The 243,793-nt window shown below is 36.0% G+C and overlaps 4 protein-coding genes across 8 annotated transcripts; 2 read left to right on the top strand and 2 right to left on the bottom strand.

Moving 5' to 3' along the window:
• The first annotated feature begins 436 nt into the window (after positions 1-436).
• LOC141403654 (ras-related and estrogen-regulated growth inhibitor) lies at positions 437-222,645 on the top strand. Of its 4 annotated transcripts, XM_073986391.1 has the most exons (6): positions 163,108-163,287; positions 163,944-164,206; positions 164,272-164,543; positions 206,276-206,332; positions 207,177-207,250; positions 222,082-222,645. In XM_073986391.1, exons 3-6 carry the CDS (start codon positions 164,456-164,458, stop codon positions 222,484-222,486), a joined length of 624 nt encoding a protein of 207 aa, XP_073842492.1. In that variant the 5' UTR covers positions 163,108-163,287; positions 163,944-164,206; positions 164,272-164,455; the 3' UTR covers positions 222,487-222,645. The 4 variants fall into 4 exon arrangements, with proteins under 4 accessions (XP_073842495.1, XP_073842492.1, XP_073842491.1 ...); XM_073986390.1 differs by having other exon boundaries at positions 163,944-164,543; XM_073986394.1 differs by lacking the exons at positions 163,108-163,287; positions 163,944-164,206; positions 164,272-164,543; positions 206,276-206,332 and adding exons at positions 437-469; positions 84,118-84,142.
• Ilk (integrin linked kinase) lies at positions 5,395-11,445 on the bottom strand. Its single transcript, XM_073981369.1, has 4 exons — positions 11,163-11,445; positions 9,321-10,032; positions 9,095-9,262; positions 5,395-6,206 (listed from the first exon to the last, which is right to left on the bottom strand). Exons 1-4 carry the CDS (start codon positions 11,249-11,251, stop codon positions 5,829-5,831), a joined length of 1,347 nt encoding a protein of 448 aa, XP_073837470.1. The 5' UTR covers positions 11,252-11,445; the 3' UTR covers positions 5,395-5,828.
• On the top strand, positions 14,507-15,200 carry Trmt112 (tRNA methyltransferase subunit 11-2). The gene is made up of 3 exons (XM_073983038.1): positions 14,507-14,668; positions 14,726-14,827; positions 14,901-15,200. Exons 1-3 carry the CDS (start codon positions 14,591-14,593, stop codon positions 15,093-15,095), a joined length of 375 nt encoding a protein of 124 aa, XP_073839139.1. The 5' UTR covers positions 14,507-14,590; the 3' UTR covers positions 15,096-15,200.
• On the bottom strand, positions 30,949-114,763 carry SP1173 (major facilitator superfamily domain-containing protein SP1173). Of its 2 annotated transcripts, none has more exons than XM_073986388.1 (4): positions 114,454-114,763; positions 37,707-37,991; positions 33,321-34,151; positions 30,949-33,249 (listed from the first exon to the last, which is right to left on the bottom strand). In XM_073986388.1, exons 2-4 carry the CDS (start codon positions 37,777-37,779, stop codon positions 31,985-31,987), a joined length of 2,169 nt encoding a protein of 722 aa, XP_073842489.1. In that variant the 5' UTR covers positions 37,780-37,991; positions 114,454-114,763; the 3' UTR covers positions 30,949-31,984. The 2 variants fall into 2 exon arrangements, with proteins under 2 accessions (XP_073842489.1, XP_073842490.1); XM_073986389.1 differs by lacking the exon at positions 114,454-114,763 and adding an exon at positions 45,211-45,426.
• Positions 222,646-243,793: the final 21,148 nt, after the last annotated feature.

Raw genomic sequence — 243,793 nt, 5'->3', positions numbered from 1 at the left:
TTCCATTAGGGCAAAACCTATAACTCTGCGTGTTGCGTGTGCGTTTAAAAAAACAAAATACATGTATATCAATTTGAAATTTTCCCGCGTTTTTTTTAACAATTTATGTAAAAAAATTTAAAATCTGTGGAAAAAACAAGAAAAGCGTTAAATTTATTAAGCAGTTTAATTGCTGCATCCGAAATTGCAAAGGATAATCTTCGGGAATGCTGATATTTGCCCGGAAATTAGTTTCCTTCTGTTGTGCTTTGTTGTTATAAATTTGTTCGTGCGCGTTTAATGGAAATGATGAAATGTGATCCACATGATGTGGATCCACAAAAATGAAATAAATCTGTTTCCACTTGAAAAAAAATCAAAATTTCCATGAAAGAAATAAAAAAGAAAAATGTGTGTTTTATAAATTCGTTTTGAATCCCAGATACCTTAAGAGTTTTTAAAGAATTTGTCAATGTCCCTACTGAGTAAGGTAAGTCGTACATAAAATACATACATATGTATACTATATAACATACACCTGTATATCTTAGTAGGGTTATTGTTATTTGACTCTAGTAATCTACAATTTTGAATGGAATTATGTGAAACTGTGAAAAAGGGAAGGGATGAGATGGATTAGACGGACACAAACATAGTGAAGCTATGCCTGGGACTTTCCCATGCTTGTAGAAAAGTAATGTTGTTTGTTGTATATTCAACTGGGCACAAATGAATTGTTCTAAGTTGGAGATTTTTACACCCTCATATACATAAGACCAAATCTGTTTCAAATATGTAATTCGGAGTAGCTCTCATTCCTCTGTCTGACTGACTCGTGCGTACTATCGTAGGGAGTAACCTAAATTTACGCCAAGTTCACACATAGACTACTTTCGTCCACTCCCCCATAATATTTAAAAAAAAACTGTGAATTTGCTGGGGGAAGTTTTTACTTCTTGAGACAATGACCCAAAATCTATCAAAACAAAACATCCTGCGGTCAGCAACTAAAATGCTTAATGAGCATGACAGTTTTTGCCCGTTACATACTTTATTGGTTCAAATATTGCACATCCTAATAATTCTTTCTTACTTTAAGCTCAAAGATGGTCTATATCGGCTCAATCCTTCTGGTACCACATCACAAAAATTTTGACTTATGTGCAGATTGAGATCGTGATGAAATTTTTACCGAAGTTAGTCCTTGCGGTCCTGATAACAATAACATAATTTTTTAGCGTGCCATACCAATCTCCTTGACATAATGGCCAGAAAACTTCAACAAATCCTACGATGACAAATCGCACCAATAACTATCGAAAGAATTGATTGATATTAGCCGAAATTTTCACATAGTAATAATTCATTTAAATTTTGTTCAAGTTCTGAGATTTACTATATCGGTCCAGTCCATCAGGTACGTCCCCCACAAAACGTTCAAACGGCAAGCCCATACTTCCTTATATAATGGCCGGAAAATGTTGAAAAATATCTACTATGACCAACTAAAATGACCGGTACGAGGGCCGCACGATAAATGTCTGGCCTAACAATGAAAACTCGAATACATATTTACCATCAAAAATAGTTTTATTGTTTTCCTAAGTAGTCTCCAGCACGATTTATATTTATATTTTTTGTGACTCACTTTTTTCACTCCAAAGCATCAGCAGTTGAAAGTTGACCACGCCTTTTTTCTTGATGTGCGGAAATCAAATGAAGTCATGACCCATCAATTCCACGTTTTGTCCGGTTAAACAGACGCTGGTTTGAATCTATATATGAGAGCTCGCATTGTCATGATGCAGAATGATTCGTCTTTTTGCTTTTTGAATTTTTCAGGAAACCTCAGACAAGTAGAAGTGTACCACTCAGAATTAACCGTCCTACATTTCTCAAGACGTACAGTCGCCACACTGTCAGTTTTGTCGAACAAACAGGCGACCATTTGCTTACATGAACAATTTTCGTTGGTTTTGACTCGCTTTCGAAGACCTACATATGTGGTCGATTCGTGTTTTGTTTCGGGCTCCTAAGCATTTCAAGATTCGTTGTCTGTGACCGTTTGAATGAAGCGTGCTTCATACGTGAACAACTTTCGTTGGATTTGATTCACTTTCGAAGACCTAAGTGGTCGGGCTCCTAAGCATTTGTTTCGGGCTCCTAAGCATTCCAAGATTCGTTGTCTGTGACGATCTTGTAAACGTCGTTGAAAGCGCCGTGCTCGTTTTTATTCACAATTTCTTTGCACGGATCCAATTTTGCTCGATCTAACTAGAAGAATCTATTTTTGCCGCCGTGTGTTCATACAATATTAAATGTTAGCTTGTGGAAGAAATACCCAAGGATGCCCCTATCTCAGGGAGAATAACATGACGATCTTGCATTCTCAATTCAGGCGCAGCTTATTTTTTTTGGCACAACGTCCATTTTTAGACAACCCTCACGACCTTCGTTTTTAGCGAATTTCGACCACAATTTAATTCATTAAACCAGTTCTTCACAGTACTATAGGATGGTGCTTCATCGCCATACAAAGTTTTAATTTGATCGATTCGCTCTTGCCGTCATAATCCACGTCGAAAGGTGTGCAAAATTATCTGACGAAAATGTTCACAAGTAAATTCAATTTTCTTGTAAAGTAATTTTTCAAGTCACTGTAAACAAGCCAACACATGGTCATATGTAAAAGTAACCTGAGTACAATTAGGCTAAAAACTGTCAAACTTTCCAAAAAAATGTCAAATGTCACCTGCCGACACTGCAAGTTGCCTAGGCCAGAAGGTTTTCGAATGACCCTCGTATGCACTTAAGCAATAAGAACGTGTCCTTAAGTTCTATCTTCACTTCATTGCAGATCTACCAGGACTGCCAAGACCAAGCAGTGTTGCCTAGGCCAGAAATTTATCGTCCACCCCTTGTAAAATCTGTTGGCCTTAATTCGTATAAAATTCGCTTTGATTATACTCTTGGGTTCTAAAAATACATTAAAAAATTTACGCTAGGACTAGAAAAATCTATAAAAAATCAGTTAGAATCATTAAAAATTTGATAAATTGCATTTAAATTGTTGTCTGAGCCAGAAACTTATCCTCCAGCCCTCGTAAAATATGTTGGCTTTAATCCGTATAAAATACGCAGTGCTTGGCCTCTTGGGGAATTCTAAAATTCATTAAAAAGTTTACCCTAGGACTAGAAAATTTTTTAAAAATAAATTAGAATCCTTGAAATTTTGTTAAACTGACATTTTTAAAAAATCCAAAAATTATTAAAAAGTTCGGAGTCTCTTGTCCTCAATTAACCACCCTAAAATCCAAAGCAAAAAGTTTCTTGTCCTTTTTGAGTCCTTTTAAAAATCATTAAATATCCACGCTTATTGTCCTTTTAGAACCTTTTTGAAAAACCAACAAGAAATCACTATTTTTCCTCTTTTTCAAACGATGTTTCAAAATAACGGTCCAGGTTATAAAAAAAATTCATTGCACTTACCACCATTATGACAATAGCCTATGTCAACATTTAATATATTGTGCATAAGAGTAAATACAATTCTCTTCCTCAACACATTTTATCACACAAATGGTTATTATTTTTTATTTCTCCTTTATACCCAACTCTCTGTGCATTAAAGTAGGTCAGGGACGTTGTGCTCATTTTGTGCGATACAGAACCAGCACTACGTTGACAATAATCATATGTGATATCACTTCTCGATACTTTTGCGATTACTTTCAATCAATAAAAAGAAGAGATTTGCCGGTGCAAAAATATTCATTTATTTTTGGTCATCATCGCGAATTTTTGAGATATTAACGCCGAATTTTCTTTCAGTCGATAAAGCAAGGCTTTCTAATAATTTTTACCAAAGAAAACCAATAAATTATTCCGCGGACACCGAAATAACAGCGTTAAAGGGTTTAAATTGACAGATATTTGAAACATCTCGGAATATCAATAGGAGTCGCGCAGTTGTGTCATATTTCTTCACAATAAGATAGAATATGACACAGACAAACACGACGGATACAATCGAGTGCTTCGGATGCTGATAAGATGGAACATTTTCCAGCGGTTTTAAAAGATGTGGCAGTGGTATATGGTAAGAGTATAGATTATTTTAGTGATTATTGTCAACATTCATTTATGTTTTCTTTTTTCAGAATCCATATATAAAGGAGTTCGCCCCTCCATAGGTTGTGATGAGAAATCGAGGCGCGGATACATTCAAAAATAGGTAGATCGGAGAATATTCAGAAACGAATCATTATTAATGTAAGATAAAATTTATAAAATGATCTATTTTTTTAATGTAATAAAAATAAAAATTTGACACACGACAACAAAATAAAATTGTCTTTAGTAGGGTCGTTAACGACAAATAGCAAGACAGTGTCTGTAAAGCTGTCGTCAACGAAATAACGGGTTTTTTGTCGTCGAAGTCGCCGTCGACGACAGCTTCGCTTACCTTGTCGCCCAAGTTGTCGTGCATGAATACTGGGACACTTGTGTGAAAAATTCGTCAACGATCCCAAAGGGCAGTCTGCAAGGAGTGTGAACGAATTGGAAATGTCGTGTACGATTCATCAATGTTGTCTTTTAATGTAGATATCGTATGTATTTGTATTCCTTTCTAGTATTATTTGCCAATGGTTCAAATGGTATCGACACTGAGAAGAGAGAAATAAACAAATGCTTCTTCTTCCCCTGGTTGTGCCTGAGAGAAATAAACAAATGCTTCTTCTTCCCCTGGTTGTGTCTGAGAGAAATAAACAAATGCTTCTTCTTCCCCTGGTTGTGTCTGAGAGAAATAAACAAATGCTTCTTCTTCCCCTGGTTGTGTCTGAGAGAAATAAACAAATGCTTCTTCTTCCCCTGGTTGTGTCTGAGAGAAATAAACAAATGCTTCTTCTTCCCCTGGTTGTGTCTGAGAGAAATAAACAAATGCTTCTTCTTCCCCTGGTTGTGTCTGAGAGAAATAAACAAATGCTTCTTCTTCCCCTGGTTGTGTCTGAGAGAAATAAACAAATGCTTCTTCTTCCCCTGGTTGTGTCTGAGAGAAATAAACAAATGCTTAAACTAGCATTTGTTTAATTATTTTCATCTCGAACGACATTTGTTAGTCAAAATTAATCCTGAAAAAATATAAGTTATAAAACCCCATCGCGTACGTTGTCCTTTGACGTTTTATACAACTTCAAGTATAAATAGGATTTTTCTAAAAAAATATTTGTTCAGAAAGAAAAACATTAAGAAACAGAAAGGGGATGAAGCTTTTTGTAACACACTCCTTTATTTGGTTAAAATTAAAGCTTTCCTTTTATCCATAAATGTGCTCTCTCTCAAAAGGGCCAACTAAAGGAGAGAATATTTAGCAACCCCCTGCTATTGCAACCGGCGAAGGAAATTCATAAAAGCTTTTATTGTTTGTTTTGGTTATTTTATTTTTTCATTATAAAAAAAAATATAGTTAATATATTGGCGTTTGTTTTTGCTTTTTTTTGATTATTAAATAATTAAATTTTAATTAAAAATTAAAAATATATATAAATACAAAAAATACATTTATTATATCTTAGAGATTAATTTCTGCTTCATGTTAAAGAGTTAAAAGAGAAAAAATTCTTTAAATTTGTTAGTTTTAAACAAAACATTAGTATGAAAAACGAGCACCGTTTTTTCGGAAGAAAATATTTAAAAATCCCTAACTATTCGTTTTTGTTGTTGTTTTTTTTTTTGTAAGGCACACTTGTTCCTTCTTGGTATTATTGCATATAAAAACACACACACACTCATCAAATATAACTAAAATTATTACTTTTGGCAAAGAAATTGAATATCAAAATTTAAAATCAACGTTTCATTTTCTCTAAAATCGGCACAACCATATCAAACTTAGGTCGTTTACCAGGATCTTCATTCATACAAATATTTATCAGCTTCGACATGTGCGGTGAGGTGCCTGGTGGAATTTTAACACGCAATCCCTCCAAGGCAATTTTCATACCACATTCCATGGGTGACCATTCGGCAAAGGGAATTTCACGGGTGGTTAATTCCCACAGCAGAACGGCAAAACTCCACATATCACTAGCTTCCCAATTACGATCGGCAGGTTTCTTTTGCAAAGCCTCCGGTGACATCCAGGCAGGTTGATAAATGCGACCTCTTTCTTGGAAAGAGAATTTTGCATCACCCATATTAATGCGGGCCGTCAAATCTTCGTCAATCTGCAAAATAGGAAATTTGTTAATTTATATTCAATGAGATGTGCGATAGGACAAATTGTGTCTGAGGCCCCTTCATGGAAGTTTACGATTAATTTCCCTGCCGAAACAAATGAAAATTTTGCTTTGTCTTTTGCCAGACTAAGAAAATTTTCATGAAAATGTTTCCAGTTAATGGATAAGAAGGGTGAAAAGGAGCTCTTTCACCTACCTCCTCTCCCTCCTAAATGTTAAAAAATGTCACGTTCTATTTTCAGTGTCTGGCTCAAAAGTTTGGAATGAATTCAAATCAACTCATGAAAATGTCATAGATAAAAACAAATATAAAATAAACAGTCGGCTTTGTCGACAGATAAATATCCTCAGCCTATGTTTGTACAAAAAGCAATAATAGGAATGGTGGACCTAAATGTACTATGAACAGATAATAACGAATGAGAGTATAAAAAACTTTAAAAATCCACGTCATTAACCTTTTAAGGTTGTCTTAAAAATCTTCAAAAAAATCGATGTCTGTTGAAATCTTAGGATTGTCTTAAAAATCTTTAAAAATCAATGTCTATTGACCTCTTAAGGTTGTCTTCAAAATTATTAAAAAAATCAAGGTCTATTGACCTTTCCGGTCGTCTTAAAAATCCACGCCTACTATCCTCATAGGGTCGTCTTAAAAATCTTTGAAAAATCCATGTCTATTGACATTATAAGGTCATCCTAAAAATCTTTGAAAAATATACTTCTCTTAACCTATTAGGTCGTCTTAAAAATCTTTGAAAAATACACTTCTATTGACCTCTCAAAAAGAATACAAAATATTCGTCTTAAAAATCGTTGAAAATCCACGTGTATTGTACCTGTAAAGGTCGCCTATTGACGTCGTCTTAAAATCTTTGAAAAATCCACGACTTTTGACGTCGTCTTAAAATCTTTGAAAAATTCACGCCTGTTGACGTCGTCTTAAAATCTTTGAAAAATTCACGCCTGTTGACGTCGTCTTAAAATCTTTAAAAATTCCACGCCTGTTGACGTCGTCTTAAAATCTTTGAAAAATCCACGCCTATTGACGTCGTCTTAAAATCTTTGAAAAATCCACGCCTATTGACGTCGTCTTAAAATCTTTGAAGAATCCACGCCTATTGACGTCGTCTTAAAATCTTTGAAAAATCCATGCCTATTGACGTCGTCTTAAAATTTTTGAAAAATCCACGCCTATTGACGTCGTCTTAAAATCTTTGAAAAATCCACGCCTATTGACGTCGTCTTAAAATCTTTGAAAAATCCACGACTATTGACGTCGCCTTAAAATCTTTGAAAAATCCACGCCTATTGACGTCGTCTTAAAATCTTTGAAAAATCCACGCCTATTGACGTCGTCTTAAAATCTTTGAAAAATCCACGCCTATTGACGTTGTCTTAAAATCTTTGAAAAATCCCCGCCTATTGACGTCGTCTTAAAATCTTTGAAAAATCCACGTCTATTGACGGCGTTTTAAAATCTTTGAAAAATCCACGTCTATTGACGTCGTCTTAAAATCTTTGAAAAATCCACGCCTATTGACGTCGTCTTAAAATCTTTGAAAAATCCACGCCTATTGACGTCGTCTTAAAATCTTTGAAAAATCAACGCCTATTGACGTCGTCTTAAAATCTTCGAAAAATCCACGCCTCTTGACGTCGTCTTAAAATCTTTGAAAAATCCACGCCTGTTGACGTCGTCTTAAAATCTTTGAAAAATCCACGCCTATTGACGTCGCCTTAAATCCACGTCTATTGACCTCTTAAAAATAATTAAAAATGCGCGTCTATTGTCCTCTTAAGCTCGCCTTAAAACTCTTTGAAAAATTCAGGTCTATTGACCTCTTAAGGTCGTCTTAAAAATCTTCGAAAAATCCACGCCTATTGACCTTTTAAGGTCGTATTAAAGATCTTTGAAAAATCCACGTCTATTGACCTCCTAAGGTCGTCTTAAAAATCGTTGAAAATCCATGTCTATTGACTTCTTAAGGCCGTCTTAAAAATGTTTGAATAATCCAGGTCTATTGACATCTTATGGTCGTCTTAAAAATCTTCCGAAAACCGACGTCTACTGTACCTCTTAAGGTCGTCTTAAAAATCTTCGAAAAATCCACGTCTATTGACCTTTTAAGGTCGTCTTAAAGATCATTGAAAAATCCAGGTCTATTGACCACGTCACATATATTAGCATCATAGGGTCGTCTTAAAAGTCATTAAAACATCCCCCTCTATTGACCTCTAACGGTCGTCTAAAAATCTTTAAAAAAATCCACGGCTATTGACGTCTTACGGTAGTCTTAAAAATCTTTAAAAATCCAAGTCTTTTGACGACTTTAGATGGCCTTAAAAAGCTTTGAAAACCCAAGTCTATTGATGTCTTGAGATTGTCTTATAAAAATTTGAAAAATCCACGTCATTGGCCTCTTTGGGCAGTCTTAAAAATATAAAAAAATCGTCTTAAAAATCCACGTTTATTGATTAAAAATTTTCAATAAATCCACGTCATTATCCTCTGAGGGTCGACTTAAAAATCTTTACAAAATCCAGGTCTATTGAATTCATAAAAATCTGTAAAAATTAACCTCTTAGGGTCGACTTTAAAATCTTAAATAAATAAGGTCTTTTGCACTCTTAGGGTCGTCTTAAAAATCTTTAAAACATTCACGTCTATTGACATCTTGGGGTCCCCCTTATATCTTTAAAAAAAATCCACACTTAATATCCTCTTAGGATCCTTAGTAATTAAACAAATGTCTATGTCTTCGTATCATAATTCTAAAATCGAACTCCACTCATGTTGTCCTCAAAGAACCTCTAAAAATCTAAAAATGTTAAGTCCTCACAAAAACCCACGCTTATTATGCTCTTGCCAAACTTACCATGACATGATGACTGTTCAAATTATATGTTGGTATTATTCTTTCCAGTGAATGCAAATATGCCATACCTCTGGCTATGTCCAGGGCAAAGCGCACAGCTTGCGATGTATCGACGACAACACCAGTGGCTCCATGCAACAAATGGAACAATGAGCCACGAGGCATGAACTACAAAATTCAAGATTATTTAATATGGCATACTAACCAAAAATATCAATTTACTCACCTGACTAATGACAATTAAATTTGGTGGCGAATTGCAAGCTCCAATAATAGGCAAAATATTCGGGTGTGAGAAAATTCTTAGCTTGGGAAATTCTTCATTAAAGTCTCTTGATATCCTTGAGGTACATTGACGTATGGCTAAAATCTTGGCAATAACATCATTCTTTTGCCAACGTCCACGCCATGTCTCACCTGATGGGGTAACTGCCACTTTTGTATGTAAATCCAAATCACCCATACTAATACCCTTGAAACGCGAAAGTGTTGCATCTCTCGACCGTGTCTTAAAGCCCATCCAACTTTGTTCCTTAAAACTGATTTTCTTCATTTCCTGGCCATTACGTTCTGCCAAATCTTGTAGCCTCTTTGCCAAACCAGCTTTTGCCTTATCTAGCGGTGTATGATCATCTTTATTTGCAATTGTTACAGAGGCTCCAGCATTTACTAAATCTTCACAAATCATATCATAACCCCAAAAACAGGCATAATGCAATGGAGTATTTCCATGTTCATTGACAGCATTAACATCGGAACGTTCACGCAGTAACATTTGTACAACATCACGGTGACCATGAGCAGCTGCCAGATGAAGAGGAATATCATCACCCATATTTGTGGCATTGACACGAGCTCCTCTTTGCAGCAGAGTTTCAACCAGTTTTGTATGGCCCTCTTTGGCACACCAATGCAAGGGACTGAAACCATGATCATCACTACGAAAAAAAGAGTATAAATTAGTTTTTAAATTTAATATTTTTTTTTTAAAGAAAATCAAAAATTATTTAATAAAATTATACCGAACAAATTTAGGCATAAGTAGAATATACAGACTGGATTCGGATCGACGATAAAAAAATTTCGATTTAAAGCAAAATTTTGTTCGCGTTAGCCGAGATTTGTTCCTGCCCATAGGAGAAAGTCTTAACTCCCCGGCCAAAGGCCGCCTATAAAAGGGAAAACAAAAAAACAAAGGGAATTTTTGAACTTTCGGAGCCTATATCTCGGGAATTATGGACTTCCTGCCCATTTATACTTTGGCGTGATCACCACTGCAAGCCCTACCTGTGATAAAAATTTCAGATCGATCCGAATATCCGAATCCAGTCCAAACATTCATCCTGGTCCCAAATTTACTTTACCGACCCTTCGCAGAAAAAATACGAAAATTTCCTTCAAATAGCAAGTTTTCTTAAGTAGCCGGATTTAAGTTTAAATTTCGGCTACGCGGTCATATTTTTTTTAAGGGAGTTTTTCGGAACTTTGGAGGCCTATATCTCGGGAAGTATACATTTCCGCAACAAAAGGAATACATCGTTGGAATCCGCATAAAAATCACTATCTGTGGTAATCTTTTCATAATTTTCTGCGGTGGGTCGGCGAATTACACACCAGTGATTTCCGATTTGTTTACATTGAGCATATGATTTGTTGTTTCATTGATCTTTTTCCATTATCTCTCACAATGGTAGCTCTCTTCTCTGCAACCATTCCAATCATTCGCCAAAATAACATCACCCAACAACATACCACTCACACACCCATATGTATACATAACAAAGTAGGTGTATGCTGGTCTTGCTTTCAGACAATTTCTAATAAGACAGACGGACATGCATAATTTTAATAACACTGAATCTTTTTGATATTCAGATTTTAGATAAAAATAAAAACATGACGTCATTGTTTTTGCACAATAATTGCCAACGAGAATTGTGAGGGTCATCATCTCACTTTTATAGGTGTAGGTTCATTTTGCATAACTTTTTACACAAAAATTTGTTCCACATTCCATTAATAATGTTTATTTTTCACTTTTTGTGAGGAATTATTCACAAATCTTTACCCCAAATTCATGTCGTGTTCCACATCGTCCAACCACAAACGAACTTGTATTGAATTTCCTTCACGACACCAATGGAAAATATCCTCCATTTTATTTGTTTTATGTCTTACAAGAACTTCTTAACCGAATAAATGGGAATTGTTAATAAAATTGTTCGAAATTTTAATTAATTTTTCATAAAATATCAACAGATTGCCAATCGAAATGCACTACAAAACCAATTCCATCAAAAACTCTGGCTAATAAGAAGAAGAGAGACAATCTCTTTGATTTATTAACACTCAATGTCAAAATAAAATGTATTGTACAGTACCGTTGGCTGTTTGGCCGTATTTACACTAAAACTTCCACATCAAGATGGCAGTGAGGAATGAAACTGTTTAAAGATTTATGTTACTTTTATATAAAACTGGATTTAGGAAAACTCTTGATGTAAATTTCTTATTATGCTAGGTTTACATTTACGAAATCCACTCCATATCAACTGCCAATTTCATTGCTTAAACGTCAAATGACGTATACGCAAACCTGGACCGAATCATCTTATCTATCGTCAGTGGGCGTCCTAAACGAGGCTCTGGAGGAAGATATAGATGATTATACTTTACCACACTTTTTTACCAAATCAGTACCTGGATCCCATAGAGGATAACATAACCACCTTTTATCTGTGATAATATATCAATTGCACAAATTTTTTTATAAACATTAGTATTCCACTGCTCTTTGCGGAGCTTTCGTTTTTAATTTCACACATAATAATTATATACATCCGTATGTACATATGTATGTATTATCAATTCAATTTGTATTATATATACAATATCGCTGTTTGTTATGCAGTTTAACAGCCTGTATTATTGTTATTTAGATTTAATTTGTTGTTATTTATTTATTTATACAGACAATAATGCTCTGATCGTCATAGTCGAGGCCTGGAGCAAGCCTTATGTTTCATACTACTATTTGTTTACATTTTACATTATGCTTTGTCATATTTCGCATGTAGCATTTCATTCACTTATTGTTATTAGAGTAAGACAACAATAGCTCTAAGAATTTATCCATGTCATCATTTCGCTTTGATTACCTGTATTAAGAAAAGAAGAAGACTCAAATAAAATATTACTACTACTACTACGTATACGCAAAGGAATTGATAGTTGAAATCCACTCGATTTCGTAAATGTAAACTTACTATTAGCCCAGCAAAATGTTCGATGTCAAATCATGAATTGAATCATGGGTGCAAGTGACATGTCATTGGTGAAAATTCGGGTGGATCACCAATGACATTTACAAGGGTGACAGACGTTTTCACCAATTCATTGTTTCTCCATAAACAGACCACCAGACTTCATAGCCTCTGAACGCCGCACTTTCATTAACCATAGAAAAGCGGATTGTCAAGGTTTCAGAGAGTTCACTAATCAACGCTTCAAAGAACTGCCCAGTCCCTCTGATGTTCGGGTAGCAGAGAGGAAGTTCCGACACATCATCACTGCTGCAGCCGCTCGCTTTATCCCTGCTGGTCGAAATAACCTGAAATAAGACCAATTTCCCAGTAGAGGCGTCGGAATTAGCTAATGAGCGTGATGAGCTTCGCCGCACGAACCCTAACGACCCCAGAGTCAGGGAACTGACCATGGAAGTCAATAGATTAGTCAGTGAACACAAGCGGAAAAAGTGGCTAGAACATCTAAACTACTGCAACATTGGAGCCGTCTGTAATAAATTGTGGACAACGGTTAAGGCGCTATCGAACCCTAGTAGGAGAGACGATCGGACAATTGTCTCGTTTAACGGCGTGGCTGTGACAGATCCGAAGAGGTGCGCTGGCTATTTCTGCCGACAATTTATCGAGCACCCCGATAGCGACCGGGCGAAGAGAAGTGTTTTGCGTCGTTTGCGATCTCTTCCAGCCGAGGAAGAACCGCCACAATTTACGATGGATGATGTTGCATATGTTATCCGAGTAGCAAAGCGTTTGATACGGTCAGCCATACTAGGCTGTTCGAGGATATCGAGAATACTACCCTCCGGCCTTGTCTGAAATGCTGGGTCATCAACTATTTGTGTGGTCGCCAGTCGTACGTTGAACTCAGAGACAGGAAGTCCAAACCCAGTAGAGTGAAGCAGGGAGTTCCCTAAGGAGGGGTGATATCTCCGAAACTGTTTAACCTCTACCTCTCTGCAATTCGACGCCCTCCCGACGGCATTGAGTTAATTACGTACGCAGATGATTGTACACTCATGGCGTCAGGTCCCAATATCGGTAAAGTTTGTGACAGGCTAAATGCCTATTTCATTGATCTTGTCGAGTTTTTCCACCCAAATCACCATTTGGTGGTTATGCCTGAACCCCCCAGGCGAGTTAGAGAGGATTATAGAGGTCTAGAGAGAGAGGTCCAAAGATATAAAAGAGAACCTCTAGATAAATGTGCATACCAGGCAGGTTTAAGAGACATTCATACTGATGCGGTTGCAGAGGCTCTGGCAGCCTACAGTGCGAATATCGTCCTCGAAGATCATCCACCACCCGTGGCAGCGGAAGACCAACGGCTGCCAAGACAAACGAGAGTCGTATTGGCACAACTTAGATCTGTTTGGTGCAGCCGCCTCAATTCTTACTGGGCCAGGATTGATGGCACGCGGAATATCTGCCCAGCATGTGGCACCGGTCCGCATACGCAGCACCTGTTTAACTGCCCAGCCAACCCGACTGACTTAACTCCTCTCTCTCTTTGGACTAATCCTATTCAGGTGGCGTCCTTTCTGAACTTGGAGCTGGAGGCAGAGCCGAATCAATAAAATAAAGATTTGCATGTACTTGTAGAAGCTGCTACAACAACAACAACCAATTCATTGTCATGGCATTTTGCACCAGTCCATAGTCATGGCAACTTGCACCAGTTCTATGTCATGGCATTTTGCACCAATGTTTTGGATCCGGATTTTCCCCAATCAAATATAAGCAAGTACCGGTCCACACTAGAGCGATTTCATTGAAAAAATTGCATGAAATTATGCGTCTCTAGATCGTGTTCCCCACTACATCAATTTCATGATTTTACTCTGCTATGGAACTCGATCTAGAGACGCATAATTTCACGCAATTTTTTCATTGAAATCACCCTAGTGTGGACCGGGACCAATGGAGTTGACACTTGAAACTTAGTGGGTTTATTATATCCGGTTTAGTGCAAACGGGGTATAAGCAATTGAATCGACAGTTGAAATCGAGTGAATTTCGTAAATGTAAACTTTGCATAACAATAATCTTAAGATTGATTTGTGTACAGTACTTTGTTACTTTAATGTGCAACACTGTGCGGTGGACTCGATTTGTTTATATTGACAAAAACGTAAAACGTGCTTCATTGGGCAAAAGTTTAAAAGTTTGCTAGAATCTGACTTTTTAAGTGAAAATGAAGTTAAGCACCTACAACTTTCTTACCTCCAAAGCCATTAAGGGTGTTAAAGTTGGCTATCCACTGAGATTGACGGTAACGATCAAAGGAAATCTATTTCTGGACATGTTAAATTGTTGTTCTCCTCTACAGATCACCAAGAAGGATGTTGTGGAAACAGAATTCAATCCCACATTTATAGAAAGGCTGCTACCAAAACTTGATTGGAATACAGTGTATTTGGCAGCACAAACAGTAAGTAGTGTACCCTTTACATTTCATATGTTACCATCAAAGTTAAATTCTGTTTTTTCATTGTTGCTCTCAGGTTGAATTGGCAGATGACATTCCCCAAGAACAACCAGCTAATGTTGCCGACAACGAAGAATTGCTACAAAGATTACACCACCTCTTATTGGAAATTGATGTTTTGGAAGGTCAATTGGAATGCCCTGAAACTGGTCGTGTTTTTCCCATTGCAGACGGCATACCAAATATGCTGTTGAATGAAGATGAAGTCTAAAAAGCTGTCAATGCATTTAAGTGGTAGAAAATTGTTACATTTTAATTACATACTAAGTTAAGCCTATAAATAGTGAAAGAATGACAAAGTGGACATAAAACAAAATCATTGACTCATTTTTTTTGTTTGCGGTCAGTGTAAAAAAAAAACGGAGGAAGGAAGTGTGAGTATGATGTCATCATACAAGGATACATGGGATACATATATAGATTATTTTGTGTTCATATATAAATATATAATGTGTAACTATGGTCACGAGAAAAATCTCTCATCAATTGAAAAAAATATCAAGTGCTATTTGCTATTGATAGATGTGGACCCACCATTCTTATTGATACTTGTCACAGGCAGGTCTCGTTACCCAGGTCATAAATATAAAACATTTAAGGGGTGAAGTTCGTACTTCCGAAAATTCTCCCCCTTTAGAACCTCTCATGGAATTAAAATCCTTGTTTTTGAATTCCAATTCGACCGGGGAGTGCTCTGTTAGATGTTTAGATGCTTGCAACAGTGTTTTATTTTATGTTTGTAAGTTCATTTCCTTCTTAATCTGGCTCTGTGTCTATCTCCAGTTCTAGGAATGTGGCTGCTTCGATGAGATGTAATCACAGAGTTAGTTGAGTAGGTAGTTGAACAGGTGCAGGGAGGGTAGGCATTTATTTAGAAGGATGCACCATCACGAGCGTAGTTGAGTAAAAATTAGTCTCGTTCATTTTGGGCTGCGATAGAGGGGGATGTTCTCCGATGACCACATTCACACGACAGTTGTTTATGGTATCTGTGACTGCATCCGTGTGGACTAAACCCTTAAGATCCTTTGCTTCGGGCGACAAAAGCGAAATCGGTCTGTACAATTCACATTTGCTGGCACCCTTGCATGGCTTTAGTAGCGGGACCACCTTGCCCATTTTCCAGACTTCGGGAACGATGTGGCTCGGAGAAGCTCATCACGCTAATTTTTTAATCCCTTTCCGCTACCCGAACATTAAAAGGATTGAGCAGTTCACTGAAGCGGTGATTGGTAAAATCTCTGAAACTCGGATAATCAGTTTTCCTGAGATTGACGAACGTGCGAGGTTCAGAGGTGATGAAATTGGCGGTCTGCTCATGAAGACAATTATGGTGAGATGGTCTTATCCAAGAGAAACGAAGGGTTGCCAGGTGACGTCTTTAGTCAGACCAGACGCTGGATTCTTGTTCTATGAAAATTTGAAATGAAAAATTTGTTCTTTATAATTTTTTCAGTTCTTTATAAAATGTTTCATTTTACATTATCATAGAAACAGAATTGAGACACAGGTGATTCTGGTAGGGGCGTCCTCATTGACCGTGCAAAACACAGAGCTGTCAATCTGCTCAGCCAGCGCTGTACCCCTCTGGTCGTTTCCGAGGACCGAATGCCACATCTCGTGCTGCTCATTAAAGCCCCCCAAGACCAGACGTTTATGACCTTCCAAGAGCTGTATAATGCTAGGATTGTAACCTGTGATACAGCTATTTATCGGCGGGATGTATACGTGGATAAAATCGTGGATTTTTTTAAAAAAGGGTTTTTTTATTAATCGTGGATATTTTTTTTAATATTTTTTCAATAATCGCGGATTTTTTAAAAATATTTTTTCAATATTCGTGGATTTTTTAAAAAATATTTCTTCAATAATCGTGGATTTAAAAAAAAATATGTTTTCAATAATCGTGGATTTTAAAAAAATATTTTTTCAATAATCGTGGATTTTTTAAAAAATATTTTTTCAATATTCGTGGATTTTTTAAAAAATATTTCTTCAATAATCGTGGATTTAAAAAAAAATATTTTTTCAATAATTGTGGATTTTAAAAAAAATATTTTTTCAATAATCGTGGATTTAAAAAAAATATTTTTTCAATAATCTTGGATTTAAAAAAAAAAATATTTTTTCAATAATCGTGTATTATTTAAAAAATATTTTTTTCAATAATCGTGGATTTTTTAAAAAATATTTTTTCAATAATCGTCGATTTTTTAAAAATTATTTTTTAGTAATCGTGGATTTTTTAAAAAATATTTTTTCAACAATCGTGGATTTTTTTGAAAAATATTTTTCTATAATCGTGGATTTGCTTAAAAAAATATTTTTTCAATAATAGTGGATTTTTAAAAAAAAATATTTTTTCAATAATCTTTGATTTTATAAAAAATATTTTTTCAATAATAGTGGATTTTTTAAAAAAAAATATTTTTTCAATAATAGTGGATTTTTTAAAAAAAAAATATTTTTTCAATAATTTTTGATTTTATAAAAAATATTTTTTCAATAATCGCGGATTTTTAAAAATAATTTTTTCAATAATAGTGGATGTTTAAAAATTATTTTTTCAATACTCGTTGATTTTTTAAAAAATTAAAAAAGTTTTTTCAATAATCGTGGATTTTTTAAAAAAGATTTTTTCAAGAATCGTGGATTTTTTAAAAAAGATTTTTTCAATAATCGTGGATTTTTTAAAAAAGATTTTTTCAATAATCGTGGATTTTTTAAAAAAGATTTTTTCAATAATCGTGGATTTTTTAAAAAAGATTTTTTCAATAATCGTGGATTTTTTAAAAAAGATTTTTTCAATAACCGTGGATTTTTTAAAAAAGATTTTTTCAATAATCGTGGATTTTTTAAAAAATACTTTTCAATAATCCTGGATTTTTTAAAAAATATTTTTTCAATAATCGTGGATTTTTTAAAAAATATTTTTTTCAATAATCGTGGATTTTTTAAAAAAAATTTTTTTAATAATCGTGGATTTTTTAAAAAAATATTTTTTTAATAATCGTGGATTTTTTAAAAAAGATTTTTTCAATAATCGTGGATTTTTAAAAAAATATTTTTTTCAATAATCGTGGATTTTTTAAAAAATATTTTTTAATAATCGTGGATTTTTTAAAAAATATTTTTTTTAATAATCGTGGATTTTTTAAAAAATTTTTTCAATAATCGTGGATTTTTTAATAATAATGGTTTTTTTAAAAAAGTATTTTTTCAATAATAGTGGATTTAAAAAAAAAAAATATTTTTTAATAACGTGGATTTTTTAAAAAAAATATTTTTTCAATAATCGTGGATTTTTTAATAATAATAATGGCTTTTTTAAGAAAATATTTTTTCAATAATCGTGGATTTTTTAATAATAATAATGGCTTTTTTAAGAAAATATTTTTTCAATAATCGTGGATTTTTAATAATAATAATGGCTTTTTTAAGAAAATATTTTTTTAATAATCGTGGATTTTTTAAAAATAATAATAATGGCTTTTTTAAGAAAATATTTTTTCAATAATCGTGGATTTTTTAAAAAATATTTTTTTCAATAATCCTGGATTTTTTTAAAAAATATTTTTCATAAATAAATAAAGAAAAAATAAATAAGTAAAAAATCAAAAAAATAATGTTGGGTCCCATAATTTCATTTTTAGAACAAATCCACGAAATTAAAAGAAGTTTGAAACAAGTAAAAAAGTATCAGTCGGCTTGGCCGACAGAGATATACCCTCAGCCTGTGTATATTGAAACAATTTTTTCCCCAAAAAAACGCATGTATTTAGGGAATATTGTGCGTTTGAACTGACAAAAATGTTGATTAGGATTAGAGATCAAAAGTTTTGCGGAGGAGATACTAAAAAGGGATCTCCAGCCACTACATATGGTACCATAGGGGTTTTTTACAACTTCAGGGATGTTTGCTCAAGAAGTATGGACTTGCCCCTGAAACAACTTTTACAATAGCAATTGAGGCAGCGAATGCAAGTTGCTTCAACAAAAATCAAAGTGAATCGAAAGCAGGTCTTAAAGTGAACATGTATCCGAAATTTTGTGTGGGAGGTACCGGATGGAGTGGACAAATATAGTCCATATTTGAACCTGATCTATATCTGGTAGATATATTAAGATGTGTAAAGTATGGTCAAATTCGGCCACTCTCTTCAAGAGTTATCGTACGCACAATTTTACCGAACATTTTTGAACATTTGTGGGGGAGGTACCTGAAGGAGTGGACCGATATGGCTTATCTTCGAACTTAAACTATGTTTGGACAAAATATTACTAAGACCAAACTTTGGACCGAATCGGCAGACCTGTTCGAGAGTTATTTTGCCCTCCAACCTCCTCACACGGTGTCATAGGGGTTTTTTGCAACTTTCAGGCTATTTTCTCAGGAAGTATGGACTTGCCCCTGATAAAACTTATACCGTCGTATGGAGGGCAGTGAATACAAGTTGCTAAAGCAAAAATCAAAGCGATTCGAGAGATGGTCCTAAACTGAACTTTTCCAAATTTTTGTGTGGGAGGTACCCGACGGAGTGGGCCAATTGAGTCCATATTAAAACCTGATCTAAGTCTGGTACACGCTCCATGATGGGCAAAGTATGGACCATATCGGTTACTCCCTTCAAGAGTTATCGTGCGCACAAATTTTCCGAACATTTTCGAACTTTTGTGGGGGAGGTACCGGAAGGAGTTGACCGATATAGCTCATCTTCGAACTTAAACTAAGTTTGGGCAAAATATTACGAAAGCCAAAATTTGAACCGAATCGGTTCATCCGTTCGAGAGTTATCGTGCGCTCCAGCCAGCCAGACAGACAGACAGACGGACGGACATTGCTCAATCGACTCAAAATTGTCTGAAACACATTTCGTCCAAACATACTTGGGGTCTAAAACCATTATTTCGATGAGGCACATTTTGCCCGGATGAAAGTGTATATACCCTTCATAGCCTAAAGGCTGAGGGTATAATGAGCATTGATTGGTATTTGAGTGAAGAGGTAAGGACGTTCTTTAGATGAAAACAACTGTTGATGTATACTGCACAATTCAATGTTATACGCCACTGGAATGTCACAACTTTTGGTGTGAGTTGAAGTCGATCGTTTGTTTCAGATTATTCACGTTGAGCACATCCGGCTAGGCAGTTCCACACTTGATTGCTATCCATCTAAGGACCACTAGAGTCAAGTCTGTTTTAAACATACTGCTGCAATAGAAATAAACCCCCACCTCCACTTTTAGTGTCGTCCTTCGTCAGTTCATTGTAACCTACGTCATAAGTTCCAAGTGTTGCCTCCAAGTACCGCTGATTTCAGTTTTTTTAAATTTTCGAGGCTGTATTTCTGTTCCGAAGTCTATTCTTAGTTCGGACTTTAAAACAAAAGTTATACCTCGGCACATACATATATGCAAGGAATCCATTTTAATATTGAAATAATATTATTTAAAATGTTTTTTAAAAAATCCTTATTACTTTAAGTAATACTCCCGAAAAAATCATTATATTATTAAAAAAATCGAGATTAAAATCAGATATGACCTAAAAATGTTTCGAAAAAAGCTATTTTATTTTTTTTTTTCTAATAAAATAATCATATTAAATTCAAATAAAAATATATACGGCCATTAAAGTGGAGTGGGATGAACAATGAATCAGTTTGAAATGTTAATTTGACAATAGACATAAAAAATGACAATGACCTCAGATGCAACAACAACCATAGTCACTTAAACAAAGGGTTGTCCCTTTGAAAGGGCTTCAAATGGTAATGACAAAACACAACAACAAAATTTTGAATTCATTCACAAACTCTTCCGCATTGTGTCAAAAATGCGTGTAGAAGATGTTTCTGGTTGTAAAGATATGGATTAGTGGGTCTATAGCCTACCACAATTACCACTTGTGGCCAAAAATAGTTGCATTTGTTTATTTCCGGTAAAAAATTGTAAAATGAATGTAGATTTCTGGTTTGCCGTTTATGGTGTTAATATTATTGTTTAGTAGGTATTGTTATCTATCAAATAATTTTAATTCAAGACAAATTAATACCGTATTAGGGTGTATTGTTTCGTGCCCGTGATGTATTTAGGTCGGAATCACGAACTACTCATATGTTATATTACATACATATTAAAAACAATTATTAATAAATTTAAAACAAAATTAATCAATTTGGACGTTAAAAAAGGGGCACATATGATCTGTCACAGCAAGGAAACTGGACGTCACACACTCAAATCAAATGATTAAAAGCGTGAGTTATCATCTCTTTGCCGAGTGAAAATAATAGGGCGATCCCTAGGATGCAAAATGTCGAGTTAAAGCTGCCAATTTAGTTGGATCCATTAAGTACATATGATAAATAAACGATAAGTGAGTACTGCGAAAACTATTCGCGAACAGGTCTCAATATATTCTTAAGCATAAATGTTTTCACTTTCGTCGGAGCAAAACCGAAAAAGCCCGATATTGTCCAATTTCGAATTTGACACAAGTTTGTAATAACAATGTGCAAAGACTGGATTAAACCGAAGACTCCCGTTAGTAGTTATAATTGGGTACCGGTGGGTTTTTGCGGTTTTAGGATAATCATCTCAGGACATGCCTTCAATAATGTGGGAGGTACCCGAAGGAGTAGATCTATATAGTCAATATTCGAACATGATTTAAATGTGAAATGAATATGCGAAATGGTTTTAGCAATCCTTTTTAAAGGATTATAATATTCAAAGGATCCTCGAACAACACATAAACTGCACAATCGAAATACCGTAATGGTTTTTGTTAGATACTTTTTGTATATATATTTATACCCTCAGCATTTATGCTAACGAGGGTATTATATACACTTTCATACGGGCAAAATATGCCTCATCGAAATAATGGTTTTAGACCCCAAGCAAGTTTGGACGAAATGTGTTTCAGACAATTTGGAGTTGATTTAGCCATGCCCGTCCGTCTGTCTGGCTGGAGCGCACGATAACTCTCGAACGGATGAACCGATTCGTTTCAAATTTTAGCTTTCGTAATATTTTGCCCAAACATAGTTTAAGTTCGAAGATGGGATATATCGGTCCACTCCTTCCGGTACCTCCCCCACAAAAGTTCGAAAGTGTTCGGAAAATTTCTGCGAACGATAACTCTTAAAGGGAGTAACCGATTTGGTCCATACTTTACACATCGTGAAATTTCTACCAAACTAAGATGAGGTTTCAGTATGGACTCAATCGGTCCACGCCTTCGAAAATAGCCTGAAAGTTGCAAAAAACCCCTATGACACCGTGTGAGGTCGTTGGAGCGCAAGATAACTCTAGAACGGATCTGCCGATTCGGTCCAAAATTTGGCCTTAGTAATATTTTGTCCAAACATACTGGTATGTGATGAATTTCGAATCGATTTGGTATGAAAACGATTTGTCCAAAACGATTGAATTGTATTTAGATGTGAATGGGAACCGCATCGAATTTCAATTCCACGTTGTTTCAATTTCATTAAATTCCCACATACAAAAAACCGACTAGTGATCCCGAATCTCCAGTTGAAAGCGACATAAAAGACTTTTTGTTGTGGCAAAGGCAAAAGCCTTTTTTTAATGGAAAATAAAATAAATGTGTGTTCTTATGTAAATTGGCCTATATGAGAGCTTTGTGAGGAAATTCTTGTGCTATTACATGATGAGAACTCAGCGTTCGAAAACTTACATTAAGGTACCGTACAATAACGTTTTGTAGCGTACCTAGCATGAAAAGTTACACTACGATAAGGTACCGTACATGTACACAAACTTTAAAAAAAATTTTAGCGTTTGTGTACATGTACCCAACGAAAATCGTAGCGTACATGTTTGGTACGCAACCACCATTGTAAAGTAACAACCACGTACCCAACCGAAATGGTTGGGTACGTACGTTATAAATGTTGCGTGTACATTAAAAAACCACGTAGCGTACATCATTTTGTACCCTAAAAAACAAATAGAGGTTGCGTACACCTGAGTGATGTTTATGAAGAGGTTGCGTACACCTGAGTGATGATTATAAAGAAATACTAAATATGAATGGCATGAGGAAAAATACAATCATAAAAATAAGAGTGAATATCGTATATATAAAATACAAAAGTATATATATTTATATTTAACCAGTAAATATGAAAACATTTATTTATTTTATAAAAAAATAACGAATATATAAAAGATTAACATGTGAAAACATATGTAACAGATTATATAAAATACTAAAGAAAATAGAATTTAACAGGAGAAAGCTCAACTTTCATAATTGAAATCCCCATTGACTTTAACCATTATTATATGTTCAAGATTTGTTGCTGACATGCGGTTGCGCTGATCAGATAATATGTATTTAATAGCAGAAAATAAGCGTTCCACACTTAATTGGGTTGACGGTACAATATTATCAATCTCACTGATTATGGTTTTCTGAGAGTACCAAAATGCTATTATATTCTCATTTAGTGGCAATCTTGATTGCCGCACATAAGTGGCAAAATCAGCTTCTAAATTGTGTAAATTAGATGAACTCGGAATTTTTGTGGCAGGATCTATCATTTGCAGATAATCGGAGAAAGATTTGGCTGCATGTGGTCTGCCCGGTGATGGAGTTTCCTCTAATATTGGGTGGCTTGTATTGTGTTCTGAAACATAAACGATCATTGATATAAATAAATATGCATTGTTTTGGTTTACTTTAGAAAACTTTGCTTCTGTTGACTTCATGCGTTTATATAACGATAGTATGTAGCTCTTCGCCCTTTGTTTTTGTTCGTAAGTTATGCATACTTTGATTCGTGGATCCAAGAACACAGCTGCGTTAAACAGTTAATTTTCTAAAAGTTTATCCTTTCTTATCTTCAAGGACTCCTTGAGAAGGGTTTTCATTTTGCTATCCGGTAAAGCGTCAATTTAAAATGTTATATCCATAACAATAATATATAGTTCACTATAGCACAACTGTTCGCTTTGTAACTTAATAGGTTTATATAGTCCCAAGAATTCAGTTGCGAAAGACCATTCTTCAGATTCAAGAAATAAATCAGGATAATCCTTGCTTAGTGTTTTTATAATATCCTTCATTTCCAGGATTCTTTATATGTTGAATTCCAACGTGTTGCACAATCAATGATAGGTTTTTTGTAGAGTTCACTTCTTAGAAAATTTAAAATCATTTTACTTCTAAGTTTTTTTTACCACGAGTCGTATCTTATCGACATTGTCTTTTATTGCCGACTGTTTCAGAACATCGTTTACACACAGTTGGAGAGTGTGAGCACCACAAAGAATGCTAGTAATTGTGTTCGATGAGATGTTAAAATCTATTGATTCAATAGCTATTCGGCAATCGATATAATCTTCATCTTCTTCGAAATTCACGGCATCATTATCTATCGACAATTGCATTTCAGAGTTCAGGATTCGTACAGTTCTGAGCATATTTGATCCGTTGTCGGTTGTAATCGTTAAAATATTACGTAAATCAACATCATATTCCTTTAGAACATCCAATATAACTGTTTTTAAATATTCAGAAGTGTGACTTGATCTAAGTTCCTTTATAGCCAACGTTTTAACAACGATTTTACCATGTTTAATGTTTTGAACAGCATACTTAAGTCCAGCCTTGTTGCGACATCCATCTTAAGGGAAAATAATATCCCTTTAAGATAGTTTGAGATTTCCGTTTTAATATTTTTTGAGAAAGCTATAAATCGTTCCATTCCGTTATGTTCATTTACCGTTATCCCGAGTACACTTAAAACAGGTTCTATAAGAACTTTGAACTTTGAACTGAAGGCTTTATCTTCGTCCATATGTAAAGGACGTTAATTTTTTTTTTTTGTAAACAGTTCCACCAATGCTGTTTCAATGTTTTTTGGATTCACATTTTTTTAATAATACTTTGACGTCACTTTTTTTCTTTTACGTTTTCCCGCTTTTGATCAATATAGTTCGCATACAAATCTGCGGAATGCCAATTTAAAACATTGTTGACGAAATTTTGTAAATTACACACTGTTTTATTTGATTCGTTTGTACTGAATATATCACGAAGAACAATATTTTTTGCTCTTGGCATTTTTATAACTATTCTCACTTAACGTTTTAAAATGAAATAAATAGCATTTGCGGGGTTCTTTTGCATATATAGTTTGCAAAAAATGAATTTTCTTAAAAAAAATAATTACCTGCAACTATTCCAAAGGGTTTTCGCGAAATTTTCCATAAATTATACAATAAGACTACGAGTGTAACAAACTCAAAAACTAGATCATTCATGTGGTAATGGTTATAATTTATTACAATACACAAGAAAGGTAAAAATCAATATTGTAGTTTACAATTTTTTAACTCATAATTTTTATGATGTCAAAAAGAAGGGACAGGTACTTTATGGTTTTTGTGTGCGGGGAATAATTTTTCTACCTAATTCTGACTTTCTAACTTATCAGAACCAAAATTCCGATAATTCTATCTGTAAACAAACTTTAAAAATATAGCAGACCCAATGAACAGATGTTGCCTTCACAGCTAGGTACCAGTCCTTGGTTACCTCAAAGGAAAAACACAAAAAAGCAAAAAGTAAATCTTATTGTGGTGTAGCATTTCTTTTTGTAAGATGATGTTGATACTGAAAACAATTTACTTGAAACTGTTCTTCGATGCTTTCTTGACATTGCTAAAATTTGAAAATGAACCACCTGTTTTCACAATACAAATGATACGATTTTTAATAATAAAAAACTCCTCCATAAACTACAGCCCTATAGCAACCCTTTTGAAAAATGTCAAGATTTTAGATATTCGATGAGAGCGTTTTGTTTAGGCATTCCTAACTTCTTGCATAAGTATTTATGACATTTATAGTCCTAATTAATTGAAGATACATATTAATTTATATTTACTTGTATTTCATTTGTATATATTCCACAAAAATTAAACTTAATATTTTTAATACCTTATTAACCAAACAAATGTAAGTGTAACCTACCAACACTTTCTTTCTAAAGGTACATTATGATGTACTCTACGTGGTTTTTTAATGTACGCGCTGATGTACGCAACCTTTTCGGTTGGGTACGTGGTTGTTACATTACGATGGAGGTTGCGTACCAAACATGTGTGTTTGACGAACTTTTCGAAACTCGTTGGGTACACGTACACAAACACTAAAATGGATTTTTAATGTTTGTGTACGTGTACATTAACTTTATAATTTTTTTTAGTGTTTGTGTACATGTACGGTACCTTATGATAAGGTACTGTTTGTTTCCGAACACTGTGAGAACTACAAACAGCATAACAACATATTAAGCGGGTGTCCACCAATTTGGAGAAAACACAGATGTTAGAAGTAGATTTTTTGTTCTGTGCTTTTTTTTTATCAAAATATCAAATATTTCGTTAAGAAAATATTCCAAAAATAAGGAAAATAAATGTTATTTTATCTTTTTATTCCCGTTCTTATATTTCAAACTTTTTCTCATAAAAAATCTATCCCAATTTATTACATCGTTTTTCAATCGACCACAAAAATATGACCGTTTTCAAAACGAGAAAATAAACGATTATCGAAAATGGAATATGAAACCGATATCGAAAACAATTCGTTGACGGAAAATGTACATGCATCACACCTACAGTCGTTTTTGACTCGTTTTGAGCTCGAAATCGATTTTCATCACATACCTGATAGATCAGGTTCAAATATGGACTTTATCTGTCCACTCTATCCGGTACCTCCCACACAAAATTTCACTTTAAGACCTGCTATCGAATCACTTTGATTTTTGTTGAAGCAATTTGCATTCGCTGCCTCAATTACGATGGTAAACGTTTTTTCAGGGGCAAGTCCATACTTCTTGAGCAAACATCCCGAAGGGTGTAAAAACCCCCTATGGCACCATATATAGTGGCTGGAGATCCACTTAATGGTCAATGTAAATCCATTGCTTTTAGTATCTCCTCCGCAAAACTTTTACAATGAACATGAACATTTTTGTCGGTTCAAATTCCCAAAAATTTTAAAAACCCTTAAATACATACGATTTTTGGAAAAAAAATTTTTCAATATATCAAGGCTGAGGGTATATCTCTGTCGGCAAAGCCGACTGATACTTTTTTACTTGTTTACTCCGACGCCAATTACTCGCCGTGCCACTACAGGGATCGCTGGCCTAACTGGGAATTTGTGGCCTATTATAGTCCCCGAGACTCTCCCCCTCAACTACTGACCTGTCCGCGTCTGCTTATTTAATTCGCAGCTACCAAATATATCCACTGGGCTATCCACTATCCGCAACATGTGGACGCGTCCGTAAGAGTTCTGCCATTAAACATTTCGAAAATCGATTTATTTTGGGTAAGCAGATGATTGGTCCACTGTACCCTAGAATGTTGGCGAATCTGCCACCTCTAAGCCATCATTCTGGCTTTAATTGTTTTTATTGGGGTTTCACTCTGACGCCAATTACTCGCCGTGTCACTACAGGGATCGCTGGCCAAACCGGGAATTTGTGCCCTATTATAGTCCTCGAGACTTTCCCCCTTTAACCGCTGAGCTGTCCGCGTCTGTTTATTTAATTCGCAGCTACCCAATATATCTACTGGGCTATCCACGATCCGAAACCCGTGGACGCGTCCTTTAACATTCAGCCATGCTTCACAACAGGACGGAGCCAGATTTTAGAATAGATAGCATTGTGGACCAAACGGGCAAAAATTTTTGGAAGTTTATGTTAGCGAAAATTTGTTACTTAGCAATGATGTAAATCTTGTTTTAGACTTGTAAAACTATTACTAGTACTATTATTACTGTTATTATTTTTCATTGAAATGGCGTAGAACTTCTTGGCCAATTTCGTCAGAATACTTCAGAAGTAGTATCATTCAACTCAGTGATATCACTTCGGTAAGGCAACGTAGTTTAATGACCAAAGGACAAACCTTGGAAATATCTTAAAATTTTAAAAAATAATCTTTTTGGTTACAATTATTTATTTCAGCATAGAGAACATAGCCAAAGCCGTTGTAGCGCTTTGGATATTACAACTATACAATTTCTGTTAAGATAAAATGTTAATAGCCCAATCGTGGGTGTGTTAATGGGCAACTTCTGACTTCCTTTCACGGACCTGTTTATATTAATATTGTTACGAATGTAACTGATAGGTTTATGTTAATTTAGTTTAATTTCCGTTAATTTAAAAATTTGAATTGTAACGTAAAGTTTTTATTACGCAGTTACTTTATTTAAGCAACAACAACTACCATGTAGAATTCTCTTCATCATTCTAGTTCTTATTTTACCTCTCGTTAATGTGCTTTTGTGTGTTTTGTCATAATCATGTAATTATTGTTTAGTTTGTTACTTCTTTATTTCTTCCATTTGTTTGTTGTTGTAATTACGTCATTAGTCTGCTTGTCCACTTGTGTTGATCTTCGCCCGTGTATGTGAGTCTGGCTGTTCGCTTAGTGCGAATGTACGTCTGTGTGTTCGATGCACAGATTCGAGGTGTTGCCAGACGTGTTCTAGAGGATTCTTGAACGAGGGAATTTTTAGATAAATACAGATGGAACTAGCAATGACGAGTTAGTTGTGTTTTAAGCGTTGAACTAAACAGATCGGTTAAAGAAGTGCTGCGTGCTAACTAGATACAAGCTGTGTGCTTAGTAATTAAAGTCGGTTACTAATAAGTGTAATAAAGTAAATAAAGCATTGTAGAAACGTAATCTAAAACGAACCCTGTTTTATTTGGTACAAATCGTACTGGGGAATAAAACAACGTCTACACGGAGAATAGTTAAACCTAATTCCGTAACAATTTTCTGTATTCCAAACTGTGTATTTTACATATACATATTCTGGCGGCCAAACGTGAACGTGAATTTGTTCATAGAAAAGTTATGGCATCCAATCGTGTTTATTTTAACAGAGAAACTTTGGCGCGCAAATGGGTTGTTTTCATAGAGAAAAATCATGGATATTTTCAATGACAAAAGCTGGCTATCAAAAATTGGGAATTTCATGCAGAAATTCGGGCATTCAATTGTTGTTATTTTCATAAAGAAATCAATCGTTGTTATTACCCCAAAGATATGCTGGTGCTGGAAAAAAGAAATTTTGTTGCCTAATAGTAAATCTTATTATAAAGAATATCTGAAATCCAATAGTGAATGTGTTAATAGAGAACTAATGCTGAACAATATTGAGTCTATCCGCCATGAAATTCTGGCGCCCAATAGTGGGTTTGTTAATGCTAACTTCCGTCGCTCAATCGTGCATCTGGCAATACACTAATTTTTGCATTCAATCGTTGGTCTTCTCTTAGAGAATTTCTGGTTTATCCTCGTGGATTCGTTAATTTGTTCAGGAGCAAGCAAATCTCTGGCAACCAGTCCTGGCGCCCAATCCAAGGTATAAACATGTCTACAAAAACTCTTAGATTATGTAAAGAATTCTTATTTTTGCAAAAATTCATGAACACAATTTTGCTCAATCTACATTTATTATACCCTCAGCTTTTAGGCTGATGAGCAGAGCTCCGAATACTCGCTCGAATTCACTCGCGAGTGAAACTCTTCTTGAATTGGAGCAAGTTGAAGGGGGAAACTTGCCCCCTACCCACCACCAAACAAAAACCGGCTCCATTCCCAAAAAATCTTGTCCCATCCCCACCAAAAAAACTTGCACCAAAAAAAAAAAAAAAAAAAAAAAATTACCCGGCCCCCCTCTGGCTACGTCGGCGTATTAGACATGCTATAGGGGTAATGCAAATATTGGTAATTGCTATGTGGTTAAGAAAATAATATTCGTACTTTCTAAATACTTCTGCAAAACTTCGGGTCGTTACTTACACAACCATTAAAATATTCTAATATAATCAGTAGGTACGTCGTTTATTATATCTTGAAGCCTTAAAAATGTATCCTTTTACTCCGCGCCGTTATCGTTCGAATGAATGAATCAGTACCAATATATGCATGCTTGTCCACAAGATATTTGGTATTCATAGTTTATTGTTTTCAATTAAAATTCAATTGAAATGATTTTGATGTCGAATAAAATCAAGATCACTAACTGACAATTGACATACGATGGCATGTTTATGTCATCGTTGAAGTGACAATATTTGCGGGTGACTTTTTGAATAACTTATTGTTTGTTTCATTAATAGTCGTTTATCACATACTTTATTTGACCGGATGTCCAGGAGGAGAGAAGACGTCACTTTCAATAAATACCAGATGTGTTCCAAGATTGTAGGGAATGCTTAAAAGGTTTTAAAATGTTAGTTATGATATTTTAATATTGCTGCGCTGCGCAGTTAATAATCTAAGTTATTTCGATAAAAATATTCATGCTAAATTTATAGCCAAAAGTCGTAATACATATCCACATAATTGTAATATATCCATTGGTATCTCTCGCTCCAACATTTTGGAAATAATTTTGCTCTATAAAAATTATTTTCTGTGTGGAAAATTTCGGGAGTAAATTCAAGAATGTCCAAAATATTGAAGTAATTTTAACATTTTTTGTTTACATTTCTCCACAATAAATAAAACGCCATTAAATTTAGTTTTATAGTATTTTTTATTTCATTTGAAATGTTTATTATTTAAAATTTGTTCTCTTAGTTTTTTTTTCTTTTATAATGAGCTTAACAATTAATAAATTTCTGCGATTTGGATACTGATTACAAGTTTCTTGCTTTTGTGTTTTTTTGTTTTGTTTCATTCCATTGAATACATACATTTATAGCAAAGTTTACATATCAATTAATTTTTTTTTTGAGGCGCAAATATGTCCCAATTTACATTAGGTGAGTTTACTTGCGGCAATTGTCAGTTTGTGGGTGAGAGGGGGTGTTGAGAGGCAAAGGGTTACCATATACCTCACCTCTCTCTCCATCAAACTGACAATTGCCGCAAGTAAACTCGCCTAATGTAAATTGGGACTATGTGTTACATTTGGTTTTTATTTGTCAAAACATTTCTTTCAATGCCAATGCATGTATATTTTATATATAAAAAATATTTTGTTTTATTATTAATTCTCAAAGAGATTTGTATTAATTGTCTGTTGGTTGGGTTTTTTTTTGCTTAAAATGTAGAGCTTATTTAAAAAACGTATGAATAATTTTTAGTTTGGTAAAAAACAAAAATAAAATACAAAAAAATAATAATTATCTGGTAAATATTGTAAAAAAAATAAAAATAATATAAAATATAGATGGCAGACTATTTGAACACAAATAGATGTATTATTCTTTTGATTGTAAGATTACATTTTGAGGAGGGTAAATTTTTGAATTACAAAAAAGTAGGGGAAGTTTTATATGTAAAGAATTTTTTTTTTAATAAAAATAATGTAAGTTACATTTTCTTATTTTCATGTGAAAACGAAAAATTTAGTTAAGTGTTAACTATTCAAAGTGAATTGTTTGCTTTTTATATTATTTTTATGGGACTCGCATTGCTCAGTGCATAGCATTCAAAATAAAGCGCATAACCTCAAGTCACATTTTGTGGTAATACTATGTTTACATTTACGAAATCCACTAGATTTCAACTGTCAATTCCTTTGCGTATAAAAAAAAAACTCATCTAAATTCGATTGGATTTCATTTGACGTTTAAACAATGGAATTGACAGTTGAAATCGAGTGGATTTCGTAAATGTAAACATAGTATAAGGAAGAAGGCCAATCCAGGCGGTGTGGGTAGCGTTGCCAATTTCCCAATTCTTTCTATGAAAATTACGTCTTTTCATGGTAAGAAAGACATGCCGGAGCTTCACTTCTTAAATAATTTTTAACCAATATCTTCATTTGGACTAACATTTGCTCCCCATACCGTCTCCATTCGCCTTCTCTCCCGTAAACGTACATTTCATTTATTTATAAAATTAAAAATATAACAAAAAAAGTATACTTATTTTAATGTATTGGTGGTTTCAGTGTTTATATGTGTTGTGTATGTTTCTGAGTGTATGGGTGGATGGTTTGCATTCGGTAACTTAAATAGTTTCTTCCTTAACTTCTCTCACGTTCCTATTTAAATAGGTATTTAATTTAATATCTAAATTGTCCCTTCTTTCCACGTTCATTGTGGTAGACACGCAGCGGTGAATAACTACTGCCATTACCATTACCGGCACCATTTGTTACACCAGTACTACCATTTCCTCCAGCACCATTGGCAAATGTCTGTGATGCTGAACCGGACATAAGATCATCCAAATGAACGGGTTTGGCAGCACAACGTGGAGCCAATATTAGATTGTAAACAACAAAATAAGTAAGGGCCACAATACAGGCCACGACAGCCAACCATTCAAATTTAATGCAATCATCTTCTGTGTAGAAACTTGATTCATCTTCATGGACCAAACTGATGAGAGCCCCAAAACCTTTGCCCAAACCAAAGAAGGCAATAATGGCAATTGCCTGACCAGTGGCAGTCAATTTACGAGGCATGGCATGGCGCATATACAAAATAATGGTTATCCAAACAATGCCAATTATGACAGGTTCAAAGATTTCCATGAGATTTGTCAACCACTTGGTATCCACACTGGCAAAGGCTGTGAAACGGATTATGTACAAGGCAAAGCCGGCAATAAAAATGTTCGAATGGCCACAATATTCAATAAATTTATCCACATTCAAGAACAACACCAAGACCAGTAGCAAGCTGCCAAAATACACAGCATAATCGCCAATGAAGGACCAATACAAATAGGCATGGATACTGCCCCAGAAGGTACCAAACAAAATGGCCACCAAGGTGAGAACAAATATCTCTGGGCTGTATTTGCGAATGGCTGACATGGGATATACCAGCATACCGGTCTTAGTGTGCCACCACCATTCGGGGGGACTTAAAGGCATTTGGGAGGCAAACAACAAAACCGCCGAACCAATGAGGAAGCATATAATCAACACTATCAGAACAATATCCACACCATCAATGTCACTGAAAATCAGTTTCAAGGGGCTGAATAACAGAACATAACCCACAGCACCCCAGGCATATTGGCGGCATACTTCACCACGTCCTTCTGAAGTTTCACGCACAGCAATCACAATGGCGGTATTCAGTAAAGTAAATGAGGCCAAGGCAAAGATATCACCCAAGATGCGTATGGCCATATAACCACCCATAGTAACATCAATATCTCCCGTTGTGCTAACACATTCGGTGTGGACCATTAAACCACCCTTGGCATGATAGGGATTTTGGACTTGACACTCAATCATGGGGGTACAATCGCTGCCATTCTTCAGCTCCAGCATATAGTTGACCTGTTGCACAGGTATGTGGCATTGGAAACCATCTGAAAGCAGGAAAAAAATAAACAATCAATTTTTGTTCTCAATAAAACCTCTCACACTCTCAAAAACTTACCCAAGGGATAGTGACACCATTCAGCAGGATGTGTGTCGTTTTCAACATTTGTGGCAGCATGCATAACCGTCTGGACATTGATGCTACCCGTATCATCAGTATAGACGTGACAATTTTTAACATAATCATTACCATTTTCATCCTTGGCTGTCATACAAATATGCGGTGGCTCAACATAGACTTTGCTGGGTGCCGATTTAGCTGCTCTTGTCTTGCGGGCATTTATCTCAGCACTAATCAATTCACCACCACCAAATTCGGCAGATTGTTGAAGTTCAGCACTACGTCTGGCCCGTAAACTTTCTGTCACCGCTGTTGAAGCATCATCCTCATAATCAAATTCAGAACTATGCTCGGTGGAGGGTGATGGTGTGGGAATACTTTCCAACCATGGTGTATACATATTTTCATATTGATTGGGATTTTGACATGTGTAGGTGCAATTGGTCAAATCTAGGCTACCAACTTTTTTGTCCCAATGACGACAACTCGATTCACTGCTACAGCTTTCTTGGAACATTACTGCACCATTGGCATCACAGGCAAAACTAACAGCTGGCAATTGATCTTCTTGACGTTCCACAACCGGCACAGCAATTAAACAGGCGTATATTATACTGGTAATGATTAAACAGATTGCTGTCAGGATCCTTAAAAATCTACCAAAACTATTGGGATTTTTGGCAGCAACACGATCAGCCAGTGGTCCCACAATCAAGGGACCCAATATTGCCACAAAGGAGGCGATAATTGTGACCTCACGGTATTCTGAGAAATACAGACCCAATTTTAGGGGTTTTTGGCTGTTCACAATGTGTAGGGCGGTGAGACCTAAACCAAAAAGAAGATAATATTTTCTTAAAAATTTTGAACAAATCAATTTTTATTCTCAATAAATTTAACGCATAAATATTAATGGGTTATTGAAGAAATTAATTTTTAACCAATCAAGTTTTGCACTCAATAAATAAAAATGATGAAATTCTCAAAAATATTAGTTAAGGCGGAGATATGTAAGCATTCTAGCTTAAGTCATTTCCGATAAAATACATAGGATATCCGTAATTGAGGGTGACGTAGGGGATGAAAGATACCAAGGAACGGTCCTGACCGGCTTTAACATGGCAAAATCCAGAATTTATTTTGATCCCTCTCTCATCTCAAGTGGACACTGACCTCCCCGTGGTGTCACCTGGGGAGCTGCCTTTAACACCCGTTAAAGGTATTGAGTTAACAAGTGCCGCACGTTCACCCATAAGAACGTTAAAAACTTGGGTTTGGGCGCCGGGTTAGTAAACCACCCCTAGAAAAAGCAGTCTACTATTAAAAAAAAAAAAAACAAAAGAAAAGAAAAGAAAAACAAACCCCTCTAAAGTTGACGAACCCCGCAAACCTGGAATGTTCGCACTCTTTATAGAGAAGTCTTCGCATTGGCAGACGTACTTGAAAAATACAAGGATTGGGAAAGGCGTCCCAACACACAACAACAAAGGTGACGCACTGTATTATAGCTGCCATGACATAAAGCATGAGTTTGGTTGCGGATTTGTAGTTGGTCGGAGGTTAAAACATCTGGTCTCCAGCTTCACCCCAGTGAATGAAAGACTCACTACAATTCGACTAAAAGCAAAATTCTTCAACATCACCTTTATTTGCGCTCATGTTCCCACTGAAGACAAGGACGAACAGATCAAAGATATATTTTATGAGCGCTTAGAAGAAACATATGACCGTTGTCCTGCCCATGGCATTAATATTATTCTAGGCGATTTTAATGCCAAAATTGGAAAGGAAAATATCATTGGGCCAACAGTTGGAAAATTCAGTCTCCACAATGAAACATCTGACAATGGTATGAGGCTGATAGACTTCGCAGCGGCAAAAAACATGGTAGTTAGCTGCACCAAATTTAAACATCTCGACATCCATAAGGGCACCTGGCTGTCTCCAGATCAGAAACAAGAAATCAAATTGATCACGTTGAGATAGATGGAAGACACTCGTCGAGCGTGTTGGATGTGCGCTCGTTCCGAGGAGCAAACATAGACTCGGACCACTACCTAGTTGCAGCAAAGGTACGCACCCGTTTAAACGTAGCAAACAAAGTACGAACAGACACAACACGAAAGTTTGACATCGGCAAGCTGCAATCACAACAGACAGCCACAGCGTATTCCACTCAACTAGCCCAATTGCTTAATCAAAGCACTACCCATCCCGATAATATATCAGCGCAATGGCAAAGCATTGCCCACCCCATGCAAACATCCGCAAAATCCATACTTGGATACCAATGACCTCAACCAAGGAATCCATGGTATGATCAGGAGTGTCGTGCTGCTACCGAAGATAAAATTGAGGCTACTTTACAATCCGTTGCAACGCGTAGTGCACGAGAAAGGTATCGGGAGAAAAGGAGAGAGGAGAAACGTCTTTTCCGCAGGAAAAAGAGAGAGATTGAAAAGCGGAAGTGTAAAAAAATCGAGATGTACAGGTGCCAGAATGAAGTCCGAAAATTTTACCAAAGAGTGAAGCATCAAACTGATGGCTTTGGTACAGGCACCTCCTCTTGTAGAGACCAGCAAGGTAATTTGGTAACTGATACAAATAGTGTGCTCAGGATATGGAAAGAGCATTTTTCAAACCTGTTGGTATCCAGCGAAGACGACGAAGATACCACAGATCCAATCCCAGAAGATAGTATTGAATGTATGTATACCGCCCAGCCAAGGCGAGGTAAAGACAGCAATAAACCGGCTGAAGGCTTACTAGCCGAGCTGTTAAAAACCGGTGGCGACACGCTGATAAGGTGTATTCATCAGCTACTTAGCACCCACCACCTGGCTTGAAGAACGAGTTCCCGACGATTGGAACCTAAGTATCCTGTGCCCCGTCCATAAGAAAGGAGATAAGACTGTATGCTCTAACTATAGGGGCATAAGTCTACTCTTGATTGCCTACAAGATCGTGTCAGGGATATTGTGCGAATGACTAAAGCCTATGGTCAACGACATAATTGGGCCATACCAATGCCGCTTTAGACCTGGCAAGTCCACCATTGACCAGATATTTACCCTGCGGCAAATCCTGGAGAAGACCCAAGAGATGCAGATCGACACCTACCACCTTTTTGTCGATTATAAAGCAGCCTTCGACAGCCCACTACGTTCAAAGGTATTAAATTGACTTTAACTGACACGAGATCCTCAGTTAAAATAGGAAAGAACCTTACCGAAGAATTTTGTACCAAAACAGGTTTCAGGCGAGGAGACAGCCTCTCGTGTGATCTCTTCAACATCCTGCTTTCAGGCAAGGAGACAGCCTCTCGTGTGATCTCTTCAACATCCTGCTGTGGAAAAGATTATTCGAGAGGCAAACGCCAAAAGAAGTGCCACAATCTACACCATTACTTGCTTATGCTGATGCTATAGACATCATGGGACGATCAGTAAAAGAAGTAACAGATACCTTTATGAAGGTCGAAGGAGAATCTGTTAAGGTGGGTCTGGCGGTAAACGGTGAGAAGACAAAGTTGATGGTGTCGATGCGCAATGCGTACATAGAGATCGGGCAAACTGTTGACGTTGGTTCCTATAATTTTGATGTAGTAAAAGACTTCGTCTACCTCGGCACCGTCGTAATCACAACTAACGACATCAGTTGTGAAATAAAAGGAAGAATTGTATTGGCCAACAGATGCTACTTTGGCTTAAGTAAGCAGTTTAAAAACAAAGCCACATCTCGTCAAACAAAAATAACGCTTTACAAAACACTGATACTACCCGTGCTGATGTATGGTTCCGAAGCATGGGTACTTGCGCAAGCAGATATGGCAGTGCTTGGTGTGTTTGAGAGAAAAAAAAAATCTTCGAAAGATCTACGGACCAATCTGCGATGACGCAGTATCTTCTATACAACGACATCAATATAGTTAAACGTATTGAGATGCAACGATTGCGTTGGCTAGGCCATATCATAAGAAAGAGCGATGATGAACCCGCTAAAAAGGCGTATAAATATGACGGTGCACGCAGAATTGGCAGGCCAAAGAATAGATGGCGCAAACAAGTGGATGAAGAGATGACAAGGCGCGATAGATAGTTCGGCCTATAGAACAAATGTTCTGTAATGGACCAGCTAAGTAAGTATATCCGTAATTGAATTCAGTTTAGCAGTTCTTTATTATTTATTTAGCAGGAGGTAATACATTTTAAGTATTATTTTTTAAAAAATAATAATTAATTCTAGGAATAGAAATTTTTCCAACAAATTACAGAAATTAAAAAAGTTGAGAGATTCTCAAAACAGATACATAATATTTTAATCAATCAACTTTTGTTTTCAATAAATTTTAGGAACTTAAAAAAAATGAAAATTTGTACTTACCGCTTAACACAAAGAAAGCCACAACTTTCAATGATATTAGAGTCTTATTGACTCTGGGCTTTGTTGCTCCCATGATGAAAGCTATTTTGACGTTTTCTTTTTGTAACTATGCTCCGATTTTTAAACTAATTTAATGATAGGACTTAAATTGGTTGGAGTATGGTAAAAGAGCCCTTCAAGTGCTCTACTTCAAGACAATTAGGGGTTAGTTCCGGAAAATATACACTTTTCGTTTTTGTAGTGCTGTGTAAATGATATTTCATTCAAAGGATCCAAATAGAAAATCTAAAAAGAAAAATAAAATAGATGAAGAATTAGTAAAACTCAATAATTATATTATTATAAGGGAAAATAACGGGTCATGGCATCGTCTACAAATTTTTCTAAACTAAAAAAAAAAACTATAGGGTCGATTATGGATAGCAACTCAACAAGTTGCGTCAAAATTGGCCAAAGAAAATTGCAGAAACAATTCGGGGACGGATGAAAACAACTTTGTTTAATTTAATTGTATTAGAAACGACGTCTGCCAAATTAAGAATATCAGATACAGTACGCACAAAAAAATTTAAACACAGTGGTGTAAAAATAATGTGTTATGGATGAAATCGGACCAATACATCTGAGAAAGGAAACTATGAAGTGGGAGTTAACGATGACATATTGAAATGAGTAACGTTGTCGCACTCGGAATAAAATATGCCTCTGAAATGGATATTCCAATAAGCTAATGATCCTAAGCATACCAGTAAGCATGCAATAAAATTGGTTTCAGAAAAATTGTGTTAAGTTGTTTATGTTGTGGTCTGCTCAACCTCCAGACCTTAATCCCGTAGAACATCTATGAGGGATATAAAAAAGTACATAGCAGAAAATTAAACAACAAAAAGTGAAGTTTTTGTAGAAAGCTGTGCTATATGGGCGGTTCCGAATTCCTTTAAAAAGTAGTAAAAAGATTCTGAATTCAATGGCTCTAAGAATAAATTATGGATAAGAAAGTTTACGTTAATGTGTGCTGAAGCGTGCAATGTTGCCGTACTTCGAATGGAGTATACCCCATAAAACCTTAATGGCTATTCCAACACGATATATATCCCATGCATGCCAGTAAGCTTGCAACAGATTGGTTAGGTGATCCTCAGACCTCCACCCACCCAACGTAATGGCTATGAAGAGTACCACAAATAGAAGTAGGAGTACGTCGAAAGGCAGCGAGCAACAGCGGAAACTAACGTTTTAAACAAGAGAATGTTTAAATTTTTTTCTAAGAAGATTGAGTTGCGGGAGCCAAAAATAAAAATATATTAATAATAATATAATGGAAGGGAGCAACCGTAGTAAGGTCTGCAGATCAATCCCTGACCAGAACATCAAAATTTTCCGCGGTGGGAAATCCCCCAGGTTTAACATTTCCTGAGTATTTTAGCCCTGAAAAACGTATCTGCAAGTGGCGTGGTCATGTGGCTATTCAATCTCTGGTAATTAAAATCTTGTGATATCCAAAATTCTAGGATATCGCTTGGTGGTGTACTATCTTGCAAACCAGGTCATTCTTGCAAACCAAATGCTAGTATTCTTTCTCTATTATTATTATATGTAGATTTTTACAACTTTAGTATGTATGTCTTCAATTTGTCTCCCAAACCTCTCAGACCAACTGACCGACAATAATAAATATTTAAATAAGCAGCCGCAACATTTGAAACATTTGTATTCAAGGTGTGCGAGTTTGTTTGGCTGTCTGACGGAATGTCTGTCCATTCTGGCCGGTTAGTAATGTCAATAACGCTGTTGTTGTTTTTTGTAATTTAATTTTTTTATCTAATATTGAATCTAACATTCAATAAACAAAGTCAAATAGGCTGTTGGTTTGTGCGTCTGTCCACATACACATAGTTTACACGCAATAAACGATTTTGCATATGGTACGACGTTTGAATGATACGCCTATCATAACAACAACAAAAATGGGAGACTTAACCAAGAAAACAAAGATTTGTAATTAATGAATGAAGTGTTGTTTGGTTTAACCCTTGGATTGCTGATGGGGGTCTTTTGGGTATGGGTTTTGTTGGAACAAAAAAAAATGTATTTTCCATGATAATTCCCAAAGGCACAAGAAAAGACTTCAATTCTAAGAAGAAGGTCGACCCTCTTTATAGGCTAGTTATTTGGGATCTTATTTTTATCGGCCCAAGTTAAATCCTAATGAGACCTTAATTTGTTGAATGCTGCGGTGATCAACTGCTACAGCTGTTCGACTCCTACTTACAATATGGATTTTTCCCATCAATATGGTACAGGCAAGGGTTGGTACTATTACCAAAAGAAGGAAAGCCACTTGACACACCATCATTATATCGGCCCCGATGTATGATCGATACATTTGGAAAACGAAGCTATGGAGGGCTTATCAGAAAGACAATTTGGTTTTAGAAAGAATATATCAAGGATGGAGGCTATAAAAACGGTCGGCAAGAGCCACAATAGATGGTAAAAGTCGGAAGAAGGGTACAGAAGAATATTGTTTATATCGACGTTTAAAATGCGTTTAATACAGCAAACTCAACACCTCAACATCCTTTCTACCTAGGTTTTAGTATATAATGCGGAAGAAGGAGTCAAAGAACATAAAATCACAAGAGGAGTACCATAGGGATCGGTTCTTGGACCGATGTTGTGGCACATAATGGACGTTATTCTGAAGGAACTTTTCCCGTGAGTTTTTTCACTTTCTCCCTTAAGTTGAAACGGAGAAAAGACAATTTTCACGGGAATTTTCGTTCATAATAACCCCCCATGTTTAATGGAGAAATCTGTCAGAAAAATGAAATACTAACGCTTTTGCTGATGATATTCCTCTGGTGATAGTTGCAAAGACTATAGAAGAAGCGGTAGCAGTGTCAGAAGCCACCATTCACGTCGTAGAGCCATGGCTTAACTCGTCTGGACTGCAGTTAGCAGAACATAAAATGGAATCCATCTTTGTATCATGCCGCAAAAATGTGTAGATACATAAAAATAGATAGATACATAAAAATAATTACATAAAGTCTCAAATAATTGGAGGTTATGATATATAACCCTCTATCGTTCAAGCAATATCTCGACTAATAATACCAAGTATGAGGGGACCTAAATGCCTAAGGAGAAATATGTTAGCAGGAGTAGTTAAAAATATAATACTGTAGGCAGCACTTATTTAGGCAAAATCCTTAATACACAAATCGTACCATGAGAAGAAAAATTCCATGTATAGGTTTCCAATAAATGGAAGAACCTAAAGGTGACCTTTAAAGGTAACCTTTAAAAGGTCTTCTATAGATGGAGAAATTCTAAAGACTTTCTATAAATGGAAGACCTTCTAAAGGTCTTTTAAAATGGAACACAATGTAAACGTCTTCCACAGATGATAGAGAGACTCTTGAGGTCTTCCATAGAAGGTCTTCCAACATATTGTGGATTTTTAAAAATATTTTTTTAAGTCGTGCATATTTTAAAATTTTTTTAAGTCGAACCTTTTTATATTTTTTAAATAGTGGAATTTTTAAAAAATTTTTTAAATCGTGGACTTTTAAAAAAAGTTTTTAAATCGTGAATTTTTAAAAATATGGTTTAAAATTTAGATTTTTAAAAATATCTTTTAAATCGCGGATTTTTTAAAATATTTTTTAAATCGTGAATTTTTAAGAATATTTTTTAAATCGTGAATTTTTTAAAAATATCTTTTAAATCATTTTTTTAAATCGTGAATTTTTAAAAATATTTTTAAATTGTGTATTTTTAAAAATATTTTTTAAATCGTGGATTTTTAAAAATATTTTTAAATCGTGGATTATAAAAAATATTTTTTAAATCGTGGATTTTTAAAATAATTTTTTTAAATCGTGAATTTTTAAATATTTTTTTTTAAATCGTGGATTTTTAAATATTTTTTTTAAATCGTGGATTTTTAAATATTTTTTTTTAAATCGTGGATTTTTAAATATTTTTTTAAATTGTTTATTTTAAAAAATATTTTTTAAATCGTGGATTACTATAAAAAATATTTTTTAAATCGTGGATTACTATAAAAAATATTTTTTAAATCGTGGATTATAAAACAAATATTTTTTAAATCGTGGATTATAAAAAAAATATTTTTAAATCGTGGATTATTATAAAAAATATTTTTTAAAACGTGGTTTATTGTAAAAAAAAATTTAAATTACGGATTTTAAATAATTTTTAAATCGTGGATTATAAAAAATATTTGTAAATCGTGTATTATTATTTTTAAAAATATTTTTTAAATTGTGGGTTTTTTAAATCGTGTTTTTTTAAAATAATTTTTTAAATCCTGGAATTCCAAAAATATTTTTTAAATCGTGGATTTTTAAAAATATTTTTTAGATCGTGGATTTTTAAAAATATTTTTTAAATCGTGGATTTTTTAAAAATATTTTTTAAATCGTGGATTTTTAAAAATATTTTTTAAATCATGAATTTTTAAAAATATTTTTTAAATCATGAATTTTTAAAAATATTTTTTAAATCATGAATTTTTAAAAATTTTTTTTGGATTTTTTAAATATCTTTTAAATTATGGATTTTTATTTTTAAAAGAATTTTTTAAATCGTGGATTTTTAAAAAATATCTTCTAAGTCGTGGATTATAAAAATATATTCTAATCGTGGATTTAAAAATATCTTCTAAATCGTGGATTTTAAAAATATATTCTAATTCGTGGATTTGTAAAATAATTTTTAAATCAAATATTTTTGTGTTTAAAAAATATTTTTAAATCGTTGGTTTTAAATATATTTTTATTATTATTATTACAGTGTTTTATTTAACTTGCCTTGGTGTGTGTTTAGTTCAAATCTGGTAACTCATTTTTAACACGGTTGCAGTTGACCAATCGAACTAGAACTTTGCACATTTCTCAGATTTGGATGACAATACACGAATATGAAATCAAAACCAATATTGGTCAATTTTTACACTGTTTTACAGTGTTTTATCTAATTTGCTTTTCAAATCTGGTAACTTATTTTTCACATAGTTGCAGTTTACCAATCGAACTTAAAATTTGCACACTTTTTAGATTTGGATGACAATACATGAATATGAAATCAAAACTAATATTGGTCCACTCTTACAGTGTTCTTTCGGTGTCTAACTTGACCCCCTTTTCAAATTTGGTAACTGATTTTTAACACGGTTGTAGTTGACCAATCGAACTAAAACTTTGCACACTTTTCAGATTTAGATGATAATACATGAATATGAAACCAAAACAAATATGGGTCCATTGTTTCCTATAGTCCCCATATAACGGTACCACCCGATTTCCGGTATTTTGCTTTTCAAATCTGGTAACTCGTTTTTCAGATTTGGATGACAATACATGAATATGAAATCAAAACTAATATTGGTCCACTCTTACAGTGTTTTTACGGTGTCTAACTTGACCCCCTTTTAAAATCTGGTAACTGATTTTTAGCACGGTTGCAGTTGACCAATCGAATTAACACTTTGCACATTTTTCAGATTTAGATGACAATACATGAATATGAAACCAAAACCAATATGGGTCCATTTTTTCCTATAGCCTCCATATAACGGTACCACCCGACTTCTGGTATTTTGAGGATTTTGTCTTCATTTTTAGCCCGAATTTGCTGTAACTTGGCATTTGGAGTTCTCAATAGTCCAGGAACTTCCCCACTAAAAATTGTGGACGTAGGTCAAGGTTTAATATAGCATCCATATAACTGTACCACCCAATTTCAAGCATTTTAATCTACATTTTCTGCTCAAATGGACTGTAATTCGGCATTTATTATTATTTATTTATGTAATTCGGTGGTCAAAAAATTTATTTACTAAAAAGTTAAAAATAAAAAATAATTTAAAAAAAATTAAGTTTCAGTGTTTTATTTAGAAATGAACTTAAAACTAAATAATAATTTGTCGCTTAGCCTCAATAAATATATTGTTCTCACGATGGAATCTCTCAAATAAAACGCTTGCCGTTTAATTAAGCCACCATTTATAATTTAAATGCAAGCGTTTTATTTGAGAGATTCCATCGTGAGAACAATATATTTATAGAGGCTAAGCGACAAATTATTATTTAGTTTTAAGTACATTTCTAAATAAAACACTGAAACTTAATTTTTTTTAAATTTTTTTTTTATTAAAATCGAAAATTATATTTTAAATCTGGATTTCTAAAAATATTTTTTTATGGATGGAATACAGCCTAGGGTTCTTCTGCGACCTTCTAAAGGTCTTCTATAGACCTAAGGCATTCTGTAGATGGAAGACATTCTAAATGTGGCTTAAAAATAGAAGAACTTCTAAAGGTTTTCTATAGAAAGAAGACATTCTAAGAGGTATTTATCACCCTATATAGGGCTTTTGGGAAAGTGAGTTCTGCGACTCGTTTATTTTCCCCTATATTCTCAAAGAGATCTCTGAAGGCCCACAACTTTACTAACTTTATGCCATTAAATTTGTTACTACCTACCTCACAGCTAATTATGTGGAAGGGCTTAGTTAAGTGTTAAATGTTGCAAAGCTTTTATAAATAATGCATTTAGTTTTTTGTTTACTTTGTTGTATTTGTTTTAAGTTTTGTTGTTACTAAGCATGTGTGAAGGTATAAAAACAAAATTGTTTTGTTGTAACAGCCCAAATTGCAGTTGACTTTAAATCGTATATTGTTTATACTTTATGCAGGGGAGGAGGTGGGTGCTGTGGTTTTACGCTTTGGGCCCACCATCGTTGGATTGCAACAAATGGAATACGCGCATTTGGTCACTTTGTTAGAAAATGTGATAGAGTAACGTGCCTATATTACTGGCTACAGTAATAACATCAGGAACAGCATAGTTATACCGGATGGTTAATGACAACAACAATTTAATGACTCTCAGAAAGAAAAAAAACGCAAAGCAATTTTTGTTTTTTGAAAATCATTAACTGGAACTGTGAATGAAGTTCATAGCTGACATAAAACAATGTATTAAACAAAAACATTAACGACAACAATGTACCGATTTTTTTAGTAGATTGCAACCACGAGGTCATAAAATTTACAACATTTAAATAATATTTCAATTATTGCTTAAATGCATGGGTGTATGGGAGAGGCTATAATAAATACATCATGGATCTAAGCGTGTATTTTTTTCAAGAATGTTTTCAAACACCATCACAGCTAATAGCGTGGATTTTTAAAGAAAAATATTTTCAACCACCATCATAGCTAAAAGCTTGAATTTTTCAAATATTTTTTTCCAAGCGCCTTCACAGCTCAAAGCGTGGATTTTTAGAGAATATTTTCAATAGCTAAGAGCGCGAATTTTAAAGGTAATCGCCTTATTTTTTTCCATTCCAACTTCACTTGACTCTTTTCCATATTACACTGCAATTTGCATTTTTGTTTCTTTTCCCTTCCTTTCTTTGCACTCCATATTTTATCACTCAATTTGTAAAATTGTCTGGAACAATTACCGTTGATTTTATTTAATAATTTAATCAGTCGTCGTTCGCTTTTTTTTCTACAACTTCAACTTCAGTCGCAGACATTTAAATTGACACCTACTCTGCCTATGGCCACATTCACAACTATGGCTGGCTATGAAGTGCAGATAACTCAACAACAATTGATGATGATGACTTCACGTTGCAGCTCACGCCGACAATGAATGCCCGCCCCAACTTTACAATGCACTGCAATGTAAAACCCACGCATGCAACGAACTGAAATAAATGACAGTCGACTTCGCGCAATAGATTTTATTCAATGTTCAAAACCTTTAACTTTGAAATTGAAACTTAAAAAAAACGAACCAATCAGACTAATCGTAAAGGCAGCCCCAGTGCTTGACATTGTTATCCAAGATCAATTTCAATTTGAGAATAAAGATTGAATGGTTGTGATTGAAGTTAGTAAGGGCAATTACGAAGCGTCAAGTACCCTGCCATAAGTTAAACATACACCTACACAAGGGTTCATAGAGACCTGGTAATGGTTGGGATTTAAGATGTCTTCTAACAAAAGAAGATACCAGTAGGAGTTCCTGCATCATTAGAATGCTGTTTCCGAAAGTTTTTTGTGTATATGAAACCCCTATTTAGGAGATCTTCTATCAACAGAAGTCCCCTTTAGAGTTCTTCAATGTACAAAATATCCCGTTTGGCGATATTTTATCAACAGAAGGCCCCCATTAGGAGGTATTTTGTCAACTAAGAACATTTTTAGTAGGCCTTATATAAACAAAAGACACCTTTAGGAGGTTTTAAACGAACAGAAGAAATCTTAAGGACGTCTTCTATCTACAGAAGAACCCTTTGGGAAGTCTTCTATGAACGGATCCTCTGTTGAGGAGCGTTGTTACCAACAGAAGATCTTTTTAGGAAGTCTTCGATCAACGTAATACCCCTTTACTAGGTTGGCTATCAACATAAGACCCTTTTAGGAGGTCTTTTATCAGACGAAAAACCCTATAAGAGGTCTACTATGAAAATAACTCCCCTTCAGGAGGTCTGCTATCGATAGAAGAGTCTTTTAGGAGGTCCTCTATCAAGAGAAGACCCTTTAGGATGTCTGCTATCAACAGCAGCGTCTTTTAGGAGGTATTCTATGAACATAACAACAAAAATTTCTTTTGTAGGCTCCTTTAGGACAACTTTTATTAACAAAAAGTTTTATATCTAAGAGGTTTCCTATCTAAAGAAGTCTCCTGTAGGAGGTATTCTATTTACAGAAAATCCCTTTAGGAGGTCTTCTATAAACAAAAGAGGCCTTTAGGAAGTCTTCTATCAACAGAAAACCTTTTTTGGAAATCTTCTATCAATAGAAGACCCATTGTAGGAGGTCCTCTATCTACAGAAGACAGCTTTATGAGGTTTTCTATAAGCGAAAGACTCCTTTAGGAGGTTTTCTATCGACAGAAGACATCGTTAGGAGGTCTTCTATCGACAGAAGTCTCCGTTAGGAGGTCATCTATCACTATAGGACCCCTTTAGGAGGGATCCGTTAGGAGGTCTTTTATCACAAAATACTGTTTTAGGAGGTCTTCTATAAAGAAAATACTCCTTTAGGAGGACTTGTATTAACCGAAGAAAGAGGTTTTCCATCATTATAGGACAGACAGAAGACTCCATTAGAAGGTCTTCTATCATTATAAGACTCCTCTAGGAGTTCTACAAAAGAAGTCTCCTTTATGAGGTCTTCTATCAAAAGAATACACTTTAGGAGTTTTCTAACAACAAAAGCGCCTTTAGGAAGTCTTTTATCAACAGAAGACATGTTTTGGAGATCTTCTATCAACAGAACACCTATTTTAGGAGGTCTTCTATCTACAGAAGACACCTTTATGAGGTCTTCTATAAGCGAAAGACTCCTTTAGGAGGTCTTCTATCAACAGAAGACTTCGTTAGGGAGCCTTCTATCAACAGAAGGCTCCGTTAGGAGGTCATCTTTAGGTGGATTTCTATCAAAAGAAGGATCCTTTAGAAGGTCTTTTATCAACAGAATACTCCTATTTGCATTAACAGAAGACTTCTTTAAGAGGTTATACATCATTATAAGACCCCTTTAGAAGGACTTCTATAAATAGAAGACGCCTTTAGGAGGCCTTAACAACAACAGATACACCTCTCTAAGAGGTCTTCTATCTACGGAGGTCTTCTATCAAAAGAAGTTTTCTTGAGGAGACCTTCTATCAACAGAAGACTCTATTAGAATGTCTTCTATCATTATAAGACCCCCTTAGAAGGCCTTCTATCATTATAAGAATCCTTTAGGAAGACTTCTATCAATGTCTTCTGTCAACTGAAGACTCCTTTAAGAGGTCTATCAAAAGAAGGCTCCTTTAGGAGGTCTTCTGTCAACAGAAGACTTCTTTAAGAGGCATTCTATCATTAAAGAACCTTTAGGAGGTCTTCAAGCTACATAAGACTCCCTTAAAAGGACTTCTGTCAACAGAAGATTCCTTTAGGAGGTCTTCTATCAACTGAAGACCTCTTTAGGAGGCCTTCTTTAAACAGAATACTACTTTAGGACGTCTTCTATTAACAGAAGACTCCGTTAGGAGGTCGTCTATCATTACAGGACCTCTTTAGGAAGACTTCTTTAGGAGACCTTCTATCAACAGAAGACTCTATCAAACGAAGTCTCCTTTATGAGAAGACCCCTTTAGGGGGTCTTCTGTTATCAGAAGACTCCATTAATAGGTCTTCTGTTGTTAGAAGAGGTCATCTAACAACAGAATACCTCTTTAGGAAGCCTTCTGTCCAGAGAAGACTTCCTTAGAAGGCCATCTATCATTATAAGACCCCCTTAGAAGGCCTTCTATCATTATAAGAATCCTTTAAGAGAACTTCTATCAACAGAAGACTCCTTTAGGAGGCTTTCTATCAAAATAAAGCTCATTTAGGAGGTCTTCTGTCACCTGAAGAGGGCTCTTTTAGGAGGTCTTCTGTCAACAGAAGACTCCTTTAAGAAGTATTCTATCATTAAGATCCCTGCAGGAAGTCTTCCATCAACAGAAGACACCTTTAGGACGCCTTCTACCAACAGAAGGCTCCGTTAGGAGGTCGTCTATCATTATAGGACCTCTTTAGGAAGACTTCTATCAAACGAAGGCTCCTCTATCAAAAGGATACTTCTTTAGGACGCCTTCTGTTAACAGAAGACTCCATTTGGAGGTCTTCTATTATTACAGGACTTCTTTAGAAGGACTTCGATCAAAAGAAGGCTCCTTTAGGAGGCCTTCTATCAACAGAAGATTCCTTAAGGAGGTCTTCTATCAATAAAATGCTCTTTTAGGATGTCTTCTGTTAACAGAAGACTCCTTTAGGAGACCTTCTATCAACAGAAGACCCCTTTAGGAGACCTTCTATCAACAATTTAAAACCCCTTTAGGATGACTTCTATCAAAAGAAGGCTCCTTTAGGAGATCTTCTATCAATAGAAGATTCCTTTAGGAGGCCTTCTATCAAAAGAAAGCTCCTTCTATCAAAAGAAGGCTCCTTCTATCAAAAGAAGGCTCCTTCTATCAAAAGAAGGCTCCTTCTATCAAAAGAAGGCTCCTTCTTTAGGAGGTCTTCTATCAAAGGAAGTGTCATTTGTAAGAGGTCATCTACCATTATAAGACCCCTTTAGGAGGACTTTTATCAATAGTATGATCCTTTAAGAGGTCTTCTATCAAAAGAAGGCTCCTTAAGAAGATCCTCTATCGACAGAAAACCCCTTTATGTGGTCTTCTATCAACAGAAGACCTCTTAAGGAGATCTTTTAGCAACTGAAGAACTTTTTAGAGGTCATGCGGGGTCTTCTATCAACAGAAGCCTTATGTAGGAGGTCTTCTATCAACAGAAGACCCATTTGAGAGGTCTTCTATCAATTGAAGACCCCTGTAGTAGGTCTTTTTTCAACTGAAAACCTTTTTAGGAGGTCTTTTGGCAACTGAAGGCCTTTTTAGAAGATAATTTATGAATAGAAAACCCTTTAAGGGGGTATTCTGTTAATAAGATATCCCTTTAGGACGTATTCTATCAATAAAATACCTCTTTATGAGGTCTGCTATAAAGAGAAGACCTGTTTAGGAGGTCTTCTATAAGCAGAAAATCTCTTTAAGAGGTATTCTGAGAGGTCTGGGAGGTATCCTTTGGGAGGTCTGCTTTAAAAGAGAATATCGTTTTAGAAAGTATTTTAGCATCGGATGGCTCCTCTAGGACGCCTTCTATCAACAGAAGATCGCTTAAAGAGGTTTTTCCCGACCCAATTAGGAGGTCTTCTTTCCACAGAATATGTAGTATAGAAGACCATTCAATAGAATATCCCCATCTGTCTTCTTTCAAAGGTATACCCTTTTAGGAGATATTCTATCAACAAAAGATCTCTTTAGGAGGAGAAGAGAACACCATTTCAAGGGGTCGGTCGTCTATCAATAAAATGATGGTTTTGGATCCCAATAGCGTTTGGACTCGATTTAACTTTTTGCGTCCATCTGTATGCTCGTGTGTTCGATAACTCGATTTCGATAGTTTGTCCAAAAGTTGCTCAAGTGATGGTTTCTATCGGTCCACACGTCCGTGTACTTCCCCTACAAAAGTTCATAATTTTTCGCTAAAATTAAGAGCACGGTAACTCTCGATGCGTTTAACCTATTTGGTACAAACGTGGCACATCGTAGTGTTTCTTCCACACAAAGATCAGGCACACACAAATTTTAAGAAAATTTTGCAAATGTGCAGTATAAGGAAATGTCTAGGATCGTTTTGAAATGACGGTACAGTTCCTTACATCTTAAGAGATAGCTCCAAAAGCCTTTAGGAACCAACTAAAATTACTGATGAGCAGGATAACTTGCGAACTGAGTATCTGATTTGGCCGTAATTTTGTAAAATTATTTCCAAACTTATCTGATATATCGGAAACACTCCTTCGGGTACAAAGTGTAATTCAAAATATTCGCATTCTTAATCACGTACATCCGGGATATATGTTATATTCACATGAATACCGACAATCCCCAGTTGTGTGGTCGAAATCAAAACTGGACTTCCAGTGTCCAACGTAAAATCGAAAATGGATTTTATTCTGAATCATTTATAGAGTGTATTTGTACTCAACTATAGTAGTCACAAAAATTTGAGATACAAATCAAATTCTACCATTCCAAATGTAATAAAATACACAATTCCGCAATTTGTGTTCTCCTTTTCTTTTTGCATCAAACTTAACCCTGAAGTTCTCGTATAACTTTCAATTTCCATACAACATAAATTGGCATACAAAACAACCAATAAAAAGAAGTATAAGAATAATTTATTGCAATCTCTAGAGATTTTTTGCAATTGTTTGTGGTCGGTGGCATTCTTCAGTTATCGCAAATAATCTACAATGCCATGATCTAGGAGAAGAAGAAAAAAAACTGCTAAATCAAGCAAAAACACAGATGAGGATCTAACAAGAAGATCATCATTAACATAAACATCCTCCCCCTGATTGTCCATTTCGGCTCTTTACAATATTCAATGGCATGAATTCCTCAGAGTTTTAAAGTTTTTTTTCTTTTGCGTTCTGTTCCATTGTTTGAAGATAGCACAGATCTCTCTCAGCGGACATTCAAACCTCAAATCATTACCGTAGGGTTTGCCATTCTAGCTTGCCATCTGCCACATTATAGACATTATAGGGCGGGCGTGTTTGAATTCAATTGCTCCATTCGTTCACAGCCCTAGTTTAAGCTTTACAAGCCACGCTCTGTGCAAAAGTGAATAGCGCGTTTCTTTCTTTCATGCGTAATTGCCGTTCGTTTTTATTTGTTACGAATATGATTTGATGCTCTGTTTAATTTTTAGTGATCTTGGAATGTTCGTTGTTGTTGTCGTATTGTTGTTTTATTGCGTTCCCATCAACGGTGTGGCATCATGTTGTTTGCTGATCATTTGCATGACATCATTAGTTGTTGATTTGTGATGTCATATCCCATGGCAATCGACAACATTAACAAACAACAACAAAGTTTAGTCCATGTTATGGCGGAACCGGTTATTCGTTTTTATAACAGAAAAAAAAAATATTCTCATTAGAATTTTTAAAAATTTAAAGGAGATTGTTAATTAAATCGTATCAGATGAAATGGTTGGAGATTTTTGAAGCAGCACCAAAAGCGATATAATTTTGTCGAAATAGATTTTGAAAAATAAAATGTTTTTGTTTTTTTTTCGGGCATTTTGAGTGACTGAATTTTAACACATTTTTCTTTAAATGAAGTTGTTGACAGGTGGCTATAATTAACGAAAGTTAAGAGGTTGACGCCGTACACTACTGAATATTCAAGTTAAAGTGTAGAGTAGACACATTAGGAGCTTTTTCATAAATTATGTTTTACTGGGTATGCCTAATCGTGTATTTTTATACCCTCAGTATTTATGCTAACGAGGGTACACACACTTTCATACGGGCAAAATGTGCCTTATCTAGATAATGGCTTTAACGAAATCCATTTCAGACAATTTGGAGTTGATTTAGCCATGTCCGTTCGTCTGTCTGTCTGGCTGACTGGATCAACCGATTCGGTCCAAAATTTGGCTTTTCTAATATTTTGTCCAAACTTAGTTTAAGTGCAAAGATGGGTTGTATCGGCCCACTTATCCCGGTACCTCCCCCACAAAATTTCGAAAATGTTCGGAGGGTATAATTAAATTTGTCATTCCGTTTGTAACACATCGAAATATTCGTCGGAGACCCTATAAAGTATATACGTTATTGATCAGCATAAAATTATATGTCGATTTGACCATGTCCGTCTGTCATCTCGCAATTTTAAAGATAGAGAGTCAAAATTTGGTACAGAAGTTTTTATTACTTGCAGGACGGTTGGTATTGAAAATGGGATATATCGGTCCACGTTTTGATATAACCCCCATAGAACGGTACCTCCCGATTTTCGGTATTTTTAAGGTTTTACCAAAATGGCTGAAATTTAGTACGTAGTCTTCTTTAGGGGTATACAACTTTCCCCCAGAATTTAGTCGGTATCGGTCCACACCTTCATATAGCCCCCATAGAACGGTACCTCCCGATATTCGGTATTTTTAAGGTTTTAGCTTCATTATCCTACCAAAATGGCTGAAATTTGGTACATAGTCTTCGTTGGAGGTATACAACTTTCCCCCAGAATTTTGTCGGTATCGGTCCACGCCTTCATATAGCCCCCATAGAACGATACCTCCCGATTTTCGGTATTTTGATGGTTTTACCTTCATTATCACACCGAAATAGCTGAAATTTGGTACTTAGTCTTCGTGGGGGGTATAAATTTTTTTCCCAAAATTTTGTCGGTATCGGTCCACGCCTACATGCAGCCCCCATAGAACGCTACCTCCCGATTTACTGTATTTTGAAGGTTTTAGCTTCATTATCCTAACAAAATGACTGAAATTTGGTACGTAGTCTTCTTTAGGGGTATAAAGCTTTCCCCCAGAATTTTGTCGGTATCGGTCCACTCCTTCATATAGCCCCCATAGAACGGTACCTCCCGATTTTCGGTATTTTGAAGGTTTTAGCTTCATTATCACACCGAAATGGCTGAAATTTGATACTTAGTCTACGTTGGTGGTATAAAACTTTCTCCCAGAACTTTGTCGTTATCGGTCCATGCCTTCATATAGGCCCCATATAACGGTACCTCCCGATTTTCGGTATTTTGAACGTTGAGGCCTCAATATTGCACCGAAATGGCTGAAATTTGGTATTTAGACTTCGTTGGGGGTACTCAAACTTCCCCTTTAAATTTGTCGGTATTGCTCCATTTAGTCCCCATGGAAAGGTACCTCCCGATTTTTCGTATTTTGAAGGCTGTGTCTGCAATATTCCACCAAAATGGCTGAAATTTGGTATTTAGTCTTCAATGTGATATAAAACTGTTAGCAAGAAATATGTCTGTACAGGTCCAGGCTTTCATATTGCCCTATTTCTGACTAAAATTCGTCGGTATAAGTCCACGTTTCGATATAGCCCCCATAGAACGGTACCTCCCGATTTTCGTAATACTGAAGATTGTGACGTCAATATCCAACCGAAATGGCTGAAATTCGTTATTTCGTCTTCCAAGAGTTATAACATATTCCAGAAGACTATTATCAGTATAGGTCCACGTCTTCCTATATCCCCATAGAAGCGTACTTCTTGATTTTCGGTATTTTTTAAGTGTTAGCCACATTCTCTTACCGAAATATTGGAAATTTGGAAATTTTTCCGTCAGAAATTTGTCGGTATAGATCGACGTTTTGAAATAGCCCCCATAGAATGGTGCCTCACATTGTTTTACCGAAATTGCTGAAATTTAGTATTAAGTCTTCTTCATACACGAAAGGAAACCAATTATTCCATTTTACTTCAATACAACTTGTGGTGGAGGGTATAACAAGTTCGGCCCGGCCGAACTTAACGCCGTTCTTACTTGTTGCATTTGCTTCTCTCTCTCACTTACAGTGTTCGTGAATAAAAACAAACGATAAACATCATGTGGTTGTTGTTTTCGTCACTCATACATGCACACATACTAAGACACTGATGGAAATTCTTGGGCGACGCTGGTTTAGGAACTGCTCTCAAATCCCTTTGACAGCTTGTATTCACTGCCCCCCATATAACGGTACAAGCTTCATCAGGGGAAAGTCCATACTTCCTGAACAGAAAGGCTGAATGTTCAAAAAAACCTTATGACACCGTGTGTAGTGGTTGGAGCGCAAAATAACTCTCGAACAGATCTGCAGATTAGGTCCAAAATTTATCCATCGTAATATTTTTTCCAAACTTAGTTTATGTTCGAAGATAAACCATATCGGTATACTCCTTCGGGTACCTTCCACACAAAAAACTGAGGTATGGGGTACCCTCCCCCACAAAAGCTCAACATTTGTGTCTAAGTGCAGTTCTGTTCGGGGGTCCAGTGGAAAAAGTACACCGATGCTGTTCGTTGTGGTCTATCTATCGAAAATATATGAGTCTCAAAATAATATCCACTTCCATAATCGGTCCATTCCTTTAAGTATCTCCTCCGCAACAATTTTGAACTGTAATCCTAATCCACATTTTTGTCGGCAAGTTCAAATGTACAAAAAGGGCTACAAAATTCTGAAAAGACCCTAAATACATTCACTTAGGCTGAGGGTATATCTCTGTCGGCAAAGCAGACTGATATTTTTTTACTTGTTTGTTTTGAAACTAATAATCGTCTGTCAATAGATGACACCTTTAGGAGGTCACCTATCAACCGTAGGATGCTTTTAATCAGCATAATATCTACCTTATTCTACCAACTTAAGGTCACCTTAGGAGCTCTTCTATCAACAGAAGACTTTTTAGGACGCCTTCTATCAACTGAAGACTCCTTTAGGGCATTTTCTACAAAACAAACATCCCTTCAGAAGGTCCTCTATAAACGAAAGGACTCTTTAGAAGTTCTTATTTCAACTGAAGACCCCTATAGGAGTTCTTCTATCAGCATTACCTTTTTCCCACAGCCATATTTATACAAAAATATAAAGAATTCATTGCTGGATATTGTCTGCATAACTTGCGTGGCAAACTTACATTTCCCTTGGTAGTCGTAGGTATTATTTGTAACAATAATTGTTTTCAACACTATGTCGACTTAAAGTTAATCACCTTACACAGTTGACTGCTTACAAGTGTTTTTAACTGTTTGGCAGATACATATAACCCAGTGAATATTTTAAATGTTTAAATGTGACAGTGATAACAAAAACAAATTAATAGTTGGAATCATATGACATTGGCAGACAGGTTTTAACTCCTCAGCCTTTAGAACAACGAACGTATATAGACTTTGATACGATCAAAAATTAAACTCATCTAAATAATGCTTTTGGACCTCATGTATGTACGGACTAACTCCGATGCAGACAATTTGGAGTGTGTCGACTTGGCTCGTGTGCACTATAACTATCTAACTAATTGAACAGAGTTTTGACGTCGTAGTATTTTGTCCTTGTCCTTTTGTATTTAGGTAGGGGATGAAAGATACCAAGGAACGGTCCTGACCTGCTTTAACATGGCAAAGTCCAGGATTTATCTTGGTCCCTCTTTCTTCTCAAGCGGACACTGACCTCCCCGTGGTGTCACCTGGACTAGCTGCCTTTAATGTCTGTTAAAGGTAGTGAGGTAAAATACGCCACTCGTTCACCTACTCTTATAAGAACGTTACAAACTTAGGTTTGGGCGACAGGTTAGTAACCCTCCCCTAGAAAAAAGCAGCCTACTATGGAAAAACAAAAGAAAAGAAAAACAAATCCCTCTATAGTTGACGACCCCCGCAAACGTTTTAAGGACCATGATCTGCGAATCTGCACCTGGAATGTTCGCACTCTTTATAGCAAAGGTGCAGTTTATGCTTTGGCAGATGTACTTGAAAAGTACAAGGCCGACATTACTGCCATACAGGAAGTTCGATGGAACGGGAAAGGCGTCACAACAACTCCTAAAGGTGACGCACTGTATTATAGCTGCCATAACACAAAGCATGAGTTTGGTTGCGGATTTGTAGTTGGTCGGAGGTTAAAGCCTCTGGTCTCCAGCTTCACCCCAGTGAAGGAAAGACTTGCTACAATTCGAATAAAAGCAAAATTCTTCAACATCAGCTTTATTTGCGCTCATGTTGAAGAAGACAAGGACGAACAGGCCAAAGATATATTTTACGAGCGCTTGGAAGAACCTTATGACCGTTGCCCTGCCCTGCCAAAATTGGAAAGCATAATATCTTTGGCCCAACAGTCGGGAAATTCAGTCTCCACAGTGAAACATCTGACAATGGTATGAGGCTGATAGACTTCGCAGCGACAAAAACATGGTAGTTAGCAGTACCAGATTTCAACATCTCGAAATCCATACGGGCACCTGGCTGTCTCCAGATCAAAGAACAAGTAATCAAATTGAGCTTGTTGTGATAGATGGAAGACATTCATCGAGTGTGTTGGATGTACGATCGTTTCGAGCAGCAAACATAGATTCGGAACACTACCTTGTTGCAGCAAAGGTATATATCCGTCCAAACGTTGCAATTGAAGCACGAACAGATACAACGCGGAAGTTGGACATCGCTAGGCTGCAAACACAACAGATAGCCACAGCATATTCCACTCAACTAGCCCAATTGCTTAATGAAAGCACTTCTCGTCCCCATAACATATCAGCACAATGGCAAAACATTGCCTACTCCATGTAAACAGCCGCAAAATCCATACTTGCAAAGCAGAGACCTCCACCAAGGAATCCATGGTATGATCAGGAGTGTCGTGCTGCTACCGAAGAGAAAAATTTGGCATATAGGGCTACTCAACAATCAGTAGCAACGCGTAGCCCACGAGAGAGGTATCGGGAGAAAAGGAGAGCAGAGAAACGTCTTTTCCGCAGGAAAAAGAGAGAAATGGAAAGACAGGAGTGTGAAAAAATCAAGATGTACAGGAGCCAGAATGAAGTCCGAAAGTACTACCAAAGAGTGAAACATCAAGGTGATGGCATTGGTACAGGTACATCCTCCTGTAGAGCTGGTGTGCTCAGGATATGGAAAAAACATTTTTCAAACCTGTTGGTATCCAATAGCAGCGAAGACGACGAAGATACCACAGGTCCAATCCCAGAAGATGGTATTGAATGTATACTACCCGGTCAACATGAGGTAAGAGCAGCAATAAACCAGCTGAAGAATAATAAGGCAGCAGGAGCCGATGACTTACCAGCCGAGCTGTTCAAAACCGGAGGCGACACGCTGATAAGGTGCATTCATCAGCTAGTTAGCACCATCTGGCAGGAAGAACGAGTACCCGACGATTGGAACCTGAGTATCTTGTGCCCCGTCCACAAGAAAGGAGATAAGACTGTATGCTCTAACTATAGGGGCATAAGTCTGATCCCTATTGCCTACAAGATCGTGTCAGGGATATTGTGCGAACGACTAAAGCCTATGGCTAACGAGATAATTGGTCCATACCAATGCGGCTTTAGAACTGACAGGTCCACAATTGACCAGATATTTATAATTGTTCCACAAACATCCCAGATCGGACAAGGGAGACTTATCTCATATCAATGAGTGCACCCCGATTCATATTAGCTCAATGATATGTGACCTACAGTTTATCGCCGAGTCCGAACGACGTGTCTTAAGACACCACTTATAGAGAAGTTTTACATGGCTGAAATACTCAGGAAATGTCGCCAACAGTATTAAGAGGTGTTTTGCCAACGTTGAAAAGGCAGGCGGTGTGCATACCATTGCACCACGGTGGCACCAGATATTTACCGTGCGGCAAATCCTGGAGAAGACTTAAGAGATGCAGATCGACAACTACCACCTTTTTGTCGATTACAAAGAAGCCTTCGACAGCCCGCTGCGTTCAAAGATATTTCAAGCCATGTCTGAATTTGGTATCCCCGCAAAGTTCATTCGGCTTTGTAAAATGACTTTAACTGACACGAGATTCTCAGTTAAAATATGAAAGAACCTCTCTGAAGAGTTTTGTACCAAAAGAGGTTTCAGGCAAGGAGACAGCCTTTCGTGTGATCTCACGCTGGAAAAGGTTATACGAGAGGCAAACGTCAAAAGAAGTGGCACAATCTACACCAATAGCCACATGTTACTTGCTTATGCTGATGATATAGACACCATGGGACGATCAGTAAAAGAAGTAACTGATACCTTTATGAAAGCGGAAAGAGAATCGGCTAAAGTGGGTCTGGCTGTAAACGGTGAGAAGACCAAGTTGATGGTGTCAAGGCGCAATGCGTCCATTGAGCTCGGACCAACTGTGGAAGTTGGTTCCTATAATTTTGAGGTAGTAAAAGACTTCTTCTACCTCGGCACTGCCATAAACACAACAAACGACATCAGTTGTGAAATAAAAAGAAGAATAGTGTTGGCCAACAGATGCTACTTCGGTCTGAGTAAGCAGTTTAGGAATAAAGGCACATCTCGTCAAACAAAAACAAAGCTTTACAAAACACTGACACTACCCGTGCTGATGTATGGTTCCGAAGCCTGGGTACTTGCGCAAACAGACATGGCAGTGCTTGGTGGGTTTGAGAGAAAAATTCTTCGAAAGATCTACGGACCAATCTGCGTTGACGGTGAATATCGACCATTAACCAGCTGAGCTGTATCTGCTATACAACGACATCAATAACGATAAACGTATCGAGATGCATAAGAATGAGCGATGATGAACCCGCTAAAAAGGCGTATAAATACGGGCCGCGGTGCACGCAGAATTGGCAGGCCAAGGAATAGATGTCGCAAACAAGTGGATGAAGAGATAAAAAGGCGCGGTATTTCAGAAAGCGAAGTAATAAACAGAGAGAAATGGAGATATTTTCTTAGTTCGGCGTATGGAACAAATGTCCTGTAATGGGCCAGCTAAGTAAGTAAGAAAGTAAGTATTTTGTCCTTACCAAAATCAGTAATACTTATATCATCCAGACATTGATCAGGTTCGAAAATAAGTCATATTGGTTATATATGGGGACAAGTCCATATTTACTGAAATAATGGTCCAAAATCTTTTAAGACCCGGACACAATCCCGCGACGGCCGTTTCTTTGTACCGTATTGACCAGAGAAACATCATCATAGACAGGGGCCGTCACCACAGCAATTTTTTAATTTAATTTATTTTATTTTTGAATTTATTTTTTTGGAGCGGTATGTCCCGGTTAGTGAGTAACCCCGGTGAGATGCAACGAATGCATTGCATTTTAGTGCATTTTAAGAATTGCTCAGGCTTGACCTTCCTGATGTTGTAAGTATTCGTCGTTTTCATCGGATTATGAAACTCCCTCGCACTCTTCCCAACAACCACCGTCTTAACACCGCGTATTGCAGTTCCAGTTCTCAACAATGTAACATTCTCGAATCGGAGAAGTATAATGGTAAAGGCGAATCAGAATAAGAAGCTGAACAACACCTGCAGACTTTGAAGTTGTAATGGATACAACGGACTTCATTGGATCGTACGAAAGGAGGAGGTGGTGTAATCCTATTGCACCAGGCTTTCCAGTACAGACCTTACTTGCTTTAGCTCGACTCTCAGTGAATCATACCTTAAGTGTATATATAACTGCTAAATGTGTATATTAGGGTTATGACAAACGGTTATGTCGTGTGCCCCTACAACTTGTTTTCAGTTAAATATCTTCTTACAGTGACTTCAAAAAAATTGTCAAAAGTTCTGAAAAATTAAAACTTTAAAAGCTTTTTGTGCGCAAGCTTTTTTCATCGAATCACTTTATAATTAAGATTTTATGCTGTCTTAGGTAAAAACTCATCAAAATATCATACAGGGATACGAGGTTGTAAAAAAGTCATAACGCTAGCGTATATCCTGTGGATTAATAGCTGTATCCCGCGTTATTCGTCTGACATCTGGCCACTGTTGAAAGATGATAACCGGCTAGTCTTAGGAGAGTTTAGTGCGCATAATTTGTTTTGGCATTCATAAGGGTTTAGCGCTGGCAGTAGCGAGCATGATTAGCTTCGGCACACGAACCCTAGCGATCCCTAGTGTCAGAGACCTAACATTGGAAGTCAATAGATTAGTCGGTGAGCAAAAACGGAAAAAGTTGCTGGAGCATCTGAAATGATGCAACATTAAATTGCGGACAACAGGTATGCCGTTTTTAAACCCTGGTAAAAATAATGATCGAACATCCGACATGTTTAACGACGTGGTTTTAACAGATTGGACGAAGAGAAGTATTTTATGTAGTTTGCGATCTCTTTTAGCCGAGGAACTAGCAAAAGTTACAAAAGTTGATGCAAGGTCCTCCGATCAATTCCCTCCATCCTGCCGTTAGCCAACGTAATAGTTCCAGAAATCTTTAAAATTGACAAGATGGTCCCGTTGCTGAAACCTGGCAAAGATGATGAGGTTAAACTATATTACTGGGCTGGCCCTCTTGTCACCGGACAAATAACATCATTTTGTTTCAAAATTGCAATTCTAACAATTCTAAAAAAACAATTTCTTTCAAAGTGTCTGTTGGTTCATAAAACGAAGTCATTTTTCATTAATGGTAAAAACAAAATGCCGCAACGTATTATATAGAACTCACATAAATTATGTGCCTACATAGTGCGTCTCTTTTGATGTTCGCCACTTAGGGTCGCCTTAGTCACCGCTTTTTTGTAAGCTGTGGTGTTAGTTTCATTGTTGTTCGCATTTACTTTGTATGCTCCAACTAACTATCAATTACCCATTTTGTGAAAATAGAGGGGCCAAAGAAGACGTTCGTTTGTTCCATTGCCGAGACATAATGTTAGACGCTCTGGCTGGTGGTTTTTGTAATGAATGACAAAACATCTAATTGTTAATTATACATTCACGAAAAAAAAAAAACAAATTTGCACTTTGCCTATAGAACTAGAAATTATCGCACAAATAACATTCTTCATGCCACACACACACCGCACCACCACATACCACACCGAACATTTGTAAGAGGTTAATGGAATCGGGTCAGGGACTCGTACAGTTTTATGTGAATATTTCAATTAGAATAGTAATATTTACAATATAGAGAAAGGGAGGAAGAGAGTTTTAGTGAAGAGCTGTTTTAAAATGTTACACAATTTGCAAGGTCGATGGACATAATTCACCAATGAATGTGGAAATATTTTATTGTAAATTCACCAACACTTCACTTCCGAAGTGGGCTCGATAAATTAATTTTAAATTCAACATAAAAATGTTTTAATTTTATTTTATTGTTTTCTCTTGATCATCTAATATCGTGGCAAACTTATTGTAGTTATTAAAAATATATATAGTTGCAGCATCCATGTTTTTTATATTTACAATCGCATGAGTTTGTTCTAACCGTAAAGTGGTGGACCTAAATAAAATCCACAATCCTTCATATCCTATCTATACTTATAAAAGAGTTGAGTAATGATGACTGGCTGATAATAAACGTCCAGGCGAAACGGCTGAAACTAGAATCTTGATTATTTTTTTGAGGGTTAGTCTTGGAGTGTAGGCATGTTATAAGGCTGGGTTTTTGGATATTAGTACTTGAATAATACCAAAGTCGCACTGTAAGTGTACTAAAAATACTAAATTTGGTACCATTTGGTATTATAGAAACGACTAGATCTACACCACTTTCACATGTATGTAATTCGAAGTTATAATTCAAAGCATTTCACTTGTAATTTAAGAATTCCAATTGAAATTCTAATTATTAATTGAATTTTTCATTTGTAATTTTAATAATTTCATTTGTAATTCGAATTTTTCTACACCTTTTTCAGATGTAATGCGAATCATTTTAGTTGTAATTCGAGAATTCCAGTTGTAATTCGAAACATTTCAATTGTAATTTGAATTATTTTATTTGTAATTCGAATTATTCCATTTGAAATTCGAACTATTCTATTTGTAATTCGAATTATTCCATTTGAAATTCGAATTATTCTATTTGTAATTCGAATTATTCTATTTGTAATTTCAAATGGAATTATTCGAATTACAAATAGAATAGGTGTATATGTTATTCGAATTTTTCCATTTTGAATTTGAACTTTTTCATTTAAAAAAGTAATTATTACTTTTGAAAATCGAATTCTTCCGTTTGTAATTCGGAACATTTTATTTGTAATTCGAAAAACCAAATATAAAACCAATGCAACCAAAAAATTTGTATTTTTTTTTTTCGAATTTCAAATGGAATAATTCAAATTACATATGTAATAATTCTAATTAAATATACAATAATTTGATTTTCAAATTAAAAAATTCAAATTACATATAAAAACTTCGAAATACAAATGAAAAAAATTGAAGTTTAAATGGAATTCTCAAATTTCAAATGGATTACTTCGAAATTCAATTGTTATTATCAAATTCGAAATGATATGTTTTGAGTTTTAAATTAAATAATGAAATTACAATTAAAATTCTTCTAATTACATGTGAAATTGGTGTAGAATCTTGAAATTTGATATGAAAATCACAACGGTGGAGGTGAAGGGTAATGATAAGGAGGTAATTTTGGAAATCTATACTGTAAAAATACATTGTGGGAATAGACAAATGCTGGTAATAGGGGAATAGCAAATGCGGGAATAGACAAATGCTGGTAATAGGGAATGCTGAAATTTGTTATTACCCAGCAAAAATATTGCTACCAAAATAATGGGTTTTATAAGAGATTTTTGGCAGCCGTAACTACTTACAAATCCCCCTACTAACCCATTATATTAACAAGGGCATGTCGCACTGAATTACTAGTTATTCTATGACCACTAGAATAACTAGTTATTCCATGGCCACTAGAAGTTGAAAAATAAACTGTAAGCAAAAAAAAAAAATGTTTCTATTTGTAGAACAGTTGAGGTGGAATTGTTTTTAATTTCAACACACTTTATATTTTTTATTTTATGTTTTTATTTCGCCCCCTGCTGGATTTGACTTTGAGAACTTCTGATTTGTAGCCGAACACACAAGGGTTGCTTAAGCGCTTGCATGTGCACCACCAACTGTTCCTTGATTTTTAGCAAAAAGTACATGGGCGGCGGTAAGCGTTGAACACACTGATTTGTAGTCGGACACACACGCTATGTGCCACCGTACTCATAACTTAGTAAGGGTTAATGTAAGTAGTTATTTTTGTTTACATCACTTTGTAATGGGTTACACAATGACTGAGTAGGGTCACTGTTGGAGTTTTAGGACATACTATGGGGTTGGTTTTGGAAATGTGTACTATTAAAGTACAAAAGCACTAAATGCTACTATATTTAATAAATAATATGAATATTTCGATAACGAAGTAGCGGGCGTATTCTAGTATCACAATAAAACAACTTTGGAACTGGATTTTTGAACGGACTGGGTTTTTTACGGAATATTTAAACAATATTAACGATTTTGCTTCGAAACTAGGGATACGTAGTGGAATGCGATAATCGGGTTTTCGATTATACGGTTTTCGTGAAAAACTTAAAACTCGATTTTCGGTTAGTCGATTATTTGAGGGTGTACTAATTCGATTATTCGTTAACCGCCGAAAACCGATTATAATCGAATATAATCGACCATTTTCGTTAATGCGATCCGTGATATACATATATACATATGTATATAAAAGTACCGTCCATTACGCAGTTTCAGCATACCCAATAGTCAATTACGACTAATAGTCGTCCACGATTAATAGTCGACTACGAATAATGATAGACTACGACTTATGGTCGACTACAATTAATAGTTGACTCCGTCTTTCAAAAGTCGAATAACACTGTGCAACATTTTTAAGGTGATCTTGTGCAAACAATTCGAACTGAGCATTTTTTGACAGTACAGACCCAAACGACAAGAAACCCTAGTTGGGTTTTGTTGTGTCAGATCCATCTCGGATTTTATGGCCCCATCTAAACATGGTTAAATATTGAGTTTTTAAAGAAATTCGGGGCTATATCTCTGAAACCAATGCGAATCTTCTTCTGACCTCTGAAGCAAATTTGTAGATAAGGACAAGAATAAAATATTTGGAGAAATAATGAACTCGAAAAACTACATTTATTGCCTCAAATTTCAAAATATATGCAAAAATTCCACAATTTTTGTACATTTAGCACCGTATCTCCAAAACCGTTAATTTTTTCTGAAAAATATTCCATGGAACGTAATATACAACTCTTCAGAACATGTCATTGTTGTAAAATGCCTCTATGCCGTTGTTTTTAGAACATTTTCAACTACGATTTAATAAAAATGTCAATAATGTATTGAAATCCGAAATGCGAGAAAAAACTGTTGGTGTAAACTGTGTTTGAAATACGTGTTGTAAAAGATATGATGCAAAATACCGCTGAAACAACATGAAGTAAGCATTTTAGAGTTTCAGAATGTTCTAAAGAATTGTTGAGAACAAAATTTGGACGATATTTGTGACAGGTTACTTGGTTCAACTCCCAATAGTTTAGCTGATACTGACCAGAAATTCAGAAATTATGTAAAATTTTCTATATTTTATCGATTTTGATGTCCTTTCTTATATGGTCCGTTCAAAAGATAAGTTTTACTAGTTGAGGGCTGCAAAATTGCCAAAGACAGCAAGACCAAATTCCTGTTCGTTTCTGAGATAAAGGCCCGATAAATGCAAAAAACTGTAGTTTTAGCCCGGTTTAGATGAGGCCATAAAATCCGAACTGGATCTGACAGGACAAAACCCTACTAGGGTTTTTGTAGTCTTAATATGTACTTTAAAAAAATTTATATTAGAAGTTGTTTGCATTTTCAGTTTTGCATAGTGTAATCGATTATCCGGTTTTAGCACAGTCAATAGTCGACTACGACTTTTAGAAATTTTGCGGCTAATAATCGATTAATCGATTAAACGAAATCGATTTTACGTATGCTTATTGGAAACCGCAAGTCCTATCGAAATGGGATTAGAGAAAATATTGTAGCTGTGAAAAATTCTCTACAAGATTGACCTTTATGATATTTTCGTAGGTTGTACAATTTTTGAGATATAGAAGTTTAAATTTGGACAATGCACTGATTGTATCGCCTCCTTATAAAACAAGTAAAAAAGTATCAGTCGGCTTTGCCGAGAGGGCTATACCCTCAGCCTGTGCAAATTGAAACACTTTTTTCACAAAAAACTTATGTATTTAGGGGGTTCCAAAATTTTGGTCGTATGAACCGACAAAAATGTTGATTAGGATTAAAGTTCAAAATTTTTGCGGAAAAGGTACTTAAAGGAATGGACCGACATAGACCATGGGGGTGCCATAGGGGGTTTTACACCCTTCGGGCTGTTTTCTCAAGAAGTATTGAGGCTGCGAATGTAAGTTGCTTCAACAAAAATCAAAGTGATTCAATAGCAGGTCTTAAAGTGAACTTATCCAAAATTTTGTGTGGGAGGTACGGGATGGAGTGGACAAATATAGTCCATATTCGAACCTGATCTATATCTGGTAGATATTATGAGAATGCGTAAAGTATGGACCAAATCGGTCACTCTCATCAAGAGTTATCGTGCGCACAATTTTTCTGAATATTTTTGAACTTTTGTGGGGTAGGTACCTGAAGGAGTGGACCGATATGGCTTATCTACGAACTTAAACTAAGTTTGGAAACAATATTACGAAGGCCAAATTTTGGCCGGAATCGGCATTTCCGTTGGAGAATTATCTTGCGCTTCCATCCATTAACATGGTATCATAGGGTTTGTTTTTCAACTTTCAGGCTATTTTTCAGGAAGTATGGACTTGCCTCTGAGGAAACTTGTACCTTCGTATAGGGGACAGTGAATACAAGATGTTACAACAAAAACCAAGGCGATTCGAGAGCAGGTCCTAAACTGAACTTTTCCGAAATTTTGTGTGGGAGGTACTCAAAGGAGTTTACCGATTGAGTCCATATTGGAACCTCATCTAAGTCTGGTAGAAATTTCATAATGTGCAAAGTATGGACCAAAAAAAATGTATTTAGGGAGGTATTCAAAATTTTGGGCGTATGGAAAGACAAAAGTATTGATAGGATTAAAGCTCAAAAATTTGCGGGGATATCGAAAGATATAGCTTTTTTATCACACTAGCCTACGAAAAATAAATATCGCTGTAAACAGGCCTACTAGGAAAACCTTCGGTAAAAATGTCCAAAGGACCATCGAACAGACCCTTAACCACACAAAAATTTGGAACATTTGTGTGGGCGGTACCACAAGGATGGGACAGATAGGATAGATGGAAAAGTTGGGACCAAATGGGATGCTACGTCTATGAGAAATCCCGCGTGCATTTTAACGAATATTTTCGAATTTTTGTGGGAGAGGTACCGGAAGGAGTGGACCTATAAGCACCACATTCGAATTCCATCTAATATTTTAATAAATTTTACAATATCCAAAGTGTGGACGAACGCAGTACTCGGTTCGATCTCTCCAGCCACTACATATGGTGCCATAGGGTTTTTTTTTACAAATTTCGGGCTGATTTCTCAAGAAGTATGGACTTGTCCCTGAAAAAACTTTTACTGTCGTAATTAAGGCAGCAAATGGAAGTTGCTTCAACAAAAACTAAAGTGATTCGAGAGCAGGTCTTAAACTGAATTTATCCAAAATTTTGTGTGGGAGGTACCGAAGCAGTGGACAAATATAGTCCATATTCGAACCTGATCTATATCTGATAGCTATATTAGGATGTGTAAAATATGGACCAAATCGGTCACTCCTATCAAGAGTATCGTGCGCACAATTTTTCCGAACATTTTTGAACTTTTGTAGGGGAGGTACCTGAAGGAGTGGACCGATATCGCTTATCTTCGAACTTTTGCGCAAAATATTACGAAGGCCACATTTTGGACCGAATCGGCAGATCCGTTCGAGAGTTATCTTGCGCTCCAACCACTACACACGGGGTTTTTTGTACCTTTCAGGCTATTTTCTCAGGAAGTATGGACTTGCCCCAGATAAAACTAGTACCGTCGTATGGGGGCGGTGAATACAACATGTTACAACAAAAACCGAAGCGATTCGAGAGCTGCTCCTAAAGTGAACTTTTCCCAAATTTTGTGTGGGAGGTACCCGAAGGAGTGGACCGATTGAGTCCTTATTGGAACCTCATCAAAGTCTGGTAAAAATTTCACGATGTGCAAAGTATGGACCACATAGGTTACTCCCTTCAAGAGTTATCGTGCGTACAAATTTTCCGAACATTTTCGAACTTTTCTGGGGGAGGTACCGGAAGGAGTGGACCGATATAACCCATCTTCGAACTTAAACTAAGTTTGGACAAAATATTACAAAAGCCAACTTTTGGACCCAATCGGCTCTTCTGTTCGAGAGTTATCGTGCGCACCAGCCAGCCAGACAGACAGACGGACGGACATTGCTAAATCGACTCCAAATTGTCTGAAACACATTTTGTCCACACATACTTGGGGTCTAAAACCATTATTTCGATGAGGCACATTTTGCCCATATGAAAGTGTATATACCCTCGTTAGTATAAATGCTTAGGGTATAAACAGCTTACACCTGGGAAGTTTTTGCGGATTCTGACAAAGAAATGTTCATAGATGAGAAAAATACAAAAACAAGAAATAATCGCTTGAGGGATTTTTAAATAAATCGCGATCAAAGTTCACATTTTAGGGTTTCGCGGTTTTGCTTGGAAACCGCAAATTCTATCGAAATAGGGATAAAGAAAATGTTGTAGCTGTGAAGATTCTCTAGAGAATTGACCATTATGATTTGTTTCTGGGTTTTTACCATTTTTGAGAAATAGAAGTTCAGATCACATTTTTAGGTTTTTTTTTGTCAGGTTTTCACGATTTGCTTGAAAACGGTAAGTATTATGGAGCTAGAGAAAAAAAATTTCTTTACAAGATTGGCTTTCGTAATTTCTTCCTAGGTTGTACCATTTTTGAGATACAAAAGTTTACGTTAGGAAATTGCAGTCATGACATTGTTTTATGAGGAGACGATACAGTTAGTGAATTGTCCCAATTTGAACTTATATATATCAAAATGGTAAAACCTACGAAAATATTATAAAGTACAATCTTGTAGAGAATTTTCACTGCTACAACATTTTCTTTAATTCCATTTTGCTAGGGCTTGCGGTTTCTCTGCCCTTTTACGTTTTACAGTCATAGACTAAAGGAATACAACTGTCGACTGATTCCCTACACCACACTGTGGTAAGGGGTATTATGTCTTTGTGCATTTGTATGTAGCATTGATAAGGAAACGAGATAAACTCATAGTTCCTTTTAGGGATATACATAAAATCACTTTCTGAGTCGAATTATGCATGACCGTCCGTTCGTTCGCAACGTACAGTTTGCATTTATTGTCCGATTCAGATGAAAATAGGGGGATACCATTTTTTAGCCATAGGAAGAACGCTATTGTTTTTGGTGAAAATCGGTTCAGATTTGAATATAGCTCTCATATATATTTTCATCTGATTTCAAGTTTTTGCTGCACTAAACACTCTACATACGTCCGAATTCGATGAAATTTGGAACGTGTGACTGAATACGATCCAGAAATAAATAAGCTCGGCAGATTTGAGGTATTTGATGCAGGAAACACATTATACCTGTCCAATTTTGATGAAATTTGCAATGTGTGACGGAATTTGATCTAGAAATAAATTGAAATCGGTTCTGATTTAGATATAGCTCCCATATATATTTTACATATTCACAGTGGTGTATGGTCTCGGCCTCTTCAAACGTTGACACTTTCCTTACTGGTTTTTACATGTTTTTTATTTTCGTCCCCCACAGCTCTTTAAACAAATAAAACGTTCTTTACAATTAAAAACCTGACTTCACAGTCTTCGTGATATATGTGTCGTAATTAAATTAATTTAATTTTCAACTAAAGTATGAGCAATTACAAGTTAAGCTCATCGGGGATTTGTCATCATATACGGTAATGACAAAGGCGCAATAAGAGTTCAGGGAACGGTACATGTTTTGATAAATGGATGAACGAATAGAAAATTTCTTAATTAAAGTCACGCAGAGCTGATAAAATTACAAAAAAAAAAAAATAAAAATATGGGCTATTTAATATAAACCATTTATTTTGTGGAATATTTAATATGTTGAGGATCCTACCACAGAAAATACAAATCACTCGTTGAAAAAATCCTTCACTTGTTTTCGAAAATATCACGTAAGATTCATGGTGAGAGAGGGAATGTTCTTGTGGGGAATCCACTTATCTGTTTTGAAATGTTCATTGAAACTTATTTGTATATACATATCTATTCCACACACAAATATTATGCTCTAAATCATCACATGAATAGTAGTTTATGTCATTTGCAAATATTTACGAAAAAATTTTCCTCTCCATTAAAATTGTGCAATAAAACAAAAAACTACAAAAAGAAAATGTCTATTACCAATTTTTTGTTTTCTTTCTTAAAAAAAAATGTTTATTTTTGGCTAAATTTCAAGCACACAACTAACAGCAGCAGATGTGGGTCGTTTATGTCGCCATACGAAATTATCGATGATGTCGACAAATTGTTAAAAATATCGACAGACAGAAAACGGGCGAAACTAAATTCAAAATTTTCATGAACATTTGTCAGAGCAAATGGGCAAAGCCAAGAAAACCAAAAAGGAAATGATAATTGGCACACTTTTTCTAAACAAATGTTTTGAAAAGAATCCTCCTCAATTTACAAATACTTTGCAAGTGACGAACATGAACCAAATGTACTAAATGTTTGTAAGTATACATGTATTTGTGAAATATTATTAGATTTTCGGAAATGTGCCATTTTCATATTACAAGAAAAAAAAAACAAAAATGGTTTTCCAATGATTTTCGTTTTTGAAAATTGTGAAAATTTAGGGGAATATGTATACCCTCAGTTTTATGGCTACAGAGGGTACTAGGAAGTAGCGTTATGACTTGTTACAACCTCGCGTCCCTGTATCATATTTTGATTAGTTTTTACCTAAGATTAGATAAAATCTTAACTACCCAGCAAAAATTCGAATCCGTTAGTCATTATGTAACCCATTACAAAGTAATGTAAACAAAAAAACTATTTATGTTACTCCTTAATAAGTTATGAGTACGGTGGCACAGAGCGTGTGTGTCCGACTACAAATTAAACAAACAAAGGACAATTGGTGTTGCACATGTAAGCACATATATGCGTTTAAATGATCCTTATGGCTGCTGATCCTTAATGGTGCTCTTAAAGCAACTTTATGTGGAAGGTGCTTATACTTGGGAAGTTTTAGCGGATTCTGAAACTACAATGTTCATAGATGGGAAAAATCAAAAAACAAAAATCGCCGGAACGCATTTTAAATAAATCGCGATTCAACTCGGCATTTTTAGGTGTATTTTACGTTTTCACGATTTTGCTTGGAAACCGCAAGTCCCATTGTTTTATAAGGTAGCTAGCTATAAAGTCAATGCATTTATGCTAACGAGGGTATATACACTTTCATACGGGCAAAATGTGACTCATCGAAATAATGGTTTTAGACCACAAGTATGTTTGGACGAAATTTGTTTCAGGCAATTTGGAGTTGATTTAGCAACCCAGCAAAATGTTCGATGCCAAAGATACCATTCAATCATGGGTGCATGTGATCTGGCATACCATCTTTTTAGCATCTATATCGATGAATTTTATATGAGCGTGGACCCAAAAAGATGCTATTAATTTTTGGATCCAAAGTATGTCACCAACCCTTTGCATGACACTATCGTCTGGCCTATGTCGACGGCGCTTCCATGACATCCTCGGCTACAGCAGCAACATTCTCTGCAGAACGGATACTCCGGGGTCTGCCATGCATGACAGCATCACGTGTTGTGCCAGTCTCTTCGAGGCGAGCGGCTAAACGTCTGCGACGAAATTCACGTTGTACCAAAGTCACCGACCGATTATTGGCCAAATAAATAGTCACCAATATTTCGCGTTCTGGAGCAGTGTAGCGTAACATTGTTTATTAACGTGTATTTTACATGTGTTTACTACACAAATGTCAAAACAGAACTGACATTAGGGGCCACTCCCAAAAATTATAGCATTTTCTGATAGGAAGATTACTTTTGCGCCACCTTGTATATAAAAACGTGTATATAATTCATCTCTATTGGATCGATGGAATGGGTTCAAATGCTGATGAAAAAATCGGATCTTTCACGACTTTGTTTGAACCAGGGCAAAAGATGCCATGAAATCACGACATCGCTTGGAACCCCTTCCTTAAAATTTTGCTGAGAATGTCCGTCCGTCTGTCTGGCTGGTTGGAGCGCACGAAACCCCTCGAACGGATCAACCAATTAGGTCTAAAATTTGGCTTTCGTAATATTTTATCCAAACTTAGTTTAAGTTCGAAGATGGGTTATATTGGCCTACTCCTTCCGGTAACTCCCCCACAAAACTTCGGATATGATCGGAAAATTTGTGCGCATGATAACTCTTGAAGAGAGTAACCGATTTGGTCGCTACTTTGCACATCGTAAAATTTCTACTAGACTTAGATGAAGTTTCAATATGGACCCAATCCGTCCACTCCTGCGGGTACCTCCCACACAAAATTTCGGAAAAGTTAAGTTTAGGACCAGTTCTCGGATCGCTTCGGTTTTTGTTGTAACATCTTTTATTCACCGTCCCCCATACGATGGTACAAGTTTCATCTGGCGCAAGTCCATACTTCCTGAAAAAATAGCCTGAAAAATACAAAAAACCCCTATAACACCGTGTGTAGTGGTTGGAGCGCAGATAATTCTCGAACGGATCTGCGGATTCGATCCACAATTTTTTCTTCGTAATATTTTGTGCAAACTTAGTTTAAGTTCGAAGATAAGCCATATAAGTCTCCTCCTTCAGGTACCTCCCCCCAAGAGTTCAAAAATGCTCGGAAAAATTGTGCGCATGATAACTCTTGATAACACATCCCAATATATCTACCAAATATATTTCAGGTTCCAATATGGACTATATTTGTCCACTCCTTCGGGTACCTCCCACACAAAATTTTGGATAAGTTCACCTTAAGAACTGCTCTGGAATCATTGTAATTTTTGCTGCCTCAATTACGACGGTAAAAGTTTTTTTCAGGGGCAAGTCCATACTGCTTGAGAAAACAGACCGAAAAGTGTAAAAACCCTCTATAGCACCATGCAGTGGCTGGAGAGCACGACAACTCTCGAACTAAATACTGAGTTGATCCACACTTTGCATATCGTAATATATATTCGAATATTACGAGGGCGGTTCGGAAACTTCTTAGCATATCAATGAAAGAAAATAGTTAGTTATTTTTCAATATAATCTCCTGAAACTTCAATACACTTAGTCCAACGCTTTTCTAGCAATTCTATCCCATTGATTAAAATAGTTTTCCTCAAGGTCTTCAAAATAGTGTTTTACAACTGTAATTGCATCTTCATTTGAGGTAAAACGCTTGCCAGCAAGGAATTTTTTTAGATTTGGGAACAAGTAAAAGTCACTGGGACCTAAATCAGGAGAATAAGGTGTGTGGTCAAGCAACTCGTACTTTAGTTCGTTGATTTTAGCCATTGTTAAAACACTCTTGTGCGCTGGTGCGTTGTCTTGATGAAAAATTATTTTTTTGTGTTGTAAGCCAGGACGTTTTTGTACATTTATTTGATCCAAAAGGTTGGAATAGTACTCTGAATTTATTGTTTTACCCTTTTGCAGATAGTCAATCAATAAAATACCTTTGAAGTCCCAAAAAACCGTCGCCATAACCTTACCAGCCGATTGAATTGTTTTTGCCTTCTTTGGGGCACTTCCTCCGGCTTCAGTCCATTGTTTGGATTGTTTTCTTGGGTCTCTGGAGTATAGTGTCTCATCAACAGTTATGACGTCGTTTAAAATCCATTTTATTTCGCTTAAAACGATCCAAACAAGATTGAGAAATGTTCATTCTTATGCGTCTTTGATCGACTGTTAACAAATGCGGCACCCATCTTGCAGAAAGCTTCTGTGGTTCTTCATGCAAACTTAAATGGACTCGATCATTTGAGATGGCCATGATATTAGCAATTTCACGCACTTTTATTCGTCGATCATTTAATACCATATCATGCACTTTGGCTACAATTTCTGTTGTTGTTGCTGTTTTTGGACGTCCACTACCTGGTTCATCTTCAATGCTTGTACGACCACGTTTAAATTCAGCAACCCAATTTTTTCCTGTTGCATATGAAGGAGCACTTTCACCTAACACATTCACCATATCATTATGAATTTCTTGTCGCGATAAACTTTTTTTATGTAAATATTTAATGACAGCACGCATTTCTAATTTTTCCATTGTAAAAAAATTGCGGATGCGTCTTTTTTAAACATCTGTTTCTATATGAAGGGGTTGCCAGATCGAAACAAAATTTAACATGTGTTCATAACAGAGATGGAAGTTTCCAAAACACTTAACTTTTTTCTGCTTATACCGCGCTTTTTGTGCTAGGCTAAGAAGTTTCCGAGCTGCCCTCGTATGTTTGGACGAAAACCAATTCATGTAGCCCTGTCCGTCTGGCTGGTGCGCATGTAACTGTCGAACGGATTAAACGATTTGGTCCAAAATATGTCCATCGTAATATTTTGTCCAAACATAGTTTAAGTTCGAAGATAAGCCATATCGGTCCACTCCGAACATTTTTGAACTTTTGTGTGGGAGGTACCTGAACTCCCACACAAAAGTTCAAAAATGTTGGGAAAAAGTGTTCACACGATGACTCTTGAAGGGAGTGACCGATAGGGTCCATACTTTACACATCCTCATATGCCTATGCCTATATACACCGAAAAAAAAATTATCGATTTTCCGGCGACGAATTGTCATATTGACGAAATTCGATAAAATTATTTGATCATAAAGTAAAAATACAACTGATAAAATATTTCACATATTGACTAAAATATTTCACATTCTGACAAAAATACTTATCAAAATATTCAAATATTCCAATAAATATTCAAATATTCCAATAAATATTAGAGTTATAACTTTTTTTGCAATTTTTGCAAATATCAAAAATACCACCGCATAGCCGTGTAGAGCACGAAAAACTACTATGAAATACGGTGCCATTTTTTCTCTATCGCGAAAAAAGTTTCCGCACCAAATGCATTGAAGTTCAGGAATGGATTATTTAATTTTATTTGTTAAAATGACATATACGCTTTCCGTAATAACATACTAATAGTTTTAATCTAATTTAAAAACACCATCGAACTATTCTGGACCAAAAAAAAAAAAATAATCGTTAATATGAACAATTTTGTTATCGATTAAAAAAATGTATTCAACAATTTTTTTCATCAAGAAAATATTTTGTTTTTATCAAGCTTACTTACTTACTTAGCTGGCCTTTTACAGAACATTTGTTCCATAAGCCGAACTAAGAAAAAATCTCCAATCCTCTCTGTTTGCTGCTGTATTTTCCCAATCTGGGATATGTAGCTTTGTGATATCTCGTTTCACTTGTTCGCTCTAACGGAGCTTTGGCCTTCCAGATCTATGAGAACCTCCATGCGGCCCGTATTTATACGCCTTTTTAGCAGGTTCATCATCACTCATTCTTATAACATGGCCTAGCCATCGCAATCGTTGTATCTCGATTCGTTCAACTACATTGATGTCATTGTATAGTTGACACAGCTCGTTGTTCATACGACGCCGATATTCGCCGTCAACGCAAATCGGCCCGTAGATCTTTCGAAGAATTTTTCTCTCGAACACACCAAGCACTGCCTTATCTGCTTGAGCAAGTACCCATGCTTCGGAACCATACATTAGCACGGGTAGTATCAGTGTTTTGTACAGTGTTATTTTTGTTTGACGAGAGGTGGCTTTATTCCTAAACTACTTACTCAGCCCAAAGTAGCATCTGTTAGCCAACACTATTCTTCTTCGTATTTCACAACTGATGTTATTTGTTGTGTTTATGGCGGTGCCGAGGTAGACGAAGTCCTTTACTACCTCAAAATTATAGGTACCAACATTCACAGATGGTGCGGTGTTTATGGACATATTACGCGTCGATACCATCAACTTGGTTTTTACGCCGTTTACTGCCAGACCAACTTTAGCAGATTCTCTTTCGACTTTTGCAAAGGTGTCAGTTACTTCCTTTACCGATCGACCCATGATGTCAATGTCGTCGGCATAAGCCAGTAACATATGGCTGTTCGTGTATATCGTTCCATTTCTTTTGACCTTCGCGTCTCGTATGACCTTTTCCAGCAGGATGTTGAATAGATCACACGACAGGCCGTCTCCTTGTCTGAAACCTCTTTTGGTAGTAAACTCTTCGGAGAGGTTCTTTCCAATTTTAACTGAGGATCTCGTATCAGTTAATGTCATTCTACAAAGTCGAATGAGCTTTGCAGGAATACCAAAATCACACATGGCTTGGAACACCTTTGAACGTATAGGGCTGTCGAATGCTGCTTTATAATCGACGAAAAGATGGAAGGTGTCGATCTGCATTTCTTGGGTCTTTTCCAGGATTTGTCTCAAGGTAAATATCTGGTCAATGGCGGATTTGCCAGGTCTAAAGCCGCACTGATAGGGTCCAATAATTTCATTGACCATAGGCTTTAGTCTCTCACACAATATGCCAGATACTATCTTATATGCAATAGGGAGCAGACTTATGCCCCTATAATTGGAGCACACAGTCTTATCACCCTTCTTGTGGACTGGACATAGGATGCTCATGTTCCAATCGTCGGGTATGCATTCTTCCTGCCAGATGGTGCTAACTAGCTGATGCATACACCTTATCAGCGTGTCGCCTCCGGTTTTGAACAGCTCGGCTGGTAGGCCATCTGCTCCTGCCGCCTTATTATTCTTCAGCCGGTTCATTGCTGTCCTTACCTCATCTTGGCTGGGCGGTATACATTCAATACCATCATCTGGGATTGGATCTGTGGTATCTTCGCCGTCTTCACTGCTATCGGATACCAACAGTTTGGAAAAATGTTCTTTCCATATCCTGAGCACACTATCTGTATCAGTTACCAAATTACCTTGTTGATCTCTGCAGGAGGATATTCCTGTACCAAAGCCATCAGTTTGATGCTTCACTCTTTGGTAGAATTTTCGGACTTCGTTCTGTCTCCTGTACATCTCGATTTTTTCAAACTCCCTCTTTTCCATTTCTCTCTTTTTCCTGCGGAAAAGACGTTTCTCCTCTCTCCTTTTCTCCCGATACCTCTCTCGTGCGCTACGCGTTGCTACTGATTGTAAAGTAGCCCTATATGCCGCATTTTTTTCTTCGGTAGCAGCACGGCACTCCTGGTCATACCACGGATTCTTTGGTGGAGGTCTCTGGTATCCAAGTACTGATTTTGCGGCTGTTTGCATGGAGTGGGCAATATTTTGCCATTGTGCTGATATGTTATCGGGACGAGAAGCGCTATCATTAAGCAATTGGGTCAGTTGAGTGGAATATGCTGTGGCTATCTGTTGTGTTTGCAGCTTGGCGATGTCCAACTTTCGTGTTGTGTCTGTCCCTGCTTTATTTGCAACGTTTAGACGGGTACGTACCTTTGCTGCAACGATGTAATGGTCCGAATCTATGTTTGCTCCTCGGAACGATCGTACATCCAACACGCTCGATGAATGTCTTCCATCTATCACAACGTGATCAATTTGATTTATTGTTCTTTGGTCTGGAGACAGCCAAGTGCCCTTATGAATATCGAGATGCTTAAATCTGGTACTGCTAACTACCATGTTTTTTGCCGCTGCGAAGTCTATTAGCCTCATTCCATTGTCTGATGTTTCACTATGTAGACTGAATTTCCCAACTGTTTGTCCAAAGATATTCTCCTTTCCAATTTTGGCATTAAAATCGCCTAGAACAATTTTAATGTCATGGGCAGGACATATGTTTCTTCTAAGCTCTCGTAGAATATATCTTTGGTCTGTTCGTCCTTGTCTTCGGTTGGGGCATGAGCGCAGATAAAGCTGATGTTGAAGAATTTTGCTTTAAATCGAATTGTAGCAAGTCTTTCATTCACTGGGGTGAAGCTGGAGACCAGATATTTTAACCTCCGACCAACTACAAAACCACAACCAAACTCATGCTTTGTGTCATGGCAGCTATAATACAATGCGTCACCTTTAGGTGTTGTTGTGACATCTTTCCCAGTCCATCGTATTTCCTGTATGGCAGTAATATCGGCTTTGTACTTTCCAAGTACGTCTGTCAATGCGAAGACTGCATCTTCTCTATAAAGAGTGCGAACATTCCAGGTGCAGATTCGCAGATCATGGTCCTTAAAACGTTTGCGGGGTTCGTCAACTTTAGAGGGGTTTGTTTTTCTTTTCTTTCGTTTTTTCATAGTAGGCTGTTTTTTTCTAGGGGAGGGTTACTAACCCGACGCCCAAACCCAAGTTTTTAACGTTCTTATGGGTGAACGCGCGGCACATGTTAGCTCACTACCTTTAACGGGTGTTAAAGGCAGTTCCCCAGGTGACACCACGGGGAGGTCAGTGTCCACTTGAGATGAAAGAGGGACCAAGATAAATCCTGGGCTTTGCCATGTTAAAACCGGTCAGGACCGTTCCTTGGTATCTTCCATCCCCTACGTTTTTATCAAGCACAATGTGAAATACTTTGATAAATATTTTTGCCAATATGTGAAATATTTTATCAGTTGTATTTTTACTTTGTGATCGAATAATTTTATCGAATTTTGTCAATATGACATTTTTTTATCGCCGGAAAATCGATACATTTTTCATTGAATCTTTGAATTTTTTTATCAAATGGCTAAAATTTTTTTCTGTGTAGATCTGGTTCGAATATGAACTATATTTGTTAACTACTTAGGGTACCTCCCACATAAAAGTTCATCATTTGTGTTTAAGAGCAGTTTAAGGTCTGTTCGAAGATCCTTTGGAAATGTTTACAGCGATATTATGTTTTCCGTGGACATGTCCATGCTTCCTGGCATACTGGTCCAAAAGTTGTACGATGACCCACTGAAATGACTAGTGGGCGCGATATCTATCGAAAAGATATGACTCCCAAAATGAGATAAGACATAATGGGCTATGTCGGTCCATTCCTTTATGTACCTCCTCTGCAACACTTTCCTAATCCTATACCATTAACAGAAAACGCTTAGGTATCCCTTAAAAATGTTATTATTTTTATATAGTTTTTTAGTATGGCAACTTTTTTTTTGCAAATCCAGTCTACTTGGAAATTTCTAAATCGATTTTAATGACTAAAAAAGTTTTTTTCATTCCGACGTACAAATTCAAATCTTTTCAAAATGGCAAATTTCACAAAATAAACATTAAATAGATGGCTGTATTTTTAAATGCGTGAAAACATGTGTCAGCTGGTCGTTAAGAAAATCCAAAAATTTGAAAACAGCAAAATATAAACAAAAAAAAAATCAAATTTAGGACAAAGTGCAAGAAAAGTCATACTTTGGTGATGTGCAAAAATAAATCTGTTTGTCCAATTTAAGTTTCAATATGAGACATACAAATTGTGAATTTCTATGCCAAGTTTATTGTTTTGAGATAACACATGTCATATGCATAAACGTGTTCTCAATGGAACATTTTATTATGGGTGGTGGGGTGATAAATTTTGTTCCAGTTTTGCATTTTGTTTTTATTTTTTTCTAAAATATTGTTTAGAATTTATGGATTAATTAAACTTGTTCACCAACAATGATTTAATTGTTGTTTTTGCAAATGTAGCGCCGCCATAGCCACAGCCTCAATAATTCTTCTTATCAGTGCAACGAAGTTCGATGGGTCACCACCGTTTGATGATGATTTCAACAAATCTAGGTGAGTCACAAATGTAGCACACAAATTGTGATAAGTTTAGTGGCAAGAAAATGTCGTGTTAGAATGTCTGATTTTAAAACGAAAATGTATTTGCATGAGGCAATAGGGTTTATATAAAAGACTGCCATCCTTAAAAGACTTGTTAAAAATTTTCCATCAATACACGCAGAGAAAAAAATATGATTGATCCAACAATATTCGAAGAGCAAAATATGTATTGTAAAGATATTGTCAAATTCCAAATGTAGTATTGTGATTCCAACAATTGGGTTTTGTTAAATCCAAAAATAGTTTTTGTCAACTGGACAATAGTTCTCGCTTTTCTTCGACAATTTTTCCTCTTCTCTCGCTATTCGATGCCGTGTTGAAAAAAAAAACAATTATGGTGAGTTTTGTTTGTATGACATGATGCCTTTATCTTTGTTTTTGTGTGTATGTATTACCAACAATGAGACTCTTGTTTTTATTTGTTTCTGTTTCGTTTCATTCTTCTATCTTCATTGTGCTTTGAGGTTTGGTGTTATCCCGGAGTTTGTTATGGTGTTTAATTATTCCCTTTGTTGTGGTGGGTGCTTGTGGCTTTTTGTTTGTCTTTGTTGTCAGCCAATGCAGCAAACCATGTATTGTGTTCATCAATGATTGCAATATTATACGCGACATTTATATCCAAGTTATGTGAAAAGTGTATATGAGAAGTATATACACTCAAATAAAAAATTTCTGGACTGGTTTTCTGGGTTGACAATACTTTTTGTAAACAAAATTAGATTATGATAGTTCCTACAATCGGTATTGTTAACCATTTTTACAATATTGCAGAAATTCGAAAGTTGCTATTGTTTTCTATGTTTGGAACAAAAGATGGTATTTTTGGATTTGGATTACAATGTTTGAACAAAACAAATACATTTTTGGAACCAAAACAAATATTTTTGTTCCAACAAAAGCGAAAAATATTTTTTCTCTGCGTGTAGGAGACATGACCTGTTAAATGTTTTCTATTTATAGAAGAAATTTATAGAAGTTGTTTTCAAGGTCTTCTACCCATGAAAGTTCTTCATCTATAGAGAGACCTTTGCTATCTACAAAACATTTTTTAAAGATTTTCCATCCATAGAAGACCTGACCTGTTAAATGTCTTCTATTCATAGAAGAAATTTTAAAGAAAATGTTTTCTACCCATACATTATATGATAAAGGTTTTCCATCCATGGAAGATTTTCATCCATAGAGAGACCTGTGCTATTTTCAAAACATGTTTGAATAATTTCTACCTATAGGAGACCTATTAAAGATTTTTTATCCGTAGAAGACCTGTTAAAGAAGTGAAGGGTTTTTTATTACACCAGAAACCGATCTCTCCAACCGTTGTATTTTTGATTCCCTCCAAAAAATGGCGACATTTTAATAAAATTTTACCATTGTCTAGTTGATATTTCAATATTTCACATTGTTTTTACTATAAACGATCAGAAGCAAATATGGAATCACATTGTTTATCTTTGTTAACTTATATATGTATAAACCAACATACATATGTATGCATATTACCATTTCAATCAAATAAAATATGCCCACATGCTTTAGAAAAAAATATCTTTATTTTTTTTTTTAAATAACAGATGGCAAAAACTTGTTATGGGCCATTTGTAAATTAGAAACTATTTTATTTTTTTTTTTCTATTTTTTCTATTTCTATAATTTGTTTTCATGTGTTAAATTTCCGTTAATTTCAATTCTTTAAGATTTCTTATCTTCAAAATGATTTAAACATTTTTCATCTATGACTTAATATACCAACATTGTGGAAATTTATTTAGCGCTTCGATTCAAATTAGAAGTAAATACTTTAACTAATCGAAACAACAAATAAAACGAACAAACATTTTGTAACAATTTCAAGCATCTGAAACTCATTATTTTGGGTTAATTGAGCAATTAATTAAAATGCAATTAACAAACTATTGTAAATTTCAATTGAGCACTAAATACGGTAACTCACAGTCTCTAAATATGGTTACAACAAATAAAACTTTTTCCTAATGTCTATTGGTGGAGATGGAATTTTTACAAACATTGCAATTTTTTTCAAACATAGTTATGCACAATTAATTTGCAAATATTTTTCGTTTTTTTTTTTTTTTTTTTTTTTTTTGGATAAATGCAAATATCTTTATTTGTAGTTAATGCCACAAATTGTAAATATATTTGCAAGAGGTCACGTAAAATAATAAAATACGGTTTCCAATGTTTTTTTATGATTTATGGTTGTTTAATTTTGGTTTCTTTTTGGAAGGTGGTCGGCAAACACTTTTGATTTTCATTTTATTTTGCAAATTAATATGTTTAACGGACATCGAATTTCTTTCGCACTTTCTTGGTTGTATGCACACGAATATGTATTTTGGATTTTTTGTGAGACTATTCATTCAATACCATTAACAAAAAAATTAATAGCCATTATTCACAATTAGTGGGCGAAAGACAAATTCATTAATTTTCATTGTGGCTATAAAATTATTGTACGTGTTTGTATTAAATTCAATTTTAAGAAGATAAATTTGAAAACAAATTTGACTCATGAAAAAATATTCTTAAAAAATCCACGCCTTTATATGACTCTTGAAAAAATATTCTTAAAAAATCCACGCCTTTAGATGACTTTTGAAAAAATATTCTTAAAAAATCCACGCCTATAGATGACTCTTGAAAAAATATTCTTAAAAAATCCACGCCTTTAGATGACTCTTGAAAAAATATTCTTAAAAAATCCACGTCTTCTTATGACTCTTGGAAAAATATTCTAAAAAAATCCACGCCTTCATATGACTCTTTGAAAAATATTCTTAAAAAATCCACGCCTTTATATGACTCTTGGAAAAATATTCTTAAAAAATCCAAGCCTTTATATGACTCTTGGAAAAATATTCTTAAAAAATCCAAGCCTTTATATGACTCTTGAAAAAATATTCCTAAAAAATCCACGCCTTTAGATGACTCTTGAAAAAATATTCTTAAAAAATCCACGCCTTTAGATGACTCTTGAAAAAATATTCTTAAAAAATCCACGCCTTTAGATGACTCTTGAAAAAATATTCTTAAAAAATCCACGCCTTTAGATGACTCTTGAAAAAATATTCTTAAAAAATCCACGCCTTTAGATGACTCTTGAAAAAATATTCTTAAAAAATCCACGCCTTTAGATGACTCTTGAAAAAATATTCTTAAAAAATCCCGGCCTTTATATGACTCTTGAAAAAATATTTTTAAAAAATCCACGCGTTTAGATGACTCTTGAAAAAATATTCTTAAAAAATCTTGGAAAAATATTCTTAAAAAATCCACGCCTTTATAAGACTCTTGGAAAAATATTCTTAAAAAATCCACGCCTTTATAAGACTCTTGGAAAAATATTCTTAAAAAATCCACGCCTTTATAAGACTCTTGGAAAAATATTCTTAAAAAATCCACGCCTTTATAAGACTCTTGGAAAAATATTCTTAAGAAATCCACGCCTTTATAAGACTCTTGGAAAAATATTCTTAAAAAATCCACGCCTTTATAAGACTCTTGGAAAAATATTCTTAAAAAATCCACGCCTTTATAAGACTCTTGGAAAAATATTCTTAAGAAATCCACGCCTTTATAAGACTCTTGGAAAAATATTCTTAAAAAATCCACGCCTTTATAAGACTCTTGGAAAAATATTCTTAAAAAATCCACGCCTTTATAAGACTCTTGGAAAAATATTCTTAAAAAATCCACGCCTCTATAAGACTCTTGGAAAAATATTCTTAAAAAATCCACGCCTTTATAAGACTCTTGGAAAAATATTCTTAAAAAATCCACGCCTTTAGATGACTCTTGAAAAAATATTCTTAAAAAATCCACGCCTTTAGATGACTCTTGAAAAAATATTCTTAAAAAATCGACGCCTCTATAAGACTCTTGAAAAAATATTCTTAAAAAATCCACGCCTTTAGATGACTCTTGAAAAAATATTCTTAAAAAATCCACGCCTTTAGATGACTCTTGAAAAAATATTCTTAAAAAATCCACGCCTTTAGATGACTCTTGAAAAAATATTCTTAAAAAATCGACGCCTTTAGATGACTCTTGAAAAAATATTCTTAAAAAATCCACGCCTTTAGATGACTCTTGAAAAAATATTCTTAAAAAATCCACGCCTTTAGATGACTCTTGAAAAAATATTCTTAAAAAATCCACGCCTTTAGATGACTCTTGAAAAAATATTCTTAAAAAATCCACGCCTTTAGATGACTCTTGAAAAAATATTCTTAAAAAATCCACGCCTTTAGATGACTCTTGAAAAAATATTCTTAAAAAATCCACGCCTTTAGATGACTCTTGAAAAAATATTCTTAAAAAATCCACGCCTTTAGATGACTCTTGAAAAAATATTCTTAAAAAATCCACGTTTTTAGATGACTCTTGAAAAAATATTCTTAAAAAATCCACGCCTTTATATGACTCTTTGAAAAATATACTTAAAAAATCCACGCCTTTATATGACTCTTGGAAAAATATTCTTAAAAAATCCACGCCTTTATATGACTCTTGGAAAAATATACTTAAAAAATCCACGCTTGGAAAAATATTCTTAAAAAATCCACGCCTTTATATGACTCTTGAAAAAACGCATTCATATGACTCTTGAAAAAATATTCTTAAAAAATCCACGCCTTTATATGACTCTTGAAAAAACGCATTCATATGACTCTTGAAAAAATATTCTTAAAAAATCCACGCCTTTATATGACTCTTGAAAAAAACGCATTCATATGACTCTTGAAAAAATATTCTTAAAAAATCCACGCCTTTATATGACTCTTAAAAAAACGCATTCATATGACTCTTAAAAAAATATTCTTAAAAATTCCACGCCTTCATATGACTCTTGAAAAAATATTTTTAAAAAAATGCACGTCTTTATATGACTCTTGGAAAAATATTCTTAAAAAATCCACGCCTTTATATGACTCTTGGAAAAATATTCTTAAAAGATCCACGCCTTTATATGACTCTTGGAAAAATATTCTTAAAAGATCCACGCCATCAAATGACTCTTGGAAAAATATTTTTTAAAAAATCCACGCCTTAATATGACTCTTGGAAAAATATTTTTAAAAAAAATGCACGTCTTCATATGACTCTTGGAAAAATATTCTTAAAAAATCCACGCCTTTATATTTATATGACTCTTGGAAAAATATTCTTAAAAAATCCACGCCTTTATATTTATATGACTCTTGGAAAAATATTCTTAAAAGATCCACGCCATCAAATGACTCTCGGAAAAACGTTTTTTAAAAAATCCACGCCTTTAGATGATACTTGAAAATTTTTTTCTTAAAAAATCTACTCATTTCCACGCCTTTATATGATCCTTAATTTTTTTTTTTAAATCCACGTCTTTAGATGACTCTTGAAAAATATTTTATTATTCAAAATAAAATAACAAATAATCTTCATCGAAATCTAATTTTTAGTATATTTTTTCAGCGAGAAAATGATTTTTTATGTTGTGGTAAGTAGATATATTTGTAATTTTATAATAACGACTAAAAATAAATTTTATTTCGATTCTATAAAAAACGTTCGTATTTGGTTATTTCAAACAGTTATTGATTTTGGATATTACATCATATAGACGAAGTAAAAAAATAAATTTAAGAATATAGTTCAATCTTGTTATTTCCAAACATATTGATTTACATATGACCTATACCACACACACTAATAATCGATTCAATTCTTTATAGTCACGTTAAAACTTATAAGCTGAGTGACCCTATATAAGGTAAAAACTTGTAATAGCTTAAGTATTTGTTTTTATATCCGGTAAATTGTATTTAAATCACAATATAATTTTACTTTATAAGGTTATTTACTTGTCAAACCTGTTATTAGCATTTGAAATTAAAAAAATAAATACCAAACAAATCAAACTCTGTAACAGTAATGTAGTAATGACATGAAAATGCTGCTGCTACAACTTACAAGAACATCGATCGCCTCTATAGTACTCACTGACTGACTGCCTGACAAATGATGTCATTATTCAATAGTTCAGTATTACAGAATTAATAAATTCAAACGTCATTTGTTTATATATGGATAGACAGACATACCTGAAAGAAAGGGAGAATAAATATAGAATTAGAATTAATTAAAATTTTAAAATTATAGAACTTGTTCTTACATAGTATTTGCTAAAATGTTTCATTTTAATTAAAACAAATGTTTATATACACTTCAACTATTAATAGATTAATAGTCGTTTAAAGAAATTTTTTAACATTCACTTAAAAACTGATTATTGTATTGCTTTTTACAATGTTTTTGTTGGCAAAGAGTTTTAATTTGCAGTAGTTATCTTAAAACAATTAATATTTATTGTAAGCAAAATAATGTTCGTTTCACGACAGCTATTAATTTTAGTATAACCTAGAATATTGCTAATTTATTATTTGAATTTTTTGTTTAATGTGGGATCTCAATACAATAAAACAGCGACACTATATCAGACAGTTAAGATAGGATATTTTGAGAGCAGAAAAAATCCACGCCTTTTGATGAGCCTTTAAAACATCCTTTAGACGGTTTTTGAAAATATATTCTTAAAAAATTCACGCCTTTAGGTGACTCTTTAAAATATATTCATAAAAAAATCAAGAATTTAGGTGATTATTTAAAAATCCACGACTTTGAAGGCCCTCGAAAAATACTTCTAAAAATTTACGTCTTTAGATGAACTTTGAAAAAAAATATAAAAATAATAGTTGTTCCACAAACATCCCTGAAGGGACAAGGTAGACTTCTCTCATGTCAATGAGTGCACCTAGATTAACATTAGAAAAAACAATTCTAAAAAATCCATGCCCTTTTAAGGATCTCAAAAAAATAATTCTAAAAATCCAAGCCTTTTGAAGAACCTATAAAAATTATTTTAAAAATCCATGCCTTTTGAAGGACATCGAAAAAATAATTTTTAAATTTTCAACGCCTTTTAAAGGGCCTCGAAAAATATTTTTAAAATATCCACGCCTTTTGGAGAGCCTCAAAAAATATTTTTAATATATCCATGCCTTTTAAAGGGCCTCGAAAAATATTTTTAATATATCCACGCCTTTTGAAGGGCCTCGAAAAATATTTTTAAAATAACCACGCCTTTTGAAGGGCCTCGAAAAATATTTTTAAAATATCCACGCCTTTTGAAGGGCCTCGAAAAATATTTTTAAAATATCCACGCCTTTTGAAGGACCTCGAAAAATATTTTTAAGATATCCAAGCCTTTCGAAAAATATTTTTAAAATATCCACGCCTTTTGAAGGGCCTCGAAAAATATTTTTAAAATATCCACTCTTTTTGAAGGACCTCCATAAAATACTTCTAAAAATCCACGACGTTTGAATTACCTGGAAAAAATATTTCTAAAAAAATACATCCTTAGATGAACTATGAAAAAATATTTGTAAAAAATCCACGCAGTTTGAAGGACCTCGCAAAAATATTTCTAAGAAATCACATCCTTAGATGAACCCTGAAAGATATTTTTAAAAAATCACATCCACGCCTTTTGAAGGGCCTCAAAAAATATTTATAAATTTCCACGCCATTTGAAGGGCTTCGAAAAATATTTTTAAACTATCCACGCCTTTTGAAGGACCTCGAAAACATATTTTTAAAATATCCACGCCTTTTGAATGGCCTCGAAAAAATATTTTTAAAATATCCAGGTCTTTTAAAGGATCTCAAAAAATATTTATAAAATATCCACGCCTTTTGAAGGGCCTCGAAAAAAAATTTAAAATATCCACGCCTTTTGAAGGGCCTCGAAAAAATATTTTTTAAATATTCACTCTTTTTGAAGGACCTCGATAAAATACTTCTAAAAATCCACGACCTTTGAAGGACCTGGAAAAAATATTTCTAAAAAAATACATCCTTAGATGAACTATGAACAAATATTTGTAAAAAATCCACGCAGTTTGAAGGACCTCGCAAAAATATTTCTAAGAAATCACATCCTTAGATGAACCCTGAAAAATATTTTTAAAAAATCACATCCTTAGAAGAGCCCTGAAAAATATTTTTAAAAAATTCACATTGAAAGACCTCGCAATAATATATTTACAAAAATCACATCCTTATATGAAACCTGAAAAAAATTAAAAATCCATGTCGTTTAAAGGACCTTGAAAAAATATTGTAAAAAATCCACGCCTTTAGCTGGCTCTAGAAAAAATATTCTAAATTCCACGTCTTTAGGAAGCTCTTCAAAAATTATTCTAAAAATCCATCCCTTTAGGTGACTCTTGAACAAATATTCCAAACAAATCCATTGCCTTGAAAATATTTTCTTAAAAAAACCTACCATTTAGATGATCTTGAAAATATTTTCTTAAAAAAATTTTTAATTAATTCTTAAAAAATGTACACCTTAAAAACTGAAAAATTAAGGCCCTCGAAAAATATTCCTCACAAAAAGTTCCAACATACTTAAGTACGCGATTTTAGAAAACGTTAGCTTTTAGACACCCATTTTAGTTAAAACTTTTATCATTATTGATAGCTTTCTTAGTTTCCGTTTTAATAAGGTGTATTATTCACTTCGAATAAATTGCAGTGCACATCATTTATCTCGTCAAACACGACTCGATGTCAACAGCAATCATTTCCTGAAGTTTCGCCAATTATTTCTTAGAACATTCAGCTCAAAAGAAGTATAGCTTCACCCTTCCATTCACAGACACCGGTTTTTGTTTCCACTTTTTTGTCATTGTTCCTGCTATTGATGGCAACAACCACCATTTCATTGTATCCTTGATATGCAACAATTGACACAGACCATAACAAACCGCATCAGACAACAAGAATCCGGTTATATGTTTCTTTTTTCCCTCTCTCAATTCTATAGACTTTCAAAGGAATACCTACACAACAAAAGCTACAATCCATTGTTGTTATTCAACACCAGATAGACCTACAAACAAGTCATTCTTAGATACAATGGTAGTACAGCCTTTTGGCCTTTTGAAATCTCTTTTCTTATTTTATTTTTGCGTTTTATGTTTTGTTTTATTATTTTCCCCTTTGTATTTTTTGTTATTTATCTTCAATTTTGATGGGGTTATGTTTTGAAAACATTTTTCAAGTTGAAGTTCAAAATCATTCTATGAGAATAAACAACAACAAACAGCAACAGCTGCAACAACAATAAGAAAATTGTCAAACAAGCAACATCCATGCGGAGGAAAGGCCAAGAATACGTAACGACCAACTTTTCTGGTCTCCAAGTTTGCAGTGGCAGAAAATTGTAAACAAACAATGGCTTTAAGTGACTTTAAAAACTGTAGGTACCTTGGATTTGTTACAAGGATTGTAACATTAATTTTCTGATAGAAGAATGACTACAGCTAAGCCTTGAAATAATTTTCTTTAAAAATCCTCGACCTTGGATGGCTCTTAAAAAAATGTTCCTAAAAAATGTCGACCTGGGATGATTCTTGAAAAATATTCTTAAAAAATCCATGCCTTAAAAAATCCACCCTTTGAAAAATATTCTTAAAAAATTGACGTCTTAAAAAATAATCACTTGAAAAATATTCTTAAAAAAATCCACGCCATTATTGATCCTTGAAAAAATATTCTTAAAAAAATCCACGCCTTTATATAACCCTTGAAAAACATTCTTAAAAAATCCACGCCTCTATTGATCCTTGAAAAAATATTCTTAAAAAATCCACGCCTTTATATGACCCTTTTAAAAGTATTCTTAAAAAATCCTCGTCTTTATATGACCCTTAAAAAATATTCTTAAAAAATCCGCGCCATTATATGACCCTTGAAAAAATATTCTTAAAAAATCCACGCCTTTATATGACCCTTTAAAAAGTATTCTTAAAAAATCCTCGCCTTTATATGACCCTTAAAAAATCCACGCCTTTGTATGACCCTTGAAAAAATATTCTTAAAAAATCCACGCCTTTATATGACCCTTGAAAAAATATTCTTAAAAAATCCACGTCTTTATATGACCCTTGAAAAAATATTCTTAAAAAACCCACGTCTTTATATGACCCTTGAAAAAATATTCTTAAAAAATCCACGCCTTTAGAAGACCCTTGAAAAAGTATTTTTAAAAAATCCACGCCTTTAGAAGACCCTTGAACAAATATTCTTAAAAATCCACACCTTTAGGACATTGAAAAAATATTCTCAAAAATCCACGCCTTTAGAAAACCCTTGACAAAAATATTCTTAAAAATCCACGCCTTTAGAAAACCCTTGACAAAAATATTCTTAAAAATCCACGCCTTTAGGAAACCCTTGACAAAAATATTCATAAAAAATCCACGCCTTTAGAAAACCCTTGACAAAAATATTCTTAAAAATCCACGCCTTTAGGAAACCCTTGGCAAAAATATTCATAAAAAATCCACGCCTTTAGGAGACTATTGAAAAATTTTTCCTAAAAAAATCCAAGCCTTTAGGAAACCCTTAAAATTTTTTCTTAAAAAATCCACGACTTTAGGAGACCCTCGAAAAAATATTCTTAAAAAATCCACGCCTTTAGAAGACCCTTGAAAAATATTTTTAAAAAATCCACGCCTTTAGAAGACCATTGAAAAAATATTCTTAAAAAATCCACGCCTTTAGAAGACCCTTGAAAAAATATTATTACAAAATCCACGCCTTAGGAGAACCTTGGAAAAATATTCCTAAAATATCCACGCCTTTAGGAGAACCTTGAAAAAATATTCCTAAAAAATCCACACCTTTGGGAGAACCTTGAAAAAATATTCTTAAAAATCCACGCCTTTAGGAGAACCTTGAAATAATATTCCTAAAAAATCCAAGCCTTTAGTAGAACCTTGAAAAAATATTCTTAAAAATGCTCGCCTTTAGGAAACCCTCAAAAAATTTTCTTAAAAAATCCACGCCTTTAGGAGAAGCTTAAAAAAATATTCCTAAAAAATCCACACCTTTAGGAGAACCTTGAAAAAATATTCTTAAAAAATCCACGCCATAAGGAGAACCCTGAAATAATATTCCTAAAAAATCCACGCCTTTAGTAGAACCTTGAAAAAATATTCCTAAAAAATCCACGCCTTTATATGACCCTTGAAAAAATATTCTTAAAAAATATACGCCTTTACACCCTTGAAAAAATATTCTTAAAAAATCCACGCTTTTATATGACCCTTGAAAAGATATTCTTAAAAAATCCACGCTTTTATATGACCCTTGAAAAGATATTCTTAAAAAATTCACGCCTTTATATGACCCTTTTAAAAGTATTCTTAAAAAATCCTCGCCTTTATATGACCCTTAAAATAATCCACGCCTTTAGAAGACCCTTGAAAAAATATTATTAAAAAATCCACGCCTTAGGAGAACCTTGAAAAAAATATTCCTAAAATATCCACGCCTTTAGGAGAACCTTGAAAAAATATTCTTAAAAAATCCACGCCTTTAGAAGACCCTTGAAAAAATATTATTAAAAAATCCACGCCTTAGGAGAACCTTGAAAAAATATTCCTAAAATATCCACGCCTTTAGGAGAACCTTGAAAAAATATTCCTAAAAAATCCACACCTTTAGGAGAACCTTGAAAAATATTCTTAAAAATCCACACCTTTAGGAGAATAATAAATAATATTCCTAAAAAATCCAAGCCTTTAGTAGAACCTTGAAAAAATATTCTTAAAAAACCCTAAAAAAATATTCTTAAAAAATCCACGCCTTTAGGAGAAGCTTGAAAAAATATTCCTAAAAAATCTACACCTTTAGGAGAACCTTGAAAAAATATTCTTAAAAAATCCACGCCATAAGGAGAACCCTGAAATAATATTCCTAAAAAATCCACGCCTTTAGTAGAACCTTGAAAAAATATTCCTAAAAATTCCACGCCTTTAGGAGAACCTTGAAAAAATATTCCTAAAAAATCCACACCTATAAGAGAACCTTGAAAAAATATTCTTAAAAAATCCACGCCTTTAGGAGAACCTTGAAAAAATATTCTTAAAAATCCACGCTTTTAGCAAACCTTGAAAAACTATTCTTAAAAAATCCACGCCTTTAGGAGAACCTTGAAAAAATATTCCTAAAAAATCCACACCTATAAGAGAACCTTGAAAAAATATTCTTAAAAAGTCCACGCCTTTAGGAGAACCTTGAAAAAATATTCCTAAAAAATCCACCCATTTAAGAGAATCTTGAAAAAATATTCCTAAAAAATCCACACCTATAAGAGAACCTTGAAAAATATTCCTAAAAAATTCACACCTGTAGGAGAACCCTGAAAAAATATTCTTAAAATCCACGCCTTTAGGAGAACCTTAAAAAATATTCCTAAAAAATCCACACCTTTAAGAGAACCTTGAAAAAATATTCTTATAAAATCCACGCTTTTAGGAGAACCTTGAAAAAATATTCCTAAACATTTCACGACTTTAGGAGAACCTTGAAAAAATATTCTTAAAAAATCCAAGCCTTTAGGAGAACATTGAAAAAATATTCCTAAAAAATCCTCACCTTTAGGAGAACCTTGATAAAATATTCTTAAAAAATCCACGCCTTCAGCTGAAGAATAAAATAGGGCCCCCCTTTATGTTGTTTGAAGTTTGCCATTTTAAGCTGTGATCGTTTAGGCTTGTCTCACTTCAGCTTGTGCTAAACTTCCCAGCCAATAAAACAAAGGCATATTCCAAAATAAGAAAAAAAAACTGGTTATGACCATATTAGACATTTTAAGGAAATCCACACAGGTTTTTGTTGTGATTTCTTGTGGAGTATGATTTGATTCTACTTCTGCTATTCTATGTGTCTGAGTTTCCTTCGTCCAACCCCTTATGTTAAATCTGAATGATGATGACGTTATTGTGCTGTATTGTCTTGATGATGTTCCGCCAAATGATGACGATGAGAAGAGGAAGCCTCCATGACAGCATAAAGCATTTGATGAACGTTTGAAGCACATTAATGACAGTAACAACAAATACATAATACAACAACAACTAAAGCAGAAAGTAATTCAATGCTTCTGAATGTCTTTTTTTATTATGTATGAAAACAGAGTTTGGGATCGGCACTGCTTTGTGTGTTTTTATTCTAAATTAGCTTGAAATTGCTTTCATCAATGCGATTGACGGAGAACAAGAAACTGAAGATTCGACAAAGAATATGCTTGGGAATTTAATCATATAAGCCTCTATTATGATGTTGTCTTTCAACAAATTGATTTTGATTTGGTTTAGATTTGGATAATTAGCCATATAATTTTGGGTTTTATTTAGAGATACATAAACATTCATACATACAAAACTTATAGATGTGAGTATTAAATTTGGCGTCATGATTAGTTAAGTTTGTATCAGTCTATAAAAACCTAGGTTAATATAATTTGGATCATCATTTGAGAGATGGCTTCTTCAATTGTTCTCGACATTAAAAAGTATTTGTATGTGTGCGTCTGTCTCATGCTCATGTTTCCTTTATACAGTTTCACTTTTCACCAAAGCTCTTCTCTGATTTTCAACAAATGAGTAACGCATCAAAGTTAGAAATAAATATGAAATAATTTTCGAAGTAAAAATCAGCAAACGTTACTCACATTTGTAAGATTATCCTTGTCTATGTACTTAAGTCCTGCCTCTATTTATATCAGTGAATAGTAGTCATCACCATCCTTTACAATTTTTGTTGTTCAGACAGACAAACTATTACTCAGCCAAATAAAAGGAAAAAAAATAAACTTAAGAAGACTATTGCGCCTTGATGTCTCCCCTTGTCCATTAATATTCCAACTTATTTTGCCCTCTGTTATTATAGTTTACTATGTCAGTGTGTTGAAGACCAAAATTACAAGGAAGTAGACAACAAAATTCTTAGAAAACTAGGACATTTTTGTTTACATTCCTGTACTGGAGCACCACCACAATTGAAGGAAGGAAGGAAGGAAGTTCGGAAGAGAAAAAAAACTCAAGGAAATTGTATTGGGAAAATGTATTTTTCTTTGTCTGAGTCAGAGTATGGAAAATTAATAGGGGAAATAGGAAGAAACTAGCTACTAGACTACATATATCATGTGACTTATAAAGGAAGTACAATTTATTGCCTTTTGACACATAAGATGAGAGATAAATATTGGGGAAATTTTCGTGAATCAGTGGCTTTAATGAAATATTATGTTTGTGGAATACTTGTTAATAAATTTTAAAGTGAACTTGGAAAAATATTCGCAAAAAAACACGCCTTTGGATTACTATTGGAAAAATATTCCTAAAAAATCCACGCCTTTGGATGACTCTTGGAAAAATATTCCTAAAAAATCCACGCCTTTGGATGACTCTTGGAAAAATATTCCTAACAAATCCACGCCTTTGGATGACCCTTGGAAAAATGTTCTTAAAACTTTCACGTATTTATATAACCCTTGAAAAATATTCTTAAAAAATCCTCGCCTGTTGGTGGCGTTTGAAAAATATTCTTAAAAAATTCTCGCTTTTAAATGTGCCTTGAAAAAATATTGTTAAAAATCCACGCCTTTAGATGTGCCTTGAAAAATATTCTTAAAAAATCCGCGCCTTTAAATGTGGTTAGATTGTTGTTTGAATATTGTTAAAAATCTGCGCCTGTAGATGTGCCTTAAAAAAATATTATTAAAAAATCCATGCCTATTGGTGGCGTTTGCAAAAAAAAAAAAAAAAAAAAATATTATTAAAAAATCCACGCCTATTGGTGGCGCTTGAAACAAAAGAATATTCTAAAAAAATCCACGCCTTTAGATAGGCCTTAAGAAATATTCTTAAAAAATCTACGCCTTTGGATAGGCCTTGAAAAATATTCTTAAAAAATCCACGCCTTTAGATATGCCCTAAGAAATATTCTTAAAAAATCTACGCCTTTGGATAGGCCTTGAAAAATATTCTTAAAAAATCCACGCCTTTAGATAGGCCTTAAGAAATATTCTTAAAAAATCTACGCCTTTCGATAGGCCTTGAAAAATATTCTTTAAAAATCCATGCCTTTATAAGACCCTTGAAAAATGTTCTTAAAAAATCCACGCCTCTATGAGACCCTTGAAAAAATTTTCCTAAAAAATCCACGCCTCTATAAGACCCTTGAAAAAATGTGCTTAAAAAATCCACGCCTCTTTACGACCCTTGAAAAAATGTTCTTAAAAAATCCACGCATTTACAAGACCCTTGAAAAAAATGTTCTTAAAAAATCCACGTCTTTATAAGACCCTTGAAAAAATATTCTTAGAAAATCCACGCCTCAATAAGACCCTTGAAAAATGTTCTTAAAAAATCCACGCCCTTATAAGACCCTTGAAAAAATGTTCTTAAAAAATCCACGCCCTTATGAGAACCTTGAACAAATGTTCTTAAAGAATCCACGCCTCTATAAGACCCTTGAAAAAATGTTCTTAAAAAATCCGCGCCTCTATAAGACCCTTGAAAAAATGTTCTTAAAAAATCCACGCCTTTATACGACCCTTGAAAACATCCTTAAAAAAATTCCACGCCTTTATAATACCCTTGAAAAATATACTTAAAAGATCTACGCCACGTCTTTATGTGGCCCTTAAAAACATTATTAAAAATCTACGCCTTTACAAGATTATAATACCCTTGAAAAAATATTCTTAAAACATCCACGCCTTTATAATACCCTTGAAAAAATATTCTTAAAACATCCACGCCTTTATAATACCCTTGAAAAAATATTCTCAAAAAATCCACGCCTTTATAAGACCCTTGAAAAAATATTCTTAAAACATCCACGCCTTTATAAGACCCTTGAAAAAATATTCTTAAAAAATCCACGTCTGTTGGTGGTCCTTGAAAAAATATTCTTAAAAAATTGACGCCTTTATAAGACCCTTGAAAAAATATTCTTAAAAAATTGACGCCTTTATAAGACCCTTGAAAAAATATTCTTAAAAAATCCACGTCTGTTGGTGGTCCTTGAAAAAATATTCTTAAAAAATTGACGCCTTTATAAGACCCTTGAAAAAATATTCTTAAAAAATCCACGTCTGTTGGTGGTCCTTGAAAAAATATTCTTAAAAAATTGACGCCTTTATAAGACCCTTGAAAAAATATTCTTAAAAAATTGACGCCTTTATAAGACCCTTGAAAAAATATTCTTAAAAAATCCACGCCTTTATAAGACCATTGAAAAAATATTCTTAAAAAATCCACGCCTTTATAAGACCCTTGAAAAAAGATTCTTAAAAATCCAAGCCTTTATAAGACCCTTGAAAAAAGATTCTTAAAAATCCACGCCTTTATAAGACCCTTGAAAAAAGATTCTTAAAAATCCACGCCTTTATAAGACCCTTGAAAAAAGATTCTTAAAAATCCACGCCTTTATAAGACCCTTGAAAAAAGATTCTTAAAAATCCACACCTTTATAAGACCCTTGAAAAAAGATTCTTAAAAATCCACGCCTTTATAAGACCCTTGAAAAAATATTCTTAAAAAATTCACGCCTTTATAAGACCCTTGAAAAAATGTTCTTAAAAAATTCACGCCTTTATAAGACCCTTGAAAAAATATTCTTAAAAAATTCACGCCTTTATAAGACCCTTGAAAAAATATTCTTAAAAAATTAACGCCTTTATAAGACTCTTGAAAAAATGTTCTTAAAAATCCACGCCTTTATAAGACCCTTAAAAAAATCCTTCAAAAAATCCACTCCATTATAAGATCATTGAAAAAAATCCTTAAAAAAATCCACGCCCTTATAAGACCCTTGAAAAAATAATCCTTAAAAAATCCACGCCTTTATAAGACCCTTAAAAAAATCCTTAAAAAATCCACGCCTTTATAAGACCCTTGAAAAAAATCCTTAAAAAATCTACGCCTTTATAAGACTCTTGAAAAAATATTCTTAAAAAATCCACGCCTTTACAAGACCCTTGAAAAAATGTTCTTAAAAAATCCACGCCTTTATAAGACCCTTAAAAAATATTCTTAAAAAATCCACGCCTTAATGAGACCCTTGAAAAAATTTTCCCAAAAAAATGCACGCCTTTATAAGACCGTTGAAAAAATATTTTTAATAAATCCACGCCTGCAGGTGGTCCTTGAAAATTTTCTTAAAATATCTATACCTTTATGTGGTCTCTAGAAGACTCTTAGAAAATATTCTTAAAAAATTCGTTTAAAATAGGGTCCGTTTCGTTGTTTTACGTTTACCATTCCTAGCTGTAATTCAAAGTGATCGTTTAGGCTTTTCTCACATCAGCTTGTGCTAAACTTCCCAGCAAATAAAAACTGGTTTGTTGTTGTTGAGATTGTTTGTGGAGTATCTTTTGATTCTACTTCAGCTATTCTGCGAGTTGCCTCCGTCCAAGCCCTCTTGTTAAATGTGAATGATGATGGCGTTATTGTGCTGTATTGTCTTGATGATGCTTCTCCAAATGATGAAGATGAGAAGAGGAAGCCTATGACAGCATAAAGCATTTGATGAAAGTTTGAAGAACATTAATGATAGTAGCAACAAATAAAAAAAAAACACGCCTTTGGATGACCCTTCGCAAAATATTCCTAAAAAATTCACGCCTTTGGATGACCCTTGGAAAAATATTCTTAAAAAATCCACACCTTTGGATGACCCTTGGAAAAGTATTGCTAAAAAATGCACGCTTTTGGATGACCCTTGGAAAAATATTCTTAAAAAATCCACACCTTTGGACGACCCTTGGAAGAGTATTCCTAAAAAATGCACGCCTTTGGATGACCCTTGGAAAAATATTCTTAAAAAATCCACACCTTTGGATGACCCTTGGAAAAGTATTGCTAAAAAATGCACGCCTTTGGATGACCCTTGGAAAAATATGCTTAAAAAATCTACGCCTTTGGATGATCCTTAAAAATATTCCTACAAAATCCACGCCTTTGGATGACCCTTGGAAAAATATGCTTAAAAAATCCACGCCTTTGGATGATCTTTGGAAAATATTCCTAAAAAATTCCCCAAAAACCTTAAAAAATATTCTTAAAAATCCACGCTTGTTGGTGGTCCTTGAAAAAAGATTCTTAAAAAATCCACGCCTTTATAAGACACTTGAAAACATATTCTTAAAAAATCCACGCCTTTGTAAGACACTTGAAAACATATTCTTAAAAAATCCACGCCTTTATAAGACACTTGAAAAAATATTCTTAAAAAATCCACGCCCTTATAACACTTGAAAAAATATTCTTAAAAAATCCACGCCCTTATAACACTTGAAAAAATATTCTTAAAAAATCCACGCCTTTATAAGACACTTGAAAAAATATTCTTAAAAAATCCACGCCTTTATAAGACACTTGAAAACATATTCTTAAAAAATCCACGCCTTTATAAGACACTTGAAAAAATATTCTTAAAAAATCCACGCCCTTATAACACTTGAAAAAATATTCTTAAAAAATCCACGCCTTTATAAGACACTTGAAAAAATATTCTTAAAAAATCCACGCCTTTAGGAGACACTTGAAAAAATATTCTTAATAAATCCACGCCTTTATAAGACACTTGAAAAAATATTCTTAAAAAATCCACGCCTTTATAAGACACTTGAAAAAATATTCTTAAAAAATCCACGCCTTTATAAGACACTTGAAAAAATATTCTTAAAAAATCCACGCCTTTAGGAGACACTTGAAAAAATATTCTTAAAAAATCCACGCCTTTAAGACACTTGAAAAAATATTCTTAAAAAATCCACGCCTTTAGGAGACACTTGAAAAAATATTCTTAATAAATCCACGCCTTTATAAGACACTTGAAAAAATATTCTTAAAAAATCCACGCCTTTGGATGATCCTTGGAAAATATTCCTAAAAAATCCACGCCTTTATAAAACCCTTGAAAAAATATTCTTAAAAATCCACGCTTTTAGATGTACCTTGAAAAGATATTTTTAAGAAACCCAAGCCTTTGGATGGGCCTTGAAAAGATATTTCTAAGAAACCCACGCCTTTATATGGACCTTGGAAAGATATTTTTACGAAACCCACACCTTTGGATGGGTCTTGAAAAGATATTTTTAAGAAACCCACGCCTTAAAATGGGCCTTGAAAATATATTTTTAAGAAAAGCACGCCTGTTGGGGCTCCTAAAAATTTTCTTAAAAAACCATTCTTATAAAATGGAGGTCTATTGTTGGCGTTTGGAAAAATATTCTTAAAAATCCCTTTTCGCACCAAAAATTCTTTAAAAAAATCAACGTTTGTTTTGGATTTTGGGTGCTCCAAAAATTCTTCAACAAATCCACGCTTATATTGACTTTTGGTATTCCAGAAATTCTTTAAAAATCTACGTTTAAAAAATCTACAAGTGACTCCTCCAAAAATTCTTTAAAAATCTACGTTTGTTAAAGAATTTGATTCCTCCAACAGTTCTTTAAAAAAGTCCACTTTTTGAAGGCTTTGACTCCTGCAAAAATTCTTTAAAAATCCACGTTTGTTAAAGATTTTGATTCCTCCATAAGTTAAGTAATTCTATTTACATTCAATTTTTAATGATAACAAAATTTAATTAGCAATTTAATATTGTGTTATTTTAATTTAATAATTTAATTAATTTTTTCAATAATATACTTTTTTAATTTATTCTTTTTAAACAATGTTTTTATTTTGTCTTCGTATTTTTTTAATATTGTTACTTGAATTTGATTAAAAAATTTATTAATTAACTGAAAAAATATATTTCATTATTTAATATATATTAATTATTATTTAATTTGCTAATTGATTTAAAAAATTATTTAAAAGCCACTTTAAAGTTAATTGATAATTTAATTTTTTAATAATTTAATTTTTTATATCATTATTAAATTTTACTTAATTAACAATTAATTAATGTTTATTTGAAGTAACGTATTTTAATTAATTCATTTTTTATTTAATTTTCTTATTGTGCTAATCTATACTATGTCATACTTTATGACTTTTGGCCCATATAATATGCCTCTATGACCTCTAGTAGACTGTATAGGAAATCTCAATACCAATTTCAATGTGTAAGGACAGTACATGTAGTGAGTGACATGTCCAATTTAAAGTATGTCACAGGGACTAAAATGCTTTGTCGATAAAAGTTTTAGAATTGTCGACAATGATTTTGTTTTATTTGTTTAAGAAGAAATAAAAAAAGTTGTTGCTTAAAAGTTTTCTGCTATTTTGTAGAATGATTTGAAAATTATGTTTTGTTTCTTGTACATCATGTTAGATTTTATTTATACATACATATATAGTCATAAGACTATTTGATTTTATTTTACATGGAAAACTAAATTAAAATTTTGTTATTTTCCATAGAACCGCCGAACTTAAGTGGCAATGCAAGGGCATTTGGGTAGGATTGATAAAAGAATTTTTGGCCTATATGGTGGATCATAACATATCATATATTTTTGAATTGGTTTGTTGTTGTTTTCTTTTACCCTTAGTTCTGTTTTTTGTTTGTTTGTATGCCATTAAGATTTTTTACGTTGTTTGTTATACCACGTCTTCTTTTGCTGTAGTGTTTTTATTAATGACTTTGTTGGTATTTTATGTTTTTCTTAGTTCTTGTTTCATTTTTTTGTTGGTCTGGCGCTCATTCATTCATTTGCCTAAGCAAGTCTCCCCTCCTCTTCCATATTGTTAATAATATTAATAATATGAATTTTGCCATTTAGATATTTATATTGTGGTCTATGATTGTTGTAACCGTAGCAACCAACCAAAAAATATAAAAAAATAAAATCGAGTCAACCATGCCAAAAAAACAAACCAAACAGCGGGTGTCTATCTATGGCTTGTTGAAGGTGTCAGTCAGTTAGTTGCGTGTGGCGTATAAAAATAGTGTTCACATTTTGGTTTTCTTGTTGTTGTTGTGTTGGATGATGATTGTGATGTAGATGACATGGATGATGTCATCTACATTTGGGATACAGGTCTGCCAGCTACCAAAAATTTTGTTCGCCCTTCCGCTAATCCAATGTTCTGTGCCTATTTCGTTTCATTCCAATTTTCATATTTATTTCTTATTTATCATCAACAACATCTCAAATGGTTATTGTATTTTGGTTCGTAAACTCATAATGGTTCAGCGATTACCGCTCGGCTTTTTGATTGTTAAAAAATGTAATTTATTACTAATGTTTGTGTTGGTTTTATACCTGAAGTTCCGGATTTTTTGACTAAGGGTTTTTTTCTAATTAATTCAGTTTTATGTAAAATGCCGATTCATTCAACTGTAAAAGGCTTTGTCCATCAAAAAGCCTTTTAATGTAAGAAAAACCATTAAAGACCAATGATGCACAAGCATTTTTGCTTTCTTAAGAAGATGTTATGCTCTTCTCTGTAAGAAGACCTATTGGCGTTCTATGAGAATACCTTCTGCTGTTCTATGAAAAGCCGTTTTAGGTTTCTATGGGGAGAACTTTTGGTCTTCTATGAGATAACATTTTGGGCCTCTAGGAGAAGACTTTTTGGTCTTCTAGGAGAATCCTTAAGAATACATTTTGATCTTCTATGAGATGCTAATGTTTCCACCCAAAATCTTTCCCAACCCAAAATTTCTTCCAAGATAATATGTTTCCACAACAGAAACGCACTTTGCATAACTTTAGTGCGTTACCTTTCTTTTGTGGTGCAGTTTAAGGGTTGTTATTGAAAAATTGCTTTATTTGTCTACACCTCTGACCAGACACCGGTTGTTTCGTTATGCCACTCCTGTTCTTTCCCCTCATGCATTTTTTTAATTGCGTAGCCATTACAGGACGCTTTTCAAATAAGGGTTGTTGTTCCCAGGAGTGTTTCATTTCTTTTGGATTGTAAATGAGTTTCGATTTACTACAATCCAACACGTCGTTATGATTGACTACCACCCGGCAAAGCTTCCGGTATTTGCGTTTTAATTGTAACCACGCTTTTGATGTCTGTCAGACATTCATTCAGCTACATGCTTCAAGGGAATTTTTGAAAATTTGATTAACTGCATTCCATTAAAGTTACGCTTTTTGCTTAAGGGTTTTGGAAAATGAGACAAAGGAGGGTTGTACAACAGAAAACTTTAATGCCGATACAAGGGGTACAACTACATTAAAGGGTTCTATAATCCCCAACTGCTAAGAAATATGGACGTGGTATAGGCTGACTTAGTGTGGTATAAGTTATTACTTGTAGAATTCGTGATAATATTAAAAAAAAACATATTTTAAGGGTTTATAGAAAGAAGTCCGGGAGTAACACTAAATAAAAAGACATGAGTCCTACACCACAGAACAACTTCTCACCATGTCCTAACCAATAAAGATCAATATCAATATACCTATGCTTAAACAAATATTAATCAATTCCCAACACATTTCTATGTCAAGGTTAAAGTTATATATTTATTTTTTAACAGGCCAAATTATATTTATATATTCGTAGAAGAAAAATCTTTTAAAAAATTAACCTCAAAAATGCGAAAGCTCTTCAAACAGATTTCGTTTTTCCCTCAGCCCAAAGAAATGGGAACAAAGTGCAAATGTGCGTTAATTAATTGACCGCAGATTAGGTCATGAGGGTGTGTCTCACGACTTAATTGAATGACAACAACAAAAGAAATGATTCAATTGCAAACAATAACAAGAAACTACATTCCTTCGGGGTTCACGCCCCTCTTCTTCAGTCCCAAATGATAGAAAAATAAACAAGTCTACGAACCAAGTCTCTGACTACAATGTCTATTACCTAAAAAAACAAATTGTATTTGAATACATTTGGAAATTTGTTATTTCGAAAATAAACAAAAGTAGTCGTTGTTGTTTATGTAGTTCAACTTTTGAGTTCAGCTTTAACAATGAATACCCAGTTAAATTTGCAGTTCAATTGCAAATAAATATTCCCCACACTTTTGTGTGACGAAGCAGTGCAGTGCACTTAACAGATGTACATCGAATGCAAATCATTAGCAAATCTAAGCGCGTAAAATGCTCATACAATTCTCGTAGAACATAATAAAAGCCGTTATTATTGAATGTTATTTGTTGTCTCCAAAGTTGGTGTTGCGCATGCGCAATGCCAATTTTGGGTCACATTTGCAAATCGCACACTTTCATTTCGTAGAACACTTGAATGTGAGTTTGATGAGACTGCAATCGAATTCCATTGTTATTAGAACGGATATAATCGATGATGTAGAGTTGATCAATCGGTCTTCTTATAGAAGACAAATGTGTTCAGTCAAAGGAGACCACTCTTTCTTTCAGAAAGGCTCCATAGAAGCAGACTTTGCTTCAGAAAGGCTCCATAGAAACAGCCTTTGCTTCAGAAAGGCTCCATAGGAGCACCCTTTCTTTCAGAAAGGTTTCCCAGAAGCAACCTTTCTTTCAGAAAGGTTTCACAGAAGCAACCTTTCTTTCAGAAAGAATGCACAAAGAAGCACACTTTCTTTCAGAAAGAATGCACAAAGAAGCACACTTTCTTTCAGAAAGAATGCACAAAGAATCACCCTTTCTTTCAGAAGGGGTACAAAGAAGCACCCTTTCCTTCAGAAGGGGTACAAAGAAGCACCCTTTCTTTCAGAAGGGGTACAAAGAAGCACCCTTTCTTTCAGAAGGGGTACAAAGAAGCACCCTTTCTTTCAGAAGGGGTACAAAGAAGCACCCTTTCTTTCAGAAGGGGTACAAAGAAGCACCCTTTCTTTCAGAAGGGGTACAAAGAAGCACCCTTTCTTTCAGAAGGGGTACAAAGAAGCACCCTTTCTTTCAGAAGGGGTACAAAGAAGCACCCTTTCTTTCAGAAGGGGTACAAAGAAGCACCCTTTCTTTCAGAAGGGGTACAAAGAAGCACCCTTTCTTTCAGAAGGGGTACAAAGAAGCACCCTTTCTTTCAGAAGGGGTACAAAGAAGCACCCTTTCTTTCAGAAGGGGTACAAAGAAGCACCCTTTCTTTCAGAATGGGTACAGAGAAGCACCCTTTCTTTCAGAAGGGGTACAAAGAAGCACCCTTTCTTTCAAAAGGGGTACAAAGAAGCACCCCTTCTTTCAGAAGGGGTACAAAGAAGCACCCTTTCTTTCAGAAGGGGTACAAAGAAGCACCCTTTCTTTCAGAAGGGGTACAATGAAGCACCCTTTCTTTCAGAAGGGGTACAAAGAAGCACCCTTTCTTTCAGAAGGGGTACACAAAAGCACCCTATCTTTCAGAAGGGGTACAAAGCAGCTTCGAAGCGGTTATAGGAGACAAAGCCAGAAGATGGTATTGGATGTATAACACCCCGCCAGAGTAATATCGTGAAAATAAACGGAGTGGGTCAGTAATTATGCACTCAGCCTTTAGGCTGGTTTTCAACACCAAGTATATTGGACGAAATTCGTTAAAAACAAGTTTGAGTCAATTTGGCCTTGTTCGTCCGTGAACACATCAACCGTCAAACGGATCAAGCACACGGCAGCGGGTTCTATCGTACCGGATTGACACGGAACCACCCACCACATTCGTGTTCCGGCCAGCGGGTGCAACCTTAGTGTACACATGTTTGTATTTGTATCGTTTTTATGTGTTGAGAGAAGAATATCCCGAAATACCTGCACCGGATTCTTTTGGTCCGTGGCGGGACGGTTTGTCACATCATCTTCTTCACTCATATCCAACCTTCGGTGAAACGCACCCATATCCAACCTTCGGTGATGTGCAATAGACGTCAGGAGTAGACAGGGAATATGTTGCTGCATGTTGCGTACCATAATTAGCGGAGAGGGACACAGTTCGCCGCTTCAGAAATCTGTCCTATCCTTCTAACGTTCGGGCAGCGAAAAGGACGTTCCGAGACATCATCACTGCTGCAGCCGCTCGCCATATACCTGCTGGTCGAATACCTGAAGTGAGAGCAAACTTCGGTCGCCTCTTAGCAAATGTGCATGATGAGCTTCGTCGAGCCAACCCTAGTGACCCCAGAGACAGGGTGCTGAAACTGGAAGTCAATTATCTGAAGTATTGTAACATTGGAACCGGTATAAGTGAATTGTGGTCAACGGCAACGTCACATCGACTGACCCGAAGAAGTGCGTAAGCTATTTCAATCGACAGTTTGTCGAACACACCGGGTGTGACCCCGAGCATCAGATCTCTTCCTGCCGAGGATGATGATGTTGCGTACGTCATCAGGAACGCTATATGATCCAAGGCGTTGGGTCCTGATGAAATCTCCATGGTAATGCTGAAACAGCTGGATGTGCCTGGAGTGGAGGGGCTGTTTGAACATCGTTTTGAAATTTTTACCGAAGGTACTCCTTGTGGTTCTGTTTATAGCTATGTAATGTTTTTTTTTTTGTGGGCAAGCTCATGCTTCTTGACAAAATGGTGTAAAAGCTCTAAAATATTCTTCGGTGAGAAACTAAAATGCAATCCACAACAACAACCACTCTTTGGTCTTTAGTTTTTTCGGCACTTTCTTCAAGAGTTACCGTACGAACAATTTTTCCGAACATTTTTGAACTTCTGTGGGGAAGGTACCTGAAGGAGTGGACCGATATGGCTTATCTTCAAACTTAAACTATGTTTGGACATAATACTACTAAGGCCAAATTTTGTACCGAATCGGCAGATCCGTTCGAGAGTTATCTTGCGCTCCAACCACCTCACACGGTGTCATTTTTTGCAGCTTTCAGGCTATTTTCTCAGGAAGTATGGACTTGCCCCTGATGAAACTTATACCGTCGTATGGAGGGCCGTGAATACAAGTTGCTAAAACAAAAATCAAAGCGATTCGAGAGATGGCCCTAAACTGAACTTTTCCGAAATTTTGTATGGGTGGTACCCGAAGGAGTGGACCGATTGAGTCCATATTGAAACCTTATTTAAGTCTGGTACACGTTTCACGATGGGCAAAGTATGGACCAAATCGGTTACTCCCTTCCAGAGTAGGTACCGGAAGGAGTGGACCGATATAGCCCATCTTCGAACTTAAACTAAGTTTGGGTAAAATATTACGAAAGCCAAAATTTGAACCGAATCGGTTTATCCCTTCGAGAGTTATCGTGCGTTCCAGCCAGCCAGACAGACGGACATTGCTCAATCGACTCCAAATTGTCTGAAACACATTTCGTCCAAACATACTTGGGGTCTAAAACCATTATTTCGATGAGGCACATTTTGTCCGTATGAAAGTGTATATACCCTCGTTAGCATAAATGCTGAGGGTATAATGACGAATACCGCAGCTTTGGTTGGGGAACTTCCAAAAAGAAAGTCTGACTATGAAAGTAGAAAAATCCCGTTTTTGCATCATTGTAAGTAGGTTGGCGTATGTGGCCAAATAACGGATATATCGCAATAGTCGGTAATATATCCCTATTTCCGTTTTTTGTGCAATCACACAACAGGTCGGAATTTTGATCGGATCCTCACGAAATTTTGGGAGTTGAGAAAGAAGCCTATTGATGTTTGGCGTGCATCCCACTTGTAAATTTTTTATTTGGGTTGTACTGACGATGCACTTAAATGCGTTTCAACAAAATTGATTTATTAATGAAGACATTCAGACATTCAGAGCAAAGGCGCTAAACTATCCCAATTTTAATATTTTGAATTTTACAAGCTTATGCACAGGGTTAGTGGTGTAGGGTATCACATAGTCGGCCCCGATTTGACTATAGCCTTTGCTCACTTGTTTTATTCCAATTTACAAAATACATAATGACAAACAACCTCTCCTTCTATGCATTGAACAATATTGAAGTACTACATATTTAACAAAATATTCAGACACATACAAAACGACAGAGAAATTTTGCAATTTAACAAAAAACATTTTTCATATAAATTCTCCTCTTCAAAACATTCTTGATTCGCTAAGTCTGAATCATCATAAAAAGTTTTCTACTATAGTTAAGAATACCATAAACAATTTTTGAGGAAATTCGTGGTAAGGCACGGGAAAAAGGTCAATTATCCCCTTCTTCATCTTTAATGTTCCATAACCAGATACGATTTATATTACAATTTACTTGAAATTTTCAATATTTTATTGTATTTAAATTTTGGTGGCGCATTACTTTGAAAGACATTTGGCGTGTGTTACGCCTAGGAAGGGGAGTGGTGGTGTGTGTGTTTCTTTTACAAATAAATTATTGTAACCACACAGTGTTACAAAATCAATGAAATTTATATAATAAATTACGATAGGAAAAAAGACTGAAGTATAAGCAAACACTGACACACGAAAGTATTTTTGAATTTTTTGTTTTTGTTTATATTGGTGCTGTTGGTTCTATGCTTTTATTGTAGGTGGTGGTTCTATTTTTTTTTTACTTCCAGTGGTTCCATGTAAACAAATTTGTATGTTGTAATATTTTGAAATTTAAATTAAAACCAAATATTTAATTGATTTTGAATGGTTTTAGTTTTGGGGGGGTTATCTTTGTAACATAAACATGTGGTTTGTTTTAGTTTTAGTTGTTGTTGGTAAGAAGAAAAATATCATGGAAAACAATTTTTGTAAAATAAGTTGAAGTTTATAAACAATTTTAAATTTAAAATTAAATACTCCAATTAATTTTAAAATTAAATACTCTGTCTTACCAATTGGTAAACAATGCCAAAACTTCCCCACAAATAAACAAAAGATGTTTTAAAAAATTGGATTATTTTTGAAAAACTAAATATTTTTATTTTGAACAACAAAATATTTTTAATTAAAAAAATTGAATTTTAAACTTTCTATCCAGTGTTTTATAAACTAAATATCAACTAAAGCCGCAACCTGAGGTTTCCCCAAGGTTTCCAATTAAGTTTTCAATATAATTCAAGAAGTTATAGATTAAATTTGTGATTTAATTTAATTATTTTGTTATTGTTTTTCGCCCCAATGTCTCAATGAAAGCACACATTTATGTACGTTGCACTCTATTACGGCAAATGAAAGTGCATTTTATTGATGCACCACTAACCACACTTCTTCCAAGCCATAACGTTCTAGAGACCCACACATGCACACCATGTACCAAGGAATGATGTAATCAATGAAATACAAGAATATGCGAGGAAAAGAGAAGAACAACAACACAAAATTATATGGATGACTTCATGCCATTTCCAATAGTAGCATTGAGCAGAATCCTGCTTAATAATCATGGCACTGCAGCAACTGCGACATGCAGTCTCCGGGACATTGGGGCAAGGACAAGCTGAAGTTGAGTAATTTAATTGGGATGAATAAAGGGAAACGAATGACTAAAAGAGAACACAAAACAGAAACTATCCGCACATACATACAAACACATTATTCAAGGACACTAGCGATGCATTGCAAAGTAAACTTGTTACAAAAACGGTTTTAAAAATAAGGAAATAAAGGAAGAGAGAGAAAAAAAAACTTTCAAGAAGATAAACGTTTTTTTGTTTTTATTAAGGAATCCTCTATTCATTCCTCCGTCATGTTTGTTTGCCTTACATTTTTAACACCATATTTGTTTTTTTTCGCTTGCAGCTTTTTTATGGGTTTTGGTGTGCAACTGCTGCTGCTGCTGCGGCTTGTCGTCTCATCATGCAACATGCAAATGCAACGATGTTTGCTTGTTGTTTTTGTTGTCGTTTCTTTTTATTGAAGTTCTTTTTATTTTACTTTTAGTTTTTATTGTTGATGATGTTGTTATTGATGTACTTTTAATTCACTTTGCCATAAAGTGTGCAAATTTTCGAGTGTATTTGGGTTACAAGGAATGACTCACTACAAAGTTTGACAATAATTTGGCACAGTTTTTCAACGATTGGGGCGTAAATTTAACAAAAAGTGACAGAACAAAAAGAAACTACAATTTGTTTGTGGCAAGTATCATGCTTTGGGTTTGAGAAACGCCAACCGATGATGATGATATCAATCTTTAAAAATTAATGTGAAATATTGTTATGAAAATTTAAAAATAGATTTTATTTTTTTAAGGTAAGGTTATTGAAATTAGAAATAAATAATTTTATTTGAAAATGTTGACTATTGGGGCGAAGATCATTTTTAATATTATTAAGCGGCGCATAAGACATAGCGGATATGTCTGATGAGCCGCTACCAACGGCGAAACCTGTCACATAATGGTGGTTGTGTGGGTTCAAATCTTCGACTTTCCTTTTTCACTTGCAAAAAATCATCGGTCATTAAGCTCGACTCCAACGAGAAATTAATTAAAAGAAATAAATAATATTTGCGAGTTAAAAGTTTTAGGAGACCTTCTACAGAAGGAATGACTTATGAAGAAGGAGTTTTAAGATGATTTTTTTCTCCAAGAAAACTACTAGTCTTCTTCTGAAGAGGTATATTTTCATCTACTTTCGGCAATTTTTCTTGAAAAATATTCCATCGTTTTCTGACAAAAGGCCGCCAACGAAATACTGTTTTTCAAAAAGTGGTATTCGGTGCCGACCGATATTTTTGTGGGCTTATCGAGTACCTAATAATTTAAATTATTTAATTTTTTTAGCAAAATTGTCCAGTTTTTAAACCCATAGCCTTTATGCTAACGAGGGTATGTATATACACTTTGATAATATGAAAATATGCCTCATCGAAATAATGATTTTAGATCCAAAGTATGTTTGGACGAAGTCGGTTTCAGACAATCTGTCTGGTCCTAGTGATATTTTGTCCAAACTTACTTTAAGTTCGAATATGGGCCATATCAGTCCACTCCTTTGTGTACCTAGAACTCTGAAAAAACTGCACGGTGACCAACTAAAGTGCCTGATGGCCACGACAACTATCGAAATAATTGATTGATATAGGTCTGCAATCTTTGCGCATCGTAATATTTTTTTCACACTTACCTCATGTTCTAATAAGCACTGTATAAGTCCACTACTTTGAGTACCTATCACAGAAAATTTCAAAAATGTTGGCAAATGTGCAGGATGGTTTCGAAGTTTTTATATTACGTATTTACAGTTGATTGCAATTTGAGGGGGTCTTAAGTGGAAGAAATCAAATCAACATTGAAGCTGGACTGAGAAGGCTGGAATCACAACAGAAAGCAACAATCCCTCTCGCGAGGGTTTGATCCAAAAACCGTATATATAAAATTTAATGGCGATCGGTTAATGTTAACTCTTGCTAACCTAGCGATCTTTGCTTCTATATTAATTTGTATGGGGTGTATTTCACGAAAATACTCTAAATGCCACAATTATTGTCCGATCGATAAAGAAACGATTTCCATAAAAATTTTTGAATATCGGATTTAGATATAGCTATATAGGGCCCAAAATACTCAAAATCGGCCAAATATGTACATTGGAGCAATATTAAACCACGATACTATTTAAAAAAAATGTTGCAGAAAACGTTTTTTGGCCACAATAATGAATTGTGGCATTTACAGAATTTTGGTGAAAATACGCCTTTTCCCCATACAAATTACTTGAAACAGAGATCACTAGGTTGGCACGGGTTAACGTCATAAAATTTCATTTATAAAGTTTTTGGATCAAATGGAAGCATTTTAGGTGTTGGAATTCCAAAAAAATAAATGTTTTTGGTCACCCTAATGTACACATATCAGTCGAGGACTGAACCAGAAGGCCCTTGATACCGTCCAAACTGTTCGAAGACAGAGTATTCTCTATATCATCCAGCTTTGTATGCAGCGTTTTATAATCTCCTATATGTGTGGACGCCAGTCGTTGGTGGAATTCCGAAATAGTATAGACGTGATTTCATGGCATCTTTTGTATTGGTTCAAACGAAGTCGTGAAAGATCCGATCTTTTCATTAGCATTTGATCCAATGCAAAGGAAGTAGTCAAAGATCTGATCTTTTCATCAGCATTTGAACCCATTCCATCGATCCAATAGAGATGAATTTAGTGTTTTTATTTATACACATTTTTCTAACTATATAAGATTAATTATTTACTATATCCTTGATGTTGTCAGAGACTCGAAATCACAATCAACGTTGTTAAAACTCTAGTCGTAATGATAATGTCATTGCAAAGGGTTGGTGAAAATGACATGACAAAGCATTGGTGTAAATGACATGTCAAAGCATTGTTGAAAATGACATGCCAAAGCATTGGTGAAAATGACATGTCAAAGCATTGGTGTAAATGACATGCTTTGGATCCAAAAATGAATAGCATCTTTTAGGGTCATTGATGAAGATGCTAAAAAGATTACATGCCAGATCACTTGCACCCATGATTGAATGGCATCTTTGGCATCGAACATTTTGCTGGGCTAGTCTGGTACAGTACAACAGGAAGTTTTTTATGTATTTATTTCAAAATGTTTCTGTGAGATCTTTATAGTCAATTAGATTAGGCCAATTTGGCTCTTAGGGCCTCATATGTGATAAGTTTAAAATGTACATAGCAGACATAGTGCAGTTCTCCCATCGATACCATTTGTGACAAGATCAAAAGTAGGAACAAGGTCCTGAAGTCGTTGGCCGGCAGCAATTGGGGTGCTGACAAAAAACCTTGTTGAGCTCATGCAAAAGCAAAAGGCACGTATTTTGGGGCCATGAGGCCCCATTGTAGTTGGCAAGTGTGGAAGAATATTCAAAACTACCAGAATGCCGCTCTGAGGACTGTAACAGGGTGCCTCCTCATGCCGCCAGTGGATCATCTTCATGGCTCAATTCGTATTAGGCCCGAGTTGATAGCACGATACCTATCACATTTCCCCACGACACGCATAATTTTAAACCCATCAGCCAGACTTGCATTGGATCCTCACTCATGCAGGCAGTACAAAGGTACAGTGTGAATGCCGTACGCCTCCGCCAGTCATCGTAGGAAGTGGTTAAAGCCCAATTATGTTACGGACGATGCAGCTGGCTCAATTCGTATTAGGCCCGAATTGATAGCACGATACCTATCACATTTCCCCACGACACGTATCATTATTTATGGACGCAGCCAGTCTATATAATAATATAATAATTGTTCCACAAACATCCCAGACGGGACAGGGGAGACTTCTCTCAAATCAATGAGTGCACCCCGATTCATACTGTTTATCGCCGAGTCCGAACGGCGTGTCTTACGACACCACTTTATAGAGAAGTTTTACATGGCTGAAATACTCAGGAAATGTCGCCAACATTACTGAGGGGTATTTTGCCACCGCTGAAAATTTTGATGTTGTCAGGCCGGGGAATCGAACCCACGACCTTCTGCATGCAAGGCGGGTGTGCATACCATTGCACCGCGGTGGTACCCAACGCAGCCCGTCTAGATTTCGGAATTTTTGAATCTGGACACAGAGGAACAATAACCATATAATAGTATAAAAAAATATTTTACTAACAAAATCTTCTTCTAAACGTTCACTACGAACAAAACAAAATTAAAAGTAAAGAAAAATTTTCAGAATTCTACAATAAACATAAGTTTTCCTGAAGTCTTCTTTGGGAAGACCTTTTATTTTTAAAAGTCTTATAAAGTCATTCCATCTGGAAAAGACCTTCACAGAGGGAAACATTATAAATCCTTACTTTACACACACCGAAGACCTAGTATAGATATTCCATAGAAAACAAGTAAAAAAGTATCAGTCGGCTTTTGCCGACAGAGATATACCCTCAGCCTGTGTATATTGAAACAACTTTTTTCCCAAAATACGTATGTATTTAAGGGGTTTTAAAAATGTTGGGCGTTTGAAACGACAAAAATGTTGATTAGGATTAAAGATCAAAAGTTTTGCGGAGGAGATACTAAAAGGAATGGATAGACATTGACCGTTATGGAAGTGGATCTCCAGCCACAACATATGATGCCACAGGGGGTTTTTACACTCTTCGGGCTGTTTTCTCAAGAAGTGTGGACTTGCCCCTAAAAAAACTTTTACCATCGTAATTGAGGCAGCGAATGCAAGTTGCTTCAACAAAAATCAACGTGATTCGATATCAGGTCTTAAAAAGTGAAAATCTTTAAAAAGTCTTTAAAAGGTCTTCAATAAAGCAAAGGCATTTAAAATTATTAAATTATTATTAAGAAGACTTTCTATAGGTCTTCCTTAGACAGATGGTATTTTATAGAAAGAAGGCTTCTTAAAGTTTCCTACAGACTGAGCCTTTGTTTTGACAGAGGAGAAGGGCTTGTTTAGGTTTTCTATAGACAGACCATATCTATTCTAAAGAAAGCTGAACTTATAAAAATTTTTTTAAAGGCGAGGATTTTTTATGGATTTCCTGTAGGGTTTTCATGTCTAGAATGAGAAGAAGACTACTCAAACCCTCTTCCATAGAGGAAAAGTCTTTTGGATAAAGAAGACCATCTAAATGTAAAGAAGACCATCTAAATGGGATTAGGGGTAATGAAATAGCAAACTCCTTGGCAAAACAAGCCAAGGAGCATCCCACAGTAAGTCTAGAAAACGCTAAGCCGTTTAAAGCTACGCGACTAGAACTAAAGACATGGGCAAAAAATGCACATATATCCCTCTGGAGTAGTGAAGAGAAGGGAAAAAACACAAAAATCCTATGGGGAAACCCAGACGAGGACAAAACAAAAAATTACTTTTACTAAGTAAACAAGATATTAGTAGACTGACAGGAATCCTTAGGTCTAAAAGCGCACCTGCAAAAAATAGGTTGTGCAGAAAACAGTGAATGCAGAGCATGCGGAGAGGACGACGAAACGTTGGAACATTACCTCTGCCATTGTCAAGCCTTCACAAATCTGAGAACCCAGTTACTAGGGAATGACACTATACCAGGACTCGACCAAATTAGGACAATCGAGTTCAAAAAGATCAGCGACTATGTAAATAGGACAGAGATCCTAGACTAAGTCAAAAAAAAAAAAGATAATCCTCCATAACCCAAAATTAGAGCGCACAACAGGCCTAATTATGGCTTAAGTGTATGTCCACATGGGCATGTGGTGATCTAGTCTTATCAACCTAACCTAACCTAAATGTATTATGTGAACGGAAAATGTTGTACAAGTAGTCTTTAGACCAAATAACATTTAAAAGCCTTCTAAAGAGAAAGGATCTGTAAATACGTGGAACTCAGAGAAGGAATATGTTTAAAGTAAAACTCTAAATATATACATTGAAATATATAAATATACATTTTTGTGTCATTATGGTATTTAACTCAAAATATATTGTTGCTACAACAATATATTGTATATTTTTACATTTAATACTTTGATCTGAGAATATTATTATTTTAACAATATTCCTTCTTTGTGTGTACAGCAGGATATGCCTGTATTGAAATATATAAACATACATATTGTTTGTGCAACCATAATGTGTAATTATGATGTTTAACACAAAATATATGGTTGCTCCAACAATATATATGTATATTTTTACATGTTTACAATACCCTATTTTTCACAATCTCGCTTTTCCATTTCTCTCCTTTTTCTCGGAAACATACGTTTCTCCCTCCTCTTCTGTCTCGATACCTCTCTCGTGCAAACGCTTTGCTATTGATACCGACATACCAAATTATTTAACAACCTAGCTCTAGCGGAATTTTCTGGACGTTAATAAGTGTAAAGTACTTCTTTGGCGAAATCTGTTTGCTAAAAGGAGAACTAAGTATATGTACTGAAGTTATAGCTGCTGTAATATTAATATGATGCCATAATGGTGCAATGGTATGTCCACACGCCAATAAATACCCGGATTCGATTGCCAGGTCAGGCACCTTTTCCCCTCAGCGTACTGTTGGCAACATTTTCCGAGTATTTCAGCCATGAAAGCCTTCTCTACAAGTTATTTCTTAAGACACGCCCTTCGGACTCGGCTATAAAAACGTTGTCTCATATCATTGAGCTAATATGAACCTGGTGCGCTCATTGATATGGAAGAAGTCTCCCTTAACTCTTCTGCGATGTCTGGTAACATATAGTAGTACTGTTATTTACATATATATGATCTATTACCATAGAATATGTAAGGACTTTAATATCAAGGTCGTACCCTCCCAAGACACACCTACAGTGAGAAGGCTCCAGTTTCAAATGTTTTCCTGAGGGAAAGTGATCAGCCAATCAGTGAATCACTCATCACCGAAGAAAAGTAGAGTAGAGGTCTGGAAATAATTATTCATCCGTCTATAAGCATTGTTCGCCCCCTAGGGGGTCCCAGGTCCCCTCGAAATGTAATTATTTTGATCACCTTTCAACTTTTTGCTTTAAAAATTCATATTTGGTGTGCTCTACCCGGAAGGTATTTCTGTGACCGTTTGGGGGTACGCTATGAATAGTTTGTTTACATGTACCACGACTGTACCGGCTAAGTATATCCTTTTTTTATTTGCTTTTATACTTTTACCACCTCGCCATATTTATGTTTCTTATGTTGTATTGTGGTCCTTTCATTGATGATTTGTTGTGCCTTCTACAGCATCATCGCCATACAACCCTTGAAGAAGCAACATGTGCTAACTATAAATACGATTTTTTTCTCGTTCGCTTTATGCTCCATTAATTAGGCGGGCTTATTTTTTGTCATTCAGTTCCAAGAATTTTATTTTTTTAAATAAAAATAAACAAGAAAAATGGGTTTTGAAATCATTTGGTTTGGAGGTCATTTATAGTTTGAGAAACCAAAAAAAAAAAATAATTTTGTAAATATTTATGTATTTTCAATCAAGCATAAAAATGCAAATTCTTTAGTTTTCTTTATTTACTTATTATTTTTACACACTTTTGTCTTTAACAATAAATTTTTATTTTGTTTTTGTTTTTCAAAATTAGCCCATAAATATCACACAATTTGAATTTTTGAGTGGCTAATTTTCTCCACATATTATACTTTTTCACTATTTGTTTTTATGTGTGTGTTTTGTTTCTGTTTTCATTTTCAAATACAAAATTCTTTTTTTTATTTTTTCAAAATTCACCTTTTATTTTTGAATTCTTATTTTAAGAACACCAACGACGACGACCACTTTTGAAGAAATATTCTCAACAAAAAAAGTATTCAAATCAGCAACAACAAAATACACAACACTCGTTTATTTTTTGATTTTATTTTCTTCTTGTTTCTTATTAGCCAAATCAAAAGTGTTTTGACCAAAACAAAAATTCGTTCAACTATCTACTTTCGACCACTTCGCGCGACTTGTGCTCGTACGTCCGCCTTGCGCCAAATTCAAAATTCAACTAAAATAAAATAAGCCAACATTTGCGATGCACGCTGGCACCAGTATTATTTTCTTCAGTCTTTTGCAAATAGCAGACAAACTGAAAATAGGGGTTTTTTCTATTTAACCCATATTCTGTTGTGCGACATCTATTGGTGGAATGGTGATATGGTGGGATGGCATGAAGCACAAATTCACTGCTTATAATTTATCAAGCACAAAACACACCACACACAGCTACTTGGTTTATTGTTGGCACAGTGCTTAGCGAAACAACAAACAAATAAATAAATACGATTGTTATGTGAATAATCTACAGTGACTGTCACTGAAAATGATGCAACTTGAAATGAAAATGTAAACGTTGATAACTTGGAAACGAGTTAAGATTTTTTAACAATTCAATTTTGTAGGCTGAAAAGTTGTATTTAAGATCTCATACAAAAATATTCCACACTGTGTGTAATTGTTTAAGTCATGTTTAATTAACCATATTCTGACTCCACAGTGTGATAGAACACAAAAAACGAGAAGACACGTGTCTCGCCGTTTTTCCCTATCTCATCAACATTCGCGGTTATAGACCTCCAAAGGTTTGAGACTTTGATGTAAAAAGGGTCATTTAGTCAGGGCTATATCTTCCAAACCGTTAAGAAATTTGATTTTATTTCAGAGGCAAAGTTGTAGCTCTTGTCCTAAAGAACAAAAATTGTGAACACATATAATCCATCAAACTTCATCTGTAAGGTCAAAATCGCCATAGTCAAATTTCTTATAAAATTTTTTCCCAAGTTTTGTTACTCAGCTATCAAACCGATCAAATTTGAAGCAAACAACCAACTACAAAAATATACCTCAGATCTCAATAAACTCAAGAATATACAAACTCTATAGAAAGGGATCTTAATGGTCAAAATAGCAAAATCCAGGACCTTAACTTAAATTTTACAGTTTTAGCTCTACTTGTTCACCCAATGCCAATGGTATTACATGCAGAAACATTAAACTCGGATTTTTATGAACATTCTGATCCAACAGTGATCAACAGTGATCCTCATAACAAATTTTATTTATCGATTCACTCAAAAACAGTGCTTCAATGTTTAGTATCATTTAATACTTCCAGTACAGTTATTGTACGAAAGTACGAATTTCGATAACTATCTCCAACAGTAATTCCGAATTTCAGGATCCCACCTCTATCCGTTTACCCATATCCAAATTGTACCAAATTTAGTACTTTTCGTACACATAAGTACGAATCTCCAAAACCACCATATCTCAATCATACACTTCAACAGTAATCTTAATTCAAAATTTCAGGTTTCCAGCTCTATCCGTTCGCTCAAATCCAAATTGTGCCAAATTTAGTACTTTTTCGCACCCATAAGTACGAATTTCCAAAAGTTCCTCAATCCTACGCTTTAAGAGTAATGTTAATTCCCTTCACCCATATCGAAATTTAGTACCATTTAGTACTTTTCGTACCCCTATGTACGAATTTCCAAAACATTCTCAATCCTACAATCCAACGGTAACCTTAATTTCAAATTTCAGATTTCCAGCTCTATCCGTTCAACAAAAGCAAAGTCGTAATAACTATAGTACTATTGTACGATAATTATGTACTTTTCGTGCACATAAGTACGAGTTTCCAAATCTACCTCAATCAGTACACTCCAACAGTAATCTGAATTCCCAATCAGGATTCAGCCTCTATCCGTTCCCCCAAATCCAAATTGTATCAAATTTAGTACCATTTAGTACTTTTCATTCACATAAGAACGAATTTCCAAAACTACCTCATTCCTATACTCCAGCACTAATATTAATTTCAGATTTCAGGATTTCATCTCTATCCGTTCAACCAAATTCAAACTGTACCAAATTTAGTACCATTTAGTACGCATAAGTACCAAACCTACCTGCATATTTCAATCCTACACTCCAACTGTAATCTTAATTCCAAATTTCAGGATTTCAGCTCCATCTGTTCTAAAAATCCAAGTTATACTAAATTTAGTACCATTTAGTACTCTTCGTACATTTAAGTACGAATTTCCAAAACTTCCTCCATAACTCAATCTTACACTTCAAAAGTAATCTTAATTCCAAATTTCAGTTCTATCCGTTCACCCAAATCCAAGTTGTACTAAATTTAGTACTTGTCGTTCACATAAGTACGAATTTCCAAACCTATCTCAATCCTTTACTTCAAAGGTAATCTTAATTCCAAATTTCAGGTTTCCAGCACTATCCGTTCCGTTCACCCACCAAGTCCATATTGTACCAAATTTAGTACCATTTAGAACTATTCGTACACATAAGTACGAATTTCCAAAACCACCTCCATAACTCAATCCTACACAACAAAAGTAATCCTTATTCCAAATTTCAGGATTTCAGCTCTATCCATACACCTAAATTCAAGCCGTACTAAATTTAATACCATTTAGTACTTTTCGTACACATAAGTACGAATTTCCAAAACTATTTCCATTTGTCAACACCACTTCCAAACTTTGTTTCCCATACCAAATTACAATTTTCTAGCTATATCCGTTCAAAATTATACAATTGGTAGCAAATTATCTAACTTTTAGTACTTTTCATACACTGAGAGGTCGAATTTCCAAAAACACAGCCTTATCTCACCCCTGCACACCAACAGCAACCCACACCCAAAATTTCAAGATTCTAGCTTCAGCGGTTTCGTCTGGGCGATGATATGTTTGTCACTCACTCATCACTAAGCTCTTTTAGATATATAGATCATTACATATATATCATTCTATATCATATATAATTTTATTTCATATATCATATCAATCAAAGGTGGTTATTGCGCGGCCGTTGTTAATATTTAAATCGGATAAAGGTTATTATAGTCAATAAAAGGGAAAAATTCATTCATTCGGGAAACAGGAAATAACTTTTTGAAAAAAAAAATTAAATTAAAAATAATATTTCATAGTATTAACAAGTAAAAAGTCGTCCGGGCCGAACTTTTTATACCCTCCACCAAAAAATAGTCTTAATTAAAATGGAATAATTAGGGTCCTTTTACAATTTTAGGTGGAACAACTTTTCGACAATGGATAAACTCCTACTGTCTCCCACTATTGCTTAAATTACACTGTGAACACAAATGTTGGGGCAGAGAGATTCCTTTTGGAGATGAAAGCCCTTGGTGTGTGTATATTAAAAACCCCGAAGGACAGATGCGCCGTGAGTCGAACTTACGCGTTATTGCGTGATGAAGTTTTTGCAAGAGCCATCATAAATTAGCATTGTATCTTTGTTTGTTGTTTTTGTAGAGCACTTACGCAGCAGTGAACAATGATATAAAGCTAATTCCTGATGGCCCACAGGGTCTCTAACAAAAATTTCATCACACCATAACGCGGAAGTTCGACTCACGGCGGATCTGTCCTTCGGGGTTCATAATATACTCACCAAGGCCTTTCTTCCCCAAGAGTAATTTTTCGTGCCCCAGACTTTTACCTCCATTTTGTTGCACAGTGTTATCTAATCTAATCTAATCTAATCTAATCTAATCTAATCTAATCTAATCTAATCTAATCTAATCTAATCTAATCTAATCTAATCTAATCTAATCTAATCTAATCTAATCTAATCTAATCTAATCTAATCTAATCTAATCTAATCTAATCTAATCTAATCTAATCTAATCTAATCTAATCTAATCTAATCTAATCTAATCTAATCTAATCTAATCTAATCTAATCTAATCTAATCTAATCTAATCTAATCTAATCTAATCTAATCTAATCTAATCTAATCTAATCTAATCTAATCTAATCTAATCTAATCTAATCTAATCTAATCTAATCTAATCTAATCTAATCTAATCTAATCTAATCTAATCTAATCTAATCTAATCTAATCTAATCTAATCTAATCTAATCTAATCTAATCTAATCTAATCTAATCTAATCTAATCTAATCTAATCTAATCTAATCTAATCTAATCTAATCTAATCTAATCTAATCTAATCTAATCTAATCTAATCTAATCTAATCTAATCTAATCTAATCTAATCTAATCTAATCTAATCTAATCTAATCTAATCTAATCTAATCTAATCTAATCTAATCTAATCTAATCTAATCTAATCTAATCTAATCTAATCTAATCTAATCTAATCTAATCTAATCTAATCTAATCTAATCTAATCTAATCTAATCTAATCTAATCTAATCTAATCTAATCTAATCTAATCTAATCTAATCTAATCTAATCTAATCTAATCTAATCTAATCTAATCTAATCTAATCTAATCTAATCTAATCTAATCTAATCTAATCTAATCTAATCTAATCTAATCTAATCTAATCTAATCTAATCTAATCTAATCTAATCTAATCTAATCTAATCTAATCTAATCTAATCTAATCTAATCTAATCTAATCTAATCTAATCTAATCTAATCTAATCTAATCTAATCTAATCTAATCTAATCTAATCTAATCTAATCTAATCTAATCTAATCTAATCTAATCTAATCTAATCTAATCTAATCTAATCTAATCTAATCTAATCTAATCTAATCTAAAAAAATGTGTTCAGCTAGGTGAAAGGTACCACCTACGGGGCTATATCAAAGAGTCAGCCTATCTTTAAATTTTTTGGCGGAAAAGTTTTATAGCTACATGGAACTTCAAGAGTCAAATTGAGGGTAGTTTCATCAAAACAATGTAGACCCTCAAAAACGGACCCATGTTGACGAATTTTAGTGAAGAAATTTCGTGACCACTGAAAATTCCCGAAAATCGCGAGGTACAGTTATATGGAGGGATATACCAAAACATGGACATATGTATATTGACGATTATTTTTGAATAGACAAAATTGTAGCTAAAATTCTCAAAATACCGATCATTACAGATAGTTCGGTTAAAAATTGCAGCTAAAATTCTCAAAATACCGAAAATCGGGAGATAACGTTATAGTGGGGGCTATACCAAAACATGGACCTATGTTGACGATGTTTGGTAGGAGATTATGACCACTAAGAACTTCAAATGTCAAATTTCGGCTATTTCGGTTAAAAACTGTAGCTAAAATTCTCAAAATACCGAAAATTTGGAGGTACCGTTATATGGGGGCTATACCAAAACATGGACCTATGTTGACGATGTTTGGTGGGGATGTTTCATGACTACTGAGAACTTCAAATGGCAAATTACAGCTAGTTCGGTTAAAAATTGTAGCTAAAATTCTCAAAATACCGAAAATCGGGAGGTACCGTTATATGGGGGCTATACCAAAACATGGACCTATGTTGACGATGTTTCGTGGAGATGTTTTATGACCACTGAGAACCTAAAATGTCAAATTGCAGATAGTTCGGTTAAAAATTGTGGCTAAAATTCACAAAATACCGAAAATCGGGAGGTACCGTTATATGGGGACTATACCAAAACATGGACCTATGCCCATATCCTTTGGGATATAAGTTTGTTGATCACTAGGAACACTAAGTGCCAAATTATAGCTAATTCGGTCTGCAAATGTGGCGAAGAACGTCAAAATACCTCAAATCCGGAGGTACCGTTATATGGGGGCTATACCAAAAAGTGGACCGATATAGCCCGTCTTCGAACTTGACCTGCCTATGGAAAAAAGACCCTCGGGTGCAAAATTTCAGCACTCTATCTCAATTATTGCGGACGCTAGAGTGATTACAACAGACGGACAGACAGACGGACAGACGGACATGGCTAGATCGTCTTAGAATTTTATCCTGATCAAGAATATATATACTTTATAGGGTCGCAAATGATTAGTTCAATGTGTTACAAACAGAATGACAAACTTAATATACCCTCCATACTATGGTGGAGGGTATAAAAAACAAGTAAGAAAAGCGTTAAGTTCGGTCGGGCCGAACTTTTTATACCCTCCACCACAAATTTCAGCCATTTCGGTGGATTAATGTGGCTACAAACTTCAAAATACCGAAATTCGGAAGGTACCGTTCTATGGGGGCTATATGATGGCGTGGACGTATACATACAAATTTCTGGGGGAAAGTTTTATACGCCTAAAGAAGACTAAATACCAAATTTCAGCCATATCGGTGTGATAATGAGGCTAAAACCTTCAAAATATCGAAAATCGGGAGATATTGTATTATGGGGGCTATATCAATACGTGGACCTATATTAAACATTTTATGGTAGAAATGTTTCTTAGCCTCTGGAAACACAAAATACAAAGCTACAACCGATTCTTTGGTCAAATGGGTCTAATACATTCAAAATATATTAAAATGACGCGTACTTTATAAGGGGTCTTATGTGGGGACTATACCAAAACGTGGACCTATATAACCCAACCTTGGTATGAATGTTTTCTGGCCTCTGAAGACACAAAATAACAAATTACAACCAATTCTGTGGTCAAATGGGTCTAATACATTCAAAATATATTAAAATGACGCGTACTTTATATGGGGCCTTATATGGGGGCTATACCAAAACGTTGACCTATATAACCCAACTTTGGTAGGAATATTTTTTGGCCTCTGGAGACACAAAGTACCAAATTACAACCAATTCGGTGGTAAAATGGGCCAAATATCTTAAAAATTCCTTAAAACGACGACGCGTCACGCGTCATTTTGTATGGGGGCTATACGAAAGCGTGGACCTACATAGCCCGCTTTCAATACCAAAAGTCCTACGTAAATATAACATATTTTCCCAAAATTTCATCAACCTACGTCAATCCGTTCGGACGCTAGAGTGATTTCCACAGACGGACAGACGGACAGACGGACAGACAGACAGACGGACAGACGGACGGACGGCTATATCGATGGACGGACGGCTATATCGATGTAGAATTGCACGCTGATCAAGAATATATATACTTTGTGGGGTCTACAATGATTATTTCGAGTAGTTACAAACGTAGTGACAAACTTAATATACCCCCATCCTATGGTGGAGGGTATAAAAACAAGTAAAAAGGTATCAGTCGGCTTGGCCGAAGTAACACACAATAATTCTGACGTCTATATAATACGATGTACAACGTTTGGATCAAATGTGTTTCTCCCTTCGAGGAAACTACCCAGTTTAGTTAGTGCCGGTAGGCTTTTTTGGAGCTTTTGGGTCATTATCTAAGGAAGTAAGGACTTGCCCCTAAAGTAACATGTACCGTAGTAATGGGGAAACCGATTCGGTTGATCAGTTCGAGGGTTATCATGAGTATTTTAAACCTTTCTGACTATTTTCTCAGGAAGTATGGACTTTATTAGCTTATTTAGTATTATGAACGCCATATTTTAACGAATCGGCTGATCAGCCAGTCAGACAGACGGACATGGCTAAATCGACTCCAAATTGCCTGAAGTAAACAAGTGGAAGACGAGACAATGGTATTCAAAATTGGAGAAATAAACTAACAAATAGAGAGGAATGGAAATATTTTCTTAGCTCGGCTTATAGACGGCCAACTAAATAAGTTAATAAGTTAGAAGAGGAATAAGCCTACTGATTTTGATGATGTCCAGATAATATTTAGGGTTCTAATTGGCAAATAACTTAAGTACGTAAATAGGCATTTTCTTATTATTGTACTGCCTGACACCGAAAGATGAAAATTTAACCTATACAATGATGGCAATTAGGTGGGTCATAAAAAGAAGGGGTCCCAAGAGTGACTAATTCACCCCACTTCTTTATTTTTTTATACCCTAAGCCTTTAGGCTTAAGAGGGTATACACACTTTTATACGTGGTGATGGTTCATGTGATGTGTTTTTCCTATAATAACAAAATTTTAAAGAAAGTAATAGTAGGTATTACCATATTCGTCTAGCCCAATTGCTTAATCAAAACACTCCTCATCCCGATAACATATCAGCGCAATGGCGAAGTATTGCCCACTCCATGCAAACAGCCGCAAAATCCATACTTGGATACCAGAGACCTCCACCAAGGAATCCATGGTACGATCAGGAGTGTCGTGCTGCTACAGAAGAAAAAAATGCGGCATATAGGGCTTTACAACCCATAGCAACGGGTAGCGCACGAGAGAGATATCGGGAAGAAAGAAGAGAGGAGAAACGTCTTTTCCGCAGGAAAAAGAGAGAGATGGAAAACCGGGAGTGTGAAAAAATCGAGATGTACAGGAACCAGAATGAAGTCCGAAAATTCTACCAAAGTGTCAAGCATCAAACTGATGGCTTTGGTACAGGCACATCCTCCAGCAAGGTAATTTGGTAACTGATACAGATAGTGTGCTCAAGATAGGGAAAGAACATTTTTCAGAACTGTTTGTATCCAATAGCAGCGAAGACGACGAAGATACCACAGACCCAATCCCAGAAGATGGTATTGAATGTATTAGGCCCAGCCAAGATGAGATAAAGACAGCAATAAATTGGCTGAAGAATAATAAGGCAGCAGGAGCCGATGGCTTACTAGCCGATCTGTTCAAAACCGGAGGCTACACGCTGATAAGGTGTATTCATCAGCTAGTTAGCACCATCTGACAGGAAGAACGAGTACCCGATGTTTCGAACCTGAGTATACTGTGCCCCGTCCACAAGAAAGGAGATAAGACTGTATGCTCTAACTATAGGGGCATAAGTCTACTCCTTATTGCCAACAAGATCGTGTCAGGAATATTGTGCGAACGCCTAAAGCCTATGGTCAACGAGATAATTGGACCATACCAATGCGGCTTTAGACCTGGCGAAGACCATTGACCAGATATTTACCCTGCGGCAAATCCTGAAGAAGACCCCAGAGATGCAAATCGACACTTACCACCTTTTTGTCGATTATAAAGTAGCTTTCGACAGCCCGCTGCGTTCAAAGGTATTCCAAGCCATGTCTGAATTTGGTATCCCCGCAAAGCTCATCCGGCTTTGTAAAATGACTTTAACTGACACAAGATCGTCAGTTAAAATAGGAAAGAACCTTTCCGAAGAGTTTTGTACCAAAAGAGGTTTCAGACAAGGAGACAGCCTTTCGTGTGATCTCTTCAACATCCTGCTGGTAAAGGTTATACGAGAGGCAAACGTCAAAAGAAGTGGCACAATCTACACCAATAGCCACACGTTACTTTCTTATGCGGATGATATAGACATCATGGGAGATCAGTAAAATACCTTTATGAAATTCGAAGGAGAATCTGCTAAAGTGGGTCTGGCGGTGAGAAGACCGAGTTGATGGTGTCGACGCGCAATGCGTCCATTGAGCTCGAACCAACTGTTGAAGTTGGTTCCTATAATTTTGAGGTAGTAAAAGACTTCGTCTACCTCGGCACCTCCGCAAACACAAAAAGAAAAATTGTAAGCAGTTTAAAAACAAAGCTCGTCAAACAAAAATAACACTCTACAAAACACTGATACTACCCGTGCTGATGTATGGTTCCAAAGCCTGGGTACTTGCGCAAGCAGACATGGGAGTGCTTGGTGTGTTTGAGAGAAAAATTCTTCGAAAGATCTACGGACCAATCTGTGTTGACGGTGAATATCGACGTCGCATCAACCACGAGCTGTATCTGCTATACAACGACATCAGTATAGATAAACGTATCGAGATGCAGTGATTGCGTTTGCTAGGCCATATCATAAGAATGAGCGATGATGAACCCGCTAAAAAGGCGTATAAATTCGAACCGCTTGGCGGTGCACGCAGAATTGGCAGGCCAAAGAATAGATTACGCAAACAAGTGGATGAAGAGATGAAAAGGCGCGGTGTTCCAGAGTGCGAAGCAATAAATAGAGAGAATTGGAGATCTCTTCTTAGTTCGGCCTATATAACAAATGTTCAGTAATGGGCCAGCTAAGTAAGTAAGTAAAACGTAGTAGCTTCTTGGAGGTTCTGGAACAGAGCACATATTAGATCAAATATATGAGACCTAGTTTTTATCGACAGGTATGAATGGCGCGCCTTAAGAAGTTTTAATTGGCTGAAATACTCATGAAATATCCCCTACACTACGCTGGGGGCTCTTTTGCCACCCTTAAGTATGTAACGCTGTACGACCTGCGTACCGAACCTTACCACTTACACGAAACTAATATCACGCAACCGAATAATTATACGGGTTATTGAATTGAGGTTTTGCTATAGTTCATTCGCTATTTTTATAAGTTTATATTTGTATTCATTGTGCCGAATTTAAAGATTTCAGCACAACGTTTTCACTTGTCAAATTATTAAATAAATCCCTGCAAAACACTTTTATTATCATTCCAAAACCACAAATACATATTTATCATTTCGAAACACTTGTGTAGATATTTACTGGCACGAATAGACAAAGATCTCATCCCAATTGAATCAAATTTTCAAGTCTGTTTTGTTGGGAAAAAAGCAAAAGTCAGACAGCAGTGCTGTAATAAAGCGGCTTTATAAAACTTTCTCCCAAAGAAAATCCTCTTGAATAGTGTTTAATTACTACCGGAATTTTGTTTGGCAAAACCACAAAGCTAAAATTCTCCAATTCCTAACATTAATCCTCTTTCATTTTCCATTCTAAAATATTTTCCAAATGAAGGCAGACAATGAATGCCACAATGCCCGACGCATTTCTGTTTGAATGAAGATAAAAACGCACATTGTCCGGGGGCACCTTGCACCTGATTTACGACAATCCCATACTGCCGCGCGGGTAAATTCAACCACCAATTGTTCCGTGTTGTTGTAACATGGAAAAAGCATTCTCTTGCGCCACCATCACCAAGGGCCAAAGGACTTTCATAAAATTGTTAATTTGCATGCATACATACATATTTATGTATATTCAGAACAGACACTGACAGACAGTTAGACGACTGGTTTTACTGCTTTATTTAGGGCTTACGCATAAACTGAAAGCGGAAGTTTGTAGCGCATTTAAACAACATCAAAGAGTGGTAAAGAAGACATTAACACCACTACAATATCGCTTATACAATTTATGCTTACATGAATTGCAAATATGTATGTATGTAAAGGCAGAAATGACACTGCAGTGATGATGATGACTGACTGGAACAATGACGGAGAATGATTTCCTCCACATGTTTCGTGTGGATCTGGAACGAACAAAAGCAAGAGTGTGTCGTTTATTGTCTACATTTGCATACAACAACAAACGAATTGTTTTACATTTGCGCCCAAAAGTAGACTATTGTTTTATGCTAAAATGTTGTGGTTTAAATGAGTTCATGTGATCCCTTGTTGATTGCATGGTGAATATTTGAAGAGAAAATACGCTACAATATACAATGACGAAAATTGCAGCGTAATAAAAAAACCGACAAATGTCGGGACAAATGTTTCCGATAAGAATTTATTTAAATGATAATAGTTACGATATTTTTTAAAAAACAACTAAAGATAAATATGCCGGCTTTGTCGCCAGTTAAATATCCTCAGCCCATGACAGTACAAATCCACAATAATGGGAGTAATGGACCTGAATAAAATCCATAACCCTACATATATTACAAGAAACCCACCTGACCGGCTTTTTGAACATTCGGACGATTATTAGGGGAAATATGGAATAAAAGATACTAAGGAACGGTCCTGACCGGCTTTAACATGGCAAAACCCAGGACTTATCTGGGTTCCTCTCTCATCTCAAGTGGACACTGACCTCCCCGTGGTGTCACTTGGGGAGCTGCCTTTAACACCCGTTAAAGGTAGTGAGCTAACATGTGCCGCGCTTTCACCCATAAGAACGTTAAAACTTGGGTTTGGGCGTCGGGTTAGTAACCCTACCATAGAAAAAAGCAGCCTACTATGACGCACTGTATTATAACTGTCATGACTCAAAGCATAAGTTTGGTTGCGGTTTTGTAGTTGATCGGAGGTTAAAACATCTGGTCTCCACCCCAATGAACGACTTGCTAAAATACGGATAAAAGCAAAATTCTTCAACATTAGCTTTATCTGTGCTCATGCTCCAACCGAAGACAAGGACAAACAGACCAAAGATATATTCTACGAGCGCCTAGAAGAAACATATGACCGTTGTCCTGTCCATGACATTAAAATTATTCTAGACGATTTTAATGCCAAAATTGGAAAGGAGAATTCAGTCTCCACAGGGAAACATCTGACAATGGAATGAGGCTGATAGACTTCGCAGATTTAAGCATCTCGATATTCATAAGTGCACCTGGCTGTCACCAGATCAAAGAAAAATAAATCAAATTGATCACGTTGTGATAGATGGAAGACATTCATCGAGCGTGTTGGAGCAAATTTACGTACCCGGCAAAACGTTGCAAAAGCACGAACAGACACAACACGGAAGTTGGACATCGGTAAGCTGCAAACACAACAGATAGCCATATTATAGTCCACTCAACTGGCCCAATTGCTTAACGAAAGCACTCCTGGTCCCGATAACATATCAGCACAATGGCAAAATATTGCCCACTCCATGCAAACAGCCGCAAAATCGATACTTGGATACCAGAGACCTCCACCAAAGAACCCATGGTATGACCAGAAGTGTCGTGCTGCTACCAAAGAGATAAAATGCGGCATATAGGGCTACTCTACAATCAGTAGCAACGCGTAGCGCACGAGAGAGGTATCGGGAGAAAAGGAGAGCGGAGAAACGTCTTTTCCGCAGGAAAAAGAGAGAAATGGAAAAGCAGGAGTGTGAAAAAAAATCGAGATGTAAAGGAGCCAGAATGAAGTCCGAAACTTCTACCAAAAAGTGAAGTATTAAACTGATGGCTTTGGTACGGGCACATCCTCCGGTAGAGACCATCAAGGTAATTTGGTAACTGGTACAGATAGTGTGCACGGGACATGGAAAGATCATTTTTCCAAACTGCTGGTACCCAATACGAAGACAACGAAGATACCACAGATCCAATTCAAGAAGATGGTCAAGATGAGGTAAAGACAGCATTAAACCAGCAGCAGGAGCCGATGGCTTACCAGCCGATCTGTTCAAAACCGGAGGCGTTACGCGGATATGTTGTATGCATCACTAGTAAGCACCATCTGGCAGGAAGAACGCGTACCCGACGATTGGAATGTGAGAATCCTATGTCCAGTCCACAAGAAGGGAGATAAGAGTGTGTGTCCCAATTAGAGGAGCATAAGTCTGCTCCGTATTGCATATAGGATAGTATCTGACATATTGTGTGAGCGACTAAAGCCTATGGTCAATGAAATAATTGCACCCTATCAGCGCGGCTTTAGATCGGGCAAATTCACCATTGACCAGATATTTACCTTGAGAAAAAATCCTGAAAAGACTCAAGAAATGCAGATCGACACTTTCCAACACTATACGTTCAAATGTTTTCCAAGCCATGTCTGATTTTGGTATTCCAGCAAAGCTAATTCGGCTTTGTAAGATGACATTAACTGATACTCGGTCCTCAAGTAAAATAGAAAATAACCTCTCCGAAGAGTTTATTACCAAAAGAGGTTTCAGACAAGGAGACCGTCCCCTTGTCGTGTCATCTCTTTAAAATCCTGCTGAAAAAGGTTACACGAGATGCGATGGTCAAACAAGTGGAAGAATATTTACAAGCAGCCATATGTTACTTGCTTATGCCGACGACATTGACATCTTGGGTCGATCGGTAAAGGAAGTAACTGATACCTTTGCAAAAGTCGAAAGGGAATCTGCTAAAGTCGGTCGACGCGTAATACGTCCACAGATCTCGCGCCATCTGTGAATATTGGTATCTACAATTTTGAGGTAGTAAAGGACTTCGTCTATGTCGGCACCGCCATAAACACAACAAACAACATCAGTTGTGAAATACGAAGAAGAATAGTGTTGGCCAACAGATGCTACTTTGGGATAAGTAATCACTTTATCACACTTTACAAAACACTGATACTGCCCGTGCTAATGTATGGTTCCGAAGCATGGGTTCTTGCGCAAGCAAACAAAGAAAGATTTGAAAGATCTACGGGCCAATCTGCGTTGACGGCGAATATCGACGTCGTATGAACAACGAGCTAAAAAGCGTATAAATACGGGCCGCATGGAGGTTCACGCAGATATGGAAGGCCAACGCTTCCTTGGAGCGAACAAGTGAAACGAAACACCAGAAAGCTACATATCCCAGATAGGGAAAATACAGCAGTAATCAGAGAGGATTGGAGATCTTTTCTTAGTTCGGTTTATGGAACAAATGTTCTGTAAAAAGCCAGCTAAGTAAGTAAGTATGGAAAATAAAACTGTAGAACAAAGACTATCTGCAGCAAAAATACATGGACTAACTATGCTGAAAATTTCATAACGATTTTCGAACAGCCCTGAAACTTCACTTATCCAAAAGCTGTGTAAGTAATAGAGAAACCAAAGAATCAGGAGACAGGGGAGCTGATTTATGTGGGTATTTAAACAAATTCAACATGTCGTGCGATCCCAATTCGCATGCAGGTCATGTGTTCGGTATTGTGCCATCAATTCGGGCTCAATACAAATTGAGGCGTTTGCATCGTCCGTATTTTAACAGAACTAAAACCATACGTTTTTGGGTTGGTAGCTGGCGTTCTTTTGCAGAGATGGGTAGGGGTGGTCTCCGTGTATGGCATTCACACTGTTTCTTTTTACAGACTTTGCAAAAGCATGCGTGTGAATGCTATTCAAGCCTGCCTGATAGGTTCGCTAATCTAGAGATTCTCCTTTGTACCTTTCTCTAGATCATGAAAAGCTCTCCTCACGTGCCTGGGTGGAGAAAGAATGTCGACTAGAATGAGGCAACATCGACAACATCTTGTTGTGCTGATGCACCGGTAAAATCTTCGTCTCCTTATGAACAGGTACCTTGTTTTAGTCTTCGCGGCAGATTTGAATATTCTTCTACTGTGTAGTGCTGACATTTGCATATTAAATTGGATCCGGCATTTTGTTTTGTAAGAGGTCAACGAAGTTTTTTTGTCTGCACCGCAAGTGCTGAAGACCAGCGACTTGAGGACGTTGTTCCTACTTTTGATCTTATTGCAAATATTCTGCCTTGCGCGGACGACTAAAACATGCTATCGAACGCTGCATGGTAGTTTGTGGCCAGACTAAGGATACCATAGCCCAATATGTTCAGGAGGAGCCTCATTTCAGTAGTCTATGTGGTGAACATGTGGCAGCGGATTTATCGACGGACGGACACTAAGATCGTACAATCACTACATAAATTACAATCCTAAATGGTGCGGAATTTCAAATAAAATGGTGGCTAAACAGTTCCGGAGATAATACACCGCCTAAGGAACTCCCTTTTACTCTACAAGTCTTAGAATTCTTATTCCTGAATTCTACAAATGACTGGCATCCACACATGCATATATGGTCTGTGCTTTTACTTTAAAAAATGGTAAAAGTGGCAAAAGTTGTGAACTGCTCTCATACAAATCGTATGCTTGAAGATTCTTTCATGTAAAGGAACAGATATATTGTTACTTGATGGTATCGAGGTCTTCGATAGGTCAAGAGACACCATAACTGTTCGGTTGCTAGACCTCTTCTGGTTCACTTCTTGACTGATATGTTTGGATGTGTCGTGTAATGGTGTGCATTTTCCGGAATCCATGGTGATGTTGACCAACTGGGAAACTGCTTCTCATCATGGAGAGGAGCAGTGATTGAATCTATGCTAGTACCGACAAGAGGGAGTTCGCCCGGTATGATTAACATCTGCTGACATCCTTGCTTGGCTTCAGTGGCGGGATCACCCTGCTAACTTACCGCTGAGATTCCGTGTGGGGCCAACGCTCTGGATGATTTCGCGTTTCGGATGACATCAGCAAAATTGTTAATCGTAAGTTGTGGTGGGACCTCCTCGGCTGTTAGGGTAGTTCACTCATTCTCACTCTCAAAGTGTTCTATAAATCGGTTAGGTTAAAATAACACGCGAAACTCTTCAGATCTGCCTCTGTCACGTGATTGAAAGTAACGACCGTTCTTTCCCGGCTCCGAGAGCGCTATAGCCGTTGCCCAAATTTTACTTAATTCTGTACTTATGTTGCATTGTTGCTTCAGGTGCTCCCGCCACTTTTCCCACTCTAGCCTGTTGACTTTAAGTGTAAGTTCCCTAACTCTTGGATCTTCGGGGTTCGTACGACAAAACCAAGCATTCTCATTTGTAAGTTCCAGCGCTCTGCTGGTAAATTTAGTGTAATTTCGGGTATTCGACCAGCAGGTATGTATGCAACGAACGGTTGCAGCTTTGATCATATCCCTGAAAATTATCTCAGCTACCCGAAGATCTAAGGGAATTGACTGTCTCTGAGGCGGTGATTGATAAATTCTCGGAACCCTTGCCAAATGGTCTTTTTCATGTACGGCAGTCAGAGGTTATGAACTCTGCTGATCTGTTAACGGAGACGATGATAAGAAGATGGTCTGGGACAAGGAAAATGACAGGATCCAAGGACACGTCATTCATCAAATGGTAATATTTAGCGTGGGTACAACCGTGGTGCAATGATAAGCACACTCGCCTTGCATGCTGAAGGTCGTGGGTTCGATTCCCCGGCCAGGCAACTTCCAATTTTCCACGGTGGCAAAATACGCCTCAGTAATGTTGGCGACATTTCCTGAGTATTTCAGCTATGTAAAACTTCTCTACAATTGGTGTCTTAAGACACGCCGTTCGGACTAGGCGATAAACAGTAGGTCCCATATCATTGAGCTTATATGAATCGGGGTGCATTCATTCCCTTGTCCCGTATGGGATGTTTTTGGAACAATTATTATGTTTGGCGTGCTGTGGAAAATTCCTTGGTTGACTGTGTAAAATGTGAAGCTATCAACACACAGTGTCGCCTAGGCCTAAGCGTACTCAGGACAGTTTGACATACGACATACGGGTTGTTTACAGTGACTTTAAAAAATCACTTTGCAAAAAATGGAATTTACTTATGAAAATTTTCGTCCGATAAATTTGCACACTTTTCGTCGTGGATGATCAGGGCAAGGGTGCATCGATAACATTTAATCTTTGTATGTCGATAAGAACCATCCTATAGCACTATGAAAAACTGGTTTAATGAATTCTATCGTGGCCGACACTCACCAAAAAACGAAGGTCATAAGGGTCGACCAAAATCGGACGTTGTGGCAGAAAAAATAATGCCGTGCGTGAAAGGATAATGTAAGATTACCATGTTGTATGTAGTGAGATAGAGGCACCCTTGAGCATTTCTTCCACCAACTAACATTTGATATTGCATGAACACCTGGCCGCAAAAATGGATATTTCGCACTAGATCCAGCAAAATTTATTAATCGCGAAAAAAGGCTTATGTGGATTGCTGCATAGAAATTGTGAATTAAAACAATCGCGTACTTCAAACGACATTTATGAGATCGTCACCGACGACGATTTTTGGATCAATGCTTAGGAGACCGAAACAAAACCGGAATCGACCGTTTGGGTCTTCGAAAGCGAGCCAAATCCAATGGAAGTTGTTCATGTAAGCAGCACTTCGAAGCAAATGGTCGCCTGTTTCTTCGGCAAAGCTGACCGAACTGACTATATGGCCTGAGAAATGTAGAACGGTTAATTCTGAGTGTTATACAACAATTTATTTGCCTGAAGTCTCCGGAGAAATTCGAAAAACGAACAAGAGAAGACGAATCATTTGCATCATAGCAATACGAGTTTTCACACATCAATTCAAACCAGCGCCTGTTTGACCAGACAAAACGTGGAATTGATGGGTCATGTGCCGTACAGCCCTGACTGGGGATCCATTTGATTCCAGCACATCAAGAAAAAAAGGCGTGGTCAACGATTTTCCTCGCCAGAAGTTGCTGTAAAAGCGTTCAAAAACCATGTTTTGGAGGTGTCTCAATCAAACCACTATAAACAACTCAATACATGGTTGTATGCCAAACTGTCCTTAGTAGGCTTTGGCTATAAACTGTCAAGATTTCCAAAAAAAAAAAAAAAAAACTATGTCAAATGACGCCTGGCGACACTGCGTGTTGCCCAGCCAGAAAGTTTTCTAGTGCCCCATGCAATGTTCCTTCGACTCATAAAGTCTCCAATTTCGTTGACTTTGCTGCCGTGGGATTGATCTTCGGTGTTTTACGGGTTTCTGCTGTTTGTCATCATTCCATCTCAATTAAGTGATGTTATTCACACGGTGCTCTTGAAGCAACTTTAAATGGATGGTGCTTACACCTGGAAAGTTTTTGCGGATTTCGAAACTACAATGTCCATAGATGAGAAAAATCAAAATAAATCGCGATTCAAGTCGGTATTTTAGAGGATTTTTAAGGTTTTCACGATTTTGCTTGGGAACCGCATGCCCTATCAAAATCAGACAAAATAAAATCTTGTAGCTATGAAAATTCCCTACAAGATTAACCTTTATGGTATTTTCGTAATTTTTACCGTTTTTGAGATATAGAAGTTCAAATTAGCACAATGCACTGACTGTATCGTCTCCGTATAAAACAATGTAATGACTGCAATTTCCCAACTTAAACTTATATTTCTCAAAAATGGTACAACCTGGAAAAAGGTAAGAAAGCCAATCTTGTAGAAATTTTCACAGCTACAACATTGGACATGTGGTTTTTAAGCAAAATCCTGGAGACCAGACAAAATATCTCTTCTTCTTCTTCTTTATTTGCCTATTCGATTTTCGAATGTTGGCGACCAAAATGTAAATATAAGAATATTATTACAATAGTTTTATATTATAATACTTAAATTATTAAATATTGTTTATAATATCGGCAAAAGTCTCTCTGTTTCTGGCTTCGCTTAACAGATTTATGACATCACGTATACCGGTCCATTCTTGGATGTTGTTGATCCATAGTAGTTGTTTTCTCCCTCTAGTAGGCCTTCCTTCAATGTTTACACGGATAATACTTTGCAGCAGTTTGTATTTCATAATGTGGCCCAAGTATGCCGTTTTCCGTCTCTTTATGTTGTTCAGCAGTTCTTTTTCTTTATGTAATCTTCTTAGAACCTCATTATTTGATATGAATTGTGTCCATGATATCTTTAAGATGCGGCGATATGTCCACATCTCAAATGCTTCCAGTTTTTTCATATCTACGGATTTTAAGGTCCATGTTTCCATGCCATACAATAGGACAGACCATACATATGTTTTCATATATCTTATTTTGGTTTTTAAGTTTACATTATGGCTTGTAAAAACTTTTTAATATTTAAAGAATGTGTCTCTGGCCATTTCAATCCTGCAGGCTATTTCTTTAGAAATGTCCCATTCGTCGTTGATTATCGCTCCAAGATATTTAAAACTTTGAACTCTTTCCACATTTATTTCATTAATTTTTAATGGGGCCGTATTAGCATATGTATGATGTTTACTGATGACCATGTATTTCGTTTTTTTGATGTTGATTTTAAGACCGTATTTTTCGCTGCAAGTGGTCAATCTGTTAACCAGTTCTTGAAGTGCTGTCATATTATCGGCTATGAGAGTGGTGTCACCGGCATACCTTACGTTGTTAATGAACGTTCCATTTCCATATATTCCTTTCCGGACACCATTTATTGATTCTTGGAATATTCGTTCAGCGTATATGTTGAATAATAGAGGGGAAAGGACACAACCTTGTCTAACACCTCTGGAAATATTAATATTTTCGGTCAGTTCGCCATTGACGTTGACTTGCGCTGTTTGGTGCCAGTACAAATTTTTTATGCATTCAACCTCCTTCTCTTCTACTCCAATGGACAATAAAATCTCGATCATTTTGTCATGTTGGACCGTGTCAAATGCTTTTTCATAATCAATAAAGCATAGGAACACGTCTTTCTGGCTGGTCCCCATAGCCTTTTCACATTTCATGTAGATTCTGGAGTGAATGATCTTCAGAAATATTTTGAGTGCATGGCTCATTAGGCTAATTAGTCGGTAGTCATTACAGAATTTTGGACGACTTTTTTTAGGGATGGTTATAAAAGTTGATGTAAGTCAATCTTTGGGATATTTACCAGTTTCGTGAACGTAGTTAAAAAGTTTCGTAAGAAGGTTTACGTTATTACCATCAATTAACTTTAACAATTCTGAAGGAATCTCGTCAGGACCGCACGCTTTTTTATCTTTTAATGCCTTTATGGCTGTTTCAACCTCTGTTCTTGTGATAGGTATCCCGGATAATTGTTGGTATACCCGTCTTTCATAGATTGACCGATTTTCGTCAGTAAAAATGGTTTTTATGTAATTGGTCCATATATTTTTATGTTCAGTAGTATCCAAGACCGCTTGATTATTTTCATTATATAACACTTTTGGTATTCCTCTGTAGTATATCCCAGCAGCTTCCTTAATTTTTTTGTGAAGATTGAAGTCGTCGTGTAATTGTTGCAGTCGCTCTATTTCCCTGCATTGGTCATTAAGGTATTCATTTTTGGCATGGCGTATATTAATTTGTATTTGCCTGTTTATTTCGTAGTACAATTCGTAATTCGTGTTTTTATATTTTCGCCGTTCTTCCATTAAGTCCAGTATCTGTTTTGTCATCCAATCTTTTTTTTTGTGGTTTTCCTGTGTAGGAAAGATTGTTGTCAGCAATTGTTTTAATGACACATTTTATGGATTCCCAAATATTTTCTCCATCTTCACAGTTTACTGAGGTGAGTTCGTTGCTTAAAAGTTGCTTTATATTTGTTCGAACTGTTGGCTCCTCTAGTTTCTGTACATCAATCTTTTTCTTGTGGTTGGCCCGCTTAGCATGTGCAGAAAGTTTAATTCGTAATTTAGACATTAATAAGTTGTGATCCGATGGCGCGTCCGCCCCCGGGTACGCCGAAGTCTTTTTTACGCTTGAGCTGAAGCGTTTATTAATAAGAATATAATCAATCTGATTTCTAATAATATTGTCCTTTCTGTCCAGGGGTGATTTCCATGTATAGAGGCGTCTTGCAGGCAAGCTAAACAATGTGTTAGTTATAATCATTTTGTATTCTTGACAGAATTGTACAAGTCTGTCACCTCTTTCGTTTCTTGATCCTAAACCATAGTGACCTGTAATTCCAGGGACCATATGTTTGCCAACTTTGGCATTAAAATCACCTTGGATAATGGTAATTTCGTGAGGTTTTGTTAATTTTAGTAGGTCTTCATAGAAGTTTTCTATTTCATCTTTGCTTTTGTCAGCTGTGGGAGCATATATTTGAATTATATTTATTTTCACTGGGTTTGCATCGAGTTGTATAAGCATAGTTCGGTCCGATTTCGGTATGTAAGCTGTTACGCTTCTTGCTATACTTTCCTTCATGATTACTCCTACCCCATTCCTATGGTTTCTGTTCAGATTTCCAGAGTAATAGATTTTCATGTTTTGCGAGGTGAAATCTGCACTATCAGGCCACCAAGTTTCGCACACTCCTAGTATACCTAAATATATCTAAATCTATTTCGATATTACTTGCGGTTTCCAATCTAAATCGTGAAAATATAAAAAAAAAACCTAAAAATGTGAACTTTGACCGCGATTTATTTGAAAATCCCTCCAGCGATTTTTTTATTTTTGGACTTTTTTGATGTTTCAAAATCAGCAAAAACTACCCAGGTGTACGCGGTTTTCACTTAGAGTTAGTTAAGGCGCACCATGTATGACATTGTTTTATAAGGTAGCGATACAGTCAATGCATTGTCCCAATTTGAACTTCTATATCTCAATAACGGTAAAACCTACGAAATTATTATAAAGTTCAATCTTGTAGAGAATTTTCATAGCTGCAACATTTTCTTTCGTCCCATTTCGATAGGACTTTTGGTTTCCAAGTAAAATCGTGAACATCTAAAAAAACCCTAAATATGTCAGCCACTCGCGCTCCGGCGATTTTTTTTTTTGATTTTTCTCATCTATAAAAATAGTAGTTTCAGAATCCGCAAAAACTTCCCTGGTGTAAGCACCTTCCAAGTTTGCCTAGGTCGATATAGGCCTGACATGAGAAACAATTGCTCTCAGGATTCACATCAGGTCCCCTGATGGTATATGTTGACTAATGATTATCACAGCTTTACCATATTTACTTACTGTACTTATTCAAAATCAAAAGGTGGCGTTAATATTGCAGCTGTGTTAATTGTCAGGATAAACTGGCAGAAATGCCGACAGACAGATGTAATACAAAGCACAGCAGACAGGAAGGACGACCCACCATACAAACAATTTCAAAACAATGGTTATACATATAGACATAACAACAATAAATTTTAATTGTAGACATGAATATGTATGCAAATAAATTTGTATTGATATGTACACAAGTACTTGTTGTTGTGTGGTGACCAAGTAAAATGACCCATGTTGAAAAATAGTAGAAAATACAAAAATGTTAATGGTAGCACTATTGAATATTTCAATATTAGAGTTAAAATAAAAACAATTACTACCTGTAAAATGTCTATCGTTTATGTTAAAGAAAAAGACACAGTTAACTTTCTTTGCATTACAGACCAGCTATCCACCAGCTATTTGCGAGTAATTCGTTTTAGTTTTTATTTCTTCATTTCACTTTCTTTTGATTTGCTGATTGCTTTTTATTTAATCTGTTTAAAAATACAATCAATAATTTAAATTGATCAAATATGGCATCGAGTCTACAATGTTGTTGTTGTTGTGTGTTTTTTGTCTATTTGAAATTATTGCTAAAAAGTAAATATTTATATAACTGTTGGCAATGTATTGTTGGCCATTGTTGTGGCTAAAATAAAGTAATAAAACTTGTAATAAAATAGAAACTTTATTATAAACAAAATAACATGTTTTAAGTACAAAAAATAAATATTCGTGTATGTATGTATATGCAATATGTGTTATGTTTCAAGAGTTTTAGGTATTGTGGGATATATTTTTATTGTGTGCATGTCTAACGACATCGCCTGTGGAAAAAAATTAAATAGCTGAATAATGCTCAGGAAATGTAGACACATTAACATCAAGCATATGTATATAATAAAAAGGCTTTTAAAATCCTTTACGCTATTATGATTTGAATATGATTGAATTTTCATTACAATCAAAACACCATTATATGTTTTGACAGCTAATTTATTATTCAGTTGGTCTTCCTGTGTGGCCTGAATTTGTGCCATTACACACTGGTCCCAACCTGCGACAAAAATCGAAAAAATCGATATCAGCAAATCTCCGCGACAATTCAGCAAATTGTCTCTAAACATATCATATTTTCATAATCCAGAACTGTTTTTGTAATTTATAACTGTATTTAACAAAACAAAACAGAAGAAGTTGACATTTACGTATGATCTCTTAAAAACATTAAAAACATCAGTAAGGTTGTGACTCCTTACAAGGCAAGTAACTCAAAATTGAAAGGATAAAATTATTTTTTCGAAATGGAAGTTTTAGTACAAGGTTTTCTAATTACTTTTACATAAAAATTTTGACACATTATTCCCATAAAATTTGCTAGAAATCAAATTTTTTATAATACTATTTTGTGGATTTTTTCCAAGTCCTAAAAATTGAAGTTGAGTTTTACTAACTTCGCCATCCTTCGCCACTCTCCAAATTTTTTGTAGACTGTTCGAAATAGTGTCAAGTTTACAAAAAATTTGGCTCCAGCTGCATATATTTGCATTTCTGTGTGTGACATTAAAAATACTGACGATGCCTCTGGTCGTTTCAGGGAATATGCCGTATTACTGTATTCTCAGTTTCTTCTTTGTTTTGTGTTTTAATTGTTTGTTTTGGTTTTTTTCTTTAAAGATTTATGACCTGTTTCTCTAAGACGAATCGAATTCAAATTCATTCGAGTTACCTCCAAACTTCTGTTATTGCAGAATGTCAAAAAGAATGTCAGAGAGAAATTGTCATCACAAACCACTACACTACATGTTTCGCACTTTGGTGAGATCTTGTGTGGTAATCTGACTATGTTTGGTAGTAGTTCGAACGAATTTGAATTCGAATCGTCTTTGTGAAACTGGACTTTAGACATTTTTGTTTTAGGATCTACTTATGAGTGCATTATTTTACATTTGTATATTTTTGATATTTGTATGATGCTACATATAATATTAAAAACAAGTAAAAATGTAAAGTTCGGTCGCCCCGAACAATATTATATCCCCTACCATGAAATATTCTGACCTCACATGGAATAATTTGTTTCCTTTCCTGTCCAGAATACCAGTCGGAGACGTTTTTTGACCACTAAGAACTCCAAATAGCAAATTACAACCAATTCGAACCGAAAATGTAGATAAAAACCTCAAAATAACTGAAATAGCGAGGTACCGTAATATGAGGGCTATACCGAAACCTGGACCTAAGACCACAATTTTTGGCGCAGAAAGTTTTTGATCATTGAGAACTCCAAATGGCAAATTACAACCAATTCGGGCCGAAAATGTTGATAAATCTTTAAAATACCTGAAATCGGGAGGTACCGTAATATGAGGGCTATACCGAAACCTGGAGCTAAGACCACAATTTTTGATGCAGAAGGTTTTGATCATTGAGAACTCCAAATGGCAAATTACAACCAATTCGGGTCGAAAATGTTGATAAATCTTTAAAATACCTGAAATCGGGAGCTACCGTAATATGAGGGCTATACCGAAACCTGGACCTAAGACCACAATTTTTGGCGCAGAAGGTTTTTGACCATTTGGAACCCCAAATACCAAAGTACAGCCAATTAGGGCCGAAATGTAGATAAAAGCTTCAAAATACCTGAAATCGGGTGGTACCGCTACATGGCGGCTATAGGAAAAACTGGACCCATATTTATGATTTTTTTTCCTAAAGTATTTGTATACCCTCAGCATTTATGCTAACGAGGGTATATACACTTTCATACGGGCAAAATGTGCCTCATCGAAATAACGGTTTGGACGAAATCCGTTTCAGGCAATTTGGAGTCGATTTAGCAATGTACGTCGGTATGTCTCTCTGGCTGGCTGGTGCGCACGATAACTCTCGAACGGATGAGCCGATTTGGTCCAAAATTTGGCTTTCGTAATATTTTGTCCAAACTTAGTTTAAGTTCGAAGATGGGCTATATCGGTCCTTTCCTTCAGGTACCTTCCCCACGAAAATGTTTGGTCAATACTTTGCACATCGTGAAATTTCTATCAGACATAGATGAGGTTCCAATGCGGACTCTAACGGTCCACTCCTTCTGGTACCTCCCACACAAAATTTCGGAAAAGTTCAGTTTAGGACCTGCTCACTCATTTTGATTTTTGTTGTAGCAACTTGTATTCGCTGCCCCCATTACGAAGGTACAAGTTTTATCAGGGGCAAGTCCACACTTCCTGAGAAAATAGCCAGAACGTTGTAAAAATCCCCTATGGCACAATGTTTAGTGGATGGATCACACGATAACTCTCGAACGGATATGCCGATTCGGTCTAAAATTTGGCCATCTTAGTATTTTTTCTAAACTTAGTTTAAGTCCGAAGATGAGCTATATCGGACCATTCCTTTAGGTACCTCTCCCACAAAAGTTCGAAAATATTCGGAACATTTGTGCCGAGGACAACTCGTGAAGGCAGAAACGGATTTGGTCCATACTTTGCACATGGTAATATTTCTACGAGACATCGAACTGGTTTGACTGTGGACTATATATGTATGTCAAATCCTTCAGGTACCTCGAAAACAAAATTTCGGAAAAATGCATTTTAAGGCCTGCTTTCGAATCGCTTTCATCTTTGTTGTAACAACTTGTATTTGCTGCCCCCATGACAACGGTGCAAGTTTTTTTCAGAAGCAAGTCCGTACTTCCTGTGAAAATAGCCCGAAAGCTGTAAAAATCCCTATGGCTCTATGCGTACGAACGGATCAGCCGTTTCCGTCTAAAATTTGGGGTTCGTAATATGTAGTCTAAACTAAGGTTAAGTTTGAAGATTGGTACTGTCGGTGCGCACCTTCCGGAAAGTCCCCCACCCCCAAATGTTAAAAAATTTCACTAAAATAGTACGCGCTATATCTGCTGAATGGAGCAACCGTCCAACCCCTTGATCTATTAATATTTTGTCCAAATGTAATTTTAGTTCAGAAATCGGTCTTCTCCTTACGGTACCTCCCCCACAAAAGTTCAACATTTTTGTTTAAGCGCAATTTAGGATCTGTTCGAAGAACCTTTGGAAAATTATACCGATTCTATTCTTTGTGGAACAATTATTAATTATTTTTTGTAGTCCTGTTTAAGCGATATTATGTTTTTCGTGGGCAAGAAATGACTGGTTGGCACAAAATCCATCAAAAGGAATGAATCCCAAAATAAGATCCACTTCCAAAATGGAATATGTTGGTCCATTCCTTCAAGTGCATCCTCCGCAACACATTTGAGCTTCAAACCAAATATATTTTTTGTCGGCAAATTTCAAAAAGGGCTACAAAATCCGTAATCCATATACTCGATTTTATCAATTGATGGACCTTTCAATTCACACAGGCTGAGGGTACATCTCTGTCGGCAAATCCGACTGATACTTTTTTACTTGTTTTACTTATTTTTAGCATATACTGAAAAAAATCAGATTGATCCGACGATTATAAATATTTTTGTCGCACCTTCCCATACAAGTGGGACCACTGTGCATTAGTGCAAGCATATCAGCGTTCATATTTACAATGTTTTATGCATTTGCCTTTAAAACACATTTTGGGGTGGGTGTTCTTTTTGACAAATGGTTAATCATAAATTATTTTTTATGGGCAACACTTTTGCCCATCAGGAGGTCCTTGGTGATTATTAGAAAATTAGCCATAAGCGTTGATATGGCAACAAATTGTTAGTCCTTACTGAATCAATTGATTTTTCTTCGTGGCTGAAAAACTATTATGAAGATTAATTACCAGGAGAACAAAATTGAAACATTCCCCAATAAATTATATTAAGTGTTAATGATTTTCGAATAACATTTTTGAATTCAAAGTCCGATAACTGGATATCAGTGAATATTTGATGCAGTCGAAAATGTTTAATTTTCTAGAATGTTTCAATTATTTTTCTTTTACCACCCATCGGAATGAAATTCCAACCTACCTTAAATATGCCAAACCTAATATGAAATAAATTTTACTGAGCAAATAAAAACAAGAAAACTAAATTGTTTTATATCATTTACACTATTTCATCATCATTGATGATTACCCGGAAATTGTTTACAAATTATTATTAACGTGAAAAATTATCTATTCATAAAGAAATCATTTGCACATCGGTAATTAGTGAAATTTTCCATACATAGAGAAAAAGATAGCAAAATATACATTTTGTATATAGTATGTATGTAGGTATGTTTTATTTTGGGCTATTGGACTCACTTATGTATCTGATGACCAGTGGGTGACTGATGAGTGAAAGGTAAACGAATAATTAGAAAGAAGTTTGTAGAACAAACAAAGGTGAGGTGTGGGCTGATTGACGACATTATGTCTACGAATGAGGAACACGAATATATTTACATATCTGGTAATCTAAGTAAGTATCAAAACCACCATATTTGTAATCATGGATTTCTAAAATATTAATGGCATTAAATATTAAATATATTAAAACTAAAAGCTGAAGTCATATTTGCAAAAAAATATTTGAAGGTGTGGATGTGGCGTGCTCCTGCACGGTGCTCTTGAACCAACTTTAAATGAAAGGAGCTTACACCTGGGAAGTTCTTGCGAATTCTAGGTACAATATTCATAGATGAGAAAAATCCAAAAAAAAAAAAAACAAAAAATCGCCGGAGCACTTTTTAATGAAATCGCGGTCAAAGTTCACATTTTTAGTTTTTTTTTTTGGGGTTTTCACGATTTTGCTGGGAAAGCGCAAGCCCTATCAAAATGAAACTAAAGAAAATTATGTAGCAGTGAAAGTTTTCTACAAGATTATCCTTTATGATGTTTTCGTATGTTTTACCATTTTTGAGTATAAAAGTTCAAATTGGGGCAACTGTATCGGCTACTAAAAAAACAATGTCATGACTGTAATTTCCCAACATAAACTTTTATATCTCAAAAATGGTACAACATAAAAAAATTACGAGAGCCAATCATATACAGAATTTTCACAGTTATAAAATTTTCTCTACTCCCATTTCGATAAGACTTACCGTTTTTAAGCAAATCGTGAAACCTAACAAAAAACCTAAAAATGTCACCTGAATTTCTATATCTCAAAACTGGTAAAACCTAGAACCAATCCTAAAGGTAAATCCTCTAGAGAATTGTCACATCTACAACATATTCTTTAGCTCCATTTCGAAAGGACTTGTGGTTTCTAAACAAAATCGTGAAAATCAAAAATAAAACTAAAAATGTGAACTTGACGGCGATTTTTTAAAAATCCCTCCAGCGATTTTTTCTTGTTTTTGGATATTTCTCATCTATGAACATTGCTGTCTGACATTGTTTTATAAGGAGGCGGTCAGTCAGTCAGTGCATTGTCCCAATTTGAATTTCTATATCTCAAAAGTGTTAAAACCTACGAAAATATCATAAAGGTCACTCTTGTAGAGAATTTTCACAGCTATAGTATTTTCTCTAATCCCATTTCGATAGGAATTGCGGTTTCCAAGCAAAATCGTGAAAACCTAAAAAATCCTAAAAATGTGAACATTGTAGTTTCGGAATCCGTAGAAACTTCCCTGACGTAAGCTACTGTTATTTAAAGTTGGTTCAAGTGCACCGTTCCTGAAGGCAAACATTTTGTAGTAATTTTTATAAAAAAACTAGCGGACCCGGCGAACTTCGTCTCGCTATTAAGGAATAAAATTTCATACAAAAACTCAATTTTCGATTTTTCCAATTTTCCGACTTTTAAAGAGAGATTTTTCAAAATTTTCTTCCGTAAAGACCTTCTCCTCGAAAATTCGAATAACTGACAAAAAATTTTACAGAAATCGGCCTAGCCGTTCTCATTTTATGAATTACTATACATTTTTTACACCATTTTTATATATATAGATTAATTTTTTTTTGCATTTTTCTGACGAAAGAAAAATAAATTTCTTGGAAAGGGACGGTGACGCAGGGAATGAAAGATACCAAGCAACGGTTCTGACCGCCCTTTATATGGCAAACCCTGACAAAAAGCATGAGTTTGGTTGCGGATTTGTAGTTGGTCGGAGGATAAAACATCTGTTCTTTAGCTTCGCCCCAGTGAATTAAAGACTTGCTACAATTCGGATATAAGCTAAACTTTCACCATCAATTTTATTTGCTCTCATGTTCCCACTGAAGAAAATTCAGTCACCACAGTAAACATCCTACAATGGTATGAGGCTGATAGGCTTCGCATTGTTGCCGATGTGATAGATGGAAAACCATCATCGAATGTGTTGAATGTACTATCGTTCCGAGGGACACACATAGACACGGACCACCACCTTGTTGAAGCAAAGGTACGTACCCGCGTAAAAGTAGTAAATAAAGTACGAACAGAAACAAGACGGAAGTTCGACATCGGTATGCTTAACTGACAGATTACACTTAACTGACCCAAATACTTAATCAAAGCACTTCTCTTCCCGACAACATATCAGCACCCTACAAAGTATTGCTCAATGCAAACGGCCCCAAAATCCACAGGAGAATGAACAGGAGAGTCCTGCTGCTACCGTAGAGAAAAATGTGGCATATAAGGATACTCTACAGCAATGGTGCACAAGAAGAGAATGCTATTTTGGGTTTTTGTATGGGAAAGAGAGTTGTAGTTAACCTTTTCGTAAAGACGCATGCACGGCTGCTCTACAATCAGTAGAAACGAGAGAGGTGTCAGGAGAAAATGAGAACATATTTTCCGCTGGAAAAGAGAGAAATGGCACCAAAAATGTGCCTCATCGAGTACCAAGTATGTTTGGACGAAATCCGTTTCAGAAATTTGAAGTCGATTTAGCCACGTAGGTCCATCTGTCTCCCTGGATGGTGCGCACGATAACTCTCGAACGGATCTACCGATTCCAACCAAATTTTTGGTACCGTAATATTCTGTCCAAACTAAGTTTATGTTCGGTTTACTCCTTCGGCTACCGCCCCACAAAAGTTCAAAATGTTCCTGTAAATTGGTGTGAACGATTACCCTCGAAGGGACTAATTGATTTGGTCTAAACATTGCATATCATGTACTATTCCTTTCAGATATATATCGGGCTCGAAAATGGACTATATCGATCGAATTATGCCTCTGTAATTAGTACAAGCCGTATTTTCTCCCTTCTTGTGCCCGGAACATATCAGACTGAGGTTCCAATCATTGGGTATGCGTTCTTCCACCCAAATTTTCCTGAATAACTGATGTATGTTGGCACCAGTTCGTCCGTCTTACCTGCCACAGCCTAATTTTTTCTAGGAGGTATACTTCACACTAAATACAGTTAATAAATTGCTCCTTCCAAATCCTAAGTGTGCTATCGGTAAAAGTTTCCAGATTTCCCTTCATCATATTGCCCAGAGAATATGCCTACACCATACCTTTCAGTCTAGTGTTTTACACTCTAGTAAAAATTTCGGACTTCATTATGAGCCAGAATGAAGTCCTAAATTTTTACTAGAGTGTAAAACACTAGACTGAAAGGTATGGTGAAGAATATCTCGAGTTTCTGAGGCTCACGTTTTTCAAGTTATTTTTTTTCCTTCCGAAAATACGCTTCTTTTCCCTCATCTTCTCTCGTTTCTTCTTGGCTGGTCCACATTAGGGTGGGGCGATTTGAATACCACCACGGGCGACTGGATTTTCTAATTATTGGGATTGTACTGAGCAAAAAAAGTCCACTAGACCATATGTCTACGGTGAAAATCGAGCCCCCGGATTTTGACTTGAAGTTTTTTTCAAGGGTTGTTGGATATTTTAGCATATATGTAACAGCCAAACCACAGAGATTTTCGATCCAACACAAAGACAATAATTAAGAACTCTCTAGTACACAGCAAAAGCATTGGAACGCTCCTTCAGGCAGTTATGGGCCCGTGAATGTGCACATTTTTCGGAAAATATTGATAAATTACACTGTGCTACAAAATTTGACTCAAAGTCAGAGGGTGGAAATTTCCTTTCGGAGATGAAAGCCCTTGGTGAGTGTACTAAGAACGCAAAAGGAAGTTTTCAGGATAGGTTTCTGAGATATGGTTTGGCCAAAATATCCTTGAAAAAAACCGGAGGCTCGATTTTCACCGTAGACATATGGTCTAGTGGACTTTTTTGCTCAATACAATCCCAAGAATCAGAAACTCCAGGCGCCCACTATCACTGTTTTCCTTCAATACAAATCGCACCGGCCTAGTCCACATCGATGTTCACTCCTCGAATCGACGGACATCTAATACACCTGAAGAGTGTCCTCCAATGTCAGGGCACGACAACGTTCTTCAGATCTCTGTAGGCGCTCATGAAATATATCGCTGGGCTGATGTTATATCACTTAGCTTTCATACGGATTGTGGCAATTCTTTCATAACCTGTGAGTCAGTAGACCAGGGCCCTATTCCACGAAACAACTTATCGCTTTTCACTTTGCACTTATCAAAAAGTAGCTATTTTGAAAAGTGGTAATTTTTTCTTTTCCACAAAATTATTTTTCAGTTTCTCTTTATACTTAGCAAATTTTAGTACATATTACAATTCTCTTTCGCAAAGTTTTTGTGCTCTCTTGCTTCATTTTTCCGCCATCTTGCTAAGTCTCTCCGTTCTCTTGCAAAGTGTGGATGCTATTTGTTTCACAGAACATTTGATTATCTTTGCATTATTTTCTACTTGGCAATGATAAATAAGACACGTAAAAATGGGAAGCGAGAACAAAAATGAAAAGAAAATGGTGTTATTAAACATGAGTAATGAAAAAAATAAAATAAAATGAAACAAAATTAAATAAAATTAAACAGAATAAAATAAAATAAGCATACAAATTAAATAAAATAAAAAACAAAATAAAAAATAAAATAAAAATAAAAAAATGAAATGGAAATAAAATAAAAATAAAACACAAATAAAATAAAATGAAAATAAAATAAATTAACTTTGAAAAGCATTACTCTCTGTAATAGAGGGTAATAAATGAAGTTAAGCCATTGGCGGAATACTCCAGCTTAAGCAATCAAATAAAATAAATAACAAGTAAAAAAGCGTTAAGTTCGGCCGGGCCGAACTTTTCATACCCTCCACCATAAAATATTCTGAACTAAAATGAATAATTAGTTTTCATTCTTGTCCCCAACTTTAAGTGGGTACGTTAAAATGTCAGAAAAAATTGAAGCTAGAATCCTCAAAATACCGAAAATCGGTACATAACGTGGGAACTTCAAATGTCATTAACAGCTAGTTCGGAGGTATGTGGGCTATACGACAATATAAACTTAAATGAACAATTTTTGTTGCATAATTTTTTTTGGCTTTTAAATTTCAAATTACAGAAATTTCGTCCAAAAAATAAAGCTAAGGTACGCAAAATCGGGAGGTTTGTTTTGGGGCTATACCAAAACATGGACCTACGTTGGTTAAACATTTTAAGTAAAATCCTCAAAGTACCGAAAATCGGGAAGTATAGTTATATTGGGGCTATGTTGAAAATTGTTGATGCAGATGTGTGGCGACCACTATAACCTTCAAATGTCAAATTACTGCTAGTTTGGTTAAAAATTGAAGCTAAAATTGCAAAATTACTGAAAATTGGGAGGTACCGTTATTTGGGGGCTTTATCAATATATCGACCTTTCTTGACAATTTTTGGTGGAGAGGTGTGGTGACCACTAGGAATTTCAAATGTCAAATGTTCAAATTACAGATAATTCGGTTAAAACTTGTAGGTAAAATTCTCAAAATACCGAAAATCGGGAGGTACCGTTTTATGGGGCTATACCAAAACATGGACCTATTTTCATAATTTTTTCGAATATTAGTTTTTTGGTAACTAAGAACCCTAAATATCAAATTATAGCGAAATCGGTCTAGAAATGTGACTTAAAACGTCAAAATACCTGAAATCAGGCGGTAATGTTATATGGGGGCTATTCCAAAACATGCATCTATGTCCACTAGTTTTGTTTTATAAGTTTATTGACACTTAGGAACCCTAAATGTCAAATTATAGCTACATCGGTCTGAAAATGTAGCTAAAAACGTCAAAATACCGTAAATGGGGGGGTACCGTTATATGGGGGCTATACCAAAACGTGGACCTATGTCCACAAGTTTTGTTATATATGTTTATTGACACTTAAGAACCCTCAATGTCATATTATAGCTATATCGGTCTGAAAATGTAGCTAAAAACGTCAAAATACCGTAAATCGGGGGGTACCGTTATATGGGGGCTATACCAAAACGTGGACCTATGTCCACAAGTTTTCTTGTATAAGTTTATTGGCGCTTTAGAACCCTAAATGTCAAATTATAGCTATATCGGTCTGAAAATGTAGCTAAAAACGTCAAAATACCGTAAATCGGGGGGTACCGTTATATGGGGGCTATACCAAAACGTGGACCTATGTCCACAATTTTTGTTATATAAGTTTATTGGCACTTAAGAACCCTAAATGTCAAATTATAGCTACATCGGTCTGAAAATTTAGCTAAAAACGTCAAAATACCGTAAATCGGGGGGTACCGTTATTTGGGGGCTATACCAAAACGTGGACCTATGTCCACAACTTTTGTTATATAAGTTTATTGACACCTAAGAACCCTAAATGTCAAATTATAGCTATATCGGTCTGAAATTGTAGCTAAAAACGTCAAAATGCCGTAAATCGGGGGGTATCGTTATATGGGGGCTATACCAAAACGTGGACCTATGTCCACAACTTTTGTTATATAAGTTTATTGACACTTAAGAATCTTAAATGTCAAATTAAAGCTATATCGGTCTGAAAATGTAGCTAAAAACGTCAAAATACCGTAAATCGGGGGGTACCGTTATATGGGGGCTATACCAAAACGTGGACCGATATAGCCCATCATCGAACTTGACCTGCCTGCAAACAAAATACGCATATTCCCAAAATTTCAGCGTTCTATCTTAATTTTTGTGGATGCTAGAGTGATTACCACAGACGGACGGACGGACGAACATGCACATATAGACTCAGAATTTTACCCTGATCAAGAATATATATACTTTATAGGGTCGCAAATGAGTATTTCAATGCGTTACAAACGGAAAAACAAACTTAATATACCCTCCATACTATGGTGGAGGGTATAAAAATAAAATAGGTACAAATAAAATAGAAAACTCTGAAAAAGGGTTTTACACTAAGACTGTAAAACCGAGAAACATCGATTTCTGGGGTGTTTTGGAGGGGGTTGTTCGAAGGCTGGAAGTTCGTAATTGGGTTGTTCGGAGGCTGGAAGTTCAGAGGGCGGAAGTTTAGAAGTGTGTGGTTCGCAGTGTGGATGTTCTGAGGGCAATGGTTCTTAGGGTGGAAGTTCGGTGAGAGGAAGTTCAGAGGAGGTGGTTCGGAGGGTGGAAGTTCGGAAATATTAAATCGATCCTTATAATTTCTTGTCATTACCGTTTTTTGCTACTTCCGAAAGAAAACTCCCGTCGTAACGTTTTAAAAACTTTACTTGTTTTAACAATGTAAATTTGCAAAGAGAACGTTTACTCCGCAAATTTTAGGCAAAATTATCAAAATTTGGTCTGCAAAAACGAAATGCAAAGTTTTCTTGGAACGAAAGAGCACATTTTTTTGCAAAATCTTAGCAAAATATAGTTTGCAGTTACAACTTTTCACTTAGCAGATGAGTACGTTTGTGGAACAGAAATCAAATGAGAGCAACAATTTTTGAAAACTTAGCAAACTCAAGCAACTTATCACTTATCAAAAATAAGCGTCCTATGGAACCCAAAAATTTGCGAATTGGCAAATATATTGCTAAGTGCAAAATGAAAAGTTGATAAGTTGTTTCGTGGAATAGGGCTCTGGTCTTTAAGTTTCCGATTTACCATAAATCTAATCATGTCTCGTTTTATATTAAACGCAAAGACATTTGAGGTCATTTGAAATTTGAGGTTCTTAGTGGTCACAACTATTCTCCACTAAAAATCTTTCATTACATGTCCATTTTTTTTTTTGGTATATATAACGGTATCTCCGATATTGGATATTTTGAGGATTTTAGCTAAATTCACGGGCTGAATTAGCAGTAATATGGCATTTAAGATTCCTAGTTGATAAAACACTTCTCTACCAGAAATTGTGGACATAGGTCCACATTTTAGAATTGGATTCCAAGTGGCCAAAAAGCTTCTGCAGTGCAAATTGCATTTCTATATATACATAGGTTCGGTCCAAATTGGCTATAATTTAACAAATTGTTAACATAGGCCCAGGTAAACGGTACATCTTGATTTCAAGTATGGAGAAGATTTCCGATTAAATTAGATCTTACTTGGTATTAGGGGTTTCCGGAGGTCAAAAAACTTCTACATCTAAAATTGTGGACATGGGATATAGCCCACATATAACCTCACTTCACGATTTCAGGTATTTTGAAGATTTAATTTACATTTTCGGCTCATAATTGCTGTAAATGGTAATTATACCCTCAGCATTTATTCTAACGATGGTGTATATACCTTCGAAGGGCAAAATGTGCCTCATCAACATAATGGTTTTAGACCCCAAGTATGTTTGGACGAAATCCGTTTCAGATAATTTGGAGTCGATTTAGCAATATCCGTCCCGCAGGCTGGCTGGAGCGCACGATAACTCTCGACGGGTGAACCGATTTGGTCAAAAATTTGGCCTTCGTAATATTTTGTCTAGTTTAAGTTCGGTCCACTCCTTCAGGTACCTCCACACAAAAGTTCAAAAATGTACGGAAAAGTTGTTCGCACGATAACTCTTGAAGGGAGTAGAAGACTTAGTTCGTACTTTACACATCTTGAAATTTTTAATAGACATAGATGAGGTTCCAATATGGACACTATTGGTCCACTCTCACGAGTACCTCCCACACAAAATTTCGGGTAAGTTTAGTTTAAGAATCAAACACAGTTTAAGTTCGAAGAGAAGTCATATCGGTACACTCCTTCAGCTACTTTCACCACAGAAGTTCAAAAATGTTCGAATAAATTGTGCGCACGATAACTTTTGAAGAGTGTAACCGAGTTGGTCCACACTTTACACATCGTAAAATTTCTACCAAACATCGATGAGGTTCCAATATGAACTCTGTCGGTCCACTCCATCGGTTAACTCCCACACAAAATTTCGGATAAGTTCAATTTAAGACCTGCACTCGAATCGGTTTGATTTTTGATTGTATTCGCTGCCTCTATTACGACGATACAAGTTTTTTAGGGGAAAGTCCATACTTCCTGAGAAAATAGCCCAAAAGTTGTAAAAAACCACTATGGCACCATGTGTAGTGGTTGTAATATTTATACTATTAATCCAACTGAAATGACTAGTGGACGCGATATATTTCGAAAAGAAATGACTCCCAAAATAAGATCCCCTTCCAAAAAGGACTATGTCAATCAGTTCCTTCAAGTAACTCCTCCGCAACACAATCCTATTTCACATACTATTCCACATTTTTGTAAGCTACATAGGCATTAATATCGAATTTTTGGGAAAAAAGATTTTTGTTTTTTAGCCGGTATTCGATCTGTCCGTAGATTAAAGTTTAAATTCACATAGGCTGCAGGTATATCTCTGTCAACAAAGCCGACTGAAACTTTTTTACTTGTTAGTATTCCCACCGGTCAGAAAACTTTCTACTTATGTAATTTTTGTTCATTATTATTCATGTTGCAGGCTATAAAAAGTTCGGCCTGCCCGAACTTAACACTTTTCTACGTGGTTTGTTATTGGAAATCTCATAGGAAAATAATTATTATTTTTTTTGCAGTTTGTGACAATATCAAAACCAGACACTGGCAATTTTTTACAATAAACCTATCTATCGAAAATCCTATTGAATACACCCTACATATCAACTTATTTATTTTTTGAACTTAAATATTTTATAAAATTTTCAAAAACCCTTACAATTGCCTTGGCAATCCTCTTTTCAAAAGATAAACAACTCAGCGGCAACCAAATAATATTATTTTACCGATCTCTTAGCCAACACGAGAGAGAATAAATGCAAAAAATATGTTAATGCTTAGAATTTTGTGTGTACGTATGTATGTAAGTATTTGAGAAATACTTAACATAAAATATGTTGTAAACGAAATGAATGTTTTAATTTTTTTTTTCTGTGAAATGCATTGCTTTGTAAGAAAAGCTCATAAATTGTGTTTGTAATTCAAATGTCTGAATAAAATCGAGAGAATGTCTGCCGTAATTGTTATTCGGTAGTACAGCGAACGATAAACAAGATTTGCATTCTCTTAAAATACAAACAAATCTATTTTTAATAGATTTTTTATTGAAAATAGCCAAAATGATACAACCGACAGGCAACAGAAACACTTGTAGAACAACGAGAAACACAAAAACACGATGCTGCTGCACAGTGTTTGGAAGATGAACGAGATTAAGGAGGTCTTGACGATTTTGGGGTGTGATTACAACTTCAATTCATAACCTACACCACTGTGTTGGGAAGGTTTTATAAGTTGGTTTTGGCTCAAAAATGTTTAACACATTGAAATAATGGTCGTAGACCCACATTTATATATATACCAAATGAATGTCTTTAGGAGCTGAGTCGATCTGGATATGTGGGTCCGCCATCCTTCCATCTAGACCATGAGATCTACAGATCACAATTTGGATCGGAACGTAAAACATTTTTAGTGGATATGGAGATCCCAGATATGGGAAGTCTTTTCATTTTGAAAATGGTTGCAAAAGATTTTGGCTTCAGAATCAACAACAAAATTCTCTAGGTTTAAATAGCCTAATATTTATTATTATGCGAATATCTTTGTAGATTGCAATATTTCTTCCAAGCTTCGAAGATGGACTGTATCGGTCCACACCTTCTTGTACCTCTCCCTAAAAGTTTTACAATTGTCGCGTAAATCTAGTTAATGTGTATTAGAGGATTGTCCTGTAATCCTGATTATTACCTTTAACGTTAACAAGTTTATACCCCTTAAGATAATGGTCCCAAGATCTAAAAAATCCTGCCGGCATCAACTAAAATGAGTGATGAGCACAAATTAATTATCGGATATTTGCAAATAGTAATATTTCTTCTAAATGTACACTAAGCTCCAAATCGTTTCGGTACCCACCCAGCAAAAGGTAGTCCTTGTTGTCCTGATTACAATGATGCAACTTTTTCATAGGATCGTCTAAATTTCCTAAGTTAATTATTGATTGACTACTCCTATAAGAGTAGTTAGGTTAGGTTAGGGCATGTATAGTCACTTGTGTGACTACGCCACTCGGAGACCTTCCGATCCATTGTGGTCATCTAAAAGAAGTATAAGGTAAGAATTGGTGTGTAGTACATGTAAGAGTAGAAGCTGAAGGAAAAAACAAAGGAGGCAAAAGGAGATAGTATAAAGTAGTTATAAAATTGCTGGAAAGTTTAAAGTTAGTCATTTTTTTTAGGGTAGCGATGGTTGAAAAACTTCTCGGAGATGCAGTTTACCCAATAAGGTTGTCCTGGCTGGGCGATTTTAAATTTTTGATGATATTGTTCATGACAGCAGGTTTTATCGTTGAGTACAAATTTACACATGTCGGAAAATATACACCTGTTAAGCTATGCCGCTTGCGAGCAAACATTGGGCAGTGACACAGGAGGTGTTCTATTGTCTCCGTATCTTCTTCATCTTCGATAGACTGCGGCGATAGGGGTTATGTTGCTGTTTCCTTCGCCTCAACATCTCATCATCATTGTCGGCATATGAGACACCCCTGTAGTCTTCTCAATAACAACAAACGCGGAACCTTACACCTCTTTAATGTACAGGCGCCATCCCCTCAACAATTACGTGTTTGTCTTCGTATATTTTTCACAACGGAACGGCATTAAATCCGGTTGTTATTCAGCGCCCCAAAATATTATTATTCCTGTAATTCAATTGTAAAGATTTCCGCAACAAATTCAGTGAAATTGTATATTTTGAGAGTTGAAAAAACACCACGGTTGCCACGGCCATCCAGGAAACAAAACTTACCGTCACTTGTAGCATGCAATATTGCAATGGATTGTAAAAAAGCGGAGGGAACTTACTTTCCTTATACACCAGTCTGTACAGTTGTGACTAACATACATACCTCGTTTGAATTTGACTCTAGTGACCCATACATAGAATGTATATACATGAAATTAGTTTACTTTTGGAGGTCAATAACCGTTGGATTCTAGAGGACGCTCATCATGAGCTTTCGCATTCCGTCCTAGAAAATGACAAGAGGAGTACAGCGCTGACTGAGCAAATTGATAGCTCGAGATTTTGCCTCTGACCAAAAACAAAAAAAGAAGCAAGCATAATAATCATGCCGTTAATAAAATATATTGATTGTGTATCACGAGTTTGCTTCCAAATACGTGGAATCTGTAGGTACAGTGGGGCCAGAATATGCAAACTCATTTCATATACCAAAAGGGGGCTATGAAGGCACCCTTTCTTTCAGAAAGGAAGAAATTTTAAACAAGTAAGTCTATAGTCGGACGGAGCCGACCATGGGATACCCTATACCACTATCCCTGGACAATCGCTCTCCACGGAACTTCTTTTCAATGATTTTGAAAATTTAATTATCAAATATCAGAGATGTAATGTATAATACTTATGACCAAAACCAAAAAGTTATCTAGCATGACAAAGACATTTTTGTAGCAGGAAAGGAAAATTTAGTTCACACAAACTAAAATGTAATGAAACCCACTTATGTACTACTACTACTACTACTTCCGTTGTTTAACCGCTACGTTATTGAAATTTTTACCAATTTCACACAAAAGTTTCAGTCCATTTAACCCGCTGATCTTTGCGTTGGTTTGTACGCTTCTTCTTCATCATAAACTCAAACTTTGTTTAAAATTTTGCGGGTTATTATTTTGACCTACAGAGCCGCTATAAAATTGGTTAAAATTTTGTTTTTGGTCCATTTCATTCCCTGAACATTTCACGATCATCAGCAAAAACTAATCATTTCTATTCTGGCCCGAACCCAACCTCCTTAAAAAATTCGTTACAATCGGTCCATAATTGCGGCCTTAAGCTTGTTGAAAATTGTTAATGGACGGACACACATCGCTAAATCGCTTTATCTCGTCGAGATATGAATTTTGGCATACCAAATAAGGGGTCTAGGACGAATATTTCGTGGTGTTACATAAACTTTTGGAGAGACAATATGTAGCATGGGATAAAATTGTGGTTCTCTACACAGAACCCATTATATATTAGGCAGTATGCCCGTTATCTAGCAAACACTTTATTGCAATTTATATCAGAGGAAAGGTCAGTAGTTTTTTTCATATGTAGGCTACTTTGCAAAATATATATGTCCTCAAGGAATTAAAATATCGACCACAAATAAAATTTTTATATTTTTCATACGAAAGTAATGGTCCATTTCACCTGCTAAAGAATATCAGATCATCATTCAAAATTGTAGGCATCTTTTTCGACCTATACTCTTACCCGGTACAAAATTTCGTGACCATTGATGTATAATTGCGACTTCTAGCGAGTTTATTATTACACTACAAACAAATAACGGAATATATTAGGCTTTAACTCTGTTATCTGATCATGCACACCAACATAATTGGCATAAATTGAAAGGTCAAGCGTTCCACTTTCAAGAATATCTCACTTGTCCGGAATGTCACTTCCAGGAATTAAGATATAAGCTGTATATTAAAAATTTTGACACAAAAGTATTGGTCCATTTAACCCTCTAAATATTATCCGATCGCCATCTCAAATTGCAAGCTTCTCCTTTGTGATATACTCTTACCTTATTTAAAATTACGCGTTGATCGGACTATTATTGAGACCTACAGAGCCGCTAGAAAATTGGATAAATATTATGTTTTTGGTCCATTTCACCCGCTAAATATTTCACGATCATCGCCAATAAGAATAGGGATCTGTTGTGATCTGAACCCGACCTCCATACAAAATTTCGTGACGATCAGTCCATAATTGCGGCCTGGAGCATGTTTACAATTTATAATGGACAGACGGACGGACGGGCGGACGGACGGACAGACACACATCTCAAAATCGCTTTATCTCGTCGAGATATGAAGATTGGTATACCACATTGGGGGTCTCCGACGAATATTTCGCGGTGTTACATGATTTTTTACCAAAACAAACTTATAATACCCTTTTCCACATTGTGGTATAGGGTATAAAAAGTGCCGGAAGGCAAATTATCTAAGGAATTACACGGCGCGCCTTAACTAACATTAAATGAAAGGTGCTTACACCTGGGAAGTTTTTATGGATTCTGAAACAGCAATGTTCATAGATGAAAAAAACCAAAAAACAAACAAAAAATCGCCGGATGGATTTTTAAATAAACCGCGGTCAAAATTTACAATTTTAGGTTTATCTTAGGTTTTCAGGATTTTGCTTGGAAGAATTTTCTTTTTTATTCTTCTTTGTTTTTTGTTTCTTTCCTTTGTTTTGTTTTCTTTTCTGTTTTGTTATGACTTTTAATTATTCTTTTAGTATACTGTCTCTTCATTCACTTTCTTCATTTCACTTGGCAAAACCTGTACATGTGTTTTCTTTGTCAATATTCATAATATTATACGTGATATTTATACCAAAGTTTTGTAGAAAGTGTATATGAGAATTATAAACAACCAAACCGTTATGTTTGGAAATAAACAAAACAATCAGTGTTTAATCACCTAGCTGTTCAAAATATGATCAGAAGATACATAATTCTAATCACTTTTCAAACACCTGCATGACCCTTTTTTGATTAAGAATTTTTTAATCTTCAGATGATCAAAATGTGACAATAAATAACAAAAAATGGTCACATTTTAAATGCCTTAATGATTTATTTGTGATTGCTACACATTTGTTGTTGTATTTTAAATTGAACTCTTTTTAATCATTGCAGGGAGTCACTTTCGAGTCCCTTTCTGATCATACAAGCGACTTAATCAGTATTTTATCAAAAGGACTCTAAAAAGACTCCGCAATATGATTTTTGAAAAAACAATCTTCCAAATGCTAGTTGGTGAAATACTGTTTTCCCCAAAAAAACCAATGTATTTAGGAGGTTTTCCAAATTTTGGGGCGTATGAACCGACAAAAATATGGGATCCTCGAACAGACCCTTAACCCCACAAAAATTTTGAACACTTGTGTAGGTGGTACCCCAAGGATTGGACAGATAGGGCCCACATTTGAACATAAACTAAGTTTCGACAATACTTAGAGACCCAAAGTTTGGACCAAATCGGTTGCTACGTCTATGAGAAATCGCGCGTAGCATTTTAGCGAATATTTTCGAACTTTTGTGGGGGAAGTACCGGAAGGAGTGAACCTATAAGCACCATCTTCGAATTACATCTAATATTCGAAGAAATATTACTATATCCAAAGTGTGGACGAACTCAGTATTCGGTTCGAACTCTCCAGCCACTACATATATGGCATAGGGGTTTTTTTACAACTTTCGGGGTGTTTTCTCAAAAAGTATGGACTTGCCCCTGAAAAACTTTTACTGTCGTAATTGAGGCAGCGAATGCAAGTTGCTTCGATAAAAATCAAAGTGATTCGAGAGCTGTTCTTAAAGTGAATTTATCAAAAATTTAGTGTACCCGAAGGAGTGGACAAATATAGTCCATATTCGAACTTGATCTATATCTGGTAGATATATTCGGATGTGTAAAATATGGACCACATCGGCCACTCCCATCAAGAGTTATGGTGCGCACAATATTTCTGAGCATTTTGGAAATTTTGTGGGCGAGGTACCTGAAGGAGTGGACAGATATGGTTTATCTTCGAACTTAAACTAAGTTTGGACAAAATATTACGAAAGCCAAATGTTGGACTAAATTGGTTGATCGTTCGAGAGTTATCGTGCGCTCCAGCCGGACAGACAGACGGACGGACATGGCTAAATCAACTCCAAATTGTCTGAAACACATTTCACCATTATTTCGATGAGGCACATTTTGCCCGTATGAAAGTTAGCATAAATGCTGAGGGTATAAAAAACGTGAGCGTTAGAAACTGGAAGGAGCACTTTGATATCGAACATGGGCGGGGATGAATATTCCCCAGAATGAATTCCAAATCATGGCATTGAGTGTTACTACATATGTCCTCGAACATACCCTTAACCACACAAAAATGTAGAACATTTGTGTGGGTGGTACCATAAGGATTGGACAGATAGGGCCCAAATTTGAACATAAACTAAGTTTCGACAATATTTAGAGATACAAAGTTTGGACCAAATCGGTTGCTATGTCTAATATTCGAAGAAATATTATAATGTCCAAAGTGTGGACGAACGCAGTATTCGGTTCGAGCTCTCCACCCACTACATATGGTGCCATAGGGGTTTTTTTGGGCTGTTTTCTCAAGAAGTATGGACTTGCCCCTGAAAAAACCTTTATTGTCGTAATTGAGTCAGCGAATACAAGTTGCTTCAACCAAAATCCAAATGATTCGAGGGCAGGTCTTAAAGTGAACTTATCCGAAAATTTGTGTGGGAGGTACCAAAAAGAGAGGACAAATATAGTCCATATTCGAACCTGGTCTATATCTGGTAGGTAAATTAGGATGTGAAAAGTATGGACCAAACCGGTCACTCCCTTCAAGAGTTATCGTGAGCACAATTTTTCCGAAAATTGTTGAACCTTTGTGGGGAGGTACCTGAAGGAGTGGACCGATATGGCTTATCTTCGAACTTAAACTTAGTTTGGACAAAATATTACGAAGGCCACATTTTGGACCGAATCGGAAGATCCGTTCGAGACTTATCTTGCGCTCCTACCACTACACACGGTGTCAGAGGGTTTTTTTACATTTTAGGCTATTTTCTCAGGAAGTATGGACTTGCCCCTGATGAAACTTTTTGTTGTGTGGAAGGTTGCCGAAGGAGTGGACCACTATAGTCCATATTCTTTATCTGGAAAGAACTATACGATGTTCAAAGTTTGGACCAAATCGATTGCTCCATTCCCGAGTTATCGTTCACACCATTTTACAGACAAATTTTGAGCTTTGTATGAGAGGTACCCGAAGAGTTGGACCGATATGGCCCATCTTCAGACTTAAACTTAGGTTGGACAAACTATTACGATACCCAAAATTTGGTTCGATACGGTTGATCCGTTCGAGAGTTATCGTATGCATCAGCCAGACAGACGGACGGACATAGCTAAATCGACTCCAAACTGTCTGAAACGAATTTCGTCCAAACATACTTGGACGATGAGGCAAATTTTTGGTCGTATCTAAGTGTATATACCCTCTCTAGCCTAAAGGCTGAGGGTATAAAAAGGTCCCCAACTCGCTGGCCTACAGCACTTTGGTGCTGATAAAGAAACCTTGTTGACCTCTTTTAAAGCAATTGTAGAGCTACGCAGTGGAAGACCTGGTAACAGCCAAGCGTCCTTATGAATGCTTAAATCTGGTGCTGCTAACTTTCACGTTTTTTTGCTGCTGCAAAGATTATGAGCCTCATTCCGCTGTCAAATGTTTCATTGTGGATCCAAAATTCCCCGACTGTGGACCAAAGATATTCGCCTCTCCTATTTTAGTGTTAAAATCGCCTAGACTAATTGTAACACCATGGGCAGGATGCCGGTAATATGTTGAAAAATTTGTTTTTATCCGAATTGTTGCACCGAGATGAAACTGGAGACTAGATGTTTTAAGCTCCTATTTCATGGCAGTTGCAATATAGTAATTGACCTTATGGTGCTGTTTTGACGCCTTTCCCAATCGATCGTATTTCCTGTATGACACTAATACCGGTCTTGTAGTTTGCAAGTACAACTGCCAGAGCGTAGACTGTGTCTACTTGAGATGAAAGAGCGTCCAAAAATAAGTCTTGGGCTTTGCCACGTTCTGGCCGGTCAGAACGGTTCGGTGGTATCTTCCATCCCCTATGTCACCAATAGTACATACTCCCTAATATAATGGCCCCAAGGGTCTAAAGAATCCTACCGTGACCAACTAAAATGACTGGTGGGCACGACAGCTATTAAAGGAGTGGTTTTATCTTGGTCCCTATTTTTTCTCAAGTGGACCCTGAGCTCCCCGTATTGGAGACCAGCTTTTAACACATGTTAAAGCCAGTTATCTAAAATGTGCCGGGTGTTCATTTATAATAACGATAAACATTTTTTTTTAATTTTTTTAATCGAGCTTTTTTATGATCTATTATGCAAGTGAAAAAGGAAAGCCGACGATTCGAACCCACACACCCACCACTATGTGACATGCATGTTTCGCCGCTCCACATCCGATATGTCTGAAGAGTCTTTACCGAAGACGAAACATGCATGTCACATAGTGGTGGGTGTGTGGGTTCGAATCGTCGGCTTTCCTTTTTCACTTGCATAATAGATCATAAAAAAGCTCGATTAAAAAAATTAATCTTAAAAAAATGATCTTCGCCTAAAAAGGCAAACATTTTCAAATAAATAAACATTTTGGTTGGGCAATGGACCAGCAGCTCAACCTTGCAAAAAACCTCCCACTATGAAAAACATAGAAAAACAAACCCCTCCAAAGTTGACGAGCGACGTTTTAAGGACCATGATCTGCCAATCTCAACATGGAATGTTTGGACTCTTTATTGAGAAGATGTACTTTAGGCACTGGCGGGTCTCCACCAAGAAAATCATGGTATGACTAGGAGTGATGTTACCAAAGGGAAGGATACGGCATATAGGGCTGGATAAGAGAGGTACCAGGAGAGACGGGAGACTTCTTTTTCCACAGGAAAGCAAGAGAGAGAATCGAAAAGCGGTAGTGTGAAAAATCGAGATGTTCAGCAGCCAGTCCGAAAATTGTATCAAAGAGTGAAACATCAAACTGATAGCTTTGGTACATTTACATCTTCCGGTAGAGACGAGCAAGGTAATCTGGTTACAGATGGTGAGCTGAGGATGTGGAAAAAGCATTTTTGCAAACTGTTGGTATCCAATACTAGAGAAGACGACGAAAATACCATAGAATCTTAGAAGATGACATTAAGTGTATACCGCACGGTCAATAAAATGGCTGGAGAATAAATAGCCCGAAGGAGACGGTGGTGTACCAGCCAAGCTGTTCAAAACTGAAGGCGACACGATGATAATGGGTATGCATCAGATTGGAACCTTAGCATCTTATGGCTCGTCCACAAGTAAGAAGTTAAGGCTGCGGGCACAAACTATGGTCAAATAAGTCTGCTCCCTATTGCTACCTATCTTAGTGTCTGGGATATTGCCGATGTGGGTTTAGACCAGTCAAATCTACCATTGACCTACCATTTACCTTCCTAAAGTAAAGTAATCCTGGAAAAGACCCAGGAGAGGCAGATAACATATTGAATTCGGCTAACAAACTGGGCTAACTATGTTCTGGGCTAACTATGTAAAACGGCGTTTGCAGCTTTTTGTCGGGTTAACCTTGTAGCGTGACCGTTTTATATATGTATTTCTACATGCATTCATTACCATCAACCACCACTACACGGTCAGTATAGTGGACAAATTGTGTAATTAACGATGACCACCGTTTATAATAATTCTCATTCACTTCGTGTAACTACCCGAATATGTATTCTGGGTTTATTCACCGAAGTCGTGGATCACCAGCCGAACAAAGTACGAATTGACGTGTGGCTCGTCCGCAGTCTACCATACTAGTTAGCTACGATTCGACCCAGCTCATAGCAAGCTCTAAGCTCTTAGCAAGTTCCAAGCTCATAGCTCTCAGCGCTTAACACGCTCCCAGATCTTAGCAAGCTCACAGCTCTCAGCAAGCTCCCAGCTCATAGCAAGCTTCCAGCTCATAGCAAAATCTCAGCGCTTAGCACGCTCCCAGCTCTTAGCAAGCTCACAGATCTTAGCAAGCTCCCAGCTCAAAGCAAGCTCCCAGCTCATAGCAAGCTCTCAGCTCACAGTCAGCTCAAGCTCATAGCCAGCTCCATGCTCTTAGCCAGCTCACATTAACCGGTCTCTTTCCCCCACAGCAACCCAAACCGAGTCACACACCCGACGACTACCGACAGCAACCCGAATACGACAGAGCCGAGTCATTACCCGACGATTGCCAACGAGCCGACAGCAACACGAATACCACAGGGCCGAGCCACATACCCAACGAGCCGACAGCAATCCGAATGCCAGAGCCGAGCCACATACCCGACGATTGCCAACGAACGGACAGCAACCCGAATACTACAGAGCCGAGACACACATACGACCATTGTAGACGAGCCGACAGCAATCCGAACGCAACAGAGCCGAGCCACACACCCGACGACTGCCGAGTTGACAGTCACCCGAATAGCCGACAACATCCGAATACGTCAGAACCGGCGCAAGCATACACGATTGCCATCGAGTCAACAACGACAACCCGGCTACCATTGAGCCCACATCTAAAACCCGATCACCATCGAGCCGATTACAACAACCATATTGTCATCTATCCATTGGTTATCTAAGATACATCTCATCCATATTCCTCACACATATTGTTCGTCTATTAAACACCAAGAGTTTTATAATAAACATTGAAATTGTAAACACTCGTGTTTTACTTAAGGTTTGTGGGTCCTTAGGTCGACTCTGGTAGCGACTGAGCTTACCTCAGCTCTAGATAAAACCACTCGTTATAACCTTCTTTATGAGGATTTATTTGACGTGTACGCTATGGAATTGACATTTGAAACCCAAACCCACTGGGTTAATCCGGTTAAGTGCAATCGGGGTATAAGTAAAACTCCCAAATTTAGTGCAAGTTCCAAAGTGGACTATGTCGATCGTATTCCTCCAGGTACCTTTTCCACTAAAGTTCAACAACCTTTAATCCTGTTTAAGGCTACTTATGGGTCGTGTTGAAATTTTAGATTCGGGAAGTCCTTATGATGATTGCGACATCGAACGTTTATCTGGAGGAAGCAAATACTTCCCGAGATATGTTTCTATATTCAGGGCCACTCCTTCATGCACCTCCTGCACATTAAAACAGTTAAGTCAAAGTTTTTACAGCAGCTTGGCTTTGTGGCCCCTATTGTAGCGTTATACTTTCATGCTCCATACTTTCTCGATAATGAATGGCGGATTTTGCGAATTTCATTACTAAAAAGTTATGGAAAATTTATTTTCGGGATCATGCCACTGTGCAGCATTGTTGTAGACGCCAAAGAGCAACTACAGTGGAAAATCTATGTTCGTTCTTTAGTTGGCGGGACGGCCAATTGCTAGGGAATGTGGTTGGCTGGCTGGTACCTTTTGTGAGCGTAAAATTGAATGAATGTTGTTGTTGCTTGGTGAATGTGTTTGTGTGTATGCGTGTGATTTTTATAAGACTTTTTTTCTTCAATAAAATATCTTCAACGATCAGTTTTAGTACAAATCTGCAAACGGTGAAATACAAACACAAGAAAATTAGCGTTGTTCCACTAAGCAAATCGGGAAAATACGAATTTCTTTTTTAGAAAATTTAAAAAAACAAGAAAAGCAAAGAAAATTATTGTACGATTTGGAGTGAAAAGAGCGATTAAAATAAAAAAATATATTTTAAGAATGTAAATAAAAATTAAATTTTAAATATTAATTAATTTTCCAATACCAAATAAAACAATTATTAAAAAATTATCGGTAAAAGAAAATCAATTAAGAATTTGAAAAGAAACAACAATTTGTTGTGAAAAATCTTTGGAAATTGTGTGTTCTGTTGTTTCAAGCGTTTTTTCGTTTGTCCAAAAAACATCAAAAAAAAAAAACAAATTGAAAATTGAAGATTGCTCCATTGTCGCCACCTTGTTCTGCCCTCATCTCATTTGTTGTGGACGGACTGGACTGTGTGTGTCTGTCTATCTGTCTGGCATTCAAGTTTGTCGGCTTGCTTGCTATTTCCACAAATATTTTGACATTGAACATTTTGAAACAAAAGACTGAAATAAAGAATTTTCTTTCATCAGTGTTGTGGTGTTTTCGTGTTTTTTTCTTGTTGTTGGCATTTATTTTAAATGGTTTTTCGTTTTTGCTACGTTGTCTTTTCTATCCCCATGTCCATCCATGTGCTGATGTTTTAGAGCATCCCAAGTGCCGACAGTACATTTAAGTGTCGAAAAAGTGTCAGTGTATGAGTGAATTTGTTTCAAATAAAAACAATTAAATTATTTAACTATAATTTTGAAATGTTTTTCTTTCAAATAATCACTGCTGTAATTAAATAAAGAAAAAATATACATAATATTATTTTCATAAACAAATAACACAAAATACATTTAATTGTTTACAAACAACAACAACAACAACGGCATCAAATCATCTAAATTCTAGAACAAAATATTTTGTTAAGCTATAACTTGAAATAAAAGTGCGTGCTATTTTATAATTTTAACATTCAAGAAAATTTTCCCAAAAACATTTCCTACTCTGCAACAACAACAAACCCCTACCACAACAACCTCAAAATTTGGCTGGCAGCTGCTAGACAACGTAACTAAATTAAAATAAATAATCCAAACCAATAAACAAAATAAAATTGAACATATTTCGCATAGTTTTCTGCCGCATTTATTACCGCCGCCGCCACCAGTAGCTCTTCCTTCTTCTGGCCACAAAACAAATCAGATAACATCAAAGTATAACAGCAGCAGCAGTAGCAGCAGTAACAATAACAAAAACAACATCCAAATCTAATAATTTTCATTCCAACACACCCGCCGCCATCCTGCCGCCAACACAATGACGACCCGCGGTATTCGACGCAAGAAATCCACTTTAACCGAATTGAAAATTGCCATTGTTGGAGCGCCTGGTGTTGGCAAAAGTGGTATGTAGAGTTGTTTCTTATTTTAGTATTTCTTTTGATTTTTCACTTTTATGATGGACCGAACGACCACCAAACATATCTAGGTGTCATAATGACCCAAACACATGTCATTCTAGTTTGACACATGTGCTCGACCAGCCCTGTTTAAGACAAATATAATTTGATTATGATTATAAATATATTTTCATATAATAATGGATATTTTTGTGTGGAAACTTAATGTGATTTGTTGTGGTTGTGCACCCTACAGTAACATTTCCCCGACCATATCATACAAAGAATTTGTTCCCTCAGACATCGCCGAAGAAACCAGGGGACACTTCTCACATATAAATAAGTTCAGCAAGATTCTGTTTTTAGCCCATTCATATAAAAATGAGGTACTTTTATTGCTGAAAAGCTTGACGAGAAGTTATACATTGCCGAAATTCTCAGAAAACGAGATTAGCATTTTTGCAACGACCGCTGAAAAATTTGATGGAGACTGGCATGGGTTTCAAACCCCTGAATTCAGTGTTTATGGCAGTCTTACTAAAGCTAGGGTCACATTAGTCAAATATTTGCTCCTGCAGTGTGCGCTTACTGAGAGCAAATGAGCGTAAATACTGCATTGAAATTTATGCTCACTTGCTCTCAGTACACACACTCCCTGTCGCTGGAGCAAATATTTGCCTAGTGTGACCCTAGCTTAATCACCGTACACCACGGCGGCCCTCTAACGTAAGTCCATATTTACATTAGGCAATTTTCCTTGCGGCAATTGTCAATTTGCGGGTGAGAGAGGGTGTTGAGAGGCATAGGGTTATCATATGCCTCACCTCTCTCTCCATCAAACTGACAATTGCCGCAAGGAAAATTGTCTAATGTAAATAGGGACTAACATGTACAATTATTTTCCCACAATCATCCTGATGGAACAAGGGAGACTTCCTCATATCAATGAGTGCACCCTGATTAATATTTGCTCAGTGGTATGGGATCTACTATTAAGAGGGTATATACACTTTGTTACAATCGAAATAATGGTTTTAGACCCTAAGTATATTTTATGCTAACGAGGGTATTTACACTTTCATACGGGCAAAATGTGCCTCATCGAAATAATGGTTTTAGACCCCAAGTATGTTTGGACGAAATGGGTTTCAGACAATTTGGAGTTGATTTAGCCATGTCCGTCCGTCTGTCTGGTTGGGACGCACGATAACTCTCGAACGGATCAACCGATTCGGTCCAAAATTTGGATTTCAAAATATTTTGTCCAAACTTAGTTTAAGTTCGAAGATGGGTTATATCGGTCCACTCCTTCCGGTACCTCCCTCACAAAAGTTCGAAAATGTTCGGAAAATTTGTGCGCACTATAACTCTTAAAGTAAGTAACCGATTTGGTCCATACTTTGCACATCCTGAAATTTCTACCAGACTTAGATGAGGTTCTTTGGTCCACTCCTTCGGGTACCTCCCACACAAAATTTCGGAAAAGTTCAGATTACGACCTGCTCTCGAATCGCTTTGATTTTGGTTGTAGAAACTTGTATTCACTGCCCCCTTTACGTCGCTATAAGTTTCATCAGGGGCAAGTCCATACTTCCTGAGAAAAAAGCCTGAAAAGTACAAAAAACCCCTATGAGACCATGTGTAATGGTTGGAGCGCAAGATAACTCTCGAACGGATCTGCCGAGTCGGTCCAAAATGTGGCCTTCGTAATATTTTGTGCAAACTTAGTTTAATTTCGGAGATAAGGCATATCGGTCCACTCATTCAGGTACCTGCCCCACAAAATCTCAAAAATGTTCGGAAAAATTGTGCGCACGATAACTCTTGATGGGAGTGACTGATTTGGTCCATACTTCATACATCTTAATATATCTACCAGATTTAGATCGGGTTCGAATATGGACTATATTTGTCCACTCCTTCGGGTACCTCCCACACAAAATTTTGGATAAATTCACTTTAAGACCTGCTTTCGAATCACTTTATTTTTTATTGAAGCAACTTGCACTCGCTGCCTCAATTACGACAGTAAATTTTTTTCAGGGGTAAGTCCATACTCCTTTAGAAAACAGGCCGAAAGTTGTAAAAAACCCCTATGGCTCCATATGTAGTGGCTGGAGTGCTCTTACCGAATACTGCGTTCGTCAACACTTTGGATATTATAATATCTCTTCGAATATTAGGTCCACTCCTTCCGATACGTCCCCCACAAAAGTTCGAAAATATTCGCTAAAATGGTACGCGCGATTTCTCATAGACGTAGCAACCGATTTGGTCCAAACTTGACCGCAAATTTTTGAGCATTAATCCTATCTATACTTTTGTCGGTTCATACGCCCAAAACTTTGTAAAACCCCCGTGAATACATAAGTTTTTTTTTGGAAAAAAAAGTATTTCAGTCCAAACAGGCTGAGGGTATATCTCTGTCGGCAAACGTTTCAGACAATTTGGAGTCGATTAAGCCGTCCGCCTGGCTTGCGCGAAGGATAACTCTCGAACGGATCGACCGATTCGAACATAATTTTGCACTTCGTAATAACCTAGTTCGAAAACGGAATGGATCAACGGATAACTCTCGAACGGATCAGCCGATTTAATCCAAAATTTGTCCTTCGTAATATTTTTTCTAAACTTACTTTAAGTTCGAATAAGGGCCATATGGGTCCATTCCTTCAAAGTTCAAAAAAGTTCACTAAAATGGTACGTGCTATATCTCTTGAACAGAGCAACCGAGTTTTGGCCCAATCTTTAGATCTCCTAATATTTTGTGCAATTGTAGTTTAACTTTAAAAATTTAACACAAAACTTCAACATTTTTTTTAAGTGCAGTTTAGGATATGTTCGAAGATTCTATGTAAATGTATACCGATGCCACTCCTTGTGGTCCTGTTTACAGCGATATTATATTTTTCGTTGGCAAGTCCATGCTTCCTGACATAGTGGTTCAAAAGCTCTAATTTTGGTGGTGACCAACTAAAATGACCGTAGGACGAGCATTCTATCGAAAAGAAATGACTCCCAAAATAATATCCACTTCCAACATGGACTATGCCTATGCATTCCTATAGGTACCTCCTCCGCAACACTTTTGAGCTTTAATCCAAATATATTTTTTTCGGCAAGTTCATACGCCCATAAAAAGGCCAAAAGATCTGAAAACCCTCTAATACATAATTATATAATTATTGGGAAACAGATTTCAGTTGCACTAACAAATTCAGAAGTAAATGGTTGCTCAAATTTGCCACGGTTAAAATAAATTCGATATTTGTATTTTAAGTTGAGTGAAATTTTGCATACATATTTGCTGTGACTGTATGTAGTATCCAATTGAAATTGAACGGTAATGTCCACATTTTTCAACCGATTTTCCTTAACGTTCATATTAAGAGGGTTGGGAGTGTAGGAAACAAGTCGGTATGATTTTTTGAAAATAGATCCACCTTTTGTCATAGCCCCACATAACCATATCGCTCGATTTTAGATATTTGTGGGTCCTTCGTACAAACAATTATTAACATACGTCAATGTTTTAGTTTAGACCACATGCAACAGGACAACCCTGTTCAATGAATTTTTACAGTTTGGTACTTATAGGCGATTTTGATTTCCTTTATTTTGTTGTCAAATGTTATCAGCAAAACATTTTAGTATACTTTCAGATTTTTTTACTAACGATTACAGAAATGTAGATCGTTGAAAAAAGTCGAATTCGGTAAAAACTATATGCAAAGAAATGCTCATAACTTCTTTACTTACTATTGGTCCAAATAGAAAAAATGTTGCTGTTTTATAAGTTATTTAATAAAAAATAGAAAACAATTTTGCACATTGGGTTTGGATGTAATTTTCGCGATTTAATATTAATAATATTAATATTTTCATGAAATTTTTTGTATTAAACTACGACTAATTACAAAAATTGTAAGTCCTATTTGGTAGTGGGATTCGAATAAATACTATTTTTTCAAATTTTTTTAAAGACTTCCACTAATTATCAGTCATGCTATCGGGCCGATGGACCCCTTTTTGTATATGTGTGTATGACAAGTGTGTAGCCAAGCCTTCAGTCAATACTCGAAATCTTGAATTTTTCCTCTAAACAAGAAGGAATTTTATGATTTTTTTGTTCCTTCGCAAACATTATTTTTTACTTTTTTCAAAATGTATATTGATAATTTGAAAATAAACACAATTCACCAGACTGATTGATATTCATCAGTCTTGAAAATCTCACAGATACTTTACCTAGCGTTTACACATGCCAGTGACAGTTGGAAAAATTCAATACATACACAATATTTTACTACCACCATTACATTTTTTGAATTGTCAACTCCACTGGCACTCGATTTTGCATGTCAGTAAAATTTTGAACTGGCTGCCAGTGATATGTCGAAAATGAGAAAAGAGTTACCGAGACTATTTTTTAAGCCATGTACATTTTTGTTTCTTATGAGAAAGCAAAAATTTAATGCATCTCGGTAGCTGGAATATATTATTGGTAAATGAAGACATACTTTAGATGTTTATCATGAAAATATAGGTTGACAAATAATTTTCCGTCTCGGATTATACATGAACTTGCACTGGCATGTGTAAACACACATGAAACACTTTTTCGGCATTTACGGATATAGTACATGTACTCAATTGGCACCAATTTACTGGCATGTGTAACTGCAGGCTTAACAAATTTTCAAAAAATTACACATACAGTGCTGCTCAAAACATTTGCAACTCAGATGCGTATATCACATTCAATCTATTTTTAGGGACATTTTGAGTTTTGAAATATGTTTGTTTTTGTTATTTGATTTTTTATTTACCATATTTTCAAGATTTAAAAAGCATTATCCAGTTATGAACACTTATGTTTAAAAAATGTGTGAAATATTGGAGGACCACATGTTTTAGCCTGCTCAAAACATTTGCAACTCCGTGGTACGAATATCTATTAGTTCATTTTTGACGAATTTTTTGTATTGATTGGCATCAAATTGATTTTAATCAGAAGAAGGGGGCAAAAAGCTTTCATGAGGAGTACTTTTATCCAACATATGTTTACTTTTGATAGACAAGTAGGCCGAAAACAAGACATGTCCAATTTTTTAAGAAAAACTTAAATTACGACCAGAAATTTTTATCAACTCTTTGCTAAAATGGTAATTTTTGGAAATTGTGGATCCAACGAGGTCCAAAACTAATAATAGGAACATCACAATATCTAAAACAGAGCTGGATACCGCGTAAAAAGAACTAAAATCGCCATAAGATGGGAAGGAGATGCAAGGACAACAATATCTACTGCAGGGGATGATAAAAAAATTATACGAATTATTAAGCAGATCTCTCAGAGGTCATCAACAGATGTTAAAACAAGTGAGAAAAGGCTATAGTCGGTACGGGGCCGACTATGTGATACCCTACACCACTAACTCTGTGAATAATCTTTTCACTCGAAAACATTTCTTTTATGGAGATACGAAAGTTTTCACCTATCTGGTTGTTATACCAAATGACATAAGGCGAACTGAACCAAAGTAATTAATATTTAATTTTATATTTGACATCACCAGAGCTCCGAAATACTCGCTCGAATTCTACTCGCGAGTGAAATTCGAGCGAGTTCGAGCGGGAGTACTCGCGCGAGTAGAAAAAATAAAACGAGTATACTCTATTTTTACTCGTCACTCGCGAAGCATATTTCAGACTTCCTCGTTTTTACTCGCGAGTGAAAAGTGTTTGCGAGTACGAGTACATGAAGAGTACGAGTTTTGCAAGAAAAAACGAGTGGGAGTGAAAATGCTCGAAATAGAATACGAGTTTACTCGAAGAATAAAATCGAGTAAAAAGGAATTGATACATTTTTGGAAATATTTTTGTTTAGTGTTGGTGGTAAGTTAATGAGGGGGCAAGTTGAGGGGGGGTTAAGTTGAGGGGGGGGCAAGTTGAGGGCGGGGAAGTTGAGGGGGGTTAAGTTGAGGGGGGGCAAGTTGAGGGCGGGGAAGTTGAGGGGGGTTAAGTTGAGGGGGGTTAAGTTGCCCCGCCCTCAACTTAACCCCCCTCAACTTCCTCGCCCTCAACTTCCCCGCCCTCAACTTCCCCGCCCTCAACTTCCCCGCCCTCAACTTAACCCCCCTCAACTTAACCCCCCTCAACTTCCCCGCCCTCAACTTAACCCCCCTCAGCTTCCCCGCCCTCAACTTAACCCCCCTCAACTTCCCCGCCCTCAAATTCGCAGCCCTCAACTTGCCCCCCCCCTAAACTTCCCCCCATAAATTTCCCACCAGCATTACACAAAAAACTTAACCCCCGCCCTCAACTTAACCCCCCTCAACTTCCCCGCCCTCAACTTAACCCCCCTCAACTTCCCCGCCCTCAAATTCCCCGCCCTCAACTTGCCCCCCCCCCCTAAACTTCCCCCCATAAATTTCCCACCAGCATTACACAAAAAATTTTTCCAAAAATATATCAATTCATTTTTACTCGATTTTACTCTTCGAGTGAACTCGTACTCTATTCCGTGTATTTTCACTTCCACTCTTATTTTTAAACCCCGAGTACTCGCGAGTGCTCTCAAATAAAACAAAAGAGTGGAGAGTAAACTTCTTTTAAAACTCGCACTCTTCGAGTACTCCCACTCGCTGGTACTTTTCACTCGCGAGTAAAAACGAGCAAATCGGACTTTTTACTCCCAATCTTCGAGTACTCCCACTCGCGAGTACTTTTCACTCGCGAGTAAAAACGAGCAAATCGGAGCTCTGGACATCACCAACATCAATAGGCTTCTATCTCTGTGATCTTGATGATCCGATCAAAATTCCGACCTGTAGTGTGATTGCAGAAAAAGTGGAAAAAAGGGATGCATTAACGACTATTGCGATATTTGCTTTGGAATAAAATGTTTCGTGACGATACGATCAAAATTGCGCCCAGTAGCGTGACTTCCAAAAAAAATGGAAAAATGGGATGTATTAACGAATATTGCAATATCTCCGTTATTTGGTCACCTACGCCGACCTAGTTTGCATCATTGTAAAGATGGGATCTTCTACTTTCATAGTAAGGCTTTGCTTTTGGAAAGTATCCAACCAAAGCTGTGATATTCGTCATTATAACTTAAATCGCAAAAATTAAAATTTGGGTTTAATTTGCGACTATTGTGATATCTTCGTTGTTTGATCACCCACGAGAACGTACTTTACATCGTTAGAAAGGTGATATTTTCTGCTTTCATTGTCAGGTTTTGCTTTTTGGTATAACCCTTATAGAATCTGAGATATTAGCTTTGGAAAAAAACGTTGCCTTTTTATCCAAATAAGTTTTTTGCCCATTCCGACCCCTAAATATTATTCGACCCTTACCAAAATCAATAGGCTTCTTCCTCTTTGAGATCCGCATTAACTCTCAAAATTTTGTGACGATCCGATCAAAATTGCGGCCTGTAGCGTGATTTCCAAAAAAATGGAAAAATGGGATGAATTACCGACTATTGTGATATCTCCGCTATTTGGTCACCTACGCCGACCTAGTTTGAATCATTGTAAAGGTTGTATCTTCTACTTTTATAGTCAGGATTTGCTTTTGGAAGGTCCCCAGCCAAAGCTGTGATATTCGTCATTATAACTAAAATCACAAACATGAAAATTTGGGGTTTATTTGCGACTATTGTGATATCTTCGTTGTTTGATCACCTACAAGAACCTACTTTACATCATTAGAAAAGTGATATTTTCTACTTTCATAGTCAGGTTTTGCTTTTGGTATACCCCATATAGAAGTTGAGATATTCGCTTTGGAAAAATACGTTGTCTTTTTATCCACATAAGTTTTTTGCCCATTCCGACCCCTAAATATTATCCGACCATCACCAAAATCAATAGGCTTCTTCCCCTCCGGGACCCCCATCAACACCCAAAATTTCGTGACGATCCGATCAAAATTGCGACCTGTAGCGTGATTACAAGGTTTAGATGGACAGACGGACAGACGGACGGACGGACGGACGGACTGACGGACGGACACACATAGCCAGATCGACTCAGCTCGTCGAGACATTCATTTGGATATATATAAGTATGGGTCTACGACCATTATTTCGATGCGTTACAAACTTTTTGGCCAAAACCAACTTATAATACCCTCCCCACATAGTGGTGTAGGGTATAAAAAGACTTGACACCGATAAATCTATACAAACACCTCCGATACATACCAAAGACACCGGTATACCAAAATAGGCAAATATTGGGAAAACAGTAATTTCCGGGAAAAATGGAATTTTTCATAGAAATTATTCAAAAAATTTGTGGTTATATTTTTGGAGTAGTGAAATCGAGTACTTCTCCTCGATATAAATCAATATTTAAGTAATATGACTTGAAAAAATTTGATTGATCACCAAAACTAAAGATAATAGAATTTGTCCCCTTATACGAAAAAGTTGACCCAAAATGTAGAAGGTGTTTTATATTGCACTGGAGGTATTTTTATGGACAGAAATGGTACAGGATACATGAGGTCGAGATATTTATCAGATCCAAGAACTAACCGGACAGGTAGCATGTCAACATCTCACCATGTACACTCCAGAATTGTCGTATAACAGAATGTTTTGGCATAATACCGCTTCTAAACGTATATATAACCACGTAAAACTAGTAATTTTTTGAAAATATGCTTAAGTTCTTATCTGACGCAATCAGCTATAGTAATCTAAATTCATATAGGAGGTTCCGGGACTCTAATCTGGACTCTAGACTATTAAATATCGAATAAAACCTTGGTATTTAACAATTATCCTTAGAGCACAGGATTCCAAAGGATATATTAACTTATTTAGTTAACTGGTTTCCTTTACGATGTCTCCAGATAATAAATAAAATGTTTAATTCACAATATTTATCAAAACAAAAATAATTTTTTCAGATTTTGAATAAAATTTTCTCAGTTGCAAATGTTTTGAGCAGAACCAAAAGTGAGTTCGAGCTTTGTTTTGTATATTTTTTGTAAAATAAGTGAAATTTTCGCAAATTAATTTTTAAATCTTTAAAAAGGATTCAATAAACAATCAATCTACAAAAATAATGGCATTTCAAATCCACAAACTACCTCAGAACTATATAAAATATGAAATAGTCATTCCAGTTGCAAATGTTTTGAGCAGCACTGTACATACTATCACAAATGCTGTCGGGCAGACTGACAGTGAATATGTCAATAATTTTTTTCCTTTATACCAGTTTCACACTGGTACTATATTTTACCAAAAAAAGAAAACCAATAAAGAGTTACATTTTTTAACATTTGTTTCGTAGTTTTATCTGGGAATTGATTTCAAATATCTTAGAAACGAATTAACAAATACTTTGTCTTTATAACTGCCTCCGTACTTCTCGTACTTGTATGAATTTTACAAAGCCGCAACATATTCCCAACAAAATTCAAAATTTGTCGAAGTTTTTAAAATATAATTAATTCGAAACTGGTGTAGCGTCCCAAATAGTCAGGATTTCATAGCTGTTGACTTTTTTACATTGATGTTCAAATGGCCACAACCAACAAAAAAACATATGCCACTGGTTTTTACAGTGTTTTTTTTTTATTAATCGCTTAATAACATAAATATTTTGTTTGTTATATATTTGGGTGTCCCGAAATACACATATAAATATATTTTAACACCACCATATACTTTCCAGAAAGTTATAGTAGACAAGGTAGCCATGCAACATGAAGAGCGTCTAAAAATTGTTTTTTCATTGAAAATTTTTCTTTTAAACACTTCTTTATTTTTTTAAATGGTTGTTTACAAACATGAATATGTTTAAAATGTTTTAATATACAGCACACACTATTGAACTACTTGAGAGCCACAGCGAAAAATGAATTATGATTTTGATATGTAAACAAACACACATCACATTCGTAAGGCAATGAAAATGTTTTTTCTCTTCTTTTTTTTGCTAATATGCCTAATGACTTTTCGACAAATGTCTTTTATATCGCAACACCCACACCTTTTTGTTAGATATTTTATTTGCTTATTTGCCAAATGAATGAGTTTGACTTAATTTAATTACCAGAAAAAAACACTAGAAATGTTATTTCATAATCCGATACAGTCCAACGAAGTAAATGGGATAATAAAAAAAATATATTTCCAAATTTAAACGCCATTAGATTGAGGATAAAGGATTATTTATTCTTTCAACAGGACAATGACCTTAAAAGAGCTGTTGTCATTCAAGATATCGCCTTTTCATAACCTACACCACTATGTGGGGAGGGTATTATAAGTTGGTTTTGGCCAAAAAGCTTGTAACACGTATGTATGTATACCAAAATTAATGTCTCGACGAGCTTAGTCAATCTGGCTATGTGTGTCCGTCCGTCAGTCTGTCCATCTCAACTTTATAATCACGCTACAGGTCGCTATTTTTATCACGAAATTTTGGTGGTTGATGGGGTTCATGTAGGGGATTTTGTTGATGGTCGTATCATACTCAGGGGTCGGAATAGGCAAACAATTTCTGTAGAGAAAAAGTCAAGGTTTTATTTTAATGCGAATATCTCCGCTTCTATTAAATTACTCCAAAAGCAAAGCCTGAGGTGAAAAACTTCACCTTTACAACAATGCGTAGGTGGTCAAACAACGGAGATATTGAAATAGTTGGTAATACATCCCGTTTTTGCATTTTTTGGTCGCAATTTTGATCGGATCATCAGGAAATTTTAAGTGTTGATGGGTGTCTCAATTTCATCAAAAGTGACCTATAGTAATAAAGATTTTCTGAGCCACAAATTGATCCCAATAGCGTTACCAAAAGTGGTCAAGTACCAGAGATATAGACAAAGTCGCTTCCAATTTCCAATTTTTTAGAATTTTATTTCCAATGCGGATATCTCTGCTTCTGTTGGACATATCCCAATGGGAGAGCTTGTTAGTGAAACAGGACTACCTGAGCCTTAAAATTATTACCAAATGTGTTCACATTGATGGTAAAATAGCAGAGTTATTGCAAAATGCGCTAAGCCATCCCATTGGATTTTTAACACTATAAAATTAAATAATTAAATTAAATAAAATTAACACTATTAAAAATAATATTAAAGAAATAGTAAAATAATGCAAGTAAAAAGTATCAGACAGAGATATACCCTCAGCCTGTGTGAATTTAAATTCTTTTTCCCTAAAAAATTATGTATTTAAGGGTTTTCAGAATGTTTTTCGACATATGAACTTGCCGAAAAAATTATGCATTCGGATTAAAGCTCAAAAGTGGTGAAGATACCTGAAGGAATGGTCCAACATAGTCCTTTTTGGAGGTGGGTCCACCATTCATTTCAATTGGTCACAGTATAAATAAGAGCTTTTTAACCATTATCTCAGGCAGCATGGACTTGCCTACGAAAAAACATAATAACATCGTCGTAAACAGGACCTCGAACTGGCCTTAAACTGAACTTTTGTGGTGGAGGTACCCTAACAAGTGGGCCGATATGACCCATTTTTATACCCTCAGCATTTATGTCAACGAGGGTATTTACACTTTCATACGGGCAAAATGTGCCTCATCGAAATAATGGTTTTAGACCCCAAGTATGTTTGTACGATATCCGTTTCAGACTATTTGGAGTCGATCTAGCAATGTCCGTCCGTCTGTCTGGCTGGCTGGTGCGCACGATAACTCTCGAACGGATCAATCGATTCGGTTCAAAATTTGGGTATCGAAATATTTTGTCCAGATTTGATTTAAGTTCGAAGATGGGCCATATCGATCCACTCCTTCAGGTACCTCCTCCACAAAAGTTTAAAAATGTTCGGAAAATTTGTCCGCACGATAACTCTTGAAGGGAGTAACCGAATTAGTGCATACTTTGCACATCGTGACATTTCTACCAGACATAGATGAGGTTCCAATATGCACCCTATTGGTTCACTCTTTCGGGTACCTCCCACACAAAATTTTGCTTAAGTGCAGTTTAAGGCCTGCTCTCGAATCGCTTTGATTTTTGTTGCAGCCACTTGTATTCACTACCCCCATTACGACGATATAATTTTTTTCAGGAGCAAGTCCATATATCCTCAGAAATCAGCATGAAAGCTGCAAACAACCCATATAATACCATGTGTCGTAGTTGGACTGCACGATAACTCTCGAACGGATCAACATATTTGGTTAAAATTTTGGGTCTTTCAATATTTTGTCCAAACTTAGTTTAAATTCGAAGATAGACCATATCGGTTCACTCCTTCCGGTACCTCCCCCACAAAGGTTCAAAATTTTTCGCCAAGATTGTTGGCATGATAACTCTAGGAGGGAATAACCGAATTGAGCCAAACTTTGCTATTGGTAATATGACTTTCAGGCATAGATCGAGTTCTAATATGGACTATATCGGTCCACTCATTTTGAGTACCTCCCACACAAAATTTGGAAAAAGTATAGTTTAAACAACACTTCTCTGATCTTATTAATTTGTGACGCAGCAGGTTGCACTTGCGGCCCCTGTTACGACGTTGTAATTTTTTTTTCGTGGGAAAATCCATACTTCCTGAGATAATGACCCAAAAAGGTCCAGAAAATCCTACCGGCACCACCTAAAGTGGCTAATGTGTAAAATAACCCTTTAAGAGAGAAATCGATTTAGATCAAACTCTGTAAATTGAAAAGTAAAATTGTAATATATTTAAATTCAGAAAATTATGTACAACATACGCGGTGCTCTTGAAACAATTTTAAATGGAAGGTGCTTATACCTCGGAAGTTTTTGCGGATTCTGAAACTACAATGTTTATAGATGAGAAAAATCAAAAAACAAAAAAAAATCGCCGAAGCGCTTTTTAAATAAATCGCGATTTATGTTGACATTTTTAGGTGTTGTTTAGGTTTTCACGATTTTGCTTAGAAACTGCAAGTCCTATCAAAATGGGACTAAAGAAAATGTTGTAGCTATGAAAATTCTCTACAGATTGACCTTTATGGTATTCTCGTCGGTTTTACCAGTTTTGAGATATAGAAGTTCAAATTGGGACAGTTCAAATTCAATTCAATTGTGTATCGCCCCCTTATAAAACAATGTGATGACTGCAAATTTCCAACTTAAACTCATATATCTAAAAAAATGGTACAACTTAGGATAAGTTACTAAAACCAGTCTTGTAGAGAATTTTCGAAGCTTTAAGATTTTCTCAGGTCCCATATCGATAAGTCTTACCGTATTCAAGCAAAATCGCGAAACCATAACAAAAAAATCTAAAAATTTAAACTGAGCTTCTTTATCTCAAAAAAGGTACAGGCTGGGAACAAATGATAAACGTCAATCCTCTAGAGAATTTTCACAGCTACAACATTTTCTTTAGCTCCATTTCGATTGGACTTACGGTTTCCAAGCAAAATCGTGAAAACCTATAAAACACCTACAAATGTGAATTTTGAGCGCGATTTCTTTAAAAATCCCTACAGCGATTTTTTCTTGTTTTTGGATTTTTCTCATCTATGAACATTGCTGTTTCAGAATTCACAAAAACTTCCCCTGTGTAAGCGGCTTTCATCAAAAGTTAGTTAAGGCGCACCCTTCATGACATTGTTTTATAAGGGGGCGATACAGAATTGAATTGAATTTGAATTGTCCCAATTTGAACTTCTATATCTCAAAAATGGTAAATACTACGAAAATACCATAAAAGTCGATTTTGTAGAGAATTTTCATAGCTACAAAATTTGCCTTAGTCCCATTTTGATACGACTTGCGGTTTCTAAGCAAAATCGTGAAAACCTAAGCAACCCCTAAAAATGTCAACTTGAATCGCGATTTATTTAAAAAGCGCTCCGGCGATTTTTTTTGTTTTTTGATTTTTCTCATCTATGACCATTGTAGTTTCAGAATCCGCAAAAACATCCAAGGTGTAAGCACCTTCCATTTAAAATTGTTTCAAGAGCACCGTGCATATTTAATTATATAGTCTGTAAGGAAAATATCCATAGACTAATAAAGAAAAAAATATTTCCTACAGATTTGTATTAGGTCCGAATATGTACTACATCGGATCACTCCTATGGGTACACCCTACCCAAAGTTTGGAAAAAATGCACTCGTCATGGATCATTCTGAATTTTGTTGCAACATGTAGCTTTTTGCGGCCCTTTCCATCCTGGAAAATTTTCCCAACAGCTAAAAAACCTACAGAAGTATTGTGCTAACTTTTTTTCTTCGGGTACGTGGCTGAGGGTATATCTCTGTCGGCTCAGCTGACTGATACTTTCTTACTTGTTTTTTTAAATTTTTTATCGGAATTTTAAAGAAAATTTGAAATTTAACATATACATCCGATCGATAGTTATCATGCGCTCCGACCACTACAAATGATGCCGTAGGGGTTTTTTTTTACGCCTATCAATCTATTTTTCAGGATGTATGGACTTGCCCCTTAAAAACTAGTACGGTCGTAATGAGGGTAGGAGGTACCCGATGGAGTGGACCGATATAGTTACGGTGACCAACTGTACTCTATTTAGGTATCCGTGCTCTATTTTTTTAATTACTCTATTTGTCCTCTATTTTCATGGGGCGTAATCCTATTTTGGATTTGTTTTACAAATACATGTGAACATGTGAATATCTAGGTAATCCAATGAAATGAACCCTAGGCAGAAACAGGTGTTCTTGTGTCGTTAGAAGACCTCAAGAGGTTTATAGAGTACCACCACAGGTCTTCCGTTGTTTTTAGAAGACCACCAAAGTCTTCTGTTGGCTTTAAAAGGTCTTCTGTAGCGTTAAGAATACCTCCAACGGTCTTCAATTGCCTTTAAATAACCTCAAGAGATCTCCATAGGTCTTCTGCTGTCAATAGAATACCTCCAAAGGTCTTCGGTTGTGTTTAGAAGATCTCCAAAGCTCTTCTGTTGTCTTTAGAAAGCCTCCAAAGTCTACAGTGGCCTTTAGAAAACCTCAAGAGATCTCCAAAGGTCTTCGGCTGTCTATAGAAGACCTCAAAAAATTTCTTCTGTTGGCAGTAGAAGACCGCCAAAAGTTTTCGGTTGTCTTTAAAAGATCTCCGAAGGTCTTCTGTTTGCTTTAGAAGACCAAAGATCTTCTGTTGTCTTTAGAAGACCTCCAACGGTCTTCTGCTGTCTTTAGAATACCTTTAGAAGACCTACAAAGGTCTTCATTTGCCTTTAGAATACCTCCAAAGATCTTCTGTTGTTAGAAGACCTCCAACGGTCTCCTGTCGTCTAAAGAAGGTCTTCTGTTGGTTTAAGAAAAACTTCAAAGCTCTTCTTTAAAAGACCTTCGAAGGTCTTTTGTTGTTTTTAGGTCTGCTGTTATCTTTAGAGCAGGTCTGTTGTTGTTATTAGAAAACCTCAAGCAATCTTCTGTTGTCTATTAAAAACATCTAAAAGTCTGCCTTGCCTTTAGAAGACCTCCAAAGGTTTTCTTTCCTTTTTTTGCATATAACTTTTTACACATTTGTATACGTACTCTATTTTCATTGAAAAATATTGGTCACCGTAGATATAGTACATATTCAAAGCTGATCTAGGCTTGGTAGAAGTATTACGATGTGCAAAGCATGGACAAGCAGCTTTCGAGAGAGTTTAGACAAAATATTACGAAGTCAAAATTTTCGACCGAATCGGTTGATGGGTTCGACGCTTATCGTGCGCTCCAATCAGACAGACGGACGGACATGGCTAATCGACTCCAAATGGTTTGAAACGGATTTCGTCCAAACATAATTGTGGTCTATAAACATTATTTCGATGAGGTACATTTGGCCTTAAGGCTGACTCCCTAATGCTTCGAAACCAAACAGATGTTATAGGGCAATGGTCAATGCCACTCACTTCAGCCATTTTAATAGGTTACCATGGATTTTTTAAGGCTTTCGGGCCATTATTTCAGAAAATTTATATAGTGGTAATCGGGATCACAAAGATTGCCTTCGGTGAAAATTTCAGAACGATTATTTTTAAACTTTTGTAAAATAGGATCCAGAAGATGTGCTCCGAAATATATCTTCTTAGAACTTGATGTATCGGAAGATATACATAGTTGGATTTGCAAAGTGTAAGCCGGTTCGGATACTCAATTCCAAGGTTATAGTGCTTCACAGTCATTTTAGTTGGTGTTGATAAAGTTTTTTTGCTTTGGTGTCTTTAGCTCAGGAAGTATGGACTTGCCACGAAAGAATTATATAATTGTAATCAGGACCACAATAACTATATTCGGTAATAATTCCAAGCCGATTTCCGAAGATCCCTTAATCAAAAATAACTGAAGGAGTTGATCGATGTTCCCTTATTGATGAGGGAACATAGTGCCTTATCTATTGAAGAGTCGTCAAAACCCCAACACATATTTTATTTCTTTCTTTTTTTGTAATTTTACCCTTTTTTGTCGGCAAATATAAACACTAAAAGAACTCAACTAATAGTCCAGCTCTTTACTTCAATATTATTTTAAAAATAAATATTAAAAAGTAATAAAAACAAATATTCCAACACATGTATAAATTGTTTTTGTAGCTGTGTGTATTTCATCAAAAGTAATCCCAACAGCTTTTCTATTTACATTTCGATGGCATAGCCAATAAAATGCCAGGCAATTTCAGAAATTTATTACACCTACATTACGTTCTTGAATGGTGGCGTTATTACGCCACCTTTGCGATTAATCTTTCAATCCATGCATTCATGCAGCACAAAAGCGCGGGTACGTACACACATCAGCAAAAAAATGAGAAAAATTTGTGACACTTCACCTCGCAGATAATTCCGTGCATTGCTATTGTGATTTATTCGCAGGCACATGCTGCTGCTGTTGGCCGGCCATCTTCAGAATATCATAAATTTCTGACAACACTTTTTCGAACTACTTAAATTCTCTATTTCGCTCGGTATTTCACCCCACATCACATCTGCTGTGTGGCTTCCTCTATTTTCACAGGTTCGCTTTTGGGATTACAACACCACCATTTATGTTTCACTGCCAAAATTCAAGGATAGATCGCCAAAAAGTGGCATTTAAAACGGTTAGCGGCGGGTGGTCGATCGATCGGTCGGTCGAATGATAAACATTGGCTGTCTGGCAGGCTGCTTGCCTGCTTGTATGTATGTATGTGTCTGTACAATGATTATCGCAATAATTACACGTTGGTTTGGTTTTCTGTTTTTGGTTATATTCCCGTGTTGTTGTTCTTTTTTGTGTTCTTACATTTCATTTGTTTATCTTTTATTTTATTTACAATACAACACATGATTTTTGTTTTGATTTCATTTCTTGCAGGTTTTTTTCTTTTATTTTATTTATTTTTTGTTTCGTTTTGTTTTTGTTATTTTGAAAATCCAAACAAAAATTGGTATAAGGAAGATATGATTGGGTTGTGGAATATTTTACATGCAGGTTTTCTTGATCTGGTAATATTTGTATGTGGTCCATGCATTTGTAATACATATTTGAATATATGTATAATCCTCTATCAAAGATTTGGTCCTCAACGTCGGTATTAACGCCATGTTTACGCTAGAGTTTTTTGCCAGATTAATCTTCTTGATGAGGATGTATATGACGTATACGCTATCCAGTTATAAATAAACGTACAATAAGCTGGTAGGGTCAAAATTGGACAGTTGGGCGCTGCTGAGATTGGGCATGTGAACTTCTGTAGCTAAACAGACTCTACACTATTTTACGCTTAGGGGTGGTTTAATCGCTTAAATATTTATCACTTGTATTCCCACCTGCGGGATCAGAAGATCGCCGTTTACGTCGACAAACCACAGTATTTCTACATCAACTACGTTCTGTAGTGGAATTTTCTAATTAATTTTCTGTTTACCGTCAATAAAACCATAAGCTTAGAATCGAGTAGCAATCTTACTTATGAAGGAATCATATGCTGGGATACTCGTGGGAAATACATATTTCATATGACCTTCGCAAATTAGTCAGGAAGAAGACCACATACTCGAACTTAGGTGGCCATCTACAAAACAATTGTCCTGTAGGCCGAACTATGAAAAGATTTCCACTCTTGTTGTTTTTATACCCTCAGCATTTATGCTAACGAGGGTATATGTATACACTTTCATACGGGCAAAAGGTGCCTCATCGAAATAATGGTTTTAGACCCCAAGTATGTTTGGACGAAATGTGTTTCAGACAATTTGGAGTCGATTGAGCAATGTCCGTCCGTCTGTCTGTCTGTCTGTCTGGCTGGCTGGAGCGCACGATAACTCTCGAAGGGATGAACCGATTCGGTTCAAATTTTGGCTTTCCTAATATTTTGTCCAAACTTAGTTTAAGTTCGAAGATGAGCTATATCGGTCCACTCCTTCCGGTACCTCCCCCACAAAAGTTCGAAAATGTTCGGAAAATTTGTACGCACGATAACTCTTGAAGGGTGTAACCGTTTTGGTCCATACTTTGCCCATCGTGAAACGTGTACCAGACTTAGATAAGGTTTCAATATGGACTCAATCTGTCCACTCCTTCGGGTACCTCCCACACAAAATTTCGGAAAGGTTCAGTTTAGGGCCATCTCTCGAATCGCTTTGATTTTTGTTTAAGCAACTTGTATTCAGTGCCCTCCATACGACGGTACAAGTTTCATCAGGGGCAAGTCCATACTTCCTGAGAAAATAGCCTCAAAAAATTCGAAAAAAAACATATGACACCGTGTGAGGTGGTTGGAGCGCAAGATAACTCTCCAACGGATCTCCCGATTCGGTCCAAAATTTGGCCTTCGTAATATTTTGTCCAAACATAGTTTAAGTTTGAAGATAAGCCATATCGGTCCACTCCATCCGGTACCTCCCCCACAAAAGTTCAAAAATGTTCGGAAAAATTATTCGTTAGGTAACTCTTGAAGGGAGTGGCCAAATTGGTGTGTACTTTACACATCCTAATATATCTACCCGATATAGATCAGGTTCAAATATGGACTATATTTGTCCACTCCATCCGGTACCTCCCACAAAATTTCGGATAATTTCACTTTAAGACCTGAAATCGAATCACTTTGATTTGTGTTGAAGCAACTTTGCATTCGCTGCCTCAATTACGATGGTAAACGTTTTTTTAGGGGCAAGTCCATACTTCTCGAGCAAACAGCCCGAAGAGTGTAAAATCCCCCTATGGCACCATATGTTGTAGCTGGAGATCCACTTCCATAACGGTCAATATCGATCCTTTCCTTTTTGTATCTCCTCCGTAAAACTTTTGATCTTTAATCCTAATCAACATTTTTGTCGGTTCAAACGCCTAAAATTTTTAAAACCCCCTAAATTCATACGTATTTTGGGAAAAAATTATTTCAATATACACAGGCTGAGGGTACCTTTCCGTAGGCAAAGCCGACTGATACTTTTTTAGTTGTTCGTTCCCAATTTTGATTTTTTTTTGTTTCGTCTTCTTCTTTTTTACCATCGACTCTGCGCGTACCGGGTCGCATAGCGGTATTCATACGACTTGTTAGTGGGCCCACTCATTCCTATGACATGGTCTAGCCAACGCAATAGTATCAGCTACTTATTTTCCTGATCAACCCATGATGTCGTGTCATTCAGACATCGCCTGGAATACGTTTTTAACGTATAGAGCTGTAGGAAGCTTCTTTCGCGTATACAAGTAGTTACAACCAGGGTTTCGGAGTCTGGAGCCGGAGTCTAGCAAATTTAGCTGGAGTCGGAATCGTAAAAAAAAGGTCGACTCCGGCCAAAATTATTTTTTTTTTCTCTAAGTTTATCAAAAGAATTTTTATTTTTATATGGTGGAGAGATGAACGTTAATACATTTTGGGAATCGTTTATTACTTTTATAAGAAAACTATGAGAAAACAAGTAAAAAAGTATCAGTCGGCATTGCCGACAGCAATATACCCTCAGCCTGTGTGAATTGAAATGTCCATCTATTGACAGTATCGAATCAACGGATTACGGATTTTGTAGCCATTTTTTGAAATTTGCTGATAAAAAATATATTTGGCTTGAAGCTCAAAAGTGTTGCGAAATGTGTACTTTAAGGAATGGGCCAACGTAGTCAATTTCGGAATTGGATTTTAAACATTTTTCAGAACTTTTGTGTGGGAGGTACCTGAAGGAGTTGACATATATAGTCCCTATTCAAGCCTGATCTATGTCTTGTAAAAATAGTACGATGTGCAAAGTATAGACCAAATCCGTTATTGCCTTCAGGAATTATCGTGGGCACAAATTTTCCGAATATTTTCGAGCTTTTGTGGGAGAGGTATCTAAAGGAATGGACCGATATGGCCCATCTTCGAATATAAACTAAGTTCGAACAAAATATTACGATGACCAAATTTTAAACCGAATCGGCAGATCCGTTCGAGAGTTTTCATGTGTTCCAACCACTACACTTGTGCAATAGGGGATTTTTACAACTTTCTGGCTATTTTCTCACGAAGTGTAGACTTGCCCCAGATAAAACTTGTACCTTCGTAATGAGGACAGCGAATGAAAGTTGCTACAACAAAGATCAAAACGATCCGAAAGTATGTCCTAAACTTAACTTTTTCGAAATTTTGTGTGGGAGGAACCCGAAAGAGTGGACCTATAGAGTCCATATTGGAAGCTTATCTATGTCTGGTAGAAATTTCTCGATGTGCAAAGTACGGACCAAATCGATTACTCGCTTCAAGAGTTATCGTGAGCAAAATTTTTCCGAACATTTTCGAACTTTTGTGGTGGACGTACCTGAAGGGGTGGGCTGATATGGCTTAACTTCGAATAAATAAACTAAATTTGAATAAAATATTACGAAGAACATTTTGAACCTAATGGGAAGATCCGTTCGAAAGTTAATTTGCGCTCCAACCTCTACAATCGGTGTCATAAGGTTTTTTGACACTTTTACCCTATTTTCTCAGGAAGTAAGGACTTGCCCCTGATAAAACTTGTACCGTCGTATGGAAATTTTGTGTGGGAGGTACTCAAAGGAGTGGACGGATTGAGTCCATATTGGAACCTCATCTAAGTTTTGTAGAAAATTCAAGATATGCAAAGTATGGACCAAATTGGTTACTCCCTTCCTGAGTTATCGTGCGCACAAATTTTCCGAACATTTTCGAACTTTTGTGTGGGGTGGACCCATATGGCCCATCTTCGAACTTAAACTAAGTTTGGACAAAATATTACGAAAGCCAAATTTTGGATCAAATCGGCTCATCCGTTCGAGAGTTATCGTGCGCACCAGCCAGCCAGACAGACGGACGGACATTGCTAAATCGACTCCAAATTGTCTGAAACGGATTTCGACCAAACATACTTGGTTTCTAAAACCATTATTTCGATGAGGCACAATTTGCCCGTATGAAAGTATATATACCCTCGTTAGCATAAATGCTGAGGGTATAATAAGGAAGCAAAGGCTTTATTATAATTATTGTTTGGTCCAATGATCCAATGAAAGATAATTGCACCTTTTGAGCATGAGCGTTCATGCTGAATCGATTTCTTAACATACTTATATACCCTGTTTTTAAATCCTACTTATTTAAAGCCTATACTTTAATATGGAAAGTATAAAGTATGTAGATGGTATAAAAATCAAAAACCTTGTAAATGTATATGTTGTATGTGGTTTTTAATCGCGAATTTATCTTATATCGACCAAAACTTTATTATATTTTGAGGAAACGGAAAAACTCAGCTTTAAGGTCTCAGGTCCAATATGAAATATCGCTGTAATAACATCGTCTTCTTTGGCCTTATGAGGAAAAACTTAGCGGCAAATTTGTACTCCGCTCCTGGAATAATGTCTAAATATTATAATTATGATCTTTAACAGGAAAAAAATCTTTTCATATGAAAGGAAAATGACAGATTTTTCTGCCGCCAGGCAGATTTTCTACGCAATCCTTCGTGAATAGTTGACTTTACCTGTCAGCAATGCTAGGACATGTGCTTAAAATAGTATATAAAGTTTTCAGGTACCTTATTGAAGTTCCAACAATTATCCGATAATATATTTTTCTTTCAATAGGGACCTGCAACGTATATAGCATGCAATTCAGTAGCCTCTAATATGCAACAGATCTCTTGTAATCGATGTTCTTCTCATCTTATATTATATCAGAGAGCCTATTGGACAACTCTTAAAAACCTTGTGGTCTTTTATGAGAAATCATACTGATCATCAACATGAAAACCAACATGTTTTCTACATAAGTCCTAAGATCTTCTATGAGGAAACTTGCTGGACTGAAATAAAAAGACCTACTGGTCTGCATGTGTGTTGTTCACCATAAACTGTCCATTCCAGTCTTTTGGGTAAAATTCCTCAAAAGTTTAAAATGTGTGGGCTTATGTTAAGTACAACAAACTTTTGGATTTGATTCAGTTTAAAACTTGGTCTTGAATTGCTTACCCCATGTAGTACTTATGATCCGGATTACACTTACATACATAAATTTTCAAGTTTTGTTTGAATTAACCAATCCAAAAAAATATTTTGTTCTCATATTTCATAATCCTGAACAAATCCTGCCTACTTCAGAACCTCCTATACAAACGTTAAAATTTTTACGAAATATGTAGGAAATTACCCTTCTAGTCGAGTCCGGTGTCGGAGTCTGAGTTGTGAAAAAAAACTGGCCTGGAGTCGGAGTCGAAGGATGAATGGGTCGACTCCGATAACCTGATAAAAACACCAGGTTTGAGCGTTGGTTGTTTTCCTGTAGAAAATCAAAAAGCTAGAAGCCTGAACCAAAGAAATATTGTCGGAAGCACAATATTTCTCCCAGATTGGATTGCGTGAAAGTATAAGAAAATAAAAACTCGGGCGGAATCAATTTGTGAATATCGGTCCAAAATTTGGCTTTCGTAATATTTTGTCCAAACTTAATTTACGTTCGAAGTTCGGTTATATCGGTCCTCTTCTTCCTGTACCTCCCCTACAAAAGTTCGAAAATGTTCGGAAAATTTGCGCGCATGACTTAGATGAGGTTCGAATATGGACTCAATCGGTAAACTCCTTCGGGTACCTCCCCACAAAATTTCGGAAAAGTTCAGTTTAGGACCTGCTCTCGAATCGCTTTGATTTTTTTTTGTTACAACTTGTATTCACCGCCTCATACGACGGTACAAGTTTCATCTGGGGCCTGAAAAGTGCAAAAAAAAACCTATGACACCGTGTTTAGTGGTTGGAGCGCAAGATAACTCTTGAACGAATCTGCAGACTCGGTTCAAAATTTGGCCTTCGTAATATTTTGTCCAAACTTAGTATAAGTTCGAGATAAGTCATATTAGTCCACACCTTCATGTACCTCCCCCAAAAATGCTCAAAAATGTTCGGAAAAATTGTGCGCACGATAACTCTTGAAGGAAGAGACCGATTTGGTCCATACTTTACACATCCTAATATATCTACCAGATATAGATCAGGTTCGAATATAAACTATATTTGTCCACTCCATCGGGTACCTCCCACACAAAATTTTGGATAAATTCACTTTAAGACCTGCTCTCCAATCACTTTGATATCTGATGAAGCAACTAGCATTCGCTGCCTCAATTACGACGGCAAATGCTTTTTCAGGGGCAAGTCCATACTTCTTCAAAAAAACACCTCAAACAGTGTCCAAAATTAGTTTGAGTTCGAAGATTGGCAACAACTTCCTGTACTTCCCTCCAATATTTAAAAAATGTCACTAAAATGGTATGCACGATATCCCTTGAACGGGGCAACCAAATTTATCCAAACGTTGGATCTCCTAGTATTTTGTCCAAATTTATGTTAACTTCTAAAATGGCCGATATGGATCTTCTCTTTATGTTACCTCCCCCACAAAAGTTCAACAATTATGTCGATCTGTCCGTAATTGAAAGTTTTATTTCAGATAGGCTGAGGGTATATCTCTGTCGGCAATGCCGACTGAAACTTTTTTACTTGTTATTGAAAGAAAGTAGGAAGTAAATTGTGGAGATCGATCCTTACCGAATTGTACAATGGTTGAATAGCAAGTGAGTTGAGAGAAAAATAGAAAACTCCGAGAAAGCACAAATGACATGATTCGAATAAGAAAAGCAGAACGCATACACATGCATGGGTACACGCAGAAAAAAAACGGCCTCTCTAACATATGTCCCAAACATGTTTCTAACATAAATTTTTCTGCGTGTATGAATAGGTGAGCGATAGTGTAAAGGAAAATAGATACGGAGAATGCCAAAAGCCTGAGTTGCCAGAAGTTGACAAGGACCTCTATGACCCAGGATTTTGACATTAACACCTGGTTACAACAAAAATCAAAGCGATTCGACAGAACGATATTATGTTATCCATGTGCAAGTCCATGCTTCCTGGCGTACTGGTCAAAAATTTATACGATGCCCACTGAAATGTCTAGTGTGCGCGATATCCATCGAAAAGATATAACTCCCTAAATAATGGACTATGACGGTCCATTCCTTCAAGTACCTCCTCCGCAACTCTTTTTAACTTTAATCCTAATAAAAAATTAACCCACGTAGTTCAACAAAAAGTAACGAAAACCAATAACTACATGTAATGTAAATTGTCAAATAAATGTTTTCGAAATGTAGTAACCAAGAGAGTACCAGTTCATATTACATGTAAACAGGGTCCTATAGGTCTTAAACTGGGAATATCTGAAAACTAAGACGCTTTATGAGTTTTTTTAGTTCACGAGAATGGACTGCCATCAAATACAATAAATATTACCTACAGAATAATTAGGTCAGAAGGGTGCCAGATCGACTAAAAAGGTACCAGGTTATATAAGCAGTGAACGAGACCACCTGGACCCCCAAAACAGGGCGAAGTTTGTTTTTTTACTTAAAATTAATTAAGAGATAATGGCATTTCACTAAACAGTCGGAAATATCGCAGTAGGAGGCCAATATTGCTTAGAAATGTATGGGGTACAGGTTTCGACAATTTTCAGAAATGCATACTTCGACCTATTGTAGTACAATTTTAAGGGGAAAATTATGTTGATGGGTAAATAATGCTTCAGTGTTAGCATGGAAGCCAAAAAACTTAGAGAATTCCTCTAAACTGGCTATAAACAGTTGAAATCAGAGGTCTATTAAAATCAGCATAGACTGACAATATCTTATACATATGTATATGCATTTCTAAGCGATTTTTGTACTTTTATGTCATATTTTGGTTTATGTTGGAGAATTATCTTATCCCTTAATTCAATTTGAGTGGCCTCGTTTACTGTTTATATAACCTGGCACCTTTTAGCAGTTCTGGCAACCACCCTGATCTAATTATTCTGTAGGTAATATTTATTGTAATTGATGGCAGTCCATCCTGGTGAACTAAAAAAACTCATAATATTCCCGGTATAAGCTATATTCCCGGTATAAGATATATTCACATATACCCGGTATAAGACCTATAGGATCCTGTTTATATGTAATATGACCTGGTACTCCCTCGGTGCATATAATAACCCTCCTGTAGGGATATTCTATACCTAATATTGTTGATACTTGTCAGTAGTTAATCCTTATTAAAAATAAAACTTTATGATTTTCAAGTGTTTACCGAAAATATGGGTTATTTTGGAACCTCAATTAAATTTCGAAAACATTTATTTGACAGCTTGAATTACATGTAGTTATGGGTTTTCGTTTTTTTTTTGTTGGACTACGTGGCCAATTTTTATACCCTCCATCATAGGAAGGGGGTGTATTAAGTTTGTCACTACGTTTGTAACTACTCGAAACAATCATTGTAGACCCCACAAACTATATGTATTCTTGATCAGCGTGCAATTCTACATCGATATAGCCATGTCCGCCCGTCTGTGGAAATCACTCTAGCGTCCGAACGGATCGACGTAGGTGGATGACATTTTGGAAAAATCTATTATATGTACGTAGGACTTTTGGTATTGAAAGCGGGCTATGTAGGTCCACGCTTTCGTGTAGCCCCCATACAAAATGACGTGTGACGCGTCGTTGTTTTAAGGAATTTTAAAGATATTTGTCCCATTTTACCACCGAATTGGTTGTAAATTGGTATTTTGTGTCTCCAGAGGCCAAAAAATATTCCTACCAAAGTTGGTTTATATAGGTCCACGTTTTGGTATAGCCCCCATATAACGCCCCATATAAAGTACGCGTCATTTTAATATATTTTGAATGTATTAGTCCCATTTGACAACAGAATCGGTTGTAACTTTGTATTTTGTGTTTCCAGAGGCTAAGAAACATTTCCACCGTAAAGTGTTTATTTAGGTCCATGTTTTGATAGCCCCCATAGGATATCTCCCGATTTTCGGTATTTTGAAGGTTTTGGCTGAAATTTGGTATTTAGTCTTCGTTGGGGGTATACAACTTTCCCCAAGAAATTTTTAGGTATAGGTCCACGCTATAGAACGGTACCTTCCGATTTTCGGTATTTTGAAGGTTGTTGCCACATTAATCCACCGAAATGGCTGAAATTTGTGGTGGAGGGTATAAAAAGTTCGGCAAAAACCCCGACAATGTTATCCCAATTATCAGTCATTTTTCATAAATCAATACAGAAAATGTTAGTTTTCTTGGTTCGAAAACAATTACTTGACAAACTGTATTTCATTCTTTAGAAATTTGCAAAAATTACATATTTTCCAAAATGGGGGGAAATTGCTATCTTTATCCTAATTTGTTGGTTTCCCTAGTTCCAATATTTTCACTATATGTTAGAAAAATCTGCCATAAATAATATTTTTTATGTTTTAATTTTATAATACGCAGTACAAAATTAAAACTTTTTCATCCAAAGGATTAAATGTTGACAGTAACGATGGCTTTTCTTGTAATCCTTTTATCTTAATGTGACAATTGTGCCACGAATATTTTCTTTCCTTAAAACAGCAACAAATATTTATGTATTTATATGATTATTTTATCCACAATAATTCTGATAAGAACGGGAATAAGTAGAAAACAAATAAATCTTAGGAAAAACAAAAGTCAAATAAGTTTCGCATGGGGGACTTAATTAGTTATGGTCATCAACTTAATGGACATTTCCGTCGTTATTTCTAAATAACAAATGTCCCGAAATATGAATGACATATTGTCGCCATAAGCTGGAAACTAGCCTCTATAATGGAAAAAAAAATCTCAAAATGTAAATATAAGTAGCAAAATTACCCCGCTACATGTTAGAAAATAGCTATACAAATATTCGTCTTTCTTTCTTTGACAGAGTAAGGGTTGTTTGCACCACACACTCACTACATTCCAAAAAGGACTAACAGAACTAATGGCCCACAAAAAGTTTGCTGCAAGTAGCTTGGGCCGGGCAAGTGTATGAAGATTAGTTTTAAGGGGAGTACACACTAACAGTCAAAACTGACAGTCAACGTACTTTAAGGACAATTTTCCGGCAAATAACAACTTTTATTTAGCTAAAAACGTTTGAAATACAATATCTACGATATTATATAGAGATTATAAAAGAAAATTTTCAATTAGGCTTTGATATTCACGAAATAGACCTCGATGACTGTCAGTTTTGCTTGTCAATGTGTACTATACTTTATTTTTTACCATGCAATCAGGTGTCATGCAGACTTTGTTGAGTAGAAAAACAAAAACCAAACAAGACCGGTGCTTTCAAGTGACACCTTAAAAAAATTAAAATATAATGCACACTGCAAAGAAAGCCGGTTGGCGGCGGCAGGGTATCCCCTGACCGGTGTCCGGTATGTATATTGCAACAACCACCCTATTTGAAAAAAAATGGAAAGAAACAATGTAGCGTGTAAACATACATTGTTACCACTGAGCACGCAACATTAGGGTGCATACCATGATGGCCCATCATATGCAGCGTGGAGTAGCGAGGGTGGTTATGGTGTTTAAATGGTCTCATGGGAAACTTCAGTATTGTTAATGTTATTGTTTCTAAGCAAAGTTTACTACTCTCACCTGGATAAGGCTAACTATAGTTGTTTTTCTTGTTGTTGTTGTTGCGGTGTATGTGTGGGATTGTCGTCGCGACCTGACTTGCATTGTTGTTATTTATGTATTTTTGTGCCGGACTTGGCAATGTGCATTTTTCTGTACTTTTTTTCATTTTTTAACCAGACGTCCGTCGCCGGCTGCTATTACTTTGTCGATTTTTGTTGTTGTTCTGCGTTGCTCCTTTATTACCCGTCATTCAGTTGACCTCATTTTGTTGTTGTTTTTAATTTATATGCTTACGAGGGTCATTGGGTGGGGTTAGTCATTGCATGGAATTTAGGTCATAACAAAGCGAAAATGAATGCATTTATTGAAAGAAGTTGTCATGTTTTGTTTTAGATTACGTAACTGCCTAGGCTAAAATACTAGTTTAAAATAGAAACATTGTTGCAAAATAATTCTAAATGAATGCTGCACAAATTGTCCTTGGAGTATTTGAACTCTAACAGTGCACAATGGGGCCAATGACAGGTTTTTGGGACAAAAAGTAATTTTTTCAAGTCAGTGATTGAAATCAAACAAGAACGGAACTATATTCTTAACACTTTTAAACCTCCAAAAACCAAAAAGTTACAATCTAGCAACGGCCCACGGCGACATGCCAAGCTGTCAAATACATACAGTGCTGCTCAAAACATTTGCAACTGGAATGACTAGTTCATATTTTATATAGTTCTGCGGTAGTTTGTGGATTTGAAATGCCAATATTTTTGTAGATTGATTGTTTATTGAATCCTTTTTAAAGATTTAAAAATTTATTTGCAAACATTTCACTTATTTTACAAAAATATTCAAAACAAAGCTCGAACTCACTTTTGGTTCTGCTCAAAACATTTGCAACTGAGAAAATTTGATTCAAAATTTGAAGAAATTATTTTTGTTTTGATATTATATTGTGAATTAAACATTTTATTTATTATCTGGAGACATCGTAAAGGAAACCAGTTAACTAAATAAATTAATATATCCTTTGGAATCCTGTGCTCTAAGGATAATTGTAAAATACCAAGGTTTTATTCGATATTTAATAGTCTAGAGTCCAGATTTGAGTCCCGGAACCTCCAATATGAATTTAGATTACTATAGCTGATTGGGTTCGATAAGAACTTAAGCATATTTTCAAAAAATTACTAGTTTTACGTGTTTATATATGCGTTTAAATGCGGTATTATGGCAAATAATACTGTTATACGACAATTCTGGCGTGTAAATGGTGAGATTTTGACATCCTACCTGCCGGATAGTTCTTGGATCTGATAAATATCTCGACCTCATGTATCCTGTAGCATTTCTGTCCATCAAAATACCTCCAGGGCAATATAAAACACCTACTACATTTTGGGTCAACTTTTTCGTGTAAGGGGACAAATTCTATTATATTTCGTTCTGGTGAACAATCAAATTTTTTCAAGTCATATAACTTAAATATTGATTTATATCGAGGAGAAGTACTAGGTTTTACTACTCCAAAACATAACCACATATTTTTTGCATAATTTCTATGAAAAATTCCACTTTTGTTGAAAATTACTGTTTTCCCAAAATTTGCCTATTTTGGTATACCGGTGTGCATGGTATGTATCGAAGGTGTTTGTATCGATTTATCGGTGTCAAGCCTTTTTTAACATCTGTTGATGACCTCTGAGGGATCTGCTTAATAATTCGTATAATCATTTAATCGTCCCCTGCAGTAGATGTTGTTGTCCTTGCATCTCCTTCCCATCTTATGGCGATTTTAGTTCTTTTTACGCGGTATACAGCTCTGTTTAAGATATTGTGATGTTCCTATGTTTCTTTTTGGACCTCGTTGGATCCATCATTTTCAAAAATTACCATTTTAGCAAAGCGTTGATAAAAATTTCTGGTCATAATTTAAGTTTTTCTTAAAAAATTAGACATGTCTAGTTTTCGACATACTTGTCTATCAAAAGTCAACATATGTGCGATAAAATTTACTCCTCATGAAAGCTTGTTGTCCCCTTCTTCTGATTAAAAACAATTTGATGCCAATCAATACAAAAAACTCGTAAAAAATTAACTAATAGATATTCATACCACGGAGTTGCAAATGTTTTGAGCAGGCTAAAACATGTGTTCCTCCGATATTTCACACATTTTTTAAACATAAGTGTTCATAACTGAATAATCCTTTTTAAATCTTGAAAATATGGTCAATAAATAATTAAATAACAAAAACAAACATATTTCAAAACTCAAAATGTCCCTATAAATACACTGAATGTGATATAGGCATCCGAGTTGCAAATGTTTTGAGCAGCACTGTATGTCATAATTTTCATTCCGTTTATTTCTGGCATTTAGTTGTAAATAAACAATTTAGGTTGTTTGGCGCCAAAACCTTTGTTGTTGATATTATATATTTTTTTTAAAGTAAGTAAGTGATATTTTCTGATTTAGTCTGTGGTATGGTCCATGTGTTTTTTAGAGTAGAACTTTCGGGACCAGGGCGTATCCTCGTAAATATGTATATACATATATTTAGTAAAAGGCGACGATATCAGCTAACAGTTTTTGAAAAAAAACCTTTCCGTATACTTGCGAATTAAAAAATATCAATTTTCAGATTTTGTAAAACTTAAAATTTTGGATATTTTTAATTTTTGGTTAAAAACCAGCGAAATCATAAACATGTTATAGACTGGATTTCTGCGAAATTGCATAGAGGTGTCAAAGACAACTTTATGACGGGAGCTAAGCAACAAATTAATAAAAATTGTGCACTCCCTAACAAAATTAAAAACTTCTGTGCGCAGGAAAAGACCAAAGTCGGACGGTGCCGAATACCTGGTACCCTATCTTATCAACTTAACATTAAATAGTATGAAAATATATAAAGGGGCTATAGTTAACTCTAAACTGAATATAACACAACTCTACTCTTGACTGAATTCGGCCAGAAGTACCGAATTTAATCCGGATCGAACTTATTTTACAAATTTAATGTATAATAAACATCAAATCTGATGAAAAATTTATATGGGAGATATATATTCAAATCTGAACCGATTTAAATATAATTTGGCAAACTTATTTATTGTCCGAATTCCGCTACATTTCCCAATTAGCATCCAAATTAGAAAAAAATTGAGTATTTGGTGCACCGAATACCTCAATTCGGTCGAATATATATATCCAAATCGGAACCGATTTCAGTATAATTTGGTAAACTTTTTTCTAGTGCAAACTCCGTCATACATTCCAAATTTCTTCAAAATTGGACAGACATAGCGTGATTAGTGCACTAAATACCTAAAATCGGGCGAATGTATATATGGGAGCTATATCCAATATAATATATATCCAATATATATAATATATATATCCAATATATATAATATATATAATATATAATATATATATAATATATATCCAATATATATATATCCAATATATATAATATAATAATATAACTTGGTAAACTTATTTATAGTCAGAATTCGGTAGCATTGTCCAAATGATAGTGTTTGGACCATCAATTACTTGAAATCGGGCGAACAAATATATAAGAGAGCTATATCAATATATGAAAAGATATCAACCAAATTTGTCAGATTCGTTTCTAGGTCGTTAATAAACATCTGCACGAAATTTCGAAGGTCTAGCTTGCCCCTGTGATTTTTTGCCTCAAAACCTGACTTTGGCCCCACAGTGCAGTGGTGTAATATGAGGTTTTTAAATTATATTTTCAATAATCTTCAGGAAATATACAATAGAAATATTTCAATTTTACTTTTTATTTCTCTGATAAAGTAAAACAATATAGTTTTTTAATTATTATTACTAAATTAGCATAACCGGGACCATGATGCTGGTCTGTCGTTTTGTTTTTCAATTACAACTTTTTATGCCTTTTATACTTTACAATTTCCAAATAGAAATTTTGTACCTCGTTTTTTCGGCTCCATTGTCAAACCGAGTTGTTAATTGAAATTTAATCTGTAATCTTCCCTTCCTCTAAAGGACTTTTCGGATTTTTCTGCCCAATGATGCTGCTTAGACTTGATAATCGTCCCTGTTTACCCCAACGCGATCTATTTATAAAAGTTTTTAATAAATTATTAGAGTCGAATTCTCCGCTTATTGAAACATTTATCAAAATTGTGGAAGATTGTTCGCTCAGATTAATCTTCTGTGATTCCCAACGGCGATCATTGGACGATTGTTTACATTTGATTTGATTATTACTAACATTTTTGATTATGTTGCATATAATTCTCATATACACTTTCTACAGAACTTTGATATAAATGGCACGTACAATATTATCAGTATTGACAAACTACACATGTCCAGGTTTTGCCAAGTTTAACTAAAAGACAACATAGTGACTGAGGAAACAGTACTGAGTGCAATACCTATAACAAATAACCACAACATAAAGGAATAATTAAAAACAGTAACAAAGCAGAAAAGAAAAAAAGGAGAAAAATAAACAACAAATGAAAGAAATAAAAAGCAAAACCCAAAAAAGAGTGAAAAATAAATTTCATTTGTTCTTTTCTTTTTTTAATTTTTCTTTACATTTTGATCTTCTGAAGATCTTCCATATGATTAATCTGCGATTCTTCCTGAGATTCGCTTCCCAGACACAGTGACTTTATGCTGGGGATTCGCAGAAGATTCTTAGGTGCGCTCTTCCTCGATTGAATTGATCATCCCCGCGAATCTCAGATTATCGTTAAGCGATTAACATTTTTGTAAAATGTTTACAGGGGATGGACAGATCTACGCCTTTTTTCACAGTTGAACCTAACAATTTAAGGCAATTTGTTAATATATAATTTTTGTCTCACAAATAATTTTGCAGGTCTATGTGAACAAAAGTTTAGCAAATATAGCGATTGTAAAACAATAGGGCCCTCCGAAATTCATCAAGCAATATATAGCCTATTTTCATCATATGACATTCTTGAACATTTTCTGAAAAAAGTTGGCATTGGAATTGTCTCAAAAAATTAATGCTCAAATCAATGTGGTAATAAGTATTGCATATATAGCGTTAAAAAGGGTTTGGGTTGGATACTCCACCTCCTCCGAAATTCACAAAGATGTGAATTTCTTGAAAAACGGTTCAATAGTTCGAAAAAGTAGTCATGGTCGGGTCATTAGGCCCACAAGAAGTACCTAGATTGTGAGATACAACCACTATTTTTTCATAAATTAACTTTCAAGCCGATTCTCCCATAATTTTTCCAAATATAGCGTTTTAAAAAATAGAGCACAGGGTAGGTGCCCCACTCGCCTCCGAAATTTATCCGGCACATATTTTCTATTAACACTGAGTAACACGACACATTTGTCCTTGTTATACCCTCAGCCTTTAGGCTAGAAAGGGTATGGTAACATGGGGCGCCTTCGCCACTGGCGGCTACGCCAGTGCCGATTTTCTCGCAAACTACAAGTGCTATAAAAAATCCGTTAATCTATCATCTCCCAAAAGTTGGCAGTTGAGTCATAGGTATGATAGCGGACGCACGCTGTTTTGTGTTTTCAGGGTATTGGGAAAAATAATTATGGTAGGTATGTTTTGCGAGATCTTTTTTACCTTTTGTGATATCAAAACAAGTAACAGGCAGAGATATACCCTCAGCCTGTGCAAATTGAAACACTTTTTTTCACAAAAAACTTATGTATTTAGGGGGTTTCAAAATGTTGGTCTCGTATGAACCGACAAAAATGTTGATTAGGATTAAAGTTCAAAAATTTTGCTGAAAAGGCTTAAAGGATTGGACCGAAATAGACCATGGGGGCGCCATAGGGGGTTTTTACACCATTCGGACTGTTTTCTCAAGAAGTATGGACTTGCCCCTGAAACAACTTTTACCATCGTAATTGAGGCAGCGAATGTAAGTTGCTTCAACAAAAATCAAAGTGATACTATAGCAGGTCTTAAAGTGAACTTATCCAATATGTTGTGTGTGAGGTACGGGATGGAGTGGACAAATATAGTCCATATTCGAACCTGATCTATATCTGGTAGATATGAGAATGTGTAAAGTATGGACCAAATCGGTCACTCCCTATCGTGCCCACAATTTTTCGGAATATTTTTGAACTTTTGTGGGGTAGGTACCTGAAGGAGTGGAGAGATACGGCTTATCTACGAACTTAAACTAAGTTTGGAAACTATATTACGAAGGCCAAATTTTGGCCGCAACCGGCATTTCCGTTCGAGAATTATCTTGCGCTTCCACCCATAAACATGGTGTCATAGGGTTTGTTTTTCAACTTTCAGGCATTTTTTTCAGGAAGTATGGACTTGCCCCTGAGGAAACTTGTACCTTCGTATAGGGGACAGTGAATACAAGATGGTACAACAAAAACCAAGGCTATTCGAGAGCAGGTCCCAAACTGAACTTTTCCGAAATTTTGTGTGGGAGGTTCTCGAAGGACTTTACCGATTGAGTCCATATTGGAACCTCATCTAAGTCTGGTAGAAATTTCATAATGTGCAAAGTATGGACCAAATCGGTTACTCCCTTCAAGAGTTATCGTACGCACAAATTTTCCGAACATTTTCGAACTTCTGTGGGGGAGGTACCGGAGGGAGTGGACCGATAAAATCCATCTTTGAACTTGAACTAAGTTTGGACAAAATATTACGAAAGCCAAATTTTGGACCGAATCGGCAGATCCGTTCGAGAGTTATCTTGCGCTCCAACCACTACACACGGTGTCATAGGATTTTTTGTAACTTTCAGGCTATTTTCTCAGGAAGTATGGACTTGCCCCTAATGAAATTTACAGCTTCGTATAGAGGACAGCGAATACAACTTGCGTAAACAAAAATCAAAGCGATTCGAGACCAGGTCCTAATCTGAACTTTTCCGAAATTTTGTGTGGGAGGTACCCGAAGGAGTGGACCGATTGTGTCCATATTGGAACCTCATCTAAATTTGGTAGAAATTACACGATGTGCAAAGTATGGACCAAATCGGTTATTCCCTACAAGAGTTATAGTGCGCACAAGTTTTGCGACAATTTTTGAACATTTTTGGGGGAGGTACCTGAAGGAATGGACCTATATGGCCCATCTTCGAACTTAAATCGAATCTGGACAAAATATTTCGATACCCAAAATTTGAACCGAATCGATTGATCCGTTCGAGAGATATCGTGCGCACCAGCCTGCCAGACAGACAGACAGACGGACGGACATTGCTAGATCTACTCAAAATTGTCTGAAACGGATATCGTACAAACATACTTGGGGTCTAAAACCATTATTTCGATGAGGCACATTTTTGGTCGTATCAAAGTGTAAATACCCTCTTTAGCCTAAAGGCTGAGGGTATAATAAGTATTGCATATATAGCTTTAAAAAAGGGCTTGGGTAGGATACTCCACTTCCTCCGAAATTCATAAAGATGTACGTTACCACGCCAAACCTTGAATATTTTCTGCAATTTTCATGAAAAACGGTTCAGAAGTTTAAAATGGTAGACTTGGTCGGGTCTTTAAGCCCAAAAGAAGTACCTAGATTAGGCCGGGGCGATTTGTGTGGAAGGAAAAAAACCTAATAGGCCCTCCCCGATTCTGATTCCTGGGATTGAACTAAGCAAAAATATATATGAAGATCGGGCAATTCCATGGAGAACTTCTGTACAAGGGTGTGTAGGTCCCATATCATTGAACCAATATAAATCGGCGTGTACTCATTGATATGGAAGTGTTCTCCCATGTACCTAGGGGGATACTGTGGTGACATACGTCTCCTACTTTCGGCTACACACATTCGGCAGCATATTTGCTGTCATCTGATTGGTTTTGGCAGTTCTTCTTGAGTTATTGCAATGTTTGTGTTCCCGTAAACAAAAACTTGTTAAAGTTTTCAAATGTATACGGGAAAAATAAAAAATTAAAAAAAAGTAATTTCTTGCAGGTTCGGGAAACGACTTTATGTTGTAATTTACGCTTTTAGTAGTCGTATTCCAAAAGGAAAGCCCGTCAATGGATGAGAAAAATATCACCTTTATTATGATGCAAAATAGGTTGGCGCGCATCCCACTTTCCCATTTTTATACCCTCAGCCTTTAGGCTAGAAAGGGTGTATACACTTCCATACGGGCAAAATGTGCCTCATCGAAATAATGGTTTTAGACCTCAAGTATGTTTGGACGAAATGTGTTTCAGACAATTTGGAGTCGATTTAGCAATGTCCGTCTGTCTGTCTGGCTGGCTGGTGCGCACGATAACTCTCGAACGGATGAACCGATTTGGTCCAAAATTTGTCTTTCGCAATATTTTGTCCAAACTTATTTTAAGTTCGAAGATGGGCTATATCGGTCCACTCCTTCCGGTACTTCCCCCACAAAAGTTCGAAATTGTTCGGAAAATTTGTGCGCACCATAACTCTTGAAGGGAGTAACCGATTTGGTCCATACTTTGCCCATCATGAAATGGGTACCAGACTTAAATAAGGTTTCAATATGGACTCAATCGATCCACTCCTGCGGGTACCTCCCACACGAAATTTCGGAAAAGTTCAGTTTAGGGCCATCACTCGAATCGCTTTGATTTTTGTTTCAGCAACTTGTATTCACTGCCCTCCATACGACGGTACAAGCTTAATCAGGGGCAAGTCCATACTTCCTGAGAAAATAGCCTGAAAGTTGTAAAAAACCCCTATGACACCGTGTGAGGTGGTTGGAGCGCAAGATAGCTCTCGAACGGATCTGCCGATTCGGTCCAAAATTTGGCCTTCGTAATATTTTGTCCAAACATAGTTTAAATTTGAAGATAAGCCATATCGGTCCACTCCTATAGTTACCTCCCCCACAAAAGTTCAAAAATTTTCGGAAAAATTTTTCGTACGGCAACTCTTGAACGGAGTGGCCGAATTGGTCCATACTTTACACATCCTAATATATCTACCAGATATAGATCAGGTTCAAATATGGACTATATTTGTCCACTCCATCCGGTACCTCCCACTCAAAATTTCGGATACATGTTCACGTTAAGACCTGCTTTCGAATTACTTTGATTTTTGTTGACGCAACTTGCATTGCTGCCTCAATTGCGATGGTAAAAGTTGTTTCAGGGGCAAGTTCATACTTCTTGAGCAAACATCCCTGAAGTTCTAAAGAACCCCTATGGTACCATATGTAGTGGCTGGAGATCCATTCTTTGTAGTATCTCCTCCGGAAAACTTTTGATATTAAATCCTAATCAACATTTTTGTTAGTTCAAACGCCCAAAATTTTTAAAACTCCCTAAATACATGCGTTTTTTGGAAAAAAAAATTGTTTAATATACACAGGCTAAGGGTATATCTCTGTCGGCAAAGCCGACTGATACTTTTTTACTTGTTTTATTGTCATATTATTACATATCGTCTGCTCCGTCGGAAAAGGTCGTAAGTCCCTCTCAATAAATTTTTCAGGAGGAAGAAAAAACATTCCAGCGCTTTCTGTATTAAAGATTTTATTATGGTGGTAAAAGCAGCATTTTTCGTTTATTTATTCCGCTTCAATACCTGTACTTTGTTTGATAAAATTCCGTCGCGTTTGGGAGATAATTGGATGTCTTTGGACTTACGACCTTTTCCTTGTACAGTTTTGTATTTTTGTAGGGACTTACGACCTTTTCCTACACTTTACGGACGTTTTTAAAATACAATATTTATACTTTACAAAACAATGTGGAAAGGGTACTATAAGTTTGTTTTGTCCAATATTCGTGTAACATCGCGAAGTGTTCGTCGTAGACCCCCTCCCCTTGCAATTTTTTCATATCTTGACGAGATAAAGCGATCTAGCTATGTGTGTCCGTCCATCTATTAACAATTGTAATAAAACTCCAGGTCTCAATTTTGGACCGATTGTCACGAAATTTTGTGGAGAGGTCGGGTTCCGACCAGAAGTGACCCCATTAGATGTTGGTTATGATCGACCAGACCAGAGTAAAATTCTAAGTCGGTATACCATGACCGTCTGCCCTCGCAATTTTTAAGATAGATTTTCGTGATTTCGTATAGATGTTTGGTATTGACGCCTTCATATAGCCCCCATAGAATGGTACCTCCCGATTTCCGGTATTTTGAAGGTGTGGCCTCAATATTCCTCCGAAATGGCTGAAATTTGGTATTTATTCTTGGTTTCGGGTATAAAATATTCTCCCATAAATTTGTCTATATAGGTCCACGCCGTCATATAGCCCCATAGAACGGTGCCTCGCGAATTTCGGTATTTTGAAGGTTAGCCACATTGTTTTACCGAAATTGCTGAAATTTGTTATTTAGTCTACCGAATTTAACGACGTTCTTACTTGTTATTGATAGTCACTTGCATATCCCAACTAATTGCGATGCAAAAAAATATAATTGGCATAACAAAAGATAACACAAACCGGTTCGGCTAATATTTATTATAAACATGACACGTTGTACTTATGACCTTGTATTTTTGCCTTACGACCTTTTCCTTCAATTAAATTTCATGATTAATTCCGTTAATGTACGTGGTTTCTTAGCTACATTATAATCCCAAATAGTGTCCTCTTTTGTCTTCCCAAGTATTTCTGCCCCAACTCACTGCATCTTTTGTGTTTGTCTGCAAACCATGTAAAATCTTCAGAATGTAATGTCTTCCTACGTTTAGAGAGTTTATCATCAGTGCTTTCAGAATCACCGTGAAAACCATATGGAACTAGACCCATGACACCATCGTCTAATTCCATTCCAAATTCATACTGCTCTTTGTTAGCAAAAACCATGATGTCCTCTTAGTTTAATAACATTTCAATCAATTATTATTTTAGAATCATTTAATAATATAAACATTGCACTTACCCGTCCGATAGAAGGTATTACTTTATCGAATTCAGAATACAAACTAATCTCGTTATGTGAAAAGTTGATAAAGTTAAGTAAGATATACGACAGAAAAAACAGTAAAAATTTTGATTTTTTTTTTAAATTTTTCAATATATGAGGTATTTGAACACATACAGCATCCCAATTTGTATCAATGAAAAGGCCAGAAGTCCATCTTTCATAATCAGTTCGCTTATAGGGAAAAATTGATTTCAAATGTAAATTTGCGTTGCAATATAGAAATTATCAGATTTTTGTTCAAAAGTTTGGTCCACAGGCTCCGCCAAATATCATCCGATTATCATCCAAAAGTGTAGGCTAGTTCTTTACATTGTACCCCAACCATGGATGACGTTAAACATTATATATGAACTATATTAGCTGTAGTATTATTTTAAAGTATACATTTTCCTGTGGACTTACGACCTTTTCGTACTCAAATTTGTACGTTTTGTGGACTTACGACCTTTTCCGACAAGGGCAAAACGTATAGAAAAACGCGACATACTACCATTTTCTTTGTATCATACAACGTGTTTTGACTTGTACTATCATCCTGTAACAAAAACGCGATTTCCAATAAAAGTGGAGTTACGACCTTTTCCGACGGAGCAGACGATATACATAATAATATCACTTTATATTATATATAAAAATTAAAAGTGGTTTGTGTTGGATCTTTTTATACCCTCCACCATAGCATGGGGGTATATTAAGTTTGTCACTACGTTTGTAACTACTCGAAATAATCATTGTAGACCCTACAAACTATACATCGATATAGCCATGTCCGTCCGTCTGTCCGTCTGTCCGTCTGTGGAAATCACTCTAGCGTCCGAACGGATTGACGTAGGTGGATGAAATTTTGGGAAAATCTATTATATGTACGTAGGACTTTTGGTATTGAAAGCGGACTATGTAGGTCCACGTTTTCGTATAGCCCCCATACAAAATGACTCGTGACGCGTCGTCGTTTTAATGAATTTTTAAGTTATTGGTCCCATTTTACCACCGAATTGGTTGTAATTTGGTATTTTGTGTCTCCAGAGGCCAAAAAACATTCCTACCAAAGTTGGTTTATATAGGTCAACATTTTGGTATAGCTCCCATATAACGCCCCATATGAAGTACACGTCATTTTAATATATTTTGAATGTATTAGTCCCATTTGACAACAGAATCGGTTGTAACTTTGTATTTTGCATTTGCAGAGGCTAAGAAACATTTCTACTATAAAACGTTTATATAGGTCCACATTTTAATATAGCCCCATAGGACGATATCTCCCGATTTTCGGTATTTTGAAGGTTTTGGCCTCATTATCACACCGAGATGACTGAAATTTGGTATTTTGTCTTCGTTGGGGGTATGAAACTTTCCCCCCAGAAATTTGTAGGTATAGGTCCACGCCATCATATAGCCCCCATAGAACGGTACCTTCCGATTTTCCGTATTTTGATGGTTGTGGCCACATTAATCCACCGAAATGACTGAAAATTATGGTGGAGGGTATAAAAAATTCGGCCCGACCGAACTTAACACTTTTCTTTCTTGTTCAATATTTAAATGAAATAAAAGTTATTTTAGCCATTAGTACGCAAATGGTAATTCATTGGTGCAACAATTTGAATTTTTTGAAAAAAAAAAATGATTTCATAGTTTTTTTCGAAAAAAAATCTAAGTTGTTTGTGCGGAACATTTTTTTATAATAAAACGGAATGAATGTTATTTTAGGCACTAATAGGCAAAAGTTTATTCATAATCACTACAGGAAATTGTTTTAGAGAAAAAATGTCAAAAAGTCATAACCCTAGTGTTGACGTCACGTCCTCTGATGACTCTAAAATAGACTACAGGTTTCCCCCTGAGATAATTTTAATATATAATTCTATCTTTCCCAACACTTGCTTATTAAAAGGATCTTGGAATTTTGAACCTTTTATACCCTCCACCATAGGATGGGGGTATATTAAGTTTGTCACTACGTTTGTAACTACTCGAAATAATCATTGTAGACCCAACAGACTATATTCTTGATCAGCATGCAATTCTACATCGATATAGCCATGTCCGTCCGTCTGTCCGTCTGCGGAAATCACTCTAGCGTCCGAACAGATTGACGTAGGTGGATGAAATTTTGGGAAAATCTATTATGTGTACGTAGGACTTTTGGTATTGAAAGCGGGCTATGTAGGTCCACGATTTCGTATAGCCCCCATACAAAATGACGCGTGACGCGTCGTCGTTTTAAGGAATGTTTAAGATATTTGTCCCATTTTATCACCGAATTGGTTGTAACTTTTTATTTTATGTCCCCAGAGGCCAAAAAACATTCCTACCAAAGTTGGTTTATATAGGTCCACGTTTTGGTATAGCCCCCATATAACGCCCCATATAAAGTACGCGTCATTTTAATATATTTTGAATGTATTAGTCCCATTTGACAACAGAATCGGTTGTAACTTTGTATTTTGTGTGTTCCAGAGGCTAAGAAATATTTCTACCATAAAATGTTTATATAGGTCCACGTTTTGATATAGCCCCCATAGGACGATATCTTCCGATTTTCGGTATTTTGAAGGGTTTGGCCCCATTATCACACCGTGATGGCTGAAATTTGGTATTTAGTCTTCGTTGGGGGTTTAGCACTTTCCCCCAGAAATTTGTAGGTATAGGTCCACGCCATCATATAGCCCCCATAGAACGGTACCTTCCGATTTTCCGTATTTTGAAGGTTGTGACCACATTAATCCACCGAAATGGCTGAAATTTGTGGTGGAGGGTATAAAAAGTTCGGCCCGACCGAACTTAGCGCTTTTCCTACTTGTTTTATTTGGAACTGGTGGTTCATTACTCTTATCTCATTTCTTATATATTATCGAAATTCAATAACTTCGAACTAAACTAACCAAATCTGTATTTATTCCCTTTTGCAGCTCTTATTGTACGATTTTTAACAAAACGTTATATTGGTGAATATGACCATCAGACAGGTGGGGGCAATAGACAAACATACAACAAAATAAACAATTTACTTTTGTTAGCTAAAAGCTTTTTGAAATTATTAACCCATAAGCCGTTTATGTCGCTTGCAAGCCGTCAATGATTGTAACTTTTCTTTAATTTTTACAATTTACTGCTCTCTTTAAATTCAAATTTGCCTGTATGCCACTAATAACACCTCAAAATATATCCCTTTAACCTAGATTGCGTGTGTGCTGTTTTTAACTACATATAGGAGAATGTCCTTGTCACAGATACAGAGGAGGATACGTTGTCACACATAGGAGGAAATGTGACAATTCATATACTTATTTTCGTATATTATGTGTTTGCGGCATGAATAAAGCCTTTGAATGTTGTCGCTATAAAATTCGTTTGAAAGTTGTTTTTTTTTTCTGTGAAGTAGGGAGTCCCAATACGCATTAATTTTCTTAAGTGAAATGCATAACCTCCAATTTTGGTCCCATAGAATTTGCTATGGTAATAAAGATAAAGGTTCATTGGGCGCGTGTTATCGTTACCCAAACGCTACAATATTTAATATTTAGCGATCAAATAATAACAAATTTGTACGGTATGGATTTCAGTATTTTTTGTGCTTTATTGGGACACTCTACTGAGAAGCCTTGTACTATTATTTATTCACTTTGTCTATGTTTTATTTTTTACTGTGTAAATTAATTCGCATGACTGTGTCCCACCATAACAGCTGTTATTGCTAACTTTGTTGTCTTTATTGTCGTATCCTTTGTACGGATCTATATGTTCTGATTTTGTTTTTATAACTGTGTAATATTTTTATTTCATGACACTATGTTATGCGTCTAATTCCAGAAAATCGATATAAACATGAAGCCATGGTTGATGGAGAACCAGTGCTGTTTGAATTACTAGATACTTGTCCCAAGGTAAGCAGGATATGAAACCACATATACATATAGACATATGTATGTTTATATTTATTCCCACTATTCAGCCTGTCCTAACGAGCGAAATGTGTAAAACTCTTTCAATATACTTGTTGTTATGGGTAACCTAATTGAGGCTATAAAGAGGGGGTGAATATATATTTGAGTACACCTTTATGTCGAGGTCATAATCCGCTAAATTAGTTCACTTAGTTTGTCGAGTATGAAAATGGTTTTTTAATTAACTATTGTACGGTAATTTGGTTTAGTTTTAGTTAGACCCAAATGTGTAATAACAGGTGGTTTGTATTTTCAATCACATGTTTAATTAGTTTTTTTTTATTCCTGGAAATATTGTGCCGTAGGCAAAGTGGCGAATTGTGAAATAAAAGCAAGTAAAAACCAAGCAGTTGGTTTTACCGACAACTAGATACCCTCAACCATGACTGTACAAATAGCAATAATAGGGATGGTGGGCCTATAAATATGCAATTATAACAAGAAAACATTTTAAATAAATAAAATATAAAATATGAACCGACAATATTTTAAAAGTAAATATAATTTCTGCAGGTAACAGAAGTTGTTTTGAAAATTTCCAGAGAAGATTGAGTATGAAGGAGTAGCCCTAAATATTGGGTAATTTCGGGGCCCATATCTTAGGAAATATTGCACAGAAGTCCCGGTTGTATTGGAAAGTTCGATAAAAATATTTCTAATCGTCGGATAGATCTGATTTTTTCAGTAAATGCTTATAGTAAGTAAAAAATACTTTAGCCAAAAAATCTTCAATATGGGTCCAGCTTTGCCTATAGCCCGCATATAACAGTACCACCCGATTTCAGGTATTTAGAAGCGTTTATCTATATTTTTGGCCCGAATTGTTTTGCTGTAACCCCCATATAACGGTACCTCCCGATTTCAGGTATTTTGAAGCTTCTATCAATATTTTCTGGACGAAATGGCTGTAATTTGGTAGTTAGGGTTCCCAGTAGACAGAAACCTTCTGCACCAAAATTTGTGGATATAGGTCTCGGTTTTGGTATTGCCTCCATATAACGGTACCTCGCGATTTCAGTTGTTTTGAAGTTTTTATCTACATTTTTGGTCCGAATTGGCTGCAATTTGGTATTTGCAGTTCTCATTGATCGGGAAACTTTCCCACCAAAAAAGTGAACATATGTAGGTCCAGGTTTTGGTATAGCCCCGCATATAACGTACCGTAAGATTTCAAGTTCTTAGAAGTTTTTATCTAAATTTTCAGCATAAATTGGCAGTAATTTTTTTATGGGATTCTCAGTAAAGCTGGCAAACTATCGTTTTGATCACTGTCGGATGCAACTATGTTTTAAATAATTCGTGACCCAAATAACTTATTTTAGTGGCCGCCGTAACCTTTGTTTTACGGCTCTAGTTCTCAGTGGTCAGAAAACGTCTCCGTCTGATATTGGTGACAGGAAAATATACTAATAATTCCATTTCAGGTCTGTATATTTCATATTGGGGAGTATAATAAAGTTCGGTCCGGCCGAACTTAACATTTTTACTTGTTTTTCACTTTGTATAGAGGATCATAAATCAAAGATATACAGGTGTGAAAACAAATAAAAAAGTATCAGTCGGCTTTGCCGACAGAGATATACTCTCAGCCTGTGTGGATCGAAATATTTTTTTCCCAAAAAAAAAAAATTAATACTATATATTTAGGGGGGTTTCCAAAATTTTGGGCGTATGAACCGACAAAAGTATGAATAGGATTAAAGCTCAAAAATTTGCGGGATAACGATAGATAGGGCTTTTTTATCACACTAGCCTACGAAAAACATAATATCGCTGTAAACAGGGCCACTAGGAAAACCCTCGGTAAAAATGTCCAAAGGATCCCAGAACAAACCATTAACCCCACAAAAATGTTGAATATTTGTGAGGGTGGTACCACAAGGATTGGACAGATTGGGCCCAAATTTGAACATACGTGTTTCGATAGTACTTAGAGATCCAAAGTTTGGACCAAATCGGTTGCTACGTCTATGAGAAATTTTAGCGAATATTTTCCAACTATTGTGGGGGAGGTACCGGAAGGAGTACCACCTTCGAATTTCATCTAATATTGGAAGAAATATTATAATATCCAAAGTGTGGACGAACGCAGTATTCGGTTCGAGCTCTCCAGCCACTTCATGTGGTGCCATAGGGTGTTTTTGCAATTTTCGGGCTGTTTTCTGAAGAAGTGTGGACTTGCCCCTGAAAAAACTTTTACTGTCGTAATTGAGGCAGCAAATGCAAGTTGCTTCAACAAAAATCAACGTGATTCGAGAGCAAGTCTTAAAGTGAATTTATCCAAAATTTTGTGTGGAAGGTACCCGATGGAGTGGGCAAATATAGCCCATATTCGAACCTGATGAATATCTATCTGGTAGATATATTAGGATGTGTAAAGTATGGACCAAATCGGTCACTCCCATCAAGAGTTATCGTGCGCACAATTTTTCCGAACATTTTTTGTGGGGAAGGTACCTGAAGGAGTGGACCGATATGGCTTATCTTTAAACATAAATTAAGTTTGCACAAAATAGTACGAGGACCACATTTTGGATCGAATCGGCAGACCCATTCGAGACTTATTTTGGGCTCCAACCATTACACACGGTGTCATAGGGTTTTTTGAACCTCTCAGGCTATTTTCTCAGGAAGTATGGTTTTGCCCCTGATGAAACTTGTACCGCCGTATGGAGGGCCGTGAATACAAGTTGTTACAACAAAAATCAAAGCGATTCGAGAACAGGTCCTAAACTGAACTTTTCCTAAACTTTGTGTGGGAGGTACCCGAAGGCGTGAACCGATTGAGTCCATATTGGAACCTCATCTAAGTTTGGTAGAAATTTCACGATGTGCAAAGTATGGACCAAATCGGTTACTCCCTTCAAGAGTTATCGTGTGCACGAATGTTCCGAACATTTTCGAACAATTCTGGGGGAGGTACCGGAAGGAGTGGACCGATATAACCCATCTTCGAACTTAAACTAAGTTTGGACAAAACATTGCGAAAGCCAAATTTTGGACCAAATCGGTTCATCCGTTCGAGAGTTATCGTTCGCATACTTGGGGCCTAAAACCATTATTTCGATGAGGCACGTTTTATCCGTATGAAAGTGTATATACCCCCGTTAGCATAAATGCTGAGGGTATAAACGTTTTTGCCTTGTAAGAAGTCGCAATCTTACTTGCGTTTTTAAAGTCTTAAAGAGATCATACGTAAATGTCAACTTTGCTTTCTTAAGTACAGTTATATAATAGAAAAACAATATTGAAATACACTGTGCAACATTTTTAAGGTAATCTTGTGCAAACAATTCGAACTGAGGATTTTTTGAAAGTACAGACCCAAACGACAAGAAACCCTAGTTGGATTTTCTTGTGTCAGATCCAGCTCGGATTTTATGGCCCCATCTAAACATGGTTAAATATTGAGTTTTTAAAGAAATTCGGGGCTATATCTCTGAAACCAATGCGAATCTTCTTCTGACTTCTGAAGCAAATTTGTAGATAAGGACAAGAATACAATATTTGAAGAAATAATGAAATCGAAAAACTACATTTACTGTCTCAAATTTCAAAATATATGCAAAAATACCAAAATTTTTATACATTTTGCACCGTATCTCCAAAACCGTTAATTTTTTCTGAATATTTTCTTTTGGAAAAATATTCCCTGGAATGTAATACACAACTCTTCAGAACATGTCATTGTTGTAAAATGCCTCTATCCCGTTGTTTTCAGTACATTTTTCTACGACAATTTAATAAAAATGTCAATAATGTAGTGAAATCCGAAATGCGAGAATAAACTGTTGGTGTGAATTGTGTTTGAAATACGTGTTGTAAAAGTAATGATGCAAAATACCACTGAAACAACATGAAGTAAGCATTTTAGAGTTTCAGAATGTTCCAAAGAATTGTTGAGAACTTTATTTGGAAGATTTTTGCAAAAGATTACTTGGTTCAACTCCCAATAGTTTAGCCGATACTGACCAGAATTTCTGCAATTATGTAAAATTTTCTATATTTTATAGATTTTGATGCCCTAGATGGAGTTTTTCTTATGTGGTTTCTTCAAAAGATAAGTTCTACTAGTTTAGGGCTACAATATTGCTAAAGACAGCAAGGCCAAATTCCTATTCGTTTCTGATATAGAGGCCTGATAAATGCAAAAAAGTGTAGATTTAGCCCGGTTTAGATGAGACCATAAAATCCGAACTGGATCTGACAGAATAAACCCCAACTGGGGTTTTTGTAGTCTAAATATGTACTTTCAAAAATAATGCATACTAGAAGTTGTTTGCATTTTCAGTGTTGCATAGTGATATTAAAATAGGATATGTTGAGATAATTTGCTGAATTGTCATTGACATTTGTTGATATCGATTTTTCGATTTTTGTCACAGTTTGGGACCACAGTGTATTGGCTTCCCCTACAAAGCAATAATGTTGTAGTCAGGATCAAGAGACTACTGGCTATTCATTTTATCACACGATTCTAAAAGTGGCATTGACTTGGAAATTACTCTAATCCGAAATTTTTGAATTTTTGTGAGGGGGTGCCTGGAGATCTTGTTCAATATAGACCTTATAAAGACATGATTAACGTTTAGCCACAGCCTGTGTGAATTGAAACTATCTTCTCTTTGCAGCTCGAACACCAGCTAAACAACCAACATTGTTTCCCCTAAAAATTATGATAGCGATTTTTCAGAATTGTGTAGGCCTTTTTGGACACATGTATATGAAAATGCTGACAAAAATATAGATTTGCTATAAATCTCAAATGGGCTGAGAAAGAGCTACCAGAAGGAATGAACGGCATTGTTTATTTTGAAAGTGGATCGCGCCCAACAGTCATTTTCCAGAAAAAATTTTGAGCTTTTGGGGTATTATATCCGGTGGTCTATTCTTTAACTTTTTAACGACAGTTTTTCGATAAACTCAGTTTAACAATATAATTAACAACCTTGTTATTCTGTAAACAAATTTTAACAACTTTTGTTAAAAATTTACACAAAAATGGTAGTTTAAATATCGACAGCAATTTTCAATATTAGATTTGACGTTGGTTTGTGTGTTTGTTTTGTTTAGGAACACATTCAAAATTGACAACTTTTTAAAGTTTATCGCCAATTTGTCAACATTTGTACAGAATAGCACAATTATTACTGCAATTAATTTTTAGTGGCGACAACCTTGTCGATTGTCGGATTGTTAAAAAGTTACAGAATAGGCCACCAGGAAATTTGGATTTGCCCACAAATAAACATAATATCACAGTGCACGGTGCTCTTGAATCAAATTTAGATGGAAGGTTCTTACACCTGGGAAGTTTTGGCGGATTCTGAAACTACAATGTTCATAGATGAGAAAAATCAAAAAAGAAAAAAAATCGCCGGAGCGCTTTTCAAATAAATCGCGATTCAAGTTGACATTCTTAGGGGTTGTTTAGGTTTTTGCGATTTTGCTTGGAAACCGCAAGTCCTATCAAAATGGGAATAAAGAAAATGTTGTAGCTATCGAAATTCTCTACAAGGTTGACCTTAATGATATTTTCGTAGGTTTTACAACTTTTGAGATATAGAAGTTGAAATTGCGACAATTCAAATTCAATTCAATTCTGTATCGTCTCCATAAAAACAATGACATGACTGCAATTTCCCAACTTAAACTTATGTATCTTAAAAAATGGTTCAACCTAGGAAAAATTACATAAGCCAGTCTTGTAGAAAATTTTCACAGCTATAAGATTTTCTCAGGACCCATGTCGATAAGACTTGTCGTATTCAAGCAAAATCACGAAACCCTAACAAAAAACCTAAAAATGTAAACTGAGCTTCTTTATCTCAAAATTGTACAGATTCTTTGTTTTTTAGCTCCACTTCGATTGGACTTGCAGTTTCCAAGCAAAATCGTGAGAACCTAAAAAGCACCTAAAAATGTGAATTTTGACCGCGATTTTTTCTTGTTTTTGGATTTTTCTAATCTATAAATATTGCTGTTTCAGAATTCACAAAAACTTCCCCTGTGTAAGCGGTTTTCATTAAAACTTAGTTATGGGTACTTTACACGATATGTGTTTTACATATGGGTTGTCACTTTTTATATACAAAATGTATACGCAAAGTGACAGCTCATATGTAAAAAACATATCGTGTAAAGTACCCATTAAAGCGCACCCTTCATGACATTGTTTTATAAGGGGGGCGATACAGTCAGTGCATTGTCCCAATTTGAACTTCAATATATCGAAAATGGTAAAACCTACGAAAATATCGTAAAGGTCAATCTTGTAGAGAATTTTCATAGCTACAACATTTTCTTCGGTCTAATTTTGGTAGGACTTGCGGTTTCTAAGCAAAATCGTGAAAACCTGAACACCCCCTAAAAATGTCAACTTGAATCGCGATTTATTTAAAAAGCGCTCCGGCGATTTTTTTTTTTTGTATTTTGATTTGTCTCATCTATGAACATTGTAGCTAAAACTTCCCAGGTGTAAGCACCTTCCATTTAAATTAAGGTCAATCTTGTAGAGAATTTTCATAGCTACAACATTTTCTTCGGTCTAATTTTGGTAGGACTTGCGGTTTCTAAGCAAAATCGTGAAAACCTGAACACCCCCTAAAAATGTCAACTTGAATCGCGATTTATTTAAAAAGCGCTCCGGCGATTTTTTTTTGTATTTTGATTTTTCTCATCTATGAACATTGTAGCAAAAACTTCCCAGGTGTAAGCACCTTCCATTTAAATTTGATTCAAGAGCACCGTGAGTAAACAGGACCACAAGGAGTGCATTTGGTGAATAACAGACCTTAAAGTTAAGCAAAAATGTTGAAAATTTGTGAGATAGGTATCTGAAATATTTCGAAATTTAACTAAGTTCAGACAAAATATTACGAGATCCAAAATTTACACCAAATATGTTGTTCCTTTTAAGAGACAACGCGCTTACCATTTTAGCGAATATTTTTGAACTTTTGTGTGGGAGGTATCGAATGGAGTAGACCGATAATCACAATCTTCGAACTTTATCTAAGATTCGCCGAAATATTACGATTTGCAAAGTTTGGGCCATGTATCTGGTTCGAGAGTTATCGTGCACACTAGTCACTACATATGGTAGCAGAATTCGCTTTGCCGACAGAGATATACCCTCAGTCTATCTGAATTGAAACTTTCATCTACGGACAGATCGAATGTTTTTAGGATATTTTCATAATTTTTTTTCCTTTTTTTGGACATTTGAACGTGCCGACCAAAAAGTGAATTAGGATTAAAGTTCAAAAAAGTTGCGGAGAAGATACTTAAATGAATGGACCGACATAGTCCATTATGGAAGTGGATCTTATGTTGGGATTCATATCTATTCTATATATATATATATATATATATATATATATATATATATATATATATATATATATATATATGACGCCCACTAATGGTTTCAGTCATCGTATAACATTTGGACCAATATGCCAGAAGGCCTGGACTTGTCCGCGGAAAACATAATATCGCTCTAAACAGGACCATAACGAACAGCATCGGTATACATTTCGAAAAGATATTCGACGGACACAATTGTTGAACTGTTGTGGGGTAACCTAAGGAGAGGACCGATATGGGCCATTTTAGAAGTTAAACTAAATTTGAACAAATTATTAGGAGATCCAATGTTTGGACCAAATTGGTTGCCCCGTTCACGAGATATCGTGCATACCATTTTAGTGACATTTGGGCACCAGTATTACCGATCTTCGAACTGAAACTAAGTTTGGACAACATTTGATGTAGGCAAAATTTTGGACCAAATCGGTTGATTAGTTCGAGAGTTATCGTGCTATCCAGCCATTATATATGATGCCATAGGGGTTTTTGCACACCTTCGGGCTGTTTTCTCAAGAAGTATGGACTTGCCCTCGACAAAACTTTACCGCCGTAATTGAGGCTGCGAATGCAAGTGGCTTCAACAAAGTCAAAGTGATTCGAGAGCAGGTCTTAAAGTGAATTTATCCAAAATTTTATGTGGGAGGTACCCGAAGGAGTGGACAAAAATATTCCATACTCGAACCTGATCTGTATCTGGTAGATATATTAGGATGTGTAAAGTATGGACCAAAACTGTCAATTCCTTCCAGAGTTTTTTCCGAACCTTTTTGAACTTTTGTGGGGGAGGTACCTGAAGGAGTGGACCGATATTGCATACCTTCGAACTTAAACTAAGCTTGGACAAAATATTACGAAGCCCAAATTTTAGACCAAATTGGAAGGTCCGTTCGAGTGTTATCTTTCGTTACAACCACTACACACGATGTCATAGGGGGTTTCACCTTTCACGCTATTTTCTCAGGAATCCCTGATGAAACTTGTACCGTAGTATAGGGGACAGTGAATGCAATTTGCTACAACAAAAACCAAACCGATTCGAGAGCAGGTCCTAAACTGAACTTTTCTGAAATTTTGTGTGGGAGGTACGCGATGGAGTGGAGCGATATTGTCAATATTGGAACCTCATATATGTCTCGAAGAAATTTCACATTGTGTAAAGTATGGACGAAATCGTGAGTGACTGCCAAAGTTGCAGGATGGAATATGTCGGCCACTTTCCCTCAGGTACCTCCTCCAAAAGTTCAAGATTTTTTGTACTTAAACCCAGACCACTACTTTGATCGTATTGATATTTTAATAACGAGTAATGTTTGTGATCGTGCCATGATCACTCGGGTGCCACCGTGGTGGAACGGTTAGCGTGGCCGCCTTGCACGCTGACAAAGTTGTTCGAGTTGGCAAAAACATCTCAATGTAATATTGACTTACATTTCCCTTATATTTCATATTCATTCTCAGATGAGACTTCTTAATCCACTTTGCTAAATAATATTAAATCTTATAATTATACATTTTTATCACATATCCATCAAACTGGTCAACCTCATTAATTGTTTCCACCTATTCCCTACAATTATTACCTATTGCGTGACATCACAATTATTTTATCTTTTGTTAGTTTTTTTGCAAACGCTTATCAAGGTTATTCTGTGTACAATTAACACTTTTATTATCTACATTTTTATTGTGTCAGGACATTGTTATGTTTATACTGTTTACATTAAATGTCTACTGTTTGTACAGACACACACCTAGATAGCCATCAGCACCAACACTTCAAACTAGGTCAGACAGGACAGGAAATTAATGTCATAAGACCAATAGGTGAAAGGAAACGGCTGAAATAGCTGGAAATTGCTAACAAATATCTATATATATAAAAATGGTGTAAAAAATGTATAGTAATTCATAAAATGAGAACGGCTAGGCCGATTTCTGTAAAATTTTTTGTCAGTTATTCGTATTTTCGAGGAGAAGGTCTTTACGGAAGAAAATTTTGGAAAATCTCTCTGGAAAAGTCGGAAAATTGGAAAAATCGAAAATTGAGTTTTTGTATGAAATTGTATTCCTTAATAGCGAGACGAAGTTCGCCGGGTCCGCTAGTTTATTATAAAAGTGGTAACAAAAAGTAAGCAGTAATGAGGGAATCAAAGAAGGACTATTTCATAACCTACAACAAATGAAGTTGATTTAAAAACGGTTTAAAATTGTTAATGCCTTCAAAATATATTAAGTTAATTTTTAGCTGAAGGATTTTTTCCTTTGAAAGCCCACATCTATTTTCTATACACTGGGACACCAAATGCCAAATTGATTGAAAATTATGACTAGTAATAAAACTATGCAACAATGAAAATCCAAACAACTTCTAGTATGCATTTTTGGAAAGTACATATTGATAATCTAAACCGGACTAAAACTGCAGTTTTTTGCATTTATTGGGACTTTATCTCAAAAACGTTAGGAATTTGGCTTTGCTGTTTTTGGCAATATTTTAGACCTAAACTAGTAGAACATTTCTTTTGACCATACCACATAAGAAAAATTCCATCTAGGGCATCAAAATCGATAAAATATAGAACATTTTACATAATTGCTGTATCAGCTAAACTATTAGGAGTTGAACCAAGTAACCTTTTGCAAAAATATTCCAAATAAAGTTCTCAGGAATTCTTCAGAACATTCTAAAACTCTAAAATGCTTAATTCATGTTGTTTCAGCAATATTTTGCATTATATCTTTTACCACACGTATTTCAAACACAGTTCACACAAACAGTTTATTCTCGCATTTCGGATTTCACCACATTATTGCCATATTTACTAAATCGTCGTTGAAAAATATGCTGAAACCAGCGTGATAGAGGCGTTGTACAACAATGACATATTCTAAAGAGTTGTGTATTACATTCCAGCGAATATTCTTCCAAAAGAAAACATTAAGAAAAAATTTACGGTTTTGGAGATATAAAATTTATTCAAATTATGGAAAATTTCGATATTTTATAAAATTTGAGGCAATAAATGTAGTTTTTCGACTTCATTATTTCTCCAAATACTTTATTTTTGACCTTATCTACAAATTTGCTTCAGAGGTCAGATGAAGATTCACATAGGTTTCAGAGATATAGTCCAGAATTTCTTTAAAAAGTCAATAATTAACCATGTTTGGATAAAATCCAAGCTGGATCTGACACAACAAAACCCATCTAATGTTTTTGTCGTTTGGGTCTGTACTTTCAAAAAATCCTAAACTCAAATTGTTTGCACAAGGTTACCTTAAAAATGTTGCACAGTGTAATCAATAAAAAATTTATCGATTTTCCGACAATAAAAAATAGTCCTATTGACAAAATTTGAAAAAATTAGTTGATCACAAAGTACAAATACAGTTTTATAAAATTAAATTGTCATATTGACTAAAATATTTATCGATTTTTTATTTTGAACTGATAACATATTTCACATATTTGCAAAACTATTTGTCAAAATATTCCACATTATGCTTGATAAAAACAAAATATTTTATTGATTAAAAAAATTGTTGAACACATTTTTTCCAATCGATAAAAAATAGGTTCATATTTAGAATTATTTTGTTGTTTTTTGTTAAATACAAATCCAAAAGCCACGAAAAAGATACATACACACACATTTGTAAATGGTGGAGGTTATTTATTTAATCGAAACGCATAGAAATGCCAAACACAAAAGCATCAACAGACACATAGGTACATAAAAAATAATAGATACAAGAAATAACAAATAGAAAAAAATAAATAAACAGGTAAAAATATCAATCGGCTTTGCCGACGGAGATATACCCTCAGCCTGTGTGGATTGAAATATGTTTTTCAAAAAAAAAAAAAACAAGTAAAAAAGTATCAGTCGTCTTTGCCGACAGAGATATATCCTCAGATCCTCAAAAAAAACGCGTGTATTTAGGGGGTTTTATAAATTATGGGCGTTTGAACCGACAAAAATGTTGATTAGGATTAAAGATCAAAAGTTTTGCGGAGGAGATACTAAAATTAATGGATCTCCAGCCACTACATATGGTACCCTTCGGGCTGTTTGCTGAAGAAGTATATACTTGCCGCTGAAAAAAACTTTTACCATCGCAATTGAGGCAGCGAATGCAAGTTGCTTCAACAAAAATCAAAGTGATTCCATATCAGGTCTTAAAGTGAACTTATCCGAAATTTTTTGTGGGAGGTACCGCATGGAGTGGACAAATATAGTCCATATTTGAACCTGATCTATATCTGGTAGATATGTTAGGATGTGTAAAGTATGGACCAATTCGGTCACTGCCTTAAAGAGTTACCGTACGAACAATTTACCGAACATTTTTAAACTTTTGTGGGGAAGGCACCTGAAGGATTGGGCCGATATGGCTTATCTTCAAACATAAACTATGTTTGCACAAAATATTACTAAGGCCAAATTTTGGACCGAATCGGCAGACCCGCTCGAGAGTTATCTTGCGCTCCAACCACCTCACACGGTGTCATAGGGGTTTTTTTGCAACTTTCAAGCCATTTTCTCAGGAAGTATGGCCCCTGATGAAACTTATACCGTCGTATGGGGGACAGTGAATACAAGTTGCTAAAGCAAAAATCAAAGCGATTCGTGAGCAGGTCCTAAACTGCACTTTTCCGAAATTTTGTGTGGGAGGTACCCGAAGGAGTGGACCGATTGAGTTCATATTGAAACCTCATCTAAGTCTTGTAGAAATTTCACGATATGCTAAATATGGACCACATCGGTTACTTCCTTCAAGAGTTATCGGATTTTCCGAACCTTTTCGAACTTTTGTGGGGGAGGTTCGGGAAGGAGTTGACCGGTATAACCCATCTTCAAACCTAAACTAAGTTTGAACAAAATATTACGAAAGCCAAATTTTTCACTGAATCGGTTGACCCGTTCGAGAGTTATCGCGCGCTCCAGTCAGCCAGCCAGCCACACAGACAGACAGACGGACGGACATTGCTAAATCGACTCCAAATTGTCTGAAACGGATTTCGTCCAAACATACTTGGGGTCTAAAACCAGTATTTCGATGAGGCACATTTTGCCCTTATGAAAGTGTATATACCCTCGTTAGCATAAAATCTGGCCGTGGTCGGACATCAGGCACCAAGAGAGAACATTTGATCCGGGGCTCAACCACCGTTGTCTCGAAAATTAATTTGCAAGCCGATGCATTCATAAGTTTGGCCCCCAAAATTCATCAACAAATATGTAGCATTTTGAACCACGGGTCATTCCTGAACATTTTCTGAAAATTTCATGAAATTATGTTTAATAGTTTTGAAAAAACTTATTGAAAAGTGTGGGCGTGGTCATCAGTTTTCAAGACATAACATATTTATAAAAGTGTGCGTGGTCCGGTATTTTGGCTCCAAATATGTACCTAAGGTCGGAGACACAACCCCTTTGTCTGCCAAAATTAATGCTGAAACTAATATAATAATAAGTTTGGCTTATACATTAGGCCAAGGCGATTTGAAAACCTTAATGGGCCCTTCACGTTTCTGAGCAAAAAAGTCCAATACACCACAAGTCTACGGTGAAAATCGAGCCTCCTGATTTTGACTATGTTTTTTATCCACGTTTATTAGACATTTTGGCATATAACAGCCAAACCATTGAGATTTCGATCCAAATTGTAGCCAAGACAGTAGTTAAGAACTCTCTAATACATCGCAAAAGTATTGGAACGCTCCTTCAGGCAGTTTTGGCATTGAGAAAGTGCAAACTTTTCGAAAAATGTCGATAAATGGCATTGTGCTACAAAAGTTGACCAGAAAAATATTCAAGCGTTCTGATGCAAAATTATATCGTGTTGGGATCCATGGACAACGAAAATGCCTTTAGTTCGTTTGGGTCACTTCGTTTCATTTTTTAAAAGGGGTGAATAGTATCTTTCGAACAAGTTATTATTTTTTTTAATCGGTTCACAAATGGCTAAGCTATAGTGGTTTCTGTCTGAAAACCCCCACAAAAAAACTATAACTGAATTTCTCATAATTTTCAAAAATATAATGTTCTTTTGTTTTGTTCAATATTTATTTTGATAATTGTGAGAAATTCAGTTATAGTTTTTTTGTGGGGCTTTCAGACAGAAACCACTATAGCTTAGCCATTTGTGAACCCATTAAAAAAATAATAACTTCTTCGAAAGATTTTATTCGCCCCTTTAAAAGGAAGAAGGATCAATAGAAATCCGTTGTGAAAAAAGAAGATATGCCCGTTTAAATTTGAAAATGTAAGAAAACCAGATTTTCACTACTTTTACTGTTACAAAAAATAAAACGAAGTGACCCAAACGAACTAAAGGCATTTTCGTTGTCCATGGATCCCAACACGATAGAATTTTGCATCAGAACGCTTGAATATTTTTCTGGTCAACTTTTGTAGCACAGTGCCATTTATCGACATTTTCCGAAAAGTTTGTCCCTTCTCAAGGCCAAAACTGCCTGAAGGAGCGTTCCATTGCTTTTGCGATGTATTAAAGAGTTCTTAATCACTGTCTTGGCTACAATTTTTGTCTTGTATTGGATCAAAAATCTCAATGGTTTGGCTGTTATAAAAAACTTAAAGTCAAAATCGGGAGGCTCCATTTTCGCGGTAGACCTATGGTCTAGTGGACTTTTTTGCTCAGTTCAATCCCAGGAATCAGAAACGCGAAGGTCCCATTAAGGTTTTCAAATCGCCCCGGCCTACTGTACATTCCCTGACAATTTCAGAAAAATCGGTTTAGTAGTTTTTGTAGAAAAGATAAAAGTTGAAAAAAGTCGGCATCGTCAAATTTTCTTTGCATAAAAATCTAAGTCGGGTTATGGCGAATATGTCACAAAAAGAATTATCAAAATAGGTCCAGCCGTTCTCCATTACCAACTAACATTTGATTTTTATTTATAAAGATATATAGGTACCACAATTTCATTAAGAGTTTCCCACGTGTTCAGTACCGCGTATAATTGTTGTCGTTACTTATACGACCCTTGTACATTATGTATTATTTTTTATTACCTGTTACGGACATAATTAAAAATAAAAACAAAGCTACACATAGTCAAAACAAACAATTTGTTGAAAGTAATAAATGTTTTATTATATTCTGTCCCCACGTATGCCATGTCCTTTTCAAGGCCGGATGAATAAAAACATTGCAAACAACTTTAGTTTTGGAATGGAGAAAGCAAACAGTAACATGACACGCTTGCATGTGGTTGAGCATATTAAATGTGTGCGGTTATTTTATTCATACTATCGTCATCATCATCACCATCATCATACATTTAACCTTAACCCAATTTTTGGCGACATGATGTCATATGAAAATTGAATTTAGAAATTTTATTTTATTTCTTTTTTTTTCTTCTTTTTTTGCAGACTGATAATGAATTTCCCAATGCTGCTGAGTTGGTCCAGTGGGCCGATGGTTTGTTGCTAGTCTATTCCATTACGGATCGCAATAGTTTCAATTATATACGTCGTGCCAAATCCGACCTGCAATCCGATACTCCAGTACAATTAGTCGCCAACAAAGTCGATATGGTGCATTTACGTCAAGTCAGTCGTGATGAAGGTGAAATTTTAGCCAAAGATTTCGAGTGTAAATTTAGTGAAGTTTCGGCAGCGGATCATGTTGATCAGGTGGCGGAGGTATTTATGGATTTGTGCAAAGAAGTTGTGGCCTCAAAACGTAAATCGAAACAAAGTCTATTGGAACGTATGTTGGGTAGTTCACGTCCCTATAGTCGGGGGAAGAGTGATAGTAATTTGCCCAAAGATTAGTTCCAGCCACCACCCTCATGCATCCTACCCACCTTATCCTCCTCATTTACAACCACCACAAAAGGCAAAGACTTGATTTGTATCGAATTTAAGAATAACAAAAAAATTAATAAACGCTGCTCACTAAAAATAAATAAAGAAAATATTTATTGTTGATATTAGTTAAAATATTTTTAATATTTGTAATAATTTTGTTTTTATTAGTTTTTTTAATTTAATTGAAAAATAAAAAAAGAAAATATATTTTATAAAACTTGTTATTTGTTGTTTAAATTGTGTTATAGATGTTATTAAGAGCTTTTTTATTGAATTCTGTTTATAAACATTTTAGTTCGAATTATTGTTATTTATAACGGACTTATAACGAGATTGGACTTTTAAAAGCTTCTGTTAAAGTTTCACGTTTAGTCAATTAACAGAAAGCTTTTAATTTTTTGACATCCTTTGTTATGCTTTCATTTTGCTGTTGTTAACAGAATATGGTCTTGTTGGTAAAACCATAGACTAATAAATGTATAGACAGAGATATTGTAGTGTGCTTGTGTTTGCTAGGTGTCGCCCTTACGAACTCAGCGCAGCATTGTGCATTTCAGTGAAAGCACAATGTTTTGGGGTAAATTGCAATATATATATTTTTTTAATTTTTATATGAGGAGGTAGATGCGGCCAAGATTACCCACATATTGTATTTTACCAGAATAAATAGTTTAAACATGTATAGTTATTTCCATTTTAACAAGTAAAAAAGTATCAGTCGGCTTTGCCGACAGAGATATACCCTCAGCCTTTGTGAATTGAAGCTTTCATCTACGGTCAGATCGAATGTATTTATGGTCTTTTCATTATTTTGTGGTCTCTTTTGGACATTTGAACTTGCCGACGAAAATATGGATAAGGATTAAAGTTCAAAAGTGTTGCAGAGGAGGTACTTAAATGAATGGACCGACATAGTCCATTATGGAACTGGATCTTATTTTGGGAGTCATATCTTTTCGATAGATATCGCGCCCACTAGTCATTTCAGTGGGTCATAGTATAACCAGGAAGCATGGACATGTCCACGGAAAACATAATATCGCTGTAAGCAGGACAACAACGAACATCATCTGTTTACATTTCCAAAGGATCTTTGAACAGACCTTTAACTGCACTTAAGGACTGGGTAATCAGCTGCCTCGCCTGCTTGCCTCATATTCCTGCTTCACTTCTGACATAACAAAAATAAAAGAATAAAGGAGGCCGAGCAAATTTCGAACTGGGCTGCCCTTTTCTTTTTTATTCTTTTATCAGAAGCAAGCAAGGCAAGAAGGGGAGGCAGCTTATGTACCCAGGCCTTTAGACACAAATGTCGAACTTTTGTGGAGAACGTACCCTAAGGTAACTCCATTTTAGAAGTTAAACTAAATTTGGACAAAATATTAGGAGATCCAAAGTTTTGACCAAATTTGTTCAAGAGATATCGTACATACCATTTCAGTGATATATTTTAAATATTCGGCGGATGTACCGGAAGTTGTGGGCCGTATTGCCTATCTTCGAACTAAAAGTATGACAAAATATGGGGAAGGCCAATTTTTGGACCAAATGGGTTACTTCGGGAGTTATCGTGCTCTCCAGCAACTACATGTGGTGCCATAGGGTTTTTGTTTACAACTTTCGGGCCGTTTTCTCAAGAAGTATGGACTTACCCCTGAAAAAACTTTTACCGTCATAATTGAGGGAGCGAATGCAATTTGCTTGAACAAAAATTCTAACATCCTAATATGCCTGAAGATCGGCCTAACCACCCGTGAAACGTAGCATAATGGTTGGATGCGTGGAACTTCGGTAGACTCCTTATTTTTAATGCATCTCTTAGGTCTAAACAGCTCAACTCGAAAGAGAATTAATTAAATAAATATCACTATAAATGACCTTCGCCTTAATAAGGCAATAACAAAAAAAAATAATTTCAGCATGAGCCAGGCTGGGATTCGAACCTAGGTCCCCGACAACTGAATGTCAAGTTTGCCGGCGTCTTAGCGCTCTGAGCCACCATCAACTTGTCAAAACATTAGTAGACAATAATTGATGATCAACATTTTCTGATATAGAAGAGCAAGTAATACTGACGTAGGAATAAAACTTACCATAGTATTTGTGAACATTGAAAAATGGGATTACCAAGCAGGACTATAGGAAAAGTTTTGAGTTTCAATTAACTGACATAATTTCGCATATACATTTATCTAATGAATTGCGTATATATACTAGTTACCAAGCTTTGCCTTCGTCTGCCACAAAAACAACATCCTAATATGCCTGAAGATCGGCTTAACCACCCGTGAAACGTAGCATAATGGTTGGATGCGTGGGACTTCGGTATACTCCTAATTTGTATACCCTCAGACTTTAGGCTATGTGCCTCATCGAAATAATGGTTTTAGACCCCAAGTATGTTTGTACGATATCCGTTTCAGACAATTTTGAGTAGATCTAGCAATGTCCATCCGTCTGTCTGGCAGGCTGGTGCGCACGATAACTCTCGAACGGATCAATCGATTCGGTTCAAATTTTGGGTATCGATTAAGGTTCGAAGATGGGCCATATAGGTCCACTCATTCAGGTACCTCCCCCACAAATGTTCAAAAATTGTCGCAAAACTTGTGCGCACGATAACTCTGTAGGGAATAACCGATTTGGTCCATACTTTGCACATCGTGTAATTTCTACCAAACATAGATGAGGTTCCAATATAGACTCAATCGGTCCACTCCTTCGGGTACCTCCCACACAAAATTTCGGAAAAGTTCAGTTTAGGACCTGGTCTCGAATCGCTTTGATTTTTGTTTACGCAAGTTGTATTCGCTGTCCTCTATACGACGCTGTAAGTTTTATTAGGGGCAAGACCATACTTCCTGAGAAAATAGCCTGGAAGTTACAAAAAATCGTATGACACCGTGTGTGGTGGTTGGAGCGCAAAATAACTCAGTTCAGTTTAGGACCTGCTTTCGAATCGCCTTGGTTTTTGTTGTAACATAATGTATTCACTGTCCCCTATACGAAGGTACAAGTTTCCTCAAGGGCAAGTCCATACTTCCTGAAAAAATAGTCTGAAAGTTGAAAAACAAACCCTATGACACCATGTTTATGGGTGGAAGCGCAATATAATTCTCGAACGGAAATGCCGATTCCGGCCAAAATTTGACCTTCGTAATATTGTTTCCAAACTTAGTTTAAGTTCGTAGATAAGCCATATCGGTCCACGCCTTCAGGTACCTACCCCACAAAAGTTCAAAAATATTCGGAAAAATTGTGCGCACGATAACTCTTGATGGGAGTGACCGATTTGGTCCATACTTTACACATTCTCATAACATCTACCAGATATAGATCAGGTTCGAATATGGTCTATATTTGTCCACTACATCCCGTACCTCCCACACAAAATTTTGGATAAGTTCACTTTAAGACCTGCTATTGAATCACTTTGATTTTTGTTGAAGCAACTTACATTCGCTGCCTCAATTACGATGGTAAAAGTTGTTTCAGGGGCAAGTCCATACTTCTTGAGAAAACAGCCCGAAAGGTGTAAAAACCCCCTATGGCACCCCCATGGTCTATGTCGATCCATTCATTTAAGTACGTTTTCCGCAAAATTTTTGAACTTTAATCCTAGTCAACATTTTTGTCGATTCATACGACTAAAATTTTGAAACCCCCTAAATACATAAGTTTTTTGTGAAAAAGTGTTTTAATTTGCACAGGCTGAGGGTATATCTCTGTCGGCACAGTCGACTGATACTTTTTTACTTGTTCAATGTATCTCTTAGGTCTAAACAGCTCAATTCGAAAGAGAATTATATAAATAAAAATTATACGGCGTTTATATTATAGTTTTTTGCAGGGTTAACCTTCTTTATGAGGATTTGTTTGAAGTATATACAATGGAAATGACATTTGAAACCCAGACCCACTGGGTTAACCTTGTTATATATAAACGGCCTATTAAAGTGAGTTATCGTGCGAACAAATTTTCCGTAATTTTTTGAACTTTTGGGTGGGAGGTACCTCAAGCAGTGGATCGATATGGCTTATCTTCTAAGTTAAACTAAGTTTGGACAAAATATAGTCCATCTTCGAACCTGATCTATATCTGGTAGATATACTAGGATGTGTAAAGTATGGACCAAATCAGTCACTCCCTTCAAGAGTTATCGTGCGAACAATTTTTCAGAACATTTTCGAACTTTTGTGGTGGAGGTACCTGAAGGAGTGCACCGATATGACTTATGTTCAAACTTAAACTATGTTTGGACAAAATATTACGAAGGCCAAGTTTTGGACCAAATCGGTTGGTCCGTTCGAGAGTTATCTTGCGCTCCAAACATTACACATGGTGTCATAGGGGGTTTTTTGAATCTTTCAGACTATTTTCTTAGGAAGTATGGACTTGCCCCTAATAAGACATGTACCGTCGTAAGCGGGGCAGTGAATACAAGTTGATACAACAAAAATCAAAGATATTCGAGAACAGTTCCTAAACTAAACTTTTCCCGATATTTTGTGTGGGATGTACCCGCAGGAGTGGACCAATTGAGTCCATATTGGAACCTCATCTAAGCATGGTAGAAATTTCACGATGTGCAATTTATGGACCAAATCGGTTACTCCCTCCAAGAGTTATAGTGCGAACAAATTTTCCGAACATTTCCGAACTTTTGTGGGGGAGGTACCGGAAGGAGTGGACCAATATAACCCATCTTCGAACTTAAACTAAGTTTGGACAAAATATTACGAAAGCCAAATTTTGGACCAAATCGGTTCATCCGTTCGAGAGTTATCGTGCGCACCAGCCAACCAGACAGGAAGACGGACATTGCTCCATCAACTCTAAATTGTCTGAAACACATTTCGTCCAAACATACTTGGGGTCTAAAACCATTATTTCGATGACCATTATTTGCCCGTATGAAAGTGTATATACCCTCGTTAGCATAAGCTTTGTTCCTTTACTTTTTTAATGGTAAGAGCGGTAAAAGAGAAAAGTGTCAAAATTGCTCTCTCATGAAAATTTTTACCAGAAAAGTAAAGGACCGGAAAAATGGTATATCTGGTAGCAATGTCAAAAAGAAACATAAAAAATCATTTTTCGTTTTATTTCACAGTTTTTAATTTAGTTTTGTCAGCGTTCGACTTTTTCTTCTGTTTTTCGTCCATCTCAAGGCGTTTGTCGTAAAAGTACATGCTTACCAATCATTCCATTGCCAGAGCATCATCCTTGTAGATAACCTTGTGGATTCCTGTCTGACATGGGTGAAATGGGATTTTAATGTCCTCAGCGGTACTGTTTTGTGGAACGACAGCTTAGAGTCGTCATGCAATGCCTGTTGGCTGATGCTTCCTTTTGTTCGTTGGTGCTAAGGACCAACTGTATTGCTGTCTAGAGTTGTGCCAATTCAACTAGATGAAACGATCTAGTTCACTACGTAGTTCCAATCGTCCACATCGTTTGTATGAAAAATACTGCTCATACGTAATTTTACACGTTAGTTTGTATGACGTTAATCATACGTTTTGGAACTAGGACCGTGAACTAGGAACTAGATTGCCCAATTCTACTGCTATCGAATGAGTCCCTGCTACTTTTGAACAGTCAGGTAGCGCTCATCTGGTAGACGTGGACACAATCACTACCATTGTCCTCTTTCACTTGGATGGGTGGATGGATGGCGTGTTTTTGCCGCTGGAGTAACCAATGCGGCCTTTGCCTTCAATTTGCAGTTTTTATTATTTCCTCTTTGCTCCTCCAGTCACCTTTTACTTTCGTGATGTCCAACAGTTCATTCGATGAATCAACGTTTTGTTTGTTTTCCGCACTGGTTCATTTGAACAACCTAGTTCACTATAGAGTTCAATAGACACCGGTCGTTTGTATGAACAAATTGCGTATGAGTGTTTGCATGAAATAACTCATACTTACTTACTTAGCTGGCCCATTACAGAACATTTGTTCTATAGGCCGAACTAAGAAAAGATCTCCAATTCTATATATTTGTTGCTTCGCTTTCTGGAATACCGCGCCTTTTCATCTCGTCATCCACTTGTTTGCGCCATCTATTCCTTGGCCTGCCAATTCTGCGTGCACCGCCAAGCGGTCCGTGTTTATACACCTTTTTAGCGGGGTCATCATCGCTCATTCTTATGATATGGCCTAGCCAACGCAATCGCTGCATCTCGATACGTTTAACAATATTGATGTCGTTGTACAGCAGGTACAGCTCGTGGTTCATGCGACGTCGATATTCACCGTCAACGCAGATTGGTCCGTAGATATTTCGAAGAATTTTTCTCTTAAACACACCAAGCACTGCCATGTCCGCTGGCGCAAGTACCCAGGCTTCGGAGCCATACATCAGCACGGGTAGTATCAGTGTTTTGTAGAGCGTTATTTTTGTTTGACGAGATGTGGCTTTGTTTTTAAACTGCTTACTTAAACCAAAGTAGCATCTGTTGGCCAATACAATTCTTCTTTTTATTTCACAACTGATGTCGTTTGTTGTGTTTACGGAGGTGCCGAGGTAGACGAAGTCTTTTACTACCTCAATATTATAGGAACCAACTTCCACAGTCGGTCCGAGCTCAATGGACGCATTGCGCGTCGACACCATCATCTTGGTCTTTTCACCGTTTACCGCCAGACCCACTTTAGCAGACTCTCCTTCGACCTTCAGTTACTTATTTTACTGATCGGCCTATGATGTCTATATCATCAGCATAAACAAGTAACATGTGACTATTGGTGTAGATTGTGCCACTTCTTTTTACGTTTGCCTCTCGTATAATCTTTTCCAGCAGGATGTTAAAGAGATCACACGAAAGGCTGTCTCCTTGTCTGAAACCTCTTTTGGTACCAAACTCTTCGGAGAGGTTCTTTCCTATTTTAACTGAGGACCTCGTGTCAGTTAAAGTCATTTTGCAAAGCCGGATGAGCTTTGCGGGGATACCAAATTCAGACATGGCTTGGAATACCTTTGAACGCAGCGGGCTGTCGAAGGCTGCTTTTTAATCGACAAAAAGGTGGTAGGTGTCGATCTGCATCTCTTGGGTCTTCTCCAGGATTTGCCGCAAGGTAAATATCTGGTCAATGGTGGACTTGCCAGGTCTAAAGCCGCATTGGTATGGTCCAATTATCTCGTTGACCATTGGCTTTAGTCGCTCGCACAATATCCCTGACACGATCTTGTAGGCAATAGGGAGTAGACTTATGCCCCTATAGTTAGAGCATACAGTCTTATCTCCCTTCTTGTGGACGGGGCACAGGATACTCAGGTTCCAATCGTCGGGTACTCGTTATTCCTGCCAGATGGTGCTAACTAGCTGATGAATACACCTTATCAGCGGGTCGCCTCCGGTTTTGAACAGCTCGGCTGGTAAGCCATCGGCTCCTGCTGCCTTATTATTCTTCAGCCGATTTATTGCTGTCTTTACCTCATCTTGGCTGGGCGGTATACATTCATTACCATCTTCTGGGATTGGGACTGTGGTATCTTCGTCGTCTTCGCTGCTATTGGATACCGACAGTTTTGAAAAATGTTCTTTCCATGAGTACACTATCTGTATCAGTTATCAAATTACCTTGCTGGTCTCTACCGGAGGATGTGCCTGTACCAAAGCCATCAGTTTGATGCTTGACTCTTTGGTAAAATTTTCGGACTTCATTCTGGCTCCTGTACATCTCGAGTTTTTCACACTCCCGCTTTTCCATCTCTCTCTCTCTTTCCTGCGGAAAAGACGTTTCTCCTCTCTCCTTTTCTCCCTGTATCTCTCTCGTGCGCTACGCGTTGCTACGGATTGTAAAGTAGCCCTATATGCCGCCTTTTTCTCTTCGGTGGCAGCACGACACTCCTGATCGTACCATGGATTCCTTGGTGGAGGCCTCTGGTACCCAAGTATGGATTTTGCGGCTGTTTGCATGGAGTGGGCAACGCTTTGCCATTGCGCTGATATGTTATCGGATATGACATGAAATAACTCATACGAAAACGAATTGTGGCACTGAACTAGTTCACTAGATTTAACAACTCTAGTTCGTACACTTCCAGAAGTTTTGCGGTAAATTGCGGCAAGTTCAATGTTTTGTTCATATGGTGTTAAGCTTTAAATAATGATTTATTTAAATGGAAAAGCAAATGGTGGCGCCGTAATGCAGTGGTAGGCACACCCACCTTTTACGCAGAATGCCCGGTTTCCAAGGGCCGCCAACATCAAATTTTCAACGATGGCAAAAATACTCATCAGCATAATGTTGGCGACATTTCCTCAGTATCTCAGCCATGTAAAGCTTCTGCACAAGTGGTGTTTTGTTGACCAACCAGACATAGAAAAGGTTCCAATATGGGCTCTATTGAAATCTTATCTATGTCTGGTATAAATTTCACGATGTGCAAAGTATGAACCAAATCGGTTACCCCCTTCAAGAGTTATTGTGCGCACAATTTTTCTGAACATTTTTAAACATTTGTTGGGGAAATACCTGTAGGAGTTGGCTGATGTGACTCATCTTCGAACTTAACCTAAGCTTGGACAAAATATTACGAAAGACCAAGTCGGTTCATCCATTCGAGAGTTATCGTGCGCTCCAGCCAGGTAGACAGATGGACATTGCTAAATCTACTATAAATTGTCTGAAACTATTTCAATCTATTCTTTTAATTTCATTCTATGTAATACCGCTGCTTTCAACATCTTTTTCAATTTGTCGCCTCCAGGTGTGTGCTGGGCGTCCTCTTCTTCGGCTTCCCTGCGGATTCCATTCAATGGCTTGTCTCGTTATATCACTGGTATCCTTTCGCAGTGTATGCCCCATCAACTTTCATTTCCGTTCCATGATATTCATATAGATTGGTGTTTGATACGTCAGCTCCCACAGCCTGTCATTTGATATTGTGTTGGGCCAGTAAATTCTTAACAAGCGTCTTAGGCAGCGATTGCTGAAGCTATGTAGTCGCTGTATGAGATAAGGGGCCGCGTTCCATATTTCGCATCCATATAGAAGGACTGAGGTTACGTTTGAGTTAAAAATGCGTACCTTGGTTCGAATTGCAATAGATGAAGATGTCCAAATGTTCTTTAGTTGATCAAAAGCTTGCTGTGCCTTCTTTATACAGCTCTCGATATCGTCTGCGCTTCCACCGTGATGTTTGTGATAGTGCTACCTAGGTATGTAAAGAATTGCACATCTTGCAGCGTTTTCCCATTTATATGAATTAGTATTCATTATTATTCGATTATTCGATGTATTTACTCGCATTGCTTTTGTTTTTTCGATGTTAATAAATAATCCGGCATTTGCGGCAACTTTAGCTATGGAGTTGAGTTTACGCTCCATATCATCGTACGTGTGAGCGAGTAGACAGATGTCGTCAGCATAGTCAAGGTCTTGCAGAAATCCATGCAGGCCCCACCTAATTCCCCTTTGGTTTTGGAGTGCTTCTTTCATGACAACATATAGGACTATGTTGAATAGCGTTGGGGATAATAGGCAGCCTTGTCTTACTTCTACTTTGATAAAGACCTCATCACTAAGAACTCCCTCGTGCAGTATACGGCAGCTTCCTTGATTGTATAGGCATTTGATAAGCTCAATTATTTTCTCGGTGAACCCTTTGCACCGCATTGCAGTCCATATTGCGTCATGCCGTAATTTATCAAAAGCTTTCTGAAAGTCGATAAATATAAGATATAGTGGAGAACGATATTCGACACTTTGTTCGACTATTACGCGAAGGCTGTTGATGTGATCCACACATGATTTGTGGGGACGAAATCCAGCTTGCTCTGCTCGACACAGCTCAGGGTTTTTAATGTAGCTTATAACCTTATTGATGGTGCACAATATAGTTATGCCTCGCCAATTTGTGCATCTAGACAAATCTCCCTTTTTTGGGAACTTTATTGTAGCGCCTTCTTTTATTTCCCCGTCTAGAGTACCGTTTTCCCAGAAGTTTGCGATGATGGGGTATAGGAGATTTGCGCTGACTAGAGGGTCAGATTTCATCAGCTCTGCAGCTATATTATCAACTCCAGCTGCTTTGTTTTGTTTTTTAATGCATTTATAGCGTGAACTACCTCGTTTATGAAGGGGATGTCGGTTTCCATGTTTTGGTTTTCACTGTGTGATTCGCAGCAGAGGTCCGCAAAATGCATATAAAAGGCACAATCTATTGCCTTTTCCAAAAAGCGAATAGTGCAGTGCCTTGCATATAAAAAATATGAATGTGCAAAAAGCAGATTCACCCCAAAAAATGATTCACTGCTTTAGTGCATGCTTGCTTGCTTTTACATTTGTATTCACACGATTCGCAAATGCAGTATGCACAATACTGCATGCCACCACACAGTATCGTACCATCTTCTGTTTGAATAAATGAATACATTTGCCAAATTTCGCTTTTTCTTTGAGTTTCTTTAATAATAGGATAAACTAAACTAGTAATTGTTTTTATTGTCTCAACATTAGTTTTTTATGTTTGTTAACATGTAAATTTGACCAGAAATATCTACTGCTTTTTGTAATGCAACGTGCTTTTTCGAAGGTAGCGTGCAAAAAAAAGGGCAACGAGCTCTTGTAGTGTGTTGTGTGTGTGCAATTGGCACACACTCATGAAAGTAAAGGCAAAGCAAGCAATAGCATTAAACAGAGATGGCAATAGCAAGCAATGAAAAAAGCACGAAATCGCGAATATGCATTAAAAGCGAGTGGCATTTTGCGGACCTCTGATTCGCAGTTACATTGGAGTTCGGTATCATTGGCCGTATCGTTTGATAACAGTTCACTGTAGAAGCTTTTCCAGATAGCGATTTGTTTGTTTTTTTTGCCGTGATCATCCCTGATAGGTTTGACAGCTGCGAAAGGTCGGTTTGATAAAAGCTTTGTGGATTTGTATAAGTCACGGCTGCGATTTGTTCCGTTGAAATAGAATCGATGCGTTTCTGTTTATCTGTGCGGGCACTTTTCATAACCTCGCGGTTTAATCTGTTGTATTCATTTGTTTTCTCAATCTTTGCATTCCTCGTTTTTGCAACATTTATCGCTTCTTTAGCAAGTTTTCTGTCTTCTTCTGTTTGATAAAAGCTTTGTGGCTTTGTATAAGTCACGGCTGCGATTTGTTCCGTTGAAATAGAATCGATGCTTTTCCGTTTATCTGTGCGGGCAGTTTTCATTACTTCGCGGTTTAATCTGTTGTATTCATTTGTTTTCTCAATCTTTGCATTCCTCGTTTTTGCAACATTTATCGCTTCCTTAGCAAGTTTTCTGTCTTCTATTCTAGTCCAAGTTGCATCTGAAATCCAGGGCTTTCTTTTACTGTTGGCATATCCAATGTTGTTCTTGGCTGATGTTAGATATAGATCTCTGACAGTACTGCATGAGGTTCGGTGTGCAGTGGGGATGTTGTTGAGGGCGTCTCTTAATGGGTTTGCAAATGCGGTTGCAACTTCCCTGATTTTTAGACGTTCAATATCAAATTTCCGTGAATGCTTGTCGACGTTCTTTATTGAAGCTATTTTTAAAGGGACGGTTGTAATAAGAAGATGATGATCACTTCCTACAACCGCTCCCCTTTTGGTTCGTACGTCGAGTAAAGAGCCTCTCCATTTCCTGCTTATCCAAATATGCTCGATTTGGTTTTCCGTGTGGTAGTGCGGTGATATCGAAGTTACTTTATGTATTCTTTTATGCGGAAAGAGCGCACCTCCAATCAGAAGATCGTGCGTAGAACCTGTTTCTGCAAGAAGTTTACCATTCTCAGTTAAACGTCCGACTCCATGGGTACCCATTACATTTTGGAGATTGGTGTTGCCTCCGCCAACTGGGCATTAAAATCTCCCATAAGCATAACTATATCACCTCGCCGTATATTTGTCGGTACTGAATTTAAACTGTTATAAAATTCTTCTTTTGCCGCAAGTTCGGCTGCTTCTGTGGGCGCATAGCATTGTATTATAGTCATGTTTCTGGCCTTCGTCCTGAAACGAGCTTCAATAATGCGATCTGTATGAGGTTTCATCGCTTTTTGTGCATACCTGGATAATAAGAGGCCAACACCACTGGCTCTAGCTTGGCCTTTCGGTCTTCCGGAGAATAAAAGTGTGAAGTTGTTGTTTGTTGGGAATTCAGCTTGCTCTGGCTAACGTGTCTGTTAGGCCCAAAATTTCTATTTTGTATAATGAACATTCTTTACACACCTGATTTAGCCTAGATGTTTCCAAGAGCGTCCTGATATTCCATGTTCCAATTTGTATCTTTGATTTCATGCCAAAAGTCGTCATCTGATTGATCAATTGATTTCTGTTTCTTGTTGTGGTTTCATTAATCATAGTGGTTTAAAATGAGCAGCAGATTAGGCTGCCGCATCCGATTCTGTTGCCAGGGCTGCTGACTAAAGCATACAGACATGCTGTGTATGCAGTGACTTTCTACCGTAAGCCATGATACACGCCGTTGACCAATATTGGTCTAAAGATTGAGGGTATAAAAATCCGAAAATCCCTACCTAACTAACGAAATTTGAAATTAACGGTTATTTTATTTTTTATTTTATGATCATCAAATCTTATAGTATTTCAGAAAAATTTCAACTCATTGCATATGTTTGCGACGCATTTTCGGCTTTGTCCCTCCCTTGAAAAATATCATTTGTCTGGTCAAAACATCTACAATTTAAAACTTGCCTAATGTCATTCAACGTCATGTAGTTTTATTTGTTATTCGCAAATGACAATAATTTTCCTATGAAAAATAAAAAAAACAAAAACTATTAAGTAATTCTAATGCAAATTAATTGTGAAGTGAAAGTACGCCGCCGTCTGGAGAGTAATTATTTATTTTGCATGATGCATTTATTACAACAACAACTGGCAGTTTCAACACCTTGTCACTTTGAATTTTTGTTTTTCTGTATAACGGAAAGCTACTGATTGAATTCAATCAAAAGTAATATTTTGCAGCTGTAATCCCGATTTCCATAGTCACTGTAAATGCAATTGTAAAAATGGAAATAGATTAAGAAGTTTCACGTGGCATTTCACATGGATAATTGAATATGAAAATTAGATGGATTTTTCAAGCAAGTTCAATAATTATTCAATTTTTAAAAACAAATGTAGGTCCATGCAAAATATTGAGGTGGAAAACAGGTCATTCACCCTATAGGATGATTTAAGGAATACGTAGAAATTAAGTTCAATTGTTAGCTAGGCTTAACGAATTTTATTTATGTAATGTTTCTCTAAGACGATTCGAATTTTTAATTCGTTCGAATTACTACCAAAAATTCTGTTATTTTAGAAAATTTTTGTTTGATTGAAAACAAAAATTAATTAAATAATTAAAAAAAGAAGTTTTGCTCGAACGAATTTTAATTCGAATCGTCTTAATGAAACAGGCCATTAATTTTGTTTCGATTGCAAACAAATATTTTGTATACGTAGTTATTAATCTACATATATAGCTTTGTTCCTTTATTTTTTTTAATGGTAAATGTGATAAAAGAGAAAAATAAAGGAACGGGATTAAGGTAGATCTGGTAACAATGTCAAAAATAAACATAAAAACTAAAATGTTCTTTTTTATTTCACTGTTTTTAATTTTATTTTGTCAGCTTTCGGGTTTTTCTTTGTTTTTGTTATATTTTATTTTTATAGCAAAATAATCGTGAAACAAATGTCGAAAAATTAGTTCTACCAATTTTTATCCGAAGAAGTTCGTCTGCTAGCCTGTGGTAGAAGAGAACGCCATTTTTGTTCTCTCTCTCTCTCTCTCTCTTCAAAATTGCTTCCAGTTTTACCCCATTTTGGGTTTAAGAAACGCTTTGCAGGTTAAAAATTATAACCTCAGTATAGGAATTCTGTAACTATTATCGATTGAAAAGTTGTTAAAAATTTCTTTTGTTTTTGTAACAACTACAAAACAAACAAATGAAACAGGAAAGTAAAGGAACACAACTCTCACATAAAAGAGCGTATGTGTGTCTATTTTTAGATTCACTTTGGCAGTTTTGTTGAGATGTGTGTTTTACTAACTATTTGTAGTTATGTCAAGTTTAATCTCACATTTGTTGTTTTCAAATTTGAAAAACAACAAGTTTAAAGTGGGTTGTAGTTAAAATTGATTACTTTAGGGAATGACAGAGACGATTAACTTCATCCCACTTTAAACTTGTTGTTTTTAAATTTGAAAACAACAAATATGAGATTAGCTTGACTTAAACGCATTTTACGAGTACATTTAACATGTTTTATAAAATATGTATCATTTGAGTTGTCATTTCCATACAATATCTGTCAAATAAATTACATAAATTACATAAGTGCAAGTGTAAAATTCATTTTAACTGGAGAGGTATTTCGTTACTCCTGCTGCATGTAAGATATTCAACAAAATAATCCTAAACCGAGGGTGACGTAGGGGGTGGAAGATACCAAGCAACGGTCCTGACCGGCTTTAACATGGCAAAGCCCAGGATTTATCTTGGTCCCTCTTTCATCTCAAGTGGACACTGACCTCCCTGTGGTGTTACCTGGGGAACTGCCTTTAACACCCGTTAAAGGTAGTGAGCTAACATGTGCCGCGCGTTCACCCATAAGAACGTTAAAAACTTGGGTTTGGGCGTCAGGTTAGTAACCCTCCCATAGAAAAAACAGCTTACTAGAAAAAACGAAAGAAAAGAAAAACAAATCCCTCAAAAGTTGAAGACCCCCGCAAACGTTTTAAGGGCCATGATCTTCGAATCTGCACCTGGAATGTTCGCACTCTTTATAGAGAAGGTGCAGTTTACGCATTGGCAGATGTACTTGAAAAGTACAAGGCCGACATTACTGCCGTACAGGAAATACGATGGAACGGGAAAGGCGTCACAACAACACCTAAAGGTGACGCACTGTATTATAGCTGACATGACGTAAAGCATGAGTTTGGTTGCGGATTCGTAGTTAGTCGGAGACTAAAACATCTGGTATCCAGCTTCACCCCAGTGAATGAAAGACTTGCTGCAGTTCGATTAAAGGAACAATTTTCAACATCAGCTTTATTTGCGCTCATGCTCCCACTGAAGACAAGGACGAACAGACCAAAGATATTTTTACGAGCGCTTAGGAGAAACTTACGACCGTTGCCCTGCCCATGACATTAAAATTATACTAGACGATTTTAATGCCAAAATTGGAAAGGAGAATATTTTTGGCCCAACAGTCGGGAAATTCAGTCTCCACAGTGAAACATCTGACAATGGTATGAGGCTGATAGACTTTGCAGCTGCAAGAAACATGGTAGTTAGCAGTACCAGATTTAAGCATCTCGATATTCATAAGGGCACCTTTCTGTCGCCAGATCAAAGAACTAATAATCAAATTGATCACACAGATCCAATCCCAGAAGATGGTATTGAATGTATACCACCCGGCCAAGATGAGGTAATGACAGCTATAATCCGGCTGAAGAATAATAAGGCAGCAGTAGCTGATGGCCTACCAGCCGAGCTGTTTAAAACCGGAGGCGACACGCTGATAAGGTGTATGCATCAGCTAGTTAGCTCCATCTGACAGGAAAAACGCGTACCCGACGATTAGAACCTGAGCATCCTGTGTCCCGTCCATGAGAAAGGAGATAAGACTTTATGCTCCAACTATAGGGGTATAAGTCTTCTCCCTATCGCATACAAGATAGTGTCAGGGATATTGTGCGAACGACTAAAGCCCATGGTCAACGAAATAATTGGACCATACCAATGCGGCTTTAGACCTGGCAAGTCCACCATTGACCAGATATTTACCCTGCCGCAAATCCTGGAGAAGACCCAAGAGATGCAGATCGACACCTACCACCTTTTTGACGATTATGAAGCAGCCTTCGACAGCCCGCTACGTTCAAAGGTATTCCAAGCAATGTCTGAATTTGGTATCTCCGCAAAGCTCATTCGGCTTTGTAAAATTACTCTAACTGACACAAGATTTTCAGTTAAAATAGGAAAGAACCTCTCCGAAGAGTTTTGTACCAAAAGAGGTTTCAGGCAAGGAGACAGCCTTTCGTGTGACCTTTTCAACATCCTGCTAGAAAAGGTTATACGAGAGGCAAACGTCAAAAGAAGTGGCACAATCTACACCAATAGCCACATGTTACTTGCTTATGCTGATGATATAGACATCATGGGACGATCAGTAAAATAAGTAACCGATACCTTTATGAAGGTCGAAGGTGAATCTGCTAAAGTGGGTCTGGCGGTAAACGGCGAGAAGACCAAGCTGATGGTATCGACGCGCAATGCGTCCATTGAGATCGGACCAACTGTTGAAGTTGGTTCCTATAATGTTGAGGTAGTAAAAGACTTCGTATACATCGGAACCTCCGTAAACACAACAAACGACATCAGTTGTGAAATAAAAAGAAGAATTGTATTGGCCAACAGATGCTACTTTGGCTTAAGTAATCACTTTAAAAACAAAGCCACAACTCGTCAAACAAAAATAACGCTTTACAAAACACTGATACTACCCGTGCTGATGTATGGTTCCGAAGCCTGGGTACTTGCGCAAGCAGATAAGGCAGTGCTTGGCGTGTTTGAGAGAAAAATTCTTCGAAAGATCTACGGACCGATCTCCGTTGACGGTGAATATCGACGTCGTATGAACCACGAGATGCAGCGATTGCGTTGGCTAGGCCATATAATAAGAATGAGCGATGATGAACCCGATAAAAAGACGTATAAATTCGAGCCACATGGCGGTGCACGCAGAATTGGCAGGCCAGAGAATAGATGGCGCAAACAAGTGGATGATGAGATGACAAGGTGCGGTATTCTAAAAAGCGAAGCACAAAACAGAGAGAATTGGAGATATTTTCTTAGTTCGGTCTATGGAACAAATGTTCTGTAAAGGGCCAGCTAAGTAAGTAAGTAATCCTAAACCGAATCCCTGAACCACTTGACCAATGCCTTCGAGAGAACAAGCTGGATTCCGACCAAACCGATTATGCGTAGACCAGATCAACAGCTTAAGATTAATAATCGAACAATGCAATGAATTCAATTCAACTTTGTACCTTACATTTGCGATTTCGAAAAGGCCTTTGACGCAATTAACCGCGTCGTAATATGGAGAGCTCTAGAGAGAAAAGGTGTGTCAACAACAATAATTTATCTTATTAAAGCACAATACTCGGACGCAACAATGAGAGTGTCTCACCTCGGTAAAACTAGCGATCCCTTTATAACCCACAGCGGGGTAAAACAAGGATGTTTACTTTCACCACTACTTTTCATCTGTACCTTGGACGAAATAGTAGCATACACCAACAATCAAAACAAAGGCATCCAGGGGAGAATTAACCAACAGCTCGAGGATCTAGAATACGCAGACGGCATTGTTTTACTAGCCACGACAAAAGAAAACATGCAAAATAAAATCAATGAACTTTCTAAGCGGGCTGCAGAATGCGGACTTCGAATCAACGCAGACAAGACCAAATCTATGGTCATAAAAGGGAATGTCAATCAAACCGCATTCCATCTCAACAACCTCCCTATCCAAAATATCAGTGACTTTAGCTACGTTGGCAGGGTGCCACCGTGGTGCAATGGTATGCACACCCGCCTTGCACACATAAGGTCGTGGGTTCGGGGGCAAAATACCCCTTAGTAATGTTGGCGACATTTCCTGAGTATTTCAGCCATGTAAAACTTCTCTACAAAAGTGGTGTCTTATACAGGCCGTTCGGACTCGGCGATAAACTGTAGGTCCCATATCATTGAGCTAATATGAATCGGGGTGCACTCATTGATATAAGAGAAGTCTCCCTTGTCCATTATGGGATGTTTGTGGAACAATTATTAGTTACCTTGGCAGCATTATAACTAGCGACGCACAATGGTTCAAGAATCGATTTTCCTGGCCAAAAATCAAAATTTTGTTTTGTCAAAGATATTTAATTTCTATATGGGATTCGATAGTAAACATATTGAAATTAAGGAAACCAAAAAATTAGGTCAAAATATTGGAAGGTGTGGGCGTGGTGTGCCCCTAAATGCGAACATATTCCCCATTTTTGGGAAATACGTAATTTTTGCTAATTTCTGAAGCTATTTCTCGGAAACTATAACAGATATTGTGTTCGTTGTTTTTTTGTAAGATAGGTAGGATTGTGGCCTTTAATAATTGTTTTAACAAATTACCGTAGCGTTTACACACCATGAGCTATTTTATTTTTCTTCAGGTACTAAATTTAATGAAATTTCAAATTTAGTGGACTAGAACTTTTGTGGAACAACATGGAACAAAGTTCTGTTTTCACAGGAAGATGCCCGAGAGTCTCCTCTTTCAGCCCATATATACTTTTGTACCCGTCCCGTTCCGTCCGTTTAACACTCTTTTCAATTTATTGAAATTACATGGGTAAAAATTTGTGTTTTTCTTTAGCGTTTCCCATATGAATTACAGCTTTTTGAGACAAATTAACATTTTTTGATTATATGAGTTTTTATACGAGTTATATAAGTGTTATGAAAACCAAAGGACAATTTTTTTATTTTTTTTAAAAAATTAAATTTTTTTGAAAAATATTTTTTTACAAATTTTTTAAGAAGAAATTTTCGACATTTTTTTCGAATTGTTTTTTTAGTTTTTTTGGTAATTTTATTTTTTATTGTTGGTGTTTGACCACCTTTCATACATTGGAAGATATAAAAACCACAAAAACACTCATATTTTGATGAAAAATAGTTTAAAAAACTCAAAAGTTTAACTTTGACCTTGAATTTCTCTGCAACTACCAGACCTAATTGACCGCTCATAATTCGCCTGAAAGCTGATTGTGTTATCTGTCTAACAAAAAAAGAAATATTGAAGTATCTCTATCCGTTCAAAAGATACAGAATTTTGACCAGGAAAAAACGATTCTGAACCACTGTGCGACGGAGGCGCAATAAACGAAGCACAGTGTTGCCGCGTGGACAAAAATCAAAAAATGTGATGTTAACTTTTACATATGTTTATGTTTTTTTCTTCTTTTTGTCGATATGTGCATCCATAATGAAGTTATAGCTCTTTAAATATGAAAAATATTTCCCAGATAATCTAAAGCGATAATCATATGATAATTAGACGACATTTAAAATAACATTTTCTGAAAAATTTGTTGATAATACTAAAAGTTTTGGATGGGGATGTGATGAGTGGGCTATAAATAAAAAATTTTAGTACAAAAAGTTGACATCAACTGCACATGGGCAAAGTACCGTTATCAAGAACTAAAAATTTAAATTTTTTTTTTAAAAGGATAAATTCTTAATATTTCGTAGAGTATATCTTTTGATTGCCACCTTGGCTCTTGATTTCCGTTAATTGGACATCTTTTCCGAAGCGAAGAGAAGAGATTTTATATAATCCCCATATATATCTTTTCCCGATTTTGCTACAGCTTGTTCAATTTTGATCGAATAGCCTTGAAATTTAATATGTGTTTAATCGGTTCAGATTTGGATATAGCCCCCATATATATCTTTCCCCGATTTTGCTATAATTCGCACAATTTTTGATGAGTATCCTTCAAATTTAACGTGCAAGGTTCCTCAGGCCCCTGTTCAATTTTACCGTGGACCTAGGTTGATGAATGTTTGCACAAGAACTTATGAGGGCGCAGGAATGAAAAATATCAACTTTGGTCCATATCGGTTCAGGTTTGAATATGGCTTCCATATATAATTTCGCCCGATATCACTCAATTACGTATAATTACGTCATATTTTCCTAATTTAATCAATATCTCACATACATTGCGTGTTTAGTGCATCGAATACATCAAATCGGGCAAAAAAATATATATGAGAGCTATGTATATCCAAATCTAACCCGATTTTTTTCAAAATCGGTAAACTTAAAAAGGGCTTAACAAAACATTCCATGTTAAATTTGAAGGCTATATATGGAGTTTATATCCAAATCTGTACCAATTTTTGCGAAATCAAATCAAAATCGGCAAAACTGAACAGTGGCCTAATGAAATATCCCATCTTAAATTTGAAGGCTATTCATCAAAAATTGAGCGATTTATAGCAAAATCGGGAAAAGATATATATTGGGGCTATATCCAATACTGGGGCCTAAGAAAATATTACATATTAAATTTGAAGGCTATTCGATCAAAATTAACCGAGTTATAGCAAGAGTAGCTTATAGCGAGAGTAGCTTATTTCAACCTAAAGAATATATGGAAGTCCAGTGCTATATCAGCAAAAAACAAAGATACACATATACAATGGCTGCATCGAATCCGTATTACTTTACGGGTCAGAAACATGCACTGTAAACGAAGAAATTTAACGCAAACTACAAACCTTTACAAATATATGCCTGCGAAACATCCTCAGAATATGGTGGCCCAGAACCATATCGAATGAAAACCTATTAGAAATAGTGAAACAAGAAGACATCAATCTGCAGATCAAAAGAAGAAAGTACTGCTGGCTGGGAGATACTCTGGGAAGACCATACAAGAAGACCATAAACTGGAAAAACTTTTAATGAATTAAGATATATCGCATCAGATAGACAGATATGGAGATTCTGTGTAAATGGCTTATGTTCCTGATAGAATATGCTAAATAAATAAAAAATATTGCACTGATAACCATATTTCAAAACCCTAAGGGCCATTATTACATGTGTTCTTTTACTATCTGATGGATTTGAAAACGCAAAATAGACCAATTTGGAGGCATTAAAAATATAATTTTCACATTGAAAGTTAATGCCAAGAAGCTGCTTAAAATTCAATCATCACTTTAAGTTAACCGGAACGCTATAAATCTGTTCGGTAAATCCAAATTATAACAAAAGAATACTTATAATAATGGGGGTAAGGGTATTATGTCGTGGTGAATGAGTTTGCAACATGCAAAAGGAAACGAAATAGACCCACAGTTCCTTTTGATGATCTGCATAAATTCACAATTATCCGCCTGGTCATGTATTTTTGAACACAAAGTACAGGTCACATTTATTGACCAATTTGCATAAAAATTGGAGAAGGTCATTTTTTCGCCCTAGGGCGATCCCTTTTTTTTTGGTAAGAATCGACTCAGATTTGGACGGTGTGCGAATTATCAAATGGTCCGGATTAACGAGCAGTAAGGAAAATAAATTATTTTCCATGATTAAATCACTCGTGGTAGTTACTTACTTACTTAGCTGGCCTTTTACAGAACATTTGTTCCATAAGCCGAACTAAGAAAAAATCTCCAATCCTCTCTGTTTGCTGCTGTATTTTCCCAATCTG

This window comes from Musca autumnalis, unplaced genomic scaffold (genome assembly GCF_047663935.1).
Source record: "Musca autumnalis isolate F117 unplaced genomic scaffold, ASM4766393v1 scaffold_4, whole genome shotgun sequence".
NCBI lineage: Eukaryota > Metazoa > Arthropoda > Insecta > Diptera > Muscidae > Musca > Musca autumnalis.
Note: the sequence above shows the minus strand (reverse complement) of the source record. Positions and strands in the feature narration are given on the sequence as shown.

Excerpts from the sequence above, each read along its gene's own strand:
- Ilk (XM_073981369.1), bottom strand. The coding sequence starts at position 11,251 with ATGGAGGATATTTTCCATTGGTGTCGTGAAGGAAATTCAATACAAGTT. Across the intron at positions 9,263-9,320 it reads ATTTAATTGTCATTAGTCAG|TTCATGCCTCGTGGCTCATT; the intron begins GTGAGTAAATTG and ends TGAATTTTGTAG. Across the intron at positions 6,207-9,094 it reads TGAACAGTCATCATGTCATG|ATTGACGAAGATTTGACGGC; the intron begins GTAAGTTTGGCA and ends CCTATTTTGCAG.
- SP1173 (XM_073986388.1), bottom strand. The coding sequence starts at position 37,779 with ATGGGAGCAACAAAGCCCAGAGTCAATAAGACTCTAATATCATTGAAA. Across the intron at positions 34,152-37,706 it reads GGCTTTCTTTGTGTTAAGCG|GTCTCACCGCCCTACACATT; the intron begins GTAAGTACAAAT and ends TTTTTGGTTTAG. Across the intron at positions 33,250-33,320 it reads ATGGTGTCACTATCCCTTGG|ATGGTTTCCAATGCCACATA; the intron begins GTAAGTTTTTGA and ends TCCTGCTTTCAG.
- LOC141403654 (XM_073986391.1), top strand. The coding sequence starts at position 164,456 with ATGACGACCCGCGGTATTCGACGCAAGAAATCCACTTTAACCGAATTG. Across the intron at positions 206,333-207,176 it reads TGAATATGACCATCAGACAG|AAAATCGATATAAACATGAA; the intron begins GTGGGGGCAATA and ends GTCTAATTCCAG. Across the intron at positions 207,251-222,081 it reads TACTAGATACTTGTCCCAAG|ACTGATAATGAATTTCCCAA; the intron begins GTAAGCAGGATA and ends CTTTTTTTGCAG.
- Trmt112 (XM_073983038.1), top strand. The coding sequence starts at position 14,591 with ATGAAGTTAAGCACCTACAACTTTCTTACCTCCAAAGCCATTAAGGGT. Across the intron at positions 14,669-14,725 it reads GCTATCCACTGAGATTGACG|ATCACCAAGAAGGATGTTGT; the intron begins GTAACGATCAAA and ends TCTCCTCTACAG. Across the intron at positions 14,828-14,900 it reads TGTATTTGGCAGCACAAACA|GTTGAATTGGCAGATGACAT; the intron begins GTAAGTAGTGTA and ends TGTTGCTCTCAG.